We start from the raw sequence: 209,371 nt of genomic DNA, 5'->3' as shown, positions 1-209,371 counted from the left end.
TGAATAATCAACCCCCTTGCGCAAATCCACCCACAGCTGCATTTTTGTAATTATTGATGTTGGGTTTCTGTGGATTATCTAATAACAGATATTGAAACACCACCTTATCAATCTGAAAGGAGTTGGACACTGCTGAGTGTAACTTGTACTACTGGAACAGTTCGTTTATGTTAGTAAGCATGGCCCTTTTTAGAAGGACTGGAAAGTTACTCCTCTGGTTGCTGCCTTCAGCCTCGTTTTGGTGTCTTGCTTTAATCGAGCTATGGCCTTAAAGACCGGGTAATAGGGAATAAGGCTTCCAGGATTTGGTGAGACATTTGCTAACCCTTATGACTGTCCTACTCAAAAGCAGAGTCAAAGTTGTTCGGGTATTTTTGGATCAAGGAATTTGGAAGATGGATCTTCCAGTCACTTGGAAGAGCCTTGTGACTGATGTTTTTGTGGCAGAAAGTTTTTCATCAGACAGAACTTCTAACCTGTTCCAGGGGTTTTAAACCAGTGGGTTTGTATGTCAAGAACTGCAGTCCCTGATGTGGGAATTAGGCATATGATGTATGAGATGACTGGATTATATTTTCCTCCTAAGTGATCAGACTTTAATAGGTATTTTTAATTTGGTCATTGATGTGCAAGGAAATTTGTGGGTACTTCTATTTGTAATTCACTGAAATGCCCAGTGTAATTTTCTATGTGCCATTGGATGGTTAAGCTGTTCCTTGCTATGAAACAACTTGGGAAACTTCTTCCAACCCTTAAAATAGTTGTAATGGGAAATGAACTATGAGTTCTTTGCAATTTTGTTTCCTCTGAAAGTTGAGTTTCGCAGGGAATGGATAACACAACTTGTAGGATTTTTAGTATGACCCTGTTGGAGTTTAACATTTTAACTGATTACTAAACTGATTTACTAAACATGACTCCATATCAATCAATAAGATTCTTTGCCTCTGGCTTCAGTGTAGCCAAAATCACTATTACGAACAATTGCAACGTGACCATTAAAATGGAAGTTCAAAGTAGAAGAATTGGCTGGGTGTAAATCCTCTCTACTGCCATGTTGTATTTTTGTGTGTTCTTTCTCTGCAATTAACATTGGATAGATATAAGGGCTTTATATGTACAAATAGATATGTTTAATTCATGTAGGCTGTAGATGAGATCATCATATCAAATCTACTTAATCACTTGTAGATATAGTAGTCTATCTTTTAATGAGACCAAACTTTCTAAATGTTTCTGCTTTTCAGGAATTGTTAAATTGAAGTCTTAGTTCATAGCTAAGGAGAAAAAGCAGCAATGCTCATGTCTTGCTCTCAAGGTTATTCCCACTGATAATCACATGGAGAACAAGTCATATTTAAAGGCAGTGTTTTGGCAAAATATTTGTGTCAAAACAATGAAATAAGCTCACATTTCACATCACTTATTTAATAGTTTATAGCAAAAAGGTTCTTCAGTGTTTCTGCTGGGGATGCAGTGTGTTTCTGCCATCTCAGGGGTGTATGTCTTATTTTTGACTGAATAGTTTTTAAATTGCATTTCATCTTGATGGAAATTCAAGTAATAATCTAGCTAAAATATGCAGATGTCCACTGTACATTTTCAAATTATATAAAAGGTTTTAGAAATCTCAAGCATAAATTGTTGTAGAGTTTTAAGCATGTTTATTGTTGTTATTCCCTGACATTGGTTGAACTTACCCATCAGTTAAAAAACTGCAATTCTTGGTAGCTGCTCAGGAGCTGTAAATAATAAGTTCATTTTACAAGCTTTAAGTTTGAAATAGTGGCCTAGGATTGATGATATGTATTTCATTTTCAGCTTGAAAACACTAACTGATTTTGCACTAGTTCTTTGAAAATATCTGCAGCATATGATTTTTTTTTTTGTCGTTGTTTTAAAAGAAGATTTAGCAATTTCCTGCAGAAGGATCCCTGCTTTACGAGGACTGCTAATTACGTGATAGCATTTTGCAGTGCTACCTTGAGAGATTCCAGGGCTAGTTCTGAACAGGCTGCTTTGTATATGGCACCATGCAAAGTGAATCCTAGAAAGAAATCACCTAATTATGACAGCAAAGCTTGTAGGTCTAACCTAATTGGCTTGTCTTCCACCATCTAGCTCCAGGTCCAGCTTGGACATCTCTATACACCACTGCTCGGTATGGTGTAAACATTGTCTAAAAGCTTAATCTCATAGGCATTTTAATATAAGTAGCTTTATTCATAAGACTAGCTCTGTTCAGAACTAGCTACATGTTTAAGTATTTGTGCTTGGAGTGTGCAAGGTAGAATTATACTTCACAGATTACATTGCTTCTTTGGTTGGTGGTTAAGCAAAAGTTTTAGCAGTTTGTGCCAGCGCAATAATTCTGCAATAGGAAAAAGGAAAAAAAAACAAACAAACAAAAAAAAAAGTAGAGCCACAGGCAAAAAAAAAATTAAGTTTTTAGCAAATGTTGATAGCATCAAAATGGCATTGTGATATTTGTGAAGTTGTAGTCAAAAATGGTAGAAGCAATCTGCATCTCAGTTTTAAGCACTGTTAGATTTTTTAGTGCAACAATTTTAGTTATATTTTTCTTAAAGAAATGTGTAAGATCATTAGCATTAGAAAAGGTATTAATAGCGTTTACTTGTGAATATACTTCAGTAAACACTAATGAATCACCAAGATTTTTCTGCATCAGAGAAAAAACAAGTTCAAAAGGCATTTGCTGAAACTTCATAATAAATGCAAACAGTAATGACAGGCTGAGCAGAGGTTCTAGTATGGTAATAGGAAACTTGGCTGAAGAGCAAAGCCAGGATAAACATGTGAATTCAGACATCATTTAGCTTAAGCAAAGCCATACATAAACAGATGTGACTTCCCTTTTGTAAACTCAGGATCAATCCCACTTCTAGGTTTTTAACTTTGTCTATCAGTTCTCAATGTTCTAGTTGTTATTGCTGTGTATTTTTAGTAATTAACTTACTTTCCCAAAGCCTATAAACTGAAACAAAAACATTTTCCAGTCCTGCCTGTTGCAACTTGTGTCACTAGAAGAAGAAAAGGAAAGGCCCATGAGGACAGAAGGAGAACAAAGAAGGGAGCACAATTCTCTACCTCACTGGAACAAATGCGAGTTTCCTGCAATGACCACATGATTTGTAATATAGCTCAAGGTGAAAATCGATGGTTTAATGCTGAAGTTGCTTTGTTTTTTCAAGTAGATGAGATCTATACATACACCTAAATCATAATGAAAATGAAGAATAATAGGTTGGGATTTGAGTTGCCCAGCTGGCTTCACTACGTGTGCTTCTTTCCGTAAGCATTTCTGTAGAAGTGGAGCAAGTTTAGAGCCCTCAGTTGTCTTGTATTTTGAAAGTGTGTAATGGAGTGAGGTGCCACCTCTGGAAGCCTTAGCATGAGAAGTGAAGGTGTAACCTTCTCATGCTTCTTCAAAAATGGACACTCTTCAGTCCCTTGCACATACCCATGTTTTCCTCTATATAACAAGTCTTGATGTAAAGAGAAGTGCAAATTAAAACAGACATACAACAAAAATGACACTTCATGTTTGAGTTTTATACATTACCCCCACTCTCATGTTATATCATAGGAGAGGTAATTCAGAGCTGTGGCTCACCTCATCTTCCTTCTGAATAAGGAGGGTTCAAGTAGGTTTTTACCTAGTCTTCATAATGAGAAACCTGGAGTGGGAATGATTTAAGCGAGAAAATCTCATTATCTGGGTTTTGATTTGGTTCATCAGTACTCTGGCAGAATTGCATCATTTAAATGAGTTTAATTCTGAGAAGCTTAATTAAATAATCAAATTGGAAACCCTTTTAGGATAACATAGATGTTACTGCTGGTTGGAGCTTACTATTGCAGTGTGGTTTTTACTTGTAGTTTTGGAAGCTGGGTGGTGTCTTTTTCATTAATCCTCTATTTATGCTAAAATAATCTGGATTATGTTAGCAATGAAATTGCACTGCTCCGAGGACTGGTACAACATAGGATAAAAATAATACTAGAGGCATTTGTATGTATAGGTTTGTGTGCCTTTAGACAATGCATCTTAAAAAATTACCTTCTAAAACTGCCTTTTTTACAGAAATAGGAACTTGGTTATGGACATCAAATGACATTGTTGGAAGGCTGTGCTAAAAGCTTTTAGTCCATAGATTGTTTCCAGTTGTGCTATTTCTCCACCCACCTCAACCTGGAGGCAGAGATATTTCCTCTGCTGGAGAAGATGCATTAAATTCACCTTTGGTTTCCTTGACTGCTATGCCAAGCTTGCAGACCCAGGTTATAATGTAGCACCAGTTGTGATCATACTTGTTTTGTAGTACGTGAATTCTTATGCCTCAGAAACTGGGGTGGCCCTACACACTAGTTATGATCCTCACAAATTTAGAAGGCTTGCAGTTTGTCGTAAAAGGGTAGCATGCAAATGAGAGCAGATGTTTGCAATGCCCAGTTCTGAGAGACTCTAGGTTAAGGGGGATCCCCATGATTGGGGTTGATAATGGCAAGCAGGAAACAAAATGCTGAGCTGAGACAACACACTATGAAAACTGTTGGGACCATATTTCCTCTTATCCTTATTTTAGAGCCAGTCAGGGTCTAGAGCTGAAGTCCAAAAACTCTATGCATTTTCAATAGCATAAGGCTGAGACCATCAGAAGAAGATTCTATACTGCTCATAAAATCCTGTGCTTTTGGGTAAAGGCCGTGAGTGGGGCGCATGCTGCTTGCAGTAGCTTTGCTTCTTGGCAACGGCTGGGCAGATGGACTACAGTACTTTACCAACAGTGTCTAGAACTTCATTTGCCCTTGCTACTTTTTCCTCATCCTCACAAGGAGCTAGAGCAGGCCTCTTTAGATACACTAAAGATTGCATTCAAAAATGTGTATTGATGTAGAAACTTTTGAAAACCCTAAAAAGCAAAGGAAAATAACAGGGAGCACTTCCTTATCACTATTCTTATCCTACCTTACATCATATATGGAAGGATACTGAGTTCAACAATCATCCATTTTAAACAACTAGCTTGCTGCTTGGGATAGCTGTGTAGAGTGTTGCTACTTTGCCACAGACAGCCTGTATGACCTTTGGAATTCACATGATACCATTGTCTCCTCTCCCACCTGTGAAAACAAAGCTCAAAGTACTCCACACTTCAAAGGCCTTTTTTTTTTTTTTTTTGAGCATAATTGCTTGACTGTTACAGTAAAAAGGACCATAAAGTGCACCAGGCAAAGGGACACTAGGTGTTAGTGGTACTCTGCTAGTTTTCCTGGGAAAGCAGCACATATGGAGAGTTAATAATTGCCAAATCTAATTATTGTCAGGCTAGAGGCTACATTAACGAGCAGTGTATGGAGTGGATAACTAATGCCATACCAATGTAAGGAAATCAGTGTAAAAGCCAGGGATGGGATGGAAAGTTCTTGCCAATTTATTAATGAATTAGTACACCATTGGGTTAAAATCAAGAGGAAGAACATCGGATAACACTAGAGTGGCTGGACTTCAAAAAGTTGAAGCTGCTGGCTCTTGTTGTCTGGTGAGGAACATTACAACCTTAAAGATTTTCCTGGTAACTCTTCTTGAAAATCAGAATAAGCACGGTGAACCAAACCTGAGTTGTATATGAAAAACTGCACTTGCAAGCAGAAATTACATTTTCCAGCTTCATTAATTAAAGTGTAATCAATAGCTGGACACAGCTGTTGACTAGGAAACGAGCATATGGAGTTGATCTGTGATTGTCTGAGGAAAAGAAGAACTTGTGCGCACATTAGCCATGCAGTTATGTCGTAGCAATTGCTGTTTATATTTAAATCTTGCCAGATTGACAGTAAATCTAACTGGGACTTTGACATTTTTAAGGCTTTGGAGAAAACGGTATGTAAAGATGAGCTAAAGTGCTAAAAGTGAGCTCAGTGCTGTGCTGCTATCTATAGTATTTCCTGTCTCACAATAGTCCACCCAGCTGTATTCTGTATAGCTGAGTGCTCAGTCCCAAGTAATGATGCACAGAAGATGTAATTCTGCAATGCAGCACAGTGCCAATGGCAGCTGTCGATTCGCTATCCCCACACGTTAATGAAGACTACAGAGGTTCCTCTCAGATCCATCAGAGATGCCCATGAGCCTGTTACTGAGCCAAGCAGTGCTGTCACTGAAAGTTACACAGAGTATTCAGAAAACAAAGAGCAGGCCAGGAAAAAAAAAAAAAAAAAAAAGCATTTAGATTTCTCTGAAATTCTGCAAAATGAAATTTCATTCCAATTACCAGAAAGCACATGGGAACAGCTAAAGTAAAATTCACTGATTTGATTCAGTGGCTTGTGCGAGTAGCTCAGACAGGAAATGCACAAAGAGCCCAGCCCCGCTGCTTCAAGGACCCCTCCAGCCTCAGAAGAGGAGGTGCAGTAGGTGGAAACCTGAAACCAAGCATTTGGTTCTTCTCACAGCTTCTTCCCGTTTCCTACCTTTTTAAGTTAGTTTGTTCTTTCTGTCTTTCACTAAGGTTGGTCATGGCACAGAGCAATGCTTAAGACAGTCCTCTCTTTTGGTCAAAAATCAATGTGCTATGAAATGGAGGACTTGCCATTACCGACCTTGTCAGAGGATCTCCCTCTGGTGTAGCAGCATCTCACAGTAACGGGTGAGTGTCCCAGAATAAATGCCTCTTGAGAATCAGGTTATTCCATTTACTACTTCAATGGATAGTTTTCAAACTTCAGCTTTGCCTTACAATAAATATTTTCTCTTCTAGATCAAAGAAACATGTCAGGAAGCTTCTGCCTGATTGTCCCCATCTAATGACTGAGGGAAGTCCTGCCACTACGCATGGGCATTGCCAGCCTGGCTTGCTCGCTGGGGTGGTGCCTTGCAGTACTGTTCAGTGGGGACTGTGGCACAGCAGGCAGCAAAGCAGAGGCATGCTGGACATGCAATGTGCTGGCATTGTGTATTGCTGTAGGTAAGAAAATACACTGTAGTTTGCTGTCGGACACAATCCAGATGATTTACACCATAAGCGTGTGTGCGGGAGCTTGCTTTCCACAAGCTTCATTCTCTTGTTACAGCTAGTTTCCTTTGTTCTACAGTGTTCTTTCTGACATGAGTTTGAAACAAAAGAAAATTACCTCTTTTTGAGTCATCCCAGAAATGACGTGTCATAAGTGAATGCTGAATTTCCTGCCTCCTTGACTCCTTTTCTGTTTTTCTGAGCTTAGAAGTTGTACCTTTCCTTTGAATTATTACTGTGATGATCTAAGGAAAGCAAATAGTTTCGTCCATCACACGAACTTTATTTGAGCATGAATTCAATGAATCAGGGTTGGGAAAAAACAAACAAACAAACAACAAAAAAAGCATTGTATTTGTTACTCGTGGTTTTCTTGCTGCATGACCCTCCCTGGGATCTAAAAGCCATCCATATGCCAAGCCTGACCCCCAGCATGTATACGCTGGCATAGCCACATAAAATCACTGCAATGACACTGTCTTCCTCAGCATCTGGCCTATTATGTCAGCATGTGGATATGTGATCTAACAGACAAAGATACAGAGCCAGGTAAGTGCCCAGTGAATGCACTGATGCACAAGCAGCAGAACAAGCAATTTTACACGAAGTTTGTGCTAGCTTAGGCTCAAAAATATTCCCTCCAGATCTGCCTTCTTTGGCTGCTAATGCTTGCTTTAAATACCATTCTGTGCTGTTTTGGCATTTCCCCCACCCCTTCATAGACAGAGCTTGTCTGTGGAGCTGAACAGGCATTTTTGGGAAGTGGGAGCATTTAAGCAGATAGAGAAGCTGCGGGGCACCAACAGATGAATGATACCAGCCCTCACTAAACATAATGCAGATGCAAGTTTCAGCAGTCAAAGAGATTTACTTGCTCCTGCTGCTCCATCGGGCATATACCTCCACAAGACCGTGGCATAGCTCTATCGTGTCCTGTTCTTGCCTCCACAAGATGCTTACGTAGTTTCAAACAGAAAGCAAGTATCTGCAACAGGTTAAAGCAAGAGATGGAAGAGAAAGACAAGGGTAAAATAACTGGAGATTACCATGCTTAACTTGGCATTTTCCAAATAGGTCAGAGTGGTGGAGGCAGAGGGTTTAGAGTGTGTCTGTAGCTAACATCTGCTGCCTCTTTCCTACAAAATAATCGAGTGCTCAGCTGGGCTTCTCCCCACAGACCTTGCAGCTGTGGCAGACTATCAGGCAGTGGTAGGTATGTCATTCCTGGAGAATCAGCTGTGTAATCTGGTCATCTGGGACTCCAAAACCCACACTCCCTTGACATACTCCTTTTACAGGTCAGTGATTTAGACAGCTGGAAGGTTTGGTGGTCTCCATGTCATCAGTGAAACTTTGTTTTTCTCACTTAATGCCCCACCTGGTGCCCTGGTGGTCTGCATCAGATTAGCTGGTGAGAAATTGGCAGGTTTCTGCCATGAGTCTTCATCTACTGGAAGAGATTACTGCTCCAGGTGCTGCTAGCTAAGTGTCCTGCCTCTGCCATTTCATGTCCCAAAACATCTCTTCTTGCTGAGGATTTGTTTCTGGGTTGTGTTCACAATGACACTATCCTTACCTCGGATCCCTCTCTTCATGCTGCTTACTGGAAGAGCTGCTGGCCTGCCTGGGCTGTGTGAGAGACAACGGAGCACATAGGAAAACATTTCCTATAACATCTGTTGGAGTCACTAGAAATGGCGTGTGTCCATCTCAGCTGCACATGAGCACGTCTCCTGTTTTGGAAGTGTCCTAAGTCTTGTTCTCCCCATTCATGTCTTGCTGGGCTATCTTCTCAGTCTCATGCTCCCATGTAGCAATAGGTGGTGGAGTTACATTTAATTATTTTCATAATAATATTTTATTGATGTTGGAAGCTCAAGTCATTGTTAACAGAGATTATTTCCACCTGTGAGATTCCAAAAGGCATTGGCAGGTGTGCCCAACTCTCAGGCTAGCTGCTTCCCCACTGAAAGCAAATTCCAGGTTAAATAAATCCTGAAACTCAAGTCACAGGAGGGGATGTGAGCTCAGAGCAGGAGACCTCACTCCCACCCACCCTGTTTTGGAAATGCCATTTATGTGCTCTCAGATGGATAAGACAAAATTTTTTGCAACTGCCTGAAACTCGTCTTGGTTGAAGTCACTGGGGGCCTGTGTCAGTCTCCCAGTATGCCTTTGATGTGTGATTCCCAGTTAATGTGGGAGCAATCATCTGCATAATTTTTATGAAAAGCAGGAGCACAGCTTGCCTTAATGTTCTTCTATATGTAAAATAAGACATGTTTAATTTAAAAATACCATCAAATACATAATGCAGCTTTGGTAGCTGACAGCCCAAACTGATTACCGTAGGCAATATAGATCCTGTGGTCTGAATGTGGATGGAGGACATGAAAGGCCTATGACTTTTAAGTCTTTTTTTTCCATCATACTTTATCATTAGAAATGCATCACAGATTTTGTTCCACCTTACCAAAATGCTCTGGTAATCTCCTGTGGTCAGGGTGGGGACAGGGGCTTCCCACACTGTTTGACAAAATTGTCACTAACTTTCTTGTATGTTAAAGGCAGTTAATTATTAAATGCTAAATGATGTCCTTACAGCACATGGTGGGGAGGATACATGGTGCTGGACTGGAGAACTCTAAGTAGAGCTGCTGGCTTCTCCTGATGATTTCCAGCCTTGGCAAAAACCTTGCTGAAGTTGCTTAAGTTGGTTGCTTTTGCTTGGCTTCACAGTTAATGTGGCAGGAAGGTTGGCCAGGGGAAAGCCTCTGTGGCCCTCGTGATGCGTTCCCCTAGGGAAGTGCTTGCAGAACACCTTGGGTAGAAAACAGACCCCAAAACAGCTACTGACTGAAACCCTGTTCAGCCCCATTCAGAGCTTTGGGTCTGTCTGCTGGTGCCACCTCACCAGCAACGTGCGGCGTCTCCCCAGCTGGCAAGAGATCCCTGCTGGGAGGGATAGTGGAAGCACTGGTCGGTGAGTGAAGAAAGAAGGTGAGATGACAGGCACCATGGCAGGAACAGGGCCTGGGGCTTTGCAGGGGAGGTGGCACTCCTGAAACCTTCTCTAGTGTCCTCCCAGGTACCTACAGTGGCAATCACAAGCACCAGATAGCATCAATGGCTTTGCCCCATGCTAGTCATTCCTGCCCTGGGGCCACCTTTTCAGCAGTTTTGGTGCAACACCTATGGTGGCCTCCAGGCAAGGTTTTGGAAACAAGCTGTGACTCCAGCGGGCTGGCAAGCCCTGGACCAGCCATGCTTGGCTTAGCCTCCTGCCTGGGGGCACCAGCAGGTCTCACTTCCCAGGCCCCACACCCTGGGGTGCCATTTTGGCACTGTCCTCAGGCCCTGGCCTGGTGGTGCCATGGGGTGGTTGTGCCCCTGCCCAGCCTTGTTCCAGTTCATGCTCCACCCCAGGTGGGGGGGGAGGGGGGGATGGGAAGGTCTCAGGAGCTTTAAGCTGCACCTTAAATTAATTTTCAGGCTCACTTGAGTGGAAGGCTTTGTTTCATTCTTGTTTGTTTGTTTGGTGGGGCCTGGTGGTCAGCAAGTGCTCTGAGGAAGCTGTGTGGTGGTATGCAGGCCCTGGGTGCTCCTGGGCCCTCAGGCACTGCCATACATGCTGACATTGTACCTTGTTAATTTACTTACACTACACCTGCTCCAGGGCATGTGGAGCACTGTGCCATGCCTCCTCTGCCCTGTCTGTCTGAAGGGTTTGGGCTGCTGCGGAAAGTTCATTGCTATGAATTCAGCACATCATGCAGAAACGTTTAAGAGCTTATATATGTGTGTATTTATTTCATGTATATCATTCTCTCCTAACAAAGGTACTATTATTTACACGTATATGGGTCCTTAGACTAAAAATAAGCGTGGGCTGCAGGAGGTAAGGGAAGAGAACTGGCCTGAAGCCAGCCTGCTGAGACCAGTGCAAGGTAAATCAAGCTCAGCCTTGTGTCAAAAGAGGCCCACTTTGCCAAAGAAAAACATTTACCCATCTCATGCAAGAATGAGAATACTGCGAATTTACTTGGTCGATCATTGTCTCACACCTGCAGCATTTGCATGCAGGGATGGAAAAAAAAGTGCTGCCAAGCAGCCTGCTGAGTGCCTGCATGCTGCTGCTGCAGCTCACAACTCGGTTGTCAGTGCACACCTGTGGTCAAAACTGCTTTCTCCTTTAGTATTTACAACTAACCACTCAGTTACAAACTTGCTGTCCACAGGAGAAACAATGAGAAGCTCATCATAGTGTATTATTCATAAAACCTGACTCATTCAGATGGATCATTTGCAGTTAGTGAACTTAAAGCGATTACTTCTTACCACATTGTCTGTCAAAACATGGGGACTGAGAGGGGTGATGCTTTCATTCCTCATCTTCATTCACAACCTTTTGGGTTTTAGTTCCCTGTTAGTTTCTTGGCTTTGAACATTTTGCTATTTTTATTTCAGATTATTCAACTTGTTCAGCTCCAATATTCTTTCTGCACATACAGAAAAATCACTGTTATCAAAAGCTAGTTCAGTTCAGCCAATTCTTGTTCCAAATGTTCAGATGGTAATTCCATCACTTCAAAGATTTTATGTTCTTTTAAAACTTTAACAGCAAATGCTTATGGTTGTCACCTTAGATCTTATTTAATTCATCTTTAAAAATATATTATGTTTCAATAGCCAATGTAATAATTTTACACTTGATTTTAAATAAGCTTATGTCTAAAGTAGGATATTGAATTACTAATGAGTCCAGTTTAAGTGTTTACATATGCATATGTAAAAGCATATGCATGTACTTTAAAAGAAAACAAGATTTTTCATTACCATTTAGCCTGAAGTCCTGGTTTCCAGAGATTAAGGGGGACATTTATGTTCGCAAAACACCTGCCAAAAGATAATGGATACTTCTGACTCGTGCTTTATCTTAAATGTGAAAACATAATTCCTCAGATCCTGAGATGGATTGAAGCTTCTTTTGAACGTTCCTTGTATGTGTTTTGTATATAAGTTAAAGACCTCAAATCTGAACTTTTTGACATTTTTGATTGAATTTTAAGGTGGTGTATGTATAAATATAGCACTGCTGTACACAGTTTTACAAGAAGCCATCTCAGGAGGGGGAACTGGAGAGTAAGTTATTTGGAAATACTTAAGTGCTTCTCTGCTGAACTCAGGACTAGCAGAAATCACCTGCAGATGTTAAGAAGAAACAATAATAGCTTTGATCACTTAAATTTGAAACTTTCTTTGAGAACAGTTTTAAGATAAAGTAGTTATTTTAGGAACCAGAGACATTATAGAAAATGGACATAGGTATTCTCATTCGAACGGATTTTTTTTGCATTCAGTTACCTGAATTAAAAGAGAACTGTCTCTTTAAAGATGTTCGTAGAAGTTTTTGGCACAGAGACAAGAGCCCCACAGCAGGGCTGCTGATGCTGAATCCAAGCCCTGATGCCTGTGCATTAGCAAATTGTACATTAATGAGCTGATGGAGTAGTAAGATCATTTTGCAGGATGGTGTTTAACCAACAAGAAGCGACAGCCGCAGGTATTTTTGTGAAGCCAAGCTGCCAGAGGAGGTATGCCTTCCACCTTCAGCAAGATTAGACTGAGAGTATATTAATCTTGTCTGAGACACACATTGGCTTATCCAGCCTTATTTTGTTTTGCTGTGCTCACCCATTTTCTTTTCCTTACATTTTCTTTTCCACATATTTAGCCTTTCATCATTCACCAACCAGCTCACTTCTGCAACTTCCATTCTCTGTCCATCTGTTGTGGTGAAGGATCTGCAATGGCAGCAGCAGACCGAAAAAGAATGAAGAAGATCCAGCTCAAGAAGGAGTGACCCAATGGCCTGGCAGTGCGTCTGAGCTGTTTTGTTCGCCAATATGCCCTCATCCTAGCACAGCCTTTTCTTTCCCTGTCATTCAGCAGTGGTTTCACCAGACTGAAAGGTGAACAAACATTTGTGTCTTCCCGTGAAATAACTCCACGTTTATATTCTAATTTTAATATTAATTTGTTTGGCTCCTGTTCTTGGAATATTTAATTTCATGAAAATCCTCAATATTCATCTCATTATCCCAACTGTGTTGCTCTGTTTCTCTAAATGTCAAAACCAATGCTTTGTCTGGGATGGACGCTAAAACATTTAACCAGCTTTAATGGAGACATTGTTGAATAAATGCAGTCTGAAAAAGCATTTTGACATCTAGAATTAAATTGTCTGTATAGCAACTTCAGTAAGATATCCAGATACTTTTGTAATCAGAAAAAGCAACTACTTCTCTCGTTAACCAGCAGATAACTGAAATTGTGTTCATCTTGCACACCCTTTGACGAGAAGGAAGAAGTCTGATTTTAATTCCCCCCATTATCTTGCGAATGGTCCTCAAATGGTTTATTTTAGGTAAATAATGTAATGGGCTAGGTGAAGTCCTAGTTATAAGCTTTTCATATCAACCATACTAACTCAGATATGACTTACTTCCCACTTAAACAAAATCCCTCTGTCTCTTCTTTTCCTTACCCTTAATACAAAAAGACAGGACTCACAAGTGATGTGGATCATCACTTGTAAAGATCATTTTGATGTTTTTTTTCTAACCTAAAAAAAAAAGGAATCCTTCACAAACGAAAGCTTTATTCTCCCTCTTCCTAAGGTGCAAATTCTCTGGAAAGAGAGAGAGAGACTAAAAAAGAGAGTAGCTAAACTGATGATCACCGCCTTCTTGTGCTCCTCCTGAGCTGTGTTTTCTATGTTTCTCTCTTCTTTCTTTCAGAATAAAATAATCCCTGTTATGGTTGTCTGTCACTTTGCTCAGAGCAAGGCAAGCGTCACTTTGATGTAGTAAGACATCTTGGTCACAATCCTAGTCAGCCCATAAGACTTCCCTTACCACCTCCCATTTCTCTAGACCAGAAGGTTTTAGTACCTTTGTGTGATTAACTTGTGTGGTGCTTGATACCTGCAAGCATCCTTTCCCACCCTGCGTGTTGAGGGTGAATCAGCCTTGCAGCCTGTTGCTGTTTCCCACGCCTGTGTGTCACCAACAAAATATGTTTGGCCGGAGAAGTCAGTCCAGGAACAAGCACTCTTCGTGTACCTCAGACTCTCAGAAATGGGAAGCAAACGCAGTTCCTGTTCTCATCGAGACAGGATACCGTCACCTTCCCCCGAGGCCCTTGTGGCCCTAGTATGTAAGGAATGTCTGAACCTGCCTTGTTTTCCTCTTTTGAAGGCCAGCTCTGCGGTTAAAGCAGGAGCCTAGAGGCCAGCTGATTGGGCTGGCTTTGACACTGACTCACTGTGAGATCTTGAGCAAGTCACTACAGTTATGTCTACAGCATGCCAGGCAGAGATATCTGTGACTCTGGAGCCGGGTCAGGCCCCGCACACTGGCTGCCTTTGCCAGCTGTGAGCAGGGTGAGTGAGCCCAGGGACCGGACAGTTGTGAGCACAACTCGGCTCCTCCGTGTTGTGCCTACATACCACCGTGCTCAGAGGTCTCTGTATGGTGTTACACTGCAAACCTGGATATATCCTGCACCCCTTTATCCCTCATTTTCTTCCTTGGTGGTACAGAGAGAATAAATTCTGTGTGGTGGGATGCAGTATTTTCAGATTCTCTTAAAAAAGGCTCTTTTTGCTGTACTAGTGCTTTATTTGCTGAAGAGCCCAGCTAAAAGGATTTGGGGTATAGCTATAAGCCTGATTTTAGCAGAGCTATAAAAAGACTACATGCAGGAGCGCCAGCGGTGCAATATAGAATTTGATGCTGAGAACAAACCGGACCAAAGGAGGTGCTTGCTGAGTACCTGGGAAACTTAGAAAAAAAAAATAATGTGGCAGTCTTCATGCATTTCCCCAGGGAATGGGAATGAGGAGGTCATTATGAAAGGAACTAATGTGTGATAATATCTGTATGCAAACAGTGCTAGGCAAAATGGAGCATCATGAGTTCAGAATTAGTAGGAAATGAATAGTGAAAGTTATCCTAATGGTCAGAGCACAGAAGCTTAAGTGTAGGATGTCACCACCAGCCAGGCATAGCTGAAGGGCAGTGGTGCGGTCAGATGTGAACAACAGTGTACAAGGAATAGACTTGCCTGTGCCTAGAAGAAAAGCCTTCCTCAGATTAGGCAGATGTTACAAGTTGAATCTCTTGAAGGGCTTTCAGTAGGCACTGGGAAAAGAGTGCTGTTCGTTGTGTCCTGCTGTGTCCACCATGCCTGCTTTTCTCTGATAACATTGTGCAGTACTTAGGGACTCAGGTGTTTGCCTTGCTGGTATTGTTGCATCGTGCAAGCTCTGTGTGTGTGTGTGTGTTTGGAGTATTAAAGTATTTAAGTGGAGGGGTGTTTATTTGGCACATTCCACCCATAGGTCTATCAGTAAAAGTTAGCACTGCTACCTCTATATTTTTCTTGACTACTGTCACACCACTTTGTTATGGAATGTTTTTTTCATGTGTCTGAAGATAAACACTCCAAATACCCAAAGGGCTTCTGACTTTTCTTGATCGAGCCATTACGTTTACTGGGTATATCAGAAATCAGCTACTGAATGTAAGTAATTATCTTCTGATACAGAAAGAGAGAATGCTACAAGAATTGCATGGGCATGAACCTAAAGAGTACGTGAGCCCAGTGAAGCTACATCTATAGCTACACGAGCCAGCAGGAGACATCCATGGAAAGAAAAATGTTTTGTAGGCCTGCAGAAATTTAAGAACATAAAACATACTTTAGAACTGCGTTTTTTCCTTTTCTGTTTTTAATGATTGCTATCATCCAAAATAACAGAAAGACAAAGCCCGTCTGAACCACCATCTGAGGTTGTCTCTTGCTCACGTTCTACAAAGAATGACCATCTTCTCCCTGTTATTATATTTTGTAATTCTCAGACATGGCCTGACACTTCTCTTATGTTCTCCTCAGTGTTCAGGATGAAGAAGTTTTCCTGCAGCCAATTACTTTTGCACCCACATAGATGTGTAAAGTTTTATGGAAAGCTTTCATGCCCAGCTGAAAAAAAACTTGACTTTGATTTTTCCTGCTAATACTTCAGGGGCTAACTGTACAAGCTTCCCAGGTAAAATATGCAAAGCTAGTTATCTCAATAGTCTGGTGATGGCCACAATTCCATGACTGAAACAATCCCATGCACAGGAGCAGATCGGTCATTTCTTAAGTGGTCTTCTTCCTTCTGGGAGATTTAAACTACAAAAATGTCTTTCTTTGTGTCTTCATGTCTTTCTGGCCAGCCCAGCAGAGCCAAGGCAGCATCCCTTCTTTGAGTTCAGCAGTCTGTTCAGTGTGTGAGGCTTTTCTTACAGCGTTTTCAAAAGCCTAGCTGCAGGCAGAGGCAGCAATGGGACAGCAAAGGTCAGAAGTCTGACAGCTTGGGGGGGGGGTACAGTTTTGGGGGCATTTTGTACCAGGGCTGCTGTGGAGTAAGTCAATGCTATTGGCACCGAACCTCCTCTCCTCCTCTCCTTTTTAGGAAGGGTTTATACAGGAATTTAAACATAAGGAGGAAAGTTAAATTATTGATTTGACAGCTAGAAACTGTTTGTGCACTGCTTTGTCCCAGGACTGAACATAATGTCATACATAAGCTTGAGGTTTTGGCTCAGACAATTAGCTCTGTGGTAGTTAAGTGTTTAATAGCCAGGATACTAAAGGTAGCTGAAAGCCAGGACAGCTCTGACAGCAGAGCTATGATAGCTGGTCAGAAAGCAAACATTCCCAACATAGATGCAGATTCTAACAGTAAAACAGTTTTTGCTGAGTTGACTAATTCCAGCTTCCTCGAGTGAAATAAGCTACCCTGACAGAAGCACAGTTCTCTCTGCTTATCCTCACATCTGCACAAGGTGTTGTTGCTGCCACCGCTCTGCCACCAATGGGCCTGATCCTATCACAGCTCTGGCTGACATCACCGTGCCATAGGATGTAGAAGCAGAGACCTGACCTGAGACCACCCTGGCTCAGCTTCAGGGTTAACACCCATCTGTGAACAGAGCAGATGTTCTCCTGAAAAGAAAGCATATGCACAGCCTAGGTGAGAAATCATCACCCATGTGGAAGAAGATCCCTCAGCTCTTCTAGCTGTTGTGTTTTAGGAAGTGGTTTAGGTCTAAACGTAAGACTTCTGGGCCCCGGCAAGCTGCTGAAATTTTAAATAAAATGAAATAGAATTGGCTGTGGTGTACACAGACTGTTACTGCATTTAGGAGCCCTGCCCATGAGGAAGCACTGATATGGAGGTATGGGGCTAATGACTATTGTGCTGCTAAAAAGCAGATGACTTCCAGGTGAGAGCAAAATTGAAACGTGGATCACTAGAAGTCATCAACACTCCCAATTAACCAGCATGAGTCACTTAAACTGTAAAATGAGATAGTGATGCCTGTGAGTGTTGCAAGGATAACCACATTAAAAACTTTAAAAAACAACAAAAAATGTTTATCATTCAGGAGGAAGGTTGAAGCAAAAACACAAAGTAGATACACCACAGATTTAATAAGAGTGCTATTAATGGCTGTTTTGCAATGGGTTTAATCTGCTCTTGCAGTTGCTGCCAGTGGATGGCACAGTCCTGCTTGTGCCCCTGCCCCTACGCTCCAAATACCAGCTTTGCAGCAGGGATCTTGGGGGCCTGATCCAACTGAAAAAGTCATTTTTTTCACTCATTCAGACCAACCCAACCCAACAGGGTGGCTCCTGTGAGGCTGGCAACCTGATGAGGGGACAGAGTGATGCCCAGCTGGGTAGTCAGGCAGTGCTGGAGCAGCTTACATGCGAACCCACGTCCCTCCCTGTACAATGCTGTCAATGCATAAGACTCCTAGCACCACATTCGTAAGACAGTGTAAGTCAGTATCTGTTGTACCTTCAAAATGCCTCTGCAGCTCTTGAAATACTGGGCTTAACACTATTTATTGATTTGCAACCACAGTAAGCAAGGGAAAAGATATTTCCTTTCACCTGCTCAAGCAATGAAAAATGTTAGAAAACACTCTGATTTGTCATGATCTCCCACAGCCTTCACAGGAGGGACTTCTGAGATGCTTGCATTCTCAGATACCACATTTTCACAAAGGTAGAGAAAATCAACCTTTCCTTGCAAACCAGCCTCGAGCAAAAAAGGCTAAACTATTTTGGGAGATGAGAGATAAGCATTTCAGAAAGCCTTATCAGAGATGTGTCTTAACTTGCAAAGGTATTTTCTTTGATGCAAACAGTTGTTTGAAATGTTCTGTCAGCTCAGATTTGCTTTCAGATGAATCTCACTTGTATGCCGTCCTAATAAAGCTCTTCTGAATTACTTTAATAAGAACCCTCACTTTCTGAATTAGTGTTAAAAAAAAAAAAAAAAGAAAAAAAAAAGAGGAGTTACCAGAGTTACCAGAAATGAATAGTTGACTCAGAAAACTGACTGACAAGCATGGAGATCAACAGTTGTTCCAACAGCTTGCTATGGTGCAAGTGAACACCAGTCATCTCTCATCAGGTCATGTCTCATCAGGACAAAGGATGGAGAGCTCGACCCAGGAGCCCGGCACTAGTGTGTAGCCAACAGCAAGCTGCAGAGCAAAACAGTAACATTGACAGCCTCAATGAAGGTTTGAGAAAATGGGCAAAAAGACCAACTGTAGAAGGTGATACAGCAATGTCAAAAACTGTAGTTAGCCACCAGAGTTTTGAGATGGAAGAACTAGAAGATACAAAGGAAGACCAGGGATTAGTAACCATGTGGCTGCCTTTCCTTCTCTAATTGCAGCCTAAGACTTGACCCCTCTTGAATCTGTGATGTACTCCAGCTTTGTGGCCAACCCCACAGGCTGGTAACCTGCCAGAAAAAAGGTGTTTTGCATCAGCTTTTCCTCTCTGTAAACTGTGCTTGAACAGTGAATGGCACGCTCCAAATCAGGTCGAGAACTCAAAATGTTTACTTTCCATGTGGTTCTGAATAGATTTCACATTTTTTTTAGAAGTTACAGTCAGAAACGATGCACAACCAAACCACTTTTCCACATCCAAAACGATTAAATTAAGCGCTTTGTCTAACCCGTCCTGTGGAGGAGGGGACGGGAGGAAGAGCTCCGGGAATAAAGAAATTTGGCGTCAAGTGAATCCCGAGCCCAGGCTCTGCGGGTTGACCTGGCCGCCAGGCGCGCAGGGCCGGTGTTCTCCCTCCGGCCAACGGAGCTGGGTGCCGCGACCGACGGTTGGGGCTCTCCAGGAGCCGTCCGAGGGATGCGGAATAATATCTCAGCCCGGCGGCAGAGAGCAAGAACCGGCAGCCGAAGCGCGAAGTCGGCAAGAGAAAGCCGAGGGCCACCCGGCACCTGGGGGCTGGGGCTGAGGGACGGCGGGGGGGGGGCGACCAGCGCCGCTCCTTACCCGCCTGCCTCCGCCGGCCGAGTGACTGCGGTGGGGCCCAATCAGGGCCCCAGCCCGGCCCGGCGCTGCCGCCCGCCCCGTCGGGGAGGCCCGGCCCCGGGGCGGGGAGCGAGGCGAGCGGCCGGCGCGGCGCGGTGCGGCCCCGGTGGGTCTTGGCCGCCGTGTGCTAGGCGGGGCCGCCCGGAGCAGGCGGCAGGCAGAGGCGCGGCCGACCTGGGAGTGCCCGGTGCGGCTTCGGGCGCAGGTAAGGGGGAGCCGGGCTACTGCGGGGGGACTCCTGAGGCTCGGCACGAAGCCAGCGTAGCCCAGCTCGGCTGCCCTGTCCCGTCCCGCCGCCGTGCGGGCGCGGAGCCCGGGGCCGCCGCCTGGCCGTGTGCCCCCGGGGCTGGACGGCTCCCGTCCCCATAGGGGGTCTCCGCCGCCTGCTCCCGTTCCCAGAGAGGGGTTCTCTGCCGCCTAACCCCGGCCCCACGGGGCCCCCTGGAGCCTCTGGCCCGCGGTCCTGGCCTGGCTTGGGTGGAGGAGCCCGGCTGCCCTCCCTCCGGGCTGCCGCCCCCGGGCCGTGCGAGGGAGCGTGACCCCGCCGCAGCCCGGCTGGAGCTGAGCTGGAGTCGGCCCTGGTGAGCGCCCTAGAGCTGGCTTGCGTGCCCGGAGGAGCGTTTAGGGATGTTTTGGGGAGCGGGAGCCTCTGCTTTCATCGGTGCGGGCTGTGGTGGGACGGTGTAGTTAGGAGTGCTGTGAAACTTCGGCTGGGAGTCGTATCCTGCACGAGCAAATGTGTTTTGATTTAAGGCCTGGGGTTCTTACATCCTGTAATTATTTTTTCTAGGTCTGTTTCTTTTAGTTCTGGGACTTAGGCGAGCTGAAATAGCTGTGCTAGCTCACACTGTGGCTGAGGCGCAGCTGTAGCAGTGAAAAGGTGCTTTGTACCTATGTAGCTGTTTCCACGGGAAGAAATAAGCTATGCCGTTAAGCGCTTTGCTGCGGTATAACATCATGCTTGTGCTCTCCTGTGGAAGTGCAGTGCTGATGATTTGGGGCAAACACAAATGAAGTGTTTGGGACGTGCATTCGGTTGTGTCTGGAGCCTTCAGACTCTGCTGGTTCTGTTTATTTCAGCCCAAGCTCGGATACTACCAGCAGCAAAACGTGTGAGCTCTGGCATGTATTGAAATGGCAGCACGATTGAGCAATGAGTGTCTGCATCCAAAAACTAAGCAGCAAAAATGGGTCACTTGGAGTGAGAATATTCTTTGTGCTTACATGATTGAGTATCTGACAGCAAGATGTTTCGGTGTGCCAAATCCAGATTTATTGCTTCTATTAAAGGTAGCAGCCGTTGCTTGAGGATTTATGTTTGTCAAGGACAAAAGTGGCTTGCAGTTATAATAAAAACGTGAACACAGATTTCAGTAAAACTGGTGAGATTCATGAGGCAGTGCTACAGACAGGTTGCAGGGGCATCCCAGAAACCAGGAAAACTGAAATCTGTTTTAAGTTTTGGTTCCAAATATGGCAAGCGTTTTGGTCTAGAGAGACTTTTTTGTGTTGGTAGGAAGTGAGGAGCTGCAGCACTCCACACTTTGGGTGGAAGCCATCCTGGGGGAGTTTTGACAATAGGATTTAGTGTAATTTCTTGAAAAGCTGTGTGGTGTAGATCAGCTCCTAGAAGCAGGGGGAATTGTTTGGTGTGCCAGTGAGAGACTGACTCAGTGTGTGCTGCATGGCTCTTAAAGAGCGATGTTGCCATGCCTGGAGTATGAAGCTGCTGTTTCTCTCCTCCCTGAAAGCAGCGTCAGCTGCACGTGTGTGCCTGGCTGCAGAGCTGGGCCCATGAGAGCCGTCTCTCTTTCCAGCAGCATTGCTCCTATTCTGAGGCACCGCTGCTTTTGAGCAAGGTGCTGTTAGGTATTCAACAGCTGCTGTAACTCTGTCAAGAGCCCAAGTCAAAATACATTGTGCCAGATTCAGACACCTCCTCAGCTTCGGTGAGTTTTGCCCTGGGTTTTCATCCTGTGTGCTGGCTCAGTTCTAGGTTTAGCAGATCAGCAGAAGAACGTTTGAGCTGCTCTGTCCTCTGCACGTGTCCACAGCAGATCGGTGCTGTGGAAGAATCTGCGAGTAACATTTCTGCTTCCATGCAGGGTGGAGTGCCTTGAGGTCAGGGATGTCACATGGGGCAGAAGGCTCTGCTGAATGTCATCTTCTGTTCCTACATAGAGGCGAGTCATGTTTCTGCTTTGGGCTGTGCTGTCTGTTGCGGTATAAAATGTGTGGCGGGAAGTAATGGGGTTCTGATTAAAAGATCTCTGGAGATGTACTGGGAGACTTTGCTTGCGAGCTGTGTCTGTGAGGATAACTGTTGGCGTTTCTGAAATTACAGCCATTCCCAGGACGCTGAGGTTCGTTCTCACCTGGTGCTGCCAGCGTGGTCCCATCGCTCACCGGTGATGAGGAGGACAACATCTGCTCTCTGATCACCAGTCGGGTCAGGATGGTCTGAGGAGAGGAAACACTGTGCTGATGTGCATGGTCCCACATGCTGCAGGAGGTTTTGTCTTAAATCTGCCAGAGTAGGGTGTCTGTGGTGTTTCTGCCTTACACTGCATCAAGGAGTCGAGACAGTTTCAATGAGGAGAAGCGTACTCCTCTGAAGTAAGAGATCTGGAACAAAGGCGGCTTGCTTACTTTCTTAACAGTGATCTGATGGCATCAAAATGTACTTCTGGCTTACTGAGTACAAGATAGTGCTGCTGCAGACCCGTTAGAGTTACTAGTTTCCTTTGTGGTGCTTCAAATCGTGTGTTGTCTGTGATGGCGAGGGAGCACAGAGAGGTGCCTGTGTCACAGGTCTGATATGACAGTCCAAAACGTGCCCTTGGCCCCTGGGATTCGGTAAGAGGACTGCAAGAAAGTAAATGCTTGTTCCTGGGGAGTCTGTTGGTTTGGAGTAGTTTTTGGTAGAGAAAGAAATAGCCCAAATATCTGACAGGATTCAGGGAGACAGTGGAGCATCCTGGAAATTTCTGTGGTGTTAGAGTTTGGTGAAGCCCCTGTCCCACTGCTGACAATCTCCATGCCATTTGTTAAGGTGCTGGTGACCTGTGCCTCAGCTCCTAAATGGCAATGTGCAGGTTAGGTTGCTATACCTGAGGTGGCTGCTTCTCATCCACCTATACCTTTGTTATTTTCTGGCTTCAAAGCAAAGCTCAAGTTTTGTTACTTCTTTAAAGATCTGTGATTATGTTCTGGCCTATTTCTGTACGGCCTCGCTTTGGCAGGCAGGCATTGTTGTGTTTGCTCTTCTTGTGTGCAGCTTCTGTGTACAGCTGTGTATTAAGAATAAATAAAAACACTTAATACCTTAATAAATAAAACCACTTAGTACCTTCCTAAATTTAGGCTGAGTGGTGTTCCCCCCATTTGTCATTGTGAGATCCCATTAGTCATCTCACTAGCGACTCTGCTCTTGGATGCAGTCCAAGAGAGGTAAACTACATTGCCTTGCCTTGTGTTTACTGCTGGTGTCTACACCCAGGCACTCACTTAACATCTATTCATCATCTGCTATGAATTCACACCCTGCCTTGCCCTGCTGTATATCCGTTTGTGTGCCCAGAGCCCAGGTTACGTGTTGTGGTGTCTCCTTAACAGAAATACCATGTCTTGTTCTCCTCCTGTGCCAGTCTTTGCATGTGTGCTGGCTGTTCTGGCTGCGGCGGGACAAGGGCATCAGCCTGCCCTGTGCCTTGGTAGGACAGTGAGCGATATTGCTGGAAGGATCTCTGCTGAACAGGTGATCTGTGAGTGGAGGATCTCAGAAATCAACAACGTTCACTGTTCAGATAGCGCTTTGAAGACAGTGGTTTTATGAACACTAATCTTTGTAGCCTGTCATAGGAAAGACAGTGTGTTACTTCTGAGAGATTACATCTCCTGGTTCTTGAGAAGTCAGCACCCAGTCCAGTATTAAAGCTTGGTCCTTTTGGAGGATGGTTTTTCTCTTGCCACAGGGTTGTTATCAGCAGCTGTTACATCTCTAACTTCAGGCGACTGAGAGCTCAGCAGATGGGTACGCTGAGCTGTAACACCTATCTTGGTGCCTTTCTGGTAGGATCTTTGCCTTGGCTCTCTCCTTGCTCTGAGTGCCCTAGCAAGGGTGTTCAGCCATGAACACACAGCAAGATGCAGGCAGTGATGCATCAGTTTTCCCCCTCTCTGTTTCCACCCCTCTCTCCCCAGTTGGCTAGTGTTTTGGTCCAGCTCAGGGAGAGAAGACTGGACATTTGTTATTTTTCTAACAGTGTTTGCTGCCAAGATCATAACTTTAATTCTGTGTAAATAATTGAATTTTCCATTAATAATTAAGTCATCACACTGGATTTTCAGTTGCTTGCCCATTGTGTATGCATTGCCCTTGCTACGGGCATACGTGATTTCCTGATACCTTTAACTTCCAGAGCATTTTGCCCCTCTGTGACTTACGTTGTACATGAGGAAAATGTGGTGTTTTAAAGCTTTATGCTTTTTCGAACTGCTCTGCTTCTGTTTCTGTCAGAAGGCCAAGATAAACCAATTATGTAAAGAGCTGATTTCTTTTCTCAGTGGAAATATATTTAGATACAGGTCTTGAAACCGGCCATAGCTGTATTCTTCCTTCTCCCTGTGCCCTCCTTAGCCACCTTCATCTGTAACAGAGAAGGCAGGAGGAGAATGTGGAAGGGCTTGGGCTGTGCAGTCCAGCCTGGCAAACCCAGCTGATCCCCAGCAGTTTTTCCCCTGGGTGGGAGTCCTGCACTGTCTTGCTTTTGACTGCTTTGTCCCTCCAGGCCACGAGAGCTAAAGTTTCACCAGTGCTGTCTCTGTGAGAGGTGATCTGTGGGGGGAGTGCCACTAAATCTTGCCCTCATTGCTTGCATGCTGCATCTTTTCCTGCATGTTGTCTCAGGACCACGGGGAACAGCCCCTGGTGTAGAGTAGAGATTTTCTTCTCTTTCATCAAAAGCATGGCACAAGTGTGAATCTTGCTAAAACTGCTGGGAGATGCAAAAGCCAAAACATGTGAGATTACTTAGGCAAGGGAGATTGGATAACCTGTCCGGCACCAGGCTGGTGTCCCACTCTCTGTTAAGGTAAGGCTGCTTGCTGTTGCTCTGCCTCATTAAGCCATACTGGTTGTGCCAAAGAACCAGGGCCAGAGGCCATTTAAGGAGTCTCTGGTTCACGGTGCCAGAAGTAAGACAGAAATAACAAAAAGTCTGACTTTAAGCAGCCATGTGCATGCATCTTGATGGCAGTCACACTTCTGGTAGGCACAGTGCTACAACTCTTGAATGAATAAAATCCCATTGAATGCCATCTGTGAGCAAAGGGCTTCAAGATCGAGTGCACTGGTCCAAAATTTGATTTGTACTTGCATCTTTCTTTGAAGGCTTTTTTTCCTAAATGTTAGTGGAGAACTTACGGCAAAGACTTGAGTCAGCTATTACAGCATCTACAGCATCAGAACTCTGAACTGGGGAATCTTAGCACTGTTAAAGGCAGCCCTATAATTATGTCTCTGATTTAAAGTGTGCTGATTTATGCTAGCGGTTATCTGATTTTTAAAGTTTTCTCGTAACTCCAAATGTGGCAGAAGTGGGAGGACAACTTTTTTCTTGCTGTATTACAGATGTGGGAAAATAAGTGGAAATTATGATGATAATATGGTCTTACATGCCTGTTCTCAAGCTGATCAATTCTGAAACAAAAATCTAGGGGAAAAGTGTAGTGTGTAATTAAAATATGAAAGTAGGAGATGACCCCAAATAATTCATAAGACTGCAGTGGTTCTGAAGGGAGATACAACGTTCCCAGACTTTAGCTGGTAACAGAACATAGCTTTCATGTGGTAAAAACAAGCAAGCTGCTGAACAGCCCAGCCCCCATCTCCTCATTTTCAAGTTTTCCCCTTGTAGTGATCTTTTATGAATGACAGAATCAGGAACACACACACACTTATCAAATTAGCAGTAGGATCCCTTCCTGAGGAAGGGTGGTGACTGATCCCGTGACAGCTTTACACGTGGCTGTCCCTGTGCTGTGTGGTGGGCATGGCCTCATGAACCTGATTCGCTTGTGGTTATGTGGTTGGACATCCATGGGCTGAATGACTGGCTTTGTGTGAGGAATAGGACATCTCACGGCAAGTTCTGAAATTCAAATAGAAGGTCCTTAAAAATAACGATGTATTTTTTCTTTTGTCCAAGGAAAGGAATTCAGGGAGTGAATCAGAAGCTGTTCTATTGGCGTTTGCCTCTCGAAGCAGAACTCAGCAGAACTTTGGAACTGGTTTCCCTCTCTACAGCAGTGAGGTACGGTTAAGGTTTGATAACGTTCATGCTTGAAGGGAGTGACCAAGCCATGGCTTGCGCAGGCTGCGTTCAGTTCATCGCGGTAGTTTCTGTGGCTTGTGGTTTATTGCTGGCTACTGCTTTCTTGGCGACCCCTAAGGGAAAGGGCAGGGGCAGCATGCTTGCTGCACACCCAGCAGTTGATCTGAGGTTCCTGCAGTCAGTCACCGACTCTGAGGATGTGCTGGGTTTACTTGGTGTGCTATGTGACACTGAAAGGCTTTTGGCAAGGCAGCTGTTGAACTGAGCAGAACCTCCAGTGTTCAGCGAACTTCAGTGCCATTCAAAGGATCTAGAGTTGTCCAGAAAGTCTAGGTAGGTGTTTTCCTGAAGTCTTGACTTGATATTTTCTCTTTAAAGTATACATACGCATTAGCTGTAGCTATAGGTTCAGGGAGAAATCCAGCCTCAAAGGTATAAGCATTGTTGAAGCAGGTGAGCTATTTTAAGTGGCCTGAATCACAGGGAGTGTAAGTATGGGGAGAATAATGTGCAGGCCCTTGGAGGCTGGTCTCTGTGTTTTCAGAAGTCATGAGATTGGCATGTGAAGGTGTGCGTAGGATCAAATTAAGGTTGTGCAGAGCATGATGCTAATAATTAACATCTGTCTCAACCGGCAGGTGACAAAAAGTATCTTCATTGTACAAAAGCGTTGAGCTGTTGCTGTGTTTCTGAACATAGTTATTATCCCGCATGGCTGTAGCACTGGTCATGGGTTCTACACAGCTCAACAAGGGCACGGGCAGTGTGGGTTTGTAAAAATCACCCTTGCTGTATGGATGCTGCTAGAATCTGTTTTTCCTTAGCCTTGGGTCAGGTACTCAAGTCATGAAAAAGTCCTGCAGAGGTGAAGCATTGGCAAGGAGAGAGGGAGCATGTAGCTAATTGGGATTTCTGCAGTTAGAGTGTAGAGGGATATTAATAGATAACAGCCATGTGACTGCTGTTCTACCTTGCTGTGTAAGGCTTTCTGGTAGATTCAAAGTGTCTTCTCTACCACCTAGCTTAAATGTAGCACTGGTTTATTTTTGTCCATCCCGGAGAAGTGTGTAGAGTGTGTTGCCTCAGAGAGCTGCAGAGAATAGGGTGCAGATGGAGGCAAGGGCATGGATGGGGCCATGCTGGGGAAGTGGTGGCTGTGTGGGGGCCAGGAGCAATCCTGGTGCTGGGAGCAGTGTTGGATTCCCCATCCAAATGTCCATGCTGGAAGGCAGGCTGCTGTGATGGGAGGTGGTGGCGTAATGAATGGCTCTGCTCCCTCTGCTGCTCGGCTGGAGCCTTTTTGCTCTCCCTCCTCTCATGAAAGCACCTCTGATAGGCTTTTGCTCAATGGGTGGGGAGGGGTGGTACATTGAGGTCCTTTTATGAGAACGAGACAAAAACTTAATCCTCCCAAGATGATGATGTGCTGAAAATGCAAGGTCCTCTGTAGCGTAGCTGACAAGCGCTTTGGGTAGCGTACCTCCTGGGGACCTCTCTGTGCTGCAAGGGGGCCCTTCACGTTTTCTCCCCAGTTCCTGTCCACTGCTGTGCACACAGTGGGGCAAGGTCTGCCTCAGGAAGAGGTGGGCGTGTTGACCAGCTAATCTCTGGGAAAGGCACATGGGAGCTAGGTGCCTCCCAATGGTTTGGGTGCTAGCTTTGTAGTGCCTTCTAACCTGCTTTCAAAACAACATTAAGCAAAGGAGGCATTTTTTTACTCTTAATTTAAATCTGTGGGAAGCTGGTTTTGGTTTAGAGCAGGGATCTGAAAAGGCTTGTCAGTTGGATCTTAGAACCATTCAGCTTTTTTTTTCATGTAACCAAAGTTCATTTAACATGTGACAGCACTTTTAATTTACGTTTTTAAAGGAAACATCAATGGAAAGTTCAGAAATGCATATTTATGTATCTTGGCTAAGCTTGGGTCTAAGAACTTGTTTTTCTTCTTTAAATGAAAGAGAATTTTTTGTCTTAGGTTGGGATTCTTTTCTGTTTTTGTGTTTTTTGTCCTCTCCAGAAAGAGCATATAGTGGCTTACATTAGTCTACCTCTTCCTTTGGGTATGAAACCTGTTATTAACAGGTTCCAACCAAAAGTGTCCTCTCAGAGGTTTCCTAACATGTCCTGTTGGTGTTCCACCTCCTGTGCAGTGCTGGGCAGGTCCATTGCAACCTCTGACAGTGCTGGTATAGAAACTTGTTTCCAGGGGTGTCCACAGGACCCACAGCACAATCAGGAATTTGGACACCATATGAGTGCATCTTTTCTCACTGCCCTTGGTGGGGGTGCAGATGTGCCCCCCTTACACTCCCTAGCCTCGCAGGTGTATGCAGCATAGCTGTGGCTGGGGTGTTTTTAGCATGGGCCAGTCTGACTGCTGCCGAGAGCGGTGAAAGTGCCTTGATGGTCTCTAGACCCTGTGCTTCCACCCATGGCGGCAGCACCCATACGCCCCAAAGGCTGTGATGACGTTTCTCAGCAAGCTTCCTGTGGATTATGAATCCTTTCCCCCTTCCAAGCCTCCACAGGAATTAATGAAGCAGTATCGATGATTCAATTGCATAGATGGGTGAGCGTTACATGCCAGGAGTAGTAACAGGTCCCTCATCCGTGGACATGCTTCTGCAGCAGCGTCTGGCTGGCTGTCCCTCTGTTTGCAGCACTGCTAGAGAGCATCCTTTCTGTTAACAGCTGTGAGGCTTAAAATGCAACGTGGAGATAAGAGCATTGTGATTTGTTTTCAGGGTGGTGCTGGTAAACTTCCTGCAGCTTGGTGGGGAAGATAATCGTGCAGGTTTGGGCTCCATTGTTGTGACTGTGTCTAAGGTGAATATAAGAAAAATATTTTGGTCGAATAGGCTTTCCTCTGTTTTTATCCAAAGGGAAAAATCTGTTATGAGCCTGATATATTGTTCTCATTACTGAGAGTTTCTGAATGGGACCTGAATCTGTAATTACTTGCACGTCCTTATCTGTGTGATGCAGTCTTTTCCAGGTCAGTTGTTTGGCTTTCAGAATCACTTGTCATGACACACGCTCTTAAATCCACATATGCAGAAGTGCTTGATCATAAAGATGTCAATATGGCAAATGGCATTTCTTTTGGAATTGTTTTGGGCATCATGATGGAAATGGCTGCTGATGACCAGCGTTTGTTCTGCTTATAGAAGCTCTAGAGCTGCTGAGGGAAAGGAGGGTGATGTGCAGAGAAGTTGGACAAGACATTTGTCAAAAGGCTTTCCCATAGAGAGGAGGGACCGATCACCTGCAGTGACTGCCACATATGCTGCTTGGGAGGAGAGGGGATGTCTTCTTGCCCTGTGTGGTGATTGCCTGTGTTGATTCAGTGATTGAAAACTTTCCATAGTAAAAGCAGTTCTGCACAATCCCAAACTTAACATCCCCTTCCTTCTTCATTCCATTTGGTGAGTGTTATCAGGCATTACAAAGAGCATTGAAAGTGAGGTTGGAAGCTGGAACCGTGTTTGCCCTGCTGGTGGTGGCAACATTGCAAGGATGGAGTCCTACCACGTCTCCAGAGAGCTTTTTGTTATAGTAAAACCACAGCAGGCCCTTGGAGATCACCTCCTTTTGTACAGGGTGGTGGCAGGTAGAGCTAGATACATTATTCCTTTTGGACCAGGCTGGGAGGCTGTCCCTCTGTTGCCTGCATGTTACCTAGTGGTGGATGTTTTTTCCTTCTGACTTGGCAGAAGTGCTAAAGCAGTACCTGGAGCTCAGGGCTACCTTCTGCAAGAGGCCTCCATGCTGCTATCTCTTTCTAAAATCCTTTCGAGTCTTCAGCTTCTTGCGCTCAGACCTTGTGGTGCGTAAAACTCCCTCTTCCTCTGCTCTCTTTCAGGGAATTTTTACAAATAAATCAATAGCTGTCTAGTTATGACAGCGAGAAGAAAAAGGCTGTAATGTCTCCATGACTACCTAAAAAGTACTTGCAAAATGCTAATGGAAGAGAGTGCCCTACAATTATCCCATACATTCCTTGCATGCAGACTGAAAATCGTTTGCATTAGTTAAGTAATTGTTGCACGCTTGTCGGGTGTTTGGTTACTGCAATAAATTTTTGTTCCTTTAACCTTGTGAGGCTGAAAAAATGAGTTGTTTTAACTAGAAAACTACCTGACCTGAGCTCTTGGTAGATGAACTGATTGTAAATGCACCAGCTAAATCCAGCTTTTTTTCCCCTCGTGTTTCATGTAGCATCTGAAAAGAGACAGCTTGTGGCAAATTAGCTAGGGTAAGACTACAAAAAGATTGAATTATTCCTGTTTGAACAGCTCACAGCGTGCAAGCACTTGCTGGCTGGTTTGTACATAATCTGTATCTTGGATGAGTTTGCCAGAGCTTCTGCGATTGAGAGGAAAGTAAATAATTTCCAACTGGAAACCTTGCCTTTGATGTAAATGATAATTTATTCATTCATCAGTAAAAACACCACGGAGACATGATGAGCAAAAATTGTGGTGAGTCTGTGTTTGAGTGTCTCACAATAAATGCCTGGGCCTGTTTTGTTCTGTGAAGAGAAGATGTTTGACGTGCTGTTCTGAAAAGTCACTTTGCTCCTAGTGAAATACAACGCTGGTATGAAAATGCAGTTGTCAAAGCATATGGGAGGTCGTCCTGTGCATGTAGTTGTGCCTTATGCTGCTCCGCTCACTTCAGGGCATGGCACAAAAATAACAGGGTGCAGAATGAGGTCTGCTGCAGTTAGGCAAGGCTAATCTTACTGTCAGGCACCTGTAGATGCAGAAGTAATTGGGACAAGATAATGTTTCTGTAGGGACTTGCCTTGATACACTGATTTATTGCAGCATCTCTTCTGGAAGGGAGAGACTGAACGGGTAGGGAGGTTACAAACATGTGGCAATAGTTTAGGATTGGTGTCCTGGTCATTCAGGACAGCGCATCCAGCTGGACTAGTGGTGCTAAGTTGGAATTTGGCTGTGATACTGCAGTTAATTCCTCCTCTTACAAAATGTGCTATACCATCTTTTTATGGCTGTGGTGATTCAGGCCTGGCTTCATTGTCACATGTGATGAAGAATCCTGTCGTGCCTTACCTTAAAAAGTGGGGTGAAGTCTTATCCCCTGATAACACTTCCTATTGTAAGGAGACTGAGGCATTTGGCTGAATTAATGATTGACTTAAAAACAACAGAAGAGATCCCTCCAGGCTCTGGGGTTTTGCATCGGGTGTGCTCATCTCGCCGGCTGCCCCTCGCCATCCCAGGTGTGGCAGCTCTCTATCTTGTAAGCTTTCAGTGCCATGTGATCTGGCCAGACCCAGTGCCTCCTGTCCTGTTTGCCACTCCTGGCAGTGATGAGAGGAAGGGGGTCCTCGGCAGCTGACATGTGTGTGACCCCTAGTCACGTTCCCTGCTGGAGGACGGGCTCCCTACCTGCAGCTGTGCCCTGCTGTGTGACCTGCCACTTGCCGTGGAATCCTCTGGTAAGTGCAGAATCCTGTCTTTAATCCTGCTTGTCCAGCTTGCACTACAAAGCCTTGAGGCAGGAACTTTGTCTCCCATCTCCACAGCCTCCTGCCTGGATCTCGTCAATGTTTACACAGACATGCAAGGGCAGCCAAAGGTTCTCCGGAGCATGATAGAAGCCATATGTGAGATTAATCCAAATTAAACTGTGTTACACCTTCCACAATAAACAGGAGATTGTAGCACAGATTCAGCATGTTGCATAGCTTTAAGACTATGAAGAACAAAAAGTGAATCCCCCTCCAGAAGTTGGCCATGCCTGTATTAGGCTCGAAGAAGTTTTGAGACAAACCAGTGCTCCAAGCTCACTGTGTGGGCGTTTGCGAGAAGCGAGGCTCCTTGGAAGGATTTATGGGAGAGAGCTGTGGGTGCAGCAGTGCCGAAGATGAAGTAAGGGAGCTGAACAAAGCATGGGCCTGCTCAGCATGAATTTGTGGTTGTGGGCTCGTGTGCTCCTCCCTGCAAGAAAGGAAGAGGGCAGGTTGCGTGCCGTGGGCTGGCCTGGAGCTGGTTAGCCTACCTGATGGGATCTTGCTTATCATCCAGGTACGTGTGCTCACTCCGCGTGTTTGACAGCGATAAGAGTGTGTCCCAGGGATATGGAGACCAGGGGGAGACAATCTGGTCGGGTCAGTCTTCAAGTGGGCAGGAGGAGGCTGCCTCGTTGCTGCAGAGCCTCTTGCGGTGCTTGGGGCATGCTGAGGGTTGGTTGGTGGCCAGGCTGACAACAGGGAGCCTGACACTGGCCACAGAAGCAGGAAAGCTTGCTGCTGGGGGAGCTGGCTCTGGCCCTGACCCATTTTCCCAGCACTGGCGTGAAGGTGTGGTGGACTTCCCAGCAGGGAGGACAGCCTCGGAGGCCAGGATTATTTTCACTGGATGGAGCCCAGGTCACCCACAGGGACATGAAGCTTTGCCGGCTTGCGTCTTTGGATTAGGCACATTTCTCCCAGTGAGCGTTTACGCCTTGCAGAAAGTGACAAGCCTACAAAAATGTGTGCGCTCTGGGCCTGGTGCTGGTGTCAAAAACTGATGGAGGCGAGTGATGGACTGGTGTGCTTCTGGGCTTAAAGAGAGCAGCGTGGCACTCGGAGGGTTCCCAGCACCACCTTGCAGGAGCAGCCCTGGGGGCTGGGAGTGGGGAGGTAGGGGTGCTGTGGAAGGGTTTTGAACTGCAGGTTGGCACGAGAGCTCAGCATGGCTTGTCTGCGGGTGTGAACGTGGCACTATTGCCGTCTGGCCGCCTCCTCTGCCCGCGAGGAGATTGTCTGGGTCTGGTGGGTGCCAACAGGCATGTGACCCCTCTGCGGGGCTGGGGAGGCAGTTTCTGACTGTGAGCTCTGATCCTCTGTGCCCATTGTGCCTCTGTTTGAGGAAAGGACCAATTCGGTATTACACAGTGGGAATCACGCGTTGATTTTTCAAGTGTGCTGCTTAGGAGTAAAGTATAGAGGAAATGCTGCTGAAGGCAAGGAAGGAACTTGCTAACTGCGTCCCCTGTACTTGTGGGTCCCTCCTCCCCTTTGCTGCTTGCTCAGCAGATGAGCATATTAACTGCTTGTGGCTGGATTTCCAGAGAGGAGGCTGCCTCTCGAGACTTCCTCTCGTAACTCACATCTGTGATAGATGCAGGCGCTGTCCGTCAGGCTGTGTGATGATTCCTGTCCAGCTGTGTATGTGTGTAGGGGGGAGAGATGTTATTTTGGCATCTGCAAAGACAACTTGCCTAAAAATAGGCTAAAGCCACGAACTTGTCAGCAGAAGTAGCTGTCCCCAAAGTCTTGCTTGTTGCATCTTTCTTTTTCTTCTTCCCCCCCCCTTAAGGAATATTTGTTTGGAATATATACTGCGCCTCAGCTTTAGCACAAAAGTTGATTGTGCTGGGGGACTGAACAGCTGCTGGGGTGGACAAGGCCAGGCTGAGCTCTGCTCGTGGCTCCAGGGCTCAGGTATGTTGCTGCACTCTTTTTCTTTCCTTCTTTCGTCCATCTCTCCTCTTTAGGATCCCGAGCTCATCTGAGATGGGGCTGCCCACCTACATGGTGTGCAGAGCCCTCGCTGCATTGGATTATGTTAGCTGGTACCAGAGACCTGCAGATTTTAGGACTGTGAATCAATTGAGTCTATGAGCAGGAGGAGTGGTTGCTTGGCTGTGCTCTTGTGGTTGTTTTCCATTCACTGACTGCGTTGCTGGGATAGTAAATGGTGGTGTTGAATTTCTGGACAAGGCTTTTGGACAAGATCTTGTCTCAAGATGCTCGGTCAACCACCTACTGTAATGCAGAGTGCCAGTCTGTAGTTTTGCAAATTGAAGCTCTTATGATCTTTGTGTTAATTTAATTTCCTGCATAAGACACGGGAGCTAGATGATTCAAAGAAACACTGCAGACACCTAATCCAGGTAGAAGCAGAATTTCCATATGTATGCATGTGCAATACTTAAAGGTTTCCAGTGGCATCAGGGAGAAAGGACTGATTTTTTTGTGTGTATTTTTATACTGTAAAACTTGTCTGTTTTGAAGAAAACATTTAGTTGGTAGGGTCTGCATAATGGAGAACAGTCAAAGCAAGAATGGAGAAAGCATCAAATTAGTATCTTCTCTGGGTGGTGGGAGGGGGGTGCATTGTCTTTTAAATGAATGTAAAACTGCATTCCAGACAGCTTGTGAACAGTCAAGATTCAGTGGTGGTTTTGTGAGCATAAGGGCTATTATTTTGGCTTCCTGGCTGGATTCCAACTTCAGGAATCCTGATTCAGGGTCAAATGCCTCCTTGCTCTAGACAGGCTTCCTGTACTTAAAGGGGGCCTACAGGAGAGCTGGGGAGGGACTCTGTCACAGAGTGTAGTGGTAGAACAAGGGGGAATGGCTTTAAACTAAAAGAGGGTAGGTTTAGATTAGACATTAGAAAGAATTTTTTCACTCAGAGGGTGGTGAGGCACTGGCACAGGTTGCCCAGAGAAGCTGTGGATGCCCCATCCCTGGAGGTGTTCAAGGCCAGGCTGGATGGGGCTTTGGGCAGCCTGATCTGGTGGGAGCTGTCTCTGCCCATGGCAGGGGGTTGGAACCAGATGGTCTTTAAGGTCCCTTCAAACCCAAGCCATTCTGTGATTACCACCTCCTCTTCCTCCTTCTTTTCCATGGGACCAGTAACTCAATCGCTTTTCCACCCTCCAGTGTCCATTGCAATTGAGCCTTGCCCACGTGCGTTGAGCTCAATACTGGCTCCTACAAAGTCATGAGTGCTCAAAATAACGCTCTTGCCACCCTTCCTGTGTCAAGTGGCTGAAGAGAAGTATTTGTGGGAAGAGGTGGTCCTGGCTGTGTGTCCCTGTGGAGCAGACCCCTCACACATTAATCGAGCTCAAGTGAACTTGGGCATCCTGTGAAAGGAGGGCAGTGCTCTGGATAGCAGAGCCTGTGCTTGCCAGGACACCACAGGGTCTGAATGCTCTCTGTGGGGTGTGTATTTATACAGAGCACTATGCTTCTTACGTATGTGTATATATAAATACAGCACTGAAATATTACAGTAAATATATGTATATACATGTATAGAGGTCTATATTATAAAAAGTTTAGTTGCTCTCTGAATTTGTCCATAGGGTACAAGGGCGTTGTTCCTGCACATCTGTGTGCATGACAGGGGAAAACAGCGGGGCGAACTCGCAGGACTTAGGGTTTACCTGAGCGCTGCCTGCTTGTGCTGCTGCTTAGGTGTTGCTGAAACGCGCTTAGTCAAACTGTTGCCTCTGTCTCGCTCTGACTCAAAAGTGCCACGCTTCAATTAAAGATGCAGATGAGAGGTCAAGCTACAGGCACTGCTTGAATTAATTTTTCAATTTAGACAAGCTCTCTGCTAATTAGTGTGTATATCTAAGTCCTGCAGCAGTTTAGTGCTTTTTGTTCTGCCATTTTCCTTCCCTGCACCCTGCCCTCCTGCTGCACTGCTGTTCAAAGTCTGTCTCATTTCAGAAGTGGCTGCCTATCAATAATCAAGTGATGCTCCTCAGGCTGTGTGTATTATAAAACACATTGTGTGTATAGCTGCTTGTATCATTTCCAAATGCTTTTTGTAGCAAGAGCATGATAATACGGTGTGTTTAATCATGAATTGAATTTACTACGGAGTAGTACTGTTGTTAAAAATATCTAGCAGGACTGAAGCTGGGAGCAAGGATGACACATGCAAGTTACCTGGTTGGCGCACTCACTTAACTCTGTGGTATGAAAGAGCTTTCCTGTCCCTTGTCAAGGGCCTGCTGTCTGTCTTCCAGTCGATCTGTGTGCCCCAGCATGATACACTTGTGTTTGGTACTCTGCTTGCACGGTGTGGGTGTAAGAAGCTCTTCCATCCTGCTGACCTTCCTCATTTCTTGAAGCTTAACGTTACCGGTCATAGGAAGTACAGCTACATGGCTTGGTGCTTCCTAAATTGTTTAAAAGGAGCTCTTGGGAATAAAGGCTCTTATTGCTCTTTTTCTTTGCTTTCTCTTCTGTCTGCTAATAATCTTGGCTTCTTGTTCACCGTCTTTTTCCCCTCTTTAAAAAGACTAGGAAAACAACGGTCTTTTTTTTTTTTTTGAACTGAGTTTGCTACAGTGTCTGTAGGACAAATCTTTTGCTTTTTCCTGGCTTAAAAATACCTCTAGTTGGAGGGAAACTATAAATCTAAAATAAAGAACACTATAGTTTGGCCCTTCTTTCTTGGTTAGGCACAGAGTGATGTAATGAAGGGGCTACCGGGAGGACCAGTGAGATAAATTGTATGGGTTTGAGGACTTTTTTTCATTGCTTTCCTGGCTCTGCCTTCCAGGCAGCCCCACACTTGGCCAAAGTCAGTCCCCAGCTGCTGCAGTGGTAACTCACGGCTCACCTTTACGTGGGCACTCACCCAACTGATCATCCCTATCGCGGCTATGCTGAGCGAAGCAGGAGGGCTGGCTGACGAGGGGCTGCAGCCCCGTTCCCTGCTCCCCTGTGTCCAGCCCTGAGCAATCCCACCTTGTTTGAGCTGGTGACCCTGCCAGCTGTGCACAGCTGGAGCACAACCTGCTCTCGCCCACATCTTCCTCTCCTGGGCAAGCAGGAGCAAAGAGGGGGCCTGGGTTGGAGGCGACCTCAGGGAGGCTGTAGGGTGGTCACACAGCATCTCTATTCCTTTGGTCTTCTGACCAGTGTGGTGGCCCTTTCCCAACCCCTCCTACCCCTTCGGACTGTTTTGGGGCTAATTGCAGCTGCTCGGGGAGCATATAGCTCCAGCTTTTGAGCCAGCAGGTGTGCATATGTCTGGATCATGCTCCCTTGGGGTTCGTGACTAGACCACATCTTCGCAGCTCATACTGTAAAGAGGCAATGACTGACATGCAAGGACTAAAAATATTTTTTTTAAAAAAATCCAAAATTGGTTTAGCCTTACCCAGGCACCTTCTCTGTGTGCTCCGATGTGCAAGTATTAGCATCAAAACTCTGGGTCTAACTCAGTGCTGGCTGGAGCAAACAAATGTTGAGGCGGTGCTCCATGAAGTCAGTGCACAACCCTGTAAAAGTGCTCTTCGAGTCAAAACCAGCTCCTTTATGTTCAGACAGAAAATGCTCCATGTCAGCCTGGGTTAGCAGACTCTGCTGTCGATCTTGTTTGATGCTTGCTTTCCTGACTTCACAGCACCAGTGGGTCTTCAAATTGCATGGTTGTTGTATGGCAAATCCCAGCTGCAATCCTCAACCTGCGGCAAATCCGACAGAGCACATGGTGAAGCGCCCTGCTTAAGCAGGGAGCTGAGGGGACATGTAGTGGTTCACTGGCCCTTTGAAAAGACACTGAGGATGGATTTTGCAAAGCCTAGCCTTCAAAACCATTTCCTGTGCGCTCGCTTTATTTTTCTGTACTAACAAAGCTTATTTTTAAGCTCTGTATCAGTATCCTTGTGTGGAGGCTCTAAGATTACCTGTGCATTTATTAGCGCTAACTTCACAGTGTGGGATTTGCATAGGCTTAACAACATTATAACATGCAATTTGAATTAAAAGTAGTAGAGCCCTTGGGTAGGAAGTCAAATCCTGAATAGTTAATATGACACAATTAAGTTTCTTTGTGTCTAGCTAGTAATAATACAAAACTCACAGCGGTATGGAAAGGCTGTTTGGGAACTCAGAAACGTGGAGGTGTGTAGAAGGACTTCTTCGCAAATGCTGACTGTCTGAATTGTTCTGCTCTTTAAAAAACAATTTTCTTCTCCCTTTTGTCTTGAATAGCACTTCTTTTTTTCTGTGTAGAGTTCATAACTACCCCTTTGCTTGAGATGGATGGTTTTAAACAGGTAAAGCAAAGAGGTGTGTGTGTAGTAAGGTGCTGAAAGCCAACGATGGGTTTTCCCTTCCTTGGTGAGAGTTGACACAACTTCTGAGGACTCAGCCAGAAGCAAAATAATCTGTTGCAAACACCTGAGCTGCAGGCAAGGCTGGGTACAAATCTGTGTTCCCCATTTTAGACTCCCTTCGAGGGAGTGGTAGCTGCTTTAGGTCAGTGAGTATTTCCGTAGTGACCTTTTTGGGAATATTTGGTGTCACATAAAAAGTTGAAAAAGCTACAGCAAGACTGGCCATTAAAGTGTGGGTTGCACACACAGGACCGCAGTGTCAGTATAGAAAAATGGTTCCTGGGTGTTGGTTGTATTTTCTTGCTTTCACAGAGGGGTAGTCTGAAACAGTGTGGGGAAGAGATGCTCTCAGGCCCCCTGAATGAGCTAGCAGCTGAGCCCCGAACCTGAAGCCAGAAGCTGGTGGCTTGCCTGATCTCCCTGCAGCACCACTGCCAGGCATCCTTCAGTACTTTGTGTTATTTAAAGGAAGGAAGCTCATGGATTTCTTCTGGCAAGAAATGGCAGACAAATTCAGGGATATAAAGCATCCTAAATTACTCATCTTTTCCACACAAGTTTTCTTGAAACATTGTGTTTCTATGAGGCAATCTTTTCTAACGATCGACGTATCTGGCCTCATCAAAAACATCTGAAAGAATTTTTTTGGAAAGGAGGGCTGTGGAATAAACAGCAATTAAATAACTTTACAGCTCTGTCTTTTTTGTATTACCAGGGGAAGAGGAGAGTGATTACTTCTTGGCAAATCAGGCTACACAGAGGAGGTCTTTATGAAAGATTGTAGTAAGTGCCCTTGGGAGTAAGACTCAGTACTGCAGTCAGGGAGGGAAGATGCATTTACTGGGCTGCGTTGCTGTTGCATATGTGAGGATTATAGTGGTGTAATGAGCCTGGTAGGAGCTGTGGTAAGCTGGCTGGCTGATTTCATCTTGCAGCAGGTGATCTCTCAGCCTGCGGGTCCCCATCTTATATACAAAAAGGGGGAAAATGGATTAACAATAGGTGGCTTTGCATGTTGGCAGCTCTGTGCTTGAGTTGCATTTCTCTGCAGAAGAGAGCTAGCTGCAGTGGGCTGCTCAGTGCTGTTCACACAGCTCCTGTAAACTCTTCAGCAGTCTGCCTGTCCATTCTCTGCTTAGGTTTTTGTGCTCTTTTGGTTCATCTAGATTCTCCTCTGTGGGCCTCTGTATCATATATAGTCCTGTCTGATGCTTGACTTGTCTTGCTCCCCCTTTTAAAATGAGTGCTGTGCAAGTTTGACATCTGCTAGACCTCATTTTTACTGGGGCAAAGGATGTGCTGTGCCTGCGGGGTTGCCTTGACAAGCTGCAGAGAAGTGAGGGTATGGCTTGTCATCTGCCAGGCTTTGCAATGAGGTGACTCCCTGGTGCTGCTGGTTGCTACAGTAAAATGTTTTCCCTGAGATGATGATGGTTCGGTGACAGACTTACAGACTCTCTTTACTGTGCACAAGACAGTAAACAGTGAATGAATGGGAAACGAAATTTGTGTCAGAGTTCAGTAGCTAAGTTTTTGTGGAAATCAACATAGAATGGTCCAGTCCTCTTTTGGGGCAGTTCATAATGAAGATCTTAATGACTGGCAGCTTACCATCACTAAAGCAATTAATTAAGGCAGCCACTGGGAAGTACTGGGGTATAAATTTAGGACAAGGTGTGTGTATTCTTGGGTCTTCCTTTCTACTGTGCCCCTGAAACCAACATTTTTGCAAATGATGACTTGTCCGGTAGGTAAAGCAGTTGTACTTTATTATCTGGTCAGGTATGGGAGGCTATTTTCCCCCCTACAAATTCACAGGATTCTTAGGGGATATTTCAGGAAACCTAAAAGCCTCTCTACTTTGAAAGATAACAACTGACACTACCACTGAAGCAATCTTTCATATTATCTGTGGAAGGTGCTCTAAGGAGAGCTTGGGATTCACCCAGCCCTTCTGTGTAGGGGATGGGGGGGCTATCTGTGCTCCACCACCTTCCTGAATACCCTCCTGAAGATGGTCCTTTCCCCACTTTACACAGTGGAAAATAATTAGGTGTAGTGATACTGAAGCCTTTTTGGTATGTCCAAAGTTTTACACAGAAGTTAAAAATTGTGTTTTGCTAAATTGCTATGTTCTAGGAACGTCCTTATAATAGGATGTTTTATAGAGACATCCTTGTGTGGGATGCCTATGGCTTCTAATATTAACTGTCCCCCATGGGAATGATGGTTATTAGGTGATTTCTAAATGAAGATATGGCACAACGCATACTAAATAGTGCAGTTGTTTGCCACTAGCATCTCATGAGTGGTTCTTTCACATTGAGCTTTCATTTTGGCTCCTAAGTGGTTTGTCTCTTTCCTTTAAAAAACAAACAACCCCCCTTCCACAAAACCAACCAAACAGCTAAATATGAAATCTTTATTTACATGTACTTCAGATGAAATACAAACCTAGCTTTAGCTGAACTTGTTTATGCTTAGCTGCTGCATTGGTCAGGGCTGCTTATTCTTCCATCGGTGTGAAAACAGTGTGGGTGGAGTGGGAGAGCTAATAGGACCAAGCTCAGTTGAAGGCTTGTGGATGAAGACAGCTGCTTTCTGGGGTCGGATGTCCCCACCCGGCTCTGCTTCAGGCTATACTGCGATGCATTTGTCCGCTGGGGTTAATTGTGATTTAGGGCTCATTGTGCTTGCTGGATACCTTTACTTGAGCTCTATCTTGTTCTCCCCACAGTATTTCTTAGCTTTTTGCCGTAAACCTTGTGGTCTCTCTGACACCCTGCAGTGCTTGGCACAGCACCCTGAGCTTTTGATGCCAGTGTCCAGCTATTAATAACAGGAGCCAGATTATTGCAGTTGAAGAGAGACTGACACATTACAGCGCAGATTGCAGACCGGTGTCCCCTCTGTGCTGCTGCCTCAAGGACATATGTTGCTCTTCACCTGGGGTGTTTGCTGCAGCGGCCGAGCTGTTTGGGCGCTTGTGGCCACGCAGGGCTCCTCTGGTGCACGTGCAGGATAAAATGCCCCTGGACGAGCAGGCTGCAATTGTGAGCATGGTTTGTATATTAATACCATGGGGGGCTGGGGGGAGACACTGCTGGTGACTTTTTAAGCTGTCTGATAGTCAGTCTGGACTTGTTGTGATAGTCTGGAAGGGGAAAATGATTTTTCATCTTGTTGCTTTTCCCCCGAATCTTTTGCTCTGCTTGCATCTTTTTTCTTGGAAACGTGTGCTTGTTCAAAACGGAATATACAGCCATCTGTTTCTTGAGTGTGATTGCTTGGGTTTTAAAAATCTTCCCCTGAAAGTATGTTCTTGTGCTTCCTGATCTAATCATAGGCTACTTCCCTCCAGACATGAAAATTAAATGGTGAAACTCTTTTTTCCCCCACCCTGTTCAGTACAGACACTGCTTCCTTGGTATTTTTGTCCCTGGTTGGTACAGTCACTGCTTCCTTGGTATTTTCCCTAGGAGAAAATCTGTTGTTTCCTTGTTGCAGGACACTGACCTCTTAAAGGAAGGAGAGAGACTGATAGCTAATGAAGTTTTTCCTCTGAGGATAATGCACTGTAATTGTCAGTGGAAGGGTATTTAATGCTGGTGGCAGCATCCTTGCTTACTCCTTAAAGTGCTCTAATAGGGTGGTTATGAAGAAGATTATTAAATAAAATCAAACTAGACCAGAAAGGCTTGTGGGGGAGTAGGGAAGAGATATTGGCGTTCTTCTTCTTTCAAGGCACAGAAACATTCATTTGTTAGGAAATAACACAGATAAAACTTCTAGCCATCTATCCACTAGCTGCCAGGCACAGAGGGGAATTGGGGCCAGGCTGGTTTGCCAGGGTGGTGGTGGGACATGTTGAGGGGCTGCTCGGCCCTGCCTGGGGATGGATGTCCCTCCTGGCTCTGCAGGGTGCTACCCTTGCCCATCCCAGCTGCTTGGCACCTCTGAGGGTAGTCCCTGCTTGCTTCTGGCCCCGAGCCTTCCCTTCTTCTGCACCAGGGATCATTTGATCATACTTCTGCCCCCAAAATAGCTGTATGATACTGAGAGCTCCTTGGGCAAAATCAACCCACATAGGTTGCAAGTGATCTCAGTTGTCTGGTCCTCTTTCAGAAGTGCCTCTGGGTTGCTTCTGTTCCCAGTGAAGCACATGCTTCATGGAGCGTGGTGTGCGTTTCTCCTTTCATTGGGTTAAAGTAGAAAGTGGCTCTGGAGAGGGGTCTTGCTTTCTGTTGCAGCTGTGAGGCACGTGGGTTGGGGAGTTTCTCGTCTGCCACGGTGCTTTTCCAGGTGTGAGATCAGTTGCCTGCTGTTCTGCTCCTGTCCTGCCCACCACCTGCAGGCATGCGGACCCAAGAGCATCCAGTGTTATCTGTGGGTATCTGAAGATGAAATACAGCTCAGAGAGGAATGGAAGGAGGACAGGGAAAGGGCCTCCTTGCACTTGTAGGTGTGGAGATGACAAACAGCTGCCACCACTATTCATCAGGCAACAGAGCTGATGAACCCTTGTTCTTTACAATTTTGTTTCTTCTCTGTGGCCTTTTGTACCACCGTGACTGGGGTCTTTCTCCTCAGACCCATTTGTTCTCACTGTCCTTCCTGCCCCTTACCTCCAGCATATCTCTTCCCTCCCTTTTGCATCGGTTTGTGGTTTCTCTCCAGTGTTTCTGATAGTGGCCAGACAGGAGTCAACCCATGCGTTGTGTGTGGGGCCAGCCCGTGTGCTTGTGCTGACGGACTGGGCCAAATAAAGCCAGGTATTGTTGAGCTCCTGCAGCAGATTTTAGCCTCGCATGAGGCTGATTTGCATGTGTCTCCTTTACCTACATACGTAGTAGTGTCTCCCAAAGATGTAAGAATGCAGCACCCAGTCACATCTCTCTCCCTTCTGCCAAGTGTGGTCAAAATTGACTAGCGAGTCAAAAATTTAATAGGGTGAGGACTGACAGACAACACTACTCCATAAATTGAATTTCCTTTAGAATCCAGGCCAGAAATACATGGTGAGGGGTTCATGCTGCAGTCATGTGCTTTAAAACTGTGTGGAACAACGTGGTTAGTAGAAATGTTATTTTCAGGATTGTTTGCAGCGCATATAAAAACACATCATCTGAATCCTGTTGTGTGCATGTGTATTAGCACATAACCAGCTTAAAAGGGCTGAAACAACTGACGTGTGTATGGAAAAATATCAAAATAAATGTATAAACCTTTTTGCTTGTGAAGCTGGCAAAGCATCTGGTTAAGCTGATCTTAATTTCTAGATTTTTTTTCCTCAAACCTTTGGCTACCTCTTCTTAATATTAAAAAAAAAAAGATGTATTTTGCTTTTTTACGTGGTAAGTGCTTTTGTTTTGTGCTGTTTGCCTAGCTTCTGCCTCACTTCTCGGCTCTGGAAATGTAGAGTTTGGATGCCTGTGCCTCATTAACAGGGGTTTATAAGTTTGTGTTGTTGGAGCTATTTAAGTTCCTTTTAGGAATGGCAAAGTATTGCTGTGACCAGACTTCAAAGTGAAGGGTGCTTGTAACTGCTGAGGATAACTGAACGGCAGGCATCGTCCTGGAACATGTTACAGCAAGGCCTGTGTGTAAGCCCAGTCCTTTCTGCTAAAGGAATGTTCTGTGCTTATTTCTTGTAGAGCTGAGAGGGAAACCAGTATGTGGCAACACCAGTCGGGTTAAGATGACCAACATTGTTACTGAAGGACCTTTTCTGCATGATGGAGTGTACCAAGGTTGAAGCTGTCTCATAAACCTCCAACCAGGAGGCTCACAGAGGGTTTTCTTGGCTTTTTTTTCATGTGGAGAAGAATAAACCCAAACTGGTGCCTGTGAGAGAGAAAACCCTTCGATAATCTCTTTGTGTTAGTTTATTGATGATAGTGTGACATCCCGTTGTGATCATCTTACCCTAAAAAAGTCAATCCTCTCTAAGAAGGCTGCTGTGGGCTATTGCCCTTCAGTGCCAGGGCTGCTTGAGATGCCAGCTGGTGGTTGGCATTGCTGTGAGGGTAGAAATCTGGAGATCATTGTCTGCCCGGTGTGCTCCAGCATTCCATGGGGTTAGCAAAATCCATGGATTTGGTCACCTTCTTGTCAGCAAGCTTGACAGAACTACAAAAGACGCAGAATACTGACAAGAGCAGTTTTTGTTGGTATCGAGTTTGTGCTATGGAAAATGTCTTTCAGGAGATTGAATTATCTCATATCTAGTCGCACAGGCTTCTTATCACACCGCTTCCATAATGTGGGTGCTGTGGGCATGAGATCTTCAATTAAGTTCATAAAATAATCTTCCATGTCTTCCAGTTACTTCTACATCTCCCACCAGTTGATGTCTATTTTCATAGACCACAGCCCGTTGTTTTGGCTTGCAGAAATCAAGCCATGAGCTAGCTGACAGAAACTGCACAGAGTGGGGCTCTGGTCGGAGACTGACTCAGTTGCTGATTAATATAAAATTAGCCATAGTCTTAAAATTCTTCCATGCATAGATCATGTCTAGTTCCACTTAAACGCAGATAAATTAGCGATTTGAAAGACGCTGTTTACACCTTCTGCAGTTGTAATTTCATTATTCCTACTGTTCCCTACAAGTGCTTTGTTAAATGACCTATCTGGTATTCTTCTTCGCTGACTCACAAGATTATAAATATTATTTATAATGATCCCAGAAATTGTTTATTTGCTTTGGCAGTTGGCGATGTTATCCATATCCTCCAGTGCTGGTATGTTGATTCAGTGACATTTGTGTTTGTGCATTGTTCAGATTTACCATTGGGTGGTAGAAAATGTTGCTGTATGATGTTGCAGCTGCTTGGGTCGCCGGGGTTAATGATGTGGTTAGTTTGCTTGGGTCCCTTAGTTTTCACTTTGGGTTTCTACATGTGCCAAACCTCCAGTTTTGGGTCAAAACTTTGTTTTTAAACTCAAGGCTGGTTCCTGCAGACTGGACAAGCACTATTTGGGTTTCAGTTGTGGGTACAGTAATAACCAAAATCAGATTGGTTTGTTAATGTGGATGCTGTGTGTTTTTGTGTGCATCAAAAGATGTGCAGCCTTCCAGAAACGAAAAATAAAGATGAGAGCTGGAACATCTGCATTTTTACATGTTCTGTGTAAGTGTGGCTCGCCTGTCCCCCTGTTAGTAAGAGATCTGTTACATGGTCTGCAACAGCTGGGAAATGTATCTGGGGAGAGGGTGATTTATATGTGAGAGATATTGGGTGTTGATGGGTGGTATTTGGCGTGGATAGGTGATGTATATGAATGGGGGAAAATTATCCAAGCTTTAGCCCCAATTAATGTAATTCAGGTTCAAACTAGACTTTGCTGAAAGGCCTTTTCCAAAAATTTGTACCGTTACCATACCAAAGTAAAAGACAGGCATCAAGGACTTTTTCCCATGGAAAATAGTAGGTCCCCAAAGCATTCAGACTGTTACTGTTTCTTCATTGCTTTGCTGCTTGACTTCAGATCCCTCTCCCACCTTTCCAAGGCAAAATGACGACTGGATGTGATCAGCTTGCATTGGTGACTTCCTTAGAAATGTATGTTATTCATATTCCTTCATAAATTTTTGAGTCAAGTATGTAGTAGTTTTGATCCATTCCTTAAAGAGAAAAGGGACAGGAAAAAAAAGGACAAATGTTCTGTTGACACAGAGAAAAGGTGGAGTTCAAAAGGATCAAATATGCTTCTTAGGAAAGAATCTTCTCAGAGTAAGTCTTAAAAAAAAAAAAGTTGCTGTTCTACAACCTCTCTATGTAACAACCATTGTAAGCTAGGTATTTGCCATAGGAAAGGCTGAAAGTTCTGCAGAAGTAACTCCTAACGTATTTAGATCTGTTGGAAGCTGAAGAGTCAGCTTGCAGAAATGCCCGTGCCGGTCTGGACGAGCAGGAGCCGTGTCTGCGCAGGAGCATCCTGCCGGCCGCTTCGTAAGCCCACGTAAAGCTGCAGCTTGGCCAAGCTGCTGCAACTGCCCCCAGGCTTTCAGAAAGATGTCCCGGCCTCAGCTGGATGGTCAGGCTCTCCTGGGAGACTTGAAGAAACACTTGATCAAGTTTTGTTGCCCAAAGGTGTGGGGGGGGGGGAGACAAAGGATGGACCAAGGAGGCTGCTTCTTGGCAGAGGAGGCTTCTGCTTGGTACCTCTTCTCCTGGCAGGCTTGTGCAGAAAGGGCTGGCTCTCCGGAGAGATCCAAGCAATATGACTTTGAGAAAGCAGAAACTTTCGCAACCCCCTCTGGAGGGATAAGAGGTCAGGATGTGTGCAGAGCTGTTTACAGCTGGGGAAGCATTGGCTGTTGTCAGATGTTTCCTGGAGAAGCAACCGTGCTGCTTCAAGCTGTGAGCTCAGTATGTTACAGGCAGTGTTCTCTCCCATCACAGTGCAGAAAGGCTTGTTTGAATATTCCCAACGGATTTCAGGAAACACTCCTTGTCTGTGAAACTTTGGCCACCATGTCTTACACTGTCCCCTGCTGCAGGCTGAGCTTTGCTGCATGGCTGATGCTGTCCTCAGCAGCCACACCTGTTCTGTCCAGGTCCCTGGCTTCTGTCTGATTTGTTGGTGCTGAAAGAGCCCTGTCCATAGCCTTGATAATAACCTGCTGCATCAGCCTCACCACATCCTCAAGGTGTAAGTGGTCCAAGTGGTCAGCAATCACAAAGCCTTATTGGCTTGAGCAAGGCTGGCCCTTTTATTCAATTCAGGCACGTGTGTGTAGGAAGCTTAGCTCATCAAGAGCTTTGGGGCCTGAGGGGGTGGTGGGAGATGTTTAAATGCAAGCTGCTTTGAGTTCTGTTGCCTGTAGAAGATGTCACCCGGTTTTCTTTAAAATGTACAAAGATAGGAAGAATGTCATAGCAGCTTTTTAATTTAAACGCAAACACGCAGACATAAAGTGAGTGTGTGGGAAGGAAGAGTGATTTGAATTGTGCTGTGATTACTTGGGTCCCATGTTACAGAGGCATTTTTAGTAGAAAGGAGGGGATCTTTCAGATCTTGTAACTCAAAGTCCTTCTTTCCTTGATCAGAACTGATTAGGCAAAGCTGATCTTTATTTTTATCTGGTAAAGAACATATGTAAATCAGATTATTTGCTTGCAGTACGCTGGATTGCATTTTTCCAAAATATTCCTGAAGCAGAGCTTCTAGTAGGTACAAAGAAAAAGAGACAGTGCTGCTGCTTTTCTGTTAAGCCATGGCCCTAAATACAGTGCAACATGTAAATATTTCAGATAGTAAACATGGGATCGTGTCCCTTTTAAATCCACCCAGTATGTAATTGCATGCAATTCTGCTTCCTTAATTTGAAAAAGAAATGGACGGCTAATGCAGGAAACCTTTGGTTGGCAAGGTAAAATATTGCTGTTGAACATTTGAGACTGTAGGATTAGGATTTATATTTTCTTCCTGATTAAGAGATTACAGTCTGAAAAGAACAAAAAAATTTGGATCTTGCACCTCTCATGTTTTGCCTTTATTTACATTTGTCTTGCAATACCGTTGCTTCCTGGTAATATTAGAAAGGTTCCTCCAGGGCAATTGTCTTTTACATTGGTCTCTGCAAGAAAGCAAGAAAACCTTCTATTTCACCTGTTTTGCATGGTCCTGCAGATATTAAATGATCATTCCTTAAAATTGCCTCTTGATTATGAATGTGGTTTTCTGGGAGGTTGTTCTTCGGTACTGAAACTGAACTTACATTGAACTCAGTGTCCGTGGAGAGCTGAGGCCTTGCTGTTGAGGCTGGAGAGCTTGTCACACAGACAAGTCTGCCCTCGTGCCCTCTGGTTGGGCTGTCATGCATGCGCTTATTGCACGTGATGTCAGAGCAGCTATTTTTTCTTGGGGGTTCTTGGGTGATAATTCAAGCCAGAGAAACTCCTCCCTTTTTCCAGAAGTCCTGTTTTTCACTCAGTGTCCCTGGACTACAGCCTTCCCGGGATGGTGATGCAGGTTGCAAAGTAAAGCCCCCTGGATCTCTGCGCCCTCTGCAGCCAGGAAAAGCAGGGGGTTGAATGAAATTTGAGGAAGGAAGGAAGAAAGGAAAAAAGTAGATTGTATAGACTGTTTTCCTAGTAGCCTTCAAGACAGATGAATCCTTCTGTTAGGAGCTCCCCATGTGGTGCATAAGGTAGTTAGTCCACTTGTGAGAAAAGCATGCAAGGTTTTCCTGTTCTCATTAGGTAGTGAGTGACCGTGCTGCTTGCTAGGGGTGTGGGCTGAGTTTGTGCAACTCTTTACTCGGTTGAGAAGGAAATGACTAAAACTTTCTGTCCAACCACAGTAACAAAGAACATCTTTGATTTACCAAAATAGTCATGGTAAGGAGACTTGGGATTAGCTGCTCGAGTCTTGAAGCGAGCACTGCCGGTGCTCCGGGTGGGAAAGAGCGAAGCAACCTGAGGTCTGCGCTCAGGGCAGTGTGACTTGCCCTGCCTCGAAGAGGGGCTTGCGAATCCCTGCCAGGCAGCTTCGTGCCAAGAAGCAGCCAGGACTGCCCTGTGCTGAAAAGCCCTTTGCGCTGCAGAAGACAGGATCTTTCCCGTCTGCCCGAGTGCTGCTTTTGGGGTCCTCACAGCCCAGGAATCTCGAAGATCCCATTCATTTGTGAGCCTTGTGTGGCTTAGCTGGAGCTGAGTATTTGGAATGGAGAGGAGAAGCTCCATCTAATGATAGGTTTCCCATTTCAACCCATGGTATTACTTTCGGCAGACCTACAATAACACTGTTAATTAACTTTTTTTCCCTGGCTTTGTAGTTTTGTACGTGACATACTGCAGTACCCTTTATAGAAACCTCAAATATTTTTCTTTCCCTGCCTACCAGGTTTTGTCTCTCTTTCCCTCTGACAGATTTTTTTTTTCCTGTGTTGCACAGGATATAATTATTCTGTTGCAGTAGCCTGAGGCCCCGGTCCTGTGATGGTCTGCTCGCACAGACTTACACATCCCTGTCCTTTATGTCCTGTGTAAATCTTGTTCCTGGTGCTTTTGTCTGATCTAGTTTAAAATACTGCTCCAAGAAGCAATGAACACCCAGTCATTCGTGTGCCCTGAGACTGCTTATTCTACCACTTGGTATTTAGACCTGAAATTGCATCTTTTCTGTGCCCATCTCCCATACATATTTGGGCTGAATTCTCCCTGTTTTGTTCACACCTTCTGGATATTTACAGTTGGTCTTTGTTGCCCCAAGTCAACTACTTAGTCTGACTTTTTAGTCTTTTTTCTTTTTTTTGAGCTTAGTGTTTGCATTCTGATCATGTTGCTTGCTTGTCCTGAACTTCTGCCAACTTGGCAATACCCATTCTTGCTCTTGGCACGATTTCTGTCCTGAGAGCAGTATCTCAGCATGCCAGGGCAGTGTCCCAGGTGGGATGCACCAGTCATAACTAGAAGAATTACTGACTTTTTTCTTCTGAGTGATGCATGGTACATTTATAGCAGTGCTCCTGGTTGTTTTGGTCCTTCTACCATCAGTACTTCACTGAGCACTCATATTTGAGTTAGATTTTTATGTCTCTTTTAATGGGAGCTCATGTAATTGCCTAGGTTTGGAACTATTTTGTTTTTGGTCTAGAGTTTTATTTCACAAACTTCCCTTTGCATTTCACATTTGAAATTTATGTAGAACCTTCTCCCAGAACAATTTTGTCAAGCTTCCCCCACAAAATAGCTTTAGACGTGTGTATCCTTTGTGGTGGTGGGAAGGAGCTGTGGGGTTGGTTCGGTACTCTGTGCTGCACTGGCTTCCTCTGGCTTTTCTTCGCACTCAGATCTCTGGACATCCAACTCTGTGGGGTGCTTGGGATTTTTAGAGGTTGCAGTAGTGAGAAGAAAGTCTTTTCAAGTAGTCATTCACCTTTGCTTTGTGTTATACAGGTGTGATCAGCTGGGGAGGTGGGGGTCAGGCACAGACCAACCATTTAATGTACAAAAACCGAGAGAGGATGTTGCTGGGTATTACCAGGAATAAACAAGCTCATTTCCTGTTTTTACATCAGTTGTCATCCTTTAATTTCTTGGTACTGTTTTGTTTTTTTTTTTTAAATGCTGTTATGTATGTCATCCACTGTGCTTCCTGTGTCCTATGTCACTTTATCATCAATTTTTGTAAGATATCACCGTTAAGTCTCCTTAGACTTTGTAGCAATTAATTAAATTCTTTTTCTCTTTTCAGTGTCAGAAGTTTATATGGATCAGTGTTATTGGCTCTAGAGTGACAGGGGAGATCAACATTAAGTCTGCTCGCCTGGGTGAGTAGCCTTGCCTGGATGACTAACCTAATGGCTCACTCCTCACTATAGATGTCTCTAACATCTACATATCTGCTGGGTTTTTTTGTTGTTGTTGAGAACTTACACAACAGCTCCTATAGGCTTTTATTTCAAATGATATTATGCTGCATTGCAGCTTCCAGCAGGAGTTGTAGATAAATGTCATGCTACTTCTGCTTGTGTAAATATTCATTTATTTGGTATCTTTTAAAGGGTAGTCATCACTTACACAGTCTGAACTGCTGTTTAGGTCCAGGGAAGCTTTCCACAATTTAAAGACAAATTTCAAGGCTTTCAAGTTTTAGCGTGGACCATGGCAAGGTAGTAAAGTATATTTTGGTTATCCAAGAAATAAAACTGAAATGACCGCTGGAGTCATTCTTGCTGCATACAGTGGGCTAAACAAGCAGTGCCAGTGCTTCAGTAGGGGGCCCGCTGTGCTTGCCATGCCTGCGTGACATGGCTGTGCTGTGCATGTGCAGTTAATCTGACTCGGCAGGTCTATGGCAATGTGCAGAGAAACTGCCTAGGGCTTTCAGATTACTGTGGCAAGTTTGTGTGGAAACACATTTGACAGAATAGACTATCTGTTGCATTAGCTCTTGGAAATGGCCCGGTTTAGTAGACTTCAAGGTGTGGCATTTTGCATTCAGTCTAGACTGATTTGATCCAAGTAGCCTAGTGCATGTCAGAGCTGGCAGTCTTGTTTTGGGGATGGTTATCCCTTATCTACCTTGTTTTGGATATTACAGTGCGATCTAGCAATATAAAGGGCTTGAGGCTCCTAAATTCCAGCTGGCTCTTCTCTGAGAGAGCTGGGTTGAGTTGCTGCATCCACACTTCAGCCGTGCATTCCATGGCTGGGCTACACTCACCGTGTACCACCGCCTCTGAGGTCCCAGCTGGTGGCTGGGCCTCTCCTTTTGACTGGTGCTGTTGCTGTGTTTCACACCCTGTACATCTGCTTGCAAAGACCAATGTCCACTAGTACATAGCATCCTTCACCTTGGCTTGCTACTCTTCAATTGCCTGCAGTGTGTGGGGACTGGCATCTCATTCGAGGTATTTTCCCTCTTCCTGGGTCTCTGACCTTTCCCACACTGCATGTGAGCTCTCTCTTGGATCCACAAGCTGCCCGGAGCCTTGCATGAGACCTGGAAAGAAGTGGATATTGCACTGTGTTTCCAGGAACCCTAAAATCCAGCACTAAAAGCTTTTATTTCCCAGGCGTTTAATCAGTGATTTGATGGTTCCAGGAGCGGTTATCACCTATTGTCCTACTATCCTGGTCACATTTCTTTAATTTTATTGCTGCTTATCAGAGTTGCTGGCAATGCACTCCAGCTGGCCTGGTGCTCCAGCTGGATTTGAATGGGTCATGGCTGTAAAAACATCATTAAAAGCCTGACATTGGCTGGCTGCCTCATTCTGCTGGATGTGTGTTTGGAGATTTTCAGTCTGCTGACATCACCATGTGAACGTCTTGCCTTTGTTGGACATCTCTGCATCCTCACTTTTCAGATGCTGTGCCGATTTCCCTTCCCCAGGAGTAGCCAGAATTACTGGGACTTAAATCTTTCATCCTACCTGTCACTTGTGCTGTTGCTCTGGGAAGAGGTGTGTGTCTGTATCCATCTCAGGTGCTCTTGATCCTCCTTTCTACATTCCTGCAGCTCGAGTACTGGTGTGTTTCTGCTGTTTGGAGGCTTTCTGCTTGAGCTAGACCCATTTCTCTCAACAGTCTGTCTGAAAAGCTGGAACAGATTTCTCCTGCTGCTATTTGCTTTCACCATCAAATAAGTAAATAAAAGCCTCTCCTAATACGACATCCCAAAATCCTTCTGACTTGGCACTGGCAGGAATGGCAGGCTGTGCTACAGGCTGCTGCCTGCTGCTCCGAACGGGGCAGGTAAACAACGGGTTTCCCACTGCACTGCCCCACATTCAGCCCCTGATGTCTCTGCTCATCCATGCACCAATGTGTTTTGGGTGAGGTTTCAGTGTCACACATTCCCATCCTGTTATTCCCAAGCATGCATTCATGTTAAACATGGTACTGATGGCCTTTACGTAGCCCTTAGTATGGCAGCGTGTATAAATAATCTGGAAAAGATAAATGCTTTTCAATAAGTCTTAGCGGGCAGAGCTGCTTTGGTGTGGTGCCATGAAGATATTATTCCCAAGTAGCCAGACTAAATCACAGTCCCTGCGGCTGCTGCTCTTTCCTTGCGCATTCTCTGCAGGTTTTTGGGTACCTCCTTGCTCTGCCAGTTCCTGGGGCTGCTCTGAGTCAGTCTGCCTGGGGCGGCAGCATATTGTCTACAAGTTCAAAAGTGAGATGGAGTGTGCAGAGGTCCATCGGGGCCAGGGAATGGGGCAGGCATAGGGCATGGAGGGCAGGGATGCTGCCTTCACGTTACCCAAAACAGCTGCATACCAAAGGGTGCAGTGCAAGATAAAGTCCCTCGTTTGTAGGAAAAGTGGCCCCTTTCCCAAACCCAGTGTGTTATCCAAGCGGTACCAGGGCATGAAAGGACGTGGAGATGCTGATGAAGGAAGGCCATATTTTTGCTGCTAGGTTCAGTATGGGTTAAGCCCCTGAATCTATTAATTTATTTTTGAGTTAACATTTTGCTTGTGAGAATGACGCCCCCGCCCTCATAAGCCCTTCATATGAAAAATGAACCTCAGGCCGGAGGGAATGGGGAAGGAGTGTGTCACCCCTGGCATGTGGTGATGGGTAAAGGAGGCAGGTTTTTTTTTTCTGGCTTTTACTTTTTTTTTCCATCCATTTCTTCCAGGAGGAAATATTGCTGCTTACAGAAGGCAGTTTGTGTTTTTGTGCCTTTACTCTGACATTTTATGCGATGTGGTTTGGGTAATGTTAAAGTAACTTAACGTTATGTTTACTCACAGTACTGCTGGCAGCTCTCTAATATACGTAAATATCTCTACAGAGAGAAAGGGAGTTGTATTTATCCGTAAATAGTTAGCATACTGCCCTGTTTATCTTGCATGTGACCTCTCTGTTGCACAGGGTCTTTCCCTGCCTCACCCCACCTGCTCCTTTTTACTTACTTGACTTTCCCAGTCCTGACAATTGCTTTATATTCAGAAAATATAAATTCATCCCCCACAAAGCTTTCAAATATAATTTTATTTCTTCCTTCTCTGAGAAATTCTTCTTGCTCTCTTCAAGACTGAGAATGTATATTTTCCCTGTTTATTTGGGCACGCTTATTTTGTCTGTAGAAACTTGGTCAAATGATGTTTCTTTATGTGAATTTATAATCCTGTGAGGTTTGTGTATTGAGAATAATCTTTCTGAGCTGAAAGAAGATTGTCCAATCTGTTTTAAGATGTCCCACTTTCTGAGTATTGCATCTCGTTAGGAATACGGCTGGCTGTTTGCATGGCTTTTTTCTTTCCTTCAGTACCTTGGGGGAGAAAATATCTCATTGCATCATGGTAATAATACTTGGTACTTTGTTTCTGCCTTCAAAGAACTATACAGTTACGAATTAAGTAATTTCTGTAACATTGTGTAGCAGTTTATAATCATTATTTGCCCCATTTTAGGGATGGGGAATATGAGCAAGAATTCAAGTGACCTTAGGCTGTGAGAGGAGAAACAAAATCAACCAGAGTACCCAGCTCCCTGACTTGTACTAGAGTAGCACCACACCTTTCTTGTTTAAATTAAAAAAAAAAAAAAGAGAAATAAAAGTTTGATTCCCATCAACAACAAAAGGAAAGGGAGAGATGTTTATCTTTAATCATCTTGCCTAACCTTGTTAACTACTTAGTTAAGCGCAGCAGTTGTTGGTGGTGGTTTTTTGTTCCTTTTTTTTAAAATAAAAATATAAAAAACGTTGTTTGATGTGGCTGTCGCATCGCAGCGTGTGGTTGGAGGTATGCAAGGAGATGTCTGGAGTTTATGAAGCTGAAGTGGCGTGTGAACTGCCGGGGTTGGTGCGGAGGGAAGAGGGCATTCACTGCTGGTTGGGCAATCTCTCTCTGTTCCTGCCCTCCTGTTCCCCTCAACCCAGGAGCAGTGGAAACCTTTTCTGTAGTAGTTGAAAGTATTTTTTCCTCTTGTTTGCCAGCGGAGGCTGGGATGGGAAAAGTGAAGCATCGTAGATGGGGGTTGTGTTATTGCACAGCGAGTACAGAAAATAATCCTTGCCTCGCCTGCCACGTGCCATGCTGGGATTTTTGTTTTCCCCTTGTGGGCTCAAGTGAAAGTTGTTAGCTCAGGGTGGTATCTGGGACGTTATGGAGCAGTCCTGCATGTTATTGTCACAATATTGATGAATTCAGTTAAAACTCCTCCCCCTCCCTGAATTTTGATTTTTTTTATGAAATCTAGAAAAGGTACTTTGGAGTTCTGGTCAGCAGTGGAACAGTTTAGCCCCTTTGGGGAGGACAGATAATCGGCTTATTGAAAAGCAGCTTGGTGCAGAGGAATGGAAACCATGTGAAGAATTTCATCTTTCTTTGGAAAATTTCTTGGCTGCTCCTCCACAGGTTTCCAATGTTCCCTGTCCACCTTCAGACTGGCTTCAGATGTCTTGTTTGATAAACTTTCTGATTAAAGTCTTGCATGACTGATTTCAAGCAACTTTATTCTGGGCATGCCCTGCTAGTAAAGGTGGTGGGGAATGCAGCTGTCTTCAGCCATGTGCTCTATCTGTGAATGCAAAACTGCCAAGCCTTTTTAGGGGCTCAAGATTTAACTCCAAGAATATATTTAGTTTTCTGTTTTGGATGAGCGGGACAGATATCCTGATGCCTTAGATGAGATCTGCAATGACAGACAGCGGCACCCAGGTATTGCAGCCAGTATTTTTTTTTCTTTCCCTTTGCTGGGAGAGAGGTTGGAGTCTTGTTTTGAGCTTCTACAATCACATCTGTGTTGGAGTGTGCTTGCAGCACCTCTCCTGAAGGCATCATGGGGCTGGTCACATGGGAACGTAACAGTTTTGGATCTGGCCTGTACTCATGTCTTGCTGGTACCTCACTTGTACATGCTCCCTTCCAGCACTGAGCAGAGCTGTCCATTGCCATGGCATGCTCACAGGGCTCCCATTTCATCCGGTGTTTCACATGATGCCCAAATTCCTGATTACTTGTCAGCTGACCTTTTCGAGGAACTGAATGTGGTTTATCCTGAATCTGGATGTTTCTCCCTCGCTGGGCTTGGAGAGCCCTCAGGGTTGGGTTGGGACCTGAACTTTGCAGCAGAGCAGCTGGTATGCAGGCTTTCACTCACTCTTCACTTGCAGTGTGTGTGCTTGTGTTTGTTGTCTTCATGGCGTCTCTTTGTTATCTGACAACTTCTCTCCCTAGACTTGGATTTCAGTTGCTTCAGCAGCTCAGCATGTGGGGAGCTGTGTGCTTGCCTAGAGCTGTTTTGTTCGTGAGATAGCTTTTTTTTTTTTTTTTTTTAACTCTTTGACATGTTCAGGGCAAGTTGCTTGGGTCTTGCTGATAATCCTTACCAAAGAAATTTTTGGCAATACTTTAGTATCTCTGAGTGTTGATTAGGTATTTGAAATTAAAAGAGGGAGGGAGCTACTTGACTATCCAGATGCTTCTTCCTTCTCTTTTTTCCCCTGCAGTGTAAATTCACCAAAACCCAGGTAATTTCTCAGCTGTGAGAAGAGAACTGTTTCCTTCAGCTCAGCAGAGCCGTGAGAGCTCAGTGCTCACATGGCCCTTTGCATCGGCTGCTCCTTGGGGCACCATCACTCCAAGATCCAACGCAGGAGCTGAAGAGGACTTTTCCTGCTGTCTCCTGCTTGAGGCTGCAGTTTGCAGTTGTGCCAAGCATGAGAACTGAGGAGTGGTTTGTTTTTGTGTTGGTTTTTTTTTTTCCATTCATGTTTCCTCCCAACTGTTTCTAAGCAGTAAAGAGAAAGGAGAAGCTGTCAGATATCATGGGTTGTGATTACAAATCACAAATATCATTGGCATGCAATGGAGTAGGAACAAAGCATGGAAAAGGAAAGTGGGAGAGGGGTCATCAGGTTGAGCAGAAGGAAAGAAGCAGTGGGAGATGGCAGCCAGAAGGTGACTTGAAGGAGGGATAAAATTGTGGTCATTGGGAAATGGAAGGCAGTGGGTACCTGAGCCAGTGTGGTTCCCCACAGTGAACTTGATTACTGTCAGTCCTTGTTTTACTTGCATAGCCAAGAAGTTCTAGTCTGAAATAACATAAGTGAACACAGGATATTTCTTAACTGTTAAGAGCTTAAAATTGCAACTTCTATGTTAAACTTGTCTGTCCAGCTGCCCATATCCCCACACCCTCACAGGCAAGCCTTGCCTTATAGCTCAACTTTTTGACTATTCATTCTTACAGTTTTACTTGGAGTGGGATTTCTCCGCTAATGTAACTCTGGGACTTGGGTTTGTTTTAGGAAATGGCAAGAGTTTTTGTGACAAGTGATTATCTTTATGGCAAAACTGAGTGGTGAGAGTGGACATAAGGTAAGACAGGACCTCGGGAAGGAGCTCGCTCCACTGATGGCATGTCTCACCAGCGACAATGGCAGTAGTGACAGTGTGGGTCACACTGGTTAAAAGGAGAGATGGGCCTAAGCAGGAGCTATGTGTTGAATATCCCTGAGCCATCTCAACTTGTTTAAGGGAGGTTCAGATCCATATGGCATAAAATTGATGTTTGTCTCGGGTCTGCTTATCTCCCTGCCAGCACATGCATGCATGCTTATTTGAAACAAACAAAATCCCAGATGTTCTCTTATCTGAAAACCAGAGATTCACCTGAAATTGTTTTTTCAAGACATGAGAGCTTTTTGGGTAAAGCTGTCTGTCTGCAAGCATTTTCAAGGACTCATCACACTTTGAAATCATGGTATTAAAATAATTGCCTTTGAAATGCAGGGAGGGTCATGTGCCCTACATCAGAAATTCCTCTTAGTACTTATTAATCTAGCATGTAAATGTCATGGCTTACATCCACAGGGTGTTTGTATTGAATTTTTAGCTGTATCAGTGTCTCTTACTCTTCAGAATAAATGCCATATAATCTGGTTATGAGCAATACTATTAATTTAGTTACCAAAAATAGGACATAGACAGATCTGAGTTACTGCAAGCAGGAGAGCAAATAACCTTGCTTCATGAGGGGAGTTCAAATTCAATCGAATCGTCTAGTGTTCGATATAATGAATGGTAAGAGACAGAGAATTCAGTCTGTTTCATTGGGGTAGCACAACAATTGCTGTATTTTTCTCTTCTCTTTGGCTTCTCTGAAGGCCTGATTCTCCTCTGTCTCACCTCTGTTATACCTGTACTGGGGAGTATAAAGAGCGGTTAGGTTGGGAAACATCCTTTTTTCTTCCCTCCACCCCACATCCCCTTCCCCCAGTAGGTCAGTGCACACTGATTTGAGGTATATAAAGCAGTAGGAACTCAGGCTTATCCCCCACCACAAAGCCCCTGGTTTCAGGCAGAAGGAATTGTTCCTCAGAGCCCTACAAGTGCAGCACTGATGAGGACACAATATGCACTTTGGGAGCAGAATCATCCTTACTCTGCAGCTGAGCATCATCCAAGAGGCTTGAACACTTGAAACACCTTCATCACTTAACCAAGCCACCAGTCTATACCTGGAGGGAGTCATCAAGATGCTGGGGCTTTTACCAAATAATGTTTTCTTTTCTCATGCATTTGGCAGCCCTGAATCACTGAGTAATTTTTGTTGAATTTTCTATATGGACTCAAGATAAGTGATAACAGCAGTTCTATGTAACCTTAAGTAAATCTTACCTAAAAATATCCTGATAAAGTAGTTGCTTTTCAGTGTAGTCATGGTGTCATACTTAACCAGAGTAATCTGAAGCAAGATTGGTTTTGATGAAAACGAATGTGTCTTTGTGGCAGATTTGATTTGAGTTTTTAACTTTTGTTTCGCTTGAATACCAACAGACATTCCTTGGTGGCTGTGCTCTGATAGTCCTTTTAAATGGAGAAGGAAGAATGACCACGATGACCTGGATGCTTATGGGGACTTGGTCCTGTTCAGTTTGTGGCAGAGATCATGTCTGGTGGCTCATGGACTAAAGTGAGTCAATTTGAGGAGAGCTATTATTTCACCATGGACCTTATTAACAGAGTGCTGATGTTACTGAAAGCACCCACAGGTTGTACAGAGCTAGCAAGATCTTTACTTAGAGGTCCTGTTTTGGCCAGTTAGTCAAACAGGCACCCAGTGTTAAGCATGTACCCAGTACCACTGACTTCTGGAGTATTAGGAGCATGCATATTGTCAAATGTGGGTTTATGCAACTTGCTGATCTCAGGTCTTGGTGGGTCTTGCTGAAAGGATCCTGTGCTGCCAGAGAGATTGTCTCTGTTCCAAGCTGTGGTTCAGCTAGGCTGTCAATCCAATACAGGGGGACCAGACTGTAAACACTGTGAAATGCCGATGTGGTATAAAGCCACTTAGCTGATAAGAAGCTGCTCAAAATATTTTGAAAGTTGAATTCTGCTCTGGGAGTGGGCAGCCACTCCTGGCTGTGCTCATAAGGGTCGGTGCCAGAGGTGTTTTGGCTGGTTTGCCTGCCGGTCTTGCTGCTGAGCAAGACTTGATGTCAAGACTTGATGCAACACCCTGGGTGTTGTGCTGCCTGAGGTCCACCAGGCAATGACAGTGGTGAAGCAGCCTTGGTGGTCATGCATCTGGGCAGTTAACAATCATCTCCTGTCCACACGAAGATAGAAAATAGCCTTGTGCATCCCATCAGGTGCTGCAGCATTGTGGGGAAAATGAAAAACTAACTGATGGCTGCTCTAGTGCCCTTCGTATCTGCTCCAGGCTCACAGTAGGGGATGAAAATGTTTCAGGTGGAGGATGTCACACTCTGCCACATCTCTGGCTATCTGGGGGGATGGCCTTGTTGACTGTCAATGTTTTAGACCCAAGTCTTGCAATGGTGCAAAGGTGGTCTGTACTTGCCAGCTTCCAAGTTTTCATAGGAGCCTCTTTGTGGGTTTGGTGCTTTTCTGTGCAAAACCTTGGCATGGATTTCTGTTATTGCTGTCTTTCCTTTTCTCCTTCTGCTTCTGATCCTTCTCAGTACATCAGTTTAGTACTGTTTACTACTTTCTTTGCAGATTTGGTCACATTCAGAAGTTAATATATTTGCGTCCTATGAATAGATGATCTGGCCTTGCCCTTATGTGCATGTTCTGTATCTTGGACTCATCTTAGCCTGTCTCATCTGCATGGCCCACATTGTGCAAATAAAGGGCTCTTCACATAGGGACTGTATGCAGCTGTGTTCGTATTTGTAAGAGCTCTACCAGGCTCCAAGCGGTGCCACAGCACTCTGGGCAGAGCAGTAGAAGCAGCAACGTGCACAGAGCAGTGAGAACATGGTATAATGTGCTTTGGATGGTCCCCATGAGTGCTCGTCTGGGTCAGATGTCTGGTGCCACAGGCTTTTTGGGCTGCCAGGGTCTCATGTTAAGATTATGCTTCCCTGTTGAGTGGGGTGTCTGTCAGACAGTAATAATCCTCTGTCATTAAAGGTAGGGATAGCACTGCTCTGAGTAACTGAAATAACTGCCTGTTGGGAGGATGGAAAAGAGAAGCCTACCAATGCTGCTACATCAGGAGAAACCATTAATGTAGACAGTTATGATGGCAAGAAACCATGTTACATACATGACAAGTAGTAGTAATGGACATGGCTGTCTCTTTTAATGTTCCTAGTATCTGAGAAGTTGTCAACATCTGTTAATTTCTGCTACTGCAAAATAAGTAGACAGTTCTGAGGTTTGCATTATTAAGAGTTCAGTTGTGTGTAATTTACGATGTATTATGACAGCTGAAGTGAATGCCATGATCCACACCGTGGAGATATGGCTGAATTACTATCTCGTCTCTTACCTAGAACAAGTTTGGAGCCTTGCTTATGTTACAGTAGGAGAGGAACCCCGTGCAGTGCTGTTGCTGTCGCTAAGTATTGCATATGGCTCTTTGGAGCGCTGCACAGTGCTGGGTTGCTGGCCAGCAGCCACACCAACTTCTTGGGATCTCATCAGGTCTTGCAAGCAGAGAAGCGCCAGGCTGGGCCACACTCCTTGGACGAGAAACCTGCAAGGTACACAGACACCGGAGATGTCCATGTGGTGCCGTATGTGTTCTGGCACGTATGCAGTGTGTTTCTCTTTTTTTAAATTGTGACTTGGTGTTGTCATGCTTCATGAAAGCCATGTGTTAGTTTTTAGTGTTAGTAGGAAATAACATTTGATTCTCCTCTCCCCCCACTGTGCTAAATGATTGGAAGATGAGTTGCTTGAGATCTGCTGACAGGTAGAGTGTTGATTACGCATAAGATACCCATTGCTCAGCCACAGGTTGAGTACCCATCCACGCTAAGTGTGGCCTTGGTAGCAGTGTGGAGATTCCCAGACGCTATTTCTACGTGCAGCACCGTCTTTCTCCCTGCTGCTGAGAAGATCCCCTGCAGTCATCTCCACCATGATGACTTGCTAAGGGGTGATTGCACAGGCAGATGACCAAATGCTTTCCTTGGATGGGCCAACCCATTGAAATAGCAGTAAAGGCAAAGTGACAGGACTCCCAGCTCAGGTGGGCAACTTTTAGTCTAAGCCCTTCAGGGTAAATGTGGTCTAGCTAAGGTGTTTCTTGTGATTTAATACCCAGTTTACTTAATCTTTATGCCTGTCTTCAGCAAGGTTACCTCTCCTGAGCTGGGCAGCTGGAATTAGGAAAATACTGTATTTCTTTTTGTTGTTGCCAGATTGTTGTGTAGACGTTCAATTGTCATCTCCCCCTAAACTGGAAATTTTGTGCTTGGACCACTCCGCTGTAGCATTGGGAAAAGCCTTCGTATGCAAAGCTGGCATCAAAGTCCACAGGCTCCTTCTCCTTAAACAGAGAAGTTTTTTTATAAACCATAAGCAACTCTTCCTTGAATAGCATTTAAATAGGTTTGCAGAAGCTTCAAAATGGGCACAAATGTGTCAGAAATGTGGCTGAATATTGGCATTTACTTCACTGATAGCTAATCCTTGGCTGAGGAAAATGGAATAGCATTTAAGCAGTTGTCTTGTTCATGTTATTTCCCCAATTCTTTCTTTAGGCACAATAATGCAATGCAGGCAATTAAAACCCTACTTATTTGAAGGTTTTCAATTAGCTGGCATTACTTCTTCAGATCTTACAATCTGTAAAATAGAGCTATCTCTTGATACAACTTCATCTTGTATAGCACTGTACTTTATTTTTAAAGACAATTTAAATGGAATATGGGGGGGGGGGGGGGGACGGACACAACAAACCAGAGCACAGAAATGGCAAATCAGTATTTGTGGCATTTCTCAGAAGCTACTTAGGATTATCTCCTTAAAAAGGCAGACTCTTTTGCCTGCAAGTCAAGTAGAAGAGCAAGAACTGATATTTTAATAAAATATTATTGAAGGCCTGAATGCATTTATGATCCTTGAGACATTTACAGGAAACAAAAGCTTGTTATTCAGAACTGTCAAAAATTTTAACAAAGGGCAAAAAGCAAATCTGAGAGGCCAGCTGCATGGTTCATGTACCTCCAGTTCCAAAGTTCTGGTTATTACCACGTTGAGACACCTGATCCCCGCCAGATTTTTTTCTTTTAATGAATATACCCATGACATTTTTCAGTTTGATGTTGTATGTTGAACTAGAATTTAGATAAACTGGAGTGGTGATTGCCATTTTTCATTGTTAAACATACGGCCAGATGAACTCTCTTCCAAAAATTTATCAACAGTTGACTAAAAGTGGGACCACAGCTTTCTCAAAAATCTGCCATGTGAGCAATGCATTTGTTTTAATGTATTTTCACTGAATTGGGAATTCTTCTGGATGTTTTCCCTCTCTCACTTCCCAGCATCAGGGAGTTTGGGCTTCTGTCAAAGACTTCTAAATTTAGCGTGAAAATGGCATTGGAAAAGTTGGGAGATCCAAAGATAGTTTGCTGGGTAAGGCCAGTAACAGCAGGAATAGTGCAGAACATATTATTGTCCCACTTTGGAGGGCACTACTTTGGCATTTCTATAAACTTGTGTTGAAGGCAACAAATTTAATGTTGTTGCTGTATTTTCTACTCGGATTGTATTGCAGTATGTCTTATGCTCAGATCAGAAGAAAACCCTTTTTTTTTTTTAGTTTCTTATCTTCACTATTTTTTAAGGCAAGACGTGTTCCAATAGGGAGAATTATTTCTCAGTGGAAAATAATATAATGAAACTATATTTGTAAAAGCTTTAACAGCAGTAATCTTGCACTTAGATACATAACTTTCAAGTGTTCCTTGTACTTATGTGGATTTCCAGCAACTTCAGCAGGGCTTACTGTTGAACTTGCAGCTTATTTGTACACAGTATATATCTTCAATTGATCGAGTGAGACTGTTTCCTTGGGTAAAGCAGGTAAATTGTACAGTGAATTGGAGGAGCAGACAACTTTTGCAAACTTGAGTGCACAGTTGCAGTGGCTGGCCTTAGAAGTTTGTCCTAGAATAGTCTTCGTGTTGTAGCATTCAAGTTAGAGCTTTCTGTGGTCTTCCTTTTTAGACTTCATGTTCAAAACTTGGTAATAACAGCATTTTTTCAGTAACACAATATTTCTAGGGTATTTCAGTCCTTCAGAACTGTAGTATACCAATGGTGAGCATGTTGATATTGATGCATTGAAATTCATTTGCCAAAGTGACAGAATTTACCAATGAAGCCTGAACGTATACTAAGTAAAATATCATGGTAGTTATGGTTAAGCAAAACCTTGACTTGAATGAATCCACCTACCGAAGTGGCAGAGTTTCATGCTGTGAGGAGGGCAATTGCTGCAGGAAGTAGTACTTCTGTAAAATAACACGTTTGTAGTGCTGCTGGAGGGGTGAGGACAGCGGCAGAGCTTTTTTGTGAGCAGCTCAGCACAATTCCGATGTGGAGCTGCCCTGGGTCATGGCAATATTGAGAAAGTGACATTATTTGTTTGCTTCTGTTTTTGTTTTGTTTTGTTTGACCTGGTAATAGATAGTGAGGACAACTTCTAGAACCTTCTTTTTTTCAGCTGGTCCAGTGAGGTTCTTGGCTGAGGCACGAAAATCTGGTTATATTTTGTTGTGTCTTGCCAGCCACACCCTTCCCCATTCACTGAGAAATTCAGCAGTGTTTTGGGAGTCCTGCTGAGTTCTCCCCCATGTCTATAAAGAAAATTGTTGAAGATGATCAGCTCACACCTGTTAAACTTCATAATGGACCTCTGCTTTTCCCATAAACAGCTTCTTCCCTCCAGTGGCCTTTGTGGTCTGGGCACTGCCATTGATTACAAACACTCTCTTGATGTCAGCAAGACTGTTTGCATCCTGCAGGTTAAACCTGCACTACTCCCTTGGACCAGGATCTTCAGCCACAGGATGGACTGGGGCTGTACTGTGGTTCTATTTGACCTTTGATACCTGAAGAAATCCTTGTTGGGCAGCTGGTATAGTGAGAATCTTCGTATAGTTAGTATATGCTTTCTGTTAGACTGAGTCATACCCCCCACCCAAAGGTTGTGAAAATGTGAAATGCTTTTATTGTCTCCTTCTTTTAGGAGGAGATGTTTAATTTGATTTGTATGTAAGAAGGAAAACTTTGAAGTGTCATTGAAATACAAAGGGAAAATACTTCAAAGAAATGTAACATTTAAAGTGTATCTGATCCCTCAAGGATTTTGAAGCTTTATCTTGAGAATAGGCGTTCAGGGGCACATTTGTATGGAAATACTAGGACTGATTAATTCATCCAAAATATTTTGGGTGTTGCCAGTCAGCATCCATTGAATTATTCTATACTAGTTTTAACTTTACATCTTGGCAGACTAGCAGTCCTATGTTCATCTGTCTATGTTGCTGATATCCATCACTCAGAAGTTAATACAGAGTCTGACAGGGAAACCAAAGCATGATGCTGCTATGGTGTGAGACTTGTTCAGTATTGTTACCCCAATGCACAGCAGAGATCGCTGGATACAATCAAATAAAGCTCCCCAAATTTCTGATTTGCGTGGGTTGCTCTGCTAGGGTATGGGCATGGTGGTCTGTGGAAGATGACGCGGTGTGCACAGAGCTTGTGCCACTCCTGTTTGATGGTGGATTACACATTTCTAATAAGTGTCTTCAACTGTGGGAGAGTTCACATCTTGAGCTGTGATTTTTACTTAACTCCTGTAAAAACATGCCCAGTTGTGCTGGAGCAGAGGGTGGTGGCTTTTCCTTTTGGCAAACGGATTCTGGCATCAGCATTTTAATTGCAGGAATTATCCTAGCAGTTCCCAGAGCTCAAGGGTGTGTGTGAGGAGCTAACTAGATGTGTATAAATCATGGCTAGGCAGAACTTTAAATACTGGATGCATGGTTCTGTCCTTGTTACCTTCTGTTACAGTGAGGTTTCAGAAAGTTAGAAAAACATGACGTTTCCCAAGAACCACTTTTTACCAATACAGTGGTGCAGTTACTTCTGGTCTTTTTATGTTATAAAAACAAATTTTATTTAAAATAGTTTTAAATTACTCATTATTTTTCAAGTTTTATTTTAATTGTATCTGTAGGTTGAGTGAAGGATGGGAGAAAGGAAACAGTTAAGCCACCTAAGCTATTTTTTTTAGTATTGCAGATTTTAAGAAAACAGGTGATCCAGCTCTCCCCCGTCCACATCCCTCCCATGCCTTATGATATTGCATCCTTCCATGCCTTATGATATTGCATTTCAAATGAGCGGCTTTGTATGTTCAGACTGGGTATTCACAGATCACATCAAACTTCCTTCAGCAACCATGTGGTTCAAATGTTTGTGGTGGTTTTTTTTGTTTTGTTTTGTTTTTTCCATTTTCTTAATGAAAACTAGGGTCCTGGTGGAATTACTTCTCTGTAAGATCTTGAGTTTAGGGAGAAATCAGATATTGCAAGGTTTGTGGTAGAACAGGCTTTCCAGCAGTCTGTGAACCTGACTGGCATATCACAGTTGTAGACTGGCACAAACACATTACAGGTATGTAACGATGGAGAGTGGCACGTGACTATTCCTGTGCTGTTATTGTATGATTTAACCACACCTAGGTTTGCATCAGACTCGCTGACTTGGATTGTGGCACCGCTGGCTGGGGCAGCACGGGGTGACGCATGTGCTAACCCGTGTGCTGCTTATGTGGTTTGCTGAGACAACTTAGACTGCTCTGGGGATCCAAATCAGGTGGTTTATAGGTATATCGTCACTGTGCTTCTGTGATAGGATTGTGAACTGGCCTGTACCGCTCTTAAAAGTTATCTTGTTCTACGTTTTAGCATTTTATAGCCATGTCTACTAAAGGCAGACTACTAAGCCTACGTTAGTAAGGTCAGTAATAAAGCACAGTGTATTGCTCTATCTAATAAAACAGGCATTTTCCATTGTTCTATACAATCAAAAAAGAGTTGTTTCATACTTAGCAGGTGATCTGTAGCAAGTGAACTTGGTCTCATACACTTTTTTTAACCACACGAGGAGGACATTAATTCTTAAAACCTTCAGATGAGAAACCTCAAAGACTTGTGCTGCTGTGTATTGTCCACCTCACAGCAAAGCACTTCCTGGTGAGGCCAGTCAGGACAGCGTGCCCGTCCCCTCATCTTGGGGCAGTCGGAGAACTCGTGCCGAACTCCTTTGCTAAAACAAATAATTATTGAAGCTAGTATTAAATAAGCAATGACAGCTTGTGATGCGTGCATCCACGTATTTTTGATAACTTTGCCTACTTCAATAGAGTGGTGACAGCCTAAAGGACAGCATTGGCTCTTACTGCTGCTGGTTCTGCATTAGAATTTTCTAGTTTTGTCAGCACCGCAAACAGCCTTGAATTTCATGATCTGAGATTGTTCAGGAGGCAATACGAACAGCCCACAATCTTGTTTACTCCATGCTGTGCTCCTTTGCTGGATGTGTGCGATGCTTTTCCTTCTGGTCTGCACCCTCTCCCCTTCAACTCCTTGCATTGCCTCCAAGAGACCGATGGCTGAACCAGACAGCAGGGGGGAAGTGCTGGTGGCTCGTGGCATTTGAGCAGTAAAGCTTGCAAGACTTTTCAGAACACGTTTGTAGAGATTTTTCTCTTAAATTACACTTTTGCAGGTGAGAATAGCTGGTTCAAGGTAATACACTCTGAACTGAGCTGGTGCACCAGAAAGAAGGTTGCTCTCTGCTGGGCTGGGGGGTACCGCGTGGCCTCCCTTCTCTGCTTGTACACTCAGCACAGTATGGAGCAGTAAGGGAAAGGTAGCCAGGTAGGACAGAGCCAGCATGCTTCTCTGGAAGCTGATAGTACTGCCGTCATCCTGTTGACTTGTCATCATAGAGTGCACACTGCTGCCTGTATCAGCCCTACCATTACAGCATCTTCACGTTCTCCATCTGCTCAGTGCCTCCTTCCTTATCAGTGTTTGGTATGTTGCCTCCCCACCATGTTATGTCATGGGGATTATTTTCCCACAGAGTTCATGATGCTTTTCCATCACTGTTGCATTTCCTTTTGTACGTACATTCTGGTTGTTTCCCATTTCCCTTGCTTTTGCAACCATGCCATGAGCTTTTCAAGTTTTAATGGCCCCACCTGGAACAGGTCACTTGTCCCCCTAAACTCCCTTTTCTATGATCAGGCTGACTGATGAAATTCAGCCAACTGTTTCTCTTGTGGGCAACCCCCCCCTCAAATTTTGTAGGTACCTTGTTCTTGGCTCTTGCAGATAGCAGGTTTACTCCATCAGTAACCTTGTCATCCTGTAGAAGTCTAGATGGGTTTGTCTCAGCCACAGATTTGTCCTGGTTGGGCATCAAAAATGCATCAATGCAATCATGTCCTAAGTTTCTCACTGCTAAGATTTTTCTCCATCTTGTAAGTTGAATTTCACCCTGTTGTTAAGCCAGCAAGTTCTGCTCATCTCGCTGGTGGGGCCATCAGTGACAGATAGGATATTTCTCCCTCCTCCATATGCAGAGAGGCTTGTCTATGGAATTGAGAAGGAGAAAGCTCCAAGGCTTTCTCTCTTGCTGGAGGAAGCAGAAGCAAGTCATAGTTTCTTCTGCCACCTCTTTTTCTCAGTTTCCCTCCTCTTCCTGCTGCAGAAGAAAGGGAAGACAGTAGGGCTGGGACCAGTTGTTTTTTTTTTCATTCCCTCTTTCTGCAAAAGTCACACCTCTGGCTTCGTGACAACCTGTTGCCTCTCTCCACCTTGCTGGTGAAAGCCGTCCTACCCTTCAGTATCACCCATACCCCATGTCCACGTTATCCCCGGACAAGCATTAGGCAGGGTTAACAACAGCATATGGCTCCTTAAAATTGCACTGTGATAATAGGGTTGGGGGGGGGGGGGTGCTTGTTCGTTTGCCGCTCATCAACGTGGCATTCAGAAGAGAGGAGAGCCTTTGCTTCCTCAGTGATGTGAATAAACATGCAAGTTTTAGGATACACGTATAGCATGTGAACTGCTCATGTCTTTTGCAAGCTGAGAGTTAATTCAAAATTCAAGATCTGTTTTGAAACACACAGTTCCTGCATCTGATATTTCAGTAAATCTCCAAAGTAGAAGGTTCTTTTTTAATAGTGATTAAGGTCATGTGCTGCCTAAAGCAGGTTGCCTGGGCGCAGAGTCTCTCATATTCCTCAGTGTGCTACCTGAAAACAAGCTATTGGCAAAGCTCCATTGTGAGGTCTTGGCAAAGGGCTGTAGTGTAGGAGAAAAGAAAATGCAAGGTCCACATGTTTTTGAGGTGCGACTCAAAAACTGTAACTGTTGAATGTGAAAATACTAATATAGGTAAACATTTTATTTATTTTCTGAGCTTTCAGTGATTGGTGCACTGTACTTTCGCTTTATGCAGTGACAATGCTGAAACTGTGCATCTAGAAGGTCTGAAATCAAATCCTAGACATGAAGGTCCAAAATGTAAAGCCAAACACTATCAAATCTGGAAGTTTGTGAATTTGGTACTTGGAATCAGCCCATTAAAAGAAGGAGGTGTGTGAGCTCTGAAATCGGATCTAAACCTGGGTTTATGTTGTGGATTTGGTGGTTCTTAAGGTATTTTGAAGAACTACTGTTTGAACTTTTGATCAACAGTGCCTTTTTTGTTTCATAGCCTGTGTAGCCATGGCATGTCAATAACGTGTTGATGGGGAATGTGAGGCATTTCCTTGCTTGCAGTAGTAGTCTCAGAGAGATGAATGAATATCTCAATTGTTTTTCTAATCAGTGGACCCAAGAAAAATGTGAGAAAAATACATACTGATTTCTCAAACTCTCTACCATGAATAGTGGAAATGATTTACTAAACAGCTAACCAGTAAAACACAAACAGCCTAAATTTTTTTTTTGTAAGCCTCCATTTGACCCTGGATTACTTGTGCGTAAATAGTTAAAACAAGTCTAAGCAGTGTTTACAGGCAGGTCTTTGCATGATGCATCTTTGCAGGTAAGGTGCTGCTGCCTGGACTGGGGCTGTGGCATGCAGAGAGCGCAGAGCTAACTTGTGCATCGTGAAATGAAGTAACCGTCATATGCTGTGCTTTCTAAATTCCATTCCATTGCAACAAAAAAAGAGCTGCTAGAGTACAGGGTGGCAGAGACAAGCACCCACAATGATTTCAGTGCTGCAGACCAAATTAAATAGTTTGGCTTGTAATTGGATATGAATCTAAGCCATAAACCTTGACTCTTAGACTTTGGGTGTTTACATAAGCTGTTTGCTGTGTATATGTCTCTGTCAGAGTATCTGAAGGATACTTATCTTGTCAAGGCTTAGCTTTTGCACCACTTACAATGTATTTTACAAATTTTAAGGCGAAGTGCAGAAGAATATATGTGGCTAAGCTGGTTGGTACTAAAGTTGTTGCATGGTTTGAGGTAAGTTTTTCCCAAGTGTAAACAATTATATCTTGGAAAGACTTTTGTCCTTCATGCTATTAAAATAGTTTAAAGCCTTTTCTATGGCTTGATACTTTTTATCTTAGGATATATCTTACGTACTGTGGGAAAGGCTTTCTGCCTTAGTGTGCTTCCAATAATTTTTATCAGTTAAAGGAAATAAATAACGACTGTTGGATAATAAAGAAATAATGAAATTCAGGGAATAAAGGAAGATCTGGAGTTAGGAAACAGGGTCATTTGTTGCCTTTTTGTACTCCTGCTTAATTAGAGAACAGTATCGCTTTGATGTCATTGAGTTTAGCAAATTCAAGAAGAAATTTATAAAAATAAACATATCTATTTAAATAAGTCTTTGGCAACTTTGGGGTTGTTTTTTATTCATAATAACATTTACAATATAACATTTTTGTGCCAGTAATGAAAAAAAAAAGGCTACTTTTAGCTATTTCAGGAAGACCTTGTAGACAGGCTTGAAGCCAGACATTTGACTTGCACCCAAGTCTGTATCCTGGCCTCCAGTCTTTAGCAGAAGAAGGTCTGATGTGGTGGGCACCCATCTGCTTCACAGTTCCTCCATCTCATCTGGAGGCTGCTGGTGCTTTGTGCTAGCATAGGTGGGATGCTGGGTGCTAGCAGACCTTGTGTCCCATCCGTTGTGTCAGTTCCTACGTGCCCAGGATGAACCACTAGAAGATGATGAAAACTATGCTTCATAAGGGATGCCACCACTACCTGTCAAGTGTTCAGCTCTGGGCTGGTGCTGAGCCTGCAGGTTGGTGGAGGCCTGAGCACAGTCCCACCGTATTTCTGCTTTCACAACATCACAGAAGGGCTGAGGTTGGAAGGGCCCTCCAGAGGTCATCTGGCCCAACCTCCTGCTCAAGCAGGGTCACCCGGAGCAGGTTGCCCAGGACCACGTCCAGGTGACTTTGGAAGATTTCCACAGAGGAGACTCCATAACCTCTCCAGGCAATTTGTGCCATTGCTCTGTCACCTGCACAGCACAGAAGTGCTCTGGGGATGGGGCTTCTCGTAGCCCTCCTGAAATGAAGCAGCTTCCTTGTATGTCCAAGGGAACGTGGGGGACGTGTCCATTCTCACCAGGCCTTCTAGCTTTGGACGGTGCATAGTGACTGCTCGGTTATCACAGAGAGGGACAATTCGAGAGGTGCTCTGCTGTTCCCAGCTGTGGTGTGTGGATAGGTTTTTGTGATTTGTAAGGGAGGCTGTGGGCAACCAGAATGATGGGACGGGAACGCACTGTTGGGTGGCACAGGAAGAGCTGTCGGGGAGGTGTCCCCACGCCATGTGCCCAGGTGAGACCACAGGGTTTGCTGCCAGCAACCTCCTGGCAGGCGATCTGCAGTCTCCGAGAGCTTCTTGTCATTTTGTATGTTTGACACAGCATAGGGGATGTGATTGTCTTCTGTTATTCCTGCTCCGGGCACAGGTTGTAACACAGCTTGGAACATGTCTTTGAATGAATCTGGGGCATAACTACTTTCTTGTCCCTGCCTCACGTTAAGATTCTTCTCCACAGTGTTCCTGATAAGCTATTTACAGCATTTTCATATTTTACTTTTTAAACTTCATCTCTTGTTTTCTTGTAAAACATCAGAGCAGTGTATTTGACAGGATCCATTTTCTTTTTAATTTTTTTCCAGTCCTGGAACATATAAAACAGTCGTATTTTTAACAGAAATGTTAATGACCCCTTTTGTAAATTAGCTGAGTATATTCATTATTAAGTGTTAATTTGCTACTGACAGATTGCACTATAGTTGAATATATTCAAAACATCCCATGAGAAATTATGCCAGAGATTTAGATCAAATTCATTTGAGGCAATTTTTACTAATTATTTAAATGTTTTTTGCAAATAAGTCTCTCTGTGTTCATGTTTCTCTTCTGCCCAGCGAGTAAAAGCACAAATAGGTGTGATTGTGTGTGTGAAGTGACAGTTGTTTTTTATGGAATAGAGCCTCACCTTGTAGAAATTAATTGCTACGGTTGTATTGGTTTTGTGTTGCGAAGTAGGAGAGGCAAATCCAGAAGATGCTTCAGACCTCTCGCACAGTCATCTCTTAGATGCAGGAGTGAGATTAATTGACATTAATTTTTACAGCAAAGTGAAATTAGGGATCTTGGTTCTGCTGCAGTACAGTTTCTCTCCCTCCTCACCCTCCCCATAAAAGATGGCTGTAATTTGTGGACTTTTTTATTGCATTCTTGTGGCAGACTCCTAGGAGAATAGCCTAGTCCTCGGGGTTCTTTTTTTATTTTCTATAGCTGTCAGAAACAAACCCTAATCAAGATGTTCCATTTCCGTGTATCAAAATTTCCAATTTTAAAGACTGTTACGTAGCACTGGGAGAGCTGGGAAACTCAAGTCATCCATCTTATTGTATCATTTCATAAGAATAATCTGTAGCTGATGCTTTGTTTCCAACTGTTGAATGTTTGCAGTGTGTGTGCGTACAGACGAGGGTGAGTGGGATGAAAAGGCCAGACCTTACCCTTCCCTGGAGAGGATGCAATTGGTGCACTGTGTGTCCTTGCAGCTTTTGGACCTGCTGGGATGCAGCTGATTCTCCTCAGCTCTTAAAAAATAATTTTAGAGGATCCTGGGCTTGGATATGCTGTCCCTGATGGCTCAGGTTGTATTGTTTGATCTCAGAAAGAGGGAGCCCCTGGGTGGGGAAACAATAATTTCCTACATACATAAAATGTTAAAGCACTTTTTTTTAAGGTCTGCAATCTTCATTACATATCTGATTCTGAAATCCATATTCAGGCAGCTTTCTGTTTGAATCCAGCAGACTGCAGTTCCCATTCACAGGGCTCGTAAGCCCTTTGTTTTTTATAGCTTTCCTTGGATTTATTTGCAGGGCAGTTTTTTGTTTCCTCTGTAAGTCATTTGGAATATATCTTCGCTAGCGCTGTAGCCAGAGGGTTTGTATGTCATTTAAAAATAAAAATAAAAAATCTCCACCTACTGAAAAGTGAACAGCATAGCCCTAGCAACCAGGATGGTGTATCAGGACCAGAGGAGAGAACATTAAACAAGTAAGACCAAATAACGTCATCTCTCTAACAGCCAGGGATGCAATAGAGGTGTCAGATAGCGACAAGATTGATTGCAACTGGTAGTGGAGATAACTGCATTTGTATGTTGTTGTGTTTTTTTGTTTGTTTGTTTTGGTGTTGTTTTGTTTTGTTTAATGGTGGATTGTAAATACAGCCTCTTTGAAGCAGTGCTCATTCTTGTCAGCATGAGCAAGGTATTCAGCTGTGAGCTCTAGAAGAGGGATCTGCTTCTTTAGAAAAACACCTGAACAGCCCCCCTGCCCCAGCTAGCACTGGTTGTGTATGCACTGAAGGAATAAGGAAGGTAAGTCTTTATTTTCTTGAAAAGCAAGGGGAAACTTATTTTAAATGGTCTGTCAGGGCACTGTCAGTGCTTTCCTTCCAGGTGTGTTCTCAGTGGCATTCTGCCAGGGGTAGATTTCATGTCTGCCTCCCTGTTTCTGTGTGCACCGTGGTTTCTTGTTCATCTGCTGTGTCGTAGATCTACCTATGTTAAAGGGATTTGTCTTTTTGTTTCTTCTTGCTTTTGTGAATGAAAGGAATTGAAACTGCTAATCATCTGAAATATTAGCTATTCCTTATTTTCTTAAGGAACTCCAGTGTACTTCTTTAAGATGGATTTTCACTCATATCTGACTCTGTGGTTTTCTTTAGTCACTGCAAATAAAAGGAAAAAGAAATCCTTGCGTTTTCTGCTAGGTTTTATTTCTATTAGACCAGAGTCATAAAAAGCAAAGCAAAGAAAGGAAAATATTTAACAGGAAAGGTTAGTTCTGTTAATGTTCAGCATGGGCTACTCTTAAGCTTTGTGAAGTTGGTTCCCTTCTGCAGGTGCATTGATTAATCCACTGGTGTTTCAGTATTGTCCTTTCCTATACTCCACAAAAGGCTGCTGAATTATGACTTCTGTCTAATAATTGCACTTCTTTGACTCCCTCCACACCTCCCCTTTCTATGCTCTTCCTCCTGCAGTTTGTTGTCTTTTCTTGTTCTGTGCAGTTTGGTTCTTTAGTCTGCTGGTGTATGAGGTCTTTTGATTTCCTCCCTGCCCATCTGCTCCCTGCATGCTGGTGATGGTGTGCAAAGGATAAAAGTGATTCTCTGCCCTTACTGGGGAAGAATGCCTTCAATATATTTTTCCGTCGCAGTGGTTTTACTAGATGTGATGTACTGTGCTGGGAAGGTGGCCAGAGCAGGATGTGCCATTCCAGGCTAGCTTTCAATGACCACTTTTAGGACCAAATAGCTGGGGAAATGGGATCTTGTTGCGTCATCTCCAGCTGTTTGGGTTAGGGGCTTTCTGTTCTTTTTTTTTTCTTTTGCCTCGAAGTTTCTCAGCTGTGGCCTCGTTCTGGCTGCTAAAATACCCTCCACAAATGGTGGAAGACTTTTTGAGAGCAGTGTGATTTCATGGTCTTGCTTCACCAAATTTTATCTTAAAATTTCTCCCTGTTGCTCGTGGTGGCGTGGCTGCTTTTGTTGTAGCAGGGGAGGAAGCCTTGCATGGGCAGACATCTCGCCTGCCTTGGAGGTAGGGCCAGGTGACAGTGGGGTGAATGCTGGAGGCCTCCTGGATGCTGTACGTGCCACTGTTTGCCACTGTGGCTCTCCTCAGTACAGCTGTCTTAAGGATTTTTGATAACCACAGACAACCTTTGTTTAGGAAAAGCAAGGATGTGGAAACAGGAGGGGTGACTGTGCCTGGATGAAGTGTAGAGGGTGACTTTTTTTTTCTCTGAACCATGCCTTTATTGTGGAAGTGTAAATTAGCAGTTCCTTGCCCCCAGTTAATTTTTTTCCTAAATACAAGGTGAGAAACAAGGGGTGTGCTGTGAGCAGATGTGATACAACAAGGGAGCACTCTGTTCCTTATCACATTTTGAGCCTGCAGCTAAAATGTTTCAGAGGAATTTCCTGTGTTTTTATTTGTGCCCATCACCTCTTGTCCTGTTACTGGACACCACAGAGAAGAGCCTCTCTGTCTTCTTTACTACCTCCCAGGTATTTACTACCCGCCCTCAGGTATTTATGCACATTGGTGGGATCGTGGGCACTCCCAATTCCCATTTATTAATAGGCTGTTGCGAGTTTGTGGGTGCCCTGTGATGTTGGTCCTTTTCCACTTAGAGCTGCAAGGAATCAGTGTTTTGTCTGGGGCAGCAGCAGTCTTGGGCTTCTCTTTGTGCTCTTTGCCTTCAGAGAGAAATCCAACATCGGTTGTTCACATTCTACATTCATAAATGACCATATTTGCTATGTTTTAGCAGGACCTGGTTATCAGAGCTAGGAAATCCTAAAAGAGAAAGGACAAGACTGTCTTCAGAATTGTCCAGGTGAATGCCTTTTCAAAAACTGAGTTTGCTACTCTTTTTTTTTTTTATCAGACATAGAGACACTGGATGAAATATCTTGCAGGAGCTGCATATTATGCAGGCATTCTCCTGCTTTAAGTTTTTTAAAATCAGGGTCTGCCTCTTTGAAGGTTGGAAGTTGCCAATTGTGGTGCTACCACATTTGTAAAGTTTTGCAACACCTTCACTTCCAGGTGCTTTCACTTTTTGAAGTTCTTTTGGCTTTTGTAACTCTGGCAACTAAATAATAGAGCAAGGCATTTGCCAAAAGTACATTAGTCTGTGCTGTCATTCAAAAATTATCTTAGTGTTTGGACCTGCTTTATGTAATAAAAGTTTTGATCTAGAAGATGAAATGTTTGCTGATATTTCAGGGTTAGCATTTCAGCAAAGCTAGCTGGCAGCCTCCAGTAAGATATCTCTCATCTGGGTCAGACCAATTAGGTGACTCATAGGAGGGAAAATTCAGTTTATAGCATGTATTTCTGATGCGTAGTAATTTATAACATGTATTTCTGATGTTTTAGTAGGCTCTGTTCCAGGACTTATGCCAGAGATCCTGTGAACAACTTTCTCAATTGCTTATGTTGGGGCAAATGTCAGCAGCAGTGTGGCCTAATACAAAAACCAAATGGCAGGGTATGCAAAAGGTTAAAGCAAGTTTTCCTTCCTGGTGTTTGTTTAGCTTTGTTCCTGTTAACTGTATTTAAAGCAGAAGTAGTCTCGCCTGTCCCAGTTGAAAGCCATGGCAATCTGGTTTTTTTCAGGGGCTCATGTGTCCGTTGTGCTGTGTGGGAAGGATCTGCTGCGCCTCTGCCCTCTGCAGCCACAGCTCAGCCGAGTACCTAAGCACGTGCTTAACTCATAATAGCACTCTCTTCATGGATCCCACTGGGATGTTGGCTCTGCTAGTTCACCCACGCAGGCAGTGCCTTGGGCAGGCTAGCTTTTCCAGTCTCTACTGGAAATACTTCTCCAGGGACCAGATCTGGCCTTCAGGAGCTTTGGAGTGAGATCAGATGCAGCGTTGTGGTGTGAGTCTCTGCTAAGGTGGAAACGATGTCTTCAGGGGGATGGTCCGTGCACACATGCAGTTTCCTTCGAGACTTGGGCATTTGAGCTACCCTGCCTATAGGCAAATGGCTGCGCAGCCAGGACTTCTGGATTGTCAGATATCCAGAACTTGGGCGAGCAGTCAGACTTCTGTTCTTCCATACCCTAAAATTCACAGGGAGCAAAAATTCAACGGAGAGACACTTGGTTTATTGCTGAGTTGCTGCTTCCTGTTAGCATTAGAAGGCCTATGTCTTCTGTGTGTGGCTCTCTGAAGTGCCATCTGCGATTTCTGAAATGCTCTGTAGGATGCCTCATCAGTGGCATGGGCCTGCAGGCCACAAGCTGACCAAAAGTAGGCCCTGGGTCATTAAGCTGGTGCTTTGATTCTTCAAAATGCCATTTCATGACTGGTGATGAACATCTCCCAGTCTTGTGATCAGCAAAGGGCCTCAGTTTTGTTGCTGGTCCAGCAATGGTGGTGTCTGAATTCAGACAACATGCAGTGAAATTAAACTTTCTTTTGCAGATTGAATTGCAGACTTGAGGCTCTGGATCCAACTCACAACTGTTTTATTGTTCCTTATGGTGTAGCCGGTGATCATCCCTAAGAAGAGAGAAGATGATGAGTGATGCAAGTGACATGCTTGCTGCGGCTTTGGAGCAGATGGATGGCATTATAGCAGGTAAATGCTCGGGGCTGCTTATTCATTTAACTGTTTCAGTCCTCCTTTTTCATACCCAGAAGGCAGAGTTTCAGGCTGAGGAGGTAATATGCTGGTTATTGTGTTTGGCGTCTTCCCTTATGGCTTAGAGATTACAAATAGAGTGGAGGGTTGCACGGACTCTCACACACAGACACAGCTAAATGGATTGTAGTTCTTCTCCCACCCTCAATCAAAATGCTGCTCAAAATGGCTGAGTGATGCAGTTCAGCTGGTGCCCGCAGCACCATGAAAGCCAATGATGAGGCATGTTTCAAACCAGCATGAGTGTGTTTAAAGAGCTGCTGCGTGGCAGAAGAGACAGGTTGGCTAATACCAGCTATTCTGGCTTTCCTTCAACTTGGAAGAGTTAAAACAGGAATTGATTTTTCCTTTTTTCGAAATTGGAATGCTCTGGGTGTAAGCATTTCATTTGGACCTGCCTTTAATATTAGTGCTTTTTATAAGTACCTGTAAATTTTAAGTGGACTAAGGAGAAGGATCACAAATTATACAACTTCCGCTTTTTAAGTTGAGTCTAGTGAGTTAGAAAATAAAGTAAGTGCACAACAGAGGAGCAAAGCAGTAAAAAGTTAATAGTTTAATCCTATTCCAACAGAGCTATGCAAACAGCTACCCAAACTGAAAAATATTCTGCAAGGGTAGCAACACAGTTATAAAGTCTTTAATAGTTCCATTTAAAATAATTTCCCTTAGGGGAGGGGAAAAAAAGGACATACGGTCTGTGCTTTGCTTGAACAACAATTTCTCTCTGCCCTTTTTCCAAAGATATTAAGGACACTTAGCAGGCATGCATGTAAAGTGGATTCAGATGGATCATAATGATCTCTAAAAATACATATAAGCTGTGACTTCAGAAATTTCCATAAGTAGATACTGGTGCTTGGATCAGATCATGCATCTGTGTTTCCAAGAGCCTAAGTTGGTTATAGCAGGATGAGGTTTAAAACAAAAATAAAATGTGATATTGGGATGTTTAAGTCACCACAGGCTTTAACCATGTCTCTGAACATGTCTTATGCTTTTGTGGGGATTTTTCTCTTCATTTTTTTTTCCAAGGGAATTATGCCTGCATTTTTATTTTTTTTTGGCTTCCCAGATGAGATGAATGAAGGTTCATGGCAGGGCATGTATGGCATAGCTCTGTAGTTTCCAAAAGTTGACAGCACAAAAGCTGATGCTCTGTCATAAAGATGTCTCATTGTGCTGAGGCATTACAGTATTAAGGTCACAAATCAGCATGGTGAAATTCTAGTTGGAATTAGCTGGGTTGATTGAAATCAGCCTTAATCCTGAATTTGTAGTTTCCTTCCTTACTTAACGTATAGCAACTTTTAATATAGGTCAAACATAAATACTGTGAGTTTATGCAAATAAGAGTTTTTTTTCTTTATTAACATGCAGGTGTCAGTGCTACCATGTCAAACTGTTGGGCTTTAATTTAATTTATTTTTGCATTGTAGAAGTGATTTAGGCTTTTTGTTTGTCTCCATATATCTCTATGTTCTTAAAAAAATAAATTAAAAAACAGTGCATTGGAGCAGAGTAACATATTTCTGCATGAAAAGTGCTGAGCATTATTTCCTCTGGAAATCATTGGTGTCTGACTTGGGTCATGCAATCCCCAAAGGGTGACTCAAAGCATTACTGCATGAGCCTGTTCCCTCCACAGTAGTTTCAGCCTCCAATGTATCCTTGGGAGTGGGAGCCCAGCCCATGCCACAACCTCTTAGGTGCTGTTACGGCACATGCATTTTCTGTCAGATCAGCCCACCTCCTGTCCACTAAAACTGCCAGAGGTGGTGGAATTCCAAACATACGTCAGCAAGGGCTTACCCTATTGTAGGGTGCTGTGTGGGGAGGGAGGGGGCAGGATGCAGCACCAGTGCCAAGATTGGTTGAGATCAATTCGCACCAGTAGCAAACGCCACATGACATTTCTAATCCTTGCTGCCCATCTCCTGTGGCTGCCTGTCCTACCTGCTTGCCCTGTGCCTTACTCCCTGTGGTTTTGTTCAATGCAGGTTCAAAGGCGCTGGAATACTCCAATGGCATTTTTGACTGCCAGTCCCCCACTTCCCCCTTCATGGGGGGCCTGCGGGCACTGCACCTGGTGGAGGACTTGCGGGGCTTGCTGGAGATGATGGAAGCAGACGAGAGAGAGGGGCTGCGCTGCCAGGTCCCGGACTCGACGGCAGAGGTTCTGATTGAATGGCTCCAAAGTCAAATGGTATGGTCTTGCCTTGTTTCACCTGTGTTTTATGCAGGGCCTTTGAAACCTTTAAGGTTGGTTTCAAAGAACCAAAGGTACAGAGTTTTATTTGGAGATGCTGCTGTGGGGTCTCAGAAGAGCTGTTGCCTAAATACTTTGTGCAACAGGTTGGCCTTCACTTTCTTTGATGTATACTGTGCCTCATTTTAGTGAGCAGAAGTTTTTCAATAACTGGAGTTCCAACTCAGAGGGTTGGGGAAAGACATTTTTGTAGGAGTCAGACACCTAAATGGAAAAAGAAAGTTCTCAATATGAACTTCTCACTAAAAAGCATATTTAGCAGCGTATTTTTTTATGGTTGCCATTGGACTTCCTTACCTGGTTTATAACAGATTGAGTGGTGTATATGCTCAGCATCCCTTTAAAATTGAAATATGGTTTGGTTTCAAGGTTCTGTTTTGGATCTACTAGTTTCTGTTATCCCTGTTTTAAAGATACCTGATAAGGGTGTTCTTTCCCCAAGCCTTGTTTTTTCCAAAAATCAAATATTATTCAAAAGTGGAGGCTACTGAAGACTACACTGGGAAATAAAATGTTGTATTTATCAGGAGGTGAGTTATATGGCAGCATTTTTGAAGCACCCACTGGTGTGGCCTTCGGGTGCCCTATGATTGGTGGCTTCTTTACAGGGCCAACGAGGAGACCTTGTGCTCGTGGTTTGTGGCACTTTGCCTTGCTGTGGAGGCCTGTGTGTGCACAAATTTCAGTGAAGCTCTAATGGGAAATCAAGGTTTATTTCTGTAGGCTGTATTTCAGGGTTTAAGTCAGTCTGTGGCTGTTACAACAGCTGAAGTCGTGTGCTTCTGCAGATATTGCCAAACCTGTCTATGGCAGTGTCCTGGTCCGTCCCCTCCTCTGACACACCAAGGTGTTGGCCAAGGTGATGCCATACTGCTGAAATGAGGGTTGCCAGGTCTGTTGAACACAGGTCTGACACTGGACAGGCATACCGTGGTGGCTCCATGTTGCACCCAATGCATTGCTACAGCCAGTGGCTATCAGGATGAGAAGCCACCCGTCGCCTGGTCCCGTCCTGTGGACATCACACCTCCCCTCAGAAAGGGTTTGGTCACCGTGGAGCTACAGCTGATACTACAGGATGCATTTTTCTCTTGATAAACAGTTTCATCTTGGTGTTCAGCTACAGCATGCAACACCACAGCCCAGCACACTGCTTCTGTGAGGGGCCCCAGTGCCCTGCCAGCACTGTTGCTGCAAAACCTGCGCCCTAGGAGCACTACCAGGTGTCAGGCTGCAGTTGGCTTGGCGTGACCTGACGTGCCATCTAGCGGCACACAGGCTGGGCACAGCGCCCTGGGAAGAAGTGGGGACCTGGGTTAACATGGCTTGGCTTGCTTGTGCAGCTCTTATGGCAGGGTTTGAGGGGAGAGTGCTCTGTTTGTTGGTGTTTTCTTTTTTTTTTAAATAATTTTTATTTTGCTCTGAACTACTCATCTGAAAATGCCTTAAACTTAGTGAAACACATGGGAGCTTTTCCACTGACTCCCATGCGACTTAGATCTCACCCCTGCTGTTGGTGTGGCAGTAAACATTAAGATCAGGAGGAGACAGGAATGACATTCAAATCAGATCCTTAAAAAATGCAAAGATCTTGCTAGCATCAGCGTTTCCTTACCCTGTAACATACAGCAGTGAACGTCGCTGTAACTAGTCTCTGCTCTGTGTGGAGCAAAAATCGAAGGACTTAACAGCTTTCATGCAAGTATGGCCTTGAAAAATAAGTGCTCGTATGCCACATAAGCAGCCTTGGAAAATTAACTTCTTCCCATGGGGTGCATAGTTATTGGTAGTCTACACTGAGCAATGCTGATCTACCACGTTATTCTAGAGTAAAGGAGCCCAACAGCCTGGCTTGAGGCTGCAGTGTCTGCTGAGCTTAGTGAGGTGAAGGTCAGTCATTGCCCTGTGGGGCAGCAAATGTGTGATTTAGGAATGCCTGGCTGTTAGGAGCTGGAATAGTATCCTTCAGACCCCTTTGACATGGATCGCCATGTAGCAATGAGGCAGCGATGGTTTTCATTGTAGCAGTGAGCTGAATCTGGAAGAGAAAGGGCTCTGTTGTGCTGTTCAGCTTAGTGCCACCTGAGCACTGAAAACCATTCTGCAAAAGATAGCAGAGATAGCTATTCCATACATGTTTCTCCTCAGACTGCCTCAAATTATTCCCCCATACTCTCTGGCCTCCTTATAACTCCTAGTAGGAAAGACTGGAAGTTAGGCTTTGTACTGTGCTGCAGGTGAAGAGTGGGGGATTTACAGATGCCACCAGTGTCACCGGTCCCTATATGAGTAGGGCAGGTTTTAGGTGAAGTGCCCTGATGATTTACAGGAAGGCTTTCTGCAATGATGCCGATCCTTATGGTGGACAGGAAAACACCTCCCTTGTGTGAATTGGTTTAATCCTCCACGCATGAAGTTGCATCCACCAGGCTATTCAAATCCACTAGAACTGGTGCGTTATGTCCCAGCTGAAGCCGTAACCAAGTCTCCTCTGTCTCAGAGGAAAACAAAAATAGTGTTTGCTACTGCCAAACAGTGTGTCACAAGAGAAAAATCCTCTCCTGGCCTCCAAAGGGAAACCACTGATGCCCTAGTTGGGAAAAGGGTCCGGCAGCAGTCTCCCAGAGTTGCTCACTTCTGTAAAATAGGGCAGAGGATTCAATTTCACCGTGTCTGAATGGGCTGCCTTGTGTCCCTGTGCCACTTAGTGACCGATTTCTGCTCCTCACAGTGTGCATGACAGTTATTAGAGAAGTCTGTGCAAGCACTCAAAAAGCAGTAAAGAGTTAAAGTGCCTTATCCTGCTTTTTTTAAATGGTGAATGCCAGATGACCACGTGACACCAGAGCACACGTACAGTGCCTGGACATCTGGCAGAGCGTTTCCATAAGGAGTGATCAGATGGTTCCCACTGAGGAGTTTCAGAGAAGTTGCAAATGCAGCTTTGTCTTGCACAGATAAGCTGGTGTAACTGCAACATTTCCAGTTGTCCATCTACAGCTAAAAAAATATCTTTGTGTTGCCGAAACCATGTGCTGTGGTTTAACCTGGCTGGCAGCTAAACACCACACAGCTGTTCGCTCACCCTACCCCCTCCCTCTCTGGGATGGGGGAGAGAAACGGGAAAGTGAAGCCGGTGAGTTGAGATAAAGACAGTTTATTAAGACAGGAATATAATAATAACAATAATAATAATAATAGTGATAATGATAATAGTATTAATAATAATAATGTGTAAGAAACAAGTGATGCACAATGCAATTGCTCACCACCCACTGACCGATGCCCAGCCTATCCCCGAGCAGCCGGCCCCCCACCCCGGCTAGCCACCCCTATATATTGTTTAGCATGATGTCAGATGGTATGGAATACCCCTTTGGCCAGTTTGGGTCAGCTGTCCTGGGTCTGTCCCCTCCCAGCTCCTGCTGCACCCCTAGCCTGCTCGCTGGCAGGACAGAGCGAGAAGCCGAAAAGTCCTTGGCCTGGTGTAAACACTGCTCTGCAACAATTAAAACATCAGCATGTTATCAGCGCTCTTCTCATCCTAATCCAAAACATAGCACCCTACCAGCTACTATGAGGAAAAATTAACTCTGTCCTAACTGGAACCAGGACACCATGCACACGTCTCTATGTGCAAATGGATGGCAGATGAATGCTGTGATTAAAACTAGAAATTAGGCCATTTGCTCAAAGTCTGGAAAGGGACTGAAGCCTTTTCTAAGGTCTGAAGTGTTGGGACTGTGTGCTTTCTCTGGGGACCAGCTGTGAAATCCGTAGCCAGATCTCACAACTATTGCAAAGTCTTGGGGCTTTTCAGATTTCTTCTGATCAACAGAAATGCATAATACATTATGATGTGTGCTTTAATAAAACATGTGCTGTACTCTGGATGTGAAGCTTCTGGTTTGAATGTAGATATGTGAGTAATCTGTAATGTCATTACCAGTAACAAGACTATCTTAATTGAAATTCTGCCTTTTGCAAGACCAAGGCAACCCCATTGTTTTGGGGTTGCTGAAAGTTCCAGCAACTAGAAGTTGACAGATCCATCTCTTGAAGAATAATTCTCAAAAATCTTGCTTCTAGTCATGAATGTTGCTCCACTTTCTCTTCAGATTAAATAAACAAGAGACATTTTTATTTCTGGTTGTTGTTTTTCTTGACTTTTTTTTTTAATACTACTTATGAAACAACCTTCTCAGAAAGAAGAAACCAACTGGGTCTTGTTAAAAAGGAGAGTAAAGGGTTATGTGCGGATGGACAGTCCCTTCCCAAACCTAACAGCCAGCTTCTTCAAGCTCCTCATCTGAACATTTATATATGTCCTGTTAGAGTTCATAGGGTGTGCCATCTCCTCTTTAAATTAAGTGCTCCTTGAACGGCAGAGCTGGGATAATACTTTTTCTTTAAAATTCACCACAATCCATAGCAACAAGTGCAATTGTGGTTTTAGCTTCAGAAGTGACTTTCTGTAGCATTCTAAGTTGAATATGAGAGCATTAAAATAAAAGACACTTAACGGCCTTCAAAGATTTCTCAAAGAATGTTTTCAGCTCATCTGAAGATGATAGTGTGAGCTGTGGTTCCCTAGTGTCTTGTGTAATCCAGAGTGTCCTCTGACAGACCAGCCTCAGATTTTAACACTTTTTCAATGAGTTAATTCTTCCCAAGAGTGGCAAGGAGTAATGAGAGTTAATACAAGGGGGTATTACGTTTCTGAGAGGAGTTTTCCTGTCTGGATAAACATAGCTTGTAATCTTCCAGAGATACATTAGCCTATTTGGAAGACAAAGCAATTCCCAAGTTGTGGAAGCAGTTTGGTTAGCCAGAAGTCATCTCATATTTTTTATTCATGGAAAAAAATGTTGTCTTCAAACCAGAGTTTGTTGTTTTGTTGTCTTAGTGTGGGCATATAGTACATTCATTTGGCTCAGCTTGTGCTTATGTTGACTTCAGCTATCAAAAGGTCCTTATGGTAATGTGTGGCACACAAGTTTTACAACCAAACACCTGTTTGAGATCTCTCCTCTAGTTACCATATGAAAGGAGTCCTGTGATATTCTCTCAGTCTGCCACTACAAACAGCCTCCCAGTAATACTTTTTGTTCGTGAGAGAGCTAATTGAAATGCAGGACCCTGCTTCTTGCTAAAAGTGATCATCCAGACTGCTGTGTTTTTAATATTTGAAGGTGATACGAGTTCATTAACAGCACATCTTGGCTTGGCGTATTCATGCATTGCAGATGAGTTTATCAACAGTGAGAACAACCTGGGTGGTCCTGCAGTGGAGCACAGGGCAGCCCTGATGGCAGAGCATTCAAAAATCACGATTCGGAATCCAAAATGCATCCCTCTGGCTTAAAAAGTGTGGGTTCTGTGCCCCTTCTGCTCTTCTTTTTTTTCTTCTGGATTATTCAGCATCATGTTTTTGAGATTTTTTTTTTGTTTTTATCTGTCAACATTAGTTGTAAATGTTTCTTCTTCATAATTAAAGCTGTGCTTTTTTAGATAATCATGGGACTCAGCGAGCTAGGCTCTGTGGTCAAAAATAGTAAGGATTTGTTATGCTGATGATGATACTGGTTAAATTGGAACTGAAACGCTGAGATGAATGTTGGTCGTTACTGTGGCATTTTATGTGTTCTGAAGTACAACATAAATTGAGACAAGGCACTGGTGAGATCTGGGACCATTTAGTCAACTTTTTCCTTCCTCTTTTCCTTGGCACCTGTGTGAATTACACGTGTTCTTCCAGCTTCTCCAATTAACAACCTATTAAGAAAAGCAAACTCCCTCCTGTTTATCCCACAGGCAGGTGGTCCCTGCCAGCGTGGTGGAGCTGGGCAGGCTCTGGTTGCAAGACGAAGGGTTGAGCTTCCCGGGCTTTGATGTGTTAATTCCCAGAGAAGCTGCTCGCTCCGCCTGAGGAGCGCTGCTGCTGTGCCGCGCTCCGCTTCCACATCTCCCACCCCGGTGCCACCTTCTCCTCCATCCTTGGTGAGAAGAGAAGACCTGCCCTCGTTTAACCTCTCCATCACGGTTCGGAGGAGCCCTGACGGCACCACTTGGTGCAGCGGACTCCCGCAGTGCCGGGGCTGCTGCTCCCCGCCTAGGCTGCCTTCCACGGTCACTCGCATCCTTACGTGCATGAAGATAGCTGCAAGCAGCATGGAGTATAGCTGGGACATTCACGGGCACTGCGTCTGGCTAAATAAGGTAGGGTATCTCTGTTCTGGCTCTTGCTTTGCTCCGAGTGACAAGCTGTAGCTGGGCAGCGCTGTGAGGGAATTGGACGAAAGCACTTCATCTTTCTCTTGTACAAGATACCAGATGAGCTGCTGTTGAAGAAACTGATTATCTTGAAACGGTTGCATCTTCCCTGTTCAACAGCTGTACTCTTTATATTTAGAAAATGTTTCAGGTAAATTCTTCAGAGTGAAGGTCTGTCTTAAGCTGGTTTTCTTTCAGGATTCACTTTTATTTTAGGGGAGCCTCTAAAAGATAATGTGGAGGGTTTGAGTGGTTTTTTTTTTTTTTTCTCTCTGCTCTTTCTGTAGGGAGGAGCTAATCTGTAAACTTTAGGAAAGGCTTAGCAGCTGGTCTGCATGCCTGCTGCTGCACCATTTGGAACAGGCTGAAAAATCAGTGAGGAGGCATGAGATGCAGGTTTGGGAGGGTAGCGGTGGGCTTCCACGCAAACTGGTTAAACACCAACTTGGATCATGTTCAGATGGATTTGACCAGTGTGAATTTGGGATGGAATTGATACTTAGGAAGAGTAAAGCTGTCATGGCTCTGTATTATGGGGACGGAGTGGTGAATGCTTTGCTTGGAAAACTGGGAGATTCTGGAGCTGAAACCAAGGGAGCCCCCTTCCAAGGGACTCCCTAAAACTGAGAAAACAGACAAAGCAATGGTAGCTGTGTAGGTAATGTGTATTATAACAATCTGAACAATTTAAGCATGTCGATGAGCTCTAATTTAACTCCAGATGGTCAGGAAAGAGATGTCAGGGAAAGCCCACTTGGCCAACTGTTGACTGGGCTGTAGTGGTCAGAACACCGTAATCTGCTGTACAAGAAAATAATGCTGTGGAGTGGCCATGCCTTTTATACAAATCAGCTCACAACTTCAGCAAGAACAGTGTGATTTATTCTGCTTATTTGTCTCAAAAGCAGAAGAGAAAATGAAGGATAATAATGGTATCAGCTCTAGTAGGCTAAAAATGAGTTTTATTTTTGAAAGGAGAATTCAGCAATTGAAAGGAAAGCGATTCTTTTTTCTCTTGGAAGTTTAAAATAGCAGCTATTAGAAACTTTCCTGTGGTTTGGATTGTTAACTTGTTTCTAGGGAAAATGGATTAAAGACTGAGGGCAGGGAAGCTGTGAAAGTTTTGTGATGCATCTATTTATTACAGGAATAATTCTCTCTAGAGCAGTGTGGATTTTTACGCTTACATGACTACAGACAAAGCTTGCACATGTGTTTAGCAGATTAGCAATGGATTGATCTTGCAGAGTTTTAAGTGCACTGGGTCTGATTTTATAAGGCATTTTAAGCAAATGCTTAACCTCAAACTTCTGAGAAGCCTCGGTGGCATCGTGACAACTGCTCTTTTGTTTCTAGGATTAAGATTGGTACTGGTAAGCCTGCATTCTCTTCCTACCCAGTGTTTTGCAAATAATCCCTAAATTGAAAACACATGCAAAGTGTGAATGCTTAACTGAAGATAAATTTTCCTGATAAAAAAAGAGCCTTCTTTGGAAAATGGAAAAGCTTGTCTTACACAGCTTGTAAACTATGTTAATCCAGTATTGACTCTGATACGAATTTAGTCCAGAACTACCAGATGCTCCAAATACTCTTGCAGTTGCTGTTGAATCAGATAATTGCTTTTCTTTTCTTCGTATTTTTTAAGCAGAGCCATTGCTGTGCCTGGTGAAATAGTTGCTGGGCTCTGTCCCAGGGGAGGCTGCTCGTCTCTGCATGGGGAGAAACTACCAGGTCTTGCACTCTCCAGCCCTCCTGGTGTTTCTCCATCTCTCAGACTTCCCAGCAGCCCTTTCCTCCATGTTAGGGGCTCTGTCCACCCCATCTTGTAATGTGCTGCTTTCCCATATCCAGGGTTTGGGCATCTTCCCTCTCCATTTATCTCCAGCCTTGCCTTCTGTCGTCATTACCCCATTCTTCTTTTGATGCATTTCATCTCCTCTCTTCCTTTCCGTCCTCTCTGAGAGTAAAATCGTGCCAGGCATCAACTTCGTACCTTTGGGAAAGAGGACAGAGCAGAGGAGAGATGAAGGAATGCATTGCGTGGCCATTGCCCAGCAGTCCCTGATCTTTGCACTGCCGCAGGAGGTGCCAGGGCTGCTGCTCAGAGAAACAGATACTGTGGCCGCTCTGTGTTGTCATTTCTCCAACTCTCATCTTTCCCTCTACTGTGACTGAGGACAGTGACTTTGTCTCTTCATAGCTAAAATGTGCTCTGATATTACAAATGTGCTCTGATATTGCAGGTGTTACAGAGAAGTTACAACATTTCAGACAAACAGCAACCTGATGTTGGGTTGTACACAATGCTTTCTGTTTTCATTATACTATAGGAGGTCTGTTTTTAAGCAGATTTTACAAAATACTTATGGTGACTGCCAGTAAAGACATCTTTGTGTTCGGTTTTGTGAGAGAATAGCCTTTACTCCAGTTCTCTTCAAAGTTCTAATCATTTCTTCTGCATTTCTATTGGCAATGTGCAGCTATGGCCTGAATACTCCAAGTGCTTCTATTTTAAAACCAAGAACAACATGCTAAACAAAAAAGTTTTTTTTTTTTTGAGAAATGTGAACAGAGTTTAACAACAAAGGTGTCTTAGCAAGATGTTGTGCCCAATGACTTAACATTCTGCTTTAACACCTCATCAGTTTTCACAGCATGGTAAAGACATTTTCATTGTAATGTGAAACCAGTGCTTGCTTACCTTTTCACACAGTCTTTGGTTTTAGTTAATTTGTGTCTGGTTGCACTGGCTAGAAGTAGCAAGAGGTTCAGTGGTTAGGGCACTGGTGTGTTGTTTGGGAGGCAGGGAATTGAGTCTTGCGCTCTGATGAGGATGTTTGTGTGAGCCCCAGCAGGACGGAGGGCACCTTTGCACATCAGCTGCCTTTTTGTAAAGGGGAATGAATATCCCTTTCTGACATCAGAGACACATGCTGTGTTGATAAATGTGTTTTGTATTACAAAATGTAGATACTGTATTTGTGGAGGCTTGGTAAGAGCCTGAGAGATACTGGAGGACTTTACCTGAGGAATAGAGCTACAGAATAACAAAAATATGAGGGGAAAAAAAAATTTTAATGTGCATACAAGTGAAGTCACAGGATTTAAAGCATAATGTCCTAGCTGAGCAGCTAGTGAGTTCATTTTGGAAGCTCTTTGACTTGTTTCATCTTAATTTGAACTGTTACGAAACTGAAGATCTCAATTGGAAATCCTATGGCATGAGCTAAATTCTGTTAGAGGTCAGGATAAAAACAGGGAAAACTAAGAAGCATAGAGTACTTCTGCTGTGGTTTAGTTTCTGGATGGTCAGAAAGACCGGTAGTTTATTGCTAAATAATTCAGATACAGAGTATCATTATGTTATGAGTTATTGGTACAAATTACTAGGGAACATCCTTTCTTTGTATGCTGTAGCTCTCAGGATTTCAGGGGAGATGCTATGGTCATCTTGTGAAAGTTACACATGGATGCTTGAGAGACATGTTTGCTGCTGCACGGTGATATAAAAGCTGCCTGACACAGCCTCGTTTCCTGAGGACATTGCTAAGGTGAGCTCAGATGCTTTGTGCCTCCTCCTGTTTGCTTTGCACCCAGTCTTTAACTGGTGCTGGTGAGCATTTTGTTCTTCCAGTTTCAAACAAAGGAGTTTTTCCCATCACCCAGACTGAAACACAAAACATAGAAAAGGTGGTTTTGCCAGGAGGTCTCCTGATGCATGCTCCGCAATGCGGGGAGACAAACTGCTTGGAATGGACACTTGGAGCAGAAGCCTGAGGCCTGCTGCTCGTACGCTGAGGTGGCCTCTCTTGGCAGGCTGGTGCTGCAGCCTCACTGGGGCACCACAGTCCCTGGCCTGTTTTCTCTTCATCACATGTTGAGAGGGAAAACAAGGCCCCTTGAAGTCTGTGGGAGTCTCAGTGCTGAGCACGATGGATTTCAGGACAGCTTCTCAGACTCCTCTAAGGGATTCATGCAATGATGGGAACAAGAATTTCTTTCCTGATCTGAGTATAGCATTCAGCACAAAGTACTTTGAGACTGCTTTGAATATGGATAAAGGAGAATCCTTCTCCCTGCTCAAGAGCATTGAAGTTATTGTGAAGAAAGTTGCTGATTCCTCTGGACTCTGATGGCATTAGCATGTATTTTTGTTTCTCCTTCGCCTCAGGCAGCTTTATAAAGAGATGTGTTTAGAGTGCAGACATTCACCCATACCAAGTAAAATGTGCCTGATATAAAAGGATGTCTCTTACTGCATGTTTAAAAAAAAAATCATTTGACTTGCAGGAAGCATAATGCACATTTGGTGGATTGTAAGTTGATTCTTCTTTTCATTTTGTGAGTGTCTCAGGGTATTTGTCTCTCTGCAAGTGTAGTTTCGCATGGTACACCACTGAGCACGAATTTTGTTAACAAATTCTGAGTGTGCAGTAAGTGAATTCCCCAGAACTGGGTCACCAGAAGGTTCTTCCCTTCTCATCTTTAAGCTCCCGAACAACTCTTGTTCTGAACTGTGGTCATGTATCCTCCGTTGATGGTTTATTTGATTTGTAACCCTTTGGGGACTGGGAAATACTTCAAATCTGTTCTTTAACAGAGCAGACTAATAGTACTCTTTAAGTGTGTTGATAACACTGACATGTAAAAGTTGTCCTTCTTAAAGGCAGAATCATGAGCTGAAACTCAGACCCGTGTACATTTTGGTTGTGTTAATATTGTGATAAGTTTTTAGCTTCTGTGTTTTTACTGATTATTTGCCATCTTAAAAAAAAAAAAAAAGTTTGATTTGCTCTCTGCCTACTAGTTCAGTGAAGAAAATTTTTTGTTTTTTGATTTTGTTGTTTGATTGTTTTTGATTTTGTTTTGAGTTAACAAAAGATAATTTTGTCTTGATAAATTCCATTAAAGTATTAATAGTAAGGCTTCTGAGACATTTTTATGTGGCTCAGTGATTTGAAGCCTGTGGCTTTACAGACCTTTGATAGTCCACAGACTACAAAAAACAAGGATATTGACAGCAGACTTAAACTCTCCATATATTAATGTTCCACTTGAAAATTGTAAGGGTCCACAGATGAGAAAAGGTTAAAGGTCGTTATTACAACATAGTTGCTTATCATTCTTTTCTGTGTTAGTGTTACTGTTAAGTGTTTGGCATTGCAAATTATCTGTGGCTGTCACTTGAAGCTGATGAATTTTACTACATGGAAAACTATGGTTGTTGGAACCTGGGATGATGGTAATCAGTATAACCCTTTCGACTTAAATTTACCCTGCCAGTGGGGTATGTCTGGCTCATAATACTGTATTTTAAATGTCCTTATTGCAATGCTAAGGGTTACAGTATTAGATTAGTTTCTGGCATGGAATGATTTGAAAGCGGTACTGAAGAATGATACTTATCATAAGATAGCTTACAATATAAATTTGCTGTCTTTTTCAGACTAATGGACACATATCTGGGAGTGGAGATGTATATCAAGAAAGGCTGGCTCGTCTAGAAAATGATAAGGAATCTCTTGTTCTGCAAGTGAGTCATCACCTAAATTATTTTTTTCTGCCCTTGCACTTGTAACACTTTTTTGTATTATGCAATTAAACCTCCGAGGATTTATTTCCAGTTATATTGTCTTGAACAGTGGATGGAGGGCTTGCTGATACGTGAGAGTTAACCCAGATTTAGGTGTGAATTTAGATTGCAGTAAAAATCTAAATGCCTTACTTTCTTTGTATCTGATCTCTTTTTGAATCTTGTTAGCTGAGCAGATCTGCAAAGCCACCATCTTACATTCATATGTATCTGTAAAATCACCTTTTATTTTTAACTGTTTGCATGCTGTTTGTGTCAGGTGACATGTCTTGTCTTGCCTTGTTCTCATGCAAGGTGACAAGAGCTGCAGGACTGGCCGATGGGCAGGAGGAGGCGAGCAGCTCCTTGGAGGTTCTGCTCTCCTGCTGCCAGGCTGCACTGTGCTGGGACCATGGATCTCCTCCAAGCTCAACCCTGGGCACCCTGACCAGCTGGGTTACTCCTGCCATCAGAGTTGGGACTACATGGCACCCCTCTGACTGCACTGGCATGCTGCAGTCTCCTGACATGGACCTGGCCTGAGGGCTGCCCATGGTAGCATCAAGCTCTGCTCCAGTCAGCTTGTCTTGCTACCCAATGGTGCTGCAGATTTCCTCAAAAGAGTCTGTTTAAAACAAAACCTTTATTCAGAAGAGGCGTGAAAAGAAGAAGCCGTACATTATCGTACACTGTGTGCAATCACTTGAAAAGCAGAATAACTGGCTGTTTGGTTGTTAAGTCAGGAGTAACAGGCAAAGACATAATTGTCATAAAATGCAGCAGCCACCCTTTGTAGGACAAGTCAGGAGAGGAGATACAGAATTGCAAAGTGTCTGCCAGAAGATTGGCTGAAATTCCCTTAAGTGTGAGAGGAAAGCCCTCCCATCAGGTTTGCTGTGCACTGTGCTCACTGCAGAACTCTTCTGCACCATCTCCTCCCATGGTCCCATTTCATCTGTAGCCCAGCTGGTGCTGTTACTCACATACAGTTTTTCAGGTGACACATACTGTATGGGTGTGAGGTACTTATATGCATCCCTTTATCTCCTCTGTGCAGGTAAGTGTGCTTACGGATCAGGTGGAGGCCCAGGGAGAAAAGATTCGGGATCTGGAGTTCTGTCTGGAGGAACACAGGGAGAAGCTGAATGCCACGGAAGAGATGCTGCAGCAGGTATTTCACAGTCACTTTTCTGTCTTGCTGTCTTTGTTCCCTCTTAATAAACTGCATTTTGCTTCCATGAGAGCAGTGTTCAAGGTGTTGTATCCCTTGATGTCACTTAGGTAAGTGATAATTTTCTACTGTATTTGCTTTAAAGTCTTTGTACTTAGTAATGTCAGTGTTGCTTTACACTGTAGGAATCCAGTCCTGCTCTCCTTTGAGCATTTCCCCATTGAACTTCAAAGAGACTTGAATAAAAGCCTCTGGCAGGATGGGTGGATTCCCCTCAAAGCTCCTTGCTGCCCAGGGCAACTGTGATGACAGACAAGCTTTTTTCTCAGCCTGACAGCCAACCTGTGATAATGCCCCCATGATCTCAGCTGCATCCTAGCTGCCCGGGTCTGTCAGGCGGTTAATTGCTGTGTCCAGTGCTTCAGAGAGTACAAGGAGTATGATGGTTTGTTCCCTGAAAGAGGCCTTTAGCTGTAGAAATAAATTAATGATTTCTTCCTCTTCAGATGAATAATTCTGATTTGTTCCTCTTTATTTTGAATCAGGAACTTTTGAGCAGAACATCCCTTGAAACTCAGAAGCTGGATCTTATGGCAGAGATATCCAATCTGAAGTTAAAACTTACATCTGTAGAGAAGGATAGATTGGACTATGAGGATAGATTCAGAGACACAGAGGTGAGTAAAAACCAACAGAATAAATTGTGAAAGTCATGTGTGTGGTTTCACATTATCTGAAAATTTGGGAAACATCTGGGAATGTTCCTTTTCTTTTCTTTTCTTTTCTTTTTTTTTTTTTTTTTTTCTCCAGACAAGGAAGGAATTCATCTTCAAGTTTAAAACATTTTTCTCTTAAAATAAAAACAGTGTCCCCTTTGCTTTGGTAAATTCTAGTTTGACAAAGAAAGATTTTCAAAAACAGTTTTTGATTCTTTCCATCAGCCTTTAGGCAGGTGGCATTTAGGTTTCAGTAAGAGAGAATGAGGTGGCTCTGTGATGGCTTTTTGAAGTCTCACTTCAAACTTCAGCTCCACAGAAGGGGGCTGCAGGTAGGCAAACCCATTTTTTTTCCCAAAACTCCAAGAATTAGGTTGTGCTTCACTGCAAGGGTGACATACCCTGTGTCAGAAATATCTTGGAGTCTGCTTGGGAAGCAGAAGAAAATTTCCAGTTCTGAGTTCATAAATGATCTGAGACATCTGATGTTCATATTGTGGATGTTCCAAATGTCATTCATTTCTAGAAGGGAAGAATCCATAATGTCATCACAGGAGACAACACTTGACACTTCCACTTCAATCAGTGGACTTTCAACTCCCATTCAGATTCCTATATGTTAGGCAATGAAGTTCAATTCCTTCACCTCTATTGCAAGCAGAAGAGTAAAAGTTAGGCTTGCTTTTACATACTTACTGTCTAAAGTAATCCACAAACCCAAAGAAGTACACCAGATGAAAACCAGTGACTCAAATTATGTTTGGACTTGAAAGGTGGTGATTGTTTATGTAGTGATGGTGGTGTCCATTTCTGCAGTGTAGGACATCAGGCTGCTGCCAAGCCATGGCTCAAATTTGTTTTGAGCCATTACATCCCATTACCTTTTCCTCTAGTGTGATACTAGATCTTATGTGAAGGATGATCGCAGCACTGGCTTAAAAGTGGCTGATTTTGTGGTCCAGGCAAGTGACTTGCAATGTCACAGGTGCCTTGCAATGCCAGGCAGATTGGCAGAGTGAAAGGTGGAGTGAATCAGTGAAGGTGTCCTGATTCTGTAGAAGGTGTGGGGATCACAACATGCACTGCAAATTTGCAAGCTCTGTGCAAGAGGCTTACCTGCATGGTAGCTATGAACAACTTGCTGTTTGAAATACCTTGAAATAAGCTTTATGTCTTTGATAAAAATACGATAACCTAAATTATGTTTAAAAGGTAATTACTGTATTTGAGGGCCATATAGATTTATTTGCTGGAAGTTTATGCCAGGCCTAATGAACTATTACTAAAACATTCTTCTATACCTTTGAAAACCAGAACAGTATAGTTCAGTGTGACGGAAATTGTTGTTTCAGCACTTTATAGCTACAAAAGGCCTAGATATTGAAAGGGACAATATGTCTAATTTCCATTTAGTTCAGTGGAAAAATACTTGGCTGTAAGATCTCAGCTGTAATTAGATGTAAGAGTCTCAGCCACATGAGATTTCACGTAAAAGCTCTGATCGGTATTTTGGAGGTCGTATTTATTCAGAAGTACTCAATATTATACTCAGTCTTGATCTAATTATATTCCTAAAAAGTTATAGAGAATAATCAGTTTATTTCAGCAGAGTTGATTAAATATTTTAAATATTCTACCCTAAAACACGTTATGGAATTTCCATGCTGTTTTCAAAACAAAAAAATCATACCCAAACTGGGAAAGAAAAATTGCTAATGTTGCTTCTGTTTTTATTTGGAGAAAAGAACATGGAAAGGAAAAAAAATGTTAACATTGTTGACATCTGAAACCAACTTTTGTGCAGCTGCTGTCTCCTACAGAGTTACCATTCATACTAAACCTTCGTATTATCCAGTTTTTAATTATGTCTTATTGCAACTTCCCCTTCTAGCTTGGTTGGTTTCTCATATTCACCATTCTTTCTCTAAAATGATGCTTCACTAGATCTGTAAGCTTTTTTTCCTTTGTGCTCTAGGAGTTTCCTGTCTAGATGCTCGCAAATACAGAGCTTTTTCAAAGCTAATTGTATAATTAATAGAGGTTTATAATTGATCTGTTCTTTAAACCATTCCAGTCTTTCCACTTTCTCAGCAGACACCAGGATTATTTGCCTTAAGGAGCATGGGTGGCCTGAGCTGGGCTGGGTTTATGTAAGAAAATATCATACTAGGGAGTTTATTTAGGGAGGAGTCCATAACCAGACATGGTCTTTGAAGCAGCAGCCAGAGGTTAAACTGGCTCACTCGTGGGGAATTCTTCGTAACTTAAACACCACCAGGCTCCTTTGGGCAGATGAATTTCTCAGTGGAGCAAAACCATGAATGTAGTTTGCATTTCCAGTACCAATAAGGAAACCTCTGACCCTCAAAGCTTAAAGTTGTCATTGCTTTTTTGTGCCTCTCTGGCCCTACAATCAAGAGCACAAGTAATATAAGCAGGGAAGGAAAAGGTTTTAGGAAATAGGGGTTTGTATGTCCCAGCCTCATCAGCTCCATTAGTGGATCTGTGCAAGGAAGAGCTGTTGGGTGTTTGCATGGAGGGACCTGACTCTGTATCAGAAGAGGACCATTTAATTGCTCTTTACCATTTTCCGTGTTTTTAAGTAATGCAGTAGCAGGGGAGGCAGAGCTCTCAGGGTCTTTTCTTTTTCCTCTGCTTATTTATACAAGGTCTGACCCACCTCTTCTGTACTGATGAGAATCTCTCTGTGGAGCCTGGTCTGTGTTTAATGTGCTTCTCTGCCTCACAAAGCTGAGAAAGAATGGGATTTACAATTACTGTGTTGTAGATAACTTAAGACATGAGAGACTTCTCTTGTTGCAATTGCAGGAGAGTAATTGAAAATACTTTTAGTGCAAAGCATGCTGTTAGGTCTCCTCTTTATTTCTATCTAGCCCTTAAGCAAATTGTACTGTCTTTTTGATGACCAGTTACCAGCAGTAAAGGACCCATTACACATGAGGCCCTTAACAGGTTAAACAGAGAAATTTGGTTTCCATTCCAATATCTTACACTCTTGGTTGTGTAATAATACTGTTTCCTGTTATATTTTATGTGCATCTTGACACTTCCATCAATATGGGTTGCGCTAACTTTTTTCACAAAAGGAGAATAATTTTTTTCATTGATTTTTGCCTCATAGCAGCCTTTTGAATATTGATAACTGGTTTCCTTCTCCTCCGGTGTTTTAAAATACATGTAGTTCAAGTGATAAATATGTAGGCAACAACTTCAGCGGAAAGACAGGAGGAGGACTGGCTGCAGGAGACAAAAGCCCAAAACAAATCCATTGTCATAGCTTCAAAGCTAACTCTTGGACTTGCGGATGTAAATTTGTTAGAGGTCCTTAATACTTGGCATTGGTGAAGAAAAGTTCAATTAATAATGACATCCATGTGTAGTTATACTTCAGAGTGATGTGCTTTGTAAAGGTCACACACTGCAAAATCAGTGAGGAATTGCAGGTGTATCCAAATCAGAGCTGTACATTAGCAGCAGTAATAGTTATTACCATCATCAAAATGTTCGGTGTTTTCCATGTTCTGGTAATTGAGCTTGGATCTTGCTAAAGAAATACAGATGCTGCTCTGTCGCCATCAGATTCATCAAGCACATAAAACGATAACCAGGGGTTTGCAAGCTGAGAAAATGTGGAATGGAGCTGGAAGGCAGGTGTTATGAGGGACCCACGAATACTCTCCAAATGTCAGCCTCTGGCTTGTTCCGGTGCTCGCAGATGTTAGCTCAATGTACAGCACCACTTTACATGGATAGGATTTGCCTTTCTGTGTAGGACGACAAGCAAACCTAAGTACCACACCACCATCTTGGTAGTGTAAAAGCCATTAAGCTGCAGTTTTGAGTCCTCTTCTGTTTTCTAGGGTGCCCAAAGAGCTTATCTTCTCTTTCGGTGCGTTCCCTAGTGATAGGACATTATAGTAGCTACTCAGGAAAGGCCTTTTTTTTTTTTTTTTTAATGTAAAGCACGCAAATGTAACAGTTTTCTGGTGTATGTTCATAAACTAAAGGTCAGTGAGTTATATGTGAAGTAGAAGCTCGCTGGACGTCTTTAAGCTGTGTGAAAGCCGCAGCTTTCTGGTAATGTGCTCCCCTTCTGAACAGGGAGATAATTTTCCCCATAAACTGTGGTTCCTCGTCTCATATGGGGGGACACTGTCCTGGCCGTCGCACAGGCTTCTGACAGGTCTGGAGCTGGCTGCTTAACATCCCATTTCTTGATCTGGAGGATGGGGAAGTTTGGAGAATGTGTCCCAGCAAGGTGCAAGGCACTCTAACTCCGGGTTCATTTAACTAATACAGGAAGGGATCTGTGGTGCTGCTGGCACTTGGGTTGAACATCCAGACCTGGAAGGTCTCTCCAGGAGGATGCCCAGGAGGTTGAACTGTTCTCCTGAAGAGCTCAGGTGCAAGTCAGTGGTGTCTCTGAGTTTCTTCTAAACCAGGTTGAACTTGCAAAGTTCTATAGTGGCACCATTGATGCTTAAACAAATGTGCTTTGGTGCTTAGAGAAACAAGTGATGGTGCTTTTATTCAGTGTGTGGAAGGTCTTGTTTGAGTGACAGAAATGTGGATTCCCATTGTAATCTCTTCATATTTTTAAAAGGCAGTTGAGTAGCTGGATGGGCAGGAGTCCTTTCTTTATCCCAAGCTCAGGTAACACAACTTCAATTTATTTCTTTCGTTTTCCTCTGCTCAATTGTATTCAGTGCAGTAATGCAGAAACTGAGAAATAAGGTCCCTGAATATCCAGAAAGTTCTGAATTCCTTGACTTAACTATGAATTTGGGTGATGTGTTTGTGTGTATAGAGTTCCTTTTATTGCTGCTGAGTTTTTATGGTCCCACCAAGGCGTGCCTGGTCAACTATGACTCTGTTCACTGTTTTGTTTTTTTTTTTTGCTTTTGTTTCTGTTTTTCCCTCAGGATTTGATCCAGGAAATAAATGAATTGCGATTGAGAGTGGGAGAGATGGACAATGAAAGACTCCAGTATGAGAAGAAGCTTAAAACAACCAAAGTAAGTGAAACTGAGGGAAAGAAACAGCAATAGGCACAATTCACGGGTTTTAGAACTTTTCTCCCCACTCCTTGCCTGCACCCTGAAAAATCCTGAACACGCTCAGGGGTTCCATGATGCTCGCTTAACAACTAGAACAAAGCCCAGAAAGGGGTTATTTCTGAAATTTTATGTTGTGGTTTTCAGATCCAGGCATTGCTTTTTAAGAAGGATAACTCACCATGCAGCTGGTCATTAACAGTAAATCATAGAATATCCAAGTTGGAAGGGACCCACAAGGTTCATAGAGTCCAACTCCTGGGTCCCCAAGGGACCACCAAAAAAAAAAAAATCAGATTATATATTACTTGTTTAGACCCTTCTTTCATGCATGTGTCAAGAAACACCAGTTGCAGCACATAAGATGTGTCATGGGTGAGACCAAAGCTGAGCATTTATTTTCTCCTAAATGCGCTGAAAATCAGCTACTTCTTAAGAGAAAGTATTCCCCTAAGTAATTCTAGCAGTCTGTTTCTGTAAGTGTCTGACTTCTCTTTGCCATTTAGCTTGTCTCTTTTCTATCTTTAGTTTTCTCTCACTCCTCTATCTCTGTTACCAGTCTTTAATGGCCAAACTTTCTAGCATGAAAATCAAAGTGGGTCAGATGCAGTATGAAAAGCAGCGGATGGAGCAAAAATGCCAGATGCTAAAGGTGTAGTAGTTTCTGGGTAACATTTGGCCTGTTTTGAATTCTTCATGTTCCACCGTTTTACAGTTTGTCTTGCATTGTGTTGTTGTGCTTTGTTCTTCATTAATTCTTGTGTGTTGATATGCAGTGCTTCCTTTCTCATTAGATCAGAAAGCTCTTTATGTAGATAGACATTACAAATACCTTTTATATTGGATGGGAGGGGATTTTAGTGTATAAACTTTGCATAAGGTATTCATAATTGCATTAGGCTTGAGTTCATTTTTGTTCCAAGGGAAGACTGCCTCTTTTGTAGTTTACATCCATTACTCAAATGGAATTTTTCTCACCTTTTTAGAGAATGTTTATTCATGAAAACTAGCTAGAGAGCAGTGATTCTTTCACACTGTCCCCTCTCCCAAGTGTAAGTTTACGTGTCATGTTTCTAATTCAGGGGAGAACATGCACAACATCAAAACCCACATCCAACTCTAGTTGTCCATGGGTTTAACAGCTTCTCATGTGACCAAGAAAGGGTCTTGTTTTGGAGAAGCATGGCTCTTACACTGTCAGAATTCCATCAAAATCAGTACCAACTTGGAGCACTGGAGGATTGTATTATCAGGTCCCTGTTCTGGAAGAGGCTTTGATTTCTTCACAATTTCAAGATAGAAATGATGCTTCAGAGCAAAAACAGAACAGAATTTCAGGAAATGTCTGGGCCATAGTATGGGGGCACAGGTATCATTTCTGTGCATATTTGCCATAGATCCTTTGAGGGAAGCTCAGGAAAACATTTAAGCCATAGTATTCTAGTTTGGTTTATTTCCTTAAGTATTTAACACTTCAGTTAGAAGCTATAAATGCCAAAATTAGGGGTCTTGCCTTGTTTTGTTTACAAACTGAACAAATTAAATTTTTAGTGTTGGGTACATTTGTACTGAGGGTCCTGTCTTGATGATGATGTTGCACAAGATATTCTTGGACATCAAAGAAATATCTTATTAAACTGCATAGGATTTGACTCAAATTTTAAAACTTAAATGCATGGATCTGTGCCAATCAGTTGCTGGTGCAGATGGCTAGATCTAAGTTATAATTTGACAGCATTTATCAAATACACCCCAACTCCCCCAAACACCATCTGTCTTGTTCCCATGAATCTCAACTCTAAGTTTCCTTTCCTAATACTTGATCAGCAAACCTGAAGTATGGTAGAGGTACCATGTTTTTGTCTGAACTGCTTTTCAGTATCTCTTTATGTGTTTAATGGTGTTGTGATCAATTTTTCGTTCATAGAAGCAGTGATTATTTCTGAAACTGTCCTCAGCCTGTTGTAAGCACAGTTCTGTAACTATCCTGCTTTGAACATGCAAAATGCTCTATAAATATAAAAATAAATGTTTGCATATTTTAGCATTCAGACTTATCACCTGCAATTTTTCTATCAGTGCAAGGCTAAATAAAAAAGAAAACTGCTTTTTGCTTTACTTTCTTTTTTAATTTAGATGTAAAATCTCTTTTCAAATTATACATAAGACTGATGCTTTTGTCTGTAAGTCTCCTGGTTTTGCCCCCTTCAGGACTCAATAATCTGTTGCAATGCTCAGTGGCAGAGTTTGATGGGTCTCCCTTTACCCAGTGTAAATGTCAGGGGGCGCTTGGTCACTTTCACCGGCTGAGGACCTGTCCGCTGTGCTTCATAGAAGTGAATTTTGAAAGCACCTCAGATGTGTATGGAAACTGTCACTGGGTGATTCTGTGTCTGTTACAGGATGAACTAGCAGCTTTGAAAGAGAAACTGGAGCAGAAGGAAGCTGAGGTAAAAAGATTACAAGAAAAATTGGTTTGCAAGCTGAAAGGAGAAGGAATTGAAATACTGGACAGAGGTAAGACCAAGGGAGGCTTTCTTAGGACTGTGTAGAGGCACCTGTCTTCCTCAGTCACTTTATCTGAGGTAGTACTTCTGTGAGTGGTTGAACCGAAATAACAGATAAAAACAATTTTCATGCTCTTTCTGCCTTTGGGTTTACTGCTTTTACCATATTTAGTGGCTATTCACAATGCAACTGCTGAACCTACCATCAGAATAGGTTCTGGATCAACATAAACTACTTTTGGTAATCCATAGTTCTTCATATGGCTTGTATGGTGTCTGAAAAGATTCAGTTTATATTGGCAAAGAAATCCCTAAACTAATTTCAGCTAGGTCCCCAAAAACGTTATACTGAGAAGTTCCCTTCTCAATGTATCCCTCAAAGTGTAGGTATCTGTGCTGGGCTTTGCTTATATACCTCTTACTATTAAGGAGGGGAAAAAGCCATAATGCAAACCAAAGTATGATGTGCAAATCTTCAGTGTGTCCCCAGCCCTAAATAGGTGAAATTGAGGATTTGTTTTGGTTTTATGCACTGGTTAATTCTAAATCCTAATTAAACTTGAATTCACACAGAAATGTTATGTGTCAGATACTTTTAGTTGCTTTCAAAGAAAAAATAAAATTAATATTTATTTGGGAGAAATTTAGATTTGGGAACTTCATTTAAAAATAGAAAATTTACTTTAAAGCCTCAAAAAATTTTCCACGGGCTTGCTGAAATTTCACTTCTGAATGTATCTCCTTGGTAGTTATCACAGATTTTAAAATTGTGCTTTTAAAGTATGCTTTTTAGAAGGCCACAAGAGGTTAATTAGTGTCTTCCCCTAACCTGAGGCAGAAACAGCTGTGTGTAGATGTCAAATTTTATTTAATAAAATTATCTGATTGTAAAACTACTGGATAAAAGCACTGAAAGTGACCACATCAAAATGTGATTTCTTTCAAAACATTTAAATGTGGAAAAAGGTCTGGCTTTATTGCATTTATTACTACCTAAATGGCGCTTTTCTTCCTTGGGGGCTGCTTTATACATTGAACTGCTATTACCCCTCAGTTCTCACCTTTAGTTTAGTTCTCAGTATAGCTCAGCAGGGGATCTTCTTCCCCAGTAAACTATGTTTTTTCTGCCTCAGAACAATACTATATAATAATGCAGATAACACCGGTTATCAGCCCCATTACATGAATTGTGCTTTTTGAACACACATTTATACATTATCACCTAGCTGGCTTTTGGATAGTGCTAGCTTAAGAGTAAGCTACTGGCATAAGCCTTTTCTGAGACCTTATAAGTGAAAACCTATAGTAAAATAAACAAATAAATCCTTGAGATAGGTAAATATGGATGAGAGCAGTGAGACTGTTTGAGTCATTAGGAACATCAGCAATGGGGGAGTGCAGGATGAAATTTTGAACTGCTTGCTTCTGCAATAGTATGTGATGAATAGTTTGCTCATTTAAGTAGCAATATTTTGTTAAAAATTATTTAATGTCATAACCTTCATGCTAATTTCAAATCCAATGGACTTTCCTGCACAGATGAAAATTGTAAAAAGAAGCTGAAAGATAAAAGTAAGGTTTCTAGTGTCTTTCCACAAGCATTTGTATTTCAGAAATGCTTTCCGGAAGAGCTTTCTGCATGTATATATAAAACTGGTTTAACGCACACTGTTAGGTTGCATCATCTATAACCCTTAGTTGCACTTAAGGTAAATTTTGAGAATAAAGATGGATATATCAAACTTGAAATACGTTTTCTGAAAAAAAAGCTAATAGACAAAGATTTAGTCTCATTGAGACACAAAATTTCACTTGAAAGCAGAGTGCATAGATTTTTCTCCATAAAATGTACCCGCAAATAAAACAGTTGCCTGTCAGTGAAATGAAGTTACAATCCAGTAGGCCAGATTTTCTATTAGCATAACTCAGTGAAAATTTCTGGAGCTGTATCAGTTACAGTTTTACCCAATATGTCTAAATGTCTCTTATCTAGAAAGCCAGCCAGGCAGCTTGTTCTGTTCTTGCTTTAAGGAGGAAAACGATCTTCCCACTGCGTTTTTTTTTCCAAAAGGGTTTTAGGAAGTTAAAATAAATGTTTTCTTGCATGTGAATTTGGCTACCTCCCTATGATTGTAAAGAAATTTAAAGTTTACTTCATTTATGCAAAGTAGATTTTTAGCAACATTTGAGATTATTTCCATTCTTCTTACATTTATGTAGTCCAGAACACCTCCAAAATCAAACCTCATAGACTGTTAGAACATGTTTACGTGTATTTCTATTACTTTGTAAATAAGGATTATAGATGAAGTGCAGAACTATGATCTCTGTATTAGGGACCTTTTCCAAGTCTGAAATACAGTATGTATTCTAGCATGACTGCTTGTCACAGCAAATACTTGCATCATTCCATTGTGCTGGCCTCGTTTCTACATCCATACTGAATTATAACTAAACACCACTGCACAATGCTTTCTTCATCATGTCCATTAATCCTATTGCTTTGTATAGCGGGTTTTTGAAATGCAATTTGGGGTTTTTGTTGACTGTAGTAATGAGGATGTGTTTTTATTGCACTCCAGTAGTAATATTTTGTATTTTGGACCTTTTGTTTTTGCAATTATTTGATTATATAAGGGACAGAGATAGTGATATTCAAGCAGTAGTTTTACTCATGACTCAGTTTTCCTGAAGTTGAGGGGGTGGATAATTTTGTGAATTTGGTCATTTCCTTGATTTAAAAAAAAGTTAGAAAAAAGGTTTTGTAGAAAATGGGTCTGTATATTTCCATCTAACATAGAATTTAAGTGGCTTGTGTTTTGTCTTTTAATTTGTAAATTTACCTTCAGATACTACTGAGTCAATTGTAGGGTATTTTTGTTTTCCTTATTTCATTACACTGTCTTACTTAACTTGACTTAGGTAACTGTATTGTGTTTTTAGACATAGAGGTACAGAAAATGAAGAAGGCGGTAGAATCTCTTATGGCAGCAAATGAAGAGAAGGTAGCAAAGTCATTTTTTTTCTATAATCATTCATCAGAGTGAGTTAAATCTCTTAAGAAAATCTGCATACATGTCACAATTCAATACAAAATCAAATTTGTAAGAATCAAGTATTCACTATAGTCAGAAGCACTGCTGTGCCTTTTAAGTGGATAAAGCTGGGCATTTATGAGCTCTGTCCCATGTCCTTACGAATCAGTGTCATTAAATTCAATGGGACTGCATTCTATACCATGTTTTGAAATGTGAAGAGCTCCAACAGAAGTCCCAGGAGATAACACAGGCCACATTTCCAAAGGACATTCTGTAAAGTATGGATTGTTTTCTTGTATGGTTTTGCATGTTTACATGCATGTGCATTTTATAGGATGTTTTCTTTTGATCACCTGAGCCCTAAATCTTTTGATTACTGCTTCCTTTGTAAATGACACATGCATTATACTTGACCTTTGACTTAAAGAGGGAGCTGAAATCCAGTTTCAAGGCTGGGACAATTCTGTTGATTAACCAGATAATAGCTTTAGCCAAATACAAGTATTTAATATTTCAAAGCCTCACAGAGTTCTGGGTCCTGTCCCATCCATACTTCTAGTCTCACAGCCAATTAAGTTGAATAATATTTATTCATATTTATTATTTTTTATTTACTAAAGGAAAAAACTCAATCACAATTTTCCTTAATTTAAGGATCGGAAGATAGAAGAGCTTCGACAGTCTCTGAATAGGTACAAGAAAGTTCAAGACATGGTGATACTGGCTCAAGGTAAAAAAGGTATTGTACAGTTCAAGAAGTTTTAAACTCTGTTCCCATTTAAACTGTAGGTGCATTGTGATAGTGTTACATTGACGCTTAGACTTACTATCTTTGGAGGTATCTCTTAAGTATGGTAAAATAGTATACCAGAGCAAACTGGTAAATTTCCTTTTCTGTCTGTGCTGCTGCACATTTGAGTGCATCTGGTAGCAGTAACTACTGTTGTCAGTTGCTTATTTCCACAGTGTAAAGTTAGCTTGAATGTGATGGGTTCTCACATTCTTTCCATTGCCTCTTGAAATGCCTTTCTTGGTTAGGTACTACATTAACTGCTAAATATCCATTCCCTTCACTTGCAAGTGTTCCTTGGGAGGGGTTGGAAGCTGAGACGAGCAGTCCTTGAGGATGCATGTTCCTTCCAGCCGAACAAGCACTGCCACAGCAGCTGCACACACTAATAGCAATGCCCAAGAGCTGCAAAAATACCTGTAGCAAAGTGGACATGCTGCCAACACTGTGTTGCAATGGCACACAATGTCTTCGGCATGTAATGAAACCCCCACAAACCACCATATGCAGCAGCTGTGGAATAGTTCTTCCTTACTGCGCTGGGGGGCAAGCTGGCTTTTCCTCATCTCTACTACTAACCTCTTCTCTCTTTGTCTCCCTGTCCACCTTCCCACACCCCTCAGATAATGAGCATAACCATGTGGCTGAAATGGTTGTTATATTACATACTTACATATTGTAGCATGTGATGTTATGTTTCATACACTTAAAGGCTGGTGGAGCATTCCAGATCCAGGAACTTCTGATTCCCAAAGGTGATAAATGTTGAGGGTGGTAGTCATCAGTTTAATGTAACTACACTGAGTACCCTCTTTCCCCTTTCTCCCTTAAAAGAAAAGCAAAACAAGCACATGGAGAGCATTACCCTGAAATGGTTCTGGGTTTTCAGATGAAAACACCCAAATGTTGGAAAACAAGCACTCTCTTTACAGTTACAATCCAGGTCTATTTGCATTATAGCTCCTATAGGATGATTTTTTTTCCCCCCACATCATACTGCTCTTCCACTACTCAAGTCACATTTTGTAGGTCGTCATCCTCTGAAAGACCTGTCTTCAACAAATTTTGGACATTAGCGTTCTACTAATGTATGTACACATAATATATGCACAACTTTAAAAGTCTGTGTGCTGTGATGTTGTATTGCTACGTTCTGGAAACCCCTTTTGTGTGCAAGTCCTTTGAAGGCCAGGGAAGGCCAACACAGCCTTTCACAGGCCTTGAACTGTCCCAGGTGTGTTGCGTTCTTTAGGGCAGATTGTGGGTTTTTTTGTTTGTTTTTTTTTTTTTCTCCCCAGCTTCTCTCAGCTTAGTGTCAGGAAACATAAACCGAAACTGGAACTGGCATGCTTTGAAGCATTCTGGGCTCAGCTTGGCCACAGGTGCCACAGGGAAGCCTTTTTGCTACCTCCTTGTTAGTAAGTGGCTTCCTCTCCCCTTGTTGTAAGGCAACAGCGATCAGACAGTTCTCCCTGTCTGTGGGCATCGATTTTGGTATGTAAGAGCCTTCCTCAAAACCAGCACTCAGGAGCACTAAGGACACAACTTGAATGTCTTCATTTTGCCAAAGCTAGGATCACACAGAATCCGTGAGGGAAGAGGAAAGAGGGTCATGAGTGCAAAGCAACATGCTTAATGTCGTGGAAGAGGAGGAACATTTTTAAAATAGGGATTGCTTTTTCATGGAGTGCCATTCCTTCAAAGAGAGGAAGAGGCTAAAACAGACATAGAGTCTCTGGGAACTGTGCTGTATGGTTGATTCATAGAGCAACAGACAGGCAGTGAAAAATGAGCAAGAAAGATCTTTCATGTAAACAGACTTTGGCTTATATTTGCATCAGGTCTTTTGCAACAAGTGCTAGGCTTCTGCTTGCTTTTTAGAAAGCATCAGTTTCCTTGAACATTCCGCTGTTGGGGTCAGTACTCCGGTGTTAGTGACAAGTGTGGAAATACAGGTCTGTAGTGAGGCAGTTCAGGAGCAGCAAGTCACTCAGTGGACGCAGAGGATGTCAGATGCCGATGCAGGCTACCGAGTTAACTAAATGAAACACTCAGTTTGTGGCAGCCTGCAAACATAAAGCAGTCACTTAAAAGCTGGTGTTAAGCTCTTGTGCATCTGGACTACATTTTTCCTATGGGTAACTTAAAGACACCACAGAGACAGGTTGTTTTCGTCATATCAAGTCTCAGGCAAACTTTGACCCATCCCCCTAGTCTTTCCCTAGTGAATATGGGAAATGAAGTATTTAGTATGAAATCCCAGGACATGAGACAGGAAATAACTGCTTTGGTTTGTTGAGCTTTTTGAAACTGATCCCACTAAATGCTTTTACAAGGGGCTGGACTTCTGCTGTCAGATGCGTGTTTCCCTTCTGCTTCAACCCTGCCACGCTGTGGCAGTTGAATTAGGAAGCAGCATGTGGTACTTTCTCCTAAAAATACATAATTCAAGCCTCTTCCAATAGCCCATAAATGAGGATACTAGCTGTGCCTTGCATAGGAACAAGAGTTATCATGTATCCAGAAGTCAAACCAACAAACTTCCCATCTTCTCTCCCTGCAGGCAAGGAAAGTGACAGTGAAGACTTCTTGAATTCAGGATCAGTTTCTACAGTTTTATTGGACACACCAAATCTGACTGACCCAGAGAAAAGTCCATCATCCCCAACTCCTGTAACAGGATCTCCAATCCACAATGAGTTTAACATGAATATTCATGAAGAGGTATCTTTTTCTTCCTTTTTAAATTCCTTTACTCCTTGAAAACATTGCCTGTGCTGGATTCATGTTAGAGACACCAAAACTCAAGATTCTGAAAAGATTTTTTCTAGGTCTCACAGTTTTAGTAATTTTCCCTAACCTTTTGGACAAGGTGGATTTCTTGTGAAACCTGCTGAGGAGTTTCGTTGGAATCCAGTTGAATTTATTTTCCTTAATCAGGTGGGATCATGAAATAGCAAATAGCTGTATTCGTCATGATAATGGGTCTTAACTATTTTTCATATCAAACATGTCTATTTTTGGAGCTACATTTCATTTGTAAGGAACTGGAAGTAAACATGCTGGGACTCATTTAATATACCCTGTCATATTTAAAAGGATGCAATCATCATTACATGATTAGTAATAATGTAATAATTGTAATCATCATTACATAATTGCATTCAGTGAAATAACTAGGTTATGGTCCAATCTCTGGTTTTTTACAATCACATTTTTCAGTAATAAAACTATAGATATCTTCTCTTAAAGCTCTGAGTCAAAGAAGGGATTTGATAGACATAACTAAACAGCATGAACACACCCTGAAGAAAACTAAATTAAATTAAATATTCAGCAGCTTCTTGGTATTCTCTGAGTGGCCTGAGGACAGGAGTGAACCTGAAAAGTTAACTACTCTTCTTGGAGACTGTGGTAGAGAGAGATTTAGCTGGCAGCCTCTGGTGGCTTTTAAGGTTTTTGTCTACGCTATAGCTTATCAGTGCAGCAATTCATGCTTTATCTTCCAGTGACATTTTTCAAGTAGTAAACCACCACTGTCCTATAAAAGAAATAAATATATATATATGTTTTAAATTTTAATTTGGAGCCTTCTTTTCATAGTTTATCTATTACATTTACCGTTTATGACTGCTTAATTTGAGCTCATTTCAGTGTAAGAGATATTCTTCATTCTTTTTAGAATTCCTTACAGATCCACACAAGTGTTTTACAGATTTCAATCCCATCTTTTTCATCAACGTCCAAGAGCTCAGAAATTGTTGCAGAGAAAGTGAAAACGCAGCCTAGGTCAGATCCTGCAAGTGATTTGAGGTATTATTATTTTCATGTATTTTTCAATTGTAAATCCAGTATTCTGTGATGTTTAATGAAAGTAATAATCTGCCAATGACCATACCGTCAAGTTATTAAGTTTGTTAAATGAGGCGAACATTCACTTGTCTAGCTATCACAAACTAATCATGTATTTGTAAATTGTGTTGATTAAATATTTTTCAGTAAGTAAGCATTGATTTGGTGGTTGTTGCTTGTAGCAGTACTCATACTCTATATCAGTTGCATCACAAGAAATGAACAGGAGAGAAAAACTGACCTAATGTAATTAAGGACACCGAATTTTTATTTTTATCTAGTTTTACATCACCTAGGTCTGGCTGAGATAGTGTTGGCTGTGCTAGCAAATGTGTTCCTGATGATTTGCATTCAGGCATTTTCCACATTTGCTAAAGATTGGTGTAAGGCACCACACAAACTGCCACAAAAGGGCTGTCCAACGCTGACCTTGAGCTGTTAACAGAGCCTCAAAAGGAAACCACAAGAAGTGTTTCAAGAGATCAGAGAAGGAGATATCCTTGGTGCCATCCTTTGATGTGTTGAAATGCAGATATTTCTTCAGTTGTTCTTATGAGAACTGTGCCTGAGATTTTCCAATGGCAGACTAAGCACGTAGATGCAGAAACTCAGAGAAGCCAGAGCAGGGAGTGCATGGCTGCACCCTGGGGCTGTGGCTGAGCTGTGGCTCCTGTGCCCCAGACTGCAGCCTCCTGGGTGAGAACCTCATGCAGCTCTAGCCATTGCTGCAGGGATTTATATCCTGCCTCTTAAAAACAAAACAAACAAACAACAACAACAAAAAAGCAAAGCACCAACTAACAACAAAACTCCAAGCACTGTGGGTAAGTCACAGGGAGCCAGTCATCTCTGCTACTTGGTGTTGCAATGCTACGCTATGCGTGCTGTAACCTCTGCTGCAGTATTGTAGTATTGTAGTTAACTTACAGTATGGGTTTTCTTTCCTGGGGCACTTGAGCTCACCTTTGTCTTTTAGAAGACTTATCAACTGTAGAGGAGAATATTTGGCATGTGCTAGTGTGGTAACAGCTGAAGTGAAAGTAAATTATAGCAGGCTGAGATTTTAGGATTTCTATATTAGCAAGGTGTTTGCATGGAAAACTCAAATACATTTTTTTTTCATATCCTTCATTTCTACAGTGAAGGAAGATCAACTGGTTCCTCCCCAGGAACTCAGCTGTGTGACAGTCCAGTGTAAGTATCAAAAATATTTGGGAAACATATGTGGCTTTTGACTCAAAACCGCTAACCAATCCCTCCATATTTTACAGACACATGCAAATATGCCAAGTAATTCTAGCCAAGATGTAATGGTGGTGGTTTTCTGCTCATGGCCATTATTTTCCAATGCTTTATCTGTGCACATGTGCTAACAATTTCTTTTATATTATGAAGCATCTCTAATTGAGTCATAGACCGTTGATAGACATTGAAATTTACAGTTTTCTGTAGTACAAGTGCCTCTGATTTGCTTTTGTTCTTTTGATAGTGAGGAAAAGGTACTCAGCTGACTACAATGAAAACATAATTTTAACCTGTCACGTAACCTTATTCCCCAGGAAAATCAGTGGGACTGTTTATGAGCTCAAGGTTGAGTCAAAGCAATTTGTTAGCAATGTGCCCAAGTCAGTCAACAGGGCTTGTTTGGTCCATTGCATAAGGCTTAACGTCTGTTTTTATTTTGAGTGATTTAGTGCCATGAGACTATTCCCAAAGCCAAATTCTACTGCCCTTATGCTGGTATAAAGATAGGTAACATTGTAAAATGTGGTGAAGTTACTCTTTTAACTGTATGTAGGGAAGACTTAAATGGTAACTTTCTTTTCAGACTTAAGCACTCCAGCATAGGTCTCACCAGAACAGGGAGATACCTGGTCTGAAATGGAAAATAAACTGTAGATAAAATACTAAAACATGATTGGCTTACTGTGCTTGGCTTCTGTAAGGATTAAATTAGTCAGAAGCCTCTTGCTAATAATACTGTTTTTCATAGCTTCTGTTTATGTCACTTTTGCCTGTGTAACTTCTGATTGTACCTCTGAAAATAAAACTTTAAATAAGAAGCCAAAAATATCTAAGGTAGGCATCATGTCACTGCAGCATTAGCATCAGTAATTATCATGTGGAGGTTCTTAGAATATCTCCTCAAACTGTGTGGGCTCTGATCAGTGTGTTGATTGCGTTAATTCAAAATGTCTTTGTTTTTGAGTATATCTCATCACGTATTGTAATGCTTTTCTAAAGCCAACTCCTGAGAGTGTATTTATCTTAGGAAATTTAATGCCAATTACTGAGCTTGTTCTTCATGTTGTTTCAGAACTTCTTCACTGCAGAAGTCTAGCAGTCTGAGCAGTTTGAAGAAGGAGACATATGAAGCGGTTGGTTTGAGCTCTTACTTCTGTCTTTCCCTTTGAAATGGGGATGATGTCTCTGTTATGGCACTGACCCTGTGGATGCCTTGTTTTCTTACTGTAAGAAATGCTGGGTCAGAGCAACGCTCCTCATATCATGTGTTACCAGTGGTCTCAGACATGTGACATCTTCTAGACGTTATTAAAGGAGAAAATCTGTCTTTGCAAATGTAGTTTTTTGTTTGTTTGTTTTTTCTGCTTGAGGTGTTTACCTGAAAATCTCATGCTGTGTTTTTCTTCAAGTAATGAGTGGTAGTGTGTTGGTTTTTTTTAAACTTGAGATGATATGCTTTTCTGATTTAAAACACAAAGAAAATGTGCTACCACTTCCTTCATGTTTAAGGCTAATAATTTTGGAAGGCCGTGTAATTAGTGCATTCTAAAATACAGTCTGGGATGGCTCTGTGTTTTAGGTGGTTGGGAACAAAATATTGAGCCATTGTGTTTCTGGTGATAGCTTCTGTTTAGGCCACTTTAGAAGAGACAAAACAGCTAGTCTCTGTCATCAAATCAAGGTAATTCCTATGGGTTTTTTTGACAGCCTAAACTGTTAAAAGCTCCTAAATTCTCTGATAGCCAAGCTAACCAGGAGCTGTGCTTTACAGCTTAAGAAGGATGTTGACAGTACTGAAAATACGACCAGAACTTGATGATGAAAGCTAGAAATTATGGGTTGGAGGCTGGGAGGTTGGTTGGTTTGGACGGGCAAGGAGTAGAGGCTGTGGATGTTTTATCTACTTGGCTTCTACCCTGTCTGATTTCTGCTTTGGGTCCTGTCACCCAGCTGTGCTCGATAGTGCCTTACAGGCTGCTTGTGGCTGATTGTGTACACAGCTAATCCCTTACAAAGTAAACTGAAGCAACCGTACTTTCATGTCAGCTCACTGACCTCAAAAAAAGCAAGAATTAGTCTGTGTGAAATACAGCTCCAAAGAGATATCTTTTGGGAATAAAAAAGTGCAGAGAAGGGTATTTCAGTCAGTTCAACTCAGGGTGACTGTAATGAATTCGATACTGACTATAAACTGTGACTTCTAAAATGTGTTTCTTAATCTTTCCCAAACAGGACAGAGACCCTGCACAGAAGCCAACAGAGGTAATGTGTGTGTATGCTCCTGTGTGAACACAGAGAAATGTGGACAGCAAGTAGTAGGTGGTGAAAGGCTCAAACTTGTAAAATTGCAGCATGCAGTTCCAAAGGGAGAATAGCAAACCTGCAAACAAGATAGCAAGGAGGATATGATGATTGCCACAACCGCTTTGTATCTCACACATTCTTGTCCTCTCACATGTGGATTATCTTTCAGTCTGGTAGAGCACAAGGTTGCCATCTAAGCTAATGTTTCCCGCACATAATTCTACTACTCAATAATTAGCAAAGCTAACCATTAACTATTACACTGACTATAATTACCTTTGATTAGTGTTTCTAAAAACCCTTGGGTTTCCAAATTGTTTTCTGTAACAGCTGTGTTCTTAAAGAGACTGTCATTACAGAACAGTTACACCATGGTCTACCCTACTGTGTCAGTAGTTTGCATGCAACAGTTGCTGCCTGTAGGAAGATCTGAGTAGAGAGAACACCTATATCAGACACTGCTTTTAGCCTGAATGTGGTATCCATTCAGCAAAAGCCAAAGGAATGTGTTTGTATTGTGAATGAGTTTGTTTCTGCCTTTTAAAGAAACAGTGAAACAGGGAAAAAGGTTAAAACTACTACTTCAAATTGGTGAACTGATGTTTCTGATTTTCTGTCCTGTCATTTTTACTCGTTGCTTGGTGCTTACTTTCCTCTCAACTTGGTCAGTGAACATAATCAATTAATTAATTTGTTCTAAAATTGCAGAGCAGTGACAAGATGAAAGGGGCTGTGTGGCACTTGGCAGAGAACTGATTTAGTGTGGGGGTTTTGTCTCCCTCTTTGCTTCCCATTGCCCCTGCAGCTACCAATGGGGGAGACAGAAACCCTGGAAAGCTGGAAAAGTTCAAAGCCTTCCAGGACTGTATTTTTATCTTTTTCATACCTGTAAGCCTTACTTGCAAAAACTGAGAAACATCTTCAAGACAACACATTATTCTTAGAAGCTAGTGATAGTAATCCTGGGTCCTGAACATACTCAAATGAAGATCTTGTCTGTGTTCTCCTTTATGGCTTTTGCCTTGTTTTCTTGTAGTAACAAATGGGAAGGAATGACTCTTCAGGTTATCTGTCAGCAGTCACTTTGTATCTTTCTCAAAACGTTTTTTGCATTTCCCCCTGATACTGACTGTTTCCCTACCTTAAGCAGGTTAAACCTCCAATGGAAGGTAATAATTTTGCAACCCTCCCTCCAAAATCTCCTTCTCATGGTGTCACAGGAGATGAGGATAGTTTTGGTACCCGTAAAGCCAGATCTTCATTTGGACGAGGCTTTTTCAAGATAAAAAATAACAAGAGGACTGCAAGTGCCCCAAATCTGGGTAGGTATTGTGCACCTGCACTCAGATTCTGTGCATTTTGAACCAAGGTCTTAATAACAGAGAACTAAAGGTTTATTTTTCTGGGTGCTGTAACAGTCCTAAGAAGCAGGAAAGCCAGCCTTGGTCTCACTGTGACTTGGTGGTACTGTTCTCAGTAGAATGATCGGAAAAAAGCAACAGACAGAGAAAACCTCTCTGATGTAATGAAGTTAGTTGATCTGTCTCAACCTCTGCTATGATATCTCCCCTGAGACTTTGTAATGGATTGCTGCAGTTCTGAAATGCTGGCTGTCTGGTAGTAGTTCACACATGAGATTTGTGGGTGTTCTTTTTTTCCATGGTCCCATCCTCAGTTTATCTTTCATAAGATTTTCAGATGTACAGAAATGAGGCAGCTACATTCAGTCTTCCTCTTTATTTTATGTGTATTTAAGTAGCCTTGCAAAAGAGATTGTGACAACGAGAACAGCATTGACAAGTTATTCAAGCTCATTTTGAGTTCTAGACCTGTGATGGAAGGTTTTTTGTTTTGGTTTTGTCATTTGATGACATTCACACGATGAAGAAATAAAATATTTTGCTTAATGCAGAAGTTGCTGTTATCAGCAGCTGAAATCCTACTTGCATTAGCTGCTCTGCTACAGTAGTATTTACACTGCTCCAGTTCAAGCATCAAGTGAGTCTGTGCATCAGATCTACTGCCATTTATCTAAAATTTTTTGATTTCTATTGCACAAAATGTAGGACTTTAGCTCTGCCTTTCAGAAGCATAAAAGGGGATAGCTTCTTCTGTCTTGAGCAGAAGAGTCTCCTGCTTTTACTTACCGATGATAATTCTACATCATTTTTTAAAAGAAGTAACTTGCTCACACTGTAATTATGCATTGCACATTATTTACCTATGTCACATGGCATGGAAACTTACTAGCTTACTTGGAATAGATATACAGTCTATTATGAGGGTTAGACTTTGATTTATTTTGTGTGTGCTTTTGTGTAATCATCTGTTTCATCCTGAAATTAATTTGTCTAACGAGATGGAGTTCTTGTGGCTGTCATAAAGGACTGGAAGGTGGGCCATCTACAGCATGGTTCTGTGGATTTGAATGAGTTACCTATGTTATCCAGATTTCAGTGCTTCCATCTGTAAAACTGTTGTCCAGATACTTGTCACCCCACAGGAGCCTGTGTGAGTCACATAGCAGGTGACCTGCCTGCACTGAAGTGACTGAGGTGCTGTTTTACCCTTTCCACCAAAGATCTGCATTTCTTTTTCTGTGAGAGGGGGATTAGCAGTGAATTGGTAATCCTAATCTCTCTGTGAATTCAATGTTGTGTGTGGTGCATGTGTCTATTGTACCTCCCTCCTTTTGTCTTGTATTTTGCTGATGTAAGTTTTGAAATGTGTTTTACCTTGTCCCTCTGCGTGTTCTCTCCCCTTGTGCTGCGTGTGGTTATGTGCGTTGTTTGGATATCTGAAGATCGCAGTCGAAGTGCAAGTGCACCTACTTTAGGTATAGTAATACTGCATGTCTGCCTGTACCAGCGCTGCGCTGTGACTGCTGCTAACAGCTGGTTATGGCCACATACTTTTAAAGCAAAAGCTAGACATGAGAGCTCTGCATCAAAACTTTTGTGCATTGCTAAAAGGAGTTTCCATGTAACATCTGCCCTCTGCTATAAGTCAGCTGCGCCATTTCTTGATAGCTGCTACTAATGAGAGAGATTGCGGGTTACTTTGCAGAGACCTTTGCCAAAGCTTTGAGCACAGAGTTACCTACAGACCAAGGCAGCAACTGAGAATCAGCAACATATAAACAAGTGGGGCACCTTTGTGCTGGTGTCCCTCTTGGACACCCCTGTACAAACTTGAAGGGTGGCGAAGCAGGGTTGGAGTGTATTTACTTCTCAGGCATTCATTTAGGGGAGCTCTGAGGGGAAGGGTATGTAAGTTCTCTTCTGAGAAGTAGTTATATTTATTATGTAGTAAATGAATGAGAAGTAATTGGGGCAGATTGGGATGGAGCTGTTTATGTAGTAAAACCTGGTCTTGTGATGTGAGCATTCCCTGGGTGATTCTGGCAAGGGCAGGGAGGACCTGCAGGGTCTGACATTAGCAAGTAGAGCTGTGTCAGCTGGGGTGGCAGCACAGCCATCGCGTGTCACCCGTGCTGACAAAGAGAGACGAGTGCTCTTGGCCCTCTTGGTTTCCCATACAGCCCCATAAATGTCATCTCCTCTTAGAGATTGTGTCAGTGGAGCAAGGCACAAGGAGCAAATGTTGCAATACCCACAAATCTCTGCTTCTAATGCATCTAGCCTTGTCCTGGTACTCTCTCTTCAGAATTATGTTTAAATGTGTTTTTTTTCTAAGCTAGCACTTGTTCTTCTGCGAGTAAAGCAAAAATCACTAATGCAAAAGCCTGGTTTGACACTACTGCTGTCTCTCACTGGCAGAATTCCCATATTCAGTAGTGGTCAAACCGAAGTACGACGAAATCATCTTTTATGTGACCTTGTCGCTTCACTATGAGGTTTCACTTGTAAATCATTGAAGGAAAATGGGGCATGTTCAAATGTAGTCTAGCTGAAACATCTAAAATTTTGCTCAGTAGAAAGATAAGCTGAGACCACGTGTCCCAGCAGTATGTGATCTAGCTGGATCCATGCAGCTTGTTTTCTCCTGGAAGTCTGAGAGTCCATGTCAAAAACAAACAATGGTCATCTAATTACACACCCGTGTGAAAATATGGTAAAAGTGGCTGCAGGCCTGACTGTCCGCCTGCTGTAGGCTGCCTTGCCACAGCTGCTTCATCTGAGCAGGCTTGTGCTGTCACTGTTCCTCAGCAAGCAGCATAAGCTCCACATGGTGACTTTATTCAGCTATATAGCACTTTGCTGCCACATCTCTGCTTATGTAGCCTAATAGATACTGCAGTTTTGTGTAGTTTTCTTTTTAAATGGTCTTTAAGTAGTTTTGTTCTTTGTTAGCTTAGCTTTTACTAAACAGTCTTGTAACAACTTCACTTGTGAGGTTTGTTGTCAAAGAAAACAACAGCTATAGATCAAACTTTTCACGTTAATCAGAGTGCTCTGTGCTTCTCTCCAAAGAGAAGATCCAGTTCAGACAGAGCCTAGACTTCACGGTATTTCTCTACAGAGGAACGAAATGCTCCAGAACTTGCATGGGGGAAGCCCTCTTTCCACCAATGAGGTGAAAGGGCCCTCCCACTCCTGGGGTGTAGGAGGAATTGTTTGTTGCTGGAATTTTCTGAGTGGGGAACTTAGGAGATACTGCTGATCTTTAGGAAAGATGCCCACAGGGTAATCATTTCTTTTTTTGTGCTCTGGGGACTCCTGCTATGGCACTGATTTGTTCCTGGGCTTCTGTGAAAGGACACTCCCTGAGAAAGAGTGTACTTGGGATTTAATTCATTGATTAATTCACCAAATGTTTGTTGCCTACTCAACCAGCAAGGACATTGCCTTGGAGTGTTTCAGTAAGTCCCATGAATGAGGAACACATTTTGTTTCTCCTGGATTTTTCCCATCCTTTTTGCCCCATTTTCTCAACAAGGGGGCTCAATAATTTTAGAAAGAGTTGTTCCAGAGTTCAGGAGTGTGTTTGTACAGTGCTGTGGAAGTAAGTTTTGATGGAGCTTTGTTTTCTAATAGCTGAAACAGAAAAAGGATCTGCAGATCACTTGGACCTGGCTGGCTTGCCCCCTCGACCAAAAGAAACAGATAGTTTACAGATGACTCCACCTTCTCCAGATTCTAAGAAAAAGGCCAGAGGAATCAAGAAGTTTTTTGGAAAGTAAGTAAAAAATGCGAAATGACCGTTCTGCAGAGCTGGATTTTGCAAACGGTTTTGCAAGGGTTCCAGCTGAGCACTGGGGCTGCCCGAGCTGATGCCTTTGGGAGGAAGAAGCTGGTGGGCTTAGCAGGGGCACTGCTTTGTCTTCCATCTTCTTGTATGCATTTTCTCTCAAATCTGTCTCAGATTCTCATCTTCCCTTTTTCCCTCTCCAACCAGTGGCCCTGTGGTCTGTTCAAGGCAGGCTGCGGGCACGGTTGGTGTGACCGTCACAAGAGCAGGAGCCAGCATGGCATTTAAGGGTTTTTTGGGCTACTGGTGGTTTGGTGGTGGGTGGAGGAAGGGCTACAAACCCCATGGGAAATCTTGTGTGTGTTGGTTGTGCTAGTAGAACCATGCTTTTTCCTTGGTCAAATGTGAATATGCTTCCTTCCATTAATCTAGACTTAAAAGAAGTCAGTCTACCACTTTCAACCTAGATGATGTGTCTGAGACTGAGTTCAAAAGAGGAGGGACAAGAGCAACTGCAGGGCCACGACTGGGCTGGTCTCGAGACCTGGGGCAGTCTCACAAGTAAGATGAGTGGTGAAAAGTGTGCTGATGCTTGTCTTCCTGGCAGCTCCAGTAGAGCACAGGGTCAAAAGGAGAAGCACAATGTCAAAAGGATACATCCCCTCTCCTGGCGAGCAGAAACAGGCAGATGCATGCTATTTCCTCCTTTGAGAGGTGGTCTTGGCAAGGTTGAGGCTGGTTGGGTGGTGGGTGTCCAGGAGTGGGATGCTGCTGCTGAGTGAAGCTTTTCATGCCTGTGACTTTGCAGGAGTGCATCTGTAAGGATGCACAAAATGGAACATGAGCCCTCGTGTGGCCGTGACAGATATTCCTCCAGTATGTTTCCTGCTGCATTTCTAGGGATTAAAGCCAAAAGTGAAATATTATGGTTTTTTTTCAGAGTTCTAGCCACCCTAGGCAGCAAAGGTGATTGTGCTAGTAGCATTAATAGATTATGTTTATTGCAATGGTGACAGGAGATCAGTAGCAATTAGCACTTTATGGTGCTAACAATTCTGACACACTATTATATGACAACATTATATTTATGCTATATTATATTAATTATATGCTAACAATTCTGACACACTATATATATATATATGAGACACACTATTCCAAGGCTCACGTAGCAGCTGATCATGATGCACGTTCTCCCCTGGAGATTGCCCCAGCTCCCACCAAATACCCATGAGTGAATGGCTCAGTTGTTTTTATTATTGTTGTTGTTTTTGTTATTATTTTAAGTATGAAAGCAGGAGATTGAGGCGTGGGATTATCAGTCTCTTTTTTTTTGTAAAATCTTCTAAAGTGAGCTGGACATGCCATTTGCCAAGTGGACAAAGGAGCAGGTATGCAACTGGCTCCAGGACCAAGGACTAGGCTCTTATATAAGTAACGGCAGACAATGGATATTGTCGGGGCAAACACTTCTTCAGGCTTCTCAGCAGGATTTGGAAAAGGTGAGAAGTACTAGAAACACTACTTTTAATTAAACTTACCAAAAAAAAAAAGTATTTATATTCATGTAAATTATGTCTGCACTGTGAAGTGCATCCAGTCAAAATAAAAATGTAAAAAAAAAAGTTTGTTTTCTTTTTAAATATCATCTGCAACAATGCAAAATCTGGTTCTTTGTAAGTGACATTTAGTAGAAATGTAATGTTCTGTAATGAAACTCTTAATTAGAAGTTTGTGAATTAACTTCACTAGACATGGACACCTGAATTGGCTGTGCTGCTTTTTAAAAACATGCACACAAGACTGCTTCATTATCAAACAGGTTTGAAACAGGTTCATTAACATTTATTTATGGCACAGTTATTTTATGCCTGTGTGAAAAAGGTGTAAAAAGCTGCTGCTTTGGTATGGATGTATTTTCTGCCCATTTTACACAGAGGCATACACCCTGTTACACACAGGGTGACCATTTTCTTTGTCTTAAGTTATGGAATTCTTTATATCTTGTTTCCTGAAACTAGAAGCAGAAAAAAGTTGGTTTAGTTTACACTTTGAATCCACGATGTTTGCTAATGTTTGAATTTCCAACTTCTAAGAATTACTGCCCTCAGGAAATAGTAACCCTGGGGAAGGGGGGTTGTTTCAATTAGACAGTAAGCTAATTCAAAGTTGTAGCTATACTACAACTGGAGTACAAGAAGTGTGATGTGGACATAGTGGTTTGCAGTACTCAGAGGTAATATGAACTAGTGAGCGCTAGTAAAAGTGTACATGGGATTAAATAAATCTTCAATGGCTGCACTTACACCTCTAGACTGGGGAAGTTCTTGTGCATTTGGAAGCATTAATAAATTTCAATAATTCCTGGGACCTTTATATGCTTTTAACTAACTCATTTAACCTTACCTGCCTAAGTGGGAGGGAAGGAAGTAAAAACATCAAGTATTTTTTTGAATATTAACATGTTTTAAATTGTTTGTTTGTTTTAAGCTGGTATGATAATACTATGACTGATATTTTCATATAGTTCTAAAGAACCTATATCCCTTAATCCACTCCAGTGAGCTGGCATTTCCATAGTTCCAAGTATGTGCTGAGATGGTGTTGGTATTCAGCCATGGGAAATATACCTGCCAAGTCACCATCAAGTGCTGTTTACACTGTGACTTTCTGAAAACATATTCAATTCTTACGTAGCAGAGGGAGAAATAAAATACAGTATTGTCACAAGCTTTGCTGCTTTCCTTACTTTCACAGGAGCTTGGGATAAAGCACCCATTGCATCGGAAGAAGCTTCAGCTTGCTCTGCAGGCGCTTGGGTCTGAAGAAGAAAACAATCATGGAAAACTGGATTACCACTGGGTTACCAGTAAGATTTTATTGCATGCTGAAGCAGCAACTTTTTGTAGGGGTTCCTAATCATGGCAAATTTAAGGCTCAAAGAGTGATAATAGCACTAACTGGTGTTACAGACATGGTTGGTATTAATCGAGGAGAGCTTTGCCACACTAATGTGGTTGTCTCTGTCTTAGGGTGGCTGGATGACATTGGCCTCCCCCAATATAAGACCCAGTTCGATGAAGGAAAGGTGGATGGCCGAATGCTCCATTACATGAGTGTGGTGAGTAAATGTTTCTTCTTTTCATGACATCTTTGCCATGTTCTTAGTTCTTCCTCACTTCAAAGCACACTGGCATACCTCCAGACAGCTCACTGAAGACCAGGTGAGGCTGGAGAGACCTGCTTTCAACCTGCCATCATTGTGACTGCATAGATATTAAATTCACTTTAACACTTAAACCTCTTTCCCTCAGCCCTCCTGCAGGAGTTTGCACCAGCCAAATCCTTGCTGTCCCCATAAGCACCCCATTTATGGGGCACTGGAGGGCATCTGTGGCTGGTTGGGCAGCTCTGGCAACACAGACATCTGTTCTCAAATCCCTCTGGGGAGAGCAGGACCAGATAGACATCTTACAGGGTCTGGTGTCCGTGAGGAGTCAGGTCATGGCAGTCTGGCTTGTAGCTTCCTAGAGCAGAAAGTTGACACATCTGGAGGCCAGCAGACCATCTGCACATTCCTCTGGGCCTTTGTTCAAAATTTTAAAGAGAAACTTAGAAGTACTATGAGGTCACCATCTGCACATTTGAGTTTTGCCCCAGATGACAAGATCTGTTGAAAGGAAGCTAAAGTTGGAGCTTACACTTGCTCTTGCAGTATTGCAGAGGCTACACATATACTCATGTTGTGTACCAAAAGCAGAGCTCATTTGAACACCTGTGCATCTCATATGTCTCATGAGATGTCAGTATTTTCAAAGCTGTTGAACAGTTCAGAAATTGGGCCTGCAAATTTTCTGCATAATTGCAGGGAGAAAGTTAAGAGGTGAGAGTGTCAGAAGCACTGCCAGTGCTAAAAAGATATTCTGGGATGCCATATTTGCACACGCTGTATCGCCGTGTTTAAAGGACTGCTTGAAACTGTAGTGGGTATCCTGTGTTAACGCTAATAGCTGCAACCTGTAGAAAACTGAAGCCCTGATAGTACAGCTCACCTGCAAGTATTTCCTATATTCTTTCCAGCTTTAAAGACACTATCTTAAAGTGAAGGAGCAAACATAGTAAGCAAGAGCCCAGACTCATACATGAGTAATGGGAGATCTTGCGCTTAATTGTCTGTGACATTGTCTGATGTGCTCAGGCAGCATGTGTAAGTACACAAAAGCATGCAGATTCTGTGGTCGGATTTCATGCAGCTGGGCTTTTGCTGTTCATGATGCTATTAATTAATAGAAGTAGGTGGCAGTTTTTCTTCTCTTCAATGAGCAAACATTAAGTCTATTTACATATTCATGTGGATGCTTAGGGTTAGAAAACCCAAGCAATTTTCTTTGAAGAGAATTGCAGTTTTAAGAGACAGCTTGTTTGAAAACAGGATACATTTAATAGCATTTGTATAATGTATTTCAAAATGTACAGCACTAATGTCAGCAACCCACTTTAGTGCCTGTCAGGTGAAGCCAACCTAGCAGGTTTCATTTGTCTAAAATGTCAGGTAAGATGACTTATAAGGCATTTGTTCTTCTCTGGAGAAGTAAATGCAAACTGAGCATAGCCAGTATTATTCCCTTCTTTGTAACAAAGAAGTCAGTTGCAGTGGTGTTCTCTCATGAGTTGTGCTATGAACAGAGTAGAAGTTATCATTCTGTGCCATGTTTGCATGTATTTTTTACAGCTCTCACATTAGCTCAGCTACCTGACATGATTTTGCTGTCAAGTGCTTTTCAGTCAGATACTCAAGTACTTGCTGCTTGCATAAGGTGTTTTGGTGTTTGCTTCCTTTAGTTTTTGAGTTTGGACTTTAATATAAAAGTAGGAGGGAGTTTCTTTCTTCTGCTTGTTAAATCATGGAGATCTGATGCCAGCAGGTTCTGCTGAGGTTGATCTTGTGTTGGGAGACTTTATCACTCTATTGACTAGATGAGCATTGAATGCTGATAGGATACAGCATAGGTGGTAAAGGAACTTCTGTTATTCAACAGTCTTTTTTTCTCTTAAAGTAGAAAAGTAATAGGTGGACAGAGGAGGGAAATGCAGCAGGGGCGTTGACTTTTAAATAGGTATTTTTCCTGTCAATTCCCTTTAATTTTAAATTGCTAGGAGTGTTTTAGAGTAGAACCAATAAATTTTTAGCAGATTGTGTAAATAATCAACTAAATACAGCTGTATGCAAAGTATGAAAAATACTGTTAAAAATCACATGAAGATTTACCCCGACTCAAACTAAAATAGCAAACTATGAAATAGAAACTCTAATCTTAAATTCATCATAAGGTTAGCTGAAAACAATGAAATATTTGGGCAAGTGAAGAATCTAGTCATAGATTATTCTGACAAAATTATAAAATAGTCCAGTATTTGTAACACATGTAATACTAAAACATTTATGTCAGGGTTAACCCTGACATAAAGGTGCATAAATTAATTTGTCAGTCAACTTGTACTGGAAAAGAATCAGACTTTGAGACACTTAATGGCACAATAAGGATTAAATTATAATCAAAGAGCCTAACTTAGCAAGAATGCAAGTCTCACAGCATGTGACCCCTGTTGCAGTGCAGGACAAGTTCTTTGTAGCCCTTCTCTGGTGCTGCAGTAGCTAGCTGAGGTTGAGCTGGGAAGTCTCTCCAGGCTGGTCATGTACTCCTTCATGAAACTTTTTCATGTCTTTCTGAGAGAGAAACTGATTATTTTGGTTTTGGTATGATAAATTTCTGGGGCTAGACATTGGAGTGAAAACAGAGGTAGGCAAAGAATGGCATCTTCTGCATTGCATAGATTGCAAACCCATCAGCAGGTCACACCAACAGTCTTTTCTAACCTGCAAGCCTCATGTAAACTTTTTGTCTCCTTGGCTGTTTTCACCATGTGTATCCTGTGAGTTAAGCTCTCTTGGTTGCCAAAACACTCTCTCTTCCCCTTCTCAGTGATTTGAAGTAGCCCTTAATATAAGAAGAAGAACAAGGGGTATAATGGAGCCAGAGCAAAACTGCTGCTTGCTGCTGTTGTCACAAAGGGGAAGGAAACATGCCTCTCCCAGCTCTTGACGTCTAAAAGCTACCTATTCAGCCAAAGGGTGCGCCTGGTGGCCAGTGCAGGGAGAGGGACACTGTGAGGCAGCGTCTCGTTCTTTGGCATGGTAGAAATTCTCACACGTCTCAGGAGATGTGTGACTCTTTCTATGAAAGAGTGGTGGGAACCTAAATAGCTGGTCTGTGTGAGCTCTAAAATGAATTTCTCTACAAGATTAATGTGTAAGTAAAAAAACATTGGGAGAATCAAGCTTTTGGAGAAAGAATCATCTGCTTTTGTTAGTATCACGTGTTGCAGAGAGGAGTGTGCCTGTGTCTTTGCGTGCTCTTACCCTGCGATGTGTGAGAAGTGGCTCATCCCATGCTGAAAATGATGTGGTGTAAATTCACAGCCAGGCTGCCTTGCGGTGCCATGTCAGGGAGGCAAAGCTCCAGGCCATCTGGGTGCCTGATGTTGCTCCCCTGGCATGTGCTGGGGTGCTGAACAGGGAGTTGGCACTCCTGGCCAACCTGCCCTCCTTTCCTCAAACTGCAGGAGGTGTCTGCACAAGGTAGGAGCTCCAGGGTAATGGTAAGTCAAGGTGAGCCTCTCAGCAGCCTGCATGTGGTCACCCTTTCCCTGCCTTCTGCCTTACTGTGGCTTCCTGCTGTAAGCCACTGAACGGCTCCTTCCACCACTTATGACTTGCATTTCTATAAGCATTCGCAGTTGCAGGAGACCAACCTGACATAACCTCATATTTTTATTTCCTCTTTTTTTTTTTTTTTTTTTTTTTTTCATTTTAACCATACAGAATGTCTCAAATAGTTTTCAGGGTAATTTATTGTTTTAAATTAAACTTCGAGCTGGATGTTTGTGATATTAAAACTTTGGTCAGGACTAAATGAAAATGCTGTCTGATTCTGATGCAGTGTGTTTAGAAAGCTGTCCTGTCTCTAATAGGATCACAGAGGAGGCATCATCTCACCCTTTCCCATCATCATCACTCCAGATTTCTTATACTAAGCTCCATACCGTATGTGAAGAACATCACGCAGGAGCTAGTATGGAGCAATATAGGAAGATTTTCTTCAGGGACAGATGGTTTGACATCCTGTGTCTCATTTATTAAAATTTTATCCCAGAATGTGTCAGATGTGACATTTTAAGCCAGAGTCCAAAGCAGTCTCCTACAGTTGGATGTTAGTTCTTCTAATAAGTGCATTTGTGTTTACTAACTCCCCCTTCCTCTTCGACAGGATGACTTGCTGTCCTTGAAGGTTGTCAGTGTCCTCCACCACCTCAGCATCAAAAGGGCCATCCAAGTTCTGAGAATAAATAACTTTGAGCCTAACTGTCTGCGCAGGAGGCCATCAGATGAGGTACTGCTTGAAGATGGAACTGTGAAGAAGAATCCTCTAGGTTTTTTCTGGGTGTTTGTGATTATTCCTTCTTTGCCCTCTTCTCCTTTATTCGCTGTCTCCTATTTCATTTTGTTTCATTTTTTGTTTCCTCTTTCTTATTTTGTTCCCAAGTTTCATGCCCTGCTGTAATTACCTGGAACACCACTTTTCTTTCTTCCGCGGGCCATTGCCCCAGAGTCATATCTCTTTGCCAAATTTCCCATTCCTCTTCCCTCTTCCTAGCTGACAACTGGCTCTCTTGCCTTTGATATGCTTTCAGTAACACAAGTCATCTTGAACTTAGTGCACAGTTACTGTGAGGCTTATGTAATTGTGAAGTCTATGGCCGTGTCAGAATTTCCTCTGTAAAAGAAATTTGGTACTCTTATCAGATGGGAAACTGCTATCAGTTTGTTTTGGAAGCAGTGTACACTGACTAGGGAAATGGCTGATGAACCAACCCAGAGTCTTGGGTTTAGATACATGATGCATATCTGCACCATGTGGAGATAGCTAGTTTTCAGCTCCACTGGTAGAAATTGCAACTATTCCTAGTACGCAGCAAGATATTCAAACTGCATGAAGTATGATACGGACCTGCCCACTCAATTCACAGACACAGCTCATGTTATTTGGCACAACTTCCTGTAAAAAGAGCAAGAAAGATGATCATTTCCCAGCAGGATAAACACACACTAAGCTGCTGTGATCAGTTCTAGGCTTAGATTATTAGAAAGATAAAACATTTCATGTTGTGAATGAACCACACTTGAAACTGACTTATTTCTAACCATACTGCGTTGCTGGAAGGCTTTAGACTCTTCTTGTTATGACTAGAAAAGCATCAGAAAGGTAGCTTCATATCAGTGTCCTCATCATCTAGAGTTGTCAGTATCTTAACTCTGAGTTGAAGAAGCAGCTTAAGAAACTCAGGAGAGCTCAGCATATTGTGAACCCTTTGCAATACAGAGGTAAAATATTTCTGATGAAATTTCAGTTTGTATCTGCTCTGAAATCTTGCAGTACTTGGGGAATGCGTGGGGTTTGGTCCAGACCCATCTCTGCTTTGACATTGCTGCAAGATAGTAACCCAAAAAGAGTGGAAGCTTTTTCTCAAGTGCAAGGTGGGCTTGTGTGCATTAAAGACAGGAGAGGTTTATTTCAGTAAAGGTTAGGCTGCGACAGCTATGTTGGGAAGTCTCCTTAACTGCCTGTTTCTCCTGTTCACAGAGTAATGTCACACCTTCTGAGGTCACCCAGTGGACCAATCATCGCGTGATGGAGTGGTTACGCTCTGTTGATCTGGCAGAGTATGCACCTAATCTGCGGGGGAGTGGTGTGCACGGGGGACTGATGGTAAGGTTTTAGGCAGGCTTACTCTGTTTTATAAAAAAAAAAAAAAAAATTAGAGCTGAGAATTGCTAGAGCAAAGTTCTGATATCTTTGCAGCAGCCACACTTATTTTTTCTTCTGTTTCTGGTTAATAATAAGTTGCTGTCAAAATTCATTACCTTATAGTTTTAAAAACATGAATGTCTTGGGCAAAATTAGTTTGGAAAGCAATGAGTTTGTTTACCTGTATCCCCCTCACAATTTGATGGTGTTCTCCACCTTCCACCATCTTCCTTCCTAGACCCGAGTATGTTTTTCTTTTGTGAGCGGGGTTTGATTCTTTCATAAAATCTGTAATTTCAGTGTCAAACCAGCATTGCTTTTAGTTGCTCTACCATGAGATGCTCCAGGCTAGAGACTTATACTTGTAGAATTCTGTTGTGATTGAGAGGTATATCCTTTCTCCAGACGTTTTATGTCTGTTTATTTTCCATCATTCCTTTGACTGCATTTTCCAGCATTAAAGAGGATGGTGAATAAACGTTTTGTGATAGCTTCACCTATCACATGAGCTAAGGTTGGATTTATGTGTTCTTTTTTTCTTACCTGCCAGTTTGTTTCAATATAGCTCAAGAAAGCAAGTCTGGAGGTAGCATTTTATGAATCCTTTAACTATTAACTTTAACTTTATTAACTTTAACTATTAACTTTTAACTTTATCTCTTTTTGCTTCCTCTTTGTTGTATATTTTCTCTAAAATAAAAACAAAACTCAAAGCAACCTTAGGAGGTGACTAAGACAGGTGTGCCTCTTGATGTCCTTGAGACCTCATCAGACAGTATTGGCTTCAGCTGTATTCTCTGTGGTTTGGTTAAAAGGTTTTGGAGCCACGTTTCAATGTAGAAACCATGGCGCAATTGCTGAACATCCCACCAAACAAGACACTGCTGCGACGGCACTTGGCGACTCATTTCAACCTCCTCATTGGGCAGGATGCCCAGCAGAAGAAACGTGAAGCCATGGAGTCCCCAGACTATGTCCTCTTAACAGCAACTGCCAAAGTAAAGGTAGGCCACTTGTTCTGGGTCCATGTATGAGCTTCCAGGCAGACATTTAGATATCCAGTTTTACCTGTTCTTGGAGCACAGTTCAGTGAGGTCTGAGAAAAGGGGCTGGCTGCTAATGAAAAAAACACATTAAAATAGGACTCAGCAGTTCTGGGTTTGACTCTTGTGTCTACTGTGAGCACACCACATCTCAGCTCCTCATACATACAGACAAAAGGTAGCACTCTTGTGGGTTGTCCTTCTCTCTATACTATCAGATGTTTGGGATGTAGACTCTCTCTTACTGTTCATATGCTCTTGGTTTTATGTGATGGCATTCTTCTGTCATCTTGGATTCTTTAAATGTTGCTTTCCTAATAGTGTTAGAATGAGAGAACACATCTTGTTCTTTTGGATGCAGTTATCAGGAAATGCAGCTATTCAGAAAGTCATTGTTAGGAGAACAGTGGGGTCTTAACGCTTCATCATCTGCTTACATTGATTGAAACATCAAATGCAGAGAGATCTGTTAATTCTTTGCTTACTCTAATTTGTCAATTTTCTCTTCACTTGTAAGCCAAAGAAACTTGCCTTCAGCAATTTTGGAAGCCTGAGGAAGAAGAAGCAAGATGATGTGGAAGAGTATGTGTGTCCTATGGAACTGGGGAGGGCTTCTGGAAGTGGGTCAAAGAAGGGTTTTAAGCCTGGCCTGGATATCCGAGTGTATGATGACGACGATTTGGACAGACTGGAGCAGGTAAAACAGTTTAAAATCCTTGACTCTACTGTCATGGTTGGTGGAAAACCTCCTTTTCACAATGAAACCTTTCCTTTACTTTGGCCTGAGAAGGTCCTTACTTCTTACAGTCACACAGCACTACTAACAAACATAACAAACATGTCTCTCGGCACAGGAAGATACAAGCTGTGAATGCAATGCCTGTAAGACCCTCTCTTGCGTAGCTTGTGGCCCTGATGGGCCACACTCTTGCCTTGCTCTGACCAGGTTGGGTGTAATCAAGCATTTACATTGTCTGCCGTACTTAATTGCCATTCTATTGTGGCATACAGAGGATTTATTATTCATTCATTATTCATTATCTGTTTTTTGCAGATGGAAGATTCAGAAGGGACAGTGAGGCAAATAGGAGCATTTTCTGAAGGCATCAACAACTTGACAGTAAGGCGTAAAACTGGTGTCTGTAGAATAAAGTTCCTTTTTCTGTAAAATGGACCTAAGACCTTTGCCAGTCTCTAGTATTAAATAGCAGTGCTGAGTTATCTCCAAACACACTTAAATGCAAATTTTCATCACTGTTAGCGGCTCTGTCAAGCAGCTTAGTTTTGTATTTTTGGGGGCAATTGCTTTGCTAGATATCGGTGCTTTTAGTGAGAGAGAGTGTTTGGATGGGGTGAAATACCTCAGTCTCTGAGAACCTAAGTATGTAAAATAACTGTGCAAACTACAGATACAGTGAAGCCTCATCAGAAACAGGAGTCAGCCCAGCCCCAGTCTGCATTTCCCAAGCCATTTGTGCCAGCAGAAATGGGGCTGGGCCATGGGGTAAAAAAAAAAAAAAAAAAGAAAACCTCTGTTCCTCACAGTTTTTGTAGTTGAGTTATTTTTCAGTTGGCTCTGTCCCCTGAGCCAGGGGACCCCCGGAAATCAATGAGGGTGGCTCTGGAGGGGAAGAGTGATGCGGTGCCTTGCCTGTTAGTGTTGTTTGCTGCCAGACATGAGACCGGACTGTTCTCAGTGCTTGATATTAGTTGGGAGGGCCTGAACCTTGACTCTTCCCTCATTTCCTTTCTAGCACATGTTAAAAGAAGATGAAATGTTTAAAGACTTTGCAACTCGCTCTCCTAGCACCAGTATAACGGATGAGGACTCCAACGTGTGATGGTAACCACTAGGCACTGATGAAGGCTCAGCTCACTTTCCTATGTGCAAGAAACATCATTACACATGACAGGCAGCAAATCATGTACATTACATTGCTCTTGCTTCTGTTTGTTAGAAGTAATACTGGGAGGTGGTGAATTTAAAAAAAAAAAAAAAAGGTGCCTACTCTGAAGTTGCCATAAGAAACACCCAGACACTGGTGAATTGTAATTGTTTTTACTATATTTAATGTACAAACCGGTGGTATGTTTTAGAGTGTTGCATTTAAATTTACATGGTATCATAGTGCTCCTTTTGCTTATTCTTGTCCTGATATAATCCTTTATACTGTTTCAGAATAGATGTATTTTGTCCGTAGATGTTGACCAGCTTTCTCTAGGTTTTCAGTTGAAACAAGATGTTATTGCTATCTGTTTCAAAGGCATTTGTCCAGCACAAATACTAGTTCTGCCCTTCCCATGATATCCAATGTAGGATTTTAGTCATTCGTGCCCTCCTTGGTAGCTCTTAATTGTTGCTTTTATTTTTATACTGTTTTATAAAAAAAAAAAAAAAAAGACAAAGAAAAAAGAATATATGAAGTACATGTAAAAGCAGAAATTTAAATTTTGTGAAATAGAGTGATGGAAAGCTTGAGGTGTGGGGGAAGGGGAGAGGTTTGTAAAAGATTATCCCAGTTTGCATACCAGCTGGTTACTGGAAAAGGCAGGCTGACCTTTGGAACTGTTTGATTTTTTTGCTTTTTACTAAGTGCACAGTATAATGATCTTCCATTTGGGATGAAACAATTATAAAGCATGTTTCTACTGGCAGTGACTCTTATGGAAACTGCAAATTTAGAAATGTCTTCTTCCGTGTTCCTAGCAGCAGTAGTTATAGCATTCAAGAAGGTTATTAATGTTTCTGTGACTTAAAAATATTCTGGAGAGTTTTCCTTCAAGTTAAGAGTACTCCCTGCATATGGAAGGGATATTTCTGTGCTGTAACTAACATAAAGATGGTGTAGTTGCAAAAAAAAAAAAAAAAATTATATATAGAGATAAATGTATAGGAAATATATTATTTTGTAATATTAAAGCCAAGGTGGGAACTTCCCTCAAAAATACAGATATCAAACATGTTGCATATCATTTTACCTTCTTAAAATGTAACTCTTTTGCCTTGAAGATCATCAGATTTTAATAAGTTTAACTAGCCAGTAGAATTTTTTTGTCAGAATTTTTCTGTATTGCAAGATGTCCTAGCCAAAAGCCAAAAAAGTAACTGTTTATTACAGTGGTTGCTTGTATGGTGTTGAATGTTGCATGTGTTTTAGCACAATGGCATGAAACTTCTTTGCTTTGTAAAGGAAAAAAATCCAGTTAGAATTGCTCCTTGCAGTGCTGTTTGGCTTTTACAAGAGTTGTCACTTCCAGCAAAGGTGGTGATGAAACCATTTCTGACATGCTGCTTGTGTGGTATAATGGATTTTAGATTTCGGCTGATTTTGTGGGTATTTCTGAAACACCATTACAAAAGTTAGGAAGGGAAGGAAGATTCTTCCAGGGGCTTCCACAGAGCTCCTGTCAGATGCAGGCTAGACTGGAGGCATATTCTAGCACTATACTATTGTTACCTTATAACCTATTACAAGTCCTTTTTTTTTTTTTGAAGGATGTGCAGTGAAGGCTATTTATGTGCAAAGATGAAAAATTTGATGCGGACCAGTTGTGTTGTATATGATATCAAGTGCTGCCATTCTCTCTTTAGTAACTGGAGCCAGGCAAACAATCCATAATTATTCATATTCAGTTTGTGCCACTTTCCATTTCTCTACAAACAGACTACAACACTGGTGCTTTATTCAAAATTCCTGACTAAGTAACATCCACAAATTCGCTGTCTGTTGTTTATTCCTCTGCTGTCTTGGGGGTGTTTGAGCTATTTTAATTAGGCAGAAATACCACATTCTGTAATGCCTGCTTCCAGCTTTCAGGTGCAAATACTCAGATGTGGATTCAGGGCTTGCCTTCTGTGAATAATTTGCAATATGGTTATTATTTACATGTAAGTTGGGCTCAAGACCCTGCTCTTACCAGTAGAGAAGCACTGGGAAGACATGGCACAGGCTTCTGAGCAACAGTATTCCTCTAGATTCACTCTTTTAGCAGGCGCTGACTAGTGGACATAATGGCTGGATATTCACAGGAAAAAAAAGGGGCTAGTGACACAATATTATGTGCTGAAACAAGTATAAGCAAATACTCTCAAATTTCTTTTCAGTCCAGTGCTATTAACAAACATATCGGGAGCAGAAGATGATCATTTGTTTTTAAGTCCAGTGTAAGTAAAATTCTGCTCCGAACAACCCATTTCAGCATCTACTGGTTGGAAAATTGGTTGTCCCTTCAAAGCTGCCTATCATCTGAACCATAATTATTTTATGGGGGTCTAATATGAAAGCAAGGGATGAAGTCAGGAAATTTATGCGTGCATGTGCACAAAATTGATACCGTTGTGGTATTTTAATTTGTGCATTTTTGAAGAGGGCAACATTACTACTGTGTATTGCCATGTAAGATCCAATAAAATCTGTGGAAAATGCCAAGTGTTTGTGTTTATTTTAAATATGTATCCCTATTTTTTTTTAAATTTCCTAGGAAGCTATTTTGTTCTATTTAAAAGATGAGGGAGAAGGGGCAAACAAAATCAGAGTCTTTGTGGACTCATTAGTTCGTCTATTGATAGTGCCTGCAGAAAGAGTCAGATAACAGTAAAGAAATACACTGTCCTAGGTCTTTTTATACTGATTTCTGAGATCCAGATTTGAATCACTTGGATTATCTGGCACAGTGTGATAAGAAAGCGTGTCTGTTGATTGTCATCTGGTGCAAAAGCACCGGCTCTGGCCATCCCCGCTGCAGAGAACAAGCATCTCTCCAGTCCCAGGTGTTGTCCCCCTGTGCATGCATTCGCAGCCCTAAGCAGGAATAGGAGCTCCAGCTGTTTTCCCCAGACCACAGTGTGCTGCCAGGATGCAGGTACAAATGTCAATAAATGTATTGCCTGGTGTGGCCCAGATAACAGAGCAGAAAATGCAGAACCCCTCCCTGTCTTTCGACTGTCATTTCTGTGGTTTTGTTTGATGGATCGACATTTCTGTGTTAACAATGAGGATAAACACTTTGAAATCTAGAGCACAAATATGCATTTGTTGTTACAGGGACGTGGAAAAATAGAAGATGCATTACTATTTGAGAGCTTTATGCTTCCCTTGAGCGTTCTGACGTTTTACTTTGCAGCAAGAGCTTTTCCTGGTGAGTCCTTTTATTTTCTTCCTCCCAGCTGAGGATAGCACTCTGTGAGGCAGCTGTGAAAACGAAAGCAAAACCTGAGTTGCCAGTAGATTTGGAGCAGAGGTCAGCAAGGAGAGTGTGTTAGGTGCTGGGGAATCCCTCTGTAGAAAGGAAGGGAAATCAAGGTTTAGGGTCAGAGATAACAGGAGAAGCAGTAGTGAACACCTACTGACGGCTGTAAGTTACGAAGGAATGGAGACGGGCCCATGACACATATGAAGACCCTGGAAGAGAAGAAATGTAATACCTCGGACATGATCTGTTTCTTGGAGAGAGGGGCATGAGGGCAGTGTGACTGACCAGCCCTGCTCCTGAGATGGTGTTTCCCTTGTGGGGGTGGCAGAAGCGCAAGAACATCTGTAGGCGGGAGGAGAGAGATCAAATGAAGGAAGTTTTAAGCAATTAGAGAAAAGAAGGCAGAGAGAGATCCTTGTTGCTTTTTTCATTCGTTGAGAATGAAGAGGAATAAGAGCAGTGCTCAGTAGGACAGTGTTTTGTGAGAATGTTGGTGAGCTTTTGGGCCAATGAGGAGACTGTGACAGTGCATTTGACAGCAGCAGCAGCTTCTGGAGCTGAACAGGGATGGTGCCTGCTGCAGCGGTAATATACATTCCAGCTTTTACAGTTAGGGAGACTGGATTTTGTAAGGTTAGGAAGGTTGTTTATTTGTAGCTGTAGCTGTGCATTGACTGTCCAAGTCTCCCTGAGATAATCCAGCAGCAACAGCGCAAGCTTCTTAGTTGAGCCAAAAGTTCAACTGAGTCTATGTGCATTGTCATAGCACAGTTAATGCCACTGACAGTAACAGCAGTTAATATTGGGATACAGGCAAACATTCCATTAAAACAGACTATGACATCATTTCACGCATCCTGTAGAAGTCTTCAGGTTTGGATACATACTTCTCTCTGGGTGATTAAAGAAACAGCTTGATTCATCTCTAGGAAACACCCAGTGCCAATAAAGAGGCTTCTTTGTAATAGTCCTAGAAATGAGATCGAATGAGATAAGATCAGACTGGAATGAGATAGGATCGGTGAAGGAAATTGTGCCAGAATGAACAATAAGGAAAACAAACAAGTGAATTCAGTAGGTGTGGAAGTTACAGGGCCTGCTGGGCTGGTCCCTGCTCAGTGAGCTGTGGAGGAACACGCCCAGGAGAAACCTTTCATGCCCTCCAGGACTGCAGCCTGCCAGCACAGCCTGCTGGCATGACTTTAATCTAGAAGGCGACAGCTACCCATTATGTGTACTTAGTAGGTCTGACGGTGTCCAGTGACTACAGAGCCTTTGCTGAAGAAGGAAAGGACTTCCCTGAGGCTGTCTGCATGTGAAAACAACCTTCTGCACAGAAAATGGGCCAGAAAATATCACATGAAGACAACCAGGAGAACAAGGCCGAAACTCTTGTTATCTGTGAAGCCTTCTGCCAAGATGTGGTCTATGCATCCCAAAGACTGAAGGACTACCTTGGGTTCATAGATCCTCAGAGCAAATTCCAGCCAGCCACAAACACTCTGAACGAGATCTTTCTGGTCAACTTTATCAGCTTCTGTGTGGAAAAGGGAGTGGAGGAACGTATCACAACCAGCGAAATGACCAAGCAGCAATCCTCATTGTTTGGTGTGGACTGGATCTGGACTCTGTTGGGAGTTGACAAGCAAATCAAACTTCAGATCGCTGTGCAAGCTCTGCAGCTGGCCAAGCTTTTCCATAGCAAAAGCAGCCCCACTGAGGCGCTGGGTGACTGCTGCCAGGAAGCCACGCTGGCAGACGAGCATTTCCAAAACAGGAGCAGGTTCAAGAAGCTGGCAGATTTCTGCTGCCTGGTGGGACAGGACTGCCTGGGCTTGTTCATCATGTTTGGTGTGCCAGGGAAGCCCAAGGACATCCGCGGAGTCATGCTAGACAGCATTGCCAAGGAGAAGCAAAAATGCCGCCTGTTGGGCAGGAATGCTCTAAGGCAATTTGTCATGAGTACTGACAGCTTCCTGTCCACAAAAGAGATGTTGGGAAACTGCCTCAGCGCAAGAAATAGACTGAAGGAGGTGGGCAATGTGTACATAAACTTTCTGTAAACCTTGTGTTAACAGTAGCAGCTCTGCATGCGTGAAGCAAAGGCTGTGTGGGCTGAGCTCGCCTCATTTCCCATCTTGCATGCCATTCCTCCACCCCCTTATTTCCCACTTTCCCCCTCCACCCAGCACATTCCTGTAGATCCTGTAGTAGCCAAAGCTGATTCAGTCTCTCCAGGTTTTAAAACAACAGGAGGTACCTGCCAGAAAATGTGTTTATAGAAGGCTCGTAATTTTGCCAGAACATTCTGTTCGCCAACTGTCAAGTATTGGCCGAGGCTGATGAAAGCTTTATTGCCTGGAGCCTTGGGAGGTCTTATTAGACTTGACTCAGCCTTTGTGCGCTGTGTCTATAGAAAAGGCAGACTGTTTTTAAACAGGAGGATGAGTCTGTAATAAAGAAAATGTGTTGTTACTAGTTGTAAAAGTTGCAGTGAGTGTGGAGGACAACACAAGGACTCCAAAACACTGTTTTGGAGGAGTGGAGCTGGTTCTCAGTTAGGATGAGGAGGAAAAGCCCTTCCCTGGGATAGAAATGGGCTATATGAAGAAGCTATTAATCACCTGCGTGTTGGAAGTAAATCAGTGCCAGGCTATGGATTCAGGGACAGGAGAGCCTCAGTGCTGTGAGCCACTGTGAAATGCATGGGCGGGGTTGGTCCCAGCTGCAAATTCTGTTCTTGCTAAGCAGCTGTGTCAGGTCAAGGTGTGGCAAAAGGCAGTAGCAATTGTTAAAGAAAATGTGGGAAAATTAACAAATGGGGACAAAGATCCAGCACTGGGGATGCTGATGGGAGTCTTCGTCTTTCAAAGCTGCAGAGGTGAGCTCCTGACCACTCATGGCAGCAAGCAGCAGTCTGGAAGGGGCAGAAGTATTTTGCTTTGTCTTTGTTTTCAGTATCTTAGCAGCTAATTGTATTTATGTACTGATTTATGCCATTTTCCTCAGGTTTTACTTGACAGCACTTTGGGTTGCACAGTTGTAGTTACTTTCTTTCAGCCACTGTTAACCAGTGAAAGGAAGAACTCATCCAGTTTCAAACTCACAAATCCACTGTGTTTATAGGCCACTGTGGCACTGTAGTGACCAACTTTTGTATGTGAGTAGTTTTGTAAGCATCACCCTCCGCTGCATGTGGCTTTCCTTATAATTTAACAGAATAAAAATAATTTCAACTATCTTATTTTTTACTATTTGTTTGAGTTTTAAGATGGAGAAGCCACGATCTCTGAGAAATAAAGGCTCTTATTTGCACAGTCATATAAAAAGAGCATAAAGAAGCTTTGGCATCAGTGCCAGAAGCTTTCCATGAGGTAAGTCCGAACTGAGGCTGAAAAGTGAACTGAAACAAAACCAAACACACAGACATCAGTGAAATTTTTGCCATGTCACAAAGGCAGCTGGGCTAGGGAAGGGAGGCTTTTTATTTTTAAACTAGTTGCTTGAAATACAGTTGGTTTTTATAGAGCTGGCGGCATTGTAATTTTTGTGCATAACAGGGGTTTGATAAGACAGAGGGGATAATTCTGGTATTTTATTTTTTTTTAAACAAAGAAAATGTGCACAGTTACAGGGCTGTGCAGCGAGAGCAAGGTCTAGGACCATTCAGGATGGTTTTTGTGTGTTTAAATTAACAGCATGAGCAGTACTGCAGCTGGACTCATTGTTTTATAAAAGGCCAGCAGAAAAGCTTTATTTTTGCTTTAAATTGTTTAATTACAGCTCGTGGTTTTTAGGGCATTGTCTTGTAAGCAAATCAGTTCCATAGGAATGCTGTCTCTGCAAACGTGTTTTCTTCCTTTGGATGTTTTGCATACCTTTTTGGAGTTGGAAAAGGAAAATAAATCCAAATGACTTGCATGTATAGATTTTGAACTATGAGAATTAGACACTGGGGCAGTTGACCATTTAATTTGACTCCTCCAGAGGTGCTCTGGTACCTCAGGTAAGACTGCTTACGCTGCCTTGGTGCTTATTCTGGGATCTAGGTTACATTCCCCAGGGTGTGCCACAGCCTTCACCTGGTTGCCTGATGGGTTTCAGCTCAGGAGCCTGGCCCCTCAGCAATGGTGGGAATTTGCCAAGGATCTGTGCTGTGGATAATAAAGGTGAGGACAAACAACAGAGTATTTAATGATGTAAATTTGACTTTGTTCGTTTATTTAGCCAGGCTGAACTGGTGACTCAGTGATACCACAGGCTTTTCTAACAGAGTGTACATTTTTCTGGGTAAGTTTCTGACCTCAGTCTAAGCCAAAAGTAATTAGGTCATTTGTGGGTTTTTTGTTTGTTTCTTTGTTGTTTTTTTTTTTTTTTAAATGGTAAGCAGAAGCAGTTTAGGGGGTTGGTTTGTTTGTTCTTCACTTTGCCATCATTTTCTCATGTATAGCTTGGTTAATGCATGAAACTCGTGAGGATGAGCTCAAGAGCTCACGAAAGCATAGATCAGAGAAGACAGGCTTCTGCCAAAACAGGAAACATGCAGCACCTGCTGCTGTTGGCCAGTTAGTTTCACCAGGTAGTTCAGATCAAAAAGCATCAGAAAACCTTACCTTCAGAAAAAACACCCCTTCTTAATTTAAGAAACTTTAAATTAAAAAGCTGACTAGCATTTCTCCATCAAATTATGCAGACAAATGCTTGTCTTTTTCCAGCTGAATCAAGTACTAACATTGTTGTGTTGGAATAGTCTGCTTTTGTTACAAAGCCACATCATGTGTGTCCCCACGTACACAGCAGCGTTGCATTGGTGTCTGTAACTGTACAGCCACTGTGTACAACTGCAGTGTAACACCACTGCAGTTGCTGGGTAGGAAACAGGACCCTACTTGCAAGTTTCCAGCTGTTTCACACAATTGTCCAGGAAATGTGAAAACAGTCTTTCTACCTCCCATCACAAGCCTCTGACTCCCTGCTGTAGTGACGTTTCTCCTCTGCTGCTGTGAGGACTTGTTTCTGCAGTCAGCAGGAGCCTCTCAGCCTGTAGGTAGGGAGTCAGATGAGGCATCTCCTCTCTTCACAGGGCCTGGCTGCAGCTGGCCCTCAGTTTCAGCACCCCAAGCCCTTTTTCAGCTGCTTCTGCCTCTCCCAAGAGGATGTGGTTCTGACAGCTCTTGCCTCTTTCCCCTCCAGCAAGGGCATACATGGAAGATGCACAGAGCTGCCCTGGTCCACTTGGGAACTGGGTGAAACCCTCCAGGACCAGCCTGCTCTCAGAGCTGGCCACAGCAAGCTGCCTAATAACATCCACCACAGTATTTTCTGTAAGACAGGCAGATGAATTGGCTCAAAGAATCAAAAAAGATGCAAACCCAACTTTTATTACTTGTTTAAATGTTACAGTACAGGACCATCAAGCAAAAGGGATTGGGACACCGTTTTGTTTCAGCGAATCATATAAAAAAATCCCTCATTTTTTCTATTAAAAGAGCCCCATATTCACACGGAAGATGTATAAAGATAAAACTAAGAGATTGGGGTGAAAAACAGCAATAGTTTGCTCCTTGATTCGGCATCTGAATACAGCAATTTTCACCCAACTCAAAAAAAGCACTTAAGTAAACAAATCAAACAGCCTCCTCCCCCCCCCCTTTTTTTTTGAACATTAACTTTCTGGAGTGTTCTACACGTTTTTCTCTTATGAGGCTGAAGATGATGTGCTATGTAACACATAGATGAATCACCTGCAAAATTATTTCTTACATAGATGTGAAAAAGCCAGTACTTAGATAAGCAGAGTAATACCAAAAATTGATGTGTTACCAGCTAGCTCTTTTGGATATGAAAAAACCTCATTAAATACAGTCATGAAAAAAAAAATCTTTGTTTATCCCCTAGTGATACAAACCAGCAGCCAAGATAATTTCTCTCAAATTTCTGCTTTTTGCCTCACAAAAAAAGGGACTGAAACTTACTTGAGCATTATTTGAACTCCACAGCATAGTATTAAAGAATAAGTTTCAGAAGCACACACCAAAAAGTCAAGATTTCAGAGGCAAGTGTCTAGTCAATAAAATAAATTTAATAATAGTATTATCCACTTCAGGTTCCTTAAATTAACTGTGCAATATCTTTTTTCCTTCTAATTCATGCTGAGAAACCTTTTAAATGCACAGTACACATCTGTTATACAGACACAAAAGAAAGCATGGCAAGTTATAGCCTCAACTACCTAGCCAAATTTTTTTTAAAAAAAGTTATATTTATTATACACTGATACTTGTAGCTAACTAGCATCCACATTACTTCACATACCACTAGACATCTTTTCAATCACTCTGATTTTATCACCAGACCACAATTTTTAGTTACACAGATTCCTCGCAGGGACAGCTCTAATGTCAGTAGCATCTGTTTGGAAGCAGAAGGTTCAGCATGCAAGATGCATCAAGTTTACTAGAGGTTAGGTAAAAGGTTGCTGTAAAAAATTACATTTAAAAAAATAAAGTGGAGCTATAGTAAACAGCATCCAAGAACAGTTTAGATTCAGTGAGACATTTCTATCTACTGTCAGTTTGGTGACTTAAGGCTGTTCCGTGCAATCCTTACCAACTCTTTGGGGTTTTGCCAGAGCAAGATACGCAGGTGAGTCTCCTGACTGTAGGTATACTGCACGCAAAGCTGGGCTACCTGCTGGAACCCACCTTTGTGGTGATTTCATTCCTAATCAGACTCCGGGAAACAAGAAACTAAAACTGGATCTAATTTTCACCCAGCATTTTTTCACTGCACAGACCCTGCAGAACAATTGTTTTCCTACTCTTATGGCATTGTCTGCTATTCAAAAGTAAATACAAAAGTTAGTATTTTTTTCAGTATTCAACACACGTATAAGCAAAGATTTCCAGCTACTTGTAGAACTGTGTGTAAAGCCTCCTGCTTTCCATAGTTTCCTTCATTGCCCAAGGATGTGACGAGCTGGAAAAGTGTTTGCAGTGAAGAGAGGCTATTCCAAAATACACTGGAAACAAATTTCATATTGGTGTCTACTCCTGGTTTGGTTAACAAGGCAACTTGTACAACTTCAGTAAGTCATAAATGGTTAATTGTCATCCTTCAAATGAACAAGAATCTTTAAGCTTCTGGTGTTGTAAAGATTATACGTACAAGGCAAAGGCTCCTGGCCCTCATATAGTAAAAGCTCTGTAAGGATTAAAGTTTGGCATAAGCAAGGTCAATAATCCAGCTCATTCTATATATTTCATACTTCATACAAAATCAAATACTGGGTATGCACAGTGTTAGGAAATAGGATATTACTGGCATTTGATTACATTGCTAAGAAAAGTGTAAACAAGTATTTGCTGCCCTAAGAAGCTATACTTTCCTGTCTTGAGATGGAGTATAATATTTCTACAAGACAGACGTGGCAAGTACAATACATCGCTATGTCTCTGCAATAGAGTTGTTTCTGTGCAACATACAGTACAGTTATGATACAGTTAAGCTTAAGTGCCTAACTGGCCAGAGATTCAGATAAACGTTAATTATTTTTAATGTAAATGTAGCTTCCCAGCACTGTGCATCACCCACCTCTCTAACTGTCTTGTTCCCCATTAAATGTATTTTCTTCCCTTCCTCACAAGATCACCAAGGTATCAGTCTTCTTTAGAAGGAGAACCTCATGTCCTTGGTGTAGCCCAGTTTGTCCAGGTTGGGAATGCAGGCATACTGAATCATTGGTGGAGGTCCACACATGAGGATCAGAACATCGTTTTGAGGCGGGGGCAGGTGGTCTCTGATCATATCTTGGCTCACAAATCCTTGGCTGTATTCCCAATCTGTTAAAAAAAAAAAAATGAAGGGGGGAGGAGATGAGAAGATAGATACAAATCACTTTATAATAATAGTGTGTGCATTTTTTTTTAATTGGGCCTGTTCTGTTCTGGCCTGTAGCATCTGTGCACTCTGTTCACATTAGTGTCCTCAACACAGTTCTGCTACATGGAAAATCTACCACTCCTGCTTTTAAGATGGAAAACTGATGCATGGAGAAAACAGGCTAACTTTTAATAAAACTTCCTAAAAGCCCCCAGGAAATACCAAGCAGAGCTGTGAAAAAATAACATCCATTCTCCTTACCCCAACAGTTTACATCTTCATTAGGAGAACTCTAGCTGATGTTGCTCCCAGTAGGAACACTCATTGTGCTAATCAGTTAATACTAGGATTCACATTTACCCATCATATCCCTAGTTCTGGGTGCAAAACGCTGCTGACCCAAAGCTTTAGGCACAATAAAATTAAGACATTTTTCTCCCACAGCCCATCCAAAAATATCCAGTTCAGGTCTGTTTAGAGGCGTGGTAGTGGAATTCTGTAAAACGGTGTTGAGAAGGTCTAAGAAGGATCTTTTATCACAACTCCTAAGATCAGTTCACAATTCACAAATACCAAAGAGAAGGAACAACAATTTTATCTGAATCTAAGCTGCCTTAAAAATTCAGGGAGAACACTAATTGAAGAAGATTGCATGACAGCAACGGACTCTGGGGACAGTAAAACCCTCCCCACCACTCTATGGGAGGTGTATTCTTGGTCACAAGGTAAGAGAGCATGTGGCTTTTCCCTCTCTGCTCCAAACTACCACTGAATAGGGGCATGAATCTAACCTGATGTGACATGGAAACCTTAGGCAATAACTCTTCAGGCTTTTCTTCCTCCAACTTGCACGGCTGAGGGAGGCACATTTAGCTAGCTCATCCTCTCATTTACAGCACCCAACTAGACCCCATTACCTTTAAAACTGGACTGCACCAAGATGGAACCACGCTGTCTTTGAGAAACACTGTTAATACAAAGGCAAATCCACTGCCTAGAAAGATCAGCTAGTGCAAACCACCATGTGACAGCTAGGTAGGAGTCTGCATTCAGCCACATCTCAGTGAGGTGCAGTGCCTCTGCCACTCCTCTCACAGCTGCCTTAATGAATGCTCTGAACATGAGACAATATGGTGCCATCTTATATTTATGGCTAAGGGGAAGGAGAAAGGAAGGTCACCTTGGATCAGAGTAAATAATGGCTAATATTCAAGTCTAGTCGTGGGAGGAACATTACACTACCATTCACTTGAGGTGAGCTTCATAGCTTTGGAAACACTGTTTGATAATATCTCAAGCTTCTGTGCATCACTATGTGAGGAATGATGCTGCTGAATGCATTCTGAGTTGCATAAACCCACGAGTCATTAAACAACAAAGGAGCCTAGAAACACACATACAACATACCATTGCTCCTGTCAAATGTGCATTAATTCTCATAACTTAAGCTTTGGTGGAGGTAGCATGTTAGATCTTACTTTCAGGTGCTCTGTCCAGTGTATACCAACACTTAAAACGACTGGGATTCTGAACTTGGATCTCTTCTAGCTCTGAACGTAGCAGGATATCCTTCTCAGTCTGCAGGACAAGGAAAACAATGATTATGCTCTGCATTTGAATGCAGTCCTCAGATGACCCCCCCTACAGTTTTGTGAAATGGAGCAGATTATTCAATTATGTTTTAGGAGCTGAACAGAGCCCATAAATACAAATTATTTCCATGACTATCCTGTAGCAGAATGAACAAGAAGTTCAAAACTTCCCAAATCTTTACCACGCAATGCCTTCCCTCTAAACAACAAAACAATGCAACACCTGTATCAAAACACAGAACCTTCACTTATTAGGGAATTGGTGGTAACATTGTTAAGAGTGAAGTCCTTTTAGCACCACCATTACATAAGCAATTTTCATCAAAAAAAATAACCATGACTGCACAAGTATCTCCCTACCCTCCACACTTTGCCATTCCATCAGGAAAAAGGCAAGTTTTTCATCTTTGCCACTTCAAATCATTGGCATTACCATACAGAGATTGTTTAGTTTTTAAACTAGATGTGGAACAAATAACCAAAAAGGTATCCCATTCTGAATGTAACAAAGGTTAGGCAAGTTCTGCTCCTCCCTGATGCAACACTGTTAAAGGCCAAAAGAAAGCCTTATTCCCATAAAAGCAGCTGCAGTTCAGGAAGGAAGGAAAGGGTAGAGACTAAAACTGGCATCATCCTCCACAGCCCTAATAATTTGGCACTGAGGACACCACTATGTCTGTAACTGTGGGGGTGATGAGGAATGTGCCAGCAACTATTGCCAAGAAGGTGCCTATTTCTGGACCTGCAGCTGCTTGTGTTCCAGAAAGGCTATAACTGGGACTGACCAGCTCAAGGCAGGCTGGTTTGAAGCACCACATGAGCCCACAAACTCTGTGGTCTGTAATCCAACACAGCCCTTTCAGGAGGGTCAAAATAAAACATCAACAAAACACATATAAAAAGTACTTTGCAATATTAAATGTCAAAAAAACTCTAGTCTGTAGGCTTTCTTGTCTGTCCATCCATCAGTAGACTGCTATATAGTTGTGCAGTTACTGGGTACATGGACATGTTAAAGGCAAGGACTGATGTTTACGCAGGCTGTTGCTAATACATAGGCAAGTGTTCCCTGAATCCTCCTCACAAGCAGCAGTTAAATTTTTTAGGTTGCTAAAGGAGCTCTAGTCCTATATTAGTCATTCAGAATTACTCAGCAAATGTTGGCCTTCCTGCCCTGATAGCTACTACAGTTTGTGCCAACTCCAAGCACCCAGCAGAGATCAACTACTGCAGCTGCCCCAACCAGCACCAGAGGGCAATACTAGTGCTCTTAAGAAGGTCTTTAATAAAGCATCAGAACAAGGTGTTTGTAGGCACTTGGATCATTGTTTCTGGGTAGAAAAAAACTTCTATGATTCAGACATGGTCCAAAGGCAATGGGAATATTGAATATCACAGGAGAGAGGAGTGATGAAGGGGAGCCTAAAGAAGCTAAAAAATACAGGCATGAAAAGGAGTCTTATAATCCAGAAACGGATATTCATCGTGAGGGAGAAATTTTAAAAGCAAGAAGATAAACACCAGAAGAACATCAGGCAAAGAAGGGGTGTATAGTTCAGCAGTGCACTGCCACTTGGTTTGCACTGATCATCCAATAAATATCTCTGTATCACAAATACTCTATGGATGAGAATCTTCCCTTTTTCCAGCACTGCAGTATGATACAGCTCAAAAAGCAAAAGAAACACCGGTGGAGGAGCTGATGGAGGGAATAGAAATGAGACAGCTGTGAAGAATCACAGCTTTGTAGTCAAGGAAGCTGCTGGAGACCAATTTTAATTTTTTCTTAACTAAGGTATCCTCAAAGAGCGTACAAACCCTACTCTGAAGCTGGGGAGCTGCAATTGCTGAAGGAGGCAGATGTCCACCTCTTCCATGTTTCCACTAAGAAAGACAGCTCTAAAAGTCTGCACAAAACATTAACAACTTGCACAGATGAATCCAGAGTTTTAAAACATTTATAAATTGGATTAGAAGTAAAGCAGTGAGACAGGACAGAAAGTGTTATCTGGGAAGACAGTATCACTTCAGCAGTAATGCTAACAAAGGAATTCATTACAGCGTTTTTATATAGGAAGTTTTCAACACTTCCGTTCATTTCTCCCCCCAGGGTTTGTATTTTTGTACCATGCTTTCTCAGCAAGAATTTCACTTGCTGAGTGGAGTTGTGTTTGTTAAGTAAAACTTTATAAGCAGAAACAAGCACAGAATTACCTGATTAGCAAACAGCAGCTGACAAACAGTGTGGTCATCTTTGTCTTTCATGATTGCTCGAATGATCTGCAGCATAGGTGTTATCCCTGAAAGAGAAATGCTGGTTAATGATGTGAGAAAGTAAAGAAGCAAGAGGAAGCACAAGCAAACACGTGACAGAAAATATGAACAAACACATCTAGCAGCTGTCAGCAACCAAGGATGAATCTTTATATGCACGTACCAGTCCCACCAGCAATCATCCCCACGTATTTGACTTTTTTAGTAACTGGTTCAGCTTTCTTTTCAGGCCGAATAGCAAACATGCCTGAAAGAGAGAGAGATGGAAAACACTGAAGAAAGCAGGAAAAATGGCTTATGATCCCTTCGCAGTATTTTTAATTAATTGACTTTGTTTCAGCCCTGTCACCCTTCTCTGTTTGTAAAATAGCGGCAGAAAACAAAGGTGAACCAAAGATTTCACAAAGAAAAACAAATCCTGAAGGACTATTAGAGATTTTAAGGCACATGGCAATAAGATCAGACACCGACATGGGGTACCACTCCTGATTCTGTGACTACAGCATCAAGCCATTACGAGTTGTATTTCTATTTGCTTGAGTCCCATAGCCCCAACAATGTTCAGAAGCCTTGATTCCTTTATGTAGAAGTGTTTCCAGAATCTATCTGCTAAGAACTCTTTTTTCCCCCATGCTGATTATTTTAAAGGAAAACCTGAAATATGCAGGGTATTTTTTTTTGTATATTTATCTGCTCTTTTGAGCTGATTTGACCGTTTCAGCCAAATCTGACAAGGCTCTTGAAATTCCCCCAAATGTTGTATTTCTTCCATTCACATGTCTCTACATACAGGGTAATGTGAACACAAAGATCTGGAAAACCACATATTTAAGTTCTGCTGCACACAGAATTGCCAGAAGATTTTTATGACAAATTTGTGGCTGCGCTATACCAAAGTAAGATCTTTTATACTGGCATAAAAGTAGTTCCTGCTGATAAAGTTCAATTTCACTTGGGAAATTAGCAATGGACAGCACAAATACCAAGTGTTTTTATCAGTGTAGAAACTATGCCCATATAAGCAGTGAGAGAATTCCCTTCTTTAAGAACAGTACAAAACACAGGCACTTCTACAATCATATAACAATTCTCCTCAAGATGGCTGTTGACTTAATTATAACACTAACACTTTCTTTTGTGCAGAGAAAGACCTGAACTCAGCTGGAAAAAAATTGTGATCAGGATTACTGCTATTTTATAATGTTTTTTTTCTGTATTGTTTACTCTGGACAAATTATATTTATGAGTCAGCCTTGCCTTTTCCTTTGTAGACAAGCAGGCCACTTGGTCCTCTGAAGTCAATAGTATCCCCTATTTGCAGGCTCTCTAAGTACTGAGACATCTTCCCTCCATCTGGAAACTTTGGATGGACACCTTTAAAGTAAATCTGTTAAAAAATAACAATGTAGCAATTAATCTGACAGCTCAAAGATGAGTTATTTGCTCTTCTCTCTGCCATTCAAATATTTATGGACTCATGCTCCTCTTTCAAATGAATCAATTATTACATAAAGAAATAACATCAAGACAGATTTGACTGAAAATGAAAGAGAAGCATTAAATTTCCTGATAAAGATTAAAATGACACTCTTGCCCCGATTTTGATCAGACTGGACACAGACTGGCAATTTCTCCATTATAGTTCTGTATATATAAAGTATCCCTAATAAACAACATGATCTAAACCCAAGTTAAAAATATATTAACTACTGCAACTGAAAATGGAAAAACTTCTGTGAAAGTTCCCTGACAGGTCAGTTGCAAAGGGATGTTCCCAAAACAACTTCTCAGGATGCCAACTGTTTGCATCTCAAAGCCAGAGTAACAAAAAAAGTGGAGAGCAACTAACTGAAGATTCAACCATTCACCATTTAAATTACTGTCATCTTTAAATATATTTGTTTAGTATAAATACCAAGAGAAAACAAAAGTACATTATCACAAGATTAAAAATCACATTTTCATCAATGACATAAGTCCACCATGTCAGTAACAACAAAAATCATCATCACTCTTAATAACAACCACAAAGACCATGTTACATTAGCTATAAAAGAAGCTGATAGTTTAGGCAAGGCTAATTCCTTAATTCAGAAGGATTAAACAAGTATGTGAACATCTGCAAGCATACACAGATTCTGGAAAATATCAATCTGCAAATACAGAAAATTATGCAGCATCTCATGAGAACACTCAGTAAAAAAGGGATTGTGAAATGCTGCATGGATTGTAGGTAATTGCACATTCTTTGTTAGAGTAATGAAAGCCCACAGTGGCACACAGCTGAACAGAACGTGGTGCATCAGACTTCACATAGCACTGCAAGAGCATGGGTGGGCTCAGCAGTTGCCCAGCCTAGAAAAGCAGCATGACATTCTCACCTTGACAACAAGATCCACGAAGCCCTTGTCATCATCACTGGAGACTGGAGTGTACGGTCTAACAACCAGAGCCCCATCAATCCGTGCAGACAGGTAGATATGCTGTCCTGTGTGCAGGTATGAAAAAAACAGTTTGCTTTCAAAGGAATTCTCTTTCTATGGATCTGTCAGGTCGACATGAATTGTGAAAGCAGCCTCAAAGCTCAGTTTACCTTGTTTTGGAGGTACCACTCTTTCCTTTCTCATTTTCCTGACATCGTAATATCTTGCCACAGTTATTCTTAACCAGACACAGATTCTACCTGGAAGGGCAGCTAACCCTGCTGCTAACTTTGTGTGTCTATCATGTCTGTTTCGATATCTTCACTCATTTATGTTTCATCAAAGCCCTAACTGCATGTGAGATCTTGCAAACAGTGTGATCTCTCTCCATCATGGATGCATAAAAAGAACATGGGAGGGGGAAACTGACGAGTGCTATTCAAACCACTTCATTAAAGTGTTTGTTATAAACTGCTATAGTTTTGTCACAACATAGTTAGAAAATTCTTTGACCACAGATCACTCCAGTCTACCAGGAGGTCTTCCAGCTGCCATTGCTAAGGCTGCCTAGATGTAAAGCACATTTTTAACCCTGCTATTCCTCCAGTTTAACAATAAAATAGCAATCATGTTTCAATCTCTCACACATCGGCTGAACTCTCTGCAATAGTTCCTTTTCTCAATGTCTATATTTTAATGAAAAACAGTAACAACAAAAAAACAAAAAACAAACAACAACAACAAAAAACAACTAGAATTTAACTCCTTGAAAAGGTTTTCCAACAAAATTCAAATACTCTTAAGAGGCACATGTGAAGAATATCTAGGGAGGACTTGTTTTTCATTATTTTATCACCACTGTCTCTTAAGATGAACATAACTCTCTGAAGATGGTACAGCTCCTCTGCCTGTAATGGGATACACAAAGCTGGTACTTTATTGGAAGCTGGTCTGTCAAGCTGGAGGGCCAGTGAGGCAAACCAGCGGATGGATAAAGATGTGCAACCTGGTAACTTGGGAACTGAGCAACCACAACTGACTTGAAGCAGCGTGTAGATATGAGGGTGAGTCAATGTACATTTGGAAGCACATGTGTTTCCTGTTGGGGAATTACTGAGGCAGCAGCAGCACCAGCTTCCTGTTCATCTTCCCAGGCAAGCGACAGCCTTGTCATCCCTGCCTACAGGAGCAGACCCATCACTAACCCTGCAGACTGCGAATCCGACAGACGGATTGCTCTGAGGACAAGCCTTGTAAGAATTAGCTCAGATACAAAAAAAAGGTGCTCTTCCAAGGGAAAACATACTTTATTCTCTTATCCATTAGAGCTTTAGCTCCTCACTCATGGGACAGCAGCTGCTGGGAGGCCTCCATATGAAGCCCTGCACAATCCAACTCTGAGTGAATTGTGTTCTTTCCTGTAACACCCAAGTTGGCTGGTAAAAGCAAAATGCTGGTGCTGCACTGAACATGCAGAGTGTATTCCAGTATTTGTCCCAAGCCTACCACGCCTCCTGCTCCCAGCTGCTTTTACCTCCCTCACCAACTTTCAGCTGCTTTGCTCCCCAACTGTCACACAATAAACCACTCCCCCGGTTATGAAAAAAATTATCCCAAGCAGAGCACCTTTGCGAGCACAACTACAATGCTCCTGGAACCACGCAAGGCGAGGCACATCCCTCCTTGGGCTATACTGAAACCATCTACTGATTTGCCCTGATCTTACTGAAATATTGGAAGAAGATGTGGCATACAGCAGGCCAAATTCACCCCAGACAGTTTCCTTTCTGTTAGGACAAGAACAATTACAGAGGTGAGACAGCTCAGTCCTCTGTGTTAATTATGGAAAAGTGAGGGAAACTAGGATCAAGAGAATAATATATCAACCAAAGAGAAACAAATCTGGTCAGATTGTAATGCTGAAAAGGTGCCTAAGGACCACCAGCCAGCACCTCTAACCCACAGACCTTTGCAAAAGGTGGTTAAAGCCAAAGTCCGTATCAAATACACATCACAGTCAAATGCTCTTTACATAAGCAGTAAGAAAAAACAGCACTAAGCTATTACAGAGGGCAATATGCCACATGGCAAGGCCTCAGGAAACATCTGCTTCGTGGTGATGAAAAAGTTCCATGAGACTGGCTGCAAACTCAGAGGTTAGCGGCTCACTGGGGAATGCACGCCTTAGCAGAGAGGTAGAGGCGACATTGCCTCGAGGGGCAGAAAGGAACCACAGAGACAAAGAGCCATGGAAATACTGCACATTGGAAAGTTAAGATTAGAGAAATACAAGCAAAGGCCAATGTTTGTTTCAACTATCCTCCCAGAAACAAGCTGGATGTATGCTCTCTGTAAGAACACAAGACTTCAGACGCTGCAGATGACTCACAGCATGAGGACTGTTCTGCAGAGCCCTAAATACCAGCTCAAGCCACATGGACAGTATTTGAAGTTCAACAGTTCAAAATGTAAAAACAAACAAACAAACAAACAAAAAACCCCTCCCACAAAATCTCTAAATTAACAAGGATTTGATCCACAGCAAGGAAAGACAGAACGTACCTATTGGTAGACCCAGAACATGATCTACTGAAGGAAGAGCAAATCGAAATCTTCTTGTGTCATGACTAACTTCCTGAAAGAGGAAAATAAAAATAATAATCAGCTATATTGTTGGGATATTATGCCTGTAATTTCACCTGTATTATCAACACGCAAGTCTGGCCTGTTCAGGATTAAGTATCTGGGGGACAGCAGCACCCTAACTGAAAATTTTGCGTAATGTAAGAACTCATCTGAATAGGGCAATCTTGCAGATGTAAACTTTTCACTCAAATTCCCTGAAAACTTAACTTTTCCTCAAAATATTTTAGAAACAACATAAAAATAATTAAAAAAAAATAAGTTAAAGAGACATACACAAATATTGTTTTGGAATATATTTATATGTTAATTGCAAAACTTAGTGAGGTACTCAAGTAGATTAAGACTAAATAACTTTCTAAATGGTACGAACATTTAGATTGCCTTCTTTGAGGAGGCTACAAGCTAAAAAACTAACCAATATTCCAGTTCTCATTTAAAGGTTAAACACATAGGAGTTCAATGCAAAAAAAAAAAAAATTATGTCAATGTCTCAAAGTCTGATAAATTTACCATTTCCATGCAGAAGATGACTTCAGAAGCCACTAGTGGATGTCAAAAAGATTAGTGTTTCTCATAGTACACAAGTTTTACCTCTTAAAAATCAGTTCACATTAATGGAATTAAAATAGTGAAAAAGAAAGAAACAGCATACTGCCAAACAGCTCATTTAATGACTTTCTTTTTTAAAGCCCTACGAGACATTATATCCCCTCTACAGAAACTTACATAAACATCCTATTAAATAGATATTACAGTGTTTTTTTGTTTGTTTTTAAGAAACAACAGAGATTTCCATCTCATCAGAGTTCACCTAGTCTTCAATTATGAGTTCTGCTCACGCTGGCAAAATCTTCCTCACAATAAATCACTTTAAGGTAAATTCTGAAGAAAGAAGTGAATTAATTGAGAAGCAGTCTAAAAAGTGCTTCTCTGTACCTGTGACTATTCTGGAACTTCACTAGAATGACAACTGACATGTAGATGTAACAGTGCTTCTCTGGCATTGTCCACTGCTGTTTCTGTATGAAAATTTAAGCTCCAGTTTCACTGCTTCAAAGCTGAATTTTGCTAGTAATCCTTTATTTTAAGATACCGTCCTTAATAGCATGCAGAAAGAAAAATGTTGTGAACTCCTGAATTCTCAGTTAACCCTCTCATCAATTAAATTCAAGATAGCTCAGTCCAAGGTATCTGAACATCAGCCTTTTGTGCATCACAAGAGACAACTGTGAGAAACACTAAAAGGCTCAAGAAACTCACAGCACCTCGATCATCATGTCCAAAGGCAGACGGGGTGGAGGACGAAACAATTCTCCTTGCAACAGCCCAACAAGATGGTACGTTCAGCCATATTCTCAACGGTATCATCAAAAAACTTCTGGCTAAAAATTACAATCCCCAGCTACTCCCCAAAAAAGCAAGTTCATATTTTTGTTTTAAAAACAAATCATTTTGGTGCTCTAATGGTGAAGCTACCAAGAGCTTTACTGTTACAAAAAAGGAATAGTGAATATCGACTTGGTAATGGGAATAATGGAAACTCTTAAAATATGAGGGTCTTTGGTTGTGCTGCACAAGCAACAAGATGCAACACTCCAAGGAAAAACCTGCCTACTAACATTTACCATGCATGTCTTGAGTTAGCTCCACATCCACACTGAAAGCTACAGTTACCTTCTCAAGTGACATTAAAATGTTTTTGTGTAATGACAGGTATGTTTCAATTAAAGTTCTCACCTATTTTAATTTTAATAGCGTGTAAAATACAAACTGTAGCTTGTCAGAAAGACTAATTTCCTTCTCCCCAGCTAGTCAGGTATGGCAATGCTGAGAAGTTTAGCAGTACAATATTCAGAATGTTTGCAGCTGATTTTTGGCAGGATGTTAGAAACTGCTAGTGAAAACATAGAATTACAGCTCTCAAAAAACAGTACTTACAGTACCAGGTTATTATTTTTCAAAACTAACTTCTGTTTCCAGAATACATTTCCCATTCAGGCAAAAATTTCTATACGTACATCACTAAAATATTCTCACTGACCAAGCTACCCCATGCGGCAGCATTTGAGCAGGTTATAGCACAGCTGTTCCTTCATACCAAGATTAAAACAGACTACATACACATACATACACAACATACAACAATGGACTGAGAAAGATCAGTATTTAGCAAAAAACTGCAGTGTGAACATGGAATTATTTTCTGTTACGATCTGTCAAGCAGATCATACCTGCCACCACGTGCTACGGATCCCATCAGGAAATGGCGAGTATGTAATAACTGCATTGCTGTAGTATGCATGGGAAACAAATCCAGTATGGCAGCCCAACCCAAGCCATGGGGAAGCTTTCACTTCCCAAGAAACCAAGGCTCAGAAACACAGTAATTGTTTTCTTTGATTGAACAAATGAAAGCCAAGCTATCAGTACACTCTGCATACCTTGAAGAAAGCTCTGTTCCAGTCCCAAGCCCCTTTCAACAGAACTCTTCGCATAACATTTTGACTAGCCCATTGACTTAAAAAGTCAACACTACAAATATCTTCAGGTATGACTTCATTTATACCTGAAAGGCAAGATTTCTGTCTCATATTTTTTTCTAATGGCCAGCTTATCCAAGGGAAATTTGGACTTCTCATCTTTTGAGGCTGTTTCCCTTTCCCCAAGCAGGGTTACCAAATTCTGGTAGCAAGATCCAGCACTGAAAAGTTGACTACTTTCCTCTGAAAAACCACTTGAGCACCCCAGGAGGTAGAAGACACCTTTCACTTTAAACAGAGAGAAGGAGAAGCTGAGAGACCTCAGCTGCTGTCAGAACTACACCTTTTAAAGGTATTTCTTCCTGTAACACGTAAGTGTACATAAATCCAATAACAGCAATCAGTATCAATATATTTCTGATAGCTACTGGAACGAATGCTACTGACAATGAGAACTGCCTGCTCCGCCTGACTGCATGACGTCTGTCATCTAGAAGTGGGGATTTTAGGAAGTCCTGCTGATGTACTCTATGACATGAGGCTCATATGACAGAAACTATGAGTATGGTCATTTCTAAAGCAGCATTCACCACTCAGCTGGCTTGCAGAAATGCATGCTGCAGAACTCACTCATATTAGGCAAGGAGCAGGTATAAATAAGTTCTTTACTTAAAATACAGATATTTAATTGATTTTACTAGAAACAAGCTCAGCAGCCTTCAAAATATCTACTGTTCCCAAGCAATCCCTGCTGCAACATTGCCCAAGATTTAGGAAACTATAAGCATTTCACAGTATCCAAGGAGAGGATGCTCAGCACTGTACACGTGCTTACCTCTTTATCTATCAGCCTCAATGCATACTTCACTTCAGGATCCTTCAGAGTGATTGCAGGATAGGGATTCCCAAAAAGCCTCTGGATGGTGCTGTAGATTAGCCATATAGGGTATGTCACAACCCAACGCAGCTGCAGCAAAACAGAGACATCATTAGATACATGTGCACAACAATAGAAGGTTATTTTGGTGAGGAGGAAAATATTAGCGTGATGTGACAATCTAACCACCCAAAATAATACTCTGTTTCTTTGTGCTAACATGAGTGGAAAGAGTAAGTATCAAAAAAAAACAAACAGTGTAATACAAGTTTGCCTTGTGAGCACCCAGAGCTGCTCCCACATTGTGACACTGGGCATGCCAGCAGAGGGTTGTCAGACCCAACCCCATGTCCCCAAGTCCAACCACTAACAAGACCAACAGATGAGCATAGGCAGACACACAAACAGCACCCAGCAGCTAGCTGCCCATCTCCCAAAGACATGAACACACTCGCAGGTGGCTCCTGCCCGTGACATCCCCAAACACTCCTCTGCTGCATCCCATGCCACCAGGCTTGCAAGGTGATGCCGACGGGGGGGGGTCACACCCAGCCCCTGGGGCAGAGGGATCCCCCATGACAGCGGCTCCTTCCTCAGGCCAGGGTATCGTGGCTCCCCGCCTGCCAGTGCACCCATAGATATAATCCTTCACAAGCCCTCCACTCTCCTGGATGGGGCTGGGAGTGACCGCATCCAGGTAATGCTCAGGGTAAAAATCCTCTCTGACCCTCATTTGCTGTTCCAGGTTTTAACTCAGGGCAGTGAAACAGCGTGACTGCAGCAGCATTCTTCCACGATACCTATATATATAAAAAAAGGGGGGTGACGGAGATAGAACTGAAAATAAAAATTTTGCAAAATACTTTGACTGCGTGCGGTGCTCTTGATTATTCTTGGAAGAGCTGGAAGTCCTGTACAACCAGCTTCTACTTTCATTTTTGTTTTAGAGGGACCTGGCCAGCATTTTGGAATCACATCTCTCTGAGCCTGACACAGCTGTTGGGAGGATATAAGATATCCAATATAATTACTGAAACTATGGCAAGTGCAAAATTAAAAGGAAAGACAGCATAAAATCTCTCTTCTTAAAATTCTGCTGTACAGATATAAAAGATATCAGCAGCTGGTTTAACTTGAAAGCATACCATACCACACACACACTGCATTTTTCACTTTTATTTGAAAATACTGAAATAGCCAGACAGAGGATGTTTCTAAATTAGCTGAAGTTTACAAGAAACTTATTCCTTAATTTCCGCAGACCCATCATATTACTTCAGCTCTAGGAAGAATTTTTGCTATTGAGCCATGAAAAAAAAAGGATGGGGAGGTTGCTTAGGACAATGACAGAGCAGCAAATAAACCCCTAATGAGAACTGCAACCGGTGACTGAGTCTAGTGGAGACAGCAAGCTGAATCGGCAACAGATGATGTCTCAGATGAGATATGAACATGTTAAAATAAGCTAATTTGATTTAAACACATAGCTATCTGAAATGAGCAAAGAAGCAGCTGTGGGCTATCAAATCCTTCCCTTTCTGAAGCCATTGACCAGATCAGAGCCTGTTTCAGCAGAACAAACTTTAATTTTGAGGAACAGCTTTAGCACCACGTTAGCCTCGGGGAAGGTAATTCGTGACTCGCGGTCAGGTCGTGAAAAAACCTCCTGGGAGGAGCCCGGGGAGGAACAGCCCAGGTGCGCTGCGAGCTGGGCCCTAACGGAGCTGATGGGCAGAAACAGAGAACTAACGGCTGGGGGGAGATCCGGAGGCTCTGCAGGCCCTACATCGGCGGAGCCAGGGCCGGTCACCACCGCCTGGCCATCCGCCCCATCCCCAGCGCCGCGGGCAGCCGCAACCCCTTCCCTCTCCCCCAAAACCTTCGCCCCAAAATGCCGGACCCGGCCGCCCCCCCCCCCCCCCACCGCTCACCGTGCTGAGCCCGGCGCCCATCGCTGCCCTCCACCCCAGCCGACAGCCACGCCGCCCCGCCAATCAGCGCCGCGCCTCCCCGCCGCCCCGCCCCGCCGCTCCGCGCCCCGCCAATCAGCGCCGAGCATCGCTCCTCTCCCGCCAGAGGGCGCCCGCACCACACAGCACCGCGGAGGCTGGGAGGGGTCGGGAGCGGCGGCGGGGGGAGAGCCACCGGGGAAGGGGGGCAGGCTGGAGGCTGAGGGCCTCAGGGATTCCGCCCACGGCTGTTGGGTCTTTGCCGCCACCGGGTCCCGCAGGAGCAGCGGGGCGGGTGGGGATCGCGAAAATAAAAGCCACCAAATGTTGTAAACGCGGTGTTGTTTTCAGTGCCTCTCCTCAGCAAAGACTGCGTGCAAGTCTGGTTTTGGTTAGTTCCGCCCTTCCGTGAGCTTGTCCTTATCACATTATGATGTATATGTACCGCTCTTTTGCCCATAATCAGCAAGATTATAGAATCACAGAACCACAGAATGGCTCGGGTTGGAAGGGACCTTAAAGACCATCTGGTTCCAACCCCCTGCCATGGGCAGAGACAGCTCCCACCAGATCAGGTTGCCCAAAGCCCCATCCAGCCTGGCCTTGAACACCTCCAGGGATGGGGCATCCACAGCTTCTCTGGGCAGCCTGTGCCAGGGCCTCACCACCCTCTGAGTGAAGAATTTCCTCCTCATATCTAATCTAAATCTCCTCTCTTTTAGTTTACGGCCATTCCCCCTTATCCTACCACTACACTCTGTGACAGAGTCCCTCCCCAGCTCTCCTGTAGGCCCCCTTTAGGTCCTGGAAGGAAGATAAGTAACAACGGGGGGGGGGGGGGGGGGGGGGGGGGGGGGGGGGGGGGGGGGGGGGGGGGGGGGAGCAAGGAGTCTACTGAATAATCTTCCAGTACTTTTTTCTTCACCAGCAGCCAAAGTCCCAACACCTTTTCAAGATAAGGAGAGCATAACATATGTATATCAACATCACCATCCACTATACCAAGTAAACCACCCAAGCCTGAATGTCCACCGCTCATACCTTTGTGGTGGTTTTACCTTGCTGGGCAGCCGAGCTCCACCAAAGCCGCTCTCTCACTCAAAGGGAAAGGGGGAGAAAATGCAATGAAAACGGCTCAAGGATTGAGATAAGGACACGGAGATCATACAACAATTACTGTCATGGGCAAAACAGGCTCAGAATAGGGAGATTAATATAATTTATTGCCTATCACTAGCAGACTAGTGCAGTGAGAAACTAAAAGCAAGCTACAAACACCTTCCCCCCATTCACCCTCTTCTACCTCCTCCCACCAAGCAGTGTAGGGGAACGGGGAATGAGGGCTGCAGTCAGTCCCTGATGCTTTGTCTTTGCTGCTCCTTCAGGGTCACTCTCTGCTCCTGCTCCACGTGGGGTCCCTCCCACAGGATGCCATCCTTCCCGAACTGGTCCTGCGTGGGCTGCCCACAAGGCAACAACTGCTCCTACATTGGTCTGTACCATGGGGCACATCTGTCAGGAGCCAACTGCTCCAACATAGGTTCCCCACGGGCGGCAGCTCCCCCCAGACCCCCTGCTCCTGCGTGGGCTCCTCTCCACGGGCTGCAGCTCCGGCCCAGGGCCTGCTCCTCCAGGGGTCTCCATGGGCCACAGCCTCCTCCAGGCCACATCCACCTGCTCCACCGGGGGCTCCTCCACGGGCTGCAGTGTGGAGATCTGCTCCATGTGGGACCCATGGGCTGCAGGGGGATAGCCTGCTCCACCAGGGGCCTCTCCACAGGCCGCAGGGAACTTCTGCTCCATGCCTGGAGTACCTCCTGACCTCCTTCTGAACTGACCTTGGGGGCTGCAGGGCTGGTTCTCACTCCTCGCTCTCCCAGCTGCTGTTGCACAGCAGATATTTGTTTCCCTTTCTTAAATCTGCTCTCCCAGAGGTGCAAACAGTATGACTTACTGGCTCAGCTCTGGGCAGCAACAGGTCCCTTTGGAGCTGTGTGGAACTGGCCTTTATCTGACATGGGGCAGCTGCTGGGATCTGCTCACAGAGGCCACCCCTGCAGCCTGCTGCTACCAAAACCTTTCCACACAAACCCAATACAATCTTTACAGGGTCAGCAGCTCACTCAGGATAAGGCAGTAGAGATAGATGGATTTTTCAACTTGCTTCTCATTATTTCCTTGTTTTCTCATTATTTCCAAGCTTACGTAGCCCCCTGGTGGCTGATTTTGTGAATGGTGTTTTGAGGAACCTCTTGTGCAGTGAACAGAGAACCTCGGACCCAACGTGGTGAACCCAGATGCCAGGATGCCCAGTGCAGGGGCTTCCAAGTCCTTGTGTGAATCTAGTCCATACTACCTAGGCTAGATGGCTAACAGTCTGGATTATCAATAACAACATTTATCTGAAAAGCACACAAATGGAGCTGTTGAACATGGATGTTTCAGCCAGACCTCTTAAAATTCTGGTTTATATCAACACGTACAAATTAATGACTAATAAACAAATGCATCTTTGTGCTTGTGCACAGCACCCCAAAACTCTTTCATTAATATGTCCTAACTTACTGTAAACAGGCCTTGATGGGTCCTAGATACAGCATCTCCTAACAAAATTAAGGAAAGCATAAGCTTCAGCCCTAATATTAAGATTAAATATATCAGCTTACACAGGGGTCCCGAGTCACCTGCATCCCCAAGCACTTGCTTTCTACCAACCTCTAGGTTTGCTGTCTCCCCAATCTGTCCGTAAGAACATTCATAAATCAACCGTGAGTTTCCTGTTACACCTGGGAAGTAGCACTGGTAAATAAAGGCAGGTGAACAGACCCAACTGAAGTCAAGCAGGCCATATCATTGCAAGGAAATGGGAAGGGCCTGAGTAAAGGTTGGAGGTTTAGCTGCAAGATTGGAGTTATTCATTTTTGTTGTTTCTAGGACAGAGCATGCCTGTCTGTGTAATTCTCTCTTGCTTTTCCCTTTGAGGACAGCTACTGCACCAGAAACTCCCAAGGCAAGTGGAGTGACTGTAACACTATTGGCTGGAGAGAAGAAGGGCTTCAGGATTAAAAACCTGAGGCTTAGAAACCTGGGTAGGTATCCAAGAGACAGGCTAGGCACTGGGACCATGAATCTTGTTGAGAGTCAATCTGTCAGGTGAGGCTCCAGCTTGAGAATTAATGCTTTGGGAAGGCTGGAGACCTCAAAGTCCCCGCTCCCTGCTCTCAGTGGGGACACGAGCTGCTCTCAGTGGGGTCATGAGCTCCATCTGCTCTCTGATCTGGCGAGGTTCCAGCCCAGGAACCCCTGACCAGCCCAGGTTGCCTCCACTGATATTCAACTTTCCTTCGGGGTAGTTCAGGCAACAGCAAGGAGAGAAGAGTTTCTCTAAAACAAACCATTGGCCACCTTGGTAAGAAAAACAAAGCACTTCATCTAGAAACACATTCTTGGAGCAGCACATGCCTGCCAATGTCCTAATGTCCTTTAGAAACAGGCCTTAATCACAGGGTTTCTGTCCTCCTTGACCTTGGTGAGAGTCAGAATCTGATGTTTGAGGTGGGTATTTTGTTAGGTAGAGCATCTTCCACAAGTCTATTTCCCCACTCCCCTGGAAATGCCGTTCTAATGTGAGAGACATGCTGGCAGATATTCTCCACGTTCCCATGTGCCAGAAGAGACGAACAAAGAGCAGGGGGAGCCTGACATCAATTTCTGCACAACAAATGTATGTTGCCCTGTGGAATGAGTTTAACAAAACAGTGCCTGCTCTCTTCAGTAGAGAAAGCCAGCACACAGGATTGGCAAGATCACTATCTGGACACACAGGCACACCCTGCCAGTGTTAGACCCAGGAGTGACACAAACTCTGCACTGCTCTTGCTAGGCTTTGATCAGCACTTTGTTTCTGCTGTCCAACACACCTCTCTGGGATCCTTATCATGCTCTTAGCTCAGCAGCTAAATCATAGGACAGAAGTTTTACAAGAGATTTAAGTGTTTGCTTAGTTTTGAAATCAACCCTGATGCTACTGATGTGACGTGTAATTATATCGAGGATTAATTTAAATCCACTGACTCCAGTGAAGGTGTTGCTTGTAGATGGAAATTTCCAGGGCTCACAAATGGGCCTTTTTCTGCTAACATGAATAAAGGAGTTGCAACTTTCTTACAGAAGGAATACGCCAACTGTCTTTTGTATTTTAAATTAAAGCCTAGGAAAAAACTCCCCACATTCAGCTGATAAACACAGGCACTGAGTTTTTTGGCATTTATCTTGCCTATGTAGAACCACAATAAAAAAAAAAAATCTGTTAAAATTAAGGGTATTAAATTTTGAGATACATTAATTTCTCCTACCAGTGTCAGAAAGAATCTTCATTTTAAAGCATTTTAAGTGAGCTGACCATGTCTTTTCCCACATACTGTTCCACATGGCAGGCATCTTCATTACCTGCAGCTATGTTTAGTTTTAACATTATTATTTGAAGGGGTACATGGACCAGAGGTACAGAACCACTTGCATAAATGGGAGTCTAGGATCAAATTCATTTGGCTTCTGTATAAATATATATCATCTGAAACCTAAAACTATGTTTTCAGGAATTAATTACTATGAAGAAGAAAATGTAAAAAGAAAAAAAAATCAAACCAAAATAAGCCTTAAACCATCCAAAGCTTTAGTTTAACCACATAATGAATATATGCTTCTCAGGACAGGCACTGGAGAGGGTGCCTGTGCTTATGGCACCTGCTCCCACATGCTTGCAGTGATGCATGTGAAGGGCTGCCTTTGTAAAACATTTCCTGGTTATAATGCCTCCTAGTATTTACAAGGTCGCAACTACAACAATTTCAGCTGTACATAGAGAAGTGCGCTGTTTTTTTATTTTTCTCCCCTACCTATAAATTTTTAGATGCCTGATTCATTATCAGCTTCCCCTCTGTTGTTTTATAATAAGTGTGTATAGACCAATAGCACTAGAGTGGCCTGTCCGTCTCGGCCAAGGCTTTCAGACTGGAGGTGCTTGTTTCTGGGTCCAAAATCCTTGTGGACGTCTAAAATCTACCAATAAATAACCCCGGGTTAATCCAGAAGTAATGACTTGAATCATGTCTGAAGCTTTTACGAAGATTTCAGATTCATACCTGAAAACCCTGGTAGCAGCATCTCTGCCATACTTTTTGGTCTTATTTGTCCTCCTGATGTTGGTGATAAGAAAAAGAGAGAGGCTGGCAGAATTTGCTGCAAATTCCTGGTCTATGTGTGGCCGTGCCAACAGAGGCACAAGAGACGTGGTGTTGTGGCTGCACTCCACGTTTCATCGTGGGATTTGGCAACTCCTTCCTTGTTATTGCCTTTCAGAGCTGTCCGTCAGTCTCAGTGACTGGCGGGTAAGACAGACAACTCCACTCCCTGGACTGCTGGAAGGACTTCAGAGCTTCAGCTTGCATTTTCTCTGCTCCATGCACTTGCTAGGAGAAAAACTTCTTTCCAGCATGCCTGATAGGTAAGGAAAAATCATACCTATCTTCTCTAATATGAAGGGCTTTGGGGACAGGACATATATGTCTGGGAGATGTGTAAAAGAGAGCTGCATGAAATGCAACACTGCAGCAATACTGCTTCCTGTTTCTGTTCTGTTCTTGTACCTTTCTAAAAAGTTGGTGAGGACTAAAACAACAAGTGAATCATAAACTCTTTAAGCTAAAGTAAAGTGACATTTTGCTTGAATAGAGAGGATAATATAGAATCAGGTCTCCAAATCTGCTGAGGACCTTGACAGCATTTGCCAAGCAACTGCTCACTGACTGCTATTGGCAAGGCATTTTCTTTTCCAACTACAAAACCTGTCTATTTATCCTTTTGTATTTCAAACGTCAAGTTTAAACAAGAAAAATGTCACTGGGCTCAAGCAAAAGACATGCACACTGGCATAAGAAGAAAATTGAAAGAATTGCTTACATCTTCAATTAAACCTATGAGATGATGAATGTATTTCACAACATTTGAACCATTTTTTTTAAGGGATTGAGAAATGTAAATGGTTGCTCATCAAGCTTTCCAAATGCTTTACGTTTCTATGCTAAGTTTAAAGGATTTTTTTAAAATTGGATTCTGTTCAAAGGTTCTCTGAAGATAAATTTACTTTAAAGAAGATGATCAGCAAAACCTTTGCAGGGCTCTATGTGACCCATTTGCAATACATGTTTTTCTTGCTTTGACATCGTTGACTTGCTCACACGACTCTCCACTGACCCTTTAATTCTCTCCATCTCTTGAGTCATTTCTGATTTATAGCAATAAAAGATTGCTTCCTGGGGAATGATTTGTACAGAATGAAAGTGTCATACAAGAAAATGACTTGGAAAAACTAGCACATCACCTGAATGTTTCACATGAAAGCTACAATGAAATGTTGATACCATCTTCTTTTGCGCCAGATGTACTGCTGTTGCATTGGAGTTACTATTGCAGAAAAATCTCCCCCAAGAGCTTTTCCAGCTCTTACAACTGCAGGCTAAGTGTTCTTGTTATTGGAGTGGTGTTTTTCACACATAGGTGCCTGTGAGCTAGACTCCCAAATGGACAAACCCCAATTGGCCAGATATTTTGCACAGATATACTCTATGTGAATGTACAAATCTAACAGCTGAGAGGTTTCACCATAAAGAGGGCACTGAATTAGTGACCAAAAAAAAAATTATCTGTTTTTGAGTCATTCTTGCAACATATTGAAAAATCACAGTGGAAATATGCAGTACGCTTTTTCAGAAAAGCTTTACTTAAATGCTTTGTGTCGTGGATTTGCATAAAGGTGTTGGGCTTCTCTTTGAAGCTGTCTGACCTCACACATGTAAGCTAAGTTTCTGGACCTTTCTTAAAGAAATACGCTCCAGAAAGAACTTTTACAAGATGACTATGTAAGTTGCTAAACAAGTTCTTTGCTTTGGCAGTTCTTTGCTTTCTTTATTCAATGTGTCGAAGTGTTCTGCTCTGTTTGGAAATTAAAGGGACAAGGAAACGGAGAGGAAGAGTCCATGTTGATATTGGGGTAGCACCCAGAAGAGAAACAGGAGAGAAAAGACATTTTATTTTATTAGATTAAATGTGGTATTCTGTAAGCTTTCTAGAGGAGGACAAATCAACAGAGCCTTACAGTCCTTTACAAACACAGCGCAAATCTGCCAAGAACAGACCAAGAATAAGCAGAAGGTATTGAAGGGATGACAGACTTCCTGTATAGAAAAGAGATGCATACATACTAAAACATATGTGTATAAAATACTACACGTATAGTACAAAATTCTAAACAAAAAAATATTGATATCCACCCCCCCCCCTTAATGTTTCACATACCTTGGACGTTCAACAGGCAGCAGGTTCCTATCCACCGCTGGTAGCTACTTCCAAGGTAAAAACCATATCAAACATTATATAGCAGTACTTAAGCAGACGGGATAAGCTGATGCAAAGGATCATAGGATAGCCAAGGAATAGCCAGCAGGAGGGTCTAGATCCCAGGAGAAAAGTGATCCAGTAAAATTAGGTCAGTCCAAGGGAATGCAGGTGGTGTTTGGAGTTTGAAAAACATCTCTGGTACTGTTCCATGAACTTGTTGATCCTGTTCTTGGGACATCAGCTGAGCTGGTGAGATGAGCACTTTTCTGCTTAAAGTTGGTTTGTAAGCTCTTTTGAGAAGGAATTGATTGCTCTTCTTATGACTCTGGAAAGAAGGTGGAGATTCTACTGAAATTAAATGAAAATGCTGCTGGTGATGGCTTCTGTGATATGCCATGTAGCTGACTCCCTGTGAAGCTGAGCAGTTGCCTTGAACATGGTGCACAGCCAGTATTGATAATGTGACGCCACAAGACACACTTCTGCTGTAAGGGCAGAGCATGAGGCTTGGGCAAGGGCTAAATTTATCTGCTTCGTGTCAGCCTCCTTCTGCTGCACTGTAAGATCTACACAAAAATCCTCCTTCATAAACACATTTAGCTACAAACATATCCTTTGGCTCCCATATACCAGAATTGTTAATCCTTTTCCTTCTTTCAGTTATTGACACCTATTCAACCCCAGCTCAAAATTCAAGCGATCTTATACATTTTCCACCCATGATCTCAAAGCAATGCAGAGCCCAAATGACAGCAGATAGTCAGTGCCTCCAGTGCAGCGGAGGTACATGGTGGCTCAGATCCCGATTGCAGGCAGACCCAGGTGTGGCCGCTGCAGTACTTGTGGCCGTCTGCCCTGCTGTGGGAGGTTGTTTTCCCCACACTAAACAATACTGAATATAACATGAATATAACACATGTACTTTATGCTCCTCAGCTGCTGCAGCTTATCCTCTGGTGCATTAATGTGAACTGACAGCTTTGGGCTCTTAACCTTGGGATATGAATTCCTTTGGGCAACTAGCTCTCAAGGAGTTTAGCACAGACTGCTTATTCTCTTCAGGATTTTAATCTTAGGCTGTATGAGCTCCATCCCACAGCTACTTGGACAACCCTGGAGAAAAAGGATATTATCAATTGCTTGATAATTGATTTTAAAAAAAGGTTCCAGTTCTCCAGGCACAGTTTGCTACTTTCTCTTTCCATCAGCATGGAGCTTAGTCCGGTCATTTCTTACCCAGCCACAAAGTACAGCCCAGGACAGGAGAAGACACATAACATCTTGCTGTATTTCTTCTTGACTGATCTCCCACCACTTGATTATTGCCCTCATTTCTGCTATGACTTCTCTCCCCTCCCTGCCAAGAGCAGGGTGTGCCTGTCTGGCTCACATTTTGCTCTGCCGTGCTTTCAAGCTGCCTCACGTCTAGGCTGGCACATCAGAAAACTGTGACTCTACTGCTACATTTGTTTGCTCTTTCTGCTAGGGAGCATGGAATCTGCCACTGGCTGGAGGATGCAGCAAGGAACTCCATCCTGGCCAGAACAGGAGGAGAGGACACAACAGATATCAGTATGAAAGTTAAGCAGGGCTCCAGGGTGCCTTGGGCTAGTCTAGAAGAACCAGTTATTAAAAACAAGACAAGTTGCTCAAATGGCTATTTGAAAGAAAAGCCCACATTGACAAACTTCTGCACTTTTTTTTCTTAAGAGCATTTGCTTTGGAGGAGAAATTTAAAATTATTGGGAACTTTTCTAGGCTTTGATGCATGTGCTGGTTTGCAATCAGTTAATTCAACTGACAGTCATTGTAAGTTTAATCCACTTCTCTTTCTTCTCCACTCTATTCTTGGTGGAGAAGATCTGTGATCTTTTCTGTTAGTGTGGACATAATGCTCTGGAACTGGAGCTACCTTTGGGCAGTTCATCAGAATAACATGCCTTCCCAAAACTTATTGATAGATGGATGGATAGACTTCTATAAACACTACACTACTATGAAGGACAAAAGTCCATTAAAATGAGGAAAGGATAAGTCTGGGTAGGTTTGTATGAGCATCTGAGGTCAGTGAAAGAGAGGATTTTATGATATGCAGACCTTGTGTTTAGAGTCTTAGTCAGCCTTCATCACTGTAGCTTTATGCTAGGATAACCCTGCATTTGGGCAAAGGAAAGCATCTCTAGCATAGAGTCTTGAAGGAAAAAAGATAGGAAAAGTGTATGTAAGACTACTAGAAAAGCATCACAGAGCGAATGCTTTTGTGGGGTAACTGCCTGGGGTGACTTGGGAAATTAAACTGATTTTCAAATTTTAAAGAATATGTACAGCATTGAAGAAGCTTTCAGGGTGGAGTGTAGCTGCACTACCTAAGCGTTCCCTAGGCTTCCAACCTTAGAGGCTGTCGCACTTGAGGAACCTGGTGTGCTGACTCTAAGGAACAGTATGGAGTGAAGATACCACGGCTAGGTTCTGTGGCAAGATGGGGACTTGATCTTGTACACACCGAGACCGATAGTCTGGATATTTGCCACCCTGAGCCAACGACCTGTCATGTTTTTAACAAAATGCTGTATTCTAGTGAACTTTTGCTCATTATAATATCATTATAATACCAAAACACACCTCCATCCCAAAAGCTACCCACCTCCAAGGTGCAACCACCCCTCACTGAGCATTCGCTCTGAATTTCTTGGAGCCTATGCCTTTAAACGAAAGTGACAAAACTTTTTACCAATCATAACCAAGGTATGCTTGACTAGAGTCACTCAAGCTCCACCTAAAAGATAGAAAATAATATAAATTGGCTTAAGAGAGACGGGATGTAAGGGAAGACACCATTTTGACTTCTGGGATCAGCTGATGGGCTGAGCCTCTCTTCCCACAACCCACCCACACCCACACCCACCCCCCCCTGCCCCCCACCCCCACTGGGACACCTTTGGGTAAGATTTGAACACTTGGTTATACCGAGTGCCTCCCCGGGAAACTTAGAAATCTCTGTAGAGTCTTTGTACCTTTTTAGCGTGTTAAGAGCCAGACTGTGTACCTGTGTATTTTATGCATGCTAGCTTGCTTTTGCAGATAGTGAATTTATCACCGGCAATCCAAAGAACCTGTGTACAAGTTGCTGTAATAAATTGCACTTAATTACATTGTTCCTAGCCGTGATAGTTCTCATTGAACGTGACTAGAGTGAGGGCGTGCTACATTACTGGTGAATCCATGACCGTGATAGTTCCGTATCTTGAATGTGACCGGCCCCATAATAGTTAATTGGCTACACCCCTTAACGCGACAGTTTTGCCTTCTGTTTTGTTGAGTAGTGCTACTGTGTGCTGGTAACAGTCTCCTGTTTGCCTCTGGTTTGTACATCTTCATTTTTATTTCACTGCATGGAAAAAATGGTTTGTTAACAAAAACTTCATTAAAATGTATTCTAAAATAACATTAGGGAAGACTGTTTTTTTTACAGATTAGCTGCATCCTTTAGATATTGATATTGACCATAAGCACCACGGTTTTTATAGCAGACTGATAGCAAGGTGTGGGGAGAGGAGAAAACTTTCCTGCTGACATGCTAACCATGTTCAGAACACGGTTAGAGTGACAGAAGACTCTGAAAGTGACTTTCAGAAAGAATAGTATGTGTCTTTTTTAACATGTGCATTTCTCTGGATTTCTTGGCAGGAAGGCCTTAAATCATGAACTTTCTAAACTTTTCAATGAGATGTGGGATATGGATGTTAACCGCTTTATGCCTGGGAAAGACTATACAATTGAAATGCAGGTAACTAATTGCTAAGTAACATGAGAATTAAGGGCAGGATGGTATTGTAGGAAAAAGTGTCTGTGAAACTACCTTCTGCTAAAAGAGTTCCCTATGCTTCATCATTTCCATTAATGGCATAGGCAAGACTTTCTAATGATGAAGAAGCACTTAGGTGAGGGAATAGTATAGAGAACATGTTAATGGGCCATGCTACCTGGAAACTGGTTACAAGTGGCATCTCTCAAGTGTCTGTCCTGGGGCCTGTAAAATTTAATATCTTCATCTGTGACCTGGAGGAGGAGATGGAGTACAACCTTTCTGTTTTTTCAGATGAAAGCAAACAGTGGTGATGCAGGTGGTATGCTCAAGGTCAGGGCTGCCCTTCAGTTGGACCTAGGCAGGCTGGAGGAACAGGCTGAAGGAGCGTCATGAAATTTGACAAGAAAAAATACAAATGGAACAGGATGCCCAGAGAAGTAGTGAAATCTCCATCTCTGGAGGTTTTCAAGACCCAACAAGATGACAGCCAGAACAACGTGGTCTGAATTCAGTGTTGATCATACTTTGAGCAGGATTAGAGATGTTCTGAGGTCTGGATGTTTCTGAGAGTGTATGGTTGTGCATATGTGTGTGCATGACTGCTTGCATGTACAGTTTGGGTGGCTTCCCATAAGGGAGAAGTGGAGGCAGGTCCCAAGTCATTCTTGTTGGAATAAAGGAGTAAACTGAGGAATTCCTGGGTCTCAGCTGGAGAATATGGAGTAGCAGAGCAGTGTGGGTGAGGAGGGTTTCAGGGTTGTTGCTGCCACTCCTACGGAACTGTGAGGGAGGAGTGAGTATCATATTTGATGGGCAGCTATTTCACTCCTTGCCAGCTCAGTGTGGTACAAGCATGGCCATGTATTTTGGCCACAGATTGCATCAGGTCACTGAGTATTTGGTAACCAATTTTGTACTCAAAGTGCTCACACTCTTTACTGAAATGTTATATAGATATATATACAGATATAGTTTTCTGTTGATAATAAACTTGAAAGAAATGTACCTACCTCTAGCCCTAATGTGTGAGGGGAAAACTTCTCCCACATATCTTCCTTGTTTCTCAGAACAAGGCTCTAGGTCCCCCTTGCTCATGTTAATTAACAGCTGCCCGTCTTTTCTCCTCTTTCATTGAGAATGCCCTTTATGAATCAGAGGCCTGAAAATCATCACAAAAGCCACCTTTCTGTTTTGGATGTGCTTCCTGGCATATTGATTCAAATGCCCTTAAATATGGCTAGCTAGAAGTCTTTGAAAACTCCAGAGCACAACCATGCACCAATCCAAAGCTGCCAGAGCTGCACAGAACTGCTTGCGGAGCAGGCTTGGGACTTAGGTGACAAACTACATCTCTGCTGCACTGCATGGACTCATAAACTGTATGCAGTGGGTACTGAGAAGAGACAGAATGTGTCCAGATCTCCTTTTTCTTTGTTTGTGGTGGGAGTCAGCCTTGGCTCTACGTTACTCCTCTATCATTTGTGGTGTATATAATTTAGTAGCAGAGCTGGCTACTGTTCACAACTGAGTTATCATGTGGGTCATTACAATCATCTGAGAACAAGCGTCAACAGAGAAATTTCAGATTTCAAGGGTGTCTTTTCTCTTTACACTGACATTTCTTCAATATCTTCTCTTGTTTTTAGGATGACCATTCCTAAGAAAGTGTCCTGATAGGATTATGCTTTTTGTTCTGATTATTATAAGGGCAGCCACTGTCACCTCTAAGAACATCTTGCTTCTATTGTTATTTTACTCTGGTGTTTCTCCTAGAGAAAAGCAGGTGCCCTATAGCAAGGAGACAGTGCTGTCCAGGACAGTGCAGCCAGACATCTGTTTCACAATGTAAATGAAGATCGCCTGAAGAGCATTAAAACGTTCTCAAGTGAGACCCATTCTTTTGTTAATGGTGGAATTGACATGAATAATCCATGCTGGTTTTATGTGTTTACAAGAAATACAGAATTGTATATAATTTGGATGGTCAGATGAGAAGGAGGCGAGGTACATCAGGCTACATGTCATTTGCAAGTAGTTTACCCAATGTTTACATGGAGGTTACCTGTATCCTCAGCATCAGGAAGAACACCTTTTGTGTCATAGCAAGATCTGAATTCTTCTGAGGTTCTTCAACTACAAAGTGAAATGGATGAGACTCTCTTCATTATTCCATGTATTGAAAAAATGCCAAAGTCATCTTTTCTCCTTTGGTCACAGCTCCTAGCCCTTTCAGGCAGCCCTAGGTCCACAGCTACACCTTGCACTTCTGTTAGGGTTATACTTCAGGTATATCTATCAACAGATATTTCCTCCCCTGATTTTTCTTTTCCCTGGGTGAAGCTGCACTATGTTGCTAAGTGGATCAAACTGCTGGTCTAATGGGAAGCACCATTCTTCCCTGTTCCCCCACGCTTCTCTGAGCCACACAATCCTGCCCTGTGGTACAGCTCTGGTACTCACTGAATCCAACCTTGAGTCACTTAAGTTCACTAATCTGGCAGGGAATTACTTAGTTTTGACCTCAGGCATTTTTCTGTCAGCTTAGTGTGATGTGTCATCCCTCAGAATCTACCGAGGGTAGAGCAGGAGCAGCTGAAGTGATAGGAGGCAGCAGGTGGCAAAGGGGGATACAAAGAAAATGAACTCATCTACACAGAGGCCATAAGCTCAATCATGGTCACCTCATGCTGTGATATTCCTCTGCTGAAGTAATTCCTACAAAACCTCCTGCCAACATAGCTCAAGTTCATAAACATAGGTCTGTAATTTAGGTGCTCAGATATTTTTTTTTTTTTGGTAGAAGGTCATTATTGCATCCGCCACTTTGTTCCATAAGGGAACTCAGTAGTGAGCAGTTTATCTTAGAAGTGCAGCAGTGATCTGGCTTTGAGCCACCTCTAGCCCTACACCCAGCTCTGTACCCAGGAATGAAATCTGACACATAAAGGAGCATCTTTCTAGAAAGGCTCTCAAGGCACTGACATAATATATGTCAACTTTTTATGATGGCTTTAATGACTGGATCACAGGTATGATCATGGCCTGTTCATCAGAATGAACATGCTGAAAGTTTCTCTTTTTCTGCAGCCTTTATTTCCTTATTGGACAACTATGAGACATCAACCGGAGTAGAAGAAGTAGTGACTCCAGAAGAAATAGCTGAAAACAGTGGTTTTCTTGATGCTATTTTAATGACTGGAGTAATGAAAGTGAGTAACACAGATCTTTTTTAGTCACTGAAAACACTGAATTACAAAGTAAACTTCATATGTATCTTTGTTTTTTATCTTTCAGCTAGCTCATGAATATCTGCTTAAAAAAAAACTGACAAAGCCAAACCTTGCTGATTTCAAGTATCAGCTCTATGACATCTGGTTCCAGCTCTATGCCAGGAAAGAAGGAGACAGGTATGTCTGATGAATATGGCCCCTGATCACCTTAGGCTATTCTGATTTATGCAATGGTAAACCTGAATTCCATCTGTTACACACAGAACTGGAAGATGGCCTCAGGATACAGCCCAAGTCAGGTGTTCAATGGTCCCACACAGATCATGTTTAAAGGCTTACTGATCAGATATGGACAGCGTTGACCCTTGGGGTACGCTGGCCTCCAGCTGGACCTTGTGTCCCTAGTCACAGGCATTCAACCGCAGAAGTTCATCCACTTTTCAGCCAATTACACCATTTACTTTTGTAATCTGTACTTCATCAATTTGTCTGCATTGCTGTTACAGGAGACAGTGTCAAAAGTCTTGTTAAAATCAGAAGAAGCAGATGCGATACATCTGTGGCTTTTACTAACCACTTGATCATCAAATAAACTTTGTGGCTAGATTCCACTCCAAGTTTTGTGCAAAGTAAGAAGAAAACCCAACAAACCCTAAAGTTATCCTGACAAATAAAGAAACTGTTCACAAATTAACGTAGGCAAGCTTGTACATCTTGCCTTTTGTCCCAGCAAATTTGAACTATTCAAACAAAAGACCTATATATTATTCTTTGGTTTATTACAGACCTGATTCTTGCGGTTTTGAACATGTTTTTGTTGGAGAAACAAGGCGTGGTAAACAGATCTTAGGTTTGCACAACTGGGTGCAATTTTACCTTCAGGAGAAGCATAACCAAATTGACTACAAGGGATATATCACTCGGAAGAACAAAACCAGTGTAAGAATGAGCAGGGCGGCCTAGAAAATAAGATCAATAGGTGCACAGAGAAAAGCTGTGCTAATGAATCAGAACACCGTGATGCAGAGGCAAGGCTGCATTTTTCTCTGTATCCACCGAGTCACATCCATAGTCACTGACATGTCCCCTTTCATCGTCTTCCTACTGTCATTTGTGGTTATTGCACACACAGCATGAGTCTGCAATTCTAGACCCCTTTAAGACAAAGGCTGAGAGCAGACGTTTTTATTCAAACAAAATCCCATAGCAATTCCCCTGACTTTAAGTGAAACTGGACAGAAACCTGTTAACCTGGATGTCTTCTAAGCTCCAGTGCAGTAAATTCCAAAAGGTGCCATGACAGGAATTACTGAGCCCAGGCTACAAAAGGTGTTTTGCTGAAAAGGCAAGGTTATTCTTGGGCTTGTACAGTGTGTAGATTTGGGTTTTTATTGCTGGCAGATCTGGAAGCTCACCCCTTGGCAGCTGAAGTTATTGGAAAGACTTCTTTGACTTCGGTGGCTTTTGAATCAGGTTATTTATTCCTTGCTGCTGTCCTCTTCTTGCAACTGGAAGTCTGTAAATCTCAGACCTGAAAATTATGGGGCATAATCCAAAGAGCATTGGCAGCTTGGAACCAGATTACCAAAAAGTGAAGCTTAAAAGCTATTTTGGGTTGTTGCACTTGAACTAGTGTGAAAGATAGAAAGCTTTGCCTATACCTACTCTGGGGCAGGTGAAGAAAACACAGACTGAAGCATCAGCCCGAAATGCCATGTTTCCTTGACAGCAGTGTTTGGTGGGTGATGGAGTAGTCGGCTGGGATGGCACAGTTACCTCCAGAGCTGCTAGCCGTGCTTTCTCAGTGGCTGCTGGAACATAGCTTGGCTGCTGGGGCACTGGACAAACTGGGACTTCACAAGCAGGCAGGCATGGTTGGTTATTTTATTTTTCCTGGCAGCAAAGCGCTATTTCACTATTTCTAAAGGAAGCTCTTACCAGGGTCTTAGGGATCTTTCTAATTCCCACAAAAAGACTGTTAAAGCATGACCAGTAAGCTTTTCAGTTATGTTTTCTTACCGGTTAGAAACTCCTTCTGTGCATGCTCAGGGTGCAGTAGTCCCAGGGGGTTCTTGCCTGTGGAGCCAGACATCCATGGACGCAGGGTGCTGTGGGTGCTGGTGACCCTACACCATTCCTGGATGTGTTGGTGTGAATGGTGACCAGCTTGTGAGGAACACGAGCAGTGCCAAATGGGGCATGTGTGTAGGTATGGCACCAAATGAAGCACACATAGTTCTTCACTAAATGTACGAAGAGGATGCTACTGCTATGGGGGTCAACTGCTTTGAACCTAATTTGCCCAGGTATACATAAGCAGAAGAAATCCTAGTGCTCCCACATGCCCAGATCCTTTTGTACTGAAACTATTTCAAACAGTAGTGCTAGTGTTTGGGGAACGGCAACACCACCAATGCCTAATTGATAAAACTGATCATGTATGCTCTATAGGACAGGGAAAAAGCTGTGCTCCAGGTCTGTGATCCTGGCATGGCAAGGATATGGTGTATCACGAGTTGTTTAGGGCTTCCTAGTTGTAGCTCAGCTGTGGTTGAGGCAACTTCACTGTGGCACTGAGCTACAGAGATCCACATTAGGACTGGAAAGGAGCTCAGAAGGGCTGGCATTCAATCTGTAACATCTATTTCTCACTGACTTTCACTGTAAACTGGGTGAGTCACTTTACTCTTGGTCTCCTATAAAAAAACTCATTATAATTTATTTGATCTGATATTCAATTTAACTGAGTCTGCTCTACTTTGGTCTCTTTTTGGAGAATAGGAATATAAGAAAAAAAAAAGTTCACTGGCTTAAACTGCTATCCATCTGTTGTCTTCAGTGATGCAAGATTAGTTTAGGTGGAGAAGACAAAGCAATTCACAAGCTGTAGAACCATAAACAGGAGAATTTGTACCTAAAAATCCAGAATCTGAAATTGTAGGTATGTGGTCACAGCTGTGTTGGAGATTATCCCATTGTGTGTTTTATTTTTTTTATGCTTTCAGCCTGACAAAGATGACCAAATTTTGAGCATCCAATTCAGCTGGAAGGGCTCAGTCAAGCCAATTGGAAGCACCTTTATCGGTGTCAGCCCTGAGTTTGAATTTGCCCTTTACACTGTCATTTTTCTGCTGTCTGAAGAAAGAGTCACACATGAAACAGTGAAGATAGAAGAATACGAGCTACAGATTTTTGTTTGTCGCCATGGGCACCACATTGGACCAGCATATCCAGTGCTCTGCAGCACCAGTAGTGAAGGCTAGTAGTTACAGTGATCAGGCAGCATTTACCTTTGTTTTGTTTTGTTTTGTTTATTTGATGGAGGGGAGGGAGTAAATTGATGAGTTGTCTCATACAATTAATTTCTAATACAAGTTTTTGAGTTGCTCACTTTTGATCTGCCATAAAGTGTTTAATCAATAGTGTGCCATGCTGGAGTGTCTGACCCACCTTGAAACATGTTTCTCTTCATATTAAAGTCTGTATTAAACTTGTATTAGCCTTCCTTAACACATTATAACACTATACTTTTCACCAGATAATAGAATTTATAAAAAAGCCATATTAGAATCCATACACACATTTCTCTTATTTGTTACCTGCTGCATATTTGGAAGAACAGAAGCAATACATTTTTTATACTTTTCCTTCCAGACAGGAACTTGGATTTGGCACAAGCTGAACCACAGTACATTTTTTTTCTCATTTCCTCATTTCATTAGAGGTTAATTTCAAATGCATTTTTCCCATGCCCAGGAAGCACATTCAGCTGTGAGAATGATCATCAGATCAACAGTAAGTCTGTCACTGCTGTGGATCTGCCCATATTTTTGCCTACTTCTAAATGCCACAGTAGGCTTTATCTCACCTAAGTTTACAAGTCCCTGGTATAGGCACCTATGTTCCCATTACAGTCACTGATGTCTGCAGTCATTTTTCTGCTGGTGTAATCTGTGTTAGGGTTAGATGAATGACCCTGTGTAATACACTGACTAAATCCCCAGTGACAATAATCAGATGCCACTGGGGACACAGGTTCTCTCCCAGGATCTGATCACTGTTCCTTTTGCTGATGAGGACATCTACCCTTTTTCTTCCAAAATGCATTCAATACTCCAGTGAAAGGAATGTGATACTTTTCCTTCTCATTGCTAATGCAGAAACAGACAGATATTCTGAGAGTGTGACAAGGATTGCTTAGATATTCAAATCATACAATTACTCCTGATGTGTATTTTCTGACAATACATGATTTTGAAAGTGCATATAACTTTCATGAGTTGGAGTGTTAAAGTTAAAATGCTAACTAACCAACCCAGTGCTGGAAATATGCAAAGAAAAGAAAAGAAAAAAAAAGCCTACAGAGATACTTCATTACATAAGGTAGAGAGAGGCTGACGTACGAAGGATAGCAAGTTACTGTTCCAAGCACAAAAGGGATTAAACACAGCACATAAAGGGGTTAAACACAGCACAAAGGAAATAGACATAGGACTGCTACCATGGAATATCTTCGAACTCCCCTGTTCAGGGACTTCCATCAGCCTGATTCTGCTGGACCACCACATGCTTATTTCTGCTCTTGGTGACCCTAAGGGACACTGGAGTGCCCTGCAGTCAGTAAAGTGGCCTATGTGACAATAAATGTGCTTCACTGATATTTTATTTGGTAGCAAAACCATAAATAGAAAAAAAAAAGGGATGATGTAATTGGATGATGCTACAACAAAAATCATACATGAAGCCAACTTACATGAAGCCAAACAAGCATCACCGGTTTCTGCAATCCTCTATTTTTTGAAGTGTAACAGCAGGTACTCAGAAGTCCCTGAAACTTGGCAAATCCATCCTAATAGGAAAAAAATGTACACTGTTGAGAGATACTATTGCAGAACAACAGATTTCAGTGATAGTTCAAGTAGTAGAAATAAAAGGCAAGAAATCAACTGTACCCATTCTCTAAGGGTATAGATTTAGTGATGTCAGAGAATGAAAGTTATTTCTCAGTTTATGCTGAAAGCATTTAGAATTGTTTTTGCATAATGACATTAGAACTCTGTAATTCTCAAATTACGACTTCTGTGGAAGGTCTTAAACCTCCAGGCCTAAATCTTAACATAACTAGTACAGACAGCTCTCTTAGCCAGAGGGGATCAGATGCTTACAGGAAAACTGTAACTGTGTGTTCCACAGAGCTGCAAGTGGTGTTTGCAAGGTAGAATGCAAACTAAGGATGTGAACAAGAACTTCAGTTTTCCTTCTGAAATAGTTAATACAGCCTAGTAGTGGATGCAGCCTATGCCTAGGCAATTAGCAGGCTTAACATATAAATCTAGCTAGATCTGCAAATAAGCAGAAAATTATAGGAGAGATGGTGGAAGTGAATGATCTAAAAATTAGCAAATACACCTGCTAAGCGCAAGGGGAGAAGAAGAAGACCAGTGAGCAATCAAAATGGAGGCACAGAGTATGGATTCAGTTTTGTCTAATGTATTGAAAGAAGAAAACTGCAAAAGAGAAACAGTGATGAGTGCCAAACACCCAGGCACTCACTGGTCACCTGCCCATGGTGACCAGAAAGGGTTGATCACCTGGGTGTCTAGGACTTTGGCTGCGCTTTGCCTGGACAAGCAGGCTACTCTCTCCTGAGGGCAGAGGTGTGACAAGCCAGCCCCCAGGGCTGTGAGGAGGACAAAAGCTGCACTGCTGAGCAGGCAGATGCTACGTCTCTAGAAAACAGGAAAAAGAGCTGGTGTAGAATTTAAATATTTTCTCAGTTCACACTAATCCCAAACAGGAGGACCCCTGGGAAAACTGGCAATGTGATTGCTTGCTCCCACTGTGTAGGAAAGGAACTGCAGGCACTAAGAGTACTGCAGCTGACGTATCCCCCAAGTGGAAGGAGTAACAACTCCTTCCAATGTTGTGAGCGCTACCAACCAGTCCTAAAAGGAAAGTAACCAGCACCTGTCCTGCGATCCTTCCTGATCCTTCCCAACGAACCTGGGGGTGCTGGGATCAAGGCCCACGCACAGGAACACTGTGTCCAGAGGTGACGAGGTGGCCTCTGTCCTCAAAGTCTTGCCAGCGTCCTTCCATGTGCATGTTCGTGGTGTTGGCCTCTTGGCACCCAATGCCCGCTCGGCCTCACCCAGCGGAGGCAACAGCACAAGGGGGCTCTCATGCTCCACCCTGGTGAAGGGAGCATGTAAAAGAAACATCACCTCTATCTGACCTCTGTTATTAGCTAAAATGGATTGAGAATATAATTCTTTGAGACTCCTCAGAACATGCTCAAACGCAGATTTACACAACAGACTGACTTAAAGATGATTTGCCGTCTTAAACTCAGCAACATGCTTCAGAAGGTCCCTTTCAGAGTCAACATTTTCAAGCAAGAGCCATGCCCTCTGCTGGCCAATTCAACTGTAATTCCTGCAGTTCTCTGCATTAAGAATAGCCTTCTACAATGCATCCCTGCAAGGAACGCCACGTTGTAACCTGGGGCACGGGTTTGTGACAGTCAGCTCTCTGTGTCCCAGATGCAGTGTCACTTAGGCAGAGAACAGAGGCTTACAGAGGTTTAAGGCAGTGCCAGTAGCTGTATGTCTGTGAACGGCTGCAGTCTGAGAGACTCTGTGCTGACTTGTTCTCTATTAAGTTTTGTAGCCCAGGTATGGAAGTGGCACTTTGCCAGACAGAAAGAAAAGATGATTTTTCCATACAGGGGAATCCATCAGGAGAATGTAGTATCCCAATGAAACCCTATATGTGGAAATAGGGAGCTTTTGCAGGTGGAAATTAATTGACAGAAGACAAAACTGGCTAATACTAAGTTAAGGCCACATCAAACAGATTTGGAAGAGTTGCCAGTCTTTCTGTGGAGGGTCTTCATTGACTTGACATGCCTATTCAAGACTTCAAATATGCCTGGGAAGAAAAGTGGAACTCCTGATGACACCGAAGAGCTGGAACTTAACGAGGGTGTTGCCAAAGGAGCAGGAGCAGTATGCTGAGGTGGCCCAAGCACCGCATCTGGGTACAAGGCACCTGGCCAGAGAGCCCTGTGTGCAGCACAGACCTGGGGTAGCAAAAGGAGGAGAGCAGTGGGTTTGGGCAAGTAGCCTTAGGGGCAGTTGAAATAGAAAAGGAGGCACAATCTCCTGAGCCAGCTCAGGGAGCAAAGGGGAACTGCAGCGTCATTCAGCATGGGACACAACGCCAGAGGCACTGAGACTGAGGCTGGGCTGGAGACAGCTGGTACAGCTGATATCTGCCAGAATACATCACAAACATCTAAATCTCACTTCACAGGCCAAATGAAAGGATACTTTGACTCTTCAGTCTGTTCTTTCTTTCTTTGTCTTGGCACCCATTGCTTGTCTTCATTACATAACTTTAGGACGTCTTCAAATACCTTGTTCCATTAAAATAGTCAAAAGCTAGGTCAATGGTACATCAAGTAGAAACACAGCAACATAGATCAGATCAGCCTTGGAAAAAAAAATTAAAAAAATCTCATCTCTCTTTAGGAGAATGAGTCAAGTGCTGTTGAGTTTAATGATATCCCTTTAAGGAAGCATGCGAGTATGAGTAGATATAAGTAGAAAAACATATGAGTAGAAAAACATTGGATGGATAAATTTGCTACAAATTCAGTAACAAAAAATAGGTGGAAAGAAGCTCCAGCAAAGTGCTGCTGCGTACCCAGGTAGCTGTGGTTGGTCTTGGACAAGAGCACTGATCTTTGGGCAGCCTGACAGGAATATTTTTGGGATGCAGCCAAAACAGCTAAAGATTTTCTCCAGATGTATATTACCTTTGTGGTGATTTTACCCTGCTGGGCAGCTGAACTCCACCACAGCCGCTCTTTCAATCCCCCTCATCAAAGGAAGATGGGGAGGAAATACAATGGAAAGGGCTCATGGGTTGAGATAAGGACATGGAGACCACTCACCAATTGCCATCACAGGTAAAACAGACTCAGTAGAATGTATTGCCTGTCACTAGCAGACTAGTGCAGTGAGAAACTAAAAGCAAGCTACAAACACCTTCCCCCCATCCATCCTCTACCCCCTCCTCCCCCTGAGCAGCGCAGCTAACAGTTAAGGTTTGATAATACCAAAAGCTCTCAGGTGGCTAGTCAGTCTGTTAGCTATGGAAGGCTATCAAACCTGGATGAACCCATCAGCTAAATCCTCTGGGAATTACAGGTCAGAGCAACTTCTTTAGAGTTCCTACTTCTGATGGTAGAGAAGTGTGACAGTCCAAGCTTGTGGGAATATTTGAGGTGAGATGAGAATAAGAAAATGTTGTAATTGTAATGGGGTATATTTGACTATGACACAAGATATCACAGCTATATACAGAGGACACTTATGGCATCTTAACTGAATCTTCTGTACCTTTTATCACAACTTTACATTTCCTGAATTAATCTGTAATATCCAATTTCACTTTTTTTTTTTTTTCCTGAACCAAGTTTTCTACTACAAACTGGAATAAAAGAAAGAATAATAAAAATACCCACTAGTGTCATTAGAATATGTGGATAGACAGTCCATGGTGTAAGAAGAATTTTAAAGCAATTAACAGTAAAGAGTCAGAGAATATTAGCAAGTTTCTGAAAATAATATAATAATACATGTGGGGATTGTGGGGAGAAACAATATGACAGTTTTATAGAAGTTGGCTCTGAGGATGTGGCCATAGATCTGATGACCTCTCACTGAAGTTACATAGAATGAAATACAAAGTCTGTCTGCTGTATGGAAGAAACGAAAGCAATAAGATAGTTGTGTAATGATCACAAACAGAAAATCACTTAGCCACTCATGGCAACATCTCTCAGTTTCAGTCTCCATAAATAAAATATGCACTAGACTAAGATCCGTGGAAAATGCTCAGTAATGCTCTTACACTTAGATAGGAGTAGGAAATTTGTAGAATGAATTAAGATTGAGCTGTACTGGCTTCCAGAAAAACAGGCATGCACAACTTCATTTAAGTGAGCTTGCGCAATAGCATCTTCAAACGTTAAAAAAAAAATAAATAATGCTAGCAGCTGCTGTTATTTTCTCATACAGGAATGCTTTGACAGAAGTAACTTGCACCCAATGACAGTACTGGTTGACAATGGTGGCACAGGAATTTAAAGCAGAGAAGCAATTCTTCTCATGTTACAAGTGCTGTTAGCTGCAGCCACAATACAAATTGCTTGCTGAGTTGAATAAGATAAGGAAGAGCACAATGGTGCACCAGAACAGTCCATACAAGCATCAGCTGATAAGCAAGTCCTAGCAGCAGGACAAGACCAAGTTTATGGGTAAGTAGACGCTGAACCCTGCTGATGGCTGCCAGACACTAATACTGAGCATAGCAATGGCTCAGTATTAAGGATATCCAGCCACCAGGGATGAGACTGTAACCCAGAGTCCTGTGACCAAGGCCAACAAGCAGGTGACAGAGTCTGAAAATGTCCTGTTGTATGGCTTGACTGTCCTCATGTTGAAAAAGTTTTTCCTTATATCCAGTCTGAGCCTCTTATATCTGTTGTCTCATCCTCCTACCATGCACCATTGTGAAGAGCCTGGCTTCATCTCCTCAAAAGCTTCCTCGCTACAAGCCTGGCAAATCCCAGCATTTCACGAGGCTTGATTCCCAGACATAAGCACTGGCCTGGCTGAGGCACCTCGACAGAGATGTGTAGAGGGAGCCAGGATGTCCCTCACAAACAACAAGTGCTCCAGCAGGAGGGCAGCAAAAGCAAAGGGCCTTTTGTCAGCCACCTGAGGGCACTGCCCAGGACATGCCATCTCCTTTGAAACAAACCTCGGTTCCTTGAATTGTTCTGTAAAAAAAAATAAAAAATAAAGAAAAAGGCCTCAGGAAGCAAAGAGCTGTGCCCAAAGCTAAATTAATCCTAGAGGAGCTCTTGCTTTTTGTGCGTAGCCTCCACCTTGACTTGCTCTAAAAGCAGTTTCGGTTTCTCAGGCCTGCAAGCTGTTTGCTCAAGACAGTTTAAGAGTTTTCATAGCTTCATCACTCTCAGCCAGTTAAGCCTCTTGAATATTTAAACAAATGCTGAGGTCATTGTTATGAAGAATTGACCTAAGGGGAATGCATGGAGAGACTTTTTTTTCTTCCCTGGAAATCAGCATGCTCTGCAGCCGTCTCAAGTGGGGCGGGTAAAATCTAAAGGCCGTGACTGACGTTCTGCCACAACGAAGTCTTCAGGACCAAGGGAGGGTTATGTCACATTTTGCATTGAGCTGCTGAAGTTACAGAGTAGGTTCAAATCCCCCATTAAGCAGAGGTCTTCTAAAAGCATTTTTCTCACATGCCTGCCTCAGCTGTGTGCTGTGTGCTTCTTCCTGGTGGGCCCTCCAGAGGAAGAAACCCATAGCTTTCAAGCAAATCTTGCAAGAGTGTGCATATATGCCTTTAGATACAGCTGTAGTTCTGCTGCCTTGTTTCTGATAATACATAACAACAGCAATGCAAGTGAACTCCAGAAATAAGGGAATGTTCTCCCTTATGAGCTATCTCATATAATGGGCTATCTCATTATATTTTGATAAATAGGCACCTTCTTTTCATTTCATCAATGTGTGGGGTTCTAAAAGCAGTACAGGAAGAGTGTGACTTTTAAACACTCCATGAAATGATACAAGTTTCCTGGTGAAGTTCTAAGGAAGGTCATTAGAAAGGACAACTTTACTGTAAATCAAGGGGAAAGAAAAAAAAAAGTGAACTAAGTACCAAAACATATTTGAGAGCATTTTGTAACAGCAGGAAATAATAAAGGAGGAAATGACAAGGTGATGTAGTGTTTGCTTCAAGCTTTTCTGCAGGGTGTCCAAGGACCTCCAAAGATCTAGGCCACTTCTCTTCTAACCCAGGCCTTAAGCCAGAAAACTAGGAACAGGTTGCTACCTACAGAAGCTGTAGCCAGATCATTTCTCACTCTACAAAGGACTGTGAATGGCCAGGGTATGTGGAAAAAAAAAAAGTCTTCCTAAAATACCCTCCATCTCGTATAGTAAGAGGTCAGTCTCCAGTGACTGCTTTGTAACTGAATTTATGTCAATTGCTCTCTGTGTTCTTTAAAGCTATGAGAAACTGAGGATATAATTACTGTAAATCAGCTGATGCCGTTTTATTTGGCCCTTGATTTGGCCCTTGCTGCCTTCCGCCTTTAAACATCTCAGCCAAGCACAAGCATGCAAGGAGCACAGCACAGCTATGTTCCTTTGGCTTCTGTCACCTATGTTGCTCTTTCCTGAGCTTGGAATCAAAATAATTTAGTACAGGCAATATCGGTTGCAGAAATGATAACAAAATAGTGATGGTCCCACTAAAACTGGTCACAGAGGAAACACCAACTTTGTGCTCTTTTAAATGTAATTGTAAAGATCCCATTTCAACTACAACATCATGCCTCTCCATTCCCCCAGGCAATTAGACTCTTACCAGGTCTAGTTATAAAGATGGCAAACTTAATAGTGATTGTGCCTTTATCTTAATGAGGTGTGTCAAGACTGAAAGTGATGTGCTCTGGGGTAGAGAGCACCCGAGCTGCAGCCAGGAAGGGAGCAAGGGGCAAGCCAGGCACAGCAAGACACTCACCAGTGCCTGCAGCAGGGACCAGCTCTGCTCACATGCATGCAGCAGGATACAAAGGGACTTCTCTGGCACCAGCTGCTCTCAGTCAGCTGCCAGCAGCAGTCTCGTATGAAAGCATGTCTGAGCTCCATGTAGGAAAGCACATCAGTGCTCAGTTTCAGACCCTCCCTGTAGCTTTCTGTCCCATGCTATCTTCTTATCTTTCTTTGGGGTTAGGGTTACTGGAAGGGTACCAAAGCAACAGCTGTCCACTTCAAGTCTCATCTCTAGTTTGGAGCATTAGCTTTCATCTGGGCTTCAAAATCTTGGAACCATGCTGAGCCCCCATCTGGCTGATGGCCCAACTGAAGTCAGAGCAGCCCCAGCCCCAAAATGACACCATAGTCCTGTGTCCAGCATTGCACTTTGCCTGTTGTGTAAACTGTTACGTGTAAACAGATTTTTGGAAATTTGTTGTTGTCATTTTTTGTAGGAAAAAAAAAAAAAGAGTGGTTGTTAAAAGAAGAAGAAAGTTCAGTCTAGAAAGCCACAGGCTCATTCTGCTTATGTTTACCATACAGGAACCTGCATGTGCTGATGTTAATCCTACAGAGCTGCCAGCCTGGGGGCTCCCTTTGGGAGCAGAGTTGCCCACATGCACAGTCAGTGAGTGCAGTGGGATTTCTATGTAGTGAAAAAACAGCAAGTACAAAGTAATGACAGAGAAAAAGAAACTCAGACATACAGCCAAGGAGATCATCCTATTAGTGGCTAATCATTTTTGCATATCTGAACCATGGCACGTTAATGTATAAAGATGTTGATATATCACTATCCAGCCCAAAAATGAGAGTTACAAGACATGCGTGACAAGCTGTACTTTTGAGCATCCTGTATCTTTGTTCAGCCTGGTCTTTCACAGACTAATCCTAACACTTGACAGAAGTACTTCAATGGAAGAACTCTTCTAAATCAAACAAATGCATAGCGTTGAGAAAGTTGTACACTCACAGTCCAGACACAGACAACATGATAATCTCTCTGAATTCAAGAACAGGTACCTACAGGAGTAAGAGATTAAGTCATAAAATACATGTTTCTAGACACAATGCAAAAGATGGGTATAAATGAAGTATGAGCTGCATTAATACAGGTTGCTAATTATTTCTTTCACTTTACTCTCTAACAATAAGAGGCAAATAAACCACAAGAAAATACTTTCTAATTACTGACTGTACCACCATTGCTATTTTAAATATGTTACAAGATGTTGCAGGTGTTGAATTTCAATAAGGACACATTTACTTCCAAGCAGTGACTTGGGTGGAGAGTATTGTTCTCAATATCCCTCACACTTCTCCGCTCTGGTAAAGGAACTGCTTTTGCCTACTTATTTTTCTGAAGAGGACCAGAAAAGTAAGCCTATTGTTGTAGAATGTAAAACAATAGAAAAGATCATTTGAAATAAAGTGCCTATGGCAAGCAAGAAAAACATAACACTGAGCCAAGCAGAGATTAAAAATACTTTTAATTTCTTAAAGAATTTTTAATATACTACCAATCTATCCCCAAACTTGATCAGCCATAATAATTTTTACAGCCCGGAAATTTGGTCTTAAGCTCCTCTAAAACACGTTCTATAGCACTGGTTGGCAGTTATTTACATGCTTTAAAATGTTACACAGAGCAAGTCAAGGGTTCCTACATCTGTTGAAACTATGTGAGAGGCTTTTCAGACCTAATGCATGGGAAGAACAATTGCTAGAACAGCAAAAGAGGAGCAACTGGTAGGCCCTAATGAACATGTTTACCCCTCTCTGCAGCAGCAAGGGCTACTGAAGGACAAGACAAGAGTCAGAACTGAGATTCTGGTGTATATTTGAAATACATAGGCTCTAATGCAGATATTAGAAATGGTACAAAATCATGGAGATGCCACACAGAATACCTGCTCCAGGGGCTGGAAACCAATTCTGTGGGATGTTAAAAGTATCCAGTTTCCTTCAGGTTTGGGAACTTCCCAGAAGCCAAGGGCCATTAGATCCCATTACAGGATTTCATTACTCTTCAGAGACCTTCTTCATGTTCTCCTATCTGGCAAGACAGAAGTGAGAATGCAGCTGAGACAACAAAACTTGTGATGTGATCTCTAGCCTTGTCTCTTCTTGTTCCCTACATGCACTACATAGATGTTCTTTAGGAGTTCTTGAAGCTTCAAGGAGCTGATTGCTGCAAATAAATTATTCCACTGCTGCCAGAGAATATAATTCACAGCTTCTGGGGAAAAAGCACTCACCCCTTTGCAGCTCATACTGTTCTGGATATTACTGGCCTCAGATCCTCTTGTTCTGATTCACACCAAATTTCCAAGAAAAAAAAAAAGTTGCTTTAGCCATTTCCCCTCTTTTTTCTTTTACATTTTTTTTCAGAACACTTCCTCTAGCACACCCTTAACTTCTTCAGTTCTTGTTCTGTGTTCTCCCATCCTTTTGGTGCTTTGAGAGTCAGTGTCAGAGGATGAGGTACACATTTCTACAAAGGCCCCTTCCAGATTTAAAGTCATAGCAAGGGATCTTAGTCCTCCGAGTAAGGAAGGGGCTGCCACAAGTGGACCAGCACTCACTTCCCTCCTGACATTTCTCCACCAGACCAAGCAGAGCAGAGGAAAAGTCCTGCAGAGGACCAAAATGTTGTTAAAGCCAAGACAAAGGGCTGCACAGATGGTCTGAAACCATGGGCTCCACCTACACCCCACAAATAGCTTTTCTCCTCAGCTCCCACTTCTTGAAGACACGTGTTAGGAGCTGTGGGCCTTGATGCCCCCAGATCCAGCTGTTGCAGTTCTCCACAAAGTCCTGCATGCAAAGCTCTGAGAACTTATGTCTGGGCATAAAGCCCAGAAAGGCCCCTTTCAATACATATTTGGACTTGGTACCAAGCAAATTGGTGAGGTTCTTTAAGTTCTTAAGCACAATGAAATCTGTCCAGGTAGATGCCACCAAATTTCCACATGAATGCAAGCTGTAGACTTGATCCAGACCTTAGCGTCCTCTGTGATTCTCCAGTACAACAGGATGGAGACAAAGGACATGAAATTAAAGGTGAGGATGAAGAGGGCCCTCAGCTTGTGGCTCAGCAGCAGCTGGGGCAGTTTTAGCAGGCAGTTGGGCATCCTTGTTCCCATCAGAGCCTGCTCTCCCAGGAGACAAATCATGATCTGAAGGGGAAAAAAGCAGAAAAGCACATTGACAGGCAAGTCAGCAGACCACAGAACTGTGGCAGAGCTGGACTCTCCTTCCTTCACTTCAGGGCAGCATGCTTTTTTGTCGTCTCTGAAACAGTCTCCTGGCTTCTCTGTTTTGTCATAGGGCTTTCAGGTCAATATGCGAATGAAGGGGATGCAGCAGTGAGGATTGTGGTACTTCTCTTGCCTCTCTCTGCTCCATCTCCAACTCTAAATCTTTGTGCTCTGGAACAGGCAGCTTCAGGAAACAGCAAAAATTTTAATATGCAACTACAGGGAGAGGGGAACAGGAGAGAGAATCCATCTGGCACTGCCCCTCATTCACTCTCTGGGAACTGTGACTGAGTCAAATACTAAACTTTCCATGCAGCCAGAAAAACAGCTGTCAGCCACACTGGGAGGTTTCTGAACACAACAGCACAAAGTGAGTGTTTTCCACCAGGCACTGGGCCTTTGGGGACAGAGGAGAAACAGCACAAACCATCCACTATGGATTTGCAGAGCATTTTCTTCTCCTTATGAGAAATGCCAGCATGTGCTGTTGGTGTTACATGCAGGGAAAAAAAAAAAAGAAAGGCAGTTTTTTACATACCTGTTTCCCTAACCCTCCAAAACATAGCCTGTTGAATCCCGTAAATAATTTTTAGCTTGGCAAACTGTAGAAGAGAAATCAATGAGCGGCTTGAGGGGACAGAGCATCTGCTGTAGAGAAGGCAGGAAAGCGTAGCTCTGCTGGTGAACTGTGGAGTCTGAACACAGAGAGAAAACGAGCTGATCAATGAGGATGTCACATTATATCATCATCTGTTCAAGTAGTATGGTGGCTGATACAAAGATCATGCATCTGATGGGCCTTGCAGCTACGTTGCAAAGAATTTTTCTAATTAGTAATGAATCAGGAGGAGGAAAAAAAAAAACCTTATCACCAAACTTTAAGCTTTATGTTGTGGGAGAAAGCAAATTGTCCTTTTGCTTTTTACTCCTTTGCTAATAATTCCCAGGGCTCACACTGTTTGGGTGACTGCCATAAGAACTGAGCCGAGTTTCATAGAGCTGTCTCCTCTCACCCAAAGATCTGAGGTCCTGAGTGCTCTTTGAACATACACTACTTTACACCAATTAATTTACTCATGCATTTGGGAATCCTCATTCTTATGCCAGGTACTTCATTGAATAACTTTTCTCAACTCAGGTGGCCCTCATTTTCTAACAGAATTCCCCCTTGTCTCTGTACTCATTGGCTGCTGACCTTCCCTTACAGAAGACACATTGATATGTTCATAAAATGTCCACCCTTTGCCCATACAGCCACTAAGTTTAGGATTTATTGCAGTTTCTACTCAGCTGCCTGCAACAAATATCAGCTCTGTAGCTTCTCAGACTCATTCTCCCCTCCCCAGATCTTTCAAGCACTGCATCACCACAGACCCACTTATAAGGTGCCAACACTGGGGAAGTTGTTAGGAAAGCACCTATAGCTATTCCCATCACTGGAGCTCTTCAAGCCTCAGGTCAGGCTCCATCTAGCCACAGAATCACAGAAAGGCTGGGGTTGGAAGGCACCTTTGGAGATCATCTAGCCCAGTCACCCTGCTCAAAGCAGAGTCACCTACAGCAGGTTGCTTGGGTCTGCGTCCTCTTGAGGTTTGACTATGTACAAAGACTGAGACTCCACAAGCTACCTGGACAACCTGTTCCAATGTTTCACCACTGTTTTGTTTCAGTTGGACTACCTGTATTTCAGTTTATGCCCATTGCCTCTCATCCTGTCAAATGGATGATGTTCATGGATGATGTTCAGTGGATCATCAAAATGAGCTGAGTTCTCCCAGCCTCCCCTCATATGTCAGTCTCTTACTTACCGGTACTGGGTCTGGCTGGGATAGAGCTAATTTTCTTCATAACATCTCCTGTGGTATTGTGTTTTAGATTTGTGACCAAAACAATGCTGATAACACACTGATGTTTTAGCTATTGCTGAGCAGCTCTTGCAGAGTGTTATGGGCTTCTCTATTTCTCACTCTGCTCCTCCATTAAACGGACTGTTTGTGCAGTAAACGGACTGGGTGTGCCAGGGGTTGGAAGGGGACAAAAACAGGCAGATGACCCAAACTAACCAGACATTCCAGCCTGTTTCAAGTAGGAATCAGTACCATGCACTGTGCTTTCCTCTGTACCCTCCCCTCAAGTCCCATAGACAGTATCACAGTCATGGTCTCCAGAGCCTTCCTTCCACATGTGATTATGCTCATCTTGACTCGTATTCATTTCACACTCCTAATTTTACTGAGTCAGTTCAGGACACAACTTTAAAATACTTTTCAGCATAATGACTAACAGATTGTTCAGACCTGCCACCAACGCCGCTCAGAACAAAACAGAACATCTTGACAAAGAGAAGAAATAGTAAAAAATGTATTTATTTTTCTTTTACAAGACAAAGGGAAAGAGGCCAAAGTCTACTTTGTTTTGATTCTCTGATTATCAAACCTTGGAACACTGACTCAACAGGGAAAACAAACAAAAACAAGAAAAAACTACTCCATGTATGCAAAAAGGCACTTTCTTAGAATAAGCAATGGTACACCAAGCCAGATATTCATTGCAGTGGGTCCCAAACACGTCTGTATTCAGTTCACAGTATTGCCACAGTAGACACCCTGTTATGCCTTTATGATCACAAACCACCATTTTACCATCCCTGGTAAGGGTTTCTAGTTCACTGAGTTTTCCATTGATTAGCCCAAAGAGCCCAAAACAGAAACAACCAGTGGAAGGAGAAACTATGCAAACCATGCCCCAGTGACCACAGACTAGGCCAGGGCTGATGATTCTCTGTCTGCATCTAAATAAAACAGTGGGGGGAAGAAGAAAAAAAAAAAGAGTAGTGACAGAGAGAGTAGGAAGTGAAAGTAGCATCCACTTATACCACTCAGTGCAGTCAGGAAAAACTACTGGTCCCCACAAGAAGAAGACATTCTTAAAGGTTCTTAAAAATGTTCATAGAATCACAGAATATCCCAAGTTGGAAGGGACCCATAAGGATCATCGAGTCTAATTCCTTCAGTGCCAGAAGAGCTGCAAACATTCAAAATCCTGAATGTCTCCAGGATATACCATAAGGCTGAGCAGAACAAAGGAGAGTACATGGTGGTTTCACATTGATGGCTTGCTGAACTCCACACCACTCTCTCACTCTCCCTCCTCAAAGGTACAGGGGGAGAAAATAGGATGTGAAAAAAAAAACTCATGGGTTGAGATAAGGACAGTTTAATTAAAGGGAAAAGGAGGAGAAAAACAAGCAAAGGCCACAAAGAAGCAAATAGAGAAAACCATTGTTCTCTACATCCCATCAGTGAGTAATGTCTGGCCACATCTTGGGCAGCAGCGCCTCAATATGTGCAGCCATTGGTTGGGAGGACAGGTATCTTCATAACAAGGCTCCCCCCCACCCCCCCAGTCTCCTCCCCCTTCCCCACCTTTTATTGCTGAGTGTGACACCACACAGTATGGGATATCCCTTGGTCAGTTTTGGTCAGCTGCCCTGGTGATGTCCCCTCCCCACCCCTTGCCCACCCCCAGCCTGCTGGCTCTGGGGTTTGGAGAGAGTCTTGGTGCTGTGGGGCACAGCTGAGCAATAGACAAAGTACTGGTGTGATACCAATGCTGTTCTAGCTACACGTGCAGAGCACTGCACTGCTGTATGGGTGCTGTGTGGGAAGTTAACTTGATCCTAGCCAGCCCCAGCACATGACATTACCTACATATGTACACGCATGGAGTGCCAGCCAGTGGAGGGGTGTTTCCAGAACCTTCTTCATTCCAGAGCAGCTGCTTGTGCACAGAGCTGCCACTCTGCCCAGCTCATAGGCAGGTAGCTTTCATTGTAGAGCAGCACTAGCCACCAGTCAGATAGCTCAGCAGACAAATAAACAAAAGGTGCACACCCTCCTAAGCTTTCACAGCCTTGTTCTCTGGGGAACAGGGAGCTGTTGTGAAAAAGTGATGGGCAATTTGGCTTTCTCATTTTTATCATCAGAGAAAAGACAAATAAACCTAAGACAAACAGAGAAATGTCCTTGCATGCACAGTCTTTTACTTTTTTGTCCATTGCCTGAGCTAAGCTGAGCAAACCTCACCTTTCTTATATATGATGTGGGAAACAGAAGAGGCCTCAGACAAATGCAGACCTAGCAGTCATCTGAGTCACAATCAGAGGACTTGCAGCTAGCACCACTTCAAAAAGGTCTTGCTATGAGGCTAGGTGACATGGGAGATCTGACTGACTTGTGGTCATCAGAAGGGTAACTGGAGCACCTTCTTAATAGTGTAGGAGACAGGGTGGCCAATACTCTGTTCACCTCTGTCAACCCCATTGTAGTGTTACGCTCATGTGCCTCGGCAAGCCTACTTAGACTGTGGTGGTGAACAGATGTAACGAGACTGGTAGTCTCTACCTTACTCTTGCTTCTTGCAGCTTTCTCTATTATTTTCAGAAAAAGAACTGTAAGAGAATCAAGAACTGTAAGAGAATCAATATATCCTTTTGGGTTTTCTGCCACCATTTGTGCAAAAAAAAATTCCTCTATGTTGGGAACCCTCAAAGGCACAACAGCACCTTAAAAGAAATACATTAACTTTTTCCATTGCAGTTAAGTGAAACACTCACAGGAGTGAATCGTTTGAGTGCACTTCTCAAGACCTCCCAGGAGAGACTTCCGCTCCTGCACAGTGAATTACAGGAGTGCTCCAGACTACTTGAAGAGGTCCACCATAAATGGCTCGGTTCCTCGACTTGCATTTAGACAGTATAGGTTTCCTACCAAACTCTCTCTAGTCTTGGGAATATTTAGAAATGTTGCCTTTTTCCTGTAGGATCAGTCCAAGTGCTGAAAGATACTAGATGCAGTTATGGACATTTGATCACACTTAGAAACCCAGTGTATAAGATAGTTCAGTTCTTCCTGTGTCAAATGAAATTTAAGGTGTGATTTGGAAGAGCTCTCCTACTCATCACAGGGTGTTAATTTGCCATTAATATAAAATAAAACATTGCTGTGCAAGAGCTCTTTAAAAATGATTAACTGGCCTCAGATCCTCTTGTTCTGATTCACACCAAATTTCCAAGCAAGTCCTGGGATGAGGGGAGGGGAGGGGAGGGGAGGGGAGGGGAGGGGAGGGGAGGGGAGGGGAGGGGAGGGGAGGGGAGGGGAGGGGAGGGGAGGGGAGGGGAGGGGAGGGGAGGGGAGGGGAGGGGAGGGGAGGGGAGGGGAGGGGAGGGGAGGGGAGGGGAGGGGAGGGGAGGGGAGGGGAGGGGAGGGGAGGGGAGGGGAGGGGAGGGGAGGGGAGGGGAGGGGAGGGGAGGGGAGGGGAGGGGAGGGGAGGGGAGGGGAGGGGAGGGGAGGGGAGGGGAGGGGAGGGGAGGGGAGGGGAGGGGAGGGGAGGGGAGGGGAGGGGAGGGGAGGGGAGGGGAGGGGAGGGGAGGGGAGGGGGGGAGGGGAGGGGAGGGGAGGGGAGGGGAGGGGAGGGGAGGGGAGGGGAGGGGGGGAGGGGAGGGGAGGGGAGGGGAGGGGAGGGGAGGGGAGGGGGGGAGGGGAGGAGAGGGAGGAGAGGAGAGGAGAGGAGAGGAGAGGAGAGGAGAGGAGAGGAGAGGAGAGGAGAGGAGAGGAGAGGAGAGGAGAGGAGAGGAGAGGAGAGGAGAGGAGAGGAGAGGAGAGGAGAGGAGAGGAGAGGAGAGGAGAGGAGAGGAGAGGAGAGGAGAGGAGAGGAGAGGAGAGGAGAGGAGAGGAGAGGAGAGGAGAGGAGAGGAGAGGAGAGGAGAGGAGAGGAGAGGAGAGGAGAGGAGAGGAGAGGAGAGGAGAGGAGAGGAGAGGAGAGGAGAGGAGAGGAGAGGAGAGGAGAGGAGAGGAGAGGAGAGGAGAGGAGAGGAGTTGCTTTAGCCATTTCCCCTTTCTTTGTTTCCTTCTACATTTTTTTTCCGGACACCTCCTCTAGCACACCCTTAACTTCTTCAGTTCTTGTTCTGTGTTCTCCCATCCTTTTGGTGCTTTGAGAGTCAGTGTCAGAGGATGAGGTACACATTTCTACAAAGGCCCCTTCCAGATTTAAAGTCATAGCAAGGGATCTTAGTCCTCCGAGTAAGGAAGGGGCTGCCACAAGTGGACCAGCACTCACTTCCCTCCTGACATTTCTCCACCAGACCAAGCAGAGCAGAAGAAAGGTCCTGCAGAGGACCAAAATGTTGTTAAAGCCAAGACAAAGGGCTGCACAGATGGTCTGAAACCATGGGCTCCACCTACACCCCACAAATAGCTTTTCTCCTGAACTCCCACTGCCTCGCTTCAAAAGAGGGTTCATCTGTGATAGAACAGCTCAAGGGATAGGGAATTCCAGGCAACTTCTCTTAGCTGATCCTTGGAGTCACTGTCGTTCAGAATCCATCTTCAAGATATCATATGTGGCAGGGCAGAAGTGAGAATGCAGCTGAGCCAGCAACGCCTGTGATGTGATCTCTAGCCTTGTCCCTTGGCTCTTCTTGTTCCATACATGCACCGCATAGGTGTTCTTTAGGAGTTCCTGAAGCTCCGAGGAGCTGACCACTTCAAAGTATTTCTTCCAGTCCTGCCACCGAATGGGATAAAAAGCCTCTCGGGGAAGAGCACTTACCCCTTTGCAGCTCTTACTGCTCCGAAGACTCCTGATGGAGCACCACTTCTTAAAGACACGTGTTAGGAGCTGTGGGCCTTGATGTCCCCAGATCCAGCTGTTGTAGTTCTCCACGAAGTCCTGCATGCAAAGCTCTATGAACTTGTGTCTGGGCTTAAAGGACAGAAAGGCCCCATTCAGTACATACTTGGACTGGGTACCAAGCACATTGGTGAGGTTCTTTAAGTTCTTAAGCACAATGAAGTCTGTGTCCAGGTAGATGCCACCAAATTTCCACATGATGGCAATTCTACAGGCATCAGATAGGATGGGGAAGAAATAAGGCTCCCAGCGCTGGTGAGCCTGAGAGTACCACTTTGCCAGAGGTGTCCCAGAGAAAAGCTCTGGCAAATCCAAGGGCCGGATTTCCACGTTGGGGAAGCAGCTCAGCAATGAGAAGCCCCAGTGGTTGGGTAATGAGGCATTTCTTTTGGCCAAGCCTTTCATGAGCACCACAACCCTTGTCCCAGGGTGTGTCCGTGCAGCTGACTCCACAGAGCATGTGAACAGGTCATTTGGGTTGGTTCGCTCAGAGGTCTCCACAAAAAACACATCCCCGGGTGGAGGAGGAGGCCCATCAGCAATGGCGCGGGGGGGAGAGGGCACAGAGTGACCACAGCGGATTTCAGTAGGCAAGCTGTAGACTTGGTCCCTGACCTTAGCGTCCTCCGTGATTCTCCAGTACAACAGGATGGAGACAAAGGACATGAACTTAAAGGTGAGGATGAAGAGGGCCCTCAGCTTGTGGCTCAGCACCGACCGGGTCAGTTTTAGCAGGCAGTTGGGCATCCTGAGCATTCTTGTTCCCATCAGAGCTTGTTCTACCACAAGACACGTCGTGACCTGATGGTGAGGAAAGCAGAAAAATACATTAACAGGCAGGTCAACAGACCACAAGACATAGTACAGCACTATGGCAGAACTACACACTGAACACTGAATTTAAATTACATGTTGAATTTAAGCATGCCAGCATGCTTAAATTATACCTTTGGAACATTTCTTAAAAAGTGTCCTGGCTTCTCCATACCATAGCAATGCCCACAGGCTCCCATCAGAAACCATAGCCCTTTTTCAGGTTGTTAGGGGATGCAATAAAACTCACCTGCACACCCTCAAAGGAGCTCAGAGGGATGATGGCAGGAGTGGGAGCCCAAGTAATATCATGCTGGGCCCACCACTCCCAGGCCCACCATGGGGGCCATCAGTGGCCCATCTGCATAAGCTCTGAGGAGTGCAGGAGCACAGAACCACAGAATGGCTGGGGCTGGAAGCGACCTCTTGAGGTCGTCTGGTCCAAACCCCAGCTTAAGCACGGCCACTTAGAGCAAGTTGCCCAGGGCTGCGTCCAACTGGATGTTGAAGATCTCCAAGGAGAGGACTCCACAGCCTCTCTGGGCAACCTGTGCCAGTGCTCCATCACCCACACAGCACAGAGGGGTTCCTGATGTTCACAGGGAACCTCCTGTCTGCCAGTTGGTGCCCACTGCTGCTTGTTCTGGCACCTGGGCACAACTGAAAAGCACCATGACAGGTGGAAACCTGGAAGAAGGACACTTGCACACCTTATCTGGGCCCCTTCTGGGACTGTTCCAGCAGAGCCTCAGCCTCAGCTCCAGGTGTGAAACCAATCACCAGGAGTCATTAGGAGCAGCTATCTGGATCACCTTTGGGACTAAGGACATCACTGATGATACAGTGTGATACACTGTCCTCTAGCACAGATCATGCTCCTTCTAAAACAAAATAAGGACAAGGCTGTCTCTTCCATTTATCACAAACCAGGACTGACCCTCATTTCCCTGGATGCATCCTGTGCTTGTCGCTTGTCAGGAAATACAATGATTATTCCATTTTATCTTCATCGGTCCATTATTTTAATATCAGATGTGTACAACAATAATCTTAGATACTAGGAATTTGGATTCTCTTTTGTCCTCCAGTTTGCTGCCATACTAATGATCTGTGGCACCTGACACTGAGTGGGACAGCAGCTTTTGCAGTGTTTTTGTTTGTTTTCCCAAAAAGGAGAACCATCCACTATCCTTTCCAAAATCTGAAAATTCATCTAAAATCTCAGTGCTGTCATCTGTTTCTGTCAAGAGGTCTCAGCTCCCAGAATCACAGGATATTTGTTTCCCTTCTGTTTATTCCTCAATAACCATGCAGTGCCCTATACTTGATATGTACCATGAATATATCCTCCTCCTATCAGACAGGGGAGCTGGGACATACAGTGTAATTTCTGCTTTTACAAGACTCGTTTACTGTCCTGGCCAGACACCAAGTTTAGTTCTCTGAAGTCCAAAGCATGGATTTAACCATAAAGAGATATGCTGCAGCAGATGCAAGAGCAGAGCTGAATTTATCTCCCAGAAAGTCCAACAGTTTTTAGCAGCCTGAAATAAGGTGCATTGGACTCCTGCAATACACAGTCTAGTTAAAGAGAACCGTGAACAACGTACTAACACTTTCCTCAAAGCCTCCATACTCCAAGCAGTGTTATGCTTTAAGTATAGAAAACCAGTAAAGTTTCATGAAGAATATACTCTTTAAAAGAAGAAAGAAAAGAAGAGGAAGGAAGAGGAAGGAAGAGGAAGGAAGAGGAAGGAAGAGGAAGGAAGAGGAAGGAAGAGGAAGGAAGAGGAAGGAAGAGGAAGGAAGAGGAAGGAAGAGGAAGGAAGAGGAAGGAAGAGGAAGGAAGAGGAAGGAAGAGGAAGGAAGAGGAAGGAAGAGGAAGGAAGAGGAAGGAAGAGGAGGAAGAGGAGGAGGAAGAGGAGGAGGAAGAGGAGGAAGAGGAGGAGGAAGAGGAGGAGGAAGAGGAGGAGGAAGAGGAGGAGGAAGAGGAGGAGGAAGAGGAGGAGGAGGAGGAGGAGGAGGAGGAGGAGGAGGAGGAGGAGGAGGAGGAGGAGGAGGAGGAGGAGGAAGAGGAGGAGGAAGAGGAGGAGGAAGAGGAGGAGGAAGAGGAGGAGGAAGAGGAGGAGGAAGAGGAGGAGGAAGAGGAGGAGGAAGAGGAGGAGGAAGAGGAGGAGGAAGAGGAGGAGGAAGAGGAGGAGGAAGAGGAGGAGGAAGAGGAGGAGGAAGAGGAGGAGGAAGAGGAGGAGGAAGAGGAGGAGGAAGAGGAGGAGGAAGAGGAGGAGGAAGAGGAGGAGGAAGAGGAGGAGGAAGAGGAGGAGGAAGAGGAGGAGGAAGAGGAGGAGGAAGAGGAGGAGGAGGAAGAAGAAAGTGAAGTTGTCTGCAAGATGCAAAACATTTTTGTGTCTTCTCTGTTTTAACCCCTGTTTCTTCCTTTGTGGTAAGATTTTGCATGATTTAAAAGAAATACAATCAATACAATCCATCAGTAAAAGCAGAAGTTTTATGACACAAACTGAAAAAGTGCAGAATGTAATAGAGAACTCCAATATGCCTGCTGCGGACAGCTACAGGTCAGCTTAATAACAGTACAGGATTTTCCATTTTAAATTAATCATACTTCAGTTGAAAAAAAAATCTCCACTGAGGTTCATCTCTCACTTTTTTGTCTATTTGAACAAAAAAAATCTGGTAATTTTTCAACACATACCAAGTCACTTGGTGCTGGCAGCACCAGGACCTGGCAGACTTGGGAGCATCCATGTCACAGTGCGCTGCCTTTCTCCTCCATCCCCTCTGCTTTCCTTAAGACTTCAAGAGGACAACACACATTTTCTTCCCACATAGTTGCAAGAAATGGCACGACCCTGCCATCTGCCCCCACCCTGTTCTTTCCCATTTCTCTCCGCAGCTCCAGTCTGGTTTGGAAGGAAGAAGAGCATTGTCAGCATGGGAGATTTATTTGTTCTGTGGCTTTTGCCTCCACCACTCGTGAATACCTGCAACTAGCTGGTGCTGGTCCTTCTCTAGAAAGCTGTAATTGGGAAAATGCCCAAGTGCCAACCCAGCACTGCAAGGATATGTCAGTTTCATGTACAGAGAGGGGAAATGCCTCCCAGGTTACGTCCACCTGGGGTTTGTGCTGTTAGACCATGTCATTGCTAAACCAATTTGGATCCCAACATAATGAATATACTGTCACAGACAAAACAGTCTTGACTTGGGGAATTTCATTTATTACCCATTAAGAGAAACTTTTAATTACTGATTCAGATATCAATTAAAAAAAAAAAAAGCCAAGCAATTAAACACTTCAGGAAAATACCTTTCCTCCCCTTTCCCCAGGCTTCTCTTCAGTTCAACACCTCTTCCACACTCCCTTTCCAGTATCAACTTCCCTCTTTTCCCTGCAGGTTACACCCAATCAGTCCCAGTTCCTTCAGGCAATACACAGCAGTTTCCTTTCACTGCTCCCTGCATCTTACTCTTTTGCTTCACTGCTCCTTGCTTCTTACTGCTCCTCTGCTGCACCATGGGTCTTCCACAGCCTGCAGTCCCTTGGGGTGTACCTGTCCTGGCACAGGCTCTCTTTGGGCCACAGTCCCTCAGGGATGCCCCCGTCCTGCTATGGCTCACCCACCAGCCACAATTCCACAGGGATGTCCCTATGCCAGCATGGACTGCCCACAGGCCACAGTCCCTCAAGGGTACCTTCTCCAGCACTGAACACATCCTTCCAAGACAGCATCTCAAGCCATGTACCCAACAGCATCCCCTTCCACAGCCTCCTCCACGTCCTCCCTTCACTCTAGAGACAGCTCTTCACCTTCTTGTGTTTCCTCTCACATCCCCTCCACCTCCTCACACTTTTGCTCCTGTCTCCTTTTGCTTGTCCTCATGCAGGCCTTTTTGGGCCTCCTGCCCCATGTCACCTTTTCAACTCCTGTTTTGTGACTCCTCACATCTTCCCACGTTTGTCCTCCCATGTGCTCTTTTGTGACTCCTCTCGTGTCTCCTCTCCATGACTCCTGTCCCTAGTGAGAGGCTACCACCCTTTCTTAAAGGCATTTGAGCAGAGGTGCCATTAGCTGCTCTGACAGGTTGCAGTTTTGGTGTGCAATAAACTGTTTTCACGCTCATGGCTTTCTCTTCCTACACAGACCACACCTACAGTCCCAGTGCCCCAAAGCCTGACACTTATGCCCAATACAGTGTTCCTTGTAACAATTAAATAAAGAGAAGTTCCTAGAATTTTATTTTCTGTTTTCCCTACAAGGGTAAAAATGCATTCGAATTTTGGATTATGAACTGCTGAGCAATTCTGCACAAATGTTTCCTCTACAATGGAAATCCTTTAAACAAAGAAAATGAGAGGCCATAAGTGACACATTGTCTCTTATCTACTTTCAACACAAAGGGCTTGCCAGCTACACCAATCTAAGAACAAATTTCTACCAAAGGGGTGTATTTGTTCAGGTATCTAGGGCAGAAAAATCAGCTTACCAAATGAAGCTTTGCTGATGGTTTAGCTTCCAGAGAGTTGAAGCATAAATCTTGGGAAAAGTGAGGGAGGGTAAAGAGAATGCTACTGCTCCCCCAGTGCCTCTCCCCAGTGAGCATTGGTGAAATAGCACAGTCCCAGTTTGTCTTCTTTGAAAGACACTCAGCAGCTGAAGAGGAGAGAAGGCAGTAAATCTCAGGCAGTAAATAACAGCAGCAGATGACAACAGCTGTTCCAGCAACAACAGTGAAACACCACAGAAACCTTGGGTTCCTCCTCCAGGGCAGTGCAAGCACCTCCAGGACTAGAGCAAAAGCTCCATTTCTTCCTATCATGTCTGCTGAAGTCTGGCACATCTGAACCTATGAGATGGTTGATGGTGAAACAACACTCAAGTCCCATCAAGTAATTAATTTTGACTGATGGAACAAAGCAAGTGACCACAAGCACAGAAGCGACTGCCACACCAATACAAACATGCAGCTGTGTTTGCTTAGAATACACTCATGTTTTGACTTTAGAGGCGCTTTATAACAAAAAGCAAAGAAAACATTGATAAACTCTGAGCAAGGGAGTTTCCTGATTTGTCAGAAAGAGAAGCTTTAAGGCTTTGCTGTGACAGTGCACAGATGGCTTTCCAGCAAGCAATTCCCACAGCAGCCAGAGTCAAGAGCCAGGTCCTCCTTTACAGAAACCAGGCTGCACTTTCCCATTGGGCTGGGGACAGATCTGTTGAGTTAATTTACTGCACTGCACATGCCAAGGAATAAACTCATTGATTATTGTGAAACACCTTCAGTATCGGACTTTCTGTGCAGGACAGCGTGCTGCAGCCTGGTGTTGATCACAGCACCCATCCTACAAAGTAGCATTCCTGTGGTGTGGGATACCTCCTTGTGCTTCAGACCTGATGGCTAGCTAAGCACAGCTGAAGCAGCATGTTGTTTGCTGAGCAAGGCACAGAGAATGCCACCCAGCCATGAGGCAGACAGGACTGCACTTACCTGAGGGTGGTACAAGAGAAGTCTAGAGCATTTCTCTAGCAGCACAAAGTGCTGCTTTAAAATGTTTTGATATGCTGCCTAATATTGAGTACAGGATATTTTCCCAGATTAATGTTACAAGAGATCCAGGATCTTTTTGCTGCTGCTTAATGGAGCATATCTTATCCAAAATTCATTCCTCTTTGCTTATAGAGTCTTCCTCAGAAAGCCATGACAAGTTTTTTGGGGGCTGCAATTGTATCTTTTCCTCTAAAAGATACTGGAAACATGTCACAAGAAAATGCATAAAACCTCAAAACCTCAGAGGAAAGCCATCAAGGTAAACTCTTAAGTAATTTTTGGAGCACCAAAATTAAGTATATTAAGCTTGAAACTAGAGTTACGAGAATTTAGAATCAGGGTGTAATTTGCATCAAATGCATTTGGTGGTAAGGCATTTGGTAAGTATAACCAAAAACAGCTGCTGAAAGTTCACACAAATCAGCTTTCAGTTGCTGTGTTTCAGACGAGCTAGAGAAATGCATTTCCTTCCTTTCAAGCACAATAGAAAATCAAAGCTAGCAAAGCTTTTATCAGAAACAAGTTGGGAAAAAAACAGACCTACAGACTACGCACATTGTCAAAGCAAAGTGTGCCACGTCTTGTAAAGACTATATACAACACTGATCTGTCCCTTCAGCTTTTATTCCTTTGCTCTTTCAAGTTTAGCACATTTACCAAGCCCAGTACATAGGAAGTGATACGTTGTGAACTGTTACAGTGTACTGTGGAGAGTTATGGTCAAGACTGGTCTTCAGAAACGCTTGGAATAAGGCAGACTGCGGCAGAAAGGTGGACATGGGACTCATGTTTGGAGCTGTGCTGTTAGGTTCTGCCCCCATGCCATTAAAGCAGATAGAAGTCAGCTTGCATGAAGCCATTCACACAATCACAGCTCAGGAGGGAAACGTGGCTTTTCAAAAGCATAGTTAACAGGTACTGTAGTTAACAGGTTTAAAATGCCTTGACTTTTTACACAAACTGAACCTAAATTAAAGGTTTTTGCTTATCAAGGCTTTCCCCAATACAAGCACTGTCCATGTAAAATGCCGAGACAATACATTTGATTCTGTTCACTTCTGCACACCTTATGAGAGCATGCTTATATATGCATGTATCTGAGAACTTAGCTCATAACTGCCCAGCCAGTGCATATCTGGATCATACTTAACCTCCCTGAAAGCACTGCCTTTAAAACCCAATGGTATTGACACTGCACATAGCTTTCTCATTGAGGATTTAACTACTGCATCAAGAGCAGAGATTTCTAATGTCGAAATCTGCCTGGTGAAATGAATCCAGGGCTGAAGGAAAAGCAGGCATTTCTGACTTGCACTTTTCCTTTCTGAGACCTGTCCTCTGCAGCAGTGAGCAGATCTTCCGCGACGGGGCTGCCAAGTGGGGGGTGTGGGAAGGTAGGACCATTGGGTGGATATGTGCTCCTCACCCCCAAATACCCCAGCTGCTCAGGCACACCTGAGGCCTGGGTTACCCAAAAAGACCATGAAAGTTTATTTTTTCCTTAAATTTATCTTTCTTTATAAAAAATGTTGTTAGTCTTTAGACTACTTATGGAGATATAAAGCTCTGCACATCTTTGCAATGATATCAGATGATCTTGAGCACTTCTTAGTGATGCTTCATAAACAAGACTAAAACACTACAGCCTGGTATCTTCCTGAGATTTCTATGCATATTTCATGAACAAAATAATAAATTGATAAGATTTACTCGCACCTGACAGATGCAACCACAAAACACGCTGTGGAGCCCCCAGTGCCAGCTGTTGCAAAGCTGGCCAGTGCACCCAGCTGCAGACTCCAGCACAACAGAGATGTGGGAGCTGTAACCTGCCTCCTAACACAAAAAGACCTGTGGCAATTCGAAGAGCACCCCTCTTTCTTTTAACCTGCACTCCTCCTTCACAGGGGGCCAAAACCCCTTCACTTCCTCACAGCAGGTGCACCCTTCCCTGCATCACCCTGCTCCACACCTTCCTCCCCGCTTCAGCTGCGGCCCTTGAGCCTAGAGCAAAACAACGGAAAGCAAGAAACATCATCTATCAGCTGTCTCAGGAAGAAGACCAAAATTAACTTCTCCCATTGGTTGCCTAAGTGGTGGTGCCCTAAACCCTCTCATGTCTCAAGGATATAAAAAGAGATGATGGTTTGTTGCCCAAGACAGAGCTTCACATGTTCTCGTTTGTCTTGTTCCTCTTCCCTCCTTAAACAGGCTGAAGCTTCGCTGGAACATCAGGTTGACTGGTGACATGATGATGTTGACTCCTGAACTCTGCAGCACACCACACCCCGTGATGCATATTGGCTCTGAAGCAAGGCTCTGTCCACACTACTTTGTTCCCCTTTTGTATCATGACAGTTGCTAACAAAATACCTGCCTCCAAGTGAAAGCACCACACAAAATAAGATTTGTGGATCTGAACAGCCAAAAAGGTAAGGGAATTAAAGCGTTTGTTTGGGCAGGAGTGCCTGTGGGGAAAAAAGGCAAGCCCACATGAGCACAGAGAAAAGGATCTCAAAGCCAGAAGACACACTACAAGACTTTCATGAGCTTGGGAAGGGCAACCCCTCAGGAGCTAAGTGATAGTACAGCTATGCTGATTTACTGGGTGGTGCCAGAAAAGACGAGAAGGGTGAACCCAATCTCTCCTGCCAGCACATACTGAAACCTGATCCAAACCACAACGGTGCTGATGGCAAGACTTACTCAATGCTAAACACTGCCAATGTGGTCTCACGTCAGTATGGAATAGGCATATCAGTATGGTTTTATATGGTAGTTACAGCAGGCAGGCAGCAACTTGTCTCTATAGCAATTATCAAATTTAAAAAAAAAAAAAGATGGATGTAGGATTACTCATAAGTACTTCTTGACACACACAGTACGGGTCAATGGCACAACAAAACTAAACTGACAGCTAATTTTTGCTAAGCCCACTCCCTTCCTCCTCAGACTCTTCCTTGATGCTCCTCTGCCCCTGCTGTAAGCAGCCCTGAAAGCTAAAGCACCAAAAAGCTAATTCCACTGAAGGATTTCATCTTCTTACTGGTTTAGCTCCCACAGCTGGTTTTGCTCCACTGCAGGGTGAGACAGGCACAGGTGGTGGCACAAAGAGAGATGCAGGAAGAGGTGGCCAGGAAGCTGCATCACTGTAGTGGTGGCACCCAACTCAGTGGCAACACCAAATTGCACAGTCCACAGCTTCACGGTCCCCAGCTGTGAGATCCCTTGGCCCTGCAAGATCCCTGAGCATGAAAGGCTTCATCAGTGCCACTGATCAATGCCTTGAGAAGCAGTGGGAATCCTATGAGAAGGCAAACCTGGCTCACAGCAGTGAGCTGCACACCTAAAACCAGGCAGATTGCCGTTCACCCAGCATCAGACCCACTGTCCCTCAAGGATGACTATCACTTTTGTGCTGCCAAAGGAGGGGCACAAGAACGAAAGAAGGGCCATCGTGTGTGTCATTGCTTCTTCCCACAGAGCTGGTGCCTTGAGACACAGCTGGGATTTCTACAAGAACCATATAAAGGGGAATTTGAGCCCCATAAGATTTGCTCCTCAGGCTTCCACAGTAACAAAAATAGCAGCAGCAGCGCAAAGGCAGAGGAGCTCAGCAGAAGCTGGTGTGGGATGCATCAGGGCGCAGAAGCGGCAAGCCTGTGTTGAGCAGCTTCTCATGCATTAGGAAACACGTGCTGATTTAAGTCACTTTTAGCCAAGGCTGTGGGACTCACCACCTTTCAGCAAGTGCACTGGGTTTAGATTGCTACAATTACAGGAGTTACGTGGTTCCTTACAACTCTTTCACTGGGGCTTTCTTCCCCCTGCTGCCACAGCGAGCATTTCCACAGCTCCGCTGTGAGAGTACATCTTTCTCCCTCAGACCTCAAACCTTATCCCTGCTCAAACTCTGACCTTCTTCAGGGCATGTCTGCGAGAAACATGATGGCCAGCCACGCTCTCTCCTGACACTGGCTCTTCTGCCTTTCCACTCGCCTCCAAACCAGCCCATCGCTGCTGGCAGCAGGATCGGCACATCCCCGCGCTCCAGCTGACCCTTTTCTCCCCATCCTCCTGCTACACTTTTGTCGTTCCCCTGGACCCAGGGCTTCAGCGCTCGCCTCTTTCTTCTCATGTTGCACAGAGCCTTTCCAGGCTGTGGTACAGGCGGGCACCCTACGTGCAGCCCCCGGCACCCTCCCCAGCTCCCTTCAGAAGCCGATGCCTGCGCAGGAGGCCACGCAGGGAGCCAAGGGGAGCTCTCCTGCAGAAAGCCCAGCCAGAAGGACGTGCCGCAGCGGGAAGGGAGTCGTCCATTCCCGCCGGACCCTCCGCGGCTCTCCCATGGGGTCCGAGGCCAGCTCTTCCCTGCTCCGAGCCCACGGAGACGAATTTCCAAAAGCAGCTCGGCTCCAGCCCACGGGAAGCTGCTCATGGAAAAGTCTGCCGCGGGAAAAAAAAAAAAAAAAAAAAAAGACTTTTCCCTCAATTCCCCTCCTCCGGACGAGCCCCTCGGGCAGCCCTCCCAGGCCCGGTCCCCCCTTTACCCCGCTCACCTCTCTGCCGCTGGGCAGCGCGGCCGGGACGGGTCCGGCACCGGGGATGGGACCGGCGACAGGACCGAGGACGGAGAGGGGGACAGGGCCCCCGCCGCCGCCCCGCCCCGCCCCGGGGCGGCCTCCGGGCGGAGCGGGGCCGACCCGTCGGATCCCACCGGAAAGCGGCGGGCGGAGCCGCTGAATTCGCGTGGTTTTTTTCTTGTTTTTCTCAGCCCCCCTCTAGATTTTTTTTAAATTTATTTTAATATTTTATTCTACTATTTTATTTTATCATCTTTTTACTTTATTATTTTTCTTTTCTTTTATTATTTATTTCCTCTCACCCGTTATCCCCACGTTCGCCTCGATTTTGGGATAAGGCAGCCACAATGCATCGACGTGCTTGTCGGGCTGGGGGCTCCAGCCCAGGCGGATGGGAGTTTCCTGTGCCACCCGCTGCCATGGGAGATGATTGCAAAGCAACGCAAATCAACAAAAAATGAAGAAATTGCAACAATCATTTGCAAAAAAAAAAAAAAAAAAGGAAGGTAGCCTGTGAGCTGCTTGCAAGGGAGTTTCATAGCTTGACTGCAAGGCTATGGAACACCCTGTGTGGGAAGATCACCAGAGATGTTAGGAAATGGGTTAGACAATAAGCATGAATGGTTTAGGTAGAGGTGATCCTACCTGGAGCAGGGTTTGGACACGAATTCTTTAGAGATGCCTCCGAGCCCTGTTTTTCATGACTCCCATGATACAGCACACTAGTTCTGCATTACAAAAGCTTACACATGAGAAACATTTCAACAAAAGAAATTTTGACACTGTCCTTAAATAAAACAAAACAAAATTTACCCACAGTCAAGTAACCTGAAACTGCTTCTTTTTTTTCCCCAGATGTAACATTAAACCACTTCTTTCATAACAGCAGGCCTGAAATTAAATTGATGTTAAAATGGATTTCAAGATATCTTTTCACCATCCTCACTGGGCAGAATATAGGCTTAAGCAGACTGAGTCGCAATGGATGTTCACTCTCCTGTGATCGCCTCCCTGTGCCAACACACAAGGGACAGAGCTGCCCATGTGCTCGGAGGGGGCCATGATCCAGCCCAGGCCTGGATGCAACTTAGAGCCTGGCCAGGTCTCAGAGAGACGACAGAGGCTGCAGAAGGCAAATTACCACCCCCACATCCACTGCGAACAGCGTGAGACCATGCAAATAACCCTCCCAAAGCACATCACAGGACAGGAGCATAATTGCTTCCTGTGAGCTCATTTCACAACCGCAACTCACCTGCGTGAACACAACATTTTTTGAGGGCTTTCAGCCTGGTTTTGATTTGACTTCAGTTTCCTGCCTCCTCTGCCAGCCAGTTTGGTGGCTTGGGTTTGAAGGGAGGGGACAGGCATGGCAAAACGGATGGCTTCACCCTCATCCCTTGTTCAAAACCAGCGCGCTGGCCCAGCGCCAGCCCTGCTGGCAGAGAGGTCCAACCTCACGAAGGGCTTGCGCCAAGTCTGTCCCTGTGGAAGTAGTCATGGCCCTGGCCTCTCAGCATGCACCATAAGTCATCAACCTGTTGAAGGCGGGGAGAAATGCATGGAGGGCAGGGAAAGCGGTCAGTGGGGTCACTAAGCCCTTGTGGTGTTGGTCATGGGCATCACTGCTGCTATAGGTGCCTCACCTCAAGGGACGGACCATAGCCGAGGGACCAGCCACCAGCACCTCTCCAGACAGCAGGCCCGAACCATGCCACCCGCTGCCACCATCCTGCTTGGCCACAACGCGACAGGAACTGGAGCATATCCCCGCTGCCAGGCTTTCATGATCAGATTTCTGTGGAAAGGAATGAAGAGTTGAATGGCTCTGCTAGCAGGTGCTCACCCCTCAAAACAAAGTTGTGGAGAGAAGCAGAGTTGGCAGATAAGAAGAAAACCTTTTAGAAGCATTAGCTCAGTGCCCTTAGGGCAGTATCACATTTATTGATTGGTGCTTGCCAGATAAATTTTGCCAGTTGAGTCAACCGTGATTACAAGCAATGTGTCCAGCAAGCAGCTTAGAAATGAAAACATGATAAGAGGGGAACTGGAACAACACATTACCTCCAGAAAGAAGGCAGGATGTCTGCTGCATAATCTAAACCCAAAGGGAGCTCTGGTACTGCAGGTGTAAGAGCCTCCAGTTGGACTAACAGCCAGAAGCCTTCTGGCTTCCGCAAAAATGGCCCAAGTGCATATCTGCTTCAGCTTTTACCCTGGTACACTCACTCAGGACAGGAATAAATATGAGCAACACCAATGCATCTATGTTTGGCTGTGGGGAGCTGCAGGAAGAACTGAAATAGATGGGGTGTGTGGAAACCATAGATGTTTTCCGGCTGTGAGAGTTTGAGATTGCAAAAGGTTTCCCTGGCCTGAGACCAAAGAGAGTTGAACTAATAATCTGCACCAAATTGCATTGAATCATACTAAAATGTTTTCTGGCAATTGCATCAAAAAACCTCAACCTGTGTAACATTTAAATAACAAAAATGAAGAAATGTTTCAAAAGGAATAATTGTTTTCAGTTGCAGGGAAAATTTTTGGTTAGGAGGAGTCAAATTTGGATTTTTTTTTTCTTTTGCCAACCTTTACTTCCCTGCATCATGCTTTCTTTTAATTTGGATATTCACTAAAATTTACTCTTTCCTGCTAGCAGCCCACTTTGAAAAAAAAATAAAGTCATAAAAGCCAAAATTGACAGAAAATCCCAAACTGACTCCACCAATGTTGTAGCTGATAATGCGTCCAAAGCTGTGAAGCTGTATGGTGGTCACAGAGCCACCAGGGTCAGTATTTGCCACCTACCGCTCGCTGGACACCTCCTCCCAGGGGCAGGATACAGGGCTTCCCGAATTTGAGAAAAGCAGCAGAAGCATCTTCCATTCCCAGCAATAAAGCACTCCTGTTGAACTGTACAGCTTAAACTTCTTTGGGATGTAGATAGGGTTAACACATAATACAATGAGGACAAATGATGCTGAGGACAAATGATGCTTTTGTTCCTGCCCTGCCCCCCCCAGCAGAAAGGCCAGTGATGAAGCCTTTCGTTGGATATATTCTTTAAGGATGTTTGTTGAGTTTAATATTACACTTAGAATGCAAATTACTCTTTACTCAGGCTATTGAGAAGTAAAATACATTTAGGACTATGTACCTAGATGGATGCGGAAGGTCCATTTTCAAAAATCAGCCTGGCTCTTCACTGATCTGCTGCTGCTGTCAGTTTGAAGCAGATGCACTATTTAGGAATGAAAAGGGCTTTTGCCATGCCGACTTCCTAGGAGCCGTACGGGCTTTCTGGTGTTTGCCGCTTCCAGATGAGCCGCCCACTTTTCCTGCTCACAGCATCCCTGCTCAGCCCCTCCTGCTCCAGCTGGGATGATGCCCAGGCCTCTAGATCACAAGTTCAGGACCTTGGTCTTAAAGACCAGCAGGTGCTTAAGCATTGCCCTAGCCACGTGTTGGCGGTGCCATGCAAGCCAGAACCCCCACGTCACCAAAAACAACCAGGACTGACCTGCCCTTGGTGAAACAGACCCAGACATGGGATGAGGCATGTCAGCATTGCAAAAAGACCTGCCGAAATGCCAGGGAAAACATCATTACGGAAGACGTTTCCTCCCCCTGAGGCAAACAATGCCAACACAGAGCACTTATCAAGTTTAAGGTAAGTATTTAACTAGCAAAACAGAGCACTTTTGTTCCTATGCAGAACTGCTTGCCTTGTTCGAGGTTTTCCCGGTCTCCAGCAGATGACCTGCTTGGGATTTGGCAGCATTTTCTGCATCTCATCCTCTCCTTGAAGTTTGGTGGTCTTCCAATAACCCCAGCGTCTTCTCCATGCATTGTGTTGGGCTTCAGTTTGGGCTGTTTTTTTTTTTTTTTTTTTTTTTTTGAAAAGCATTGTGCAGGTCTGGCTTTGGACCTTGGCACTGCACTGGAAAGGGGGTAAAAACACCATCGCTTGCTGGGCACAGGAGGATGAGGAAGGAATCTCTTGCCTGCCTGTCCCTCCAACCCACTGCGCCCAGAGCTCACCCACCATGCATCCCCTCGCTTTGGATCACAGCGGGCAGGTGGCTCCACTCGGCAGCTTCGTGGCAGTGCACTGCAGAGGGGCCGTCATGCCAGGCTGGCCAGAACACTCCTGTCAAGGGCTTCGGGGAAACACAAGGCATTTCAAATTGTGATGGTATCTTTTAAATGCCTTCCTTCCTTAGTCCTGAATCTTGCAGCAAGTGTAAGATGCTGAGACAGGGAACAAGATAAAGGATGTTGATTCCTAGGTCTTAGCTAGCACAATTGTATGTTAATGACCCCAAAGATAAGGGAGTAAAAGACTGTATGCATAATAGAACCAGCAAGAACTGGCTTGACTGCCGAAGCCTGTCAAAGGCAGGAAAAGTCAGAATATTAGCAGGGAGGAAGACTTCTGACCTTCAACAAAAGACCACCAGAGTACTCTGGATGACCACTCAAGGACTCCAGTACGCAAATGGATAGAGACGGAACCTACGTTATTGATTCTTCAGAGACCTGATGCAAGAGACTTATGGGAAATGAAATGAATATGTATATATATCCTACAAATATAAGCACACTGCCAGTAACTGTTGGGGTGCAAGTTAGGTGGAGCTATCCCCCTTGCGCCCGGTGTGTGCACGCAGCACCAAATAAACATACCTGCTTTATAACTATTCTGAGGTTATAGAGTCTGATTTCCGCAAATCAAAGCAAATAAAAAAAAAATACCATACTCAGGAACACCAGCAAAGTTTTCAGTTTCTCATACCTCCTCCCCACCCCCAAGTCCTCCCCACATCTTTAAGAAGAAGTTTTCTGAAGAAAAATGAGGACTTCATGTCCTTACTGTTGTGGTGTTTCTGTTCTTGTTTTTTCCTTTATTTATGCAGCGTGGCAGTGGTTCTGCAGTATGTGGGCTTCAAGGGGTGTTGGGTTTCAGCCGGGGGATTGCAACATGCGCGGGAAGCAGGAGGGGGACCCACCTTTTTCTGCCATGTCCTGGGAACAGGGATCAGCACAAAGTGACTTTGAAGTCACTTGTAAAACCCTGTGTGGGTCTGCAGACTGCATTTTCTTTCCTTTCCCTATAATGCCAGGGGAGCATCTTACCAGCGGGCCTGAGGCCGTCTGGAAAATGTCATCCAGTGCATTATTTCCTCTGCCAGAGGGATATTTATAGAGAGCATAAATCATGTTGTCATGATTGAGACACGTCAGAGAGGGCCCACAGGAGCAGAGCATCTCTCGAGCTCTGCAGAATCAGCCCCACGTGGGGACCCTGCTGACAGCGAGGTGCCACCTGTCTGGCCCAGCCAGGGGCTGGACATCCCCACCACATCCAGACCTCACCTTGCTTCATTGCCCAAATTCGCTATGTTTCACATATATTTGCACCAGCTGGGCTGGCCAACCCTGTACCACTCAGAAGGCGGTGTATTTTGGACACTAACTTAATTTCTAAGGAGTTTCTCTCAAAAACTAGATCCCTTCACCTCATCTGAGCAGTTTGAAGTATTAAACATTTGAACATAACAAATTTAACAAAACACTGCCTTCATCTTCTGGAAAGCACAATTCTTTGAGTTCAGGCCAGCTCTTGTTACAAGCTGCCTAAATCTATTCATGGAAAAACAAACACGTGCTTTAGATAGACAGATGTTTGCAGATCTAAATTGCCAAAATGGTATCAGGCCCGCTGTGAAACTTATTGATACCACTCGCTGGGCAGTGCTGCCCAGATCAGCTCCACGATGTGACCTTATGGCCATGGAAACAACCTGAAGAACACATGACTAACCCATGACAACCAGGCCAGGTCTCCCCAAACACCCATGGCTCTTGGCAGCTGTGGTTACCTGAGGACTACTAAGTAGCTATTTAACCTATATTTCCTTTCTGTTGAGGCTTTATCTCATTTCCATAAGCATAGGATATTGTGCTGCAAGATAGCCATAGGGTAGAAAATTCAGTGCAAACCCTTACGGGAGGCAAAGAGGACTAGAAAGGGCACACAACTTTTTTGGAAGACGGGCAGATACTGATGACCATATGAGCTGGGTGCCACTAGCACCACTGTTCCCCAAGACCCCATTTTTCGGAATGGGGCCACCTTTGCTTGAGGAGGCCACAGTGAGTGAGAGATGGAAGCAGTAGGGCTAATGGGTAACAACAAGATGTGGCCACTGCAGTCCTAGCTGGGAAACCCAACAAAATGGGAGGAAAGCAGGTGGAAAGGGAAGGTCCCCTGGAGAAAGAGTTGCACTGGATGATCACAGCAAGGAACAACCACCCAGAGCTTGCTATGGTGAGGTGTGGCTGTCTAACCCCAATGCCACCACAGGTAACTTCTGACATACCACCATCACTGCCCCAGTGGCACTGAGGGCTCCCACCCAAGGCACAAGCCCTCCTGCAGCCCCCAGCTGTTCCATCCAGCAGCCCAGCCACCCCTGTTGTCCCAGGCCTGGTTGTCCCAGCTCAGCAGGGACAGGGAGGGACTACGTGGGATTCAGGCTGGCAGAGCCAAGGAGGACAGGAGCAAGCAGCTGAAGACATCAGTCTCTTCTCCATGCTCAGCCACAGCTACAGTTGTAAGCAGGAGCAGAGCCTGTCAAGCCTAGCACTCAGCCCAGGTGAGTGCTAATGGCATGCAGCAAAGCCTTGCATTTTGGTATGGAGAGAGCAAAGCAAACAGCCAGCAAGCACAGTACTGGGCAGGTTAATGATTAAACTTCAGCAAGAGTGGGAACTTCAGCACTACAGAGCAGAGGCAAAACAATACCACAACCTAGCCAACCTCCCATCTCATGAAAAGCTTGGCCACTTCTATGGGCAATGGATGGGGAAGGTTACCCCAAGCCAGGTCACCTACACCGTAGCAATAAGCTATTGCGAATCACATCTGGTACTGATGTCAGATGCACCACAGAGGGGACCAGGATGGAAAATGGGAGTAAGAGATGAATAGAGGAGAGAAAATGCAGTCATTTAAATGAGTGGCAAAGAAACAAAGGAGCAGCCCAACTGAAAAAGTCTCACACTGGAAAGTCCACCAGACCAAGATGAAATGCACACAGCTTCCACAATCACCTGAAAGTCTTATTTCTCAGACACAAAAACCAAGAATACCTGGTTTTACCCAAAAACATTGACATAACATTCGAGTGCTTGATGAATAAAAGGTAGTCACAGGGACACTATGCTTCACACACTGCACAGGAACAGAGGCTAGCATCATGTGTAGGAGGGACTATGACAGATTAAGGAATGTTTTGAGTTAACACAGGTGAAAGCAGGCTGTCAGGGGCTTGTGTTTTAAGAAACTACAGATGAAGTTGCATCTATTCAGCAGACAATAAATTCCCTCATATTCATTCAAGGGAAGTCACATGCTTTATCTGATTAATCCCCCTGAGTTTTGGTCGTCTCTGTGGCTATACTACACAGATGCTTTCTGTGCAAAGTTCCAATGGTTTATCAAGAGAAGGAAGGAAATAGAAAGCTGCAGCTGCATCTACAGGCTTCGCAGAAATATTTTAAAACCTCAACAAAATAAGTAAAAGAGCAAGCCATCTTATACAAGGCACTACAGTGTTATTGTACATGTTCCTGGCAGACTTGCAATCAACCACGTGCATGAACCTTCCCAAACACTCTCCAGAAAATCAAGCACACAGAAAGCCCACCTGGGCAGACCCTGCTTGTCACCAACCCCTGTTTTTGGAGCTCCAGCACAACTTTCCTGCCTCACACAGCTCTGGCCGTCCCACCACCTTTTGCCTGGAGCTGCTCAAAATCACATCCCACCCGTGGTGAGGTGGGACCCACCTTGCTGCAGGTAGGTGGGCACAGCTCCCTATGCCTCAGCTGGAGGAGACAAGCAGGTTTGGCCAAAAAGTCATTGTGCTTAACTCTCTGGCTTCTTCCTTGGGAGAAAAGAGAGTGAGTGAGTGAGAGAGAGTGTGAGTGTCTCATCCCAGATATGGTGGCCATGTCCCTGCAATTATCAGGGGCCAGAGCCACTCATCCTCTGACCTGGAGACTCTCAGGATACAACGATGAAAAACCACACTCCATCAGGCCATGCTTCTGATGGGAAAAAAAAAGGGGGGGGGGGGAGGGGAGAGAGTGGGAGAGAGGGGAAGTAAAAAATGCAACTTGCAGTGATAGCAGATGGTCACCCCTCTGCTCCCCTCTCCCCATAGGATGGCAGTGCTCAGCGCGCACAGCCTCTCATGGCAGGAAGAAATAATTTTTAAAATTATTTCTAGTGAAACTCGGATTTTGCATAACACATACACTTTCATGTAAGCAGGAATCTTCCTAAAGATGCTTTACCAGACATTTTCATTATGTAATTTCGTTGTACTGGTCTAGTCTGAGTTTTTGGGGAACGCATTTTGTGGTCAAAAACAGTGCCTTAGAGGAGCCCTTTCAGACCCAGTCACCATCAAGGTCCTCGCACTGATGGCTCCCACCTGCCCCAGCCTGGATCTTGCCCCATGCCAGCCATATGGGTGGCAGCAGCACATTTCTAACTTTGGGAATGGCAAGGCGAAAAGGAGGTCACTATGACTAACATGTGCTGGAGGCTTACGCCTGACCCTGTGGAAACAGCCTGTGTATTTCTTGAAACATGTAGGTGGCAAGTTTCATGAAGAAGTTTTACACTTGTCTATTAAATCTGGGAAAATGAAGAGGCATAGAGCACAGAATCAAAACTGGTAATACTAAGGAGTATTAATGCCATTAAACAGCAGGAGAAATCAGACCACTGTAAATACACACAGAGCCTTAAAGATTTGGCTTCATAATGTTGAAAATAATTCAAAGAAAGAAATCAGAAAAGTGAAAGTGATAGAAGTGCTAGGTACATGACAGCAGCGGGTAGACAGTGGGGTCACAGCCCCGC

General features: G+C 43.4%; 5 protein-coding genes across 34 annotated transcripts; 3 read left to right on the top strand and 2 right to left on the bottom strand.

Annotated features, from left to right (window-relative positions):
- Positions 1–19,570: 19,570 nt before the first annotated feature.
- Positions 19,571–130,556, top strand: PPFIBP1 (PPFIA binding protein 1). Of its 23 annotated transcripts, XM_048050154.2 has the most exons (34): positions 19,571–19,710; positions 21,611–21,688; positions 21,850–21,954; positions 25,715–25,819; positions 49,937–50,012; positions 76,031–76,187; positions 78,251–78,456; positions 90,242–90,328; positions 91,425–91,538; positions 92,084–92,215; positions 97,198–97,290; positions 97,889–97,981; positions 99,732–99,846; positions 101,376–101,408; positions 102,780–102,841; positions 103,529–103,613; positions 106,228–106,388; positions 107,347–107,477; positions 108,657–108,710; positions 109,834–109,894; positions 110,994–111,023; positions 112,216–112,387; positions 113,869–113,901; positions 116,063–116,204; positions 116,649–116,777; positions 117,568–117,718; positions 118,974–119,085; positions 119,249–119,337; positions 123,545–123,667; positions 124,919–125,044; positions 125,899–126,087; positions 126,644–126,823; positions 127,181–127,246; positions 127,881–130,556. In XM_048050154.2, exons 6-34 carry the CDS (start codon positions 76,124–76,126, stop codon positions 127,965–127,967), a joined length of 3,120 nt encoding a protein of 1,039 aa, XP_047906111.1. In that variant the 5' UTR covers positions 19,571–19,710; positions 21,611–21,688; positions 21,850–21,954; positions 25,715–25,819; positions 49,937–50,012; positions 76,031–76,123; the 3' UTR covers positions 127,968–130,556. The 23 variants fall into 23 exon arrangements, with proteins under 23 accessions (XP_047906111.1, XP_066846424.1, XP_047906116.1 ...); XM_066990323.1 differs by lacking the exon at positions 49,937–50,012; XM_048050155.2 differs by lacking the exons at positions 21,611–21,688; positions 21,850–21,954 and having other exon boundaries at positions 19,572–19,710; positions 76,096–76,187.
- Positions 130,557–130,698: 142 nt separating this feature from the next.
- On the top strand, positions 130,699–137,989 carry REP15 (RAB15 effector protein). The gene has a single exon (XM_013184600.3). It carries the CDS (start codon positions 132,660–132,662, stop codon positions 133,380–133,382), a length of 723 nt encoding a protein of 240 aa, XP_013040054.2. The 5' UTR covers positions 130,699–132,659; the 3' UTR covers positions 133,383–137,989.
- CYB5R3 (cytochrome b5 reductase 3) lies at positions 136,680–153,565 on the bottom strand. 2 transcript variants are annotated; one of them, XM_066990345.1, is made up of 9 exons: positions 153,424–153,565; positions 151,451–151,582; positions 148,052–148,124; positions 145,448–145,554; positions 144,324–144,453; positions 143,230–143,313; positions 143,007–143,092; positions 140,679–140,778; positions 136,680–139,160 (listed from the first exon to the last, which is right to left on the bottom strand). In XM_066990345.1, exons 1-9 carry the CDS (start codon positions 153,442–153,444, stop codon positions 138,988–138,990), a joined length of 906 nt encoding a protein of 301 aa, XP_066846446.1. In that variant the 5' UTR covers positions 153,445–153,565; the 3' UTR covers positions 136,680–138,987. The 2 variants fall into 2 exon arrangements, with proteins under 2 accessions (XP_066846446.1, XP_013040121.1); XM_013184667.3 differs by lacking the exon at positions 153,424–153,565 and adding an exon at positions 152,220–152,240.
- A 5,245-nt stretch (positions 153,566–158,810) lies between these two features.
- On the top strand, positions 158,811–171,140 carry LOC106038271 (poly(U)-specific endoribonuclease-A-like). The gene is given in 7 exon segments (XM_013184668.3): positions 158,811–158,947; positions 164,527–164,626; positions 166,421–166,532; positions 167,735–167,856; positions 167,942–168,054; positions 168,663–168,816; positions 170,883–171,140. Coding segments are annotated over 7 exon segments (903 nt in total). The 5' UTR covers positions 158,811–158,903.
- On the bottom strand, positions 160,803–200,566 carry A4GALT (alpha 1,4-galactosyltransferase (P1PK blood group)). 7 transcript variants are annotated; one of them, XR_010828592.1, is made up of 7 exons: positions 200,410–200,566; positions 194,789–194,955; positions 189,392–190,273; positions 183,318–183,474; positions 181,430–182,698; positions 172,631–172,726; positions 160,803–161,164 (listed from the first exon to the last, which is right to left on the bottom strand). XR_010828592.1 is itself a non-coding variant. In XM_048050149.2 (5 exons), exons 2-5 carry the CDS (start codon positions 194,903–194,905, stop codon positions 182,577–182,579), a joined length of 1,278 nt encoding a protein of 425 aa, XP_047906106.1. In that variant the 5' UTR covers positions 194,906–194,955; positions 200,410–200,566; the 3' UTR covers positions 180,993–182,576. The 7 variants fall into 7 exon arrangements, 4 of the variants coding, with proteins under 4 accessions (XP_047906106.1, XP_066846438.1, XP_047906108.1 ...); XR_010828591.1 differs by lacking the exon at positions 160,803–161,164 and adding an exon at positions 166,342–166,780; XR_007158866.2 differs by lacking the exons at positions 160,803–161,164; positions 172,631–172,726 and having other exon boundaries at positions 181,025–181,575; positions 182,522–182,698.
- Between the last annotated feature and the right edge of the window lie 8,805 nt (positions 200,567–209,371).

Source organism: Anser cygnoides, chromosome 1 (genome assembly GCF_040182565.1).
Source record: "Anser cygnoides isolate HZ-2024a breed goose chromosome 1, Taihu_goose_T2T_genome, whole genome shotgun sequence".
NCBI lineage: Eukaryota > Metazoa > Chordata > Aves > Anseriformes > Anatidae > Anser > Anser cygnoides.
The sequence above is the reverse complement of the archived record's forward strand: the minus strand, read 5'-3'. Positions and strand labels throughout refer to the sequence as shown.

Bases quoted from the DNA above. Each gene is read 5' to 3' on its own strand.
- A4GALT (XM_048050149.2), bottom strand. From the start codon at position 194,905: ATGCTCACTGGGGAGAGGCACTGGGGGAGCAGTAGCATTCTCTTTACC. The intron at 190,274-194,788 runs GTAAGCTGATTT...CCTCACCATCAG, and splicing joins CATCAGCAAAGCTTCATTTG to GTCACGACGTGTCTTGTGGT. The intron at 182,699-183,317 runs GTATGTAAAAAA...TTTCCCCTTCAG, and splicing joins TTGGAGGGTTAGGGAAACAG to ATCATGATTTGTCTCCTGGG.
- REP15 (XM_013184600.3), top strand. From the start codon at position 132,660: ATGGGCCAGAAAATATCACATGAAGACAACCAGGAGAACAAGGCCGAA.
- PPFIBP1 (XM_048050159.2), top strand. From the start codon at position 76,124: ATGATGAGTGATGCAAGTGACATGCTTGCTGCGGCTTTGGAGCAGATG. The intron at 97,982-99,731 runs GTGTAGTAGTTT...TGTCTGTTACAG, and splicing joins AAAAATGCCAGATGCTAAAG to GATGAACTAGCAGCTTTGAA. The intron at 116,778-117,567 runs GTAAGATGAGTG...AATCTTCTAAAG, and splicing joins GACCTGGGGCAGTCTCACAA to TGAGCTGGACATGCCATTTG.
- CYB5R3 (XM_066990345.1), bottom strand. From the start codon at position 153,444: ATGGGCGCCGGGCTCAGCACG. The intron at 148,125-151,450 runs GTAAGCACGTGT...TTCCTCTTTCAG, and splicing joins TGAGGCTGATAGATAAAGAG to GAAGTTAGTCATGACACAAG. The intron at 143,314-144,323 runs GCAAGGCTGACT...TCTCTCTTTCAG, and splicing joins GCTTGTCTACAAAGGAAAAG to GCATGTTTGCTATTCGGCCT.